Genomic DNA, 240,828 nt, shown 5'->3' with positions numbered 1-240,828 from the left:
ATGAGCATGCTTTCTCGCTGATTGATGTCATTTTGTGCAACCAACTCTTGGTCAGTCACTTGGCTGCGACATTTTCTGTTGGTGATCATCACGATAGCCATGGTAGATATGTGGGGCGTGCGAGTGATCCCAAGCAACAAAATGAGCAGGCTTTCTCGCTCTGTCAGACCCGACAGACCATCAAGCCAGACAGAGCGAGAAAGCATGCTAATTTTGTTGCTTGCGACCAAATGCCAAGTATATCCCAAGAATGTCGTGATTATCATCGATAGAAAATGTTATGATCAAGTGAGTGACCAAGAGTTGGGTGCTAGCGAAAATGTCACCTATCATGTATTGGCCATACCAACTGTTTGAGGCGCACCTTTGATCATCCCAGTTGTGTACGTGAGTTGATTATAGGTGCGTTTCAGTCATGAGTGTTGGTGACTGAAACACTGCCAAAGAGTTCGAGATGTCATGACGCTCTTTCATTGAGTATCAGCAATGAACATCAAGTGATTCTCATGACATTTTGCAGCATTGATTTGTATCTTTCCATCTATCTGCTTCTCTATGTTTACGAACCCTGCAAACACGCAATTCATTCACTACTAGCTCCATCTCGTGGCCGGAGCAATGAACTTGAAATTTGAGCTTCGCTAACCTCCGCTAGATGTCGCATGTTTTAAAAAGAACGTTGAAAAAGCATTCAAAAATTTAAATATCACTTTCCGGAAAATACATAGAACGTTTTAAAAATAAGATGATAACACACTAAATAAGTTTATTCATTATTGTTCTTTAACAAAATTCGAAAATGATTCCTTCATCCACAGTCAATTCTTCCATGTTTGATCGAAGTAGGCACATTTTGTGTCACAACCGTCATGGCGTCACTACTGAAAATTACACGCTCTTTGCGTTTTGTACGAAAATTTCACTGTAAACCTGAGGTAAGAGGTCGTGTGTTCACCACACAACACTCCCATTGCACTCACAAAAATCTCATTATTTAGGACACCTACCCTTTGGATGCACCGAGACGGAACATGCCCAAAGTGAGCAAACCGGCAGAGTACGAACTGCTGCCCGGAATGTCGCCGAAAGTCTTCCGCGAGACGGAGTACGATAATGTAAGAAACAGTGACATCGACAGAAAGAAGTAATAACAAAAAAAAAACTAATTCATTCTTTTTCTTCCCAGCAACTTGGTCCCATACCGATGACGGGCGATGCAGCGAAGAACTTTAGCTACAAAAATCCGGAATACTTCTCGTACCACAACTACTCGTTTTACGACATCGGGCGGGCGATTGGGTGTGCCTACCGTGTGCAACCGAGCGCACTGCCCCACCGCGCCAAGCGGTTCCGGTTGCCATGGCAGAAGCAGCAGGCGGAGGAGGACTTGCTGTACGATGCCGCGATTCCGGTGACGCTCAGCTGTCTGTACTGCGAGATGGAGGAAAAGTCAGCTCCAAAGCAGGAGGAATTAAACAAAGCGGCGTCCTAGAGAAAAGAGGGGTAAGAGAGGAGTGTCATGACTCATGAAGCAGTTTGTGGTTTATTAATCAATCATATTCATATGTACTCAACACAGGCTGCTTGCTGGTGGACGTTAATGAGTTCAATCTAACAAGATTTTGCCAAGAACAGAAGAAGGTCAGAAACAAACTTGGTTGTGGTTGTTCTATTGTATTTGCTATTACAACGTGAAGCATGCGTGACACCGTTTTATGCCATGGGAACAGCTGACCACCAACGAAATGTCACCTTCAATGAAACCATCGCTTTGTCGGCGACCCTTTCCGGAACAAGATCAGTCGGAACAACGACTTAAACGCATGATGTTTGCTGTGTCTTGAAAAATTTGCATAACGCACTCGTATTCCCACCCGGGAAAGTCCCACATTTTGGCTACAAGATAAATATTGCCATACCGTGTTGGTGGTGGTGGTGGCCATTGCGGGTGCTAAACAGCACTGAAGTGACGGAGGAAAAAGTGAAACCACTGTGGGGAGGGGAGCAATTAACTACTCTATTTGCCAGGTAGGTAGGTGAGAATAATTGGAATCTAACAAAACGCTCGATTCATGGTGCTTTAGCAAGGGGTGCAGTGTACTGTCGGTACAATGGGGCACAGGTGACTCAGGTGTCATATGTTTTATGGAGGTCGAGGGACAAATGGTGATAAAAGTTACGCGTTGGACTACGACCGCTCCAAGCACAGGTGTAGGTGAAAACCGCAAACATTATTTTAATGACAATTTCCATTATTTTAATAGAAATTGTACGTTGCGTGTTTGAGAGTACTTTTCTACGAATTTGTGTATGTAAATTGCATTATTTTAAGCTTATTCTGAATAATTCTCCTGTAATTAGACGTAACTTACCAAAAAGTACTTGCTCTTTGAAAATGAACGTTTACCGCTTCGACACCTTCAAATGCATTTTCTCACCGTTTTTCCCTATCGTTTGCAGAGCATATGTGGAACATGCGCCGGCCTCGCTGCGCCCTATCTATGTTGCCTATGCGCACGAAAGAAAACCCACAATAAACTCTCGCATAACCACTGATAAGAGCCGGGCTTTATTGTTGTGTATGTGTGTGCTGGCCGACCACCACAAAAAGGAAAGGAAAAGCCCGAAAGTCGACCATAAAATTCATCCAAAGTGGCAGGGCACATCAAACGGCGTCGTGCAAACATAATAAAAGCGGCTCGGGGTGTTTTTTCGAGACAACGGTATTGGTTGTGCATTCCGACGCATCATTCATTCATGTAGCGCAGGCATTAGGCGGGGGAGGGGGGAGGCCCCTGTGTGTGCTGCACCCGTTACGGCTGAATGCGAATCCAACCAACGCCCTCTTTGGTCGGCGGGACCGGGCATGTTTAGAGGAACTATTTTAATGGAGGTGCACAAACATACAAAAAACCCTTTTAAAAGCGAAGGTAAAGGGAGGAAGGGTGAGTGGTGCATGTACGCGTCTTAGAAGAGCATTGTCTTTGGACGTTGTGCGCGCAAAAATGCACACACACACAAACATGGGTACTGTTTGGGGTTGTTAGTATGTGTCTCCCGGGGCTTGAGGAATGACTGAAACACTCTGACTAAGCTAAGTAAGCGGTTGCCCTATCAAAAACTTTAAAACGCATACACAGACACACACATACGTGCAACGATGAATGCAATTTGTGTGCGTGTGTGGTGGCGGTGGGGTACAGTTGGGTGGGAAAAAGCATCACCCGCTCGGTTCGGAAAAGCCATTCGACGGTAGCCATTCGAACGGAGCGGTAGTAAGTCGGTGGCCTGTGCTGGGGATCTCGTCTCCGTGAAGTCGTGTGCGTCGTGTGAATGCAATCAGATAAAGAAAAGTTGTTGAAGGTTTTGGTTTCGTCAGTTAATCAGTTATTTATCAGTTTTATCAATAAAAAAGTAAGGCCCTCAAACGGGCCCAATCAAATCAACTCTTGCGAAACGAGCTGGTTGGAAAGATTTGAACGGTGCGTGAGACGGCGAACAACACAGCATGGTGTTTGAGTGCGAGCAGCAGCAGCACCAGCAAGACATCGTTTTTAATCAATTGGCACACACACAGTAGGCGGGCAAGCAGTTTGATTAATCGCGTTGCTAAGGGTGAAAGCTAGTAGTAGTACACTAGTTCCCGATTGTGTTGTGTTGTGGAGAGCGAAAAATGTTGTTAAGTGAAAAGTGTTGTACCTGGGCGTGTGATGAATTGGGATGAGCCAGCGTGCGCAGAGAGACTGGCCAAAACGAACGACGCAAATTGTGTGTGTGGTGCTACGTGAATAATTAACAACAGGCAAATAGATTTCTAGCAATTTGGTGTATAAGTTGTAAGCATAAAAGAAGAAGCATGGTGAAGCCAGCGGCAAGAATAGTGATAAAGTTTCTAGAATTAGTAAGTTCTGTGATGTGTTTGTGTGTTTCTATTGTAATTTCCTCAATCTTTTCTCTCTCTCTTAACCATTTTTCCACCCTTTGCTCTCCAGCTCGGTTGTGTGGCGTGCGTTATTACGAAGATTATCACCGACCATGAGTCACGGCGTGTGTTTGTGCGAAACCAGAAGTTATCGCGGTAAGAATACTTCTGCCTGGAAGGGGTTGCTCACTGCACTTCCGCAGGGATGGAAGGTGTACGGTGTTGGTGACAACGTTTGTCGTGCAGTTAGAAGCAATTTGCATAACAATTAAAGTATTGGAGCACAAAATGAAGCGTGTTGTTGTTTGAGAAGGCAAATGGGGATAGGGTGGAAGACAAGCTAACCGAGAGCTACAGTAGCTAATAACTACAGTATTGGCAATAATTTAGAACCAGTGAAGGGTCGTTAATGATGCTATACTCAAGGACTGGTGGAGTTTGGCTGTGACTTTAGACTTTAGTAACATAATCCCGGAACAAAAATAAAGTGTGAAGGAATACTAGTGTTTGTAGAGAAACATTAACAGTGAAACACATTGAACAACATTAATTGGAAGTTGAACAAATCGAGTAGTGAAGCATTTTAAATTTAATTATATACATAAAAAATATATAAACACGTAATAAGCTCTTAATAAAATAAAACAATAACTCAAATAAATGCTTTAAAAAGTACTCAAAACGCTAGTTATTGAAATCAATTATCCTGCAATCATGTTTGCCTTTCTTTCTGTAGAATCGAAAAAATAATTTAAAGAAGAACTAATAAACATGATAATGAAGATTAGATATTATGATACAATAAACCAGTTAATACAGATTTAGATCTTCATTACATTTGATTTGGCTTTGCAAAGAGTATTCTTACTAATATCAAACCTAATAAAGATACTAAAACACCTGGCACCCGAATTTTCGCACGACTTCCATCGATTTAATTCAATAAAAAAAGCGTTTCACTCTCTTCTTTTCCCGGCACGCTCGGCCATTTTCCAGCGAATGGAGCCTGATACACAACATCACCTGGAGCAGCGGTGGAAATGCATTTACCAACATCGTCTACGGCGGATACACGATAGTCATCGCACTAATGTTAATTACAAGGTCAGAGAGCGCTACGGGAGAGCCCAAAACCGAACGAGGCGAGCGAGTCAATAGCGGGGGTCCTCTTGGAAGTGTTTAAAAAGGCCTTACCTGGCCGTGGTTGTTTCTCTGCCGTTTCGGTTGCCATGGTTTGTTGTTTTTAGTCGTGGCACAGTGCTGTTTGTCCATATTGTCCCCAGACTTATGGCGGAAGACAATTGGCGTGTTTTCGTGTGGGTTCCTGAACTCATGTGTGCATGGTCCCATGTGGGAAATCCTACGCGAGGCTGGCCGATCTGGCCAGAGATTCTCACAGCAGTACACAGCGTTGGTTTGGGGCGCGGAAAACATATATCCCGCCCCGCGGGGTCACTTTTTTCCACTCCTTCCACATCCAACAACGGAACGGCTTTGTTTTTCTTCCGATAGTTCTAAGCGCCTCCGCTGTGACCTTCATCTTTTGCGCATGCGTGGCGTTCGAGTAGGGATTGGGTCGAGGGGGGGTTATTTTTTCGCATGTTCGTCATCATATGCCCATTATTCAGAGCCTGCTTGGTTGACTTTTCATTACCATGGTGCGGTGCTGTGTGCGCCCTCCCCACCCGTGTTGTGGTGACAAACTTTTAACTCCTCAGCCTCCCGACCCTAAACCCCAGCGGCTAGGTCAGAGTCGAACCATTGACAAGTGCACCGTGTCTTGCGCAATGAGGGCGTAGGGTGGGGGACGGCACTAGAGGCACTGGGGTAATTTTAGCATAATTCACATGTTCCTGCCCGCTGTTCCGAACAATGGCACTGCTCTGTGTATGGTATGGTGCGACGAATGTGATATCATTCAGCTTCAACTTCACGTACGCTCCGTTAAAAAAGCGACACAAACGCACTCAGTGTCTCGAAGCTGATCTTGCAGACAAATGGTCTAATCTGCTTCTACAGTTGTATGTGGCCATATGCTTGAACGGATCATTTCATATCATTTCAGATGCGTCGATGCCAAATCACGTCCGACCTTGTTTGAGAAGATCGTCCTATCGCTCGGGACGCTATTGTTTTTTGCTGCCGGTAAGTGTTGTTTTTAACCGGGCTAAAACGAGAAACAATGGATTTTTGTTTTAAAAACGTGTACTGCCTTTTCCTCTCTCTCTAATACTCACACAGGTGGGCTGGTGTTTGCCTCGATCGATCAAGTCCATCCGGATCTGCACGACAATGCGATCATACTCGGCTGTCTGTCCTTCTTCGTGGCGATCCTGTTCGTTATCGATCTGGCCGATCCACTCGCCCGGATGACGGCGCACATGACGCAGACGGAGGTGTCGTCGACCGCGCACGATACACCCGACGCCCGGGCAGCAACGCTGAAGAAAGATGTCTCCACCGACACGACGGAGCCGACGGTGTTTGTTGTGTCCAAGCCGGAGCAGCTCAACGGTCACCATCAGCATCCACCATCGCAGCAGCATAATCATCACCATCACGATCATCAAGCGCCGCATGAGTATCGGGAGGATTCACCACTCAACCGAAGCGCCGAATCCATCGTCGAGCGGAAGGTGTACCCGTCGGCTCAGGTGCCCGTGTTTGCCCACGTCCGTGCGCCCGAAGAAAGCCGTCGAATTGCGGGGAAAGAAATACAGTACCTTCCTCGGAACGATTTTCGCGATCGGCGGAACTATCGCGATGCAGGACCGGCGAGCTACGCGACGAACCGTCCGCCAACGAACCATTCGAATGGGCATCCCGTGCGTCATCACTCGACTGGTGCGTACCATGACAATGATTCGTTCGTGGAGGACATTCAACCGTCCCGCCGGAGCACCTACGTCCCGGCCGACAAGTTTGACCAGGAAGCGATGCAGATGAGCAGTGCACCAATGTCAGCTAACAACCACTATCGCACGAGACCGCCACCGCCTGCGAAACCGCTCAACATCATCCGAACACACTTTGGATCGAATCACAGCTCGCCAACCGGATCGCAGCACAGTGCCGAATGTAGATGTTCGCAGCGCAGCACCAGCACGAGGAAGTTGGACGACTCGGGGCGCGATGAGTTCGATTCGTCGTCTCCCATTCGGCCCGGGTTTGTCGCAAATGCGGCCAAAAAGTGGGACGATCGGGCACGCAGCAAAAGTCAACCGATCGTCGGGCTAAACACGATGGTGTGACGAGGCGAACGGAAGCGCTCCCTATTTAAATAGATAAGTTCTCTTTAGCCGTAGAAAACTCTTCCAAACAGAGCCACTTCCCTCTCTCTATATTCTACATTCTACTTTCGAAGGATAGAGAAATAAAGGCCAACAAGCGGAGAGAGTGTTTAGTTTGATTTCCGAATCGTTTTTACGCTTTTTATTCCACTGAACATACGTTCGGCGCTACTTTCAACTGGGTGCTGCTAGACGATTTTCTCGTGCGTTTGGAGGAGTATGGTGATAATGGGTGCCTATCGATGCGTTCTGCTCTCTCTCTCTACGGGAAGCATATGCACGATGCTTTGCTAACGATGGTGTGCGAGGCTGCCTCTCTATGTAACGTGTGATAAAATTTTCTTCAAACCCAACAGAGATATTTAACGACAGGGAAGTATAGAAACAACACGAGTAATTTCTCTTCGAACGGAGTAGTAAGATCGCCGATATTCGTTCTTGCAGCCGTGGGCGTGTTCCTTTTCCTAATAACGATGGCGTAAAAAGAGAGACTAGGTCCTGGAGTTGGTTGGCACACTACTACATAACCAGGAATTGATGGGGGGCGAGTTGTGTTAGACACGGATGTGTATGCATACGGTTGTGAGAACCGCTCCTCACAGTTCTTAACATCCTAGCACGGTCCACAGGGTATGCAGCCATCACTGCAAGGGTCGCCTGTGTGGAGAGATAAGAGAAAATCGTTAATTCAACATTTTAGGTGGTAAACATTAAAAAAAGGTATTGTTCGATTGATCTCACCAATTTAGATAAACAAGTGGAGTTTATTTCACCCTTCAATCGCATCGCCCTCTAACAGGGACAACAAAACCGCTCCACATTGTAGCAGTGAGCTTTGCACGGTGCCCGGTAACGACAGGGCGCCGGTGGACGCCAGATCGTGTACCGGGGCGGACAGTACCAATTGGTTTTGGCCATCTTCGGCCGGGGCGTAGGCTGCCGTACAGCCGACCGGATGCGCTTCAGCGGATCTAAGGTGTTGTGATGTGAAGATCAATCAATCGAACAAAACCAGCTGTACGGGGGGTTTGTTGCTGCTGGATGGTAGTTACTTACAGTAAGGTACGCTGCAGGAAGGATCACACACCGGAGGATAGCTAGGATCACACACTGGACCGCATGCAGGTGCGCAGCACGGGTCACAAGGTCCGCAGGGTCCGCAAGGTCCACACGGGTCACACGGACCACATGGTCCACAAGGTCCACACGGGTCACACGGACCACAAGGTCCACAAGGACCACAAGGTCCGCAAGGTCCACATGGTCCACAAGGTGCGCAACAGGTCGGATCGATTGGGCAAGGATTGCACCCGCCACCACCGCAGGGCAGGCAGCAGTTCTTCGATGGACGCACCGGATTGCTTTTCTTGCCCATCGTCACGAACCGGTAGCGTCGGGCCCACTGCGATGGACAGCAGGAAGCTTCGGGTTTCGTCAGACAGCATGGTTTTGCCTGGAAGGAATGTAGAACGATGTTCAAATTATAGGTTTTGGATGTGAAACTCTCCACTTAACCGCATTACCTGACACTCCGAACGTGGGCAGTCATGCTGGAGACCGTTGCGCTTAAGACACTCGCAGTTGGAGATGAGAATTCCGCCTCGGAGTTCGCGACTCTTGCATGGTTTAGGTGCCTGTGTGTGAGAAAAAACGAAGGAAAGATTAAAATACGACTGAAATGTTGTGCAGGGGACATGAGAGACACGATGAGTAGGCAAGACACAAGGGTGGAATGGCGTTCACGTTCGTATATTCAAACAATTCCTTCCGATGGAATTGGAAGTCAAAATCTAACACGATAGTTACGCGGTCATACCACCATTCGTACACCTTTGTATACTTACCCATCAACGGAAGTGATGCGCGCTGTTCCTGTTCTTTCCCTTGCTCCTAGCACCGTTTCGGAGCGCAGATCGGGCCCACACTCGGCGGACAGCACCCATTGTTGTAGAACGTGGTTCCCGCCGGCACGCAGCAGTAGTCGCGGGCCGGTGGCACCTGCACCACCTGCGGCTTCGGCTGACACACCAGCGTGGTGCAGATCTCCTTCGGCTCCACGATGACGCGCGGCGTGCAGACCACCTTCGGATCGGGCACGATGCGCTTGTAGTAGATGATCTTGGGCTCCGGCACGGTGCGCCGCTTGTAGATGACGCACGGCTCGCAGATAGTGCGCGGCTGGTAGATCAGCTTCGGCTCGACGATGGCACGCGTCTGCGGCACCACGTGCCTGTCGATCACGGTGCGCGACGTGTTGATCACCTTCTTCTGCGCCACTAGCCGGGGCGGCTGCTGCACCGTAATGAACCGCGGTCCGCAGCGTTGCGGGGGACAGATGGTGGGACACTGGGGCATGCAGTTAAGGTCGTGGGCCGTGCGGCAGGTCGGCTCGCAAGGATCGCACGGTCCACAGGGACCGCAGGGTGCACAGGGACCACAAGGACCGCACGGTCCACAAGGTCCGCACGGGCCACAGGGATCACAAGGTCCGCAGGGACCGCATGGGCCGCACGGTCCGCAAGGATCACACGGTCCACACGGTCCGCAAGGTCCACAAGGTCCACAAGGTCCGCATGGTCCAACGGGACCCTAAAAATGCCGAGGGGGCAATCAGGATGGGAAGAAGGACGGTGCGATAAGATACAAAACAAAAGAACGGTGCAAAGTGTAATGTAACAAAATCAAATGCAAGACAGTTGCGTGTGTGTGTGTTTGTGTACAAGATGAGTATGAGTGGAAAGGAAACAAAATAGCATACCCCATCCACTTCCCCACTCCTCCTCTCTGCTGGGGACACTCTTTTTAAAAGATTCTTCGACCGCACCGGTCGTACATTTCCTCGTACCGAATATCCGGAATATTCGGTTCCTTCCGGCGCAGATTCCAGGAGTAGTGTACCGTGTCGGTACCGTCGCACACGATCAATGGACGCTTCCACCAACACAGATAGGAGGGGGAACGGGGGGTCGACTGTTTGATATTTGGAGGGAAAAGGAGGTGTCCCAGTGAAAAAAAAAGCAAGAAAAACGAACCTATGACACGCAAACTCTCGCTCTGCCAGGGGTGGTAATCTAAAAATGGGGGTCAGAGGATACTACGATGTTTCTTCACTGTGGCGTGTTACAACTACGCCGTGAAGAGTGTCCTATTTACTGATGTCCTTTATATACCTATTTGCGCAATGTTCCTATTTGATGTACCTAAATTGAGTGTGTAGGGGATTTAGTTCTAAACACAACTAAAAGACAACCTAAACACACATTGGAGTGGAGAAAATCAAACTATTCTCGTCCTGTCCACTAGGGCATCTCTGATTGATCTGTACGGCGAATGGCACTGTTTTCACATTGCTGTGGAAACATGCTTCTCAGAACGATCAGACTCTACGATTTGGATCACAGTTATGAGCTTCAACAAATCTTGGATTTGAACAATATAATCTTGTACACTAAACATATCCGGCTGTAAAATGGAATGTACTTTAAATGGATTTTTGATATTGGGGGGTTTGATCTATACATTACAGGTGCTCTTGTGTGAGTTGTATTGTACACACGGGCGCGGATCCCACACACTCCCAGACATGATACACTAAACACACAACGATTTCAATCAAAGATATCTCTGCTCCTACTTTGCTATGCTGCTTCTTTTAGACTTACAACGAACTGAAACATCCTTCAAACAAACAGATAGGGTTATTAGCACAACACTCCAATATCTTTGCATTTGCTCGAAAACATTCTTGAACTTATACGTCATTCGTGAACATCGAAGTCACACGAAGCTCCTATCCATGGCCTACTACACTGTGCGCTACTATGGGAAAGTTTTGCTCGATCGAGGCCAAGTCCCCAACAACCCCTTCTAGCCTGTGTGTGTCCTAACGTTATAGGAGCCTACTACTCCCCGCGCTATCGAAGGTTTACGAACTTTTACTCCTCTTTCTTCCCTCTCTCCCTGACACACTCCCTAATTCTGTAACTCTCCACCCCTTCCCTACCATCGGAATGTGATTGGCCTTCCGGTTGGTTGCCATTGTTTTTGCTCATCATCGAAATAACGAGGATTCACGCAAAAAAAGGAAAAGAACAGGACAGGGGCGGGAGTTTATCGCCCATTGGAAGGCTTGGCGGCATTGATCCAAATTCAAATACTATTTCAAACACGCTGTTGTGTGTTGCCTTGTAGCGCGACAGAGCGCGCGCCATGTTGGGGGCTCGCAAAATAGTATCGATTTGTAGCACACACACACGTGTAGCAAACACACATTGCTAACGACTCTATCCTAGTACACGTTGTGCGAGCAGAGTTTTAATGTCCGAAAGCCAATCAAGTTAGAGGGAGAACTACGGATCCGGTAGACAGATGCGTCTACGACCGGGTCTCCCCTTTGAGGGCCTTGTAGTGAGTAAGGACATGGGACAGGAAGAGAGCGAGTAGTAACAAACGTAATGCAACTAAGCGGGCAAAAGTCACACCTTTGTTGAGGCTGAGCGTTGGTACGAAAATCAACTAGAGCCTACTAACATCCTACACCCAACGACACGATGAAAAGCAAAAGAAAGATGGCGGTGCCAAGGATGGAAGCGAAAGGGACACGCGAATTAACCAAAACCAATAAAAAAGAACCCTTAATAGTGATGGCGCAGGCAAAGGTAACAGAAATGGTAACGGTGCTTGGTGCAACAGGACAGGGTACAGCGGTCACATTTGTGGCAGGAAGAGCAGTGATGTCTTACGCAAGGATAGCAGGAGTAGCAGGGATCGCAGGGACCACAGCACGGATCGCACATTTTCGGTTTTTTTTTGTATGGATTGATTCTTCGAGAAATCACTGCACGCGGGGCAAGAATGAAAGAATGGGGAGGAAATGAAGAATCAGAACTTGGGCTCAACTACACTTTAAGCGAAGGATATCAATGGCAGCAAAGACCACAAATTCCTATGATAGAACTAGGTCAAGGCTGCACAATCCGTAACGGAGGGAGCACTGGGCACTAATAAATCCACTCGTATAATACGTACAACAGTTGTGGCGCAGCAGCTGGATTGCTTCAAAGTTGGAGCTTCAAGAGCGTTCTGGTGTTCTTGCTTTCACAAGTCCGGCGCAGGTGGTAATGCTTCAGTGGTTCTTCTAGTTGTAAAATTTCTTCCAAAAGATAGCTTCTAGCTTTAAAACACTTTGAAATTTCGACACTGATTTTTTTTTCTAATAAAATTTTCTTCCCTTTAGGAGACCTTTCCGTTCGAAGGCAAAACGAATAATGAACCTCTGGACGAGCTCGCGCTCATAAGGTACTTTTCTGCTGCAGGCTGTTATTTTCCGTTGCTATAGAAATTCGCAACGTGCACTGCGAATGTTGGCGTGGAACCTACGTACCCACGGCTGCTACGATTGTGCGTTTCAATTTCCTTGCACGATGGATGGGGTTTTTTATGCACAGTGGTAAGGATGGACGTGTTTATATAAAATATGATTTAATTGAATTAAAATATTGTTTGTGAATAAAATGAAGCAACCGAAAGTTGGTGTTTTAATTAAAAAAGATCGAACGTCCCGTAGGTAAAAACTAAAACATGAATCATCAAATTCATTTGGTGCAAAAAAACTTCTTCAGTTTCTGGCAGTTTTTTTTTTCAAATTTAGTAGAATAGTTTTTTGATGACTCGCAACTTATCGCAACGGCCGTCGTGGGTTTACATTTTTAATTATGTATGATGACCGTTTCACTTTCAACTAAAGTTATCATCAGTGGAAAATAAACTAGGACTTCTGTTACCTATGTACAGTTCGAAAATTGAACATCGAACTTTTGTGTACAGGTGTATCGTAGAAATCCCCTTCCATTTTCTTAGCTGAACAAACGGTTGCCTCAGCTCATCGAAAAGGAGAAATGATTACGTAGAATAAATGGCTTTCTACACTTACCAAAAATCAAGCATACCTAATAATAAAAAAAACACTGATTATTACTCACTAACTTACCTCAGTATACTATTTTCAGCTTACAAAAGGCAAGAGCTACCAACGGATATCGTTCAAATGGTTCTTCTACCGATTTTGTGCGTCATCTGGCAAAGAAAAGCCGAATCCACCACAGTGCGATGTTTTGTAGAGCGCCCTCTAGTGTGCAGTAGTGCAATTTACATTTGCGATGAAGTTGGGGGAAGCATTTTGAGCATAACTGCATTTTGGTGCATCTCCACAGCGCAACATCGTCTAAGTTTGGCAGAAGTTATCGTTGTGGAGATTTAGGCAGTGGCACTTTTCCCAGTTTGCCAACATCAGGCACCTAAAAATGAATGTTTTTAATAATAGGGTAAATTGTACCTATAGTGGTGGTAGTACCAATAGTGGTGGTTTTAGACTAAAATGTGATCCATACGGCAAATTAAAAGTAATTAAATTATTTATGTTAGTGTGAAATATTCTTCAGGTTTTAAAAAAGGATTTAAAAGATAAATGGGCCCATTCCATTACTTAGTGACCAAAAAATCCATTATTTTGTGCAATATGTCCACATTTTTCCAAAATCTTTAGGATTTCATAACAAAACTCATATTTCTGTTAACGTTCTCAATGACCACATAACCACGCAATTACTAATTTTTCAACATAACTGTTATGAAATGTTATTGTTTTACTAAAGTTAATTGCCTTTTGACCATATTTATCCATTTTTAAGTGTTTTTTTACCATAGTGCCATTATAGGTACACAAAACAGACATGTTCGTATAGTGGTAATAGTTATAAAATCAATAAAACCAAGTCATTTTAGATTTTTTCGAGGATATTTTTGACATGTCGTAATGTTTTCACTAAAATAAGCAACAAAAATGAGTTTTCTGTAGGCAATTTGCCAAAAAAAGGGCCAAAATTCGCTTATTTGGCTGAATGAAAAATTGACTTCAAATCAAGCACACTCTTCCGGATGTGGGTTGACGACAGATGTGATGCAGTTTAGTCATTATTTTATGGCAGTAATCCTTAATATGAATATGCAAACAGCCTCGAAACTAAGTTTCATTGATAGTATACACTGTTTTTTAGGTATCTTTGTTTACCAGCACTATAGGAACACAATACGACGACTATAGGAACCATACCACCATTATAGGCAATTAATTTTTGTAAATTTGATGTGTTTCATGGTAAAAATGGTTGTGATTGCAAAGATAAAACATATTCCAATTGCTATGTTTTAAAATATTCAAAAAATGTCCTTCCTGACACTTTAAATCCATTAAAACACATCTGTACCACTACAAATTGCACCACTATTGGTACATTTACCCTATCTACATTAATTATTATTTGTATGTTTTAAGAACTCACCTACAAATCTGGATCTATTTCGAGCAGAAATCAGCTTCAGCCTAAATCTGTGAGTTGAAATAAAACAAATGATTAATTATTGCATAATGGCTCATGGATTATAGAAACATTTGCAGTATTAACAGACGAAGAAGCACAACATCAATAGCACGGCACATAGTGTAGTACCATTACCTAACGAGCATTAAAATATCTGCCTAATTCCTACTTAAAATTTATCCATCCTAACCAACACACATAACGCACAGGAATTGCAGTCATTCGCTAGTCTTTGTAAAACAAATAAACCATCAAAACACAATGGCATGATAAGCTCGTCGGCAATGTTAATACATTTGCTGTGTAACTAGCTTTGACAGAGTACCACAAATAACATAAATGATAATCGTACCATAGTTTTACAAACAATAGTCCACACCGGCGATCGCCGGCGGTTGTAATCTCCGGTGTAAAGTGCCGCAGATACTGCCCATTTTGCCGGTGCTTCTGGATAGCCACCGCAGTAGACATGAAATATATTAAAAGCCTTGTCACCTAACACATTTGTAGAGCCATTTTTCCATCCCGAGCATTAACTGCTTGCATATATTCCTCTCCCCTTATCGTTTGTTGTGAAAGAGAACAGATTGAATAAATAATGCATTTGGAAACGGCTTAACCACGGGAATTGGGAGGTCTGCTTTAGTACCGTACGGGCAACATCTCACCTCACCGCACCGAATCGTCTGTAGAGCGATTACTTCATCATTACTGAGTCACTCGCTGCATCCCTGCGGCCGTGTGCTCTGCTCTAATTCCCGCTACCAACTGTTTTCTTCGCCCTACCTTATCACACTAATTTACAAACCTAACTTTTCCACATTTGCATGTTTTGAATGCAAGCAGCAGAAGCAGCAGCGCGCGGGATCGTTACAATTGCTTCCCACTTTTTCCATTTTAAACCCGACCTGAGTTATGCTGTCCAACCTCTCCCCTCCTGCCCCATGGAAGGGGGAAAGGTTTGTGGGTCGATGAGCTACTACTATGCATTGTTTGCACTTTGCACTCTCCTCTCCTTCTTCACGTGCCCAAAGAACCCTCCAGCCCTTGGCAGCGGTGGCAAAGTAAGACACGAGCGGGACACAACAAAGTTGCGTAAAGTGGAAACAAATTCATCCTCAATTGTCACTGTGCTGTAGTTTGTAGGAGCCACAGAGCAGAGCAGGAAAAATCCTGAATCATACGCCGGACACCGTTTTGCTTACATCACGGGGGATGGAAACAACAAACAACCCTTTTACAAAAAAAGGGATACCGCCCGGGTCGTGTGTCCCATTAAAAGGTAACAAATGCGAACGAGCTGGGTGGGATTGGATGCTAATTTTTGTCTCCTTTGTCTTGTCCCCATTATGACATCACCGGGCTACCGGTGTTGAGTTTACGTGCCGACATCATCCCCGGTCACCTAAAGCTCTCCCATCTCCGGTCGGATCTTTTTTGTGTGTCTTGTTGCTTTTGGGTGAAATAAATGGATGCAATTTAAAGTTGTGAAAGTATTGATTTTTGGAGAGCTTTTAATTTGATTAAAATAGTACCAACCTTATGATAAATGAAATGAGTTACAATGAATCATAAATTATAAAATGGTGCAATTTAAACGAAGCAAAGGTTTTCCAGATAGAAAGTTAAGAATATTGCAGTAAAGTCGCAAATTTTCAAAGTTAATTTAATAAAAATCACCATTTGGCTTTGGCCAGCAAACCATCTGGTTGGTTTTCCTCACCCACTGTGTGATATCCCCGGTCCGCTTCCCCCCACAATGCAAGCATTACGTTCATATCGGTGTTACGTTAAATACACTTTTATGCATATACACAACAAGCTCCATCTCATTAGCAAATATTTCACCTTTATGCATCCCGGCACGGGGTAAGAAACCCTCCCAACGGGACACCTCCGGAAAAGCCGCGGCTCATGGGGGGAGTTTGTAGCGACACAGCGAACACAGAGAGCCGCTGAGCCACGGCGAAACACAAAGAAAATATGGTAACTAACAACCTTTTTCCACTTTCCACTTGGCGCATCTTAATAGCTCTCGAAACGTTGCCACCGCGTATGAAACGTATGCCCCCTCAGCCCCTCCATCCTACGGCACACATCCCACCGCCCGCATTCATCCCAGAAGAACTATGTCAATTAATTAGCAAACCACGGGGAATAATTCACGATTGAAAAGGGACTCATTCCGTGTGGCGGGGGCAAGGGTTACATACTTCCACCCCTCCGCAGTGCACAGGTGATGGTGAGATAGTGTGACGGAGGACCGTCGACTTTAGTCTTCGCAGGCGTCGCGTCAAAGAGGCTGCACGTTGGCTGAATGGGACAGGTTGGCTAAGGGCAGGGGGAGGCGAAAGCACCCACTGGTACTTATATATCTCTTCATTTGTTTTGCACCGTTATTATGATCGCCTTCCTGTTTCGTGGCCGTTTTGTTTTTCCGTCGCTCTTTTCTTTTCCTTCTCCCGAGCCACCACCGCCATGTGTGGATACAAACGTTGCCTTTGTTTTATCGGTGCTGCGCGCTCTTCGCGTACCGTTTTCGTGGTGGTGGTGAGGTTGCTGCCTGCTGCTGCTTCTCCGCTTTGTGTCTTTCAACGGCCATCACACCCTCGACCCAGGTTGCAGCATGTTATTCGAGCATACGCTATGTTTTTGTCTGGACGGAGAGTTGCTGCTTCAGCGTTATGCTAACATCTTCCGTACCGCGACGTGTTCCCCCTATTGCCAGCGTACGTTATCACCAGGCGTTGTTTCGCTGTTGTTCGCTTTCGTGGTACCGAAGGCAGCGAATCTCGGCGAGGAAGTACTGCAACAAAAAAAAAAACACAAAAATCGGATAAAAATATGGATGATTAGATATTTGATTGAAATGGAATTTGTTTTGTGTGTTTTGTGGCTTGTTTCGCAGCCGCTAATCGGTGTGTTTTGTTACACGGTTAGGGCCCGATGCGCTACTGCTGCAAGGTACATTTGTTTGTTTTTACACGTTTTTATGTAATATGCTTTATCGATGTAAATCGACGCAAGATAATTGAAGTGATTAAGTTTTTTTTCGATTAAGTGTGTGTAAGTACATGAACGGCTTTTCTGATAAAACTCTGCTGTACAATGCTAAGCGATAAAAGATTCTTAATAGCTTATGTACGCACGATATAGCATCATCTTAAACTATCTTCTTTATATAAACATTAATCCTGTGTTACATCAAGGAAAGGATTACAACCACAGCAGCAGCTGATCAGTCGTCTTTTGGGTTAAATCAGATTTCTTCGTTAATTGAAAGAGGCAGCTTAATGAGCGATTACTAAAAAAATACTGAACAACCCCATGTACACAACCAATACTATTCCTCTGGCATTTAATGTGTTCGGTGTTTGGTGTGTTTTGTGTGTTTTGCCACTACCTTTTTTCGCCGTTAATCTCCACCTGTACCGGCGTCCGGCTCGTTTTGCTTGTTTTTTCGCTTACACGTTACAAACTTCCTGCACCCATCATTATGCACTATCTCTATCCGTCCGTCTGCGTGTTTGTGCTTTGTGAGCGTATGTTTTTCTTTTCTTTGATTGAACGATTGAACTACTTCCTCCTGTTGTGGGGTGGTCTAGCGCTTTCGCACCTTTTACATTTAACATTTTCGTGCGCGCCACCGCGGGCAATGTTTTCCTCCGACTCTGATGGTGACCTGGAACCTTTTTGAACAACGCGAGTTGTGCTTAGCTTAACCTCTCCCCCATGGCCTCCTCCTTTTGGTATCAGCAGCAGTCTGTTTGGACGGACGGAGAGTGCATCAAATAGCATTACTCAATCACTTTTGTTTAATTGCGGTACTCTCGCATGGCCGCGCTGTACTCTAAAATCGTCCAAACTGTACGGCCCTCCCTCCACCGACTCGACGCAGTTTAGCCTGAGCTGTCCCGGTGCTGTGCCGAAATCAGACAGCGGCCGTATGGCGGCGTTTTGATCGAGTCCATCAACAAGGAAATGATGCAACATTGAGGTGTCCGCGGAACCACGCGGTGACCCAGTGGCCCAGGCGATGCTGCCTACCACCAATGGACTGCTGCTACTAGGGGGAAATGGCGGGAAGAAATGGTATCACAAGTGCGCGTAACGTGCAACTTAAAAGCTTTAACTGCAACCGTGCGCCCATGTTCCACGCGTAACGCGTTCGCGTGCAGCTCCGCAATCCCAAAATTGCCACCTACCTGGTTGGCAGAGCGTCGTGTGTGTGTGCGATTCTGCGGAAATTGGTGTACGGTGGGGGAGGGTGGTGCTGATGATGATTGTGGAACATATTAGATTATGAGTCGTTGAAATGATCGGCCTGCTCGTGTGGAGTACCTACCGCGGTGGAATGCTAGTGGTCCACGCAAGTGTGATACGCGCAAAATTCATCCCTCCGCCGTCGAGAGCACGCTCAATTACACTTTGAGCTGTGTTTTGTATACGGAAATCACTTGTACCATGCATTGTTTTTGCAATTTAACCAGAAAATACAATAAATTGAGACAATTTGCACAATTTCTTGGTGTTTACTTTTTGTTGACAACGTCGATACGTTGACAGTTGGTAGAACCAAGGTTTTTTTCACCGGGCAAATCTATTTGACAACTTGTTTGCAACTCAGTTTTTGTGCAAACATGCCCGAAGAATGTTCTGCAAGTGGCTCAAAAGACATTTTATTGTGGAATTTGAGGGTAAAATAATGGTGACCAATCTGTTGCTTCGTCTTGTACGTGAATAAATAAATCAGAGCACCACAAGTAAGTAGTTTTGTTTACGTAAAGTGATGTAACCATGTTTCAGCATTGGAGCCGGAAATACCCGAACATTACTCGACCCTATAGGGTGAAGTGGATTGTCCTGTATCGCTAGGAGCGTCGTATTTCGGCTCCAAGTCTGCAGGGAACTGTCGAGAATTAATTCTTGATTTGTGCTGAACCCACTGCTTTGTATAAATAGAACTCTTGCTACTTCGAAGAGAGCTATTCCTCAGTCCAGCAACAGCTGGAACTCGCCTAGAATATGCAGAAATTGTTCGGTATTACGTCAACGGCAGATGGTGATGTCAGATTGTATCTGGAAATTAACGATAATGTTATCAAGAATGAACAAATGGCGCTGGGAAGGAATCGCAGAACCCAACCGACTAGCAACTGAAATTATACAAAGAGAGATGAAGCATAAGAACAGTTAGATAAGCTTTCTAGCCACTTTGCACAACACTGCTTAACGCGATGCATCGCTGGTTAATCGATCCTAATCCATAATGAACGCGTATCAAACATTTCCGCCATGCCAAAATGCCGACGGATTGGACGAGTCGATCTACTTAGTGCTATAACAGAGCACACAGCCGGCCTCCGAAACTCTGAGGGATGTTGGGGATGATTAGGCTTGCGCAAAGCAGCAATCTCTTCGGGGTGGGAACGAAAAATTGCCAACTACACGTTACTTCATCTGCTTCATTTACCAGAGTGCGGCTGTCGAGCTGTCCAAAAACCGCGACGTACGGCAGCTCTGTTGCGCATGAGTATCTCGATGTGCAACCCGGTGGTACAATCGGGTTGATTGTTTGGAAGTGTGATTTGCACCCCTATCTGAGCGGTTCGATCGAGCCTCGGGACCTCGTTATCGAACGTGTTCGGCCCACGATCAGCTTATCAGCGCGGCAGCGTGATTTTTCCGATTGCAGCGAACAGCAGTGATAATGGCAAACGTATTGCGAGGGTGGTTGATTATTCAACGGATGTATTTAGTTATTGAGCAATGCTTGGTGAGTGAGTTTGGGCTTTGGGCCGATGGATTAGGCATGATTAAGGGCCTCGTTAGAATTCGGATGCTATTCAATAATAATTTCGCATAGAGCTGTGGTGTGATTTAATCAATTCGTTACTCATAGTTGGGCAATCTGATGTTGCAAACTCTCGATCTTTTCGAATGTTCACATGAAATTAATGAAGATTTAGAAAGTAATCGGAAACAAAATTTCTGGAGCAAGTTAAATAATGTGATTCTTAAAGATGACTTCACGATTAGACGTTTAAAATTCACTCGCAGCATGTGCGGAACCGAAACATGACAAAAGAGGAGATAAAAAGCAAACACCATCATCATAATATATTCTGCAAATTACTGTTTAATAGCAGCTAATCATAGCAACGTGAATTGGTGATAGATTGGCTAATTGGATTTGCTCTACTACACGCCTTGTCATCATTTCTATCGCTCACCGGCTCACAGACCGTCGCCCGCGGGTCCCACTTTCTTTGTGTCCTTTAAATGCAAACAAATAAATCTCCCAAAAAAAAAAAAAAATAAACCACGCAGCTCTGGGGGTTGCCCTTTCTGCGATGTAAAATGCTCCACATTCGCAGACCGCAGAAATCGTTTAAATTATATGGTCATGCAAATGATCACCGGCAGTGGCCTACATTTGGCTGAGCAAATCGGTCAAAGACAGCGCGGCTCTTGGCGGTGAACAAACAAATAGAAGAAGAAGAAAAAAAGAACATCTCAGAGGAAACTTGTACATTATCACCACCGGAACACGCCTAATGACAAAGCATGGCCGCAGCTACAAGGCAAACATTAATCACCATTTTGTGAGAGCTCTCCACCCCAAAAACATACCATCACATCATTACAATAACTGATGGGCTTTTGAGGGTGGAAAATGTGAATAACTATGGTTTGGTGTTTTGCTCTTGCCTGCTACCCCTTCCTTGGAAAACCCAACAAAGCATCACTAATGTCACGCCAGTTTGTGAGGTGTCGGAAGTCACAGGCATCAGGCGTGGTCTGTTTTTGTACAAGATTTTCGACCGTTTCGCCTCTAAAATTAACAAGACTCCCTCTGGAGAGGCGATATCATGTAATGTGTGGCAGTAATGAAAGAAGATGATAATGATTGCCTGGTGTGTGTCTCAAGTTTCCCTGTTTGATAGTGGAAGTAATAGTAGTGGAAGTAGTGGTACTCTTTCTCTCTCTCTATGTGTGTGACATGATGAGCAAAGGTAAGCAATTAGTGAAAAATTGATAGTGATTAGATAACGAAACTGCAACCATTAGGGATGTAGGCAGGAGGCTTTCACGCCGAACGGGGCCGTCGCCAGTCGGAACTTTGCTGACGTCAGTGGGTACGTACGGGGGAAGGTTCGCAAAATAAAAACCAAGTTAACTTGTAGAGCATAGCAAAGGGAATAAATTAAAAAGTCACCGCACGGAAAAAATATCCCAAGATATGAGATGCAATCACCGCGCCAACCTAATACGACCCAGGTGAGCAACGGAACTGTAGCGGCGCGAAGAAGCGCCAAGGTGTGCTCCACGGCAAATGACATAGTTTTTCGCGGTTGTCGCTTGTGTAAGGTAGCGAGAAAAAAAAATCACACAAAATCATACAGTCAGTTTTCTGCTGTGGCCCCGACTCTGTGTCGGAGGTGGCCGACCCGGTTCGCCGCAAACCGGTTCCGTTGACTGGTCTGGGGCCCGAGGAATGGCGGAAGCTGATGGCCAATGACACACTGCCGACGGCTCAACATAATCTGATAAGCTCGAGGAAGGAGAGGGATCAATGGGGGTGCGAGAGGGTAAAGAAGGGTGAAATAAACTTAACGCCACTTGCCACGGAAAATCGGAAAAATCGGGAACTCAGGGAACGTTAGTCGAGCTTGGTGGGTGTACCGTAGGCGAACGATGTAGCGGTAAATGAGAAAGTGCCGGGGTCCGCGAACACACTACACTCCGGGCACGAAAGGGTCCACAATATGGGGTCTGGATGCTGGCGCTGTTTGGATCGGGAGTCGGGAAGTGTGCGCACAAGAGGTGCATTCCAGCGTGAAGGAGTGTTGGCCTGTATGGCCCGGTGATGTGCTCGGGTGCCGCCGCCACATGCTGGTCAAACCGGTTGATCGGCACGTACCAGCGGCCACCGGAGATGCTCTTGTATATGGCAGAAAAACACGTAAACAAACGTGACCAGCTGAGTATGTGTGGCGATCGAGAGTGAGAGGCTGAGTTGATGGATGGAGAAGAATTCGGCACTTTACCAGATCAAGGTCCTCGTGGAATTGCGTGAGATCTTCGTGTATGAGGCTGTATGAGAATTGATAACTTCCGGTTTTGTTGGAGCTGGTGCGTTTAACTAATAGATAACAACAACACTGCCCAGTCTAGTCTGTTATAATGCTTTAAAAAGATTGAGATGTCTCAATTACGAGCAGGCGAATGACAGACGAAGAACTGCTGGAGACCCTTACTGGAGAATTGAGGTAACTCCTCAAGTAATCCGAGGGCGTTTTTTGATGATCTAGGAACGAGTTTTTTGTAGATCTTTTCCTGGTCAATTTATAACAATGATCCCAGAGAAACTCCAGTCTACAGGTGTTAGGAAGGTTAAGAAGATCTTGTAAGAGAGTGTAATATATTAAGACCAAACAAGAATGACTTTGGGAGCTACTTCTTGAAGTACTGAAGTTTGAAAAGCGTTCTTTCGGTTGGTTCAGCGTCTAGAGTCATACCAGATGTGAGCAGACCGGTAGAAAGTTCTCAAAACAATCACAACAGGCCCAGTCAGCACAGACCTCACCATAAGGTAAACAACAAATTGACAAGCCCTGACATACCCGATTCCGAGACGGTTGGTGCTCTCGCGCAGTTATGCACTATCTATGTGCTCTCCAATAAAGGTTGGTGTCTCTCTCGCTCTCTACCAACCCCCGTAAGCAGTTGCGGATAGTTTTGCGTACCGTTGGCTTACGCAGCTGTTTCTTCCCCCGAAAACGCTCTCAACCCTGCAGTATTCTCTCACCATAAGCATTACGGCGCAGCTGTGGCTCACTCGCCCAAGAGGGAGGCATGATGATTCTCCGCCTCAAACGACTCGAGTCGGCGCAAGAGCATACATTTTTCCATCGCGGTTTTTATTTCAACGAAGGCAACGTGACCGAACGGACGCGCGAGCGCATCGAGTGCGCGTGTTTTTTTTACGCTACGCAGCTCATTCGCATGAGCCCCACGTCATAAAGTTACCGCGTGTGTGTTTTTTGGCTTTTACCATCATTTCTTCGCCTTTCTATTGTTTATAGTTTGCGTGTGTGCGCCTCTGTGCCCGGTGTTCGGTGTTTGTGCGCGTGTATATTGGCCGCCGCGAAGAAGTCACCCCCGAGAAGAGTGATTGAGCGATCATTGTGCGCTGTCTGCGCACATGAATTGCACTACAGCGTAGTGCTGCTGCACCAGGGGCTTGAAGGAGGAAAAGCAAAGAAACACACAACACCTCCTGCCTCCTTCTGTGTGTGTGTGTGTGTGTGTGTGAGGGGTTGGAAGTACCTTTCGGGTGTACTTCCGAACTGTTTTCCCTCCGTGATCGTGCGTGATCTTCGTTTGCCGCAGATTGCCGTATCTTTCAGCGTTTTTTGGGCCGCACGCGAACCGCAACAATACGATCTCGAGCCCCCCGTCTGTGTGTTTGTCAAACTGCGTGCGAACCCTAAGTTCATCAGTCGAATGCTGTGGCTTTGGTACAAGACGACGCCAGAAGCGTATTAATTTGCCCGATTTCTATCACCAAAGATCGTTGCACTTGAGAGTGTCGTTCCCATGCCACAGGTCGTTACCGTGCTGTGACGTGCCAACGTGCTGATGGGTGGTGCTTAATGGTGGAAAAATAGCAATCTCTAGCAGTCGCAAAATACGTCCAATTTTCACGACAGTGCAATTGTTGTCACCCCCAAAACCACCTTCCCGGGCCGTTGTGGGCCGCCGCTACATCCGTGTGTGTGGCGTTTCGCAGGGGAAGAAGAAAGTTTCCAGCAGCTGATAAGAAAGCGCTACCACAAACAGTGCCCAATCGAGCACCTCTCGCGGTGGTAAATTTTCGGTGTGCAGCGAGTGTGTGCGTACGTTTGGTTGCCGATAAGTGGCGTTTCATGTCGTATAGACCGCGGCCCTCCGCGGGTTGTTTGCGGCGCACGGTGCGGCTCGCAGAGTGCGAAAACGTTTGTGTGTGAAGCACGGGGGGTGGTTGTCGATTTTCCCTTCCGAGACGAAACGCCGGCACCGCGTCGGGGTTAAGACGAAAGTGGCAAAAAAGGAAAACCCAAAGCGAAAATTAAAGCGTAACACGCCGAGGTCTAGGTCTTGCCCTTTTTGCGCCCTCGAAGTCGAAGCGAGCACGACGTGACCTTTCATTCTACCGTTCGTCCCCACGTTGAAGGACGAACCTGGTTCAGAAGAATTAGAAGAAGAAGTGTGTGTGGTGTTTAGTCACACCAGGTGAAGTGGTGCAGTGGTGCGCGCGATAAACAAACAGTGTTTGTGCTGCTGCTGCTTCCCCCTAGAGGTGTTGTTGTGTGTGTGTGTGTGTGTACCGCCACGTGTACCAATATCATCCTGCAGCTTCCGGTGGCATCGCTATCCGATGGTGGATAGCGCAAGGTACAACCGTACGCACGGGGGCCAACGATTCTCGTTTGCGCACTAATCGTGGGTGAGAGAGAGTGAAGCAAATTGGAAGAATGTGTTGTTTGGTTGTGTTGTTAAGGGCAAACGATACTTTAGACATTGTGTGGTGAGTCGAGTGAACAATATTTTATTTCTTTTGTTATGCTGCATCAGCGTTTGATGGGTAAGTAGAATCGTTTTTGGTGTTATATCAAGTATAAGAAAATTGTCTTTAATGTCCTCCATTTAAATTAAAAAAGTTAATCTAGTTGCGTCATGAACACATGACCTGTGTTGTGGTAGATCGAGGAGTCAGTCACTACTCCATGGATTTGCTCCAGAACATACGATACAGAACATACCTGTTTCAGAAGATACCATCAATCAAGCAAAAATTAAATTTGAATATTTCTACGTACATTTTACATCACTTCATAAAAAAGAAGCTTCAAAACCTTTCAACCTTCGCGGTGGGTATATGTTTCTCGGTCAGGAGCAAACTCAATTGATTTTTGGGCTCAAAGGTCGGGTTTTTTTTTCGCTCTTCCGTCGCAATGAAGCTAAGTAAAACTTCCCAACGACCTTCGAGGTATAACCGTTTGGGCACAAAATTGAAAAATGTAAATTTATCGTCCCCATTATCCCGCTCCGTACGGCGTCTAACCCGTTACCCGGGTGTGTTAAACATCGTCCAGCGTTCTTTTTTTCTCCTCCCTGTACCAAAGTGCTTTGGTACCTATTCCTGGCTGCAACCGGTCCAAACGAGGGAACCGGGGACGGCGCAAAATAAGATGCGAAACCCTTGCGGCGTCCCACGTGGATAATACCGTTCAGATCAGATTAAGTTGAACGATGCAAAGTTTATTCTATTCGTTACTTGCACAATGGATTTCCGTCCCTTTGCTGGCAGGCATGAGAGTGCGCTTCTTCGGGCTTGTGTGGGTCCTTTAAACTGCTCCCCGCTCTCCCTTTTGAAAGCGGATGTGCTATTAACAAAAAAAAAAAAAAAAAAAAAGCAGAAGCCAGAGCACCAACCGAGCCATCAAGCAAATGACGGCTTATAGGTTGGAGTGTGGGGTTTGTGGTGCAAACTCCCCCGTCGCCATTACTGGTCCCACTTGGCATGAAAGAAGTCGGTGACAATCGAGTTACGTGGCGCTCCTGCATTTACGGTGTACGGTGATACTCTCTCTCTCTCTGTGGGTAATATTTAATATCCGGATGAAGTAGTACAATGTGTATGCGTACGATAAGCGCTCGATCCCACCGCGTGCCTTTTGAGGATGGGTAGAATCTTTTTCCGATCGATTTATGCTACCACACAGCAACACAAAAAACGCACGAGATATTCCTTTACGAAGAGATAGAATCCGGGCTTTTCTATAGCCGACTAAAGAAGTGAATATGAGCACAAAGCGGCGTCAATGCAGTCGGGCACAATGGCACAATATGATGCCTTCCAGCGGGATGAGAGACTTTCCCGCGAGTCCATAGTTTGTGCTCGGTACACTTTTCCTGCCAACCGGAATATTGGTTGCATTTCGTCTCAAAAAGCTCTTTAATCTAATACCACCACCACCATTCTCATTCTCTTGCCAGGTGTCTGTGCACGAACATAATTCTCAACTGCAGAAACTTCCACGCGGGGGAAAGCATGTTACGAAGAACGTTTTAAAGACCGGTAGCAAATTGAATTTATCAGAGCGTACACAGCTGTGAGTGCCGGCTGATGATGATCTCATGATTCGTTGTGCAATTGTATCAAATCAATCAAGCAAACTCATCGCCGATCACTTACAGTTACGGCGCACGGAACGGTTTCCCTAACCAGAGCCGCGACTGGAGTTTGGAGTTTTTGGAGGAACATTTGTAACACTTCAGTTCCCGGAGCCACAACAAAAAATGCATCGAATCATTGCAACATCCAAAGAATGCAGCTCAAAGTACCGGTCGAGCTATCGCGTGTAGAAACCCCGCGCTTCCAGCACGTACCGGTTACGGAATTGTGTGCCGTTCTGCAGCAGTGCAGTGGATGCATGACCAATACATTTTTTAACGATTGTTTTTTTCTTCTTTTTCTGCTCCAATCACATTCCGAGAGGAATCTATTGTTGTAGCAAGCAAATCCCAAGCTGAGTAATCGTATCTTGAGCTGTGGCGTGGCTTGCGATGAAGATATCTAGTGTTTGAATAGGGTCGAATGACTGAGGGGCGTGTGGGTAGCGAAGAAATAGCAAAAAGGAAAAATAGAGACATCTTCCGATCCAGCTCTCTGTGTTCTGTAGGGAACTGTTGGTCGTCTGGACAACTCTCTTGCATGCGACATGATGAGCGTTCCGATGAGTGTTCGCCTGATTGTCGACGATATTCTCAATCATGACGGCGAAAGTAAACGAATGGATTGGAAGTCCGAGAACCCAAGTGGGCCCGAGATGCATCGTGGCATAAATTTAAGCAAGCCCGCATTCGAATCCCCGGCTGCATTTTAATGCACGGGCACGAAAGAGATCAAACCAATAAAGGCGAAGAAGGGAAACAGAATCTCAGCAATTCCGACTGTTTAGAGGCTGATGGAGGGTTCTCCGGGGGATCAAATTTAATATTTTGATAGTTTTATTTTCGCCCTCTTGTCGCTGGGGTCCAATATTGGAGTGCTGTGTAGTCAAATAAGCGGGGAATTAGTTACTTCCGTTTCTTTTTTGGTCGTTTGATTTGAATTTCTCTCTTGTGATACGCTTCGCCGACCATGCGGGTGCAAGGGTTGACGAAAACTAAGCAATGGGAGTGAGCACTTGTGATAAGAGAACGTAAAGATATGATTTTAACACAAAATTGTAAAAGCGAAAAGCATATCTGTTGAAGGAAACATATAAAAAATAGAGACTTTTCATAGAAAGTCTAAAGTAAACAAACACGGTCCCTGACGCTGTGCATCTGTATTGTATGCAGCTCGTGAGGTTTGTTATGCCATTACACATAGTCATGATGTTGTGTCAGCTTGGGCTGTGGAGGAAAGCAATATATCACAACCCGATTGTTGATGTACGGCTGCCCAAACATTTGGAGCGGCATAAAATCCAGAAGCTAAATGCAGCAAATGCCGCTGAATCCACCGTTATGGTCAGCCCGAAGTTAGTTCGATGGAACTCCCGATTTCGGAGGCTTGGGATTTGGGGGAAGCTACACGGGTCTGGTCAAAGCAAAGCCGATCGATTATATAAACAATGACGACTGAATCCTCTCTCCCTGATCGCTTATGCAGTCACGAGGCAGTCGGGTGGGGTTTCTGTGGTTGCATTATTTTATGTTTCCAATGTTCCACAAACCTAGCGCTGAGAGAAGGTTGGCGTTGGAGCATGTCGAGGATTTCCTAGAAATAATGTTCGATGGAAGAGTCCAGATAAAAAAAAACCCCAATTGCATGTTGCATATCGGACTGTTTACCCGAACGTTCTATTTGTGTAGAACCTATCGGAAAAGGATTATGAAGAACACATGTATCGGCATGTTCTTTTGGTAAATTCCAATCCGATAATGGTTATGCTGAGTAAACAGAAATAAAAATTAATATCGAAAATGAAATGCACATTCCCGTTATGTCCCGGACTTTCGAGCGAGCAATATTGCAAAGCATCGACAGCACTCAACTGATGAACAGGAGTGCTTAGAGCATAGGGATTCATCGTCGATCGATATTGCGCGTGGTAGGGACACCTACGCTTGTCACGGACACTGCCGGAAACGAGTAACGGAAACGCAGCCTGTGAACCCTGAAAATTGCCCTCGGCCTAATCGACTGGAACGCTTCAATGGTTGAAGTGTCCTGTGTGTCTATGTGGTGGATACGATTTTCCACCCATTTTTGCGATTTCTCATTTCCAGCTCAATCAGGATGACAGCCTTTTTCGTGTTTCCTATGTCGTGTTTTTTTTGTTGTTGTCTATACGCAAATGAACATTCAGCGGAAATGTATGTACACACGTACGCATATGTTACTGTTCGCCACCGCCCAATGGCGCATCTGCAATCCGGAAAGTCTGAACCAACCTACACGCGGACATTGTTGCGTACTTGCGTTGGTTTACCTTCTTTTTTATACCGATCCACCAGTAATTTGAAGTTTCGGCAAATGTGTTCCGCGCTATCTTTTCCCCAAGCGGTAGCCGTGCGATGGAGAGTTCGCTCTGTCCGCGGTTGATTACACACCGGACGCATGTTTGCGTCCGGTGTACTAAAACCGTGGTGGAGAAGGACGGGACAAAAACTAACGAGTTGTAAATAAAATATCCCTAACTCAACATCTCATCGGAAGCCTGAGTGGGAAGCCTGAGCTTCCACATAGGCCTTCTATTGTGCGGAAACTGAAATTTATGAAAGCGGATCCGAAACATGTGTTACTGCATCGAATGTGTATGCAGTGGTCATGTTTTGTAAAGGAAATTGCAGAAAAAAGCTCCAATACGCGCGAGGACGCTATTGTTCCGAAATGGAGTGATATGGAATTTACTCATGCGGGGGTAGTAATTTTTCATTTCGAACATGTGGGTTTTACCGACGTGAAAAGGATGTTTTCTGTTTTAATAGACCTTCGACTACATTTTGATACGAAGTGCAATCAATATTGGTAGTCTATGTTTTGTACATTACGCTTCCGGAAGCTTGTTCCTGGACCAAAGCTCTCATCTTCGTCTGTGCGTTTCTTACACTGCAGCAGAAAGATCCAACAACCAAAGCCATCAAGTGCAAAGTCGATAAAAGAATTCGCAAAGGGTTTTGTCACATTGTGTTCCCTTCCAGATGCGAATATTTATGAAGTGTTAGCATCAAAAGCCAAAAAAAAAAGTCTTACTTTCCACATGATGACAGCATCGGTCTGAATTTTAGTTCCTCGAAGCGTCTTATATCTGCAACGAACGACAGCTTGAATATTTCACCATCCCATTACGGCGAAACCATTCAGCACATCAGCACATTAGACTGGGTAGATCTAGTGTCTAGTGTGACTTCTTGAGTCAATAAAAAGAATCAAAGTTTTTGCTTTCACTCGATTGAGCTCCTTTAGCGAACGGGAGCACAGTGTGTTTGCATGTAGACACTAGTCCAAGGATTCAGTTTAAAGTTTCATTTCTTTGCGCACACATTGTCTGATAAAAAAGGGGTTGGAATATTACATTCAAAAGCTGCTGCATCATCAACATTCTTCTCCGAAAAGATATTCGGCTGCCTTTAACGGTTCGCGCCAGTAGAGATGGTTGTGTCCTTTTGGATTTTGGGAATATGGTAGCACAATCAAGTTATGTGCATATGTATGACGTTGGGATGGGTATGAATTGAAGATGTTTGTCTGCCCATTTACCAACGGGCTGGTGGTACCAGTTGCATTCGATGAAGTTTTCTGTCGGCAAACGGTGTGCAAATGATGGGAGTCGATAAGGCTTTCGGAATTCGGAGAGTGGATTACATGGTCGAATTTCGCTCCAGTGAAACGGCAAACACAAACTATGCGATGTAGCTCGTTTGCATGGCGACACACCATACGTTGCAATCGATCAAATCGGGCGTGTTGAAGTGGATCCGGTCGTCTCGCGAGAGCAATATTTGACATGCAAATAGCTTAACACTGTTACACATGAGGCTGAGGAGGTCGCGATCTAGACGCAGTGCTTCCGGTAGTGTGAACACTTTGAGCATCGTCAAACATTTGCATACATAAGGGGAATGAAATATGTAGCCCTCGTATGACACCGTTCTTTGCAATGTGCTACATAGTGTGTGATACATGATGGATTATTTATCCTCCTGCACGGGTCCTTGAGCGTTGGAGACGTTGACTTAGGTTGCTTAGGAATAGATCTAAGTGTTTACTTCCACGCGAGTCTCATCTGTTGGTTTATTTATTCTGCAATTAAAATAGTAAAGCAATTAATAATTAAAGCAACTTCACAAAAATAACTATGTTAAGCTCTCGTGCAAACCCATGCCTGAAACGGGTCATTACGACACGTTAGTCTGTTTTTACCACTGCGGGGTGTTTTTTTTTGTTTGCCACCGATTATATCAGCTTTGGCACACGAGAAATTCAGCTGGCACTTTTGGCGCAAGTATGTCGACCGATTGCGAAAAAAAAACACTCTTAAAACCCTTGCGGACATGTGCGATGTTTTCCGAATTTCCTGGAGTCGTGTCGGTTGGGTAACTAGACCGTCCGCGGACCCGACGCTGCCCATGCGCCACGAATCTCTGCCGGAGTGGATGCTCGTACCGGTTGCGTGAAAGTTGTTTGTGACTTTGTTCCCTAGCGTTCGCCCTCTTCAAATCAGGTGCACCTAAATCGTGGTTAGTGTGTTCCGTTTTTTTTGTTGGCTTCGGTTGCATGATGCGTGCTGTGCGACCTGGAGCAAAGTAAACTAGGTCTCTCCCGCTCTGTGTGCCACTGTGCAGAGCAACGGTCAGCTCTGGTGGAGTTATTGGATTAGAGAGAAAAAATGGAAGAAATTCATTGTACAGAAAAATCTTTAAGCGGGTAAAACCCAATGCTCGACGAAAAATGTTTGAAATGTATGTGATGCTCTGGCTAATGGGAAGCCATTTTCACACATTTATGAGTATCGTCTGTGGGTTGTTGGTAAGAAAGCGTTCCAAAAGCCAAAAACCTATCGCACGCCAGTTCTCTCCACCATTAGTGTCGTTTAGATGAATGATAACAAATCGTAGCCAAGTATGGCGATACGTTTTTCAATCACCAGCCAAAGTTCAAAGCGTTCATTTTGGTAGGGAATGTGGATTTCATATATTCATGAAAAACGCTCGGTGAGAGTGTTGGAGTTGGTGTGAATTGGAAAGGTTTTTTTTTCGGAGGGAATAAATATTCATGCAGAGGTGCGTCACTGCATGAAAGTAACAATCGAAACTGATAATCTTTTTTTTAGTTTGCTGCATGTGGTGGCAGATAAAAGCAAACTCTTGGTTCCGTTTTTGGTTGTAGACATAAATTCATTCCTTAACTTCTTCAATGTAATCGAAGGCATTGTATATTGTGTTCCTAAATCTGTCTCTAGTAAGATCTAGTACTTTATTTTGTAAGACAGCTTTATTTCAAAAGAATGAAGATCTGATTACATAGAATACAGCATGTCTATCTATGAGACCGTTGGTTCCTCCTTCAGGTCATTCAGAGACATCTGTTCTTCGCGCGTTTCTGATTGACCTTCAGCACAGTAATTCTGGAGATAATTAATTATCGTTCAAAGTACCACAGAGCTAATTGAAATCATTGATTGGTCCCGTTGGGATAATCCAATTAACCATTTTGAAAAATACATCAGTAGCAACTAAGCTACAACGGGATGAACCGCTAACGAAATCAGTCGACCTTGACGGCAAACCTTGAGCCTATCATCGGTAGACTTAACGGACATTTTACCGCCAGCAGGAACTGAACAGGAACGCTAGGGAGAAGGAAAAAAAAAGTATTATAACAGCTTTTGCTCCTCAACCATAGGATGTTGTGCAATTTCGTTATCGGATTCCCAACATCCGTTGCCCAGAGTTTGCCGTTTGATGTGGTAGAAAGTAGCCGAAGATGATCGTACGCGCCTCATTTGCTGCCCACGGTTTTACCCCCGTGATGATGTCGCGCACGGCTTTGGGAGATGTTTTTCTTGTTTTAAATTTATTCACTTCCCCTCGGCTGGCGGAAGATCGCAGTGGCTCACGGTGGTCTGATCGCGGAGCTGCCGGAGCTAAGTGTCACTTTCACGAAGCCACAACCCGAGCGAACCTCATCAGGAGAAGAAAGCTCATCAGTGAATTTAAATAAGACAATCAGATTCGACAAACGATCCCAATCTATTGGCTGTGGCGTGTGTGGTGCTGTCACGATCATCTCCGCCATTTGATTGTGGATTAATGACGTTTGTTGGCGCACATTTGCGCCGTGCCAAACCAAAATTCAATCTGTTTGGGGCGCCGCTCTAATTCGATCGCCGGCGGGGGTCAATATGAGAACCCCAGCAAATGCGCGGTTTGCGATCTTGGCGGATCGGTTGGGCTCCTGGGACGTAGAGGAGTGCTACTTCAACACCAAAACCCGCGAGGAAATGATTTCATTTCGAATCACACTCGCGACGATTAGTTATGGAAGGATGCACGGGCGAAATGTGGCTCGATGTTTGAGGAAGTACGGCACCGGAAAGGTGCACATGCGGTGCATACGTACATCGTCACAATTGAATGCGTTGCGACACATGCTCGTAGATCAAGAGTTAGAAAGAGAGGGAGAGGGCACACATCAGCCCGCCGGTACCGCTGCTGGGAGGTGATGGGCAGTGGGTAGGATGATTGATTTTGCATACCATTTCACTTGGAAAACGTTTCCCCCTCGGCCAACCCATGCAATAGCGGCGCCTGGAGAGAATCAAGTGCCCACGGGCTTGACAACTCAACCGGCGCGGCGATCGATTGGATGACTTTCGGTTTAAATTGCAATTTTGCAACAAACGCTTCAGCTTCAGCACTGGGGGAAGCGGATAAAGTTTCCATTCTCGCCCGGTTATGTTCGTTCCTCGCGCTTCTTCCCCTGCCGACGTGTTCATCTATCGAGTGTGAAGAATTTCCGCCCATCGTGTCTCGTCGCCCATCCAATCGGAAATTGGGAAATAGGGTTTTCTGCAGTGCAGTAAATTTCGTCGCATTTTCGAAGCTTAACTGAAGCGTACGCAGCAGCGAAGGCAAGGGGTAGTGGATGTGTCGGATGCACTTGTGCCAGGGCTTCCGAAATTTATGTGTTTATTGAAATACGCGCTTACGGATGAGCTGTAAAAAGGGGGGAGGAGGGAAATGGTGATTTCATGGCACGTTATATTTATTGTACCGCGTTTGATGTGTCCAAAAATTTTCGGTGGGGGTTTGTGGTAGCTACCACAGCTATGATCAATATGCGATGAAGTTACCGCAAAAGACTAAGATTAATAATGATTAAATTTATTGGTCAAATGATGGTTTAAGGTTTTATCTTTGCCTCGGGCAAACGGAAATTGTTGGTTTAAAATTAAGCGCAGATGAAATAGCAAGATAAAATAGCAACGCTTTTGCGCGTTGGCTAGATTACATAAGCTCGGTGCTCGGTATGCTGCACAGTAGCGTTTAGCGCTATCACAAAACAAAGCTAGATTTATTAGCCATCCAAAACTGGGCTACATGTATGTGGAGCTCCCTCTGTTGCCCTAATAAATCACAACCATCCCCGTTCGTTTCTCACGCGCAAAACTTAGTGAAGTAAGTCAGTGAACAAGCTATCATTCATTTCGTGTATTCGGTCAATTTTTGCTCGAAATAATTTGCAATGATGAACCACGGAATGCACCACTCCCACCGCCTTCGCCACGTCGGCAGGTGCAACGGATTGAGCCCCACCGCGCGTGAGTCCTCGCGCATCCATCCCCTCCGGCGCACCCACGCGAGATGTGGGTTGCAAATTTACAAATTTGCATAATTCATTTATGTAAATCGTTGGCGCGTGGACGGACGGGTCGGGCCGTCCCTCGGTTCGGGCGAAAGCGCAGTCAAATCGGGGCTCGGGTTGTGGTTTTTTTTCACCTCCCCGATTGTCGATTTCACTGTGGCCTTCTCGCCAGTGCCCCACCGGAAAGGGGAATTAAAGAGGGGTGGAGTGGGAAATAGGAAGGATTACTTTTGTTTTCCTACCGTCGTGGCTCGTGAGACCGCGGCCAAAGTTGGCCTAGTAGTAGAAGAGTATCGGATGCCGGTTGTGCCGGTGGAAAGCTTAATTGAGATTTGCAAAAGGAAGAATAATAATCAATACAGCCCGGTGGGGTATTATTTTGACCGGTGCAGAGAAGATCTGCAGCTGCGTGGATGGATGGGATTTTTGTGATTTTCCGTTTCACAAGGAGGACGTACTATGGTGGCACCGAGAAGCTGATCAATATTTGGTTGCATGAGAAAATGGCAGTGAAATTTGCCACAGTGAAAGCCTGGGTTTTCATTTCACTGGGAGAATATACCCACTGATTTACAATACGATTCACATTAAGTATCTTGTCATCTTGTGAAGGCCTTTGAAAAATAATTAATTGATGTCATGATAGGCAGATTGTCATTTTTGGGAATATTGGAGTTTATATGTAGTTGACGTTTTTGGGACCTCTTCTATCAGCAACTGAATAAGAGAACACGAATGTAATACACCCAGTGAATGCAATTCTGCTGCAAACTTGTCGAAGGTACCATGTCATGTCCACAACAACAAACACCTCCAAAAAAACACAAAACTGTCAATTCGACTGTCATGCATCCCCCAGTGCCTATCAATCGATCAATCAAGTGTGATGCGTGCCACGTCGGAAAGGAATTTGTTCTTGCCACCCCGGGGGTACTGCAAGCTATCAATGTCACCGTGGCCGTGAGGTTCCGTCCGAAACGTACCCCATCAATTCAGTCAATTCTTCCGGACATCCGAGTAGCGCGTAAACCGGCCGTTGGTATCATTTTCGGACGTCTGCCGGACAATGATTGATGCTATGGTGGAAAGAGCGATTGAGCCGCCTCTGATCTTTAGTTCCTCAGCAATTTCAGGCTCTCTAACCATTGCTTAGGTGCTCCAACTGGGTGGGTGGAGACTCGTCAACATTTAAGACGGTAAATAATGATTGGAAGATGAAGGGTCACGTTGTGCGATCATCTCCGTTGCTTAGAGCCGCGTTTGAAGCCAGGGTCTAGCAATTATTATTGTTGGACATTGGAGCAGGATGGGAACGAATCAAATTGGGAATTGCTGTTGCGTTTTGTGCAGCAATGGGAGAGAAGCGAAGGTTGATGTCACGGAAATTGTCCAAATGTAGCTATTAACAGCTTTTTTTTTAAGTTCCAGTTTGGAAGAGTCATTCAAGATCTCATCCGTCAAAGTATTGACGTGTTTCTAATTTAGAAATAAATGTCTACCACAATGAAACATAATATCCCGAACCGGGATGTGCTCTAGTTTCTCATGGAACTGAGATCGTTCAGGTTTTCCCTCATCAAAATTAACTCGCAAACCCAAACACCGATTGCCCAAAAACTGGCTGTAAATGAGAGACGTAGTTACTTGCTCCACGGGACGAGGAATTGATGGATAGAAAACAAAAACAAACCAGAATTCACATTAGCGCCTGGGCGTGGCACTTCCGGAACGGTGACGAAATCGGGCTAAAATTAAGCCCCAAAAGTGAAGGAAAGCCTGCGAACCGCCAATCGGAAAGCCAAGGCCAATCGGACAGCCCGAAAACGACCAAAACCCACCACCGTCATCATCGGCCGTGACATTGATGGAGGGAAAAAGTGAGTCAAATTCGGCGTACAAAAGTGTAAGATATTTTATTCATTGTGCCCGGGTACTCAATGGCAGCGTTTCCCAGCGCAGCAGACAGCGGGCAGCTTACCCTTTTCGGTTGTCTCTACAGAAAACGGAGAAAATGGGTTTTCTGTGTAAGGGTCGTTACGAATGAAGCGGGGGTCCACTTTTTGGACAGTGTCGGTGCGTTGTTGTTGTTGACTGCGAACACGAGTTTGTCACGGTTTTCCGATAATTTCCCTCTCAAATCTCACAGTCGTTAAGGGGCTATGGCGATGCATTTCATCTCTTCCGAGCTTACCGTGACCGTCATTCGGGCTGGGTCGCTGACCGAGTGCTACCGATGCAACTCGCTGAGAAAGCGTTGACATTGATTCCAGTGCCGCGATGTTTGTTTCATTTTGTGTCAAATTGGCTCATTACGAGCTCACATTACCGGGGCTACTGTGCAGCCGCTGTTCCGATGGCTGAGTCACAGTCTTCTGTGCCACTACTGCTAGTAGCTGTCAGTTAGCTTATGTTGCGTTTGTTCGTTTGTTTTGTTTTCTAGCACGTCCGTGTGCTGTCGCCGAGCCCTGGTAGCATGGGTCGCTGGAGTGCAGCAGCGAGAACTGACATCGGAGTGACCTTGTACGGGGGAGCAGTCTACGGCCGGGCAGCTGACAGCAGTGGGAGGAGGAGTCGTTGAAGAAGAGTCAAACAGCGGTGACAGCGTAAACAGTGTTTTTGACGTCTAGTACGTCAACGGCGTGTAACGGAGTAACAATTTTAAAGGTAAGTGTATTTTTGGAGATAAGTAGTTTGCGTCTGACATAAATGCAAGAAACAATTCTTACTGTAGTAATGGCAGGGCAACAACCTGCAACCTGAACTCGGCATGCGAAAGCCAATGTTGATCGATCAAAAGATTTCTCCGCTGCTTTACAACGCACATAAATTGCTTTTTCCAGGGAGTGTAAACATTATTTTTATACCGAATTAAACACGTTCGGCTCGTAGCTAATGATGCACATTGGACCTTCCGCGCCTCGTGTAGAAGCAACGGCCATGATCATTAATCGAATCAAAAAGGGCATGAAGACGAAGAATAGGAGCCTGTTCCGCTGTAGATCATCATGCGGGAACGCGAGAAAATAAAATAAATCAACAGTAGGCACGCCGCTGGTAGCCGAAAAGCTTTCTGCGGGCGCCGCCACCGTTGTTGTATCATTAGATATCTTCAGCTAGATATGTGGGAAAGCACAGAGTGTTCTAGCGGCATGTCAGAAGAAATCATGCAAATGATTGCGATTCTACCTGCTTCGCGAGGTACTTATTCTGAAACTGTACTTTCCACACAGAGAGCACGATGTATGCAGATATGGCGGGTCTGCTGTATGGTAGCCTGGCATGGATCACCGGTTGAGTCATGCCATAAGCGGAAGAACATCCAAGTCGGTTCCAGCCATGCCCCTGGTGCTGTGGCAATTAGGCAGATGAGCTGCTAACTTCCCAGACCACGCTGGTTGTGCTGTACTAACGAACACGGGCATAACGGAACTGCACGGTAACGTGGTTCTAGCAGCTCTAGACGGGCCCGTTCGGCTGCGCTAACTTGATTAAAATCTTGTGCGCTTTTACACGCAAGATTTACCCCTGTGCTGCTATTTCGCTTCCGTTGGATCTAACGTTGTGTCTAGCTCGCTTGCCTGCTTATCGCCTGCCAGTATTTCTAGCGGTAATGTCTTACTTCTATTCCCGGTAAGTTCAGTGACATTGGGTAAGTGCGAAAAGCCTCCCCACGAAAAGACACCTGAACTCTCCCTGCTTGATTCTCCCGAATCTTGATAGAAACCGCGACAGATTGCGTTAGTGAGTACGACTAGTGAGCTTACAATTAGGATGCTTTAATTAAGCGATGCTTGTTATCAAGCACTTCAGAAGTCAGCTAATGGGGAGTAGCAAGAGGCTTGTTTGTGACTTTTGGACCCTTCTCCGTCATCTCAGCCGCCGCGCGTGAGGCGCCATATCCACCGGTACTTGTGCGGAAAGCTCTCCTGACCGTTAGTGAGCTGGCGGGCTGACGGCACACACGTGCCTACCAAGCGTAACAGTTAAGAAAAAAACAACAACAAAAGGCACTCACACACACACACACGATTCCTCGCTGAGTTGGCTTTCTAGGTTACGGCAGCTCCCTTCCTGCGGATACTCCTCTTCCGAGTACCATCTCATCTTTCTCTCTGTGGCAGCAGGGCTCGTGTTGATCGCGTTGATAGATGCTGCTGCTCAGTCAAAATCGCCCGGCATATCGGCCCTGCGTTGACGATGAAAGATGGATTGTGTGTGATGGGTGCGTGCATCGTTGAATGATGAAGGAGAGAACCCTTTTTGCTGGAACAATTATCACCAGCCCCACGGCACTATGCCGGCGAGACTGCGTGAGGCGTAAGGGGTTGAGCTGTTGTTGTTGTGGATGGTTTAATGCTGTTGGTCGTTGCATTGCGTTTTTAATAGCCATTTGTAGCTTCTCTACGTCCTCTCTCACTCTCTGTATGTTTCTTTCCTTCTTACCCAAAACGGTGGTATGCAACGGTGAGCACGGAAGGCGTACGAAATCGATGCGTACGAAATTGGCCCAATTATTCGCGTCCGATCATCTGCGCGTACTCATCTTATTAACACCGATACTGCGCCGGTTGTGCGGGTTTGCAAAGCGCTTCAAGATCTTCAAGATCTTGCGAGGCTGACCCTCTTCTACGATTCACCAGCTCCCGAGTTGTGTGAGAGCAAACAAAAACCTATCGGATTGAGCTGGTTAAAGAGCGTAGAAATTCATCCACGGTGCAGTGTTGTGCATCTTTCATCGCCCGAAAAAAAACGAGGCAGTGGCTCATTGACTGACCACGAAGGGCTTGACCGTGGAGAGAAAGTTCCCTTACACGCCCGGGGGTGCCCCGGGTGGCTTGCTTTCGGAAGTGGAGATTTCCCCACTCCGATGTTTCGCTTCTTTGCGGCTTTCTCGGCCTCGGACGTTTCGATACACCCTTGGCCTGGCCGCACGGTGTTAAGTGGTCTGTCAACTGTAAAGTTTAGCGTCTACGTGACCCTTTGGTGGAATAATTAATCCGTAGCCTATTAGCTAGATGTTGTTATTGTTGGCCGGGCGCGAGAAGGCTTTCACTCCAGCCGACCCGATGGGCTGTTCCGCTCGTGCTGCACCGCAACGTGCAGTACGTGTCCGGTGAGAGTTGAGGGTGGAAGGGCTTTTTTAATCGAGTTGTGGGTTTTCTTCTTCTTTTGTTCTGATCTTATTCAATCTTGTAGACATTATAACCATTGTAAGGGTGTAAGCTGGCTATCGGCTTTTGAGCGTACGTGTCGCAAGAGACATGAAAATGTTTCGTTAATTTACATTCACCTGTACTCTAGGTTGTCCAGCCCCGTTTAATTACGCAATGTTGCTGCGTGGATGGATGACAATCGGGTTGTTTTACAAAGCGCCGTTGTTATCACGTAATTAGTGTAAAGCCAAAATAAATTTATGTTGTTGCAAAGTAAAATAAATGTTCGGTAATTCATACCCGCTCGTGTGTACGTGCCGTGCGCCTTGCGACGTGCTGCCACGGGTTTGTGCAATGGTAAATTAAAGTTTTCTTCGACCTGAATCTGTTCTGTTCTTGCTGATAATGCTTCATACTTGGGCGCAGATCCGAGACGGAGGCTAAGAAATAGAGACGAATTTTCTTCCAGACAATACATTTTACGCTCTCCCTCAGTAGTAAAAGCTGCATTTCAGTTCCCTCACTTTCGTTTTTAGTGAAATTAAATCCGAAAATGATAAACTATCGCAGGCGCGCGACGTAGATTAATGATTTAAATTTTCCTATCACAGCGGCCTAAGTTTTCGGGCCCCCGTCGCGGTGGAAGTAGTTTAAGTTTCACCCAGCTACAATGCGCTCCACCGGTGTGTCCCGAGGCGATGTATTTTCGGGGTTGGGGGAAGGTCGGAAAAGTCGTGTCTGCCTGGCGTGGAATCATTTTCATAACGAAAACGGCGATTGCGTAAAGATCAATAGCGACTCATCATCAAAATTAAACAAATAATTTCGGCAAACCATTCACGCGATCGCGAAGATGAAATGCTACCGATCAGGGCGGGAGAGCGCCTTTGCTGCGTGGTAGGCGCTACCAAGTTTGGCGCCGACACGCCAAGGATGATGAATGGGTAGGGGAAAAACGCCCAGACAGCATTAATAAATGTAACACACGGGGCCGGTATCTTACCGCCTTTTTGCATCGGATATTTCACGCCAATTGCGCTCAGCTTCTCTCGGCACCTTGGTGATTGCGAATGCGTCTGACGGCAGGTGCGGAAAAGCGAGCTAGGTGTGTTTGTGAGTGTGTCGAAAAGGAAATTAGTGGGTATTTTAGCATCATTTAGAGAAACTTGATCATTTTTCTTCACGTAATCAATCGTTGAACGTGTAAAGAGAGACACAAGAGAGCCTTATTGAAAGGACTGATTCCCTTATTGTGGCATAAATAATTACATTAAACGGAAAAACCAATATTTGGCAGATCTTCATGAGTCCAATAAGGGTGGATTTGAGATCTTCTTGCTCATAGAGTTAAATAAAAACATGGTTATTTGTTCTAATTGTCCTAATTGTGAATAAAAGTGTAAGGCGCTGGAGCAAAGTCCTCCAATTAAAGTAAAATTGAATCAATCAAAGTCACTGGCCGCTATTCGAAGCAGTGGCCGGAAAATGCAACGCCCGGTTTAATTACTAAATCAATCATAATCCATGTATATCGAGCTGGTTTAGCTGCAGGCATTGAATGCCTTCAAAACATAGGCATTTAAGAACAATCCGAACTATTTACACATCCAACATCCAAGCCGACCAAGGGGCCATTTTTCGTTTGCTCGTGCCTGCCTTTTTCCATGTCCAATAACGCCTCCGATCGTGCCGCTGAAAGGCGAGCGAGTTGTACTTCAACAACACCGTACACACACACACACACTCAATCGATCAATCAATTAGCGGTGGGTAAAAATGTTACCGCCCTGCATCGTTGCACCAAAGGAATATCGATGCACTACCACCGCGTGTTTGATAAAGCCTCTTCCACCGGAGTGCGCCGAGCGGGAGCAATTAATTAACGAAAAATATAATTTCTCTTTTTTGGTTCGCGTACCGCGGACCTTTGTTTCCGTATATATTGCATTTTAATTAAGCTTTTCCGTGCGTCCCTCACCACTGCCTGAGCTCGTTAGTTTACAAGCAAAAAAAAGTCCGATCAGGTAGGATAAAAAATCATATCGCCAATTGACGTCAGTGTCGTCGTCAGTTCAACCTTTTGGCATACAATCGCACAAAGTCCACGCAATTCAAACGTTCACTGGCGTGTGGGTGAGGGGCGGGGGAAGGGGTGGAAGGATTCGACCGGGTCGGGAAAGTGTTTGCAGTGAGCGAATGCTTACATCAACGAGGTCAGTGATAGGGAAATTGAAAGTGGCAAAGTGTAGAGTGCGCATTGTGCAGATAGCGGAGGAGGGAAAACACCGCTCCGTGCTTCACCTACAGTGGGGCGGAAAATTTGCGAACCATTTTTTTGGTTGCTGTTGCAATCGTGCTTGAAGCAACATTGATAAACCATTTTGTGCATCTCGTGAAACAATGCAAGGCATCTTTTTTTAGTCCGCGTGCAAATTGAGTTAGAGCCGCCGGCAGGAACAATTTTGATTGAAAGTAAGCGAACAGAAAGCCTCTGACTGATGAGCGAAAATTAATTGATTGAATTTGATTACCCAGGGTATCATGGCTTTCGGTGTAATGATGCTTAAAATAGCCGGACAATGTTGGTAGAATGCTGGAGCGTAGAGTGTGCGTGGCAGGAAATAATTGTAAAAGGAAATTGATGGCGCTTATTGTTGAACAAGCTGAAATGTGAAACGCTTTGCGTATGTTTGTAATTGAGGAGACATTATTATCCCAGAGCGGCTGGTTTTAGGGCAAGCAAGCGGCATGAAAATACAACTGGATTCTAGGAACTAATTTGGAACCAAAACTCATTAAAAATGGCACCGAGCAGTTTCGTCGTCACAGCACGCGGATGATGAGCCGCAGCCATGACGAATTTTCCGATTGACATCCAAATCCTTTCTCTTTATCATTTCACGAAGCAAAAGGGGGAAACGAGCATAATGAGGCAAAGTAATGCTGCTGTGAAAGGGAAGCACCGAAAAAATAAAATAAAATGGAGAGTAAAACAAAATAAAATATGATACTCATTTCCCCCAGCGTCTGCTATCATCAGGCCAAAGCTTTCTCCCTTCGTTAATTTTGTCAAAATTTCAATCATATCAGCTTCGTTCCGGTAATCGTCTGGCTGCGCATGTATGAAACTGTCTGACTGTCTCTTTTTTTTCGGGGGATTCCCCATGCCCCATCCTAAAACCTGATTTATGGTATTTGCAATGGGAAAAGGAAGCGAACTTTGCACACACACACACAAACAGAAAAAAACCCATCGCTAAGCTAAGGAGCACAACAAAGATTTGGTTTGCATTTCAGCTTTTCTTCTCGCCGTTGGTGAGCATTTCTTTTTCTTTCTCTCTTTTTTTTTTTGGAGGCGCAGTGCAGAAACAACTGAAAGCGAAATAAAACGGTTTCGGGACAGAGACATAATTATAATACCATTAGGTGGGCTAATTTTCACAAATTACTCCATCAATCTCGCAGCGCTGTGACTGGGCGCGGATTTTGCTCGTGCCCGTGCTTTTTTGAGAGCCGGGCTGAAGATGAGCGTAAAATAATAAATAAACTAGCCGCGGCTGGCCGTGCAAGCTATTTGTTAGCGTTTGTTTGGATGTCTGTTGAATCTACGTTCTTTTGGGAGATTGGTTCGTCATAGGGATAAAACGATTCTTCCTGCACCCGAGGGGGGGAAAGAATATTAGGAAGAACAGGTTTTTGTTGCATTTGGCAGACAATTAATGATGAACCATTCATTTGGAGGGAAATGATTTCCACGTGATTGTTCGCTGTAAGCTAAGAATAGTGAACAATAAGCGAGGTAGAAAAATTAAGCCATATACTCCTAGGATTATGCCTGTGCGACCTCAATACACCTTTTGCGGCGCAACACAATGATCCAAAATCTGCAACACACTAATCAATCATGGAAATGAATAGAATACATCCTGCTGATTGATTGTAAACAACGGTAATCTGGGTATGTATGCACAAGAGCGATTAGAAACCCCCACACTCTTTCCTGGGCCACCAACAACACCACCTTGGGGCAAATCGATTGGTGGGCATCGGCATCCGGAGATATAGCGAACGTTCGTGCGCGCGTTTTTTTTCGATTAATCGATTGCGTGCGATAAAAGGCCTTCGATTGGCCCAATTGGCCAAATCCGATAAGGGTCGTCCGGGTCGACGGCTGCAATGATGAAGCCCTCCAATAAACAATTGCCTGTGTACGTGTGTGTGTGTAGCGCTTTGTGGTGGACTTAAAAGGTGCCGCAGCAAACAATGATGGACAGTGATTCTGCCCAAATGAAAAGACAGCCACATTGCGGACACCCAGCGCTTGGAGGGTCAGATGTGAAGCCACATCGTTCGCTATGTACGATGAGGTTCCGACAAGGTTGGCACAGAATCGGCTGTCGAAGGGCTGACGGTGTCGATGGTTAGGGAGGATGATTGTTTTTTTTATGGAGGAAAAAAACGGAGCTTCGCGCCATATCTTCCAGAGACACCGTTACACCGTTCGGATTGCACTGACGCGTACTGACCGCGGTTGCAGCACCGTGTACCGTCAGTCAGTGCCCACGCCGGAGCAAAAGAGAGACGCACAAATGAACAGTTTCGGCGCTGAAGTTTGAGCTTTATTTTATTCCTTCTTTACGTGCTGCGCTACCGTTTTGCCCGGCCCGGTACGGTAACTGAGAAATTGAAGCATTGAACAAATAAATAAAAAAAAAACACCACGATCTTTAACAAGTTCACTGTGGTTGGTTCTTTTGACGGAGGGTGGTTGTTTGGTAGATGTGTGTGTGTGTGTGAGGGTAAATAATAATAATAATCTCATCAGCACCTCTGATTCAGGGCGATCAACGCTAATCAGTGCGTGGTTTTGGGCTTTTCGAGGGTAGGGTTTTTATTGCATTTTTATTTCTACTGCAATGCATCCGCGTTCGTTTGTAAGTAAAAATAAAGAGTGTGTGTGAGAGAGAGATAGAGAGATCGAGAGGGAGAAAGAGATAGAGAAAGAGATAGAGAAAGAGATAGAGAAAGAGTGAGAAATAGTTTGAGGAAAAGTGTGATAGAGTGGTTTCTTATGCTTTCACTAAACTCAAATGTAATTTAAATCTATTTGTTATGTTAAATGCGTCATTTTAAATGGCAATTTAACGTCACTATTCGCTACTGGCCTCGTAGCTCAGCCGCGAGCTCACCGTGCAGGTACACACGCTCTCTCAGTTCAAGTCTCATAGAGATTCCGGCGCTGGTCGATGTGTGATGTGTAGTTCGAGTTGTGGATTTTTATTCTTAATTTGTTCAAATTATCTCAATCAGATCCTGGATAAAAAATATAATAGAAAACAAATTTCTTAAATAATAGAGAATATATTGAGAATATTTCAACTCCGATGTTTAACAATACTATACTTTGCTCTCAACTTCCGCTTTTGCTCGCTTATCTGTAGATTGTAGAAACGTGCAGAACGGTGCCGCGGCGGTGTATTGTTTAATTTGTGTCATCATTGTGTAGAGCAATAAAATTTCCAATATCATCGCATACACACACACACATACTCAACCATCTACTTGACTGACCATATCACACATGGCTCGAATGACAAGAAAATGAACCTTCTCCTCTCTGGTGTGTTGTGGTGTTCGCACTCACACATGAAGGTGATAGCAAATCGTTCGATCGCATCGAGCTCTCTAGCGCGGGTGGTGGTGGTGGTCGGGAGAAGCAGGAAATCCGATAGCAATTTTGGACGTTTCGCGTCCCGTTGTGTGTCCGTGTTCAGTCAGAAAAGCAACGGTAGAAGGGTATGGCACACACAGAAAGAGAGGAGATAGATGATGCCGCGTATGGTCCAGTGACGACGACGTCGGAGTGTAAGATACGTTTTGTAGCTGGTTGTAGCGGCGGCCGCTTGAAGTCACCAACGAGGTCACTCCGATGAGTCAGTTCAAGTGCGTTGAAGTGCATGCACACGATACGAGAGTTCCGCCGTGCCCCGAGAGAAGAAGGTGTAGAGTGTTTGAAGATTCGAAGGGCCGCGCGCGATTAGAAGCAGTGTTAGGAGTGTGGGAGAGACACGGGGTGGCGTGGCACAGCACCGCACCGGGAAACCGGGGGAATCTCGCTCCACGCAGTCGCGCGCTACTGCCAGTGCATGAACGCGGATAGTTGATGTGATTTTTATGAAAATAAGCGTGCGCATTTTTTGGACGTAGCATGAAATTGGGCAGATGAGGACTTTTTGGGCCTTCAGTGTGTGTGTGCTGTGTGAACCCCTGACACTTTGGGTGTGTGTGTTGTGAAAGTAATGTGTGTAAGCCTTTCTAAAACAGAAAAAAGCGAACGGTTGTCTATCTGCGGCCACCTGAAGATGACAAGTAATTCGATTCCCTTTCGAACGTCAAAATGCGTCCGTTTTGAGCCCTTTTTGAGCCTGCCATTTTGCAGCCCTTAAAATGACGGCTTGAAGCAATCAATCTGCTTATCACGCCAACGGCAAAGCGAGTGAGAAACAATCCGTGGCGCGAGATAAACCGTTTGCCATTCACGCCAGCAGTTACAATACTAAATAGGCCCTATTGGCAAAGAAGAGGAGGCAGTCGGCGCGAGAGTGTCAGTGTGCAAACGCAAAGATAGTACGTGATCGACCCCCGCTCGGTGGGGGGTGTATTTTATATTAGCAGCATTTCAGCACCATCCATTGTACAGTACAGCCTGCCCCCCCCATCATAAAACAGTTAATTGTTTATTTTTCGCGACGTGCAACATGGTAGGAAAATCCGGCACACAGAGTGCGAGTGCGCTAAAGCGTGTGTTCGATTTTCTAATGCCTCACGTGTACCGAAGGCGTTAATATGCAAACAACAAGCAAACAACCATCATCACCACCTACCCTCCCATAGAGGGAGGCTTTTCGGCATGACCGGTGGCGTACCAGCGTATGAGGCTTTGATTTTGCGTTCGCGTACGTGATGGAACGTTTAAAAATGAGTTTGATTAATTGGTGATTAGTGCTTAAATTAAATTAACATCATCGCCCTGCTCGCCGACCGATGCTTAGTTGAGGGGGGCCGATGCTTAGTTGAGAAGGGTGGTGTACGAGATTGAGTGTTTATAATTTGACACCACCACTGCCCAACACCCTCGAACCGGGGCAGACAGAGAATGTACTAGGCCTGCAATGAACTTTGTGGCTTACTTCAACCAGGTGGTGGAAAACAACTAAAAAGAAAAAAAAATGTTGTAACGATAAAATTGTGTTACACATTATGTAGTGTACAAGCGGCTCTATCTTCTGTTTCAACGTTGGCATGTGTTTGTTTGTAAAATTACTCAATCTTGTAACAGTGTAGAGCTAAAAGCGGGGCAAAAAACTACTCGTGCCACGCCAACTCGAGTTATGCTTTTATTTAGTTTACCTGCAAAATGTTAAAAAAAAAATAAACAAAAACATACAGCCACTCAAAGTCCATCAACACGTGCGTGACCGTTTGTGAATGAGTTCAAGCATGATTCGTTCACCCTGCGCAGCTGCTTCGTTAGAACGCTTTTTCGACAACGGCGGCGGCGGCGGTTGGGGTCATAGCTCCGGTCACAGCAGCAAACTGTCCGGCATAAGCTTTCCGTTCTAATAATCATGGCACAACGCCGGTGTGACAACAAGGCACAGCAAAAAAAAAAAGAAGCGAGATCGCAACCGCGAGGTGGTTATTTTAAATGCAGCGCTTAATGTACGCAGCAAACACGCAACGCGCGCGTACTCCCATTGACAGGATGATTAGCATATTTTCACTTTTGATTGCAGCGTAGAACGGTGACCGGTGGAATGGTGCAATCAGATCCCGGTGGTGAAGGTGAAATTAAAGTACCTCCACGGGTATTGCCAAATGTGTCGCGTTCTAAAGTGGACGCGATGGCAGGTGTTGCAACGCCGGCAATATCAGCTCACCGAGGTTGACTATCACACGAATGGTTTGAAGCTAGAGATTGGCGTTTTACAGCTTATCTGATTGAGAAAGTGTTGCCTGAATAAAAGGGAAAGGGTTGAACGTAGGCTTAAGGGATTAAAGTATTTCTGAAGGATTAGGTTAGGTAACATTCCGCTGCTGATCTAATCAATCAAATTAACCGCTTTCAGCGGAAGCCTATTGACGTTTGGTACGACGGGCTGTCATAGAAATTTGATCTCCAATGCAGAGATGTAACGCATACTGCAGCCCTTTGACTGATTAGAAGGTTCCCGGGGTTTCCTAATTAATGGCCCTTTCCAGTGAATGTTGCATCCCCAAAATGTCAAACGCGTAACAAAGTGGAAAGAAAAACCACAACGCCCGTGTTTTGAGTTTAGTGAAAGCATCAAGCAAGTGAAATGAAAGTGTAAAAAACCGGGACACCAGGGACCGGTCACTGGCACCTAGCAGGGAGACTCGGTGAACGCCTAGTTTGTAGTGAAATCCCGGTTCAGATTTAACAAGAAACTCTGCTCTGGAGGTGGTTGTGTTAGGTGATTTGTTTTCGGTTTGATTTTTTCCCCATTCCCATTCTTCCCGTTGCCGTCCTGCGTGTTGCTTCTGATGCTGTTGCATATGGTGCGTTTTTGTGGTTGGAGATAACACGCATATCGAAAGTGCTACCGGGTCCGTGCGCTACGCTGGTGGAGTGTGCGTTTCCATGAGCGGCAATGGGACGAACGTACGCGGAAGGCGAGATCGTTCCAGCAACCTGTACAAGACGACGGGCGGAGGCGACCCGCTGCGAATAATTCAAAACAAGCTGGAACTGTCACCTCGCAACTGGTAAGTGGTCTAGAAGGGATTCCACACACCGAATCGAACCGTTAGATATCTATGCTCGGTAATGTGATCCTGCGAGGTTGTTGTATGCTTTTATCGGTCATAAAACTTGGGACGCTCGGGAGTTCCATTACGCTCCGGCACACCATCTCCCCGACACGGCATGTCAACGTGTCAGGTTTTATCTTGTCGAAAAATAAGTTGAATAACGAGATGTTCCCGCGGTTGGATTATCTAGGTTGCTTTCTGACGTGTTAATCCGAGTGTGGCTGCAAACGTAACGAGCTTGATTGAGCACGGATGGATGTTTGTTTTGTTCCAACGCCGAAAAAGTCATGCATGATGATATAAAATTTCATTTCGATTCACTTCTCGGAACCAATTTCCATTGAAGCAGGAAAGTGGATACACAGTTGATTCAGGACAAAGCATGGCCAAACACCTCCGAGAACGTGTGGATTCTTGCGCTTCCTTTCGCGCGAATAAACACCCAGACACACACTTTCTATAAATCATCGCCAATGTCATCGCCCGTTTGTATTTGCATATCTAACGAATGTGCTACCACGGGTAGCTTTGCGCGGGTACTCCCGATCGAAAACGCTCCGTGTGCGAAATGCGATTTTAAACTGTTCGTCTCGGTTTCTCGTTCCCGTCCCGGCCAGAAAGAAAGATGAAGACTTTTTATCGCGTGATTGCGAGTCATTCTTTCTCCATTCCCCATGCACACACGCTTCCCCTCGGCAGCGACGTGGCGACAATTGGACTTTGTCGTCACCTTGCGCGACGGCGCCGGCGGAGTTGTTTCGAGATTCACGCAAGCGGAGCTTCCGGAAGTGAAGCAAACCCGACCCAACAACCGCTCGAGTGGTGAATGGATTGAATAGAATAATCGGATCTGGAAGTTAGTTCTTCGAGCTAAACCGTGTGGAAGTGTTGGCGGTGACCTTTCGGGTGGTGGCCCGGCAAGGTGTGATTAATGTTTCTCGGCGCTTTCGCGGGGTTGATTAGACGGGCTCGGTAGTGGCTGGATGTATTTATTTTATACGTACGGGAACACGGAATGGGGAAGTGCCGGAAGTACCTTTCTTGTAGGTAGATGAAATCATCCAATTTGTGTTCTTCCGTCATCGAGAGGGGGGAGTCGTAGTGGCGAAATGTCGCTCCATTACTTTCCATTACAATGGACAGTTTGTCTGCGGAAAGCTTGATTTGATGTTAATTTGTAAGCCAACTGCATGTTGAAGATTGTTACAAAATATTTTGCCGTGGTATCATGAACTCCTCACTGCTTCGCGAACATGTGAAAGAGTTGCTCCTACAAGATGTCATGTTTTAAAGCTATTCCCATTGCACATGGAGCAGGTTATCAAGTACGGGTTTGAGCATGTCCAATTGATGTCTATTAATCTCGCTCTCTTCAAACATCGCCTTCAGTTAATTGTAACTCCTCGTCCGGTGGCCCGGAAGGGCAGCTGATTGGGCAGCGTTTGATTCCCCACTCTGTAAACGCTCCAGTTGTGCAGCCAATTATCGGAATGTGTTAATGATACGTGACGGTCACAATAATTATGGTAATGTTTATCTTTTCCCATTGCACTCAGCCGCACTCGGATCTGCTGCCGTCGATGAAAGACACCGGCCCCCGGCTGGATGAAGGCTGGATAGATACACATCATATTTATTCAGCCGAGTAGCCCAGCAGCATCTCGGAGATGTAGTCAGCAGCATCACAACACAGTACCCACAGTGTCGTTGGACCGTTGCAACATGAGCTGCTGCGGGTATGAGGGCTTGAGACAAACGGGCAGTCTGTCTTTCAATCCGAGCGAGTCAAGAGAACTTCGTCACCATGAAGTAATGGCATTGTGTTCTTATGCTGACTCGAGCTAATTTACACCTCGTTTAGCTTTGGAAGCTTGGTGCGTGTGTCTATCTTGAGGGGAACGTCTCAGTCTATCCAATGGAGGGCTAGAGCTAGGGCGTTAAGTAGCTGCAATCAAGCTCTCCGGGAGGGCTTCTTCGCACCCTGTGCTACACGATAACCATCTCGTTCCGGTGCTATCTTCATCATTAGCTCTATTAAATGCTTTGGGTGTGTACTGGTGTGTTCTTTTGTGCCGTAAAATGGGCGACCGTACCAGAGGGAGACTGTTGGAAGAACCGGTCGGTTTTGCAGATTGTAGGCAAATTTGTACCAAACCTCGTCGTTGCATCATCGCGCGTGTGAATGCGTGTTTTGCGTAACAAGCGACACGCATGACTTTAGCCATGACGTCGGGGTTTGTTATGTTCCAGGGGCGAGTGATTTATGAGCCATTCGTAGTTTCAGTTATCATAATTGGACACTTGTGTTCTTACCGTGCGTTGGAGAAGGTTAAGTGGTTGCAGGGCGGCGATAAAGATACTTTGTGTGGCAAGATGCTTGAAGATTTTCTTCCAGTGTCTTAGAAGTCATTTGAAAGTCATCGTCATTTGCATAACGATTTACCTACACTCAAGAATGGATCGAGCAAACGCTTTTAACAATAATTTCACACGTTCCTGTTTGCAAATAATACAGTGTGTGTTTTGGCAAATTGCACAGGGCGCCATGACCCTCATTTCCTTCGGAAAATTGCACACGAAAACGGTACCCAAATCGAGCAGCAAAACAGTGTTTAAATTTCAACCCATCCCCAATTCTGGTGTGTATTTCTGCTGAAGGCTATAATTTTGCACATTTGCACCACTGTATGGTTGTTATCCCAGAAGCCTCAATTGCTGAACCATTTCTTGAGATGTTCTAATGCACCTCCAACTCCACGCGTCTCTTACTTCCTCGACGCAGCTCGGTACATCTGGCGGGAGCAATTTTTCCTCCCATTGATTGCAATGTTTGGTATAATGGCAGTGATTACCGAAATCAACGAAATGGTGCTGCCCCGGGGGTGTTGCGCATCGGCTGCCGGTGCTTATGAAACGGAGTGCTCGAAAACAAACGAAAATCGGTATGGATTTCAACAGTCTTCGGGGGAGAGTTGTGGCCAAATGTTGAGTCAATAGGAAGAGTTGTGGCTGTGCTTTGCCCGACTATCGAGCGCTCATTAGATTGAGATCAGTTCATGCGATGAAGTTTGCTGGAATGCGCACTCTTTCATTGCTTGGAACGGTTCTCGGTATCTAGAAGCAGGGTGCGTTTCACTCGAGAAGCGGTAACTCATGTCTTTAATGGTGTGTGGCGTGCTTATCAGCCAACCACCAGCAAAATGCTCGAAACTATCTGATGCAGACTGTCGGTTACACAAGACACACAACTGGGAAGAATGTAACAAGAAGTCCCGAAGCAGGCGGAGGTAAAGGTGAAATGTTATTATGGAAATTGATATGATTTCGGATCTCCGTGGCTGCAGCTGACATCGTAACAGCTGGATTTCGTAACCGTAACCAATCAGGTGGAAATGTGCTTTTGGCAATCGAGAACAAAGCAAAGCATTCTGGAGAAGAACGATGAAAATATTTCGAATTGATTGTTTACCTTTCAGATTTAATTACCCTGTAAAAAGCAACGAGAAGCTCTGTCCAATTTCTCCTTAATGCAGAGAACTAGACAGCTGCGATGGGGAGGTTTTTAATGAGCCTGTTTAAGTACGGGCGCGATGATTTACTGCCGTAAAAAAGCCAGTTGGCAAATAAAGTAGCTCGGCTTATTGGGAAAGGAAGAAGGTACTAAATTTGATCAATTGGAAGCAACGCCACCGGCACAGCTTCTAATTAAGCACCAGAAGCTAGCTAGGTGTAATCGGTTTCCTATACAGTTTCGGATTTCGCACCAGTAGGGGAGCGCGAACCAAACGAACTCTCAGGCATTGTACAGTACCCGGTGTGTTCATGGATGCTCCTTTCATTCGATTAATTAATCGTTTGTTTTACGCGCAAACGCACCCTGTTCCCCTAAGGCAGCCGACAAAATAGCAGCAGCAGCTGCCCGCGAGGCGTTCATAGTAGTTTCTTTCCGCTTTGCTCGCGAGCTCGGGCCAGTGTTTTTGGGCAGAGATTTAGGCTTATTAGCGTAACGGAGCGCCCGAGGCCCGGGTTGTGAACCGGTGAATCTTTCTCTATCGACAGCATGAGCTGGGGCTGGGGTTTCTGTTGCGCAATATGGGGGATGAGGTCTCGTATAGAGATGTATCTTGGGTGGAGCATTGATAATCACACCTCGTAATACGCGTAACGCACGCGAAAAGATGCAGAGCAGTAGTAGTAGTAGTAGGGTGGACTGGAATATTACGTTATACGGTGGTGTTGGAGCAAGGTGTGTGTTTCGGTTCCTCCGGACATCAGCATCGCACTACGCAACCAGTGACGAGGAAGTTGTCCCGTTTTTTCTACTATAAACGAGACATAAACGGCTTCGCGGGGCTTCGTTGAATTTTTGGGGAAGTCTCACCGCTCATAAACCACCACCCAGCGAGGCATCATCTACTAATGATGTGGCACGGGAGTCGTCACAGGTTGTATGGATACGCGCGAAGATTTGAGAGGAATAGGCGGTTTTGGAACTTTTTGGAACTCTGGTGTCAGGTGGATTATCTAACCTTTTTCGTCTAGCGTGTGCTTGTGAGGTGTTCCGAGCGTCGCGATTTTTTTTTGCTTTTACGACGCTGTTACGTTGAAAATTTGTCGAAGCTGGCCGGAGCTGTTAGGATGTGGCGTGGGAAATACTTTACAACTTTTGTTTTACGGTAGTTTATCGGCTTTCGGTTTCATTTTCGGGCGCTAATTTTAAGCACGCGTTTTAGAACGTACGAACCACCTGTTGGACTGGCAACCAGGGAGAGAGTGAGCATGTTTGGAACAAAACAGCTGACATCAGACGCATACCAAAAAACGGTACCATTTGGACTGATTCCCACTGAATTTGCACTCGGCACGTAATACGTTTAAACATTCCCGAGCAGGTATAATGTATTCATGGAAGTGTGATGCTGGGAGTCAAAGTTGAACGATGCGGTCGTTGAGCTAGCACGTTGACGCAATTGGATTTACGGTCGGTCGGTCGGTTTGGGTTGTGCGATTAATGATGAGCGGCCATTGATGACAGGCTGGAATGGTGCTGGAGTCACTTTTGGGGGTGCAAACACAACGATAATTTTGCCAGTGGCTATTGTGTAGTTGGCAATTTGTTCCGCGCGCTGGTTCTATTGTGGGAAAAATGGGTTGATGTTTTGTAAAGCCTGTTACAGCAAAACGTGGTTCATCGAAAGAATAGTTTCCCCCGTTTGGTGAGTGCGCCATCGTTCGAAAAGTGTACCAATCTCCAGCATAATCGATTACAAATTGTACTGTGCCTTTTTTGTGTGCTCTTGTTAGTGCATTTCCAAGCGCGAAATATAGATCAATTATCGACCCAACTACTGACATGGTGGAGATTGTTAGCTGACATCAGCAGCATCGATGTTTGTTTGCTGCTGGAATTCAGAGGCATAAAAAAGGTACATGATGCATAAAAAATCTATCGATTGATTTAATTGGCCCGATGAAATATGCGTGTAAAAGCCTTCCCTCGACTGGCATTGGAAACCCCTCTTTTATCGGACTGCTGGAATTGATGTCTGCTGGCCAAGTAAGACCTTGCCTGTTGGACGTTCGGCCTGGTTCGATTGGAACGTACTAAATGCCACGTGACAGGGATGTAGGATATTTAAATTTGTTCCTGTTTCCTACTGCTTCCTGGCATTAGTGACTGTATGTGTGTGGGTTGGGTAAAGCCAGCACCTGGAAGCATAGTAAATTGTCATCCGGAAATTCGTGTACTCGTGTCCGCCTGTGGGGTAATAAATTTTACGTACTAATTACGACAATGGTGTCGATAGCATCACGGAGGTATGCACGCTGCCGACTTGCTGATAGGACGCGGATGGTGGCCACGTGAGCACGGTTGGTGGTCAATTCTGTACGCCTGGTCACACCGACACCACTCCACTATGGTGATGATAAGTGTGTGTGTGTGTGTGTGTGTGTGTTTGTGAGGCTAAATGTTAGAGCAATTGATAGCGTGCTGTAGGCATAGCGGAGCAGGTGGCGTGTGGATAAAGGTACATCAAAATTGAATTTCCTTGATTGTAATGTTGGATTAGATGCGGAAATCAATAACCATGAGTGTCTATGTGTGGGATGGTACACCGGCACCGAGATCTGCGCATCAGATAGTGCTGTTTTTAATTACTCGATTTGGATGGCAGAAACACAAAGGTGATAGGGCTAATCTGCCATTAACGTGAACGGTGTGTTTCGGGTGTTATTCGATGACACATCCGGGATAGCGTGGAATAGAGTGCGGACATTAAATAGGCATTGGTTATCAATTGTTCAGAGGCCTTTTCTAATAACACTATTAGCAGATACGAAGGTATCTCATAGTTGCCGTTGGAATATCTTGACGACCTAAACTATTTGCAATAATTCTACTGGAATAAACGGATTCAAAATAGACAACCAAGCAATTGCACGACATCAGACATCATCGAGTTCAATGTTCTTTTTGCCCTCACGCGTCTATTGATCGTAACGCCTAATCAACTCCATATTCACAATACCACCGATGTCACTGACTAGCAAATGGCAATCAAAGCAATTACAACTGCCAGTAAAAAAAACCCTGGTACAGTACTATTTTACATCTTGCACCATAAAAAAAGGTAATTTCTCCAAGTCATTATCGTCTCACCGGAGACGGCGATGCATTCACCGTCATACCGAGTGCATTGTTGAAATGTTGTATTTAAAGGAATGCAACGCGGTGCAATCTGTGCGACACGGTGTATGTATACGTCAGGTGCGTTGTCTTTATTAAGCTGTTCACGGTATCGATCGATCCATCGCCAGCGTTTCGAGTGGTGATAAGTTGGCTTGATATCATTTTGCGATACGTGTGAGCTTGGAGTGCATTTAAATGCTCTGCTGAAGCGAATAAGTGGCGGCAAGCTTTCCGCCGCTCGACAATGGCAAACTGGCACATGTAAAAAGGGCAGCTATTAGCAAAGCATTTCAGTTATAGATAAAGATATACAAATGCTTACAAGCCTGATGAACTTAAGAGCATTAGGGCATTTGTTGTAATAAAAAGAACAACAGAAAATTGAAGTTAATTTTCCCATTTATGCCAGGCCTCTGTAAAGGCATTACCTTGGAGTTGTGGAGTTTCTATTTTTATTCAATTCCAGCTCATTGTCTGACCTCGGTAATTTCTTCACCGAAGCTACCATAATAAACCCTGGAACACCCTGCTCGTGACACCGTTGGACTAGAAACCTATTTTTCCTTTCTTCCCGTTTTTTTTGTTCCACCACATCACTGTCTATCTCTGGAGCAGCGAAAGTGAACGTCGGGAACACATGCTGGTAGAAGTACCCGCTCCCGTGTATCTTTTCGCATAATTGCTGAGCGAGTTGAAAAGCTATCCAGCATATACAATGGGATTCCACTTTTGCCTCTTCCCAACCCAACCCTCCCCCTTCTCCAGCGTGGTCGGTTTTCGGTTTCGTGCGTCAAGAGTGCGGGCAAAAATTAACATGCAAACTCGGCCGCATTGGCTGCTCTCGCACCAACGCGCACGCATCGTCCAGCTAGGGGCATTCAAGTGGAACGTTCTACCCTGACACTTCTGGACACCCAACCACCTCCCTATAGGGGTGTTACTGGGGCTTCAATGAGGGCCGGTAGTTTCGCTTTTCTTTGGCATGAAACTATTTCAGTGCAGAGTTAGTTTGCGACGCAGCTGCTCGCTCGTTATGCTGATCGGATGGAACGGTTCTGTGAGCTAGAATATGAGTACAGGTTTCTGCTGCAAGTAGAGCGTGATGGAATAGCTTTAGTCCAGCGATAGCAACTGGAGAGCTTCCGACCGCTTCAAGCCAGCAGTAATTGTTGATTGTTGCGTCGTTGAGTCTCGATTGGAAGCGAAATCTTTACGATGAATTTGCAAGGGGCACCATTGGCAAAGAATATTCAACATGCTTTCGACATGCAAATTCTTCCCGCGTTTGTGCCCCAATCAGACTTGCGCATCTTTGCAGCACTTGCACCCAGGTGTTGATGTTTGCAATCTGCATCCAAATGGTGCTCAATATCGCTGATTGTCTTGCACGACGCGGCTTGCGAACGCTCCCAAGCGCGTCCTGCTCTGTTGCATGGTCTGCCCGAACGCTGCTATCCAATTCACTAAATATGTTCATTTAGCTCGAGAGATGGTACTGCTCGAGACCGTTGCCGTCTGTAGCTTCTCCACTGCGTAGTAAAGTGGAGTAGTCTGAGTTTGTGTGTGTGTGTGTGTGGGAGAGAGAAATCCAGTCAAATAAATTGTTTCTATTATCTCGTTATGTAGATTTTATGCGCCGTCACTTACGCGCGTTTGGCGCGCCACGCGTATTGACGCAGCGTTTGCGAGCCGTTTAGCCGTGGAATGGGTCTTTGATAATGATGGTTGTTTGTGCGGGAGGTTTTTTGCCCCTTTCTCACGCCCACCACCACCAATACGAGATATGTTGAAAAGCCACACGTTATTACTGGCAAAACGGCGTGAGTGGTGCTCTGTGTATGGCATAAAAAACCCGCTTATGCTCTGCTGAGAGATGCCTATTATGCTCACTCATTTTGAGCTCATTTTCCCTTTGATAGTGAACCTTTTTTTGTCTGGGTGAAACGATGATGCGAACAACAAGCAGGTTGTGTGCAACAAGTGCCGATAGAAAGTGGCGGAACCCTTCGTCGATGTGTGTAGAATTATTTGCATAATGCAGAGTACCAATATCACGGTAAAGACCTCATTTTACAAAACCTCATTTTCCGATAAATGTCCCCCTGACAGGGTGGATAACAAATTCTTATCGAAGTTCACGGTGGGCTCCACGCCATGTTCTGCATCCTGATGTTACGTGTAATGGGAATTTGTAAGTTTGCTTGATTTTGGGGGTTAATGCGACTTATGGTGAAATGGTTTGCTTACTGAGATTACTACCGAAAAAGCAGTCACCTTGGTTGCTCCTCGAGCATAAGAAAAACTTTTAACCGGATACCACAGCTTGCAACAGCTTAACTTGTGGCGGTTCAGATTAATTAGAGACTGCAAAGTTTGAGAAGTTCGAAGCGTGCCCAACCCATCCGTGAAATGATGCAATTTTTGGGTTTTTTTTTTGCGAATCTCGAGGTTTTTCGCGTTGCAGGAAACGACGTCTGTGTGCTTTTATGAGCGTATGAGGCAAAAACTAGTAACTCTAATGAACTCTGCTTGAGAGAGATGACTGCAGTAGAGTTAGTTAAATTGAGTTTTTAATATTTCACGTTTGGCTTTGCTGGTATAACCATGAAGGTTGAATTTGGCTGCAGTTTGAGCAATAATTGAAGTTGCTTGGGTAAATGAGCAAACATTCATTACATACTCATTGTGTTCGCTTCACAGCATTAGTGGAAAGCACTTCCTCCTGAGTTAATGGAGCTAAACTCTGGCGATAAATAAAGCAAAATGGCTTTTCGGGTGCACTCCGAACTATTTTCGGGTGCACTCCGGGCAAGCCGATACGCACTTGCCCCAAGGGTAACATGTGATACGCTGACGTGGCCATACGGTGACGGAGAATCGCGGTTGATCCTATTAGATTACACCCTGTCTGGTGCACATGATACGAGACACCCAACGTGTACGGTCTCGTGCAGTCACAGCCTGGACACCCGCACAGGGCGACTGTGTGGGTGTGTGGAGCATATGTCCCTCGCGGCTTAAGCCGTTTATCCTTTGGCCCTTCGGCCGGTAGCAGCGTTTCTTGCTGACAAACTCGACAGTGTGTGACCAGTGTGGCTGGTACTGGTACGGACAAACGCACCAGAGCTAGCGCGTAGCGTGGACGTTGAGCGGTTTTTGTGCTAATGTGACCATTCGCTTGTTGGCTTTCTTCGCAGGAATATGGCATACAATGGACTGTCGCAGCATGTGGACTTCAGCAGGCTGCCGAACCCGAGCGAGCGGTTCGAGCTGCTGGACCTGATCGGCGAGGGCACGTACGGCGAGGTCTACAGCGCGAAGGACAAACACACCGGGCGCAAGTATGCGGTCAAGGTAAGTTGGAAAGCTGGAAATTAAAGGGCAGGGAAGGTAATAGTGTGTTTGAGATTATTCTGGATGTGAAGTGTTTTTGTGGAAGTGGAAGTACCAAAAAATGTGTGTCATCCGGGACAAGTGGTCACGCTGGTTAATTGCAAAGTGCAATAAAAATGTTTAATGGAGGACTTTAACTGCTCTTCACGGTGCCTCTTCATTACGACCTCGATGCTTTGCTCAACACTGCAGCTAATGAAGTTTCGGACGTAACGCGTCGATTACGCGATTCGCTGTGGATTGTTTTTGAGCATTGTTGCATTATAACAAAAACAACTAAATTAATTGTGCTGACTGCAAGCCACCGTGCGGACCCGTCAGCCCCTTTGGCAAGTGTTTGGCCGTCCGTCGTCGATCGGGTCGAGTCCGTAGCGGGATCGCCTTAACGTAATTATACATCGCCAACCGAGTGGTCCATGTTTTTCCATCCATTTACAATTGCAACTTCCGCTGATCGAATGGTCCGTGTGTGTGCGTGTGTGGAAGGCGTTAGGGCCCTTTTTTACCACCGTTTCTAACATTACCTCGGAAGAGGTGGTCGTACTGTGAACATTGGCATTACATGATGCTGGGTCTTTTGCATACACACCGTTTCCGATGTGTAAAGCGGTGTGTGAACCAGCGATAGGAAAAAGCGGAGGGGAAAACCAGCAGCCGTCTATCATCCACCATCGAGCTATACCCCCCTCTGCAGACGTGTTTTCGGAAGAGTTCCGGCCCGCAAAACCCTTCGCAAAACAATAAGTTAGATCTCTGCAGGGCGCGCACCCTTCCCGCTCCGTTTGGCGGGAGTGTTGTTAAACATCTTAGACAGCTTAAATCATATGAGGCGCATTGGTATGTTTGAACGGCACAACGCCGTTGTATGTTTTGTGTGCGTTTTTCCCGCACGTTGGTTGGATTAGGTTTGCTTTTCTTCTGCGCTACAAGTTGCCAACAAATGGTGTGTGTGTGTGTGGTCTTTCTGCGGTACACATCGGAAGTGTTGATGGAGGAGTTGGATTAGACGCGAAATCGAGATTTTATGTCGATACGCAATGCGGTTCATCGTATTGTGTGCGTGCGCTTGATGGCAACTATTTCATTGCGTTGGTAAAGACGTATTTTTGTGGTCGTATTTTAGAGAACAGGGAACGAGAAAGGCGCTGGTGGTGAACTGAAGTGGCCTCGGGAAGCCCTAACAGTTCGTCCATGGCAGGGAGTTTGAGAAGGAAAAATTGATTTTTTCGCATGTGACGAGCCCAACATGTGACGAATGCACGTGTGGTAAGCCGTATGAACAAGCGTTACGATGCACGTTGTTTGGTAGAATTGACTTTTGACTGCTGAATGGTAATGATTTGAAAATTAAAATTACAGTAAGTAGGAGCTCGTTGAATAAGCAGGTAGTATGATTTTGTTGAACGTGGCATACATGAAACGAACGACTTTTTACAACGCTGACATTGTGACGCTTATAAGGCTTAATTGATCGATGCATTGAGAAGCTGTTGATAGTCCTGTGCCAAGTCTCGTGGTTATTAAACCCTCAGGTAACGCGATCGAATCTCATCTGCACCATCGTTATTATCTTGTAATGGTTCTTTTCATAGTGTGTATAGCTTTACCTACATATTGAACGAACATTTTGAAAAATTTCATCTACATGTAATGAATTAGTTATTTGTAAGGTTTATGTGAATCTGTTAAGGTAAACGGACCTATAGTGGTGGTAGTACCAATAGTGGTGGTAATACACTAAAATGCGTTTCATACAATAATTTAAGAGTAATAAAGTTATTTATGTTAATGTGAACTGTTCTCTGGTCTTTTACAAAGCGTTTAAAAGTTAAATGGAGGAATTCAGTTTCTTAGTTACTGAAAAAAACATTATTTTGTTAAATGAGTCAAGATTTTTCCAAAAACTTTAGGATTTCATAACGAAACTCAAAATTTTGTTAACGTTCTAGATGACCACATAACAACGCAATTAATATTTTTTTTTTTGCATAACTGTAATCAAATGTTACTGATTTACTAAAACGCATAGCCTTTTAACCATATTGTTGCATTTTTCAGTGCTTTTTTATCATAGGCATGTTCCTATAGTGGTCATAGTTATAAAATCAGTAAAAACACGACATTTTAGATTTTTCCGGGATATTTTGAACATTTCGTATTATTTTCACAAAAATAAGCAACAGAAATGAATTTTCTGTCAGTAATTTACCAAAAAAGTCTATAATTGGCATATCTAGCTGAGTGAAAAATCTACCTCGAAACAAGCACACTCTTCCGGTTGTGGGTTGACAACAGGTGTTTGACGACAGTACTTTAGTCAGTACTTTTTTTTCGAATCAAATTACGCAAGAAATCAATATTAAGGTAGTAATTCTTACCTTTCATCCGAAAATAGCTTCAAAACTAAGTTCCAATAATAGTATACACTTTTTTTTAGGTATCTTTGTTTAGCACTACTATAGGAACACAATACGACGACTGTAGGAATTATACCACCCTTATAGGTTAAATATTTATATAAATTTATAGTATTAAAAAAATATTTACGTTTTCGCAAATTTATTGTGTTTCATGATAAAAATGGTTGTAATTGCGACGATAAAACACATTCCAATTGCTATGTGGTAAAATATTCATATATTTAGCTTCCTTACACTTTAAATCCATTAAAACACATCTGTACCTCTACAAATTGCACCACTATTAGTACGTTTACCCTAGTTGTTTGTTTTATTTAAAAAAAAAATCCGTTAAATGAGAGCTTCACACACGATCTTGATGACCATGGATGCTTAACGAGGACACAAAATACATTTTGATGATGAAGTACTAATGATAGCCATGTAGCGTGTACTGTTTATTCAATAAGTAACGGCGGAAGCGTGAAACTAACCGCTCATAACAGACGGACAATCAAGATACTGGCACACGATACGGGAACGAAAAACACAAGATTTGATATTTATTCCATTGTTGACCTAATAGTGTCAAGCAAATCGTGTGGCTTGGTCGTTGGTTGGATTTAAATCTCTAATGAAGACTAATTCCTTGGTAGCTCCAGCACAACAGCAACTAGGTCGTATCGTCAACAGCTACAACATCTCCAAAACGGATCGAACGTATGAAAGTATTCCTCCCAAATAAGAGAAAAAAAACACGCTTTAGCCGTAAATACAGTAAATATGTTTCGATTTGCGAAAAACTTTCCTTACTTTCCACACACATCTCGGACCACACATTCTCACATGTGTCTGTATTAGAAGATTCAGATATGGCAACCGCAACCTTACTACAGATGGTGCAGACCTTGGCAAGGCCAGCTTCAAATTTCCGAAAGGTACAATTAGATCCAATCTTCTCATCATCGCACTCATCGGTATTACTATGATTATACTCTCTTTCTCTCCTTCTCCCACTCTCTTTGAGGCGGTGCGCCGTCTGATCAATACTTTCTGCTTCTCTTCCCACCGAAGGGGTAAACTTTTATTGCCGATGAAGTATTTGTCCGGGCCGAGCCCATCGGTTAGTTTAATTTTCATCTCTCTCTGGGCGTGCGTAAAACCAGTTTCACTAAATTACCCCTTGGTGTGAAGTGATGGGTGGAGGAAGGGATCGATCTCAGCCATGAACTCTTAGCTCTTCATTTTAATAATCTTTAATCCGTTTTATTCTTTTTTCCATGTGTTATTTTTTCAGATATTGGAGAGCATTGCCGATAATATCGAGGAGATCGAGGAGGAGTATCTGGTGCTGCGCGATCTCTCCAAGCATCCCAACATTCCCGACTTTGCCGGGCTGTTCCTGAAGCGCGGCACCACCGTCGAGGATGACCAGCTGTGGTTCGTGCTGGAGGTAAGTAATGGAGTTTGAGGGAATTTCTTATGTCCGGTTAGGCACCCCTTGCTGTTCAGTTAGTTTTATTGGGATCAGTAGCGTGTGTTGTCACTGCGTTGTGGTACACGGGGAGGGAGAAACCGTGACCGAGAAATTCGTTGGCTTCCCCCCCCCCCCCCCCTCATCATGGCTCGTGTGGAGGGCCAAAATGAGAGAAAATTATGATGTTTGCGTTGGATGCTAATGCCCCGAACGGTGGTGGTCGTTTGCCGCAGTAAAAGTACACCTTTTTGGGCGAATGAAAGTCGTCGCGAAGAGATGAGAAGAAGAAAATAAGACCGAACGAGCGAGAGGGAGTAGAGGGGGAATTGGAAACGGGCGAACTAAATGTGCAGCTGCGGTCGTCGGCCCGAGCCCCGGTGGACCTGGTGACCGTGAACTTCCTGCCTGCCTGCCTGCCTTGGCGGTGATCGTGCGTAGATCGGAAGTGCCGGATATTATTCATCAGGGCGGGCTAAAGATTTCATTACCGGATTTCAACCGATGTCGGACAACACAACGGACGAGCAGGTGTAGTAGTAGGGTGGTGCTAGGGAAAGCGTATGTATTTTGGACCCACCGCTTCTCCTCCGCATTCCTTCCGCCCAAAATGTAAACACTCTTTACACGTCTATCAGATGCGGGAAGATGCGTAGAGTGAAAAAGCGAAGCTCAAAACACAGAAGTAAGTGAGCGAGACGGAGAGTAAAAAGACGACGTGTTAGTGAGTGTACGTTTGCCGATAGTGCGTCAAGATAAGACCACCTCCCCTTGCGAGGTGGTACGAGGTGGACGGGAAATTATGCATCTCTCGGAATAGGTGATCATGTTTTGTGTGCAGTGTTCCGCTTTTCGGCTGTTCGGCCGGCGATTGGTGAGCGGTGGCAGGTGGTAGGTGGAAAAATAAAACCAAAACGCAGCGGAAGTTCGATCTTGCGATCTTGTGCGTTGGGCTCGGACCTGCGCGACTGCCTGCAAGGTTCAGCAGTCAGGTTCAGCCGGTCAGTCGATGAAAAGCGATTCCGCGTGGTGGATGGTGTCCTAAAGCCAGCGCGCGCGTGTGTGTGTGTGTGTAGGCCGTGTCCGTTGGTGACTTGTCGCAGCAACGTGTACCACGGTGTGCTTTACGCAGTGAGACATTTCAACCGCACCGATTGGAAGTGAGGCTTTCCGCGGGGTGTCTTTTATTACTTTATGACTCACCAGCGGGTCAACCGTGGTTGGACGGACTGGTGTGGTGTTGTTGCCTCCTAGTGGATCATGATAGTGATAGTGATAATAATACGGAAGGTACGGGAGGACCCTGTGGGACGCACTACGACGGCTTGTGAACGGTACGGCACGACACCGAAGGCGGACGGGATGGAAGAATCATTGGTGGGTGCAATTCTCTGAAGTGATGGTTTACTGAAGATGAATTTGGGAAGATTTTTCCAATGTTTGTCTAGTCTGTGCTTAATAGTGTGGGATCGCTTGCAGTGTGAGGCACCACGGTGCTATAAATTAGGGCATAGTGATGTTTTGCTACCATAAACCAAGCGCTTGCTCCATTAATAGATCATAATGTTGTTTCGGCTGTAAAGTGGTGGTAGCATGACTTTCTCTACCAAGGAACCAAAAAAGTGAAGACATGAGCGTTAGGATTTATGACCCCCTTTTGAGGCGGTTGGTTTTAGCGAAGACAAATCGCTACCGTGCTGTTCCCTTCAAGTGAAACAAGGTCAAGTTCCTTCCATCCCAGCAGGAAGTGTTTGTGTGCGTGTGTGTGTATGTGTGTGTGCTACCGGTCGGGTTTATAGCACCTTCGAGTCCTTTAGCAGCCACACCAGTCGGGCGCGGACCGATGCTTGTAAATCGTTTCACTTTCCCTGGTTTTCCGGCAAAATGGTATGGCTATTGTCGCACTTGTACCAACCTTGAAACAATTTCTCATACTCCCCGGGAGACGACCCGCCCGCCCAAGCACTCCCAAACCCCAACCACTGAGGGCAACCGAAAAAGATCGAAAGCTCGTTCGCGCACGAGTACTTTCGGTTTTTTTTTCTCTCCTGTGTGTTTCTTTCTTCGCTCACCCCACCCTGCATTGAGCATTTGGCCGTCGCCGAATGCTGCTGGGGCCGGTTTTGCTCCTCCTGGTGTGGGGAGTTTGGCAAGTTATCGCGCGCACTTGATCTGCCGACAGTTTCACCGACCAGGGCTGCGCTGCTGTTTTGGGGCGCGAAGCAAAGAAAGTTCAAATTAAAGCAACACACACTCCCAACCACACACACACGGTTTTGGTTTGCTTCGCCCTTCTCGAAAAGCTCTTCATCGTTCGTCGGTCGGTGCGAAAAGTGAAGATGCTTATTTGTTTTTTTTTGTGTGCGCTTGAGATATGCTTTATTTGGCAAACTTTGCGTGGTGTTTAATCGTGTTTTTATTCGCCGGCGCTGCAGGGCTAGAGTTTAATGGCAAGTGTGTGTGTGTGTTTAGAGTTCATCGATTGCTAAAAACGCCTTACAGACACAGTGTGGTGAAGAAATGGTGCGCTTGAAAGAGTTGGACAACGAGGAGGAGGACGCCGGAACGGTAAGAGCGAAAACATCGAAGAGCGACGTGTGTATAAAAATGAAACGGCTAGTTTTTGCGCGCAATTTTTTTGGCAGAGTGCGAATGACCTAAGGCTGGTTTAAGACAATCAGTGGCCGTCGTGCAGCCCAAAAATGGAAACCAAAATTGAACTTTGTGGTTGAAAGTGGAAGTGACAGAGCGGTTGTTTTGTGGTTATCCAAAGGCACTCACCCAAGTTGATTTGCCTTTAATCGAGTTGTGCCTTTAATCGTCCCGGTTTTTGTTTGTGTTGCATTTGGGAGAAACGGAAGGGAAACTAGGACAAGCCATCTCCATAAAAGATCAGTTGACGGAGGCTAACAAACTTCCCAAATCCCAATAAAGATGAGGTCATCGCACTCTCCTTTCGCTTGGAAGTGCATTGTTGCGGAGTTGGCGGACATTGAAACTGTGTTCGGTTTATTGTCACGGGGAAGATTATTTTTGGCTCCTTGCCGGTCGCTTTCACCCGACTCGGTTAGCCTGCCTTCCAGCGGGCTTTAAATGCGGGTTGAAGGCTGATCGGAAAAAAGAAACCCACAAAGGGGAATTGTGGGATGTGTCAGCAGGCGCCCAACAAAACGCAAACTAATCGGCTGTGTTTTAAGCAATGTATTTTGGTGCTACTAACGGTATTTCATTGCTTTCTCGTAGCGCTCGGATATGCCAACCCCCGGGGTACGATTTCTCTATCTCGGGGGTTTCACTTCGGCGATCGGCACAACTCTAATGATAACAAATAATCAATCGTTTTAATTTCGGCGACAAAACTGTGTAAACACCATTGCAGAAATTAAGCCGTTTTTTTTGGTTCATTCCGACACAAAGAGGTCCAAAATATATGTGATGAGTTTTCCACTCAATTCCACAAACTTCCCAATATGTGTGTCTTTCTCTCTCTCTCCACACTTTACTTGCGATTTAAAACCGAGTTGGTCTAGGCGGAAATGAGAAGCGGGGGAAAGACCAATTTTACAGTTTCAATTACGGTGAATTGGAGCGCGATATGAGGCTCCAGCTCCCTGAGCTCCCAGAGCGTTTATTTGCTCGTTGACATAACTTATTGCATACCGATCGGTGCGGCGGCGCGGCGTCGATTGTTGAAGGGGTAAAGGCCCTCAACCGAAGTCATCGGAGGTTGGCCGGAGTGGATAAGACTATAAATTTCTTACCCCATTCGCACGTCATATCACAAGCTCTTCATGGGTCTGGCAGCTACTGGGCAGGACTGCCGGATGGGAGTCGTCACTAAACAAACAGTGCCTCGGCAGCGTTCGCATAACCGTCTTATACGGCTGCCCATTAGCTTCCACTGCCACTGTCCACTTTGCACCCAGCACGCCAACGGCCAATGATTGCATCAGTGAAACTTGTGGGGACGAAGGTGTGGAGAAGCCTCTGGAGGAGGTCGACGAAGGTTTACTGGGCCCCGAAAATGGTAACATCTCCCCTAAATGCCTTGCCAGACTCGACGCGTTTTATATGAAAATTCGGGGTGTAATCACGGCTATCGGTATATCCGGCGAGACACGTCGGTCCGGTGTTTATGTGATGTGAAAAAATGCACTGTAAATTTTCTCCAATTTCGCATGATTGACGGTGGAATTTTGCCATTGCGCAACTGGTGGCAGTTTTGGAGCGTTTGGAGCAACTGCAACGCCCAGTAGCGTGACGTGGTACCGCACACAAAAAAACTTTTAAGTAGCGTCGCGTAGGGAAAATGGGTGCAAAAAGCAAAACTATTTCTTCTACGAAACACACCCATACACTCATACACACACACTCCACGATACCAAACGAAGGTGGTGGTGCAAAGTTGTGAAGTTAATTTTCCGCATGGGGCCCTCCGCGGATGTAAACACTTCAGTCTGTGAGGCACTACTTACCCGGTTTTTTCTTTCTTTTTTGTTTGGCCAATGCTTTGCAGCTATGCACCGGCGGCTCCGTCACGGATCTGGTTCAAGGTCTGCGCAGCCGGGGTGCACGGCTGTCGAACAACCAGATCGCGTACATACTGCGGGAGACGGTGCAGGCGCTGGTCTTCCTGCACGAGAACCACTGCATGCATCGGGACATCAAGGGCCACAACATACTGCTGACGGAGACGGGGCACGTGAAGCTGGTCGACTTTGGCGTGAGCTCGCATCTGGCCGCGACGATGGCGCGGCGAAACACGAGCGTTGGCACACCGTATTGGATGGCGCCGGAGGTGATCGCTTGCGAGCAGCAGCTGGATCAATCGTACGACTCGCGGTGCGACGTGTGGTCGGTGGGCATTACGGCGATCGAGCTGGCGGAGGGAGATCCACCGCTGTGCGAGCTGCACCCGATGCGAGCGCTGTTTCAGATCCCACGCAATCCACCCCCGAAGCTGTCCCATCCGGAGCAGTACTCGTCGATGCTGTCCGACTTCATATCGGAGTGTCTGGTGAAGGATCTCGAGCAGCGCCCGTTTTCGAAGGAGTTGGTGACGCATCCGTTTCTGAAGAGCGTCGGTCCGTATGTGGACCAGATACGGCAGGAGCTGCGGGCGGAGATAGCGCGCCAGCGCGAGGATGGTCGAGCGCCGAGCCAAGCGATCGCCACCACCAAGTACGGGAAGTTGAAGTCGGACCGCAAATCGAAACCGCAGAAGATGTACATGGACGATCTGGCCGCGCTGGACGTGCTGACGGAGGATGCGATCGTTGAGCAGCTGCAGAAGCGCTACGAAACGAACCAGATCTACACGTACATAGGCGACATACTGATCGCGGTCAATCCGTTCAGCCAGGTCGGGCTCTACACGACACAGCATCAGCGCAAGTACACCGGGCAGGCACGGTCGGACAATCCGCCGCACATCTTTGCAATCGCCGATGCCGCTCATCAGGCGCTGGTGCACCAGCGCCAGAACCAAGCGATCGTGATATCGGGCGAGAGCGGGTCGGGCAAGACGGAGAGCGCCAACCTGCTGCTCAAGCAGCTCGTGTACCTGGGCAAAGCGGTGACGAAGAACCTGGAGGAGCGCATTCTGCAGGTCAATCCCATCATGGAAGCGTTCGGCAATGCGCGAACGGGCATTAACGCGAACAGCTCCCGGTTTGGGAAGTATCTGGAGCTTACGATGGCCCGCAGTGGCAAGGTGAATGGGGCACGCATCTTCGTCTACCTGCTGGAGCAGAGCCGGGTGGTGAAGCAGGCCGAGGGTGAAGGTAACTTCCACGTGTTTTACTACATGTACGATGGGCTGCAGGCGGAGGGTCGGCTGGAGGAGTACTATCTGCATCCTTCGTACCGGAAGACGCACCGATATCTGCAGGAGACGGCCACGCTGCCGAAAACGAACGTGGACCGGTGGAAGCAGCTGCTGGCAAGCTTCCGCGTGCTCGGCTTTAAGGACGACGAGGTCGACATGGTGAACCGGGTGCTGGCCGCCATCCTGAACCTCGGCGACATTGAGTTCGGCGAGATGGACTCGAACGACAACACGGACAGCCGGGCCCGGGTGATCGATGTGGCGCCGATGCATCGCGTCTCGAAGCTGCTGGGCGTTGATTCGGCCGACCTGCTGGAGGCGCTGTCCTCCAACTCGGTCGTGACGCGCGGTGAAACGATCACGCGCCACAACAACGTGGCGGAAGCCTGCACGGCCCGGGACGCGATGGCGAAGGGCTTGTACGGGCGATTGTTCGATTGGATGGTCAATCAGATCAATCTGCTGCTGGTGCACAACAGAAATAGTAACAGGTGAGTGGGAAGGCGCCATCGTTCGCTTCGGGGGAATTTTCGGGTAGCTTTGGAGATTTCAGAACTGACAGTTCCGTTGTGTGTTTGTATGTTTTGATTTGCAGCTCGGAACAGTTGGCGGTTGGATTGTTGGATATTTTTGGGTTCGAAAACTTCAGCAAAAACTCCTTCGAGCAGCTGTGCATCAATATCGCCAACGAGCAGATACAGTACTATTTCAACCAGCACATCTTCACGTGGGAGCAACAGGTAAGGGTGGATTTTGAATTAATGAATTTCGAGATGAATCACATTCACCAAAAAATCGATGTTCCTCTCGGCAGGAGTACATGGCGGAGGGTATACCGGTCGATTTGGTCGAGTTTGCCGACAACCGTCCCGTGCTGGATATGCTGCTGAGCCGCCCGCTGGGACTGCTGGCACTGCTGGACGAGGAATCACGCTTTCCGCGCTCAACGGATCGTTCATTGATTGGTAAGGAGTGGTTTGATTCGTTTTCTCCATCTTTTATTTACAATATTGTTTGTATATTTTGCAGAAAAATTCCACAACAACGTGAAGTCCAAGTTCTACCAGCGGCCAAAGTCGGATGCGGTCTGCTTCGCCATCCACCACTTTGCCGGCCGGGTGGTGTACCAGGCGGACGGGTTTCTGGAGAAGAATCGCAACTTCCTGCCGGCCGAAATCATACAGCTGATCCGCCAAAGCCAGTACGACATGATACGGTTCCTGTTCCAATGTCCGATCACGAAGACGGGCAACCTGTACTCGGCCATCCAGGATACGGGCTCGCGCCAGAACGTGCCGAGCTTCATCAAGGTGGACACGAAGGAGAAGTTTAACTCGCGCGGGCTGGCGTCGCAGTCGCGGGCCCAGCAAACGGTGGCGACGTACTTCCGCTACTCGCTGATGGATTTGCTGCAGAAGATGGTGACGGGGACGCCCCAGTTCATACGCTGCATCAAGCCGAACGAGCTGAAGGCGGCCAAATCGTTCGATGCGGCAAAGGTGTTGAAGCAGCTGCGGTACACCGGGGTGCTGGAGACGATCCGGATTCGGCAGCATGGGTTCAGCCATCGGTTTACCTTCGCTGACTTCCTGAGAAAGTAAGAAATCGGTAGAGCTTTGTGGCTTTGTGAGGATATTAAAACCTTTTTGTTTTGCTCCACAGGTACTGCTTTTTGGCGTACAGTTTTGAAGAACGTGTCGTATCGAACCGAGAATCCTGTCGCTTGCTTTTGGTGCGCTTAAAGATGGACGGATGGGCGCTGGGAAAGTCCAAGGTGTTCCTCAAGTACTATCACGTCGAGTACCTTTCGAAGCTGTACGAGGAACATGTAGGTTTTTAATTGCAATGTGTTTTGGGAGTCTTTTAAACATGTCTTTCTCTCATTGCAGGTCCGTAAGATTGTGCTGGTGCAGGCCTGTGTAAGACGCTGGCTGGCGAAGGCACTGTACAAGCGCGAGAAGCAGCGCGTCGCGCTGAGTGCCGTCACGCTGCAGAAGCACGTGCGCGGCTGGCTAACGCGCCGCCGCATGCGCATACTGAAGGAAAAGCAGGAGCGGGAGCGCTTGGAGCAGGAGCGGTTGGAAAAGGAGCGTTTGGCAAAGGAACGGTTGGCAAAGGAGAAAAAGAACAACGGTAAGTGTGCTGTGGGAATCCGCCCTATAGATAGTCGGCTCAGCGTTCTATACTAATCGACTTCCATTTCCCCCCTCCCCCGACAGAGCAAAACAAAGCAAAGCAGGCGTTGGCAAAGGCGAAGCTCATACACCAGCTGTCGAGCAACCAGCTGGAGGCGAAACACAACCACCACCACGAGAAACGCGCCATGGACATGAACAACAAGGAAAACGAGCGGGCCGCCATCGTCATCCAGAGCTACTACCGCGGGTACACCATCCGGAAGATGCGCATGACGCCGGAAATCGAGGCGAAGACGAAGTACATCCTCGGCATCGCGAAAAACCGCGTCGAGGCGCAGCGCATGATGCAGAAGGAGGGCTTCGCGAAGGAGGACGCAGCCCGCATCATCCAGCGCTACTACCGCACGCAGAAGAGCAAACACAACAGCAACCGCGATGCGATGGCGGCAGCGGTAGGAGCGGCATCGGCGGCGGCGGCGGCCGGCCGGAAGGGTCCGGCGCCGCAGCCGCAGCCGAAACCGCTCACCACCAAGGACCAGCAGATGGATCTGATCGCGTTCTCGCAGAACGTGCACATGCTCAACCAGGAGGTGCACAAGAACCTGCGCGTGAACAAGGCGGGCGTGCCGCTGGACGCGATCGAGAAGCTGCCGAGCGACTACCGGCGGCCGCCTGGGTTCGTGCTCGTGCCGGGACTGCTTGGTACCGTGCCGGGCGGTGACTGTGCCAAGTACAGCTCGCTCCGCAGTGTCGACTGCGACCACGAGATGACGAAGGAAGTGATACAAAGGTAAGGTGGCGTGGGAAAAGGGATTTTTGGGGCTGGAATTGCAACTGAACTGCTCTTTCTTCACGGTTTCTCTTCTGTGCTGCCTACAAACATCACAAAACTGTAAACATCGTGCAAAAAAGCAGAACGCCACCGCCCGCAGCGGACTTTGACGACATCTCCCCGTGGGACATGCCGTTCTACGAGGTGGAGCGCAACCTGCGCTCGCAAAGGTTGTTGCATATGCTTCTAATGCTTCTGCTAGCGTTTTCGTTGTGCAGTTGGTTTATGATCTGGATGTACGGCTGAGAGAGATAGAGTGCGAATGGGATATAGTGAGAGAGAGAGTTAGAATGAAAGGGAATCCTTCGCCTGTGAGTGTGAGCCCGTACTCCGTTTCGTTGCTGGTTGGTTGTGTGTGTGTGCCGTATGTCTAGATTCGCTTGCTTCTTGCGTAGAATTTGTATTTCTCGTTCTGAATAGCTCCTTGTTCCAGCATCCTTTTGTGTGTTTCCAAGAAAAAAAGAAAACCCTATTAGTGTCTCCACCCCTTGAGAGTATTGCTACGGATGTTAACCGTTTGAATTGTTCGCCTTCCAAGAAGAGTGCCTACGCGCTCTTGCGTAACGAAAGCGCCTTATTTACTTATTCTCTTTTTTCCATTTTTCCTTTTTTTTGCCAATTTTCGCGCTTTGCAGGCAGCGTAATATGCAGCAACCGCCGCAGCGCATCGACATCAACCGGAACGACATCCTGGGCGACCGCAAGATGGAGCTGAGCGACCGGAAGCTCTCGAGCAACTGGCACCAGGCGTTCCAGGGGACGGACGGCACGACGCCCCAGGACAAGTTTAAGGGTCTCGCAAGGTAAAATCCACGGCCAGAGAAGTTTTTCGGTTAGAAGTTTTCTCCCTGGCAATGGCAAGGCAATAATCTCGCGTTGCATTAGGCACACCGACTAAACTAACCTTTTGTTTTCACTCTTACAAATCCCTAATGCTGCTAACACGATGCCTAACAGGGCTCAGCTGGGATTGATCAACAAGATTGCCCAGTTTGATAGAAATAACAACTAAGTGATAAGAGCACTCCTCAGCAGTGTTTCCTTCTTTTGCACCCCTTTTACTAATCATTTTTCCAAACTAACCCCATTTTCTTGTGTATCTATAAAACGCACGGTTTTTTGCTGATTCCGTTTGGTTCCTGCCAAATAACAAAAACCGAAAAACAGTCCTCTGAAGAACAAGCGCGCTTTAGCGATTAATGACGAGCTGCACGAACCCGTCTTCGTTCCGAAGAATCGATCTTTCCTCTACAGTAAGTAGACGGAGACGGAGGAGATGGATTCCTTCAGGTAATGTTTGGCGTAATGGGGGGATGGGCTTTGGGACTGTTTCCTTTTTTATTTCGTTTCATTTAAATTCATTTGCATGCAGTAACGAATGGTTTCGGGACGATTGCTTTCCATTAACATCACATCTCTTTTACTACATCCAACTTGGCATGCCTGTTAATGCCTTACTTCGTGCCGCGTATCGGAATCCATTTATAATTGAATTGTTCCGTTGCTTCATCTCCTCGCCACAGATCGCCGCAAAATCAAAACGAACCGGCCCACATCCGTAGCATTCCAGCGTTCAGCTATCTCAATCCGAACAATCAACAGATCCTGCGCTATTCGCCGAACCAGCACCGCGACGCGTCCGGCGAGCCAACGACCGGCCACGCGCCACCCCACCCGAGCCCGGTTCGCCAGTCGCCGGTCGAGCAGCCGACACGGGAAGCATCAACACCGCCCACTCGGCTCGGCCTGCTCGGGCTCGGTGGCGGCGGCGGCGCTGGCAAGAAGGCGGCGAAGGCAGAGCTGAAGGCACGCGAGAAAGAGAACAAGGAGCGCAAAAAGCGCGAAAAGAAGGCCAAGAAGGAGAAGGAAAAGGCGGCCGCTAATGGGCTGACGGCATCGTCGACCTCGTCATCCGGCGGGTCGGCCGCCTCGTCCGGTGCGTCCTCGGGCGAGAAGCAGCGCAAGGAGCCGGCCGGAAGGAAGAAACGCTCCGAACAAAAGGAGCAACAACAGCAGCAGCAGCAGCAGCAGCAGATTGTGAGTCGGTTTGCGGGTGTGGACGACCAGTCGCTGCACGAATACCACCAACAGTACCAGCAGCAGCAGCAACAGCAACAAGTACCTCAGAAGCGACTGATAGAGCATCACGAGTATCAGAACATTTCGGAGGAGACGAAAATCGACAGCAAGAGCCCGGTGATGCGGATGTTTGGCGATACGAACTTCCTGGTGAACCATCGGCGCAAGGCGGCCGAGCAGAAGCAGCAGCTGGCCCAGCTCCAGCAGGTCCAGCAGTACCAGAAGCAGCAGCAACAGCAGCAACAGAAAGCTCGTCAACAGCAGCAACAGCAGCAGCAGCATCACCATCAAGGTAACGGAGGACCTCCGGGTTGGCGTCAGCAGGAGCTGAACTGTGGCCAGGGCGTTTGCGAACTCCTTAACGGGGTCTATCGGTTCAGCCCACACGTCACCTCGTTCGCTCAGCTCGATTCGAAGAGCGCCAGCAGCCTATCGGACGATCGGTCCACGCTGGACAAGGACTACCAGAACTTCAACGTGTCCAAGTACCTGAACATCGACGTGAAGGGTCCGCTGCACCACCAGCGCGACCGGGCCCGGGACAGCGGTGTGCACGAGCGGGACATCAGCTCGAACAGCTCGAGCCTAAGCACGGGCAGCAGCGGCATGAACTCGCTCAACTCGTTCGATTCCGTCGAGCAGGCGATCATCTTCCAGAAGGACCGCAATGCCGACTCTTACCTTGGGCCGTTCAACTTCCGCCAGCTGTTGCGGCCGACCCAGGGCCCAACCGAGTCGCTCCGCAAGCGCAAGGGCATCAATCCACCGTCGCCGCCACCACCGCAGAGGGGCAAAAGTTAGGCAGGGATTGCAGGCCGCTCCCGATTGGTCCGCCTGTATGATTGCCTAACAGTTAGCTTACGCGCAACAAATGCAACGAACCAAAGAAACGCGAGCCTTGTGCGAGGGGGAGCTCCCGGACATCCGGCTGCCTCGTTACTTTAGGGCGGTAGTTGAGCAAAAGTGGCGCTCCCCTCCCTTTGACACGAAAGTTACACAATGTGTTGCGCCTTGGAAGAATCGAACGACAAAAGGAAAGGCCGCAAAGCTCGAATCGCGGGAAAGTTTGCGGACAGAAGAATGTTGGTGTTGGTTGAGCGTGTACACTTTTACCATAGTTTAAAGAACCGGGCTCCCAGCCCATATTGGTCGGTGAAAATGCAACAGTTTTGTTGATGGTCGAGCCTTTGTGTGCCTGTCTCTCCCTCTAATCTGCCCTCTAATCTTTGTAAAAGGTAATTTATTTATCGCACGGTTAGTTACCCTCTTCGTTACGGCGCGGCTTCTCCGATTGGCCGTGTGTTTCACACGTCACCATTATTTGTGTAAGCAAATCCACCAGAAACAGGATGTAAGTTTCCAATTCGAGTGTAAGCAAAACTGTTTGTTAACAATGCACGCAAAGCGAATTGCGTTGGCAAAATTGTGCCAACAACACTGGGTAGTGATGCATCGCCGAATATATATAAAAAACGGTATGGAAAGGAGGGACCGCATTGCACTCGATTGAGTAAAGAGCTTGAGCTGAGCTTGGTTAAGTTAGCAGATAGTCGATAACAGTACAATTCAATGAGGTAGAAGGGAGATAAATTTTCGGATTATAAAAGAAAGTCTGAAGAAGCGGAAATAAATAACGAAACGGCGGGTGTGCAACGAACAGTAATTCAAAGCGGTGTGATGATTGCGATAGAAATTAATAACAATGTATTTAAGAATCCATTTCCGTGTTTTTTCGTTCGGGATGAGCATGAATTCAGTTTGATGAATTTGGGTTAGGATGGAGTGGTAAGACGGTTTGAACTGTTAGTGCGTAGTTTTCTAGACAGTAGGTTTGGTTTTGAAAATAAAGGCAACATTAACAATTGTTATTAAATGTTGTGTTCTATTTGATTTATTTTTGCTCGAAAGAATATATTAAGGGGTCATCCATAAATTACGTAATGCTTACTGTTGGAACATTTGTAAGGTTCCAAGCAATGTTAGACTAGGCGATGTTTTGATCCGGTTCAAAACATATAAAAAGGGAGAATAATCGCGCAAACGGCCCTTAACAACAAAAAGCGAACAAGTGTACAAGCGAATATAACTGAGAATAAAAAACATTAATTCTTTGGCACTGTGTTGAAGTAGCCTAAAGAATTCAATTATCTCACTTTTTTCACGGGAAGCAAACTTTTTAAAATGCTTAAAGTTTTGTAAAGTACCAAAATAGAAAGAAGATGATCCATAATCTAAATAGGAGTCATCCATATATTACGTAAAAGTAAGTGTAAGTCTTTGACCAGTCTTCAAAATTAAAGAATTATTTGATTTAGGCCTTTAATGTTGAAAAGCCATTCAATCAATGCACAATACACATAAAAATAAAAGAAAAAAAAACATTGAAGAATTGAAAAGGTATACCCATTCATTACCTAATTCACGGATGAAGGGATGTTACCTTAGGAAAAGGTAGGTAAAGACGGACATGTTAAGGAAAATGGTAAAAATCTAGGGATCTATAAGTGCAACGACCATGAAAATGTGCATACATTATCTTACATTCATGTTTTATCAGAAAATGTTTTGAAACATTTATGTTTCTATCGATTTTTGTGTTTTTTCATGAAAGAAAAACATGGTTTTCTTCTTGCAGTTTTGAAATGTTCGGATAAGACGAACACCTGATATGGGAAAGATGGACACCATTAAGGGTAAGATAGACACCTATAAAAAAAAAAATTGGAAATTGAAGAAGTTTTTTGTATTTTAACACATCCTATTGATTTCTACATCATGGTACGTACATAACCCAATTCTAGGGCAATTGCGTACACCCGACTGAAACGCGAGGCCGAAAGGATTGGATTGAGGATCAATGCGACGAAGACAAAGTACCTGCCTCTGTACGTGATAAAGCCCGACTCGGATAGAGAGTATCAGTTGACGGCGACGATCTCGAGGTGGTAGAGGAGTTCTGCTACCTTGGTACGATCGTAACTTCGTACAACAACGTAAGCAGCGAAATCCGAAGACGCATTGTTCAGGGAAGTCGTGCCTACTACGGGCTCCACAAACTCCTGCGATCCAGTAGACTCCAGCAACACACGAAATGCGCCATATATCGCACACTGATTCGTCCGGTAGTCCTCTACGGGTACGAGTCTTGGACTATGCTGACGGAGGACGCCAATGCACTCGCCATTTTCGAACGGCGGGTGCTAAGGACTATCTTTGGCGGTGTGTGCGAGCAGGGCGTGTGGAGAAGGAGGATGAACCACGAGCTAGCTGAGCTGTTTGGCGGTGCTGATATCCTGACGGTCATCAAAGCCGGAAGGATACGATGGCTGGGACACGTGATGAGGATGCCGGCTGATGCCCCACCAGGATGGTGCTCGTCAGCGACCCGTTCGGCACGAGGCGTAGAGGAGCACAGCGAGCTCGTTGGCTGGATCAGGTGGAGTCGAACCTGTTGGAGATCGGATGCAGCCGTGGTTGGAGGACTGCAGCCCAGGACCAAGTTTCCTGAAAACGGATTGACGACCTGGCCATGTCTACTAGACGTGCTCATACATGAGAAGGCCAAGAAGAAGAAGAAGAAGAAGAAGAAGAAGAAGAAGAAGAAGAAGAAGAAGAAGAAGAAGAAGAAGAAGAAGAAGAAGAAGAAGAAGAAGGGCAATTGCAACGACGGTTCATTCAGCCATGAATTTAGAAATTGTAAGCGGCGCTTGTAATATATCGTAGAATGCAGCATCTAAAGCATTATAGCCATATCGTGTACAGATAGCTGACGTTGCTCCAGCTTACAGAACAACAGTCTAGAACTTCTTTTTAGGAAATTACTCCGCAAAAAGTCTACGATCTCAGATTTTTTTGAGGGACTTGTTAATAGCTTAAGCCATTTTCCACCAAGTCAAAATTAACATTTGATATTTATAATCCCATAGAATTTCTCATCTATTCCTGAACGATGTCGTATCAATGCCTCATATTTTTATAGCTTAAAGTTGTCCAAGTCGTGAGAAGATATTGGACTTCGTGAAGCGTCTCATCAGCGTCGAGCGAGTAATAGCATAACGAATGGCTACTATTTTGACCGGTGTTACATTTCTCGCTTATTTCAATACTTTCTCTAGCTGCTGATAGCTAGTTGCGGTTTATAGCTTCGGAATACCCTTATTTAGGGTATTTGAAGGAGTCTATTCAACACTAATTGATATAAGAAGTAAAATAAATTAATAAATTCGGTGTCCATCTTTCCCTACAACAAAGTATCCGTCTTTCCCGCTTTGGTGCCAGGATGTTCAAACCACCAGAAAACAATATTTTGTATTGCTTTCATTCTCGTTCTTTCACCAATTTTTTCATTAAAGATCACGAAAACTCATTCGTGAAATAAAACTTCCAGAAATATAAACAATACAAGTTGTAGAGCTTAAGATCCGCAGTAGTCGAAACAAATCCACAAGGGATTTAAACGTGGATTTAAACAATTTTGCATATATAATGCCAAAAATGTTCTCAAATGTGTTGTATAGCTTAAAGTCAGGATGCTGCATTGTGCATTTTTTTTTCGTAAATTACCGTTTTCATGCATTTATGAAAAGTGTATATCTTACCCGCAGTGTCCGTCTTAACCTACCTTCCCTTAAGGTTTATTGTATTACGTAATTTATGGATAACGCTTGCTCGAAGAGCATTTATTCTTATTCAAGCTTCTGCATTGATCCCGATATTAGAATAATGAAACAATATTCTGCTCTTTGCAAGCAAAGAAAATTATGCACTCAATTTAATGGACACAATTATACAACAATAGTGCGTTCCACTAAGCCAGCAGCACGTTAGTGTCATTCGCAAAAAGCATTGTTATGTTAGCTGATGGATTCGTGCCACCTCACCACCTGATACATAAATACAAACCAGACTAATGGCAAGAGACACGGATGCAGTTGCACATTTCCTGCGCTTCCCGCCAAACAGCATGCGTGCAGCGGAAAGTTTCACTTTCAACACGCTTTTGTTAACGCAAATGGAAAGAAAACGAAACGGTGGCTCGGCCCCGATGCAGTGCTAGAACGATGCAAGATTGATAATGTCGGACCAGCGTGGCGAGGGCGCACCACGGCAGGATAATTTATTGTACATGAATGTAAAATTTATGACTGCTGCTATTGTGCATAATTAATGGTCCGTCCGTCATACTTTTGCATTGGCCATCCCCTCCCCCCTCCCTCCCACAAAGTCTGATCGTAGAAGCGAACGGCACCATATTGGGAATTTGAAACTTTTCCCGCGAGCGCCCATTGATGGCAGCGTGCTGGTTGGAGGGTAAGGAAATGAGCAAAGCGCTCGTACATCCGCCAGTTTGGCCAGGATAGAGCGAGTATCGAGCGGTAAAAGTTTCCATCGATATGGACGCATAGCGAGCGGTGCATCGCACGTTATTGTGCCTGTGTGTAGGTGGATGGTATCCTTATAATCCTGCAGGGGGTTTTTCCGTGTTTGACCATGCGGATGCTTTCACGCGAACGTCACGCCATGCTGCTGTACAGCAGACAGGCAGGAAGGGAGCTGGTGAAAATCCCTGCTTTGCATGCGATAACTTGTTCGCCCATCGCGCCTTGATGGGCACTTCCGCGTTACGCTCGAGTCCACTAATTAGCTTGCGTTCCATTATCCCGGATCGGTCGGACCGTTTTTTTTTGCTATTCAGTGCCAAAGCTGCGCTAGGATGATGTGCTATGCAGGATAGTTTTAAGGGAAGCTTAGCGTAGCGTGTGCACGGGTGGTCATGACTTTATTTTTCCAAGCTATTTAACAGAGTGGTTGCTGGTGTCTAAGCAATAAAACGATCGGAACCAGATTTGCGTCCACTCATGATGGTAATTTTTCAACGATGTTAGTATTGCGAGCGGTTAGGTGTTTTGATTGAAAGCATTGACTGTTAGGAAAGCACTTATTGCTATTTGTAAAGTGCTTGTTGATTGAATTCGTCATAAGCACGTTTTAAACTATTCAGGTAATGAGAATAAACAGGTTGATAATATTTATTGCTTGATATCTGTTATTGCAATGTTTTCTTTACATGTTTATCCTCCTTTTGTCAGCAAAATTCGTCTTAAAAGGCCCACTTCTGAGTTTGACTATCGCTGAATAATTCGTTTACTTACTTACTTATCCGGCGCTACAACCGCTTTGCAGTCTTGGCCTGCCTCAGGAGTGTCCGAAACCGTTCACGGTCTCGCGCCTTCGTCTGCCAGTCCGTTATCCCGGCCTTAATGGTGGACGCCTCCACGCCATCTTGCCACCTCAATTTGGGCCTACCACGCCTCCTCTGTCCTTGTGGACGGCCTAAAAAGACTTTACGGGCTGGGTCGTCCGTTTCCATGCGTACAACATGGCCAGCCCACCGGAGCCTGGCGAGCTTAATACGCTGTACGACAGTGAGGTCGCCGTACATCTCGTATAGCTCGGCATTATAGCGGCTCCTCCATTGTCCTTCCACACACATTCACTCAAGATAGGTGAGTTGTGGGACGTCTTCAAAAGTGCGTTCACCTATCTGTACGTCACACCTACGTAGGTTCTGATTATCTATTGGTAGTTCAATACCAATTACGACCGAGCATTCAATATCATCAGTACGGTAATCTACCTACCTCAACTGTAAAAACAGACTTAAACTAGAAACTTGTTTAAAGAAAGAAATGGAAAACAATTTTTGTTCCAATCATTTGTTACAAAGTACCAGGCTGCTCCATGACGTTTAGGGATTAATCAAAATTTAATCCTTTTTTCAGTGAGTTTTAATGTGTGGCACATTCAACTGGTCGGGCCCAAGCATAGTCGGGTGAATCTTATGAATAATTACTACAATAACTTTTTAAACCATATGCTTGCAATACTCGAATCGATTCAACTCCGTAAAGAAGCGATGTCCCTATTTTTATCGCTCTCCGTCTCTTCTCTTGTGCTGCTCTTTCAACTGGTTTCTCTCATTTCATGATCACCCTGTATGGTCACAGTATCTCTTGCAAGATTTTCCGAGCGAGAGAGAGAGAGCGAATTTTCCGAGCTGATCGGTCGGTACGAATTTTCGACCGCGATCGTACCGGGCCAGTCAGTCGGAGCGCGTTTGGTGTAGCGAGTGGAAGTACACTCAACCCCGATCGCTGATCGCGTGAGGGTAAAGATCACGGGCACTGCGAGCGGAGCGAAATGTCATTCGACCGTGCGCCGGTGTGCGTGTGACTGCGGGAAAAGGAAAACTCGATCGGCAAAGTCGCACGGTTTGACAGATTACCGCCACTAGCTTCAGAGTAGTGTTTGTGTGTGTGTGTGTGCGTCGAGTTATAGTAGTCAATGCATGTTCTACTTTTGCTGCTAGTCCGCGATCGTTTTCATTTGTTGTGCTGATCCGGTCCATTAGTTATGTTGCCTTATGCATTTGAAGATTCCTAGCCCATTGCTCTTACTGTGCTGAAAGACCAAAACGCACAAAGGCAGGTGGGAAATAGGTAAAGATGAGTTTCTCTGTGATGGGTGTGTGTGCGTGATCTGAACGTTCGCAGGGCTTTGCGTATTCGCGCGCGCGCGCTCGCCCGCCTGTGTGTATGCGTTTTTGACAGCTCAATAGGAAACAACGGGAGCGTTCTAACGTAGCGGGATTTATGGCAGCCGATCTGTTCTGTTCGCGACGGTTAACAATTTTCCTGCCCATCACACCCCGCTACGTACCCTTTTTCGGGTAGGTTTGTTCGATTCGTTTCGTAAGCGGCGAATTATTTCCGACAGCGCGCGGTGCGGGAAAAAATGAGATATTTCTGATGGTGATAAAATCGGCCGTACGTTTCTACAAAGCAAAATCTTTGAAGATCGCGTTGCGTGCGTGTGCGTATTAGCGGTGGTGGCAGTGGTGGTGATGGTGGTCGATACGGTACCCCACGGTGTCAGTGGTTGGTGAATGGTATACTTGCAAATCGATGCTGATGCTCGGTGACAGCGCGAGTGTTTGTTTCGCCGCAAAACGGACGGGCCGGTTTATTGCGGGAAAAGGAGGAAAATTAATTTTACCCTGCCAAAAGTAACCTTTCAGCGATCAAGCGGTGTCTGTGTGTGTGTGTGTGCGTGTTTGTGTGGTGATAATAATTATTTATAACAAAAATAAAAATCAACAGAAAAGAGCATTCGTGTTTGGGTTTGGGTGAATGAATCAAACAATGGCTGCGCTTGTAGAGGAGAATGCAATGCGTGATTGAAAATATTTGCCCACCAAAGTCTTAGTGCCGCAGTGTGTGTGTGTGTGTGTGTGTGTGTTGTTTGGGTGCAGCTCGGTGTCGGTAAAGGAAAGGAAACGCAGCGAAATGTCATTATCACGCAGCATGGTGGAGGGAAGCGGGAGCAATGTGGTCGGTGGCGCTGGAACTACGGCGACGAGCGAGTTTATGCTGGATATCAAAATCAAATCGGTCGAAAAAACGCTCGTGCCATTAATGAAGCAGGTAAGGAAAGTCATGAAAACAGAAAACAAACAAGCGCAGTAAAATTATTGTCAAATGCATTTTATGTTCAAATTGATATTCTCCAAAAAAAAAAACATTGTAGATCCAGTTTAGAGTCTACAATTACTGTTTACAAAAGCGTTTCAGTTTATAATCAATGTTAAATTCTAAAACATATTTCAAAGCATTTACGAATGAACTATTCTGTTGTTTCTTAATGTTCGATTTTATTGATTATCAACGATCATATCGCGGGATAGCTTCGCAGTCGAATGTGTAGTCGATTCGACTTCAACATAGCAGGATGCAGATCGATTCTAACTAGATTATGACCAAGTACCTTGTTTCTTTGGAACTATTTATCCAATCAGAATACAGACATCGACTTTTTCCACGATAAATCTATCATGCCTAAGCTCCAAACTCTCCTTCACACTTACTGTACTGTGTGTCTACCTGCCTTCAATTTGATTTGTTATTCGACACAAATCAAAACATGCTGCAGACGCTCTTAGTCAGTAGATTACAGCCAGTAGAGCCATTGGATTTGTGTACGTGTGGCTGCTGCTGCTGCTGTACAGTCCACCAAGAATCGGATTCAATCAACGTCTCTCGTAGGGTCCCCACCATTGGTTTGCAATTTTCTTTATGGTCGTTGTTGGTGATCCACACCCCACGGGTCCGACGCCTCCTGGGAGCGCCCAGATTTTCATCTGGGTCGTCGTCACACCGTACGGAGAGCCGGCCACACACGCGCTGACGCGAGCAGCACCATAAACACCCATCCTATGTCCCTGAGTAGGAGGCGGGAGGAGCATCACGATCGAGATGGAGAAGGGCATTCGCCCAGAGGAAAGTTTTATAAATAAATAACAATCAAGATAGCGCAGCACATGAATGTTGTTTGTTCGCACACAGCGAACGCGCTGCAGATGGTGGGTTTTTTTTTAATTTGTTTGTTGTTGGCACGAAATGGTCCACAATGCTGTGGCTGCATGAACGGCATTACTTATATTTTTACCACTTTTCCAAACGTATGAGTAATTATTATTAACAGAATAGCCCAAACAAGAACGAAGTCCGACTTTTATAGAATGAATGAATTCTGAAGACGTTCGCGCATGATGTATCGGAGCATCTGGCAATCTGGTGGCTTATGGTGCGTGTGTATGTGTGTGTGTGTGTGTGTGAAGCAGCTCAGTATGCTGGCGCCAGATCGGTCAAAATTCAGTGCGACCACCTCTTGGCGGCAAAACGCACCGTGGAAAACCGTAACCCAGTAGAACCCGCGCCATGCAGAAAGGGGGCGTAAAATCGCGCGGGACGCGAGACACCACCAAACCTCGAGATCGCATACAACTGCACCCCATAAACTCCCCCCCCCCCCCCTTGGATGGGGTGGCCAAACCGGGGCAAAAGAGCACGCGTGCTCTCTCACGTCGGGGACACACACACACACAGTTGTGTGTGTGCTTGTGTACGGACTAAAGTTAGACTCGCCAGTCGGGCGTCCCGCGGCGGCAGACAATAATTATTAAAAGCGAAAAGTTTATTTATAGTATAGTCGACAGTGAACAGACGTCGGTTTGGGTTGGGCCGGTGCGCGAGCCAGCGCCAGAGAAGTGTATCGCGTCGGGTGTCACCGACGTGTGGAGCAGAGAATTTGTGAAAAGTCGATAAAAGTCGTGTCGGTAGAGAAGGGGGGAAGGGAAGAAAAGGACAGGGGACAGGTTTGCAGGGTGGCAAGATGAAGCGGACGACGGCGGGTACGGCGAGGAAGTGTGCAAAAAATGGTGTGAAGTTTCCGTTTGTTCGTGCGATAAACAATCGTCGAACTGTCAGGTCGATGATAAAACGATCGTTTGCAGCCGATTGCAGCGAAAGCCGTGCCGGTGTGTGGCATCTGGCCAAGGAAGCGGTGGGTGTGTGGGTGTGTGTGTCGGTGCTTTCCCGGATACATCGGGCACCGGAAGCAACTTTTGCACCGGAGAATGTGGAAAATGTTGATATTGTTTGGTAGGACTTTTCTTTTCTCTTCCGTTGCTTCCTACTGGTAAACTATTTGTGCAATGCTTGAGGCGTATGGGGGCAAACTTTGACTTTTAAGAAGATGAAGGTTGGAAGTTGGCAGCTATTATCTGGCCCTTTACTGTACAATTACTTTGCAGTTTAATCAAACGTTGTATTGAGAAGGAAATAAAACCAATTACACAGTATTTAATGTCATGTTTCTGAGAAAGGGTAACCTTTTAAGCCAACGCCTGGAGAATATGACATGATGGTCCGTTGAAGGAAAGCCTAGCCTCTCTCCCTCAATACAACCAACAACTGCTCCCAGACGGGGACGCCAAAGTGCCCCAGAAGCAAAGAAGCGTATAAGAATAGAATAGTTGATTCGTCGCGCGTGTGTTTTTATGTTTTATGCGGCTGTCCCACGTCAGACACTTAAGAAATAAAAGAGGGAGGGAGAGTGAGTGTGGCAGGAAGAACACCACGATAGTACCGTGGCGTACCGTCCGTCAACGCAGCTCGCAGACGGGCGATGAATAATGGCATCGGCGAGTGTCGCCAATCCGTCAAGCTGCTGTTTGCTTGCGCGGCCGAACAATAAGGCGCGGCCGAACGCACTCGCGCTGCAGTTTTTGGCGGAGATTTATGACGCCGCTGTCCAATTAGCGAAGACAAGTGCCGAGGGACGTTGCCGAGACGGGCGGGCTGAGTTACTTGCATATGATGCATGATGGATGTAATCAATCCGTAGCCGAACAAATGCACGATCAATGAAGGGGTTGCATTGTTTTTTTCAGAGACACAGCAAACAAATGGACACTCTTGTTGCGTTCTTACGGTTTGCTCAATGCATCGGCAATGACAAGCTGTATGTTGTCTAGTGGAATTGAAAATGTCTTCCCAGATGGTGATGGAGTGACTGTATCAATATGTTGTTCCTCAAGTTTTCCCTCAAAACTCTTAGAAGACTCCGTACCCTCCCCCCAAAGTACCATTTAATCCACACCGTCTGGGAATGTTTATGTTTGTTTTCTGTATGTACTCTCCTCCCAAAAAAAAAAAAGACTGCACCGGTTCACTTCCTGGGCAACATCGATGGCATGCGTTTTTCGCTAAAACAACAACGTCAGCGTGACTTTTCAACGCGCGAAACACAGTTCGAAGTAAGGTCGGGGAGGCAGAAAGGCCGTGGTAAGCAAATTTGGCAGTCAAAATATTTGTCTTCCATCAGTACGTTGTCAATACGATTGATTGGATTTTGTTGGCAGTGCGACAGTGGCTGGCTGGGGTGGCGTCTGGGAATGCTTATTGCTTTCCATGAAAAGGGGGAAATGGGGAGAAAAATACAAACTCGTGCCGCGTGTAAACTTTGGTTCGGTGGCCCCAATACAGTAAGCCGATTAAAATGGAATGGATGAAGGAAGACTTTGCTCATTATGCTGTATGTTACTCTAAAGAAGGGATTAAATTTCCAATTATTTTATTAACTATCCTCTTGACAATTTAACAATGTCTTCTTGAAAGAAACGAAACTCAGTTTAGAAAGCTCCTAGAATCAAATGTTTTAAAAAAGATAAGCGAAACTTGTATTTTAAACCACCCTGATATATCATACACTGTTGCTGAAGGTAGCTTCTTACTCTTATCAGAAGGTTACAAACAAAGAGAGTCACAAATTCTTGTAAAAATGAGAGAGAGAGAGAAAGAGAAAGAGAGAGCTTGTTGGTGTACAAGTAAGCAAAAGAAGATAGGGCTACCGTAGGCTTCGAGGAAGACATGCGCCTCTCGCATCAAACTGTTGCACCGCACCGGATAGGCCTGTCAATTTCCACGGAAGGGTCACCATCATCACTTGTCGTGTGTGTGTGTGTGTGTGTGACACGGTTGACATCGGTTACAAACACCATTACAGGGCACTTCCGTACCAAGGTTTTTTGGTTGGAAGCTTTCGCTGGAGTACCTGCTCCGTCCTACACATAGACAGAGCTGGAATATTGGGTTCTATTTTTACTCCTTCCTAGGCCAAACAAAGCGTTGGAGCTGCGAATGTGAGCAAGGGCGAGAAGATACCGGCTGTCAAAATAGAACGCCGACGCTGTGTTTGTTATCTATTTGCGGTTGTTCGTTACGCTTCAATCTTAAAGTTTCGTCACTTTCCGTGGGAAGCTCCAGATATGGCTCCATGTACCGCCGGTACGTCATTAAACTGGAGCAAAAGAGTACAACCTCTAACTCGATTACCGTGTGAGTATGCGTGTGTGTGTGTGTCGCAGTCCAAGTGAAGCTCTTTCCAATTCCCTGACCTTCCAGCAAAGGAAGTTTAGTCGGGCGAAGAATTGGAATTGCATGACACGGACCAGTGAATGATACGATTTGCGATAATGATGAACCTTGGGCGGGGAGCGTCGGAGAATCGGTGTGAATTTGGCAGGACTAATCCGGTTCGCGGGCAGCTCCAATCCCAAACCCCAATTTATGGCGCTCGGTCATGCCACTAAGCTCATGATGAGATTGTACGATTTGGGCTTGGGAAAGTTTGTTAAAGCGTTTGGCTCCGTAAATGAGCTTACCTGCTGCAAAAGGCTAAAAAGTTTGTTGCTTAATGAAAATGGTACGGAATTTAATTCGGGAAAGGTTTCCGAAAAGTGAAGGTAAAGTTTGGGCGCCGTGACACATACGTACGTACGACGAAGAACAGTTGGGATGGCAATTAGGAATTAAGATTATTTCGTTGCGGGAGGGGAGCCGATTCAATTAAGGTTCAAAGTTAAGGTTTTTGGAGATCTAAGGCCGCTTCTTGGGAGGGTTGGAATGCGTGTATTAAAGTGTTGTGGTGCTGATCGGTAGAAATTAGTATGATTGGGTTTAATATTGCATGAAATAATGAAGGTTGAACATGGCTGGCTGTGTCGGGAGATAACATTTCGATATTATGTCTAACAAGGCTTAATAAGTACATCAGTACTTAGGAACCTACCGGAACAGTTGAATCCTTTTGTCGCAAAAGAAGACTATCGAATTGATAACTTTATTTTGGAGTACAACTTTAAGGCAAATAACGTAAGAACTGCAATGGACAGTTACACTAACCGCACACCAGGTGACGCTTATTGGCGGTAGAATCGTTCCAACGCCAAAAGTTCAGGAATATTTAATATCCCCAAAACCACATTTCCAATCATGCTCACGTGGTGGTTGTGTATTAAAATTAAAGCCTCCTATCCATACCAGTGCTCTCCTCTTGCTACTTCACATCCTAAAGTGAAGGCACTGATTTTCCACGAACGCAGATGCACGCAACATTCGTGAGAGTTTAATATTATGGTTCCACTGTGGGCCTAGGTACTCCTGTGGGGCAGTTCCATACATCCGCGATGCCGCGCGAGTCGGTACCGATTTTATGACATTTCAGCCCCAAACAAGGCTCAACATGCAAATGATCGAGCTAGAGCCTGGAAGGGAAAGTATTGGTAACACTTCGGCCGCAGCGCCTCCCATTCCTCTTTCTCTCTCAAGTGGGCAATAAAAATCGCGAATATGTTTAAGCGATATTTGGGTCGCCCAAGGGAAGCAGTAAAGCAGTTTACTAATACTGTGTGTGCCTGTGTGTGTGATACCGTTTTGGGGGCTAGTATTTGATTGATTTAGGAACTTTTGGTAAGAAAAATGGAACAACTCGTGAGGGACAAAAGTTAAATTCATGCATTGGAGTCATGCGGCAAAGGAATCGCAAAAGTTTTTCCCTAGCAATTCCAAAAACAAAACAAAAAAAATAAATGTGTAGCGTGTGTGAGTTTGTGTCGTTTAGCAGGAGCAGGGCAACGTGTTGCATTGCACGATTACACCGCCACCATCACCACCAGCTCTACTGGCTGGAGCGAAACGGGAACATTTACCTTCCGGCTACCGTTGGACGTCAAATCAAACACCCGCAGGGTGGTGCTAGCGCGCGTATCACGTATCGCATTACTGTGCGGGGGGAGGTCTGGGGGTTTTGTTTTTATTTCGCCCAGCCCTCGCCGATGCCCTCGCCCTGTGCTGGACTGCTGGCTAGCACTGTACCGTGCAGGGTAAGGTAAACTCCACCCGAGCAATGTAGACGACCACACACGAGAAGGGGTTTAGATGTTACGGCAAGTGGGGGGAGTGTTTTTGTACCTACCCGTTCGACTGATCGATTGCCGGGCTGGACTAATGGGACCCACGCTTTGCCATAGCCCTGTTCCTTGTTTCGCCCCCCTCTTTCCTACAACTCGAGGGAAGGACAGAACTCCGACCGCCTTGGACTTTCCACGGCCTTCCATGGGACATGGGCCTTCTGGGGCCACGCGAGGCAATGAAGAGTACGGGTTAATGGACTGAAAGTGTACGTGCGTGCGTGTGTGTGTTTGTCGATGGGGTTGTAGAAATGCTGGATGGAAATGAAACGATATTTGTGTTTTGCGTTTTTGTTGAAAGAAATCCACAAGCAATAAACGGGACGGCGTAATGGGGTGTAATGGAGTCAGCGTGTACAATGTGTGTAGAAACTTGTTGCAGTGGACCCCGGGGTGCGAAAAGGCAATTGGTTTGCTGTTTTTTTTGTAAGAGGGGAGGGTTTCGGTAAGAATAAGAATAATAAGAATAAGAATAAGAATGATTTCGGTAAGAAAGCAGAGATTGTCACGTCAGCTTAATGATGCGGGCTTTATCTTTGATGGAGAACATTTCAATTTATATCTTCACAATCCGTTGTAAACATATCTGTAATTAAGCATTAACTGATAATTGGTACTCAATAGATATAAAGCAAACTCTATATCTATTCTTAGTATATTTAAATGAATTGGTGTTAGACATAAAATATACAAATTATCCTTTTACCTCCTGAGAATATCAAATACAACAATAAACAACGTCATACATACACAGGAGCAGGATGGTTATGAACGTTTGTTCTTGAAACTTCTTCAAAACCCCTGTAAATTGACAATAAAAGCTTGAAATCGACGACTTGATTTATGTCTACATAGTCAATAACATAGTAAAAATCGAAAAAATACTTAAGACCACTTGACCCAGCTCGTTGTACTAAATCACAATATACTTTGTACTAAAAATCCCAATCTGAAAACTATTTCAAAGCATAACACCATACGAGTCTAGCTCTATTTGTTACGCTTTGTAGCTGTTTCAATTTCCCCAAAATCACTCACCCCCTCCCCCTAAAAGTCTGGAATGTATTCCCCTTTGTGTAAAGTGCACAAGCAGCACGAATGGCGCTCGGTCGCTATTTAGTAGTAGTACCAGCTAGATTGAATTTTTCCTTGTACGATGCAATGTTGTTTTATTTTCATTTTTATGGCTTTTCCCTTCCCTCCAAACCCACCCCAATTTCCATTTCCATGCCCCCCTGTTCTATCCGGCTCGCTGCACAGATGCAACTCAAATAGCATAACGGTGAAATTGACCGTGAGACGGCCGGCACAGTCTCGGCATCTCCGGGAAGATGCATCGTTCGCTGTCAGCAGGCGTACAAAACAAAAAACACATTCATACATATCATGCCGTTTTACCGAACCTCACCACCCAACTGCCACCCCTCTGTCGTGCGCTGGAAATAGAAAAAAGACAGGAGAAATGTGCAATGCGTCCGTTTCCAATGGTTGCCATCGGTTGCAATTGTGGTTGCACAGTGCTGTTTCGGCTGATGTTTTCCAGCTTGTGGTTTGTCTGAGTGTGTGTGTGTGTGTTGGTGTGGGAGAGCTCAATCTTTTTTATTGCTCATTGCTTGTGACGCCTGATGACGTTGGTAGCAACGGTTGCCTACGTCACCGATGCATTGGCGCATCGTGCCTAGATGCGTTGATAGTGCGGGCTATTTTTATGTTTCATTCAGTTTGCTCTAAAGCAAGCCTTTTCCCTTGCACACACACATACATGCCGAATTCTGAGAGTGTATTGGTGGCTCTGAGGCCTAACCGAAATCCGCGTTGAGGAAGGTTGTCCCAGAGGAAAAGGAGAAACAGACGAAAGCGCGAAAGGGGCTGCTTCTCGTGTCACTTTTGCAGATGAAACCAGCGAAGTACTAGCGCTACGCTCAGGAGAGCGGAAAGCTCCTGCTGAAGCTGTGCGTGTGCGAACGGTGCTCAAATTCCTGGGGAAACGATTCCACGCGACATGCGCACGGATTGTTGTGTTATCCTTGTGCACATCACAACAAATCATTGAATCGGGATAGCCTCAAACCCCTTGCCCCTACCCCACTCATGGGATGCCCACACCCACACGAGCACACGGCACTCAACGGGCGGGCGGGCTGTGTCACGCACACAACCGTGCTGGTGAGTGCTTTTTTGAGTGGCAAAAAGTTCACGATCAAGGTTCGTCCTTCCTTTGCTGTGGTGTGTGTGAGCATTAGGTGCGTTATAGTTGTTCTAGCTTTTTTCTCACACAGCTGTACCGTTGGGTGTGTGGGTGTGTGTCTTGGTTTCTCTAGCATCACACCACTACAGCTTAAGCCTGGGGAGCTAAAATTAGTACCCGACCTCGTGGGCCGATTGTTGTACAGAGAGAGAGAGAGAGCGAGGCGTCCTTATCACATCAAATCCCACGCTTGCATGTGTGTGTGAGTGAGAGGAAAGAGAGGCATAAGGGAACAAAAAGAGGGAAGAAGAAATGGGGTTTTCCGCGTGAGGATTTGTAGGCTCGGGACGTCTGACGATGATGATAAGTCGATTTGGGGGCTGTAAATGTGTCTGCGTGTGAACGAGTTTAATTTTAGAACTCCAGCACCGGGAGAAGTTTGGGTTGGGGGAGAAGAACGGGTCCTTGAATGTATAGTTCGTTGGAAAGGATGGTTTGTTGGGGCCTGAGATTTAAGGGAGAGGTTATATGAATTTTAAAGTAATGAATAATTGAAGCTAAATTATCATAAAATGTGAAAAGGTATTTAGTATTCCTCATTAATGAGTTCCTTAAACTTGGAGCGATATAATGTAGAAAATTATTGTTTAATATCCTTAAGCTTCTTTTGAACATCAAATGAGTATTACTCCAACAAAATCCTGTTCGAATAATATAAGAGACAATTTTCATGAATTTGTTTTATGCAAAATTTTGTCCATAACGAATGCCGCCACGCTACCACTGCTCCAGAATGTAGCCCCAAGCCATAGTGAAAGGCTAAGGTATAAAAACAAATGAGTTCCCCATTTTAGCTTGCACGCGGCCGTTCGCGGGAAACTGTTTGACCGTTCTCGGATGAGCAGTTTGCCAGTGTGTGGGTGTTTGGATGGGACAAGGTCCTCCCACCGTACTGTTCCAGTTTTTTTCCACACGCGTTCACCGTTGTTTCCTGGTGTGCGTGTAGCGCACGCTTTTCGGTGAGTGACTGTGGCTGTTGCTGCTGCTGCTGCTGCTGCTGGTGCTCCAACGGCTGCGGGATACATTGCTCGGTGGCTCGGGGTTCAGTTGCATATCGTCTTCCGTTCGCATCGCTTGCAAAGAAACCAACCAACCAACACTCTCCCCCCAACCCATCGTGGAAAGAACGCCCGCCGTTGGCATGATAGCCGCGCCACACATTCGCTATCAGCTAGCCTCCCGAACGGGGATCCCCAGCAGTTGGTGGTGATTCTGGAGCGGGTTTTTTTTTGTTTGGTGGGACGCACAGCGTGGACAGTGCAGTTCTTCTGATGGTGGTGAAACAGTGAAGTCACCTGCAGTTTTTGGATTAATCGGCGACTAAGCTAGCGAAACGTGAAGAAAGAAAAACTCCAACGCGCACCCCAACTTCCCAGTAAGTGATGCGGTGTTTTCTGGGCTTTTCGTGTCCTCTCTCTCTCTTTCTGTTAACAAGAAAAGTGTGTGGTGTGTGTGTGTGTGTGTGAGTGTGTGGTATCAAAGCTTGAAGCAGGAGTAAAAACCCTGTTCGTACGTCACACGTCTGTTGTGTGTTGTCAGATCACGTGAAGTTGAACACTCGAGCACATTCTCACGAAACGGACGACTAGGCTCGTGCGCTCACGGTACGGGTTCCCCAGTTGCTCTCAGCCCGTCGCCCGTTGCGCGCTTGCTGGGTGCCTAGGCTCGTGCCGTGGGCCTCAAATCAATGGTAGTGAAGAAAGGTAGCAACAGCAACAAGGAGAAGACAACCAAAAAAAAAAAACCAATCCACCAAACAAAATCAGGCCAGCAGCAAACACCGCCCCAATACACAAGTGGTTTAATACATTGTGACCGTTGCGTGCTGTTGCGCCTGGTTCGGGCGCGAGATTTGGTTTGGAGATTTGTGCTTTGGTCGTGTTTGTATGTGTGTGTGTGTGTGACTCTGTGAGAGATGGGTTTGGATTTGTGGAGGATACGATATCGCTTACAAGACGTCGATAGCGTGGCGTTTCTGTGCTTTGGAAAGGAAAATTTGTGTTTCTAATTCATTTAAGGCTCTGAAGCGCTTTTACACTTTTCCCATATGTTGCGGTTATGTTTTGATTGGAAAAGTGGTCAAGAAAACGCCGGTGTTTTCCTTTGGTGTGCCGTTTTTAGCGTTGTTTTGATTTTTAATTAGTGTAAGAAATGAGGGAAAATCTGCTTCAAATCAAGTCCCGTAAGCCTATTGGTTGAAAGTGATAAGGGAAAAGGGACTTTTAGTGATATGAAAATACTGCTGTATTTATTGCAGTACAACCACCAACAAGGATTTTCATTCCTAATGGCCATTACAGCTCGCGAACAATTCATGGAAATTCAAATCCCTTTTTACTTCCCATCCACCTTCCCGCCTGAGCATTACTTTCGCGCCGTGAATGTGTTGGACCTGGACCCGTACGTACGGCACGGAGTGTTTTGTGTGTGACACTTTTCCCGCTCCTAAACCACTGTGTGCTGTGCTGTGCGGGCCGGACGGGTGTAAGCCCATTTTTCCCGCTTCTCTTCCACACCACTGTTTTGCACGTCGATTAATCCGAGAAGAGCGAGGCACTTTGAGACTTTTCTTTTGTGGTTCTCATTCTTTGCACCAATACATAGGCCGGTGTTTTTGTTTTTTTTGGGGGGGAAAAGTCTCCATCATCCCCCATCCATCATCATCATCACCATCATCATCGTCATCAACAATAGTCGTGTATAGAGAGCTTGTGTGTTGGTGGACGTGTTCGGAAGTACAGTTCTGTTTTATTTTTCTTTTTTGTGGCTATGTTTTTCATCCTCTTCATCCCCAATCGCCATAGCTGTGCGTCCTTTAGTGTTGGGTTATTGGCGGTGGTTCAAAAAATCAGGTAAAAGCAAAAGGGGTTTACGTGTAGAAGGAAAGTGGTGGTGGAAACAAAGCTGCGATTGATAGGCTCGGAGGCATTTCAATACACGGGCAGAGCGGTTAGAGCGTGGAAGAATGCGGCTAAAACACGAATTGATGATAGGATAACAGAGCCCTCTTCCCCCCTTTTTGGAGCATATCGTGCTAGGTGGTAGAGATAGAGAAGGAGCGTTTATGAGGTCACCACTGTGTGGTTTCGTGTGTCTGTGTTGCCGGCTCTATTGCCCGCTATTCATAAATACGTAAGCGTTCTCGAAAAGCAGCGGCAGGTCGATACATAAATAATCGATGGAAGCTGATCGAGCCCCTCTACGTGTGTGTGTGTGTGTGTGTGTGTGTGTGTGTGTGTGTGTGTGTGTGTGTGTGTGTGTGTGTTGTACGGCGTGCCGGGGTGGCGATAACGAGCCGAAGATTAATGCCCTTTAAATTGGTGTGGCAAGCCCGAAGCGAAGGGGGCACACGCTAAACCATAAATCCAAGCGCCTTTTTCGCGGAGGCTTTCTCTCTCTCCCTTTCTCTCTCTCTCTCTCTCTCTTTATTTTTTTACTTCAAAAAATGGCTTGTACTTACATTTCCTTGCAAGGAAGTTGGTCGTGAGGAGTTTAGCGCGATGGATGTTAAATAAATTGCCCTAATGATGAATGTCGATCGGAAGAAGCTGTCGAGGATGTCGGGGAGCGTTCAGCCATTGGGTTCTGTAAATTGGAACTAACGGTTACATCCTCCAAATGATAGCGAAGGGGGCGTCAGAGGAAGCAATTTGACAAAGCTAGGAATGCAGGGAATGTTTCGGTGTTGTCATTGAATGTGTCGTGACGACGGGGAGGATTTGGTTTTATTTTTGTCCCAAGCTCACAGAGCCGGACAGCGGATGTGATTTGGGATTAGGCAATTCATAAAATTGGTGAAGCGTTTACGCTGATCATTGAATCTGTGAATGGAAGATGGATTCATGGTCCAACAGATTCAATGACGCGAAGAGATGATCAATTAGTTTGAATGATAAACTTTATACAACCTTTTTCCTGGTAAAATGTGAGGCTTTAATTGTAGTCAATTGAAGAATTATTCAGTTTATTTATTCCCAATGGTTTCAATGATTTGCTCCTCATGATTTCTATCGCACCAAACCAGCTTCTGTGACATTAGCACACTCGCATGAAAATGTCGCCCGAGTTTGCGAACAAAAGTTCAAGCATTCTCCACGGGGCATTGCTGCAGTCGGCAATACGAGGCGAAACACCTACAGTACGCAGTGTTTATCTCGCATTTCAAACGTGCAAACTGTGTCCCATTACCGTTCCCCAGAATGGGGCTTTTGGGGCCTAAAGTTTCGTCCCCAAGCTCTTGTCAGAGTGCCGGGAAGTGCATTGTACGTCAAGACCATGAATAGAGAAAGAAAGAAAAACGTTTGGGGAATGAAAAATGGAAAGTTTATCCATGGCAAGTAGGTGAAGTAGAGAGAAAAAGGTGACAAAGAATGGAAGGTACACTGATAAGGGAAGGGGAGAAAATAGCTCACCCGGAAGTCAGATACAGTAGTCGACACAGCGGTACGAGGAACGTCTGGAAGAATGAGGAGCGAACGAAGGAGTTGGGCACTGTTTGCTGTCGCAAAGTTGTGCCAAGCTTTTGTGGACAGAAAGTTGAACAGAAGTGGTTTTCTCCGCACCTGATTTTGTAGTGAGATTATTGCTGTAGTGTTGTAGTGTGTGCTCCTTGGGGGTGAGATTTCTTGGTTAACCGTGTTCCTGTCAGGGCGACCTGCTCGGTGTCCCAGCAGCAAAGGGGAACAGTCGTTGGGCAGTTGGAAAGAAAAGAGTGTTGTGTTTGTGTTTGAATCGTGAGTGTGAATTTCTAGGGTGCCACCCTTTTTGCTTGGTCAAATGCGTGCATGTGCGTGCCAGTAGTAAGTGTTCGGAATTTGAAGCAAAAGCTGATGGTGGAAATCTGGAGCTCCTTAGCAGCGTGAAAAACCCCGTAAGCAGGCGTGAGCAAGCCCCGTGAAATCAAACCGCGAGTGAAAAATGAACGATAAGAGCTGCTTCGAGCGTAGTGCGAGCGTTGGTGCCAGCTATGATATCGGCCGACGGATGGCCGCCTCGGGTGGTGCTACCGGACCTCGGGTAGATCGCTCGAAATCGTGCGCCGGCAGCAGCGGGGCTGGGCTGGGCGCGTCCGGGTCCGGTAAAATCGGCGCTGAAAGTCGCCGCAAAAGTGCTTCCTTTGATGTGGACCGCAACCGGGGAGCGGAAGCGATGGCCTCGGCCGCCACTTCCGGTGGGATGGGCCGGGGCGGGCCGGCCCCCGGTGGCAGCGGTGACACGGGCATCCGTCGGCGAAGCAGCAGCAACAGCTCCGTGCACAGGCGATCGCAATCAAAAGTGTGTATCTTTGGTCGTGCGAAGCCGACCATTGCCTTATCGCTAGCTAGCTGTGTGTGTGTGTGTGTATCTGCGTGTGTATATTTGTGCTGATGTTCGCGTGTGTGTGTGTGCTTGTGGCTTTTTCCTACACGCGTGTACAGCTCTAAAAGTTGGCCAGTGAAAACATCCAGCTGTACAAAAATATAAGCTTCCTTGGCCTCTAGTCCGTGCACCTGCTGCTCGTCTTTCGGTTGAGTAAAACGCTTGTGGGCTATCTTGCCAGCCTTCCTTTTGCCTAGGTGCACTAGCTCTTCGCTTTCCTGTATCGCTTTCTTATTCGCAGTCTCTTTCGCACCTTCTCGAAAAGATAAAAACAAAAACATGGCACCGAGTGAAAATCACACCATGACACTACAAAGCGGGCCAAAGCCCACCTCCCACGCCACGGCAGTCACTTGAAGAACATTCCCACAGCGCACCTGGGTGTAGCAGCTTCCCACTGTAGCTGCTATTTCAAAGCCATCGTTTCCACCTGACACACTGCGAGCTCAAGAGACGAGCTAGAGCACATGAAAATAGAAACTGTGGAATACTGGCTGGTTGCGACTGGTTGGCAAGCAGTTGAAGAAGTGGTGTTCCATGCCAACCCATTAGTCCTTTTGCTGGCCCAGTTCCCCGGTACAGTGCTGCCGGGGGTAATCTCGTTTCCAGCAGCCCCAACGTGGCTTTCGCTACCAGAAAGCTTCTAAATGAAACACTCACGCGCGCGCACACGGTCCTCGAGGGTATTTCCTGCCACTGTCAGGAAGTGTTTTGTTCGCCCCTTCATCCTTTCCCACCTTTTTGTCGCGCTGTAAGAATAACGCTGTGGCGGTGTGGGTGGAAAACTTTTCTTCTCGGAAGCTTGGGGAATCGGAATGGGAACATATATTTAGCTATGTTGCAATTTGGCATGCAGGGTTTTGGGGGTGAAAATAGCGGTTTAATTTGTTAAGCGGAACAGGGGTGACTTCAGGCAGGATGCGGCTTCAGGCGAGTACCTTGTGAGATATGAGCAAGGTACGCTGGCTTGTTGTTGTGCTGATTAGCGTGATTGTTGAGCTTATACAGACTGTTTGTTAATTAAATTCTAACAACTGAATTTAGTTTTGCTCAACTGCCGGTAACTAGTTGGAATTGATGTTTCGAGCAGTATTAGCGTATAATGGTTTTGCAAAGTCGTAAGCCAGAAATTTCTTTAACTTATTAAGGTAATTGAATGTTTTGCGGTAAGCTTTATCAGATTAATTGTTCGATTTATATGAAAAATCTAAATAAATTAGATATAAATGGATAAAGATGAAGCTTTTGCCAGTTTTGCTACTAGAAATTTTGCGGCCAAGAACTTTGCGATCAAGAACTTTTTGACCAAGAATTTTGTGATCAGATAATTTACTACAAAATTTACTAAATTTATCATTTTGCAAGCAAGAATTTTGTGACCAAGACTTTAGCATCTAAGATTTTTGCGACCAAGATTTTTGAGACCATGAAATTTGTGACCAAGATTTTTGAGAACATGAAATTTTCGACCAAGAACTTTACGACCAAGCATTTTTGCGACCAAGGACCAAGACTTTTGCGATCAAGAATTTTGCTACCTAGGACATTACGTCCAAGCATTTTGCAAGCTAGAATTTTACGACTAAGACTTTAGATTCGAAGGTTTTTGCGACCAAGACTTTTGCCACCAAGAAATTTGCGATGAAGCGTTTGACGACCAAGTACGATCAAGAACTTTACGACCAAGCATTTTGTATCCAAGAATTTTGCGACCAAGCATTTGCGACGAAGCATTTTGCGACCAAGCATTTTGCGACCAAGAACTTTGAGAGCAAGACTTTGACGACCAAGAACTTTGCGACCAAGAATTTTGTGACCAAGGATTTGTGACAAAGAACTTTACGACCAAGCATTTTTCAAGCAAGAATTTTGCGACCAAGCATTTGCGACCAAGTATTTTGCGAACAAGGACTATGAGACCAAGAACTTTTCAACTAAGCATTTTGCGACCAAGAACTTTACGACCTAGCATTTTGCGACCTAGAATATTGCGACCAAGACTTTGACGACCAAGAATTTTGCGACCACGAATTTTGTGTCCAAGACTTTTGCGACCAAGAATTTTGCCACCAAGATTTTTGCTACCAAAAAATCCCTTTAGGCTATTTTCATTGTTACATGCCCGATTCATTCTTTTACAAGGCTTGAATAGAAATCACAGAACTCAATTTAGGATTTACATCGCCCGAAAGAGTATTTACGGCGACGCTTTTACGATGCCGATTAGGTTAAGCTAACTCTTTATTTTTTATTATTAAAATTAATTAAATTATATCAAGAGTACTGGCTAGTAGATGTTAAAAGTTATCATAAATCAGGTGGAGTACTTGGTAAAATTTACGATGATTTTTACAATGGATAAATTTTTTTTACCAAACTATCTAAAAGTTAAGATTTAGAAGCAGCATTTAAGAGCAATCTCTGAAACTCATATTAATCTTTTTCGATGCATGAACCTTAAACTAGAAGATTGCAGTGAAATTTGTTTGACTAAGTGAATGCCTTATGATGACGTATAAATACGTATGTAATTAATAAGCTGAACCAAGCAACTTTTCTGACATACCGAGCAAGCAAGAGAAGCAAATAAATTCCAAACATGAGGCTTGTAATAGAAGCATCCCATCCACCAACGAAACCGTTGCCAAATGGTTGTCCTTCCCGACCGGCTACTCGAGTGCTACACATCCGAGCAGGATTAAGGATAATTGTACAGAATATGCTCACATAGTTGTAATTACCGACCGCACACACAGCTGAAGATGATAGCCACACATACAGAAACCTTCAGCCACACTGCCACCGCTCCATCATCAACACAGCTGTTACTGCCCCTTGTTTGGTTGTTATGTTGCCTTGGGAGGCTGTCGTCGTGTCTTGGCCTTGCCCGTGAGAACCGACGCAGGGCCCACGTGCCCCCGTCATCAGCATCAACGCAGGGGTAATTAAGAACATGCCAATAATGTGCAACGACGTAACGTGCTGGCGGAGCGTGTGTGTGCGTGTGTGTGTGTGTGTGTAAGCGAAGTCGTACGAATTCGGCCGCAAAACGTGGTTCGGTTCACACTTTTGCGTCGGCACATTTTCTTCGCCGTATGCTGTAGCTGTAGTGGGGGCGTTGCACGAGGGATGGAATGTTCCTTCCGTTTGTGAAGGTAGGGATGGGGAGCCATTGTCACGGCCATTTGCGAATAGTGGCGCAATGGTTTCACCTACGGCGCGAAGATTGTACCTTTTAATGGTGGTCGGTTTTGGGTCGGTCTCGCTCGCCCGCGCGCGCGGTCTCGGTGCCGTAGCGCTTTAATTGAATTTATGCCACAAACGTGTACGGTTTATTAAGCGCAACGTGATATTCATTACCCGTGAGCATAATAGAGGGACCATCGATCGATACTGCGCGCGAGGCGCGGTAGCAGAGAGCATTGTATGGCTTGAGATGCCGCGCAAAGGTGTGGTGCTTTAGCGGGAAACGCCTCTTAGCGCGAGGTGCTGAATAGCTTAATGATAGTTACGACATCTATTCCGTACGCGGTCAGTGTACGCAAGCAAGCACTTTGTTGTTTCCACTTTGTTTTATTGTTCATTTTTTGTGTTTGTTTTGGAGCTCAAGAAAATAGTCCAATTCAAATAAAATGTCTAATCATGACAGCAGTAGGAAAGTTTATAAGATCGTCTTTCTCACACTCCACCATAAATTGGAGACCTGTTGAACCGTTTGGAAATGGAAGAAAAAATGCACCCAAAGACTCAAAACAGAAATAAAAACAGTTTTAACATTAATGTGCAAAATTTTCCAGCACTTAAGTGGAATTTTCGGTTATGGCTTTTACGTTTGCGCTTAGCAGTTTGCTATCTGGAGAAGCGATAGGCCCGAACACGTTTCGGTTCAAGGAATTTAATTCATCATTCACGGTTGGGATAATTTGATGATTGATGATAAAATGCGAACCTCAACAAGCCCTTTTCCATGATGAGGAAGGCGTGCCTTCACCTTTTGTGTGGATTGAAAGGCGGTGGATTGAGAGAGGCTTAAAGCTTTTCACTGTGAAATGTGCCTTCGCTTTGAGTGTGGTAGAGATTTAAATACATTCATCCCCAAGATACACACAACTGCATTGAAATGGAAAAAAGAGAGAATACAAAGAGAAGGCTTCACACAAGCTTCAAAGAGGGCGAAAAAAAAAAATACAACGGAAATGAAACAAGCCCACTCGATGCCACTGCAGGCATCGAACAATTAACGAGCATAATGTTGCGGTCTCGTGTCTCGCCCGGCTTGTACCTCTTAATGTCAAACAAACTCTTGCTCTTGTAGCTGCCCCGGCAACGGGTGGGAAAACAAGAATGGAAAGGGCACAGAAGAGAAAAAACTGCCACTGCCATACGAACTCGGAGTGAATCGCTCCGAGCCCTCTGGCCCTAAACTGGCAGAACAATGTGCGTGTGAGGGTTTGGTTCGTGACGGGAAGTGCTTCTGCCCGTGGTGCATCAATACGGTGGACTTGGCAAGTGGGGCTCGGTGACCTGTGTGACGCTCCCCGAAACCTTGTGCGCCTTCAGGCCTCCAGGAGTTTGCTCAGCCGCTATTCCTGGCTCCCGGACCGAGTCAATATTGACTGAAGTGATATAAGGCGACTGCAGTCAACCGGTCGGTATGTGGGAGCGATTTATATACGTGTGTGCGTTTTTATTCCTGCCAAGCGCAGCCCTACGGGAGGGTGACCATCGCACAGCAACACCGCATCGGAGCTGAACAATACAAGAAAGCGGAATCCTCTGGATAGGGAATTGCTGCTTCCAAGAAAAGACCCCGAAGCTCACAGAAGCCCCCGGTGTTCTTTTGTTCACATTTTGCTCCCGCGCAGAACAATACACGCAGTGGCAGTGTCTTAGCAGTGTTACTGCTGCTGCTGCTGCTGGTGCTGCTGCTCCTGTCGTCACGACCATCATCGAGACCGCCATCATTATTATTTGCTGCCAGTGATTCTGATTCCCACTTCGGACGATGGAGGACATTCATGGCAGCAAGCAGGGCGTACGGGCCACAGGGAAATCCCACAACATCACGGTCCTGCGGAAGCTTCCACCACTCCCCGCCAGTCGTCTATTTATGATTAAGAAATAATATCAAATGAATAAGATATAATCTACGAGCAATCGAGGACGGAGCATTTTTCCCCCGTGCGAGCGCGTCTTATGAATAGTTGATACATTTTTGCTGAAATCGTGTCGGCCCAAGTGTGATGAGTAAGGGAAGGGAGTTTTGCCTTTAACAACTCCAAACAATAGTGGGCTTGGTGGTTTGCGTTGGACACAATTTGGTGCTCCCCCTGGCCCAACTGGACTGGACCTGGGAGTATTTCGTTTTTTCGTGTAGGACTATTGTACCGTTGATTCGGATAATGATGGTGAGTAAATCAAACCGCCGTTTGGTGAGATTGAGGGGCAACGAGCAGGAGGCAGATAAAGTTTGGGTGAAAATACCATCGTTCAGGCATCGTTACTGTCGAATCGTTTGCGTGTTGATTTCACCCTGACACGGTGGGAATAGACGGTTGCAGCAGCGGGAAGGAGGATGATAAAGTGTGAGGTAAATGCCAGTGCTTGAACTGGCAATCGAAACAGTTTGCGGGTGTGTTTGTTTGTGTGTGTTCGCTAGATACACGCGCGTGTGTTTTGGCACGTGCTGGCCGGTGAGTAAACATGACGTGCCTTTACGATAAACAGAATGGGTGCATTTCGAAACATTAGCGGAGAAAAGTTTTCAATCGAGGAGAATATGTTATTAGAGCAGATTATAGTGAATTAATAAAACAGCAGTTTTGGATGTATCACATAAACTAATATGAAAAGGATATTTTTAGACCTTTTATAATGGCATTTCCTTTTCCGTCGAAGATAATAAAATAAAATCCTGACCTTGTTGCATAATACAGATGATGTCAGCTTACGCTTGTCTCATTTCTCGCACCGTCACCGACAGCATCACGGCCCTGTCCTTGAACTGTGCTAGGGAAGAGATAAACACGGCAACGGGCGTTTTACCGGGATGTCTTTTACCCGGTGTCGACAGACAAAATGGCATCCGGTGGCTAACGATGAAACCGCAACAGATGGAATGGATATCTCGATTTATCGTACCGAGCGTCGGTCGTGCAGCACCGAAAGCAACATAAAAGCACGCCGGGTGAAGGTTTTGCTGATGTTTTTTTTTATACTTCTTTTCGCTTCATTTCTGGGCTTTCCCGGTGCCGAGCTACGCGGGGAAAACTTTCTTTTGGAAGGTCGGTGTTTGTTACCTCGCGGGAGGAACTGGGCGAGACGGCTTGCGCATTCCACGGAACGTTCCGGAATGTGTGGCGCGCACGTGGGTACGTTTGGCGCAAAGCAGCCGGTTGTCGGTGGTAACGCTTATACACCGGACCGAGGACCGGGGTCGGTTATCTTTGCAATAATCATCACCGTCTCGAAGCTCCTTTGAATACTAATCATTGGACCGTGGGCCCGTCGGTGTGACGCGTTTTGTTGCTTGCCGCTCGTTCGGTAATCCTAATCCCTCCGTGCGAATATCCACCCATTCCTTGTGCTCTCTTCTTCCGCTTCTTTACGCTTGAGGTTCAATTTTACGTGCGACACCTGGCGTCCCCATGTTTGTGTCGTGAAAGACCAGGCAGCTCCATCAGCGTTCAGCAGCCACCGGGCGTCTCCATCGAGCGTTTGCCGGGCTGGAAAAGGAGCAACTGGCTTTTAACTTACACAATATTCACAAATAGAATCCAATTAGTGCTGGATTACGGGATCGGAATGATTGTGTTAAAGCCGTTCCGAAGCCAAGGCTGCAATGGATTTGCTGCGGGAGGATTTTCCGTGTTTTTGTGGTTTTAAGAAATCCGGATACGAATCTTAAGGGCCAGCTTAAGGGGATCCCGTGCATGTAAAGCGTGTTGCTTGACACTTACGTCCCCATAAGGTCAGTGTGATAGTGAAAATAGAAGCTTAAGGAAGTTCAGGAGGCGTTCAGGAACAGTTCAATGCCACACGCTTCGCTTAGATTCCGAGAATTCGTTTGATAAATTACGGAGACAGGATACGGTTACAGGAAATAAGCTGATTAGCATGGATGAAAAGAATAAAGAACATGTTAAAGTAGCGGGTTAGAATGCTTTCCGGAACGCAATAAATTAACGAAATAGCGAAGCATTTGCATAACTGTGACGCTGGATCGTTATGCCGGTGTGCACTATTGATTAGGCACGGTTTGCCGGCCGCAGCGTAGCGCAAAGCTGTCAGAATGGTAATTAAATAAGGTCTAGGAAATAGTGGAAAAGCAATGCGGCATTGTTAGAAAATTACCTTAATTTGCGTCTTTTTCAACCTCCAGGTGAAGATGGTGCAAAGAGCAATGAATCATAATTGGATTTCTATAATTAACAGCAGTAAAGTGTGCTCGGAATAAACCGTAGTGTAGTGAGTAACAGAAATACAATAAGATTACAGAACAAACAGAATGACAAAGAAGAGTGTTTCGTTTATCGTTTTGCATAACGGCAATGGAACGAGCTGCATTGCCGCATGAAATATCAATTTCACAATTTGCTTTTGTAACCCAACCTCATACACGTGACGGGAGAAGTGCTCGCTCACCATCATCAAGGGAAGATAATTTGAATATTTGTGAAGCAACCAAGGCAACGAAAGTGAGCAGAGAAAAAGCATCATCTTCCAGCTCATAATCGATTAGTCACGCTTTTCATTGACGGTCATTTCATTTATCGTAAATTTCCTCTTACCCCAACATGGAACAATCCTGGGCAAAGCGGAGAACCACTCCGCATGGTATCTTTTACGACAATCGATAGCAATTGTTTGTTTTTCTCTTCGTTCCATTTTTCTGTCTAACTTTTTGCTGCTGGTTGAATTTTAAATGATCCAAGTAATGTGTCTTGGTTGGTTAGCTGCTGGGACTTGACTGCTTCACTGCAAGCCCACCGCACATAGCCGCACTCGCATTTGGGCTGGTAGTAAAGTAAACAGTCGCTCATAGTTACAGCAAACATGATTAGATTCAAATTTGATAGCAAATTGGAGCAAGAAATGACTGGGTTTTTTATTCGATGTCGTAAGATTTGTTACGCATGATGGTGGAAAATGTATGCAAGAGAAATGTATTTACAAGAAAGTGATTGAAGCCACGCAGTCAGTGGGCAGGCAGGATACAGTTTAAAATTACTTTGCGATGACTTGGAATATTTGGACGCAAGGTTCATTTGAGACGGTTTACTTTTTTGATAAAAACGGTGGAAAAAACGGTGGTCTATTTTTACCTTAATGAAAATCTAAGTCATTTTTTGTGAAGCGTTTGGCTGCTTGAGCTGTAAACACATCCATAAGCTTATACAAATGAACAAATCTAAATTAAATACAAACACATTTTGTTGTGACAAATTATTTCCACTGTTAGCAACTCGCTCGAATCTGACTAGATCATTATTCAAGCTCTTCTTAAAAGCATAAAAAGCGTCATGGTACAATCGGGAAAAGAAAACATCTCTGCTTCGTTCCTGTGGTGATGATAAGAAAATCGATGTTTTCCAAACCCATCCCGCCGAAGCAAACATAGAGATGTGAATATCGAAGACAAGACTGGTAGAAAATAAAACAAAGACAGCACACATACACGAACACAATGCACGAAACAGTGCAAGAAATAAAGAACAGAATAACCAGGAACGCTGTCCCGGCATTTGCCTGCAAGACGGATGCTTATGACACGTAGTAGAGCACTTTCGCTGCTATGTACCGGTACAAAGGGAAGGCTCATTGGATGTCTCTGTGAGTGTCGTGCAGTTGCCAGTGTATTTCTGGAAGCAGCAGAATCAGCCAGATACCAGACAAAGAAGTGGTGTTTTTTTGTCTTAGGAAGCAAAAAAGGGAGGGATTACGATTTGGCCGTTCTCGAAAACAAATACGACGAAGTGGAGGTGTACAGTTGGCGGCAAAGAAACGTTGAAATTGGCATTGTTATTTGGGTGAGTGGCGGGAGGCGAGCGCCTAATTTCGGGTTGGAGCAGGAGAGCTTAAATGAAAGAAAAAAAAACAGAAAAAAGCGCAGTGAAAATGAACTGGGCGTACGAGGGTGTAATGTGTGTTATATTAATTGAATTTCGGAAACTTTACACCATCGAAAGCACCGTGGATTAGCAGCATTAAGATAGAAAGGGAACAGAAACACACGCTACAGAAGTGAACAATAGGATGGAAAAAAGTTTCAATATTAGTTTAAATGGCGGCTCATTTTCTTATCGGCATCGAAAAGCGATGGCTTTGTAATTGTTTGTGAAAATATTATTAAACGTTTCAAAGTGCCATGCTAAATGTAGAACCTGGAATAATTTATTCACTTCAAAGGCACTGAAATACTCGTCACTTTAGCAATGTGACGGACAGATCGGAACTTAATCACGTTCTTTCGATCGGTTTTAAAACAAGAAATAATATTGCAGGCGCGAGAATCAAATGCTGAAACTCGGAAGCACGGCCAGACGAACTCAATTAGTGTTTAATCTTGTTGGAGTGGATGGAATTTGGGAGTGGAATTTGAAGGTAAATTTGAAGTGGCGGAGGTAGGCATTGGTTACAGCTGGGCCGACCAGAATGTGCAGCACCTTTGAAATACTTTTGCGTGTCGGATAAACTGGCAGAACGGAATGTCTGATGGAAAGTTCCAAAATAAATGATAATTCTATTCCTTTTGAAGATAATGAGATTGGGTGCCATTTTTTATTTGTAGGCGTTCAATTAAGAACTCATTCTATTAGCGTACTATTTAGAAATGTGTTCAATTACAATTGAATTAAGCTGAGCTGGACGGACCCAAAAATACAGCCAAAGAAACTGAGTTTAGGGTGTTAGAAATTTCGTCCCGTGGAGCTAGAAATGGAATGGTCCAAATCGAATAAAAGTCAAATCATCGTTATCCATCGAATTGGGTTGCATAAATGAATTCAAGGACATAAACCATGTATGTTGTATGGCTATGGAAGCCTGTTCGTTTCCCCTTCCTTGCATTTAGAGGTGAACTTAAACTATTTCGAGCGCTTTCACTGAATTATCGTGCTAGCATTGGGGCAACACGACCCTACGGCGTTCGAAGGTGACTTGCCGGTTCTGTTGTTTAGGTTGTATGTGCCAGTGTAGATCTTTTGATTTCATGTTCATTGTCGAGCGCTCCTCTTCATGACAGCGAAAACGGGTTTGCATGCCATTGAGCTGGACTTTGGATAACGCGATGACTTTGAACTTGCTGTTTAAGGGCAAGGTTTTTTTTGGTGAGGTGAGCGTTTTGTGCTAGCAAACGGTACGGTTGCGTTTTGGAAATTGGAATTGGAAGTTGAACGAAAATCTAGCGGTCAATTTGTAGGATATATGATTGACAGGCAATTTGAAGGTATTTTTAAGCCAGAAAATAATGAAACATCCAATCAATTGTATCAATACATGAATGAAGGTTTCTTTATTAGCATGATTGTTCATTCAACAAAGAAAAGTACAATCTTAAGCATTACTCATTCAACTGTTTTCTCTCCTGCGCATTCCATCAGTGTTTAAATTTACATTGGGCTATTCTTCGCCCGATTCCCCGGGAAATTGAGGAAGTAAACAAAGGACAATCTTTGACGAAAGCATGTACCATTGATCCGTTTAGCAAATTTGGGGAAATACTTCTACCACGTGACCATTTGCCCCATGCGCCAGCCCGTTTATCAAACAGATAGACGAACCTGAACGAAACTGAAAGCAACAGGCTTATCAGGCATGCAAGTAAAACAGAAGATAAAAGAGCTGACTTTCATATCGCGAATATGGTATGCTCGAAAGACGCAAGTGACACGTACCTTTGCGGAGCTTAACCCATTGCAGCACACGTACCGTACGCGGGTCGGTTGTTTGCGCTGAACGGTTGGCAGCTGGCCGGAAGCTGAGCGGAGCATGAGCGAAGCGTACGAGCAACCAGATGGGAGGAAAGTTTGCTTTTCTTTTGCTAAACATTAGTTCAATACAGCTTGCTGGAAGAAGCAACAGTTTTCGGTAGCGTGTGCCATCTGTTAAAACGTGTTAAACGATGCATGTTTGGGTGAATAAATGAGTCGCCTGGTTGAAGACGCTTCGATTTTTGCGGTAATATTTGATATAAATAGTTTAGTTCGATGTTATGTTCGAGCCGTTTTACTGCAAAGGATGCTCTATCTTTCTTGTCCATTTTTATTTGATGATCTGGGCACAGTTTTATTACTTTTATGACATTTGTAAGCAATGTCATCCGTTCCTCGCTGATTGATCCCTAATGTGAAGCAGCCCGGTCCCGAAGAGCATGTATGCTGATTGTGTGCTACCGAAACGGACGTGCCAACTCAGCACCGGCTAATCCAATCATGTCGGGTACGGCGGCTTATGAACTACAAACGACAACAACAAAAAAGCACAGCACAAACGAAACGAACGAGCAGCATTAGCATTGACAAGCGCTCGTTTCGCTGTTCGGCATGGTCACAGAAGAAGAGACAAAATCTATATACAAAATTGACTCCATCAAAGTCCACTCCATTCGAATGTTTATTACGTCTGTCATCGACTCTTTCTTTTTGCCGGTTTTTTGCTGCTGCTGCTGCTGCTGTTGCTTGGGAGCAGTGGTCGTATCGAAATCTTACGCCAGCGCTGAGTGGAAATTGACTGCTTTCTGATCAAAAGAAAAGCAAACGTGTCGTAAAAAAGCGAATTACACACACACACACTCACACGCACATAAACTCACATGAACCCTGATCACGTTTCGATAGTGATGCTGAATGCATAATTCTGCGTGGGGTCTCTTGGTGCCGTGCGTCATCGTGTCACCGTGGAATAAATAAATAAAAAACCTTGTAATCTTTTTGCTGAGAAGGTGAAGATTAGGCCGTAACATGGAACGGCAGAGCATCCACACCATACGCGGACTGGACTCACGTTGGCTCACGCATGGTGGTGTGACATTGTACACCGAAATTTGGGTCCCGTTGCCGGCTGTGTTACGTGTTGTTTGGGGTGGAGGCGATGAAAAGGACGCTGTTATGATTAATAATTAAGCTTGCGGGTAAATTTTTGGAGCGCACGTTGAGGGACAAACCAAGGCATTTATGTTTGCTGACTGGGGAAATGTGGAAATGGAATGTGATGGTAGTTATCATTTATTTTATGTCCTATTGGGAAAATGAAGGAAGGTTTGTGGCATTTGAGGGAGTTTAGAATTTTATATTTATTTCACTCCTTTTTACATGCAGTCCATATACTTGGACGACAAGAAATTGCACAGCAAGATGCAGTCGTTTGTCTTTCCATATGTAAAACATGCTCAAATTAGGTGAACAGAACCTAACCAAGCGCATGAATTTTCCTGTTCCGCATGCAAGAGTTCTGGCACATTGTTTATGAGTTTAGACATCATCTGCAGTGCGCACAGAAATCACCGTAAACCCGAGCTACAATCGATCGAATCTTTCTTTCATCTGGAAACTATGCTCAGGGAAGTCAACTGTCACCGTAGCTGCGGTGCTGCAAGGCCCGAAACTGTGTTACTGTGGCTCAAAATAAGGGCAGCAGTAAAAAGTAGCTATGACGAGTGAAAGGAGTGCAGCAGGGCGGAAATGAAACTGTGGCATTGCTGGACAGTTGTTTGTACTATCGCAAAACGTACACCATCGCCATGATGGATCATGTAGGAGATAGTTTATGTTTGAGAATGTCGGTTTCGGTTTTTGCAAGAGCGCTAGAGATTGTACTATGCTGTGTTGTCAGTCTACAATGCAGCATTTACGCCAGCCAGGGTAGTTGTGAAATATTCAAAACCATATCTTCTTGAAACTCTTCCAAGAGCGTTCCATGCAGGAACGAGAGCACCATGTGTAGGCTCAGACCGTTTGGTTTATTTGCTGCTTCATCACCTACACAGCGGTGCGGGTGTGGAGATTTGGGAGCCAAAAATCAACAATTAAATTGTGTTTACGGGGAGCCAAGCCTTGTCTATGTAACCGCCTCCGACCACTGCAGTAAATCCGTTGGCACCAGCTGGCTACATTTGGCCGGCGTGCACACTGCCGCGTGCAAGGCAAAAACGGGGAAAACCCTGCCAAAAGACATTTTACTGCAAACACGCTGTTAGTGTGCACATAAAAGATGTAGCATATGTTTTTTGTTGTTGTTGTTGGAAAGGAGATTATAAAACAAGCAAGTCGTTTTTAGCTTACTTGCGTAAGCGAAGGGGAGCTGGGTTGGGTTTTATGATGCTTGTTGGTTGGTTGCTAGAACTAGTTACAAGCGAGCATGGTCAATGAGATGGAACAACTACTTTCGTTCTGCGTCTTTCATGTAAAGGATCTCACGTACAGCAGCGTTGGTATTTTCAATAGAATCCTTCTTTTCGAGACGCTTTCATTAAGTTTCCCTTCAAGAATGCAGACGGCAATAAAAATGGGGAATTTCGGTGCAAAAGAACGACTTACGCCTTGTTCGCAGGTTAAGGAGATACTGGGAAGAAAGGATACAAAGAAATTCAAATTAAACCTGACGACTGTTGGGGATGATGAAAAAGGATCTAAATAGCAGAAGATTTGTCTGCATGGCTGAGTAAAAAGGCATCGGTGTCTTATCATCCATTTGCTGTTCTGCCCAGAAGACCCCAGTCGTCGTGTTTGGAGATACAGATTTTTATGACACATCTTCACAGGGTTCAAGTGAATCTTGTGGCACAAGTGCCAGAAATTTGTTTCTATAGCTCCCAATAAAACGCCCTTCTGTGTGTGAGTGTGTGTGTGTGTGGCCACTCTTGGGTGACAGTGGACAAATAAAACGCCCCACTTAGGCTGTTCTGTTATTTATTCTTGTCCAAGAGCATTCTGGCGATTGCAACATCGTGAGAAATTCTTTGCTTATAGTTTTTCCGCTTTACCCTCCACTGGCAACGGGGAGCTCAACGGTGATAGTTTATCTTATTCTGCCCCTTTTGCGGATGAAGGTATCTAATTCTTATGTCATCTAATTTTGCCTTCATTTTCCGCTCTCTCTAGCTCAGTCTCAGTCTGTGCAGCAGTGGAAATTCTCGTTTGTCCAGCCGGCCGTTGAGAAGTTACGGACGAATGACTAAAACAAAAAAAGGAGAGGAAAAAACGCAAATAAAACCCAACACCCCCGCAATACACACACACACTCTCCCTAAGGGGGATTTTAGCGGGGAAGCCTTTGCCGAAAGGCGAAACGAATATAAAATCCAGCCGGACCCATATCAAACGCGCTTGAGACAAGCTGGAGGTCCAGCAAGCGAAGCGCACTGGGAAATGGCAAAAACTCAGCAGCTTCTCCCCGGATTGCTGGCTTCCAACACGTGGTGTAACACGTGATCGCAATGCCGCCCGGGGGCACCGAGGGCCTTGAATTATTAAAGCTTCCCAGTGCTGGCGCGCCGGGTGCTTTGTGGCCTCCGCAGGCCATCGCAGACAACCGGCGGGGCAGCCAGGGAACTGATGCTGTCATGCTCAGTTATGCTTTGCCCCACCGTGCCACACTGTGGCGCTGGCAGTGACTTGTCCGTGCCAGCCCGGTTTGTTCACCGTCCTGTTGTGATGCTGCCTTTGTAAGCTGCTTTGCATTCCGTTCCCGTTTCGTAACGCACTGTCAGCGGTGCGAAAACGAAATCATTCGACTGAAGGCAGCGCAGGTCCGGCAGTGCTGAAAGGGGAGAAATAATTCCGTCTCCTGTGCAAAGCGTGAGAACTTCACAATCGGGATTCGAGGAAGAATTCGACCCATGCATGGAAGGGGAGTAAACATAAAAAGGGCTTGCTAATATGTATCTGTGAGCGCAACAGGAAAAGGGAGTGCTTTAGAATCCCCCGACGGTCGGTGGGCACATTGCGTTGTTCCCAGGGAGGCATGGGAGGGGTGGATACTGAGCCCAGACACTGGCGCCACAGCCACACAGCTCCCAGTGTCCTTGCTGTCTCCTTGTGCTTGGCGGATTGGTGTGCTAGTGTAACATTTGTTTGTTTCCTTACTACTGCTGGGAGGAGGAATTTGGGTTTTTTTATTCTATTCTCCGAAAGAAAGGCGGTACTGACTCTCTGCCAACAAGGCCACATACTCAGTGGTGCAAAAAATAATACACTGTTACTCGGAGAAAAAAAGGGGAAGGCACACGACACAATGGAAATGCGGTGCCCTCAGGAGCCGCTGGTGGAGTGGAATAACAACTTTTTGTCTCCTCCTGGGAGGCCATTTTTTGTGCTGCTATTGCTGCTCCGGTGTTGTGAAGCTTTTTTATCTGTGCGCAGGAACGGTGCAAAAGAAGGAAGCGACACTGGGTGGTACACTGTTTATTCACTTACAGAATTTACGCACGCAGGAAAAGTTCTAACGACATCGTTTCGGCGAAATCGGAGGACGAGCCAGCGTTCGTTTTTTGTCCAGCGATGCCAAGGGAAGGGAGTGGATCGGGATGAATCGCAGCACGGTCAGCATCTAAGGACTGCGCGTTTAGTCCACGGCCACTGAAACTGCTGACGTGATCAGCGTGTGTGTGTGTGTGTGTTGATATTACAAGGACGAGGAAGACCTTGACGTTTGTTAACATGTGGATGGAAGGATTAGTATTTTGGCGACGTGTTCTACGGAATTGGACTGATCTTGTATGTGATTTTTTTTGTGCCCTTTTTTACTAAGAAATTGTGTCATTGAAACAAATTGAATGCAAAAGTCTGAAGTGTGAACTTGTGATGTATTTTTTGTTGTAGAAATCAATTACTGATATCAAAAATGTCAAAGAACCTACACACTTTTGTACAATTTGTGATATTTGTGATGATTCTTGGAGCTACGATTGTTCAACAAAACCTTGAACTTTCTTCTTGGAAGGCCAATTTCAGTGTCCAAGTTGTTAGAGCCTAGGATCTTTGAGAATACTAATGTACTACAAACATGTTTGTAGACGTCTTACCAACTGAAGCTGTCCAAAACACGGATCAAAAGACATCACTGTCATCAACGTGGATCTCACTTGCACAGTCGCAAAACAGAAACAGCGCTGGAACTTTCCCGCACAGTTCCAGGAACGGTAAGAGCTCCGGGGACGCTCTTCAAAGTGCGCCTCCTGTCAGGAAGACGCGCCAAGAGGCACCGCAAAGCGGTTGTAGTACTTGTTGTAGATGGAATGTAACTGATTCCAAGCAAAACCCGGCGCACCGGCATTCTAGAAAGCTCTTCATCTTCAACACCCTTTTCCGGGAATGTGGCCCCCAAATGGAGCATAAACAAAGATTGGCAAGGGGAAATTAGCCAACCGGCCCGCTCGTACCCCATTTTCCCCCGGAATCAAATCGTCGTTATGTCCATAATGGTGTAGTTAATTATAACGAGATCATGTTCGATCACATCATTGAACACACCCATCAAGTGATCGTTAAAATTTACGGCCTGTCCCGTTGGCTTGTCCCGTTGCCCGCGTGGCAGTCTTCGCAATTAGTCCCCCGGGTAATTTGCGCTTCTGGTTTGCGGAGTGAATCTACGTGCTGCTGCCCTCACGAAGCAAAAGGGGGAAGGAAGTAAAACTTCATTAAACAAGGCTTCAACTCCATTGACAGCACTTTGATTGTGTGTACTGTAGAAAGCAACAGCAGCAGCCAATGGAGCAGGACGAGGTAAGACATGCTGCCTGCCTGGGGCGATTTCTGTTAATCCTTCTCGCTTGAGTATGATCTCGTGTGACAGCTCGGGCACTGGCGACGGCACAGTTGGAGCTGGAGGGCAAACTTTTATCTACAACACCACAGGATTCAGCTCGTTGCAAAGCATCCGAGTGGTTAATCAAACCAGAGATAATAAAACGGCTGGGCGTCTGCACGCGAAGTAAGTCGGGCGAAAGAGGCGGAAAGTGAAGTCGTTATCCGGGAAACACTGGGGACAACAAACCGGCAAGCGAAAGAAAAGGGCAGCTTCGTGCTCGAATGGTTGCTGAAATCAAACGTCCCCTAGTGGTGGTGGGTGTTCTCTACGAACAACCCTATAAACTGCACACCACAGTCAACGAGCGAAGGAAATTGATCGAAAAATAACACTTTGCATCAAGCACAAGCAAATGACCGTGGTCCCGGTGGTAGGATGAAGGACCGACTGGAGCGGCTATCTAATTTATCACCCGTCTACCATCTTGGGACGCAGTTAAGCGAACGCAGTCGGTGCAGCCGGCTAGCGCCTCCCCGGGGCAGTTCGAAAGACAACACCCCCCCCCCCCCCCCCCGAACCAAGTGGCAGTGAAAGAAAATTGTTTTAAGGAAAAGTTCTGTCCCTATTATCTCTTCGGGGAATCTTTTCCACTCTAGCTCGGGATGTCCTTTTGCCAGGTACGGCAGGATTTTGAGCGTTTGTTTTCGTTTCTCTGTTCTTCTTTTCTTCCCACCAGTTTCTTTCTTTCCAACTAACAGCATGCGCCTAGGGGTGTCTAGCCCACCTGCAGCTGGTGGCTGGCTGGTGAAGCTTTTCTCTCACCGAAAGCGTAGCGAATGGAAACTGTTATTATTTTCTTTACCAGCGCGAAGAAAATCTCCACCAACCATTAACGGTAATCGCTTTTGGGTGGGAGTTTGCGAAAATGTATTTTTAATGAATTCGAAAAGCTTTAGTAAGAGCGAAGAACGAAGCACGAGAGGGGGAAGAAGAAGAAGAAAATGCTTTCATATTGAATGCTTCCCTCGGTGACGATCTCTGCGGCCCACAGGCTGGCGGCAAATGATGAGAAACGATGAGCAAGACGATGCGGCCAACGTGCTCGGTGCGGCAAAAGCCTGCGACAGAGATTGAAGTTTGCTCGAGAGTTATGTGTGTGTGTGTGTTGGAGCGATACTGTTGCTTTTTTTATCCGAAGCTACCTTCGTTTCAATTCCCAGCAGAACTTTTCGATGGCACTCTGGCTCGGTAAGGTAATCTTTCGATTCCGTGCCCGTATTGATGGAGTCACTCGAGCTGAATAGCGAGCGAGTCTTTTGGGGGCGAGATTAGGATGTAACGATGCGTGACGATGCCGGGGACGAGAGATGAGCTCCCCCATCCTTCCGATCCGACCAAAATGGCAGAATTGTGATGAACTTTTCCATTAACTAGCCAGGAAGTGGTACGTACGAGTACGGGCTCGGTAGGAGGATGGATGGGAACATGGTAACGAATTCGAATCAGCACCGAATCAATTTATCATCTGCTGGAGCTGAGAAGTTGGGAAGAGAGGCTTTGGAGGGGGAAATAATTTCAGAGGGAAGCCGGGAATTAGCATTGTGCAAAGCAATGGCGGAAGAGGGAAACGTAATAGCAGCAGAATTGTATCGTTTGATCATATTTTATGGCAGCTTCATGAATGCGGTATTTACTATAGACATTTCGAGGTCTATTACTATGTTCTGTTTGCATAAAAAGTAGGATATTGGGATTTGTTTAACAGAGAGTTGAACTATTTTGAAAGTCTTATTTTAAGTGCAACTTCAGCTCATGCTGCACACTTAATGCAATTCTCGCTTCTCGCTCGTCGCTAGCAACAACGAATTGCAAAATAAAAATACAAAAGGGTGCAATAAATCCTAATGGAAACAAAGCATATTGCCAGGACCGTGCGCCATTTTCTTAATGCTACCTTCCGGTACGGTACCGTCCAGCTCACCCTTGATAGCCTTGAGATTAAGGAGATGCATAAAAGCATCCAGCCGGCTGATGCAAGCGCCAAATGGATGTTGGCGCTGTACGCCCTTCACTACTTCCCAGGTTTGTCCTTCCACGCACAGCCTTTTGCTTACTTACTTATGGCACAGTCGGGCATTGTTGTGTTGCGCAGAGCACCCTGCCGGAAGCAACTGTAAGTGCAGTGGCAGTACAGTTAATGTTGCACCCATTAGTGTACGCCCGGCAGTCTGCTTTCCAATCGTGGTGCTCGTGCGAAAGGTGTTTCTGTGTGTGGTGTGTAAACAGAAGAAAGAGAGAGAGGGAAAAATAATTTCTAAAGATGCTTTGTGCTGCAAATGGAGGTTGTGCTTTCTGCGCTATGAATGAGGAGCGGGCTCAGCAATAGCTAATTGGGGGCATGGTGGATTGTGTTTGAGAAAGGTTTATTTATTTGAAAAGTTGCTCTTTGCAATACAGGAAAGAAATTTAGAGCTGTTTTATTTTCTGTCGTTTTGATTAACAACAGAAAAAAAAATTGCAGCGAGAAAAGAAGAACATTGAATGGATCTATTAGCTATCAACTTCGTTTCTTAATTTAGTCTTTTGTGTATTGATCATAAACACTGCTTCTTGAAATGTAACAAACTTCAACCGTGCTTCAAAGTGCTTTAGCTCAAAGTGTAAATGAGAAAATGCTATTCTATTATCTTAAGTCTGTATGTGTATTCTTTCCATAATCTAGATTTTGTTGTGCAAATGATAACAAAATAACATAAAAACAACAACAGCAAAATAGTGAAAGTTTGAAAACCAGCAGACGACAGCACACGAACAGTAAGCATTGCTTTTGCGTTCCACTGACTGGCAACAGGAAACGGAGACGTTCGGTTCTGTCCAATGTCTCCGGCATCCTAGCTTCCGCACTACCGACGCTTCGATAGCATACCATGGCCGCTACTTACGGTTGTCCGGGGCAGGTAATATAACAAACTTTAACACAAGAAAACAAAACTGCATGTAAGGCGTTTGAGGAGATTCATTTATTGCATGATTATTACTAGTGTACATACTGCATGATTGTTTTGATGAAGTTTCTTTTAACTGATTTATGTTCATTTGTAGCATTTTACTCGTAATGAATCTCGTTCACTAAAATATTAATCCACAGGGAAAGGCCATTAAAACTAGATCAGGTGTGATTCTGTCTGTCCGTTTGGTTGCTCGCTTAGCTGTCTTTCAATAGCGTCCTGCGAAAGCTCTCAAACCAAGGCGGTCATCGTAAGGCACATGTAACATGGCTCCACTTGATGTATGTATGTGTGTGTGTGGGCAGGCGGGCAGTGATGTGTATCTGTGGCAAATTTATCGACTTTTATCAGTTTCCACCTGAGCAAGGGCCTAAGGGCCGTTTTGCTACCTTCTAGGCGTCCTCCAACACACTCCCCGGGAAGGATGAAACCACTCCACACATACTCACTCACACACACATGGTCGGCGATGGCATTCGGGTTTGCGTACAGCTTTTTGCGAGATTTATGGAAGCCATTTGCCGGATACTCCACTAACGCGCCGCGCTGTTGACTAGCACCGTCCGCCCACCGCACATTGCGAAACGCACTCTCTAGGCGTGTGGAGGTGTGTGGCTCTGTGGGTGTTGATGTTTTGCGGTTTTTGGGGACAGGCTGATAAATGCCGCTTCCGTGTGGAGCACCCCGGAGCACCTGGTCACAGCACAGCAGCTATACCGGAGAACGATCCCGTTTAATATGGGGGCGTTTTGCAACACCTTTCGCATGGGCTGGCGGGGACAACTTTGGCTTGGCCGTTTTGGTCACTATTACTATCAACCACGCGCACCAGCACGGTGGCACCTTCGGGCCCCTGGGTTCATCGGATTTTCCTGCACCTAATTGGAATTTTTCCGGCACCATTTGTTACCGTGCGAGCGATACAAGGAAATGGTTTTGTTTTTGTGACGACTTTCGGTTGCTGTCCAAGTGTGTCGGTGGAAAGAATATTTTGTTTTTGTTTGCGTTTGTGATTGCTTTTTTGCAAGGGAATAATAATTCGCGCAGCAAAAATAATGAATCGCCAACGCTTGATGGTGTGCGATATATCTTTCAGCTTTGGATGGCAAAGAAATAAAATGGTACGTGATAGGAGTTTACCAGATTAATGGTATGGTAAATGGCATACTTTTACGACGCTCATAGAACGGTGGGTTGCAAGAATCTTCCAAGTATTTATGTAGATTATTTCTCAGTGTTTGGATAGAATTTGTAAGCGACAATAGATTTGAAATAAGGGAATTTTAAATGAGTTAGTTTTTTTTTAATTTCTGAATAACCGAAATGTGTTCATTTGTAGCATTTTATTCGTACTGAATCTCGTTCACTAATAGATGAATCCACAGGGAAATGCCAATTAAACTAGATCAGACATGAATTGATATAAGAGATGCCAAATTCAATTATTAGAATCCTTTCCGTTCTAAGTTCGTAGGTTGAAATTTCAGCCTGTCAGCTGTTTGCATCGTATAGCAGTTTTCGAGCAGCTAGCTAAGTGGGTGTTAGAAACTGCCGCTCTAACTAAAATCGAAAACAAAGTATATTCTTTAGGCTGGCACTTAAGGTGCGCCAAAAAATTAGTTTTTTCCTTTATTTTCTTCGTATCTTCGTTCGTATGTATTTTCGACCGCAATGACCCGTTTCCGCGGTTTTTCTCCCTTTTTATCTGCTTGCGTACACACAAAACATCGCTTCTGCTGACAGGTGGGCATCGATAATATAAAGGTGGGCTTAACCCCAGGTGTATGTATTTATAATGCTTATTTTTATCGCTTCTGTTTCTAAATGAAGTTTTTAAGAGTGTTTTGTGTATTCGTCAAGCCACCACTTTTTGTTTGACCAAAAGTCAAAAAGTGATATTCAAATTTGGTTATAAAAACATAGTATGAGATCACCTGTACTACATACACTTTGATTCTAGATTCCATCACCGGATCTAATTAATACACCTTGGGATAAATGGAAGCACTAGTGATGGGAAAAATGACAATTTCGTCGGAATCGATTCCGGCTAGCTCCGAAGTTTTCTGGAATCGATTCCGGATGGTATGTCCGGAATCAGTTTCCGGAATCGGCTCCGTAATTGGTTCCGGAATCGGCTCAGGAATCGGAATTGGCTCCGGGATTGGTTCCGGAATTGGGTCCGGAAACGGAATTGGCTCCAGAATTGGAATCGGCTCCTGAATCGGAATCGGATCCGGAATCGGATTTGGCTCCGGAATCAGAATTAGCTGCGGAATCGGAATCAGTTCGGGAATTGGCTCCAGAATCAAAATCGGCTCCGACATCGGAATTGACTCCGGAATCGGAATTGGCTTCGAAACGGAGTCGGTTTCGGCATCTTCTTAGGAATAGGCGTTTGGGTCCAATGATGCTATGTGTTGATAGCGGCAAAGAATCAAAATTTACTTGTAAATGATCTATTCACATGGAGATTCCCGAACTTATTTCGCTTCCCACAGTTCTTATTTCAATTCAAACCATTCCATTTCTGGAGCCAAGCCTGATTCCGTTACCGGATCAAATTGCGATTCCCAGGTCGATTCCGATTCCGGAGACGATTCTGATTATGGAGCCGATTCCGATCCTGGAATCGATTTCTGAGTCGACTCCGGAATCGGCTCCGGATTCAACTCCGGAATCGGCTCCGGATTCAACTCCGAAATCGGCTCCGGAACCAACTCCGGAATCGGCTCCGGAATCGACTCCGGAATCGGAATCGATTCCAGCATCGGAATCGGCTCCGGAATTGATTCCGAACGCGGAATTGGAATCGGGTAGGTTCGATTCCAAGCTCCCACTACTAGTAAGCACCACCTTGTTTTGCCATTTTTTCGAGCAGGTACTCGAATCTAATTCTAGCTTTGAGGCTAGAATAATCTAGACTGAAAATTGCAGGCTAGTTTTATGTGTGGAGTGTTATGGAGTGTTTACATGATTCCAGCCTCCAACTGCCAAACTCCATACAAAAAACTGACTAGAATCGTGAAGGACCCCATTAGCTGATTTCCATGTATAGTTATTAGTCTTTAAACCAAGAACAGATGATCATGAGCCTTAAATTTGAACAGATTACTGATTAGAAAGAGCTCAAGATTATTATTAAAAATTAAGCAAATGATAAAATGTATGTAAATCCACGATTAAAATAGTGTTTAATAGGTTATGATTCTATAATTTATAATTCCAACCGTTCCAAAAAGAAAAAGACCGTTCCAAAAAGATCCAGAAAGTAAAATGCGTTAAGGAAAAGCTCTAGAATTCCCATTAACAGGACCCCGCTGTCATAATGCTGCGTGGGTGTACAGTGCTGGAATTGGCGGCTTATTGTTTTTTTCTCTCTCTATGTTTCGGATGCTCATTTTTCCCAGCGCCCGGCGAAATTTCTTCTGCACCGGCACCGGCAGCAAGATTAATGGCGCTTAATCTTGATAAAATTAACGGTCAGCTTATTTCAGCATTAGCTTTTCGCCTCATTATTTTGAGTTTAAGACGGTGTCTGGCAGAAGAAGAAGAAGAAAAAGAAGAAGAACCACGGACACGGTACAAGATGGCGCGCTCGCACACACACACACAAAAGGGAGAATAAATCTGTTTTTTATCAGTCCCTTGCGATCGCGCGTTTGTTGCGGTGAAAGATGAATGAAATTAAATGCACCATTTTTGTGTGGTTTTGACGAAGCGAAAACGTCGTCGTGCGCGGACAAGATAATGAAGGAATGAAGTGGAAGGTGAAATAAATTGCCATATTAAAATTTTACTCCCCGTTCCCCGTTCTTGCGTTTCATCTTTAATTCAATTGTCTGTTTTCTGTGTATCTCGAGTAAAGAAGAAAGCGTTCGACCCGTTTCGCGTTTGTTTTGTCTTGTCGCACTTATCGGCTTTATTGTTCCAACAATCTTCCAAATCACATCCCTCCCGGGAGTGGATCGAACGGGGTGTCAGTGGCAGGCATCAGGTTGAAATCTTCCTTGCTCGCCCCGTACGCTACCGTATCGCCCCGTTGATAAGCCCACGACATGTGCAGCGAGTTGTGTGCGACAGCTACATTGCCCGCCCGGTCCAGCGCCACCAGTCCGGCCGTACCGCCGAGCGCGGCGCTCATCGCGTCCAGCAGCTCGTCGGCGACCGGTTGCAGCGCGCGGTCGGTCAGCTGAGCCGTCCGCAGCACATCGTACGCGAGGCATACTTTCATGATGATATCGCCATCGCCTGTGAGTGACACACCGCCCAACCCGTTATCGGCGTACGTCCCGGACCCAATGATAGGCGTGTCTCCGACGCGTCCGACCCGCTTGCCTGTGACACCGCCGGTCGAGGTAGCCGCTGCAATGTTGCCATTTGCATCGATCGCTACCGCACCGACCGTACCACCTTCGCCCGAGCGGTAGCTTTGGTCGGATGCTTTCCACTCCTCGAGGGCATCCATTGAGTACTGGGTGACCAGCTGTCCCGGGGGCTCCAGAAAGCGAAAGCCACGGTCCAGCGCGAAGGAAACCAATCCGTCTCCGATGAGGAAGTTATGGCCGGAGCGTTCCATTACGTCACGGGCCAGCGAGATCGGGTGAAGCAGATCGCGCAGGCCGCTCAGGCTGCCGGTGGCCTTCGTTGCACCGTCCATTATGCTGGCGTCCAGTTCGACGTCTCCCTCGATGTTGAGGGCCGCTCCGTAGCCGGCGTTGAAGAACCGATCCGCCTCCATGATGCGCACGGCTTGCTCGACCGCTTCCACCACCGTGCCATTGCGGGCCAGCACTTGGTAGCCGACCTTGGCCGCCAGTGTGACACCGCGCAGTTTGCCCGGTATACGATCTTCCGAAACGGTCCCTGCTCCACCGTGCACGATTAGAACGGGTTCCACCACACCCATGCAGTACTGCAGGAAGAGAGATGCAGTTTAATATGATTCCCAATACACAATCACTTGCGATAAATCACCTTAAAGTTTGACAACAATACAGACAAAACTAACCATTCCCAAGGGAACAACATGTTGAGAGCACACTGTGACGCACAAGCACACGTCTTTTCGGTAAGCAAGCCCGTTGCACAATAAAGCGGAGATAATTATTACAAGTGGTTCGCCGCCGGATTGTGGAGTGAATGTTGTTTACAGCGCGGCAGATAACCAATACTACTGGGCGAGTGGGGTTTTGCGTCTTGCAGCAGCCAGCCAGTGTTGATGTTGTCAGTGCTGCTAAGCTGCCTTGTGTTCATGTGTTTATTGAACTGCTCTTTCTAGAGCAGAGTTGAGTGTGTTCATGCGAGCGGGCGATTGCAGTGCTCAGCCACCAGCGGGGACTTGTTCCTACCATTAATAAGCTGTTTTTAATTTTATATTAAATTAATAAATTTATTTCTTCAGCTGTCTTATTGTAACCAAAAGTTTGCTGCAACGGCTTTCTGGCAAATATTTTAATGCATATTTAATCGATTATTTTGTTACTCAAGCCTTTTTATCGGAAGACTTTATTTATATTTCTTCTGTCGGTTCGGACGCATTTGCCGAGTTTGTTGATGGACTTTGTGGTTGTATTTTATATTAAAAAGTTGCAAAAAAAAGCATTATTCCTTGATTCTTCATTTGAATACAATTTCTTCTGTTACCGTGTGTAGGTAGCGCTAAGCGCCATGAAGATGAAAGAAGCATTAGAAATGAAAGTCCTCTGATCCTTCCCAAAAGTACCTCAACAAATCAACATTTATTTGTTGGGTAAAAAGTGTGCAGTTTAAAAAAGAAGCCCACGTTTCACAAATAATTCCTTACTTTCTTTGACTTGCGCAAAACAAAAAATACATTCAAGGTGAGTACAGAATAGGTAGAGCTGTGTTGAATGTAAAAGCCAAACCGTAAAAAGTGTACACGGGTTAATGTTTTTACCAGTTTGGAGCTTTGAAATGAAAAGAAGGCAAATGCGTACTTTAAGGGCATTTCTTAAGCACACGATGAGTTCGTGTAATAAAATGTACTTTTTTGTGTGAAATGAAGAAACTTTTACGTGCACATATAATTACAGTACAAAAAAGAAGGGGAATGGTTTATCTTATCAAGACGCTATCGAACAAGAGCACACACCCACACCGTTTGAAAAGGTACGATGTAACCTGTTCAAATACTATGCCCGCCTTTTGAGCGGAGCGAACTTTGATGATTAATATTCAACGCGCCCGGTTGAGCGGGTGTCGGATCCCTCCGAAGAAATTGTAGACGTCAAAGTTTAAATCAACCGCAACACACGACAAGAGAAAAGTTCAATTCGCTTCAAAGTTTCGACGCCCGCTCGCTCATCAAAAGGCCAGAACCGTCTTAAACGTCTCCCGGCGTTCCTAGTCGACGGGCTCTGTCCCTCTGTGGAGCGGCTGATTGGTTGAAGCTTTGTCGAAACATAGATGAAACATTCACCCTGACACACACACATACTCTGTGCTGTAAGGGGAAGGAAAGTTAAGCACGGTTCTAGGCACGGACGGAACGCAACAAGATTCGTTTGGAGCGCTCGTTCGGGAAGCGGGACGCGTGGTGGATCACACAGGAAAAATGGTATGCAAAATTTGCTACGGATAAAGCGCACCCCGCCCACGGGCACGGGCTTCCGATGGCTTCGCGAAGGCACTTTACCGCGCCAGTTCAAATTTGTCGAACGTTAGTAATGGTTTTAGAAGCGTAGGGCGGTGGGATTTCTAAAGCCCCGGGATGAAAATCGCGTGGGAAGGTGATTTATGGAATGTGGAGTTGGACGTGTTTCTTTCTTTTTTTGCTGCTGCTACCCTGTTCTGTTGGATCGTGTGAAACCTTATTTAGCAATAATCCTGAATTACTCTCTCTAATGCTGGACCGGGCGGTCTCAGCCGGAAAGCTCCGTTGGCGGATGAGCATCCTGTCAAAAAGTGCTGACACGGGTGAATCGCGTACCAGCAAAACCGACGACTGGCTGACTGGCGTGAATGTTACACAATTTTTCACCCGCCGTCCGAACGGGAGCACTTTTTGGTTGTTGCTGCTGCTGCGTCCGAGCAGCGGTAACTTTCGATCGAGCGATTTTTGCTGGTTGCCTCCCCGATTTGCAGGGCAAAAGTTTCTTCCTCCGAACAACCCGATGGTTGGCCTTTTATGGCTGTTTAGCTCATAAAAATTGCTGTCAATTTTCCAGCAGCAGCAGCAGCAGCCAGTTTAGTGCTGCTTTGTTCGGAAATTGATTTACTGTCGATCGGGACCGTTCGGAACAATGTCGGTTTCGTCGGTCTTGTTCTTCTTGTACTGGTTTTCAGCGGGGGAAAAAAATCGGAACTGCAATACTCCCCGGGGGATTGGCCGCGAAATGGCAACAACAACAACAACAAGAACAACTGGCCAACAAGCGAATGGCTATCATTAACAACATAGTAAAACTTCGCCATTAAAAGCCTTCGTCCCAGCCAGCGTATTTTGCGAGCGGAATGGATCACTTTATTAAATGGCAATTGGGCGGGTAGCGCTATTTACAGCCATTAAGCGTTTCTGTTCGGATCGAATCTCACACAGACCGATTTATCCGAACAGTGGCAGTGGATTCGATTCTTTGTATTAATGTGGAAAGTTTTCTGTAAAGACTTTGCCCGAACAAATCATGCTTGGTTTTTCAAATCAAAGGCACCGTTTGGCTTTGTTCGTTCAAATCGTATCGTTAGTATTCCTATCTCGCGCTCTATTTACCGACCATACGCCATTTTCGTATTGTACCGAATGCGGCGAGTTACGATCGACTCGTATTGACTGCTGTATCCCGTAGCACGTGCTAAGGTAACGGGGTAGAATACTAATAATTTCCAGTTTACGAGCGACGGGGACGCCCGACCAACCCGGTTGGACCAACCGCCATAAATAATGCACCACTCGTAAAGCAAACGGGGAAAGGGTGTGTGGCTCTCGTTTCCACTCGGCGACGCCGTGTCGATTGAGCGCCGCGGGAAAACATGTGTCTTGCATTGAGCGGGGTGGAAAAAAAGGACATCGAGCTTGGGTTCCCATGATTATATTTCCACTCTGGCTGGCTTTCTGGCAGGATGGCTGATTCGATCCCATACGGTGGAATATGTTGGTTTACAATTGAATGTAAATAAAAATCATAGCGCCTTTCAAATAATTTATTTATTGTATGGTGAGGATAACGGAAGGTTCTAAAATTTTAAATTGATGTCTCAAGGAAAGGCTGAGGAATGAGTAAAAGGAGCTTTGCGATACATAATGCACAACGCTCTTATGGATTAAATTTAGTTACTAGTTAAGTGGAAAAGGTACTGATCGCAAGTAAATGTTATATTGAATTCGTTTACACTTAGGTAATAAAAACACTTTATCAATTGATTGATTTGTCTTGCAATGTCTTGTCTTGTCTTTTTTAAGCAATTTTCGCACAACAATTACCAAAATAGCTCGAACTATTGTAGTGAAAAGTAGACCATAAATTGTATTACAATTGATATTATCTTCGGGATAATGAATGTTGGGCGACATTGGCAAACAGTTGTCTCAATTTGCACTTAATTAGATTTGCACTCGAGCTGCTTGTGCAGCTTGGCTCGTGTCTCAGAATAAGGTCAATTTTCTTAAGCTTGTGCAAGCGAGTGGCAAGGCTAATTTCAGCTCATTGCTATGGCACAGCAAAGCTATAGCTCCGAATATATGGCATAATCAAGGGCAGATCTAGCAGTAGGAAAGGAATCATTCGATGGCCTGATTTGAACATTATTAGCCTTGAGACGAATGTTGTATTTGTTTTTGAGCTGGAATCAAATATTATGAGAATCTGCAAATTCATTCGATTAGATCACATACACTTGTTGAAATAAGTAATATTGTAGTTAATTATAGTTTTCCGAATAATTTAATGGACGTTTTTATCATTAAAATGTAACACAATAAACACTTATCTTTATTTTCCTTTAAATAGCTTATTGTTTAGTACCGTTTATGCTTGGAGACCAAAGCGTGCCTTCTTAGCGTAAACTGTTGCTTACGTTCACCGCTTGTAGATGTTGCTGGTTCGTGCAGCTTCATGTGAAATGTTTCAAACGTTTTCAACACGCCGCTCGTACAGAACTGCATTACATTGTGACGCTTTTCTTTCCGTCCATATCATCCACCTCACAGATCTCAACCCTAGTGCAGCATCGTTCGGAGCAGCAGCATCACACATCGGAGCAGAAAATGCGCGCCATTGGACGGGTCGGCCAGGCGGTGAACCTGGCGGTGGAGCGGTTCGTAACGGTCGGCGAGACAATCGCAGATGACAATCCCGAGATTAAGCAGGACATGTACGATGCCTGCAAGGAGGCACGAGCAGCCGGTAAGTTTCGTCCCGCTTCGGTCACTTTGCTACCGCTTCCAATAGGAATGCTCGATCCAATTTCCAAAGCAAACTCAGACACCGTCTTATTGGCATCACGTGTGTGTGTGTAAAATATCGTTGATGGAGAGCGGAGAACGGTACATGCCAATTTAAGCAATATTGGTCGTTTTAATGTCATTGTTACAGTTTAGTTGCAGGCCCGAATTATCCGTTCCCATCGATCTGCAAGACGTGGCATATGGGCCTGTGGGTGTAGTGGGTGAGTGTAGTGAGTATGATGTTCATGTTGCCACCCACCATGGCCGTAGTGGTGGTTTGATTACAGGTGGTTTTGACCACCGCCAGCTTCGCATACATTGTAAGCTCGTGTGCGGCGAGCGTAGTCCGGATTGTGTTGATTAGGTGATTTTGAGGTTATGGTGGTTGTTTTAGAAGCTTCCTCAGACCATACCTTCCCTCACATGAGAGTTTTGTTCACTGTTAAGCGGAGGTTAAATTATGAACCACTGTACAACAGCTGGATTGCGGGTGTAAATGCGACAATCAGTGACATCGAACGGTGACTGGTTGCATTTTGCTGGGTGCAGTTTGGAGCACAAACCGCGTGCAAAGGTACAATTATGCGCTTCGCCTCGTTTTGAAACCCCGAAAAAGTGATGTTATAATCCATAGCAATTTGTCGGTTGGACGTTTGTATTTAAACGAACTAGTAGAGGGTACAAAGTCATGCAAGTTTTCGATTTTCACAATCACGTTAAATACACTTGCTTGCAGTGAAAATAATTGGGCAAGGGAAACGTCTTGACAGAGCTCCATTGATTCTTTTAAGCAGCTCTATTTTAAGCTGCAAATAATGAGAGCCAATACCCGCCCTGGGGGGAAAGGCTCTAGTGCCTTATTTGACAAACAACGGAACGAGTTTGTTCTCCATGTGCAGCCCTAGCTTCAGCGCGGTCACCGTTGAGAGCTCCTCCTTCCCGGTGCACTCCCTGTGTTGTCAGCACATCATATTATCACAAAAGTTTCCTTCTCCTATCGCAGACACGTACATCGGTTGGTAGGTAAGAGGTCTCAAAACCGTCGCTGCCCCCCCCCCCCTGCTCCGGATCTTGTCCCGGCACGAACAAAATCAATACGACATTTATCTCAAGTCATACGGTGACGGTGACCGCGCGGCCACATTGAGACGTGATTGATAGTGTCGGTGTGGTAGCTGGGCTTATCCCCGCTCCATTCCCACCTCACACCCATCCACGTTGGTATTATTTATGAGTTTACCCTTGACGGGCGAGCTTGCATTGGTCTGAACCTTAGCAACAGTCGATGTCACTGAAAAGTTGGGCTGCAACACGAGGCAAGAGGAAGAAAGGATTCCATAGAGCTCGCAAAGTGTGATATTGTTGATGGTTTTTATATCAGACAGCAGGTCAAGCGGATGCCACCGTACGGCATCAATCTATGTCAGGTCAAGCCGGGCGGGCGAGCTTGGGCTGGCTGTACCAGCGATAAGTTTCTTGCTTTGACAACTTTTCCACTTTCCGCAGCTTTTGAAGTGGACTGTTTTGAAGTAATGATAGAGTGTGAAGTAAAGTTGTGAGTGTGTCCTTCTTGAATGTTTATAGTAGTTTTTTTTCTTCGTTGGCAGCGTTTTCAGCAAAGATGGAAAGTAAATGATGCAACTGGCTACTCGGCAGCTGTTACATGGATAAGCAAATAAATCATATTTATTTTTGTATGATAAAATATAAAAAGAATGATGAGATAATTGTTTTTGGAATGTTTATACCCTTTGAACTATTAGTTCTTTTTTATAATAATTAAATTTTGATTCCATCAAGTACCTGGCGGCTCCATTATGTAATTTAGGCACAAAACAATTAGGAAATAATTGTTTTACGTTTACAAAAATCAGTGGAAATATAAAATATAAAATAAAATAGAAGAAAAGGTTTTTAACTTGATGTATTGTTTTATAAAAGTAATTAAATAATTATGATAGTCGACAGTCTTTTTTGTGTTAATAAAACCTGAGGAGTTTGACCATGCTCCACGATTGATTGGCAAATAAATGGTTGCTAGCATTAGCAGGACTTTGCGGACAAGACACACACCCGCACAATCGACACAAAAGCACAACGGCTAACGATATGATTGGTGGTTAAAGTTGAAAATGCAGCTGGAACATGGTTTGAATTTAAAATAGCACCGCTCATTCGCCCGGAGTGGCGGAATGGCGGACATCCTGCAGGCGTGAACAGAGCCTAGAATGTGAACAAAAGCCGCAACCGATCGAAAAACTATACCTCCCCGTTGTGCAGTTTGTGCACCAGGCAAGAAACGAGGGCGACAAAAAACACGGTGACACACACACACACACATCGTTCGAATCATCTATTATCCTTGCGTAGCTGAAACGTTTTGCGGTGATGGAATGGCTGCTGAGAGAAACTTTTAATTGACGGAAGAAAAAGCCCACCCAAACGAACATCCTGCACCGTACCCCCTTTTGCTGGTGGTGTGAACGTGAGCCTAGAAATGAAAACGGGCTATCTAGGCCGCGCCTGCTGGACCGAAGACCAAAAAAAGCAAAAAAAGCAAAACGAAAGTGTCGTGAAAGCCCGGAGGAGCATTAAAAGCATTTCAAAGCGTAACGGAAACGGTGTCGGGCTTCGCTGCTTGCCACCGTTCTCGCACCACCCCGAGCGGCGGGGAGTACTTCCCGGTCCTGGTAAAAACCGCGCGAACCGAGAATAGACAAACGGAGACCTTTAATTTTAATTGCCATCCTATCCAATTTTATCGCACAACAATCGGGCGTCGGTGTAGCCGGTGGTCCGTCCTGGTACGAGAATGGCTCAAGCGCAAAACAATGAAGCGTGGTTTGTTTCCATCAGGTTCCCCTCGGGAGGGTGAGAGGAAAACAGTGCGAAAGGAAAGGCTGTTCGTTATTTGATGACGACCGACCGTCCGAGTTTGACCTAGTTCGCTCACGAGCATCATGAATGTATGGTCGTACGTTCTTTAATTTCCATTCGATCAGCCGAACTACCGGCCCACTACCGAAATATCGAATTGTGCTTAATTTCCACATGTTTTCATTTGCAGTTCGAGTGTGGAGCGCGATAAAACGGCATTGTACGTTGCGCGGTGTTTAGTTTCGTCGTTTGCAAAGTGTGCATGGGGTTGAAAATACGCAAAATAGGAATTCGTGGAAAACGCTCCATGCAGGCACGGATTGATGCCGCTCGCAGGCGCGATTGCTCACTGGCGTGTGCGCGCGCGGACGAAACGGGCGATTTGTGTGCTTTTGCGTTTAATTAATAAACTGCAATGGAAGCGATACGTGGAAGCAATGTATCCAGAGCACTTAATAAGGGTGTCATCAGCTGCAGGAAATACGCTGTCATTCTGTATGGCAATACGAGTGATGGAGAAGCTTGCTGAAAAGATGTTAACGAAATGATGCCGAACGAGCTGGATGAGTTCAAATGAATCCGAGCTGTCGAAAGGAAATTGGGAATACTGTTGTTTAGTTAAACTTGTTTACTTTCATACGCTTTGTCAGCACCATTTCAAATTCAACTTGAGCGTCTTTTCTGTTTTCACAAATAACCGCTCGCCAAGCCCTCCCTTTGCTACTGGAGTTGAATAATGAATGGATTTTGATGAGAAATATCGTTCGCGCACTACACACATGGGTAGATGGGAATGTAAGACCGGTTTCATATTTATCAAATCCCTCCTACGGGGGGAAGTTTTGAACGAATCGAACGAAGAAACGAAACGGACATTGGTCCATTGGTGTATCAGCTGGACGATTATGGGCTCTGACGTGGACAGATGTACCACCACCATGGCTGTTGGGGCCATTCTGCTGCACTGCTCCTTCGGTTGTTGTGGGAAGCTCAATTACTTGGCTGTGACTGTGTGTGTGTCTAAGTGTGTGATTGTAGCGAAACAAGCAAAGCAAAAATAAGGCACACCAGCTGACGCTAAATCCCATACTAATTGAAGCCTTAAATCACTTCACCGGTCGAAGCCAGACGAGCTACCGGTCACCGGCTGCTGCTGCTGTTAGAGCGAGTGTGTTTTCTTTCGTCGCTTGTGTAAAATTGTGCTCCTTCCGTTTCTGGGGTGGGGTAATTTTCCCACTACTACCACCACCACCACCACCACCACCACCACCATGTAACATCAACACACACGGATACGCAATATCGCGCATTCCTTGCGCCGACAACGTGCATCGTCTAGCACAGGAAAAAAACGGGGGAAAAAACAAGGCGAGCCGCCCGGAGCTTTCCAATTCACCAGCACCAACGACCGCCGCCTACGGTGGCGGTGAATTTTATAGGTTTCGCATTATCATGTTATCGTGTTTATGGGTGGGATCGTAAAATTCGCTTGTTTAACGCCACGCTGAAGCAAAAATTCGTTTGCTGTGCCTCTCTGCTTGAATAGGAAGCAACAACAAAAAAAAAAAAAATCGCGCTACAGTGTTGCAAGTAAAGCGCAACATTTTACTACATTTCTCAGTTTTATCTGAAGGCGCGCGCTACGCAAAAGCCGACCAGAAGAAAGGTATCGGCAAACAGGCAAACAGGCAATAGGTGGAAAACGCGATATCAGGCGCAAAACCCCTTTTTGCACCTTTGTAGTGTGGAGTTAAATCTGTGGGAGTGAAAGAAGGCTAAAACGGCGAGTCTTTTGGGTACAAGTCATTTGCCGTGGGAAGAAAGGTTAGGGTTTGTATGGAACAGGGTAAAGTTTTTATGAGTGCTGAAGCAACACGAAGCTTCGCTTTTCATCAGCGACAGGTGGAAGATTAGGAGCAGCAAATGAAATTGAGATTGAATTTTTGATTGAATAAATTGATGTTCAATATACTTGCTTCGGTCGGTTGTTTTGTGCTATACTTCACGTCTGTTTTACCTCAGTAGCTTTAATTTAGTCGCTTTAACAACTATGTAATGTATACGACGCAGTATTATTGTATCATTCCATCTGAAAAGGATACTATTCTCTCCTTCCCAAGAGATAGTATAAATAACCGTTTGTTCGAACGCTGCAGCTCAAACGGAAAACCTCTAAACTCACATACAAACACACACACACACACACACACACACACACACACACACACACACACACATAAAGAGGGAAAACATTTCCCTTTTCGCAAGTGCTGCATCTCTCGCTGACGTACTGCAATAACACCGCAGTACGCCCGCCCCAAACGCAGCCAAGAATCGTGACAGTGAAAGTTAAACGAAAATCACCCGTAGTGTTTGTTCCGGTAGCGGTTAGAGCAAACGGAAACCGCAGCAGCGATGCGTTTGCAGAATGCACACCACTAGAGCTCAGGGCGCTAGGTGTTGAAGGTGCAAGTGGGTGTGAGGTGGTACGTGTCCACACAGTTTGCAGGATGCACGATAAAATATGCAAACTTTTCAAATAGTCCAATCAAAAACTTTCTACACTGCACTGTTTACTTTTTGTGCTAGCACGATTCCCCTCTTCACAAGGAAGCCGGCCTTTGGCAATGATGTTTGAAATTAGATTTTACGCTGCAATATTGCCAAGTGGCATGAAGTTTGGGTATTGGTGCGTGGTGCCGGTCAAGTGCTGGTGCCGTGAAAGTGGGTCCTTTAATTAAATCTGCAAGACCGTTTTGCTAAAGTGAGGGAAATTTTGGGAAACACCTTTTTTGTGGTTGTGCCCGAAAGAGTGTTTTTTTTTTGCATCCCGATTTCCTTTCTAACTCAGTGAGGTACTTGATCTTCCGAAGAAATTACTTGCACCACAGCCAATCGTTTTACTAGTTTTGTTGTGTTTACCCCCTCTAAAGCCAACGCTCCAGCTGGTCAGTTCGGCAAGACGGTGGGCAAATTTTACGCTCCGTAAAACAACGAGCTGAGCTGTGAAAATCGGCACGCACGGCGGCGTGAAAAGTACACTCACTAAATGTGTACCCAGAGAAGCGCCCAACACGCAAAACCCTCGGCAAAACATGGTCAAGCAATGGTCTGTAAGGGTTTGTTTTATGCTTACTTTACCACTGGCCGTGTCGTGCGATGGGACGCATGGCAAGGGAGAAGGTGTAAAGTTTACGACACGGCTTCGTTACAGCTCCAGCCATCAACAGTGTGTCATTTCGGTCTGAGCTGCTTTCTCCAGCAGCAAGAAGTAGCTGCACTGCACTGTAAAGGCATTTGCAGGGAATTGGCTAGATGAACGGACTCTTCCAATGGAGTTTACGACAGTTGTCCCATGGGGGACATGCACAGGGAATGACAATTGAATTATGGATAACTGAATCGGATGGGTCATTGTAGTTGACGAGGCTATGATTATGGTTATTTTCCGGTGTGGTATGTGAGAGGTCACTCACTGCCAGCAGAAAGGGCATATTTTGGAGGGGGAACCAGGCTAGACTTTGCTCGCGTGTTTGCGATCAGAAGTCGCTAGAACAAATCAAGGTACGCTCGTACGCTTTTACACGATTTTCCTTCTACAAGTACACCATGAAAAGTAATGACGGTGCATAAAGACAGGGAAACTGGTCGTAAAATGCATGGAGAACATTTTAATTTTGTAAAAATGTTTGTCCAAAAAGGAAGAACGCAGCAAAGGGACATGGAGGAGGAGGGACAATGGCATAGGCTGTTGGTTAATAAAAGCGTGTCTGCTCTTCGGGAAGGCTCTTCATATGCAATGGAGTAGATTTATTATCTCAGATTTATGTACTCGCTACTCGGAACGGAACAACCTGTTTGAAAGCAGCGAGAGCAAATAAACCAAAAGCACAAAGCTCCACAAAGACAAAGGCAAAGTGGAAAATGGGAAAAGAATTATTGGTTCCAGACGAGATCATCATCGAGCACCACTTCCATCACGAACTTCAATAACAAATGCAATCATTATAAATTTGCAAAAGCGAAATGAAATCGTACGGATAGGCAATAAACGAAAAGTGCTTTAAAATTTATGAAGCTTCCCGTTCGGGGAATGAATTGCTCGGATCTGGCATGGTGGTAGTAGATTGAGCTGAACAACGCTTGTATTATGCATCACATGCCAACATTCAGGGGTAAACGAATGGCGCGATGCGGCAGGGCAAGATACTCCTCATAGTAGGGTGTGAGTTCAAGCCGGCAAAGGACCGAAAATGTTTGAATTTATTTACAAAAATGTTTCTTCTGTTGTTTAAAACTGTGAAATTTCTGTATCCTTCTCTTTGCAGGCTCATCGATAGAGCGCTTATGTGATATAGCGGCAACAGATCCGACGGTCGGATACTCGCCGCGGCCAAACCCGATCGACGACAGGGGACCGATGATACGCGCCGCCCGGACGCTGCTCAGTTCGGTGACGCGTGTCCTGCTGCTGGCGGACATTGTGGTCGTGAAGCAGTTATTATTAGCCAAAGACAGGGTAACTATTGTGAGGCAGCTACGCAACCAGAAGCCACCAATGTCTTAATGCCGGTTTTGCTTCTCCTTCCCCAAACAGGTAGCTAGAACTTTAGGTAGATTAGAATCAGTGGCCAATTTTACAGAATTCGTGAAAGCGTTCTCAGTGTTCGGTGCAGAGATGGTCGAGCTGGCGCATGTTACAGGTGAGTGAAATGTGGTGCACTTTTCTATAAACTCAACTAAAAAAAACCAAATCCCCTTCAAACGACTGCCAGCCATGTCCGAGTGTCCGTCGGTTCACTGCAATGTTCCCCCTATTTTGGAATGGGCTCTCGTGCTAGGCACAAATATTTCTTCACCCAGTTTGAGCCGTAAGCAAGAGCTTCCTGTTTGCGCTTCGTGCTGCTCCTGCCTTTGGTGCTCCGGTCGCGATTGCTGCAAAAAAAAGGCGGAAAAGAAATTGACCAATGAGCTATTTATAAGAAAATTGTTTTAATTTAACGGCCCACTAGACACGTCACACAGCCCACGCGGTCGGGGAAGGAAGGCTGCTCCAAATGCAACCGGAAACCGTTCGCTTCCGGGTGCTTTTCAAAGCCATGTGCAGCGCGGTCATGGGTCGAAAAAGCGGAAGAATGTAAATCGTTGTTTGATTCGGTGGCTCGGCTTTCTCTTCCGTGCTTTTCCTTTTATTTGTTTCCGCCGCCGCCGCTGGATGCTCAGTGAAGGGTGAACGATTTAGCTCGACACGCTTTTTTTCCTCGGTACTCTATTTCACATTTTCTTTCTGCTTGGGCCGTTCCGTCTCCCTTAGAATAATGAGGCTTTTTCATAGTGCATGAAGGGAGAAATGGCACCCATAACTCTTTGGCTCGTTAATCAAGTGGAATAGAAATAGTTTTGTGATGGCATTGATTTTCGATTTTTTTCATGGACAGTCCTTACCCGGTTTGGGTTGTCTCACAATCGCGTGTGTGAGTGTCTGGCTAAGTTTAAGCAAAATACCCTACATGCTTGTTCCAATCGTAGCCATATTTCATACTTAAACTCAAGTTTAACAATGTTTTACGATCGGGATGGGATTTACCGGGCTCATGTCCCGCAAAGTACGAGCAGCTTTATGAACATCTGTTTCTCCTTACATGTGTGTGTGTGATTTTGAGCTTGTGAATGTGTCTTACACAGTTTCTTACGTCACCTGATATATCTATCCTTTGAGACCTTTGACAGAAATGACTTCATTTGTTTGCTTTAACTCTATGTTCTGTGTCTTGTACGTCGTGTCTAAGGGACACGCCCCGGAGACGGTTTCAGCACGTTCGTTAGCGAAGGGTTAGGGAGGCCGATTCCGATCCATCTGCCCACACCGAGACGAATTATAATAAAGAAATGGTCCCGGGCATTACGGATGACTAACTGCGCAGCATAAAAAAGCAGTATGGAGCCCATCAAAATCCCTTCTGGTTGTTAGCAGCAGCAGCAGCTGGATGGTTCAATTTAGTCTGACTACGGAAATGGAGAAAGCACATGTGAATGGTGCCCCATGTGATAGGGCAAGACACACCCACATAAAACTTCTCTTCACGCTGATAAATGGTTCGGCATTGTTTGTGTGTTTCTTTCTCAATGGTTTCGCTATTCTTAAATGTGGCTTTTGAGCTGAGCGATAAGAATATGTGTGTTTAAATGATTGGATACAGACTTATGATATGGTAGTGGGGGTTTTATGATATCTAATTGGAACCAGATGAGACAATCACTTTCCAAAGGATATCGGGGTATTCGTTGATAAGCTTGTTAGCAATAAATCAAGCTTGACCATTAGCAAAAGCAATTTCATTTTTCGATTCGATTCCACGCAGATATCTCATAAAAGTAAACATAAATTCATATCGCCATGATGATAACCTTAGCGTGGTAAAGTGTTTTGAAAACGTTATAAATTTCGATCGAAATTCCATAATTTAATGTAAAACTTTTCTATGGCCCGTCCTTTAATGTAAACGACCTCAACAGGAAAGCGAAGGAACATTTTACTGAGGATAAAAAAGACAGTATTTTACACCCCGGCGTTTTATAAGGCATTTTCATTTCCAATAAATCCAAGTAAAGAAAGAGAGAGAGAGAGCGAGAGAGCGAGAGAGTAAGAAAGAGAGAGAGAGTGAGCTAGGTAAAGTTTAATCGGCTTATCCCTTCCCGGTGCTCTAATCTCATCGCTTGCTTCTCATAACTGTCACTCAACCGTTTTCCACCCTTTTGAAGATTGGAACGCAAAAATCTTCCCTCCCACTCTCACACACACAGCGCACGGGATAGAAGAGGTTCCAGATTAAAATAACCCCCCCCCCCCCCCGCGATGTAAAGGAGCCGAACAGGTTCAAAGGATCAGGAGAGGAGGTGTAATGTGGGGCGGTAGCCATCGCGACCCGCTCGAAGGCTGCGACAGCGCGATGGGGGAAACGTGTGAGAATTTATGATTCCTGGTGTAATAACTTGACATGGTATGCGGTCAACGACACTATGTCGTTCACAACAGAGGAAAGGGAGCGTGTGTGTGTGTGTGCAAGGAGACTTGGGGGAGGTTATGAAGGATGTGGTATTTGCCGTTTGCACAGCATTCGCCACCGTTGCTGCACAGGGACCGGGGTCACCGGGCAAGTGGTTAGCTTGCCCTCCTAACCGGTTCATAATTGCGGGTCATAAATTGAAAGTGGGAAAGATTTAATGGGATTAATTAAATTAATCGCCTGTGTTGTGTCCCTAGTGTGTGTGTGTTTATAGGGTGAACGCAAACACTCCTTCGAGATATTCATTTGTGAGCTTTCCACGTGAGTCTGAGTTCTATAAGCTTCTCAACTGACAGGAACTTACGGAACAATAAGATTTATTTGTTTTTTCTGTTATTGAGGATCATGACAAGCTTTAGGAATTGGTCGAAAAGAACTGCTTGCTAGGAGTTGATTTCCCACATACACATTCAACGCTGTGACATGTGCGCTTATATGCTCCTTTGCCTTTCTCCCATTTCAACGGGCAGGCAATCGACAGAACGACTTGAAGGACGAGCGAAGACGGGCCCAGATGTCCTCGGCACGACAAGTTCTCGAGCGTTCGACAATGATGCTGCTAACATCATCGAAGGTAAGTCAGCCGGAGCAGCAAAACCTGACGCCCGAGCGAATGTGACGCGTCCTGATTCCGTACTTCTTCTTCTGCTTCTTCCGCGCTCCGTTTTCCTCCCCAACGCAGACGTGTCTACGGCATTCCGAATGTGCCCACTCGAAGGAAAACCGTGATACGGTGTTCTGCCAGATGCGACGAGCAATGGACCTGATACACTACGTGGTGAAGGACGGCATCCTAGAGTCCGCATCGGACCGGAACGCATTAAGGCAGGTTAGTGTGTATATGGGTGGGTGTGTCTATGTGTTTAGGGTGGATTCTTGGGAGTGATATGGGAGCTTGATAGGAAATTGTCCACGCTCGGTCGAGTGCCGTTTCCGGACAGCCGTTTATTTACCGATCGGAGATTACCGAAGTGATTGAGTGATTTCCAAACGTGAAGTACAGTTTAAAAGGGTGTTTAGTTAGTAGCATAAGCCAGTGGACATTGTGAAGTGAAATGTGTCTCATTTATTGTCACATTACGGTTTGCAAGAAAGGGTCTCGTGATCAAAAAGATCAATTTAAATGGTAGAATTCCTCTCTTAAAAGGAGTATATTTCCGTATGGCTAGCTAGGCTATATGAATTTAAAGAATATCTTTATAGAATTAGCAAGAAAGATACAATTTTAATCCGTACTCAAAACTGGAACAATCAATTGCATTTCATTCTTACTATTACTTCACCCCCATTGCAAGGTACCGGAGTGGGATTCGGAGCGTGCGACGGCATTTACCTGCCTGCGGCACTTTTCCCGCCTGATCGAGATATCTCGTCCGAGCTATGATCGTAATGCCGGCCCTGGAGGCGGTGGTGTACCACCGGGTGGTATCTCGGGCAGTGTTCAAGGACCGCCACCGAGCGTCAAGGACCGCACACCGACGATGGGACCTCCACTCTTGTCCAAGGAGTGCATCTCACCGACCCAGGTGCGCGACAAGGAAACGGGCATCGCCGAGCATCGGCGCGACCGTGACCTGATGCGGCGAAACAGCGAGCGGGACCGGGAGCGGGAACGGGAGCGTGAGCGGGACCGGGACCGTGACAGAAATTCCATTGGCCATTCCAGAGAGTATAGTACTAGGGAGCGCGAGTTTCCCAAATATGACAATAAGGCGGATGTAAGTAGCAGGTGCCTGTGGGTTGGTGGTGAGTCGGTGAGTGAATGTTGATGTCTGCAATGTCTCGTATCGTTCTACAGCTAGGAATTTCGATATTCTCGACGGACACCCGGGAGCAGCTGCTCGCCGCCCTGGACAAGGTGTGCGAGAAGACGCAAGACTTTACCGATTCGGCCTACACCAGCCACGAGCATCGCGAGAACATACTGCTGCTGTGCGACCGGGCCAAGCTGGAGCTGAACCAGCTGATGCGCATCGCGGTCAGCATGGAGCAGTACCCGAACTCGTCCTTCGACATCGACGGTGCGATCGAGAGCGTGCTGGCGGCGGCCCACGACCTGACGACGCAGCTGACGCTGACCGCCCAGGACCAGTCGGCCGAGCTGTCGCACATCATCAAATCCGGCATCGACATTGCCAACTCGCTCAGGAACATTGCCTTAAACCAGGAACTCGACCGGCTGCAGGAGTGCGCCGACCGGTTCCATGAGCATATCGATCACATGCTGGAGGTAACGAGGAATAGTACACTCAGCTATTGATTTTGGATTGTGTCTTTTAACATGTCTTGTCTTGCTGTTCCGTTCCACAGGTGTGCAAACTGCTGCGCCAGATAGCTTTAACCGAAACACTTCAAGTACAAGCCAAGTTTACCGAAATTAATGTTAGAATCTACGGACCACAGGTGATAACGGCCGCCCGGGCACTAACCTCGCATCCGCAGAGCAAGATCGCGAAGGAAAATCTCGAAGTGTTCGTCGACATGTGGCAGTGGCTGTCAACGGACGTCACCACGATCACGAAGGAGGTGATCGATCTGGCGCAGTCGTCCACGAAGATGGACAAAACCACCGAATACCTAAGTCTTCCGCGGCCAGGTGTAAGTGTTGGGGAAGGTTTTTGAGGGAAATAGGAAGCGCTTGGAGTTTATTGTTGGATTGTTTTGATGTATTGCAGAAGCACGGCACCACGTCGAAGCCGCTGAAACCTACTCGGCTCGATTCGGAGGAGCAGGAGAAAATTGCCAAAACCGGACTGGAGATGAAGATGGTAACGAACGAGATGGATGCCGAGACTGACAAGTGGAACGGTGCGTCCGAGGAGAACAATGACATCGTTAAAAGGTAGGTGGAGAAGATTAGAAGATGATAGTGGTTTTACAAGAAGTCGTGTAAGGTAGCGCCACTGGTGGATTTTCTGGAAAGCTATTGACAGCTGTTTGTAGACATTGGACGTAGTGAAGCACCTCTGGTGGAATGTTTCAGAAGCTTTTGATAGATGTCTGTTTACATTGGATATGGTGAAGCTTTCGAAAAGTTCAAAATAATATCCTGAATTGATTTCAAGTCCTAATTTACACTCAAGAATAGCAGAAATTGGTTGGAGATCTAATAAGTTATCTTTTGAACCGATATTGTGGAGCTTCACACTGTGTTAAGGCATCATCCAGTAATTTATTTTACTTCAAATTGTCAATCTTCCTTTCCTATAACATTCAGTCACGAATCTCCATACAATGTTGAACTCAATTCTCGTTCAAAACTTCAATTTAACTTACCAACAATCACTCTTCCTTCTCAAACCCAGAGCAAAGAACATGTCCGCGATGGCATTTTCGATGTACCAGTTCACCAAAGGCGAAGGTACGCTCCGCACGACGCAGGACCTGTTCACGCAGGCCGAATACTTTGCCGAGGAGGCGAACCGGCTGTACAAGGTGGTGCGGCAGTTCTCGTACCAGGTGCCAGCCGGCCCGCCGAAGAAGGAGCTGCTCGAGCATCTCGACAAGGTGCCGACGTACGTGCAGACGCTGCAGTTCACGGTGAAGGACCCGACCGTCGGCAAGGCGGCCACCTTCGTCAAAGTCGACCACGTCATCCAGGAGACGAAGAATCTGATGAATGTGATATCAAAGGTTGTTTCCACCTGCTTCGTGTGCGCGGACCGGGTAAGTGCCAAACCAAGCGCGGGGAAGGGTGATTGTGTGTGCCTTGTTTTTCACTTCGTCTTTGTCTTTGGAGCTGTGCTCTGGCAAAGATAAAAATAAATGGGGAGGGAGGGGAAAAGTAACTTTGCATTGCGAGATAAAAGGGTAAAGTAACACAAAAAAGAGGAAAAGGACGATCCTTTGTGTGGGGCGCTGAAAAACTCAAAGGATGCTTTCCAGCTTGCTGATAAACCAGAACTAGGACGGAAAACTGGAAAACACGCGAACAAAAAAAAGAAGAAGAAAAAAACGAACGCGCCCGCGGTCGCTGTAATCCGCGCGCACCGTTCGAACGAAGCCGTGTGGTTTGCATTTGCATAATTTAATTACTATTCATTATTTAATCATGCACCGTTTCCGTTCCGTTCCGTTCGATGTGTAACTAGTTTTTGGTTGGTATGATTTTTGTTTTTCGTTGCCTCTGTTCGGCTATTGGGGCGTCGTTCTATCGTTTGTAATCGATGATTTTCGTGTGGTTATTTATTTTCCATTTTTATCCTCTTGGTATGGTCCTTTCTCTATTTTGTTCTCGCTCCCATGCTGAGGTGCTGCGTACCTGATTGTGCTGTAATTGCATTGTGACCCTTTAAACGAGGGAACGGTTAATTAATTAACAACCCAACTCGCAGAGGATCGAACCGGGACGACAAAATGCTGCTGCATATTTTAATAAATGCACACGCAGCAGGGCGGTATGAAAAGAGGGATGGCGTTTAATTCAATCACTGCTGATGTGCGCAGCGGTCCTGGGTGCGGTGGCCAACCCACGGGGCATAAAGTAGAGAAATTTACGATTAACTGATTCGAACACCGGTCAGCCGGGGCTGGCGGGACGACGAAGTATAGTGTAACTGTGTGTTCCTTTTATCGCTGGGCACTAATTAGCTGTATTGAACCGCGGCCGCGCTCGCGCGCTCTTTGCTGTTTGTAATCACTGTCGTTGGCATTTGTTTCTGTTTCTCATTTCATTTCTCACCACCAAAACGCACAACCAACCTCTGTGTGTGTGATTGTGTACGTGTCGCTTTACAGATCTTCGAGCAGACGGGCGTCCCGTTCGACAACCGGCTCATAAACGTGCCGGCCGTCGCGAGCGTCTCGATCGAACCGTCCTCCACTAGCACGAAGTCCGCCAAAGACAAGGTAACGCACCTTCCGGCACAAACGTCGGTACCGTTCATCCGCTACCCGCGGAACCGGGGACGGCTACTGCTGTCCAAGTATCGCTAGCTCCGAGACAGAGAGAGATAATGAGATAGCGCCTCATTACTAAGAACTTCCCGAAAACGGAACAACTCAGATCCCATACTCGTCCAGCAAATTAGGGATAAAGCTCTCTCTCTAGGAAGTGTGTTAGGTCCTGCCCTCATCCTGCCACCAGGGCTCATGTCTCGCTCTTGACCATCAACTCCAACCAGCTCCCAGTTCGCGTCCCAGTGTGTGCAAATGTTGTTGTCTTGTGCGTGTGTGTGTGTGTGTGTGTTATTTTTCCTATATGTCCTTGCGTCTCATGTGTCATGTTCACGTTCGAGAGTTATTTTACTGAAGATCTTCAGCAAACACACACATACGGTGTTACTTCACATGATGCGTCTTGATCATTGGACAAGTTCCCCTCTGAGTAGCAGCTTCTTGAGCAAGCGAGCTAGCGACATTTATCGTCAAACATCGCTGTACGTTTCTCATCTCGTATCCATTACTATTGGGTGTGAAAATAAAATCCCAAGACACTCACACACAACTGCTTTGAGATGTCGTTTGTCAACGTAAAGTTGTTGACCGTTACGCGTTCGTGAGCGTGATCTAGGACACTGCACCAGACGTACACGAAACACCACAGCCACAAGCGTGTTCTAGCGAGCCAGATTTTCCTCCCTTTAGGCTACCTCTTCTTTACTTTGCCTGTGCTTCCTCCTCTCCTACAACTCCTGGTTGATCGTGCTATAAATGGGAATGAAGTTTATGCACCGCGGTATGGTCTGCTAATGTGTTGCACCACCCTCCTCCTTTAAGGCGAGTGATACAGAAAGGAAACTATTTATCTTGCCACAGCCACTGTTTAATTGCTCGCTAGTGACAGTGTACTAATTTTCCTCCTCCATGTTCTTCCCAGTTTTGCTCAGTAGAAGTTTGCTTTGAGATTGTGCTTCGGGGATTGCATCTCGTAGCGGGTGGAACTGATGTACTGGCTTGTATGTGTGTTTGAGGTTGGAAAGTAGAATGTAGAAGGTCGTAAGAATAATCGTTCCTGCAATCAGTTTCGCGTTGGAAGCACCGCAACTTCAGAGTGTTGATACACCGTCTTACACAGCAAAGAGAAGCATTGTGCACCACGTTGTGGCTATTATTGGGCTGGACTTTCTGGATGCTCTACCGCCAAACACACAACACGCTTGTGATTTTCGTTTGCAGCTGCCTGCAAGTAGTTAAACAAGTATTTAATTTTAATCGTATGCATTTCTTCTTTCTCCCTCCTCTTTCTTTTCCCCATTTCCCCGTTTGTCTTGAATTTCACCTGATACACACCCTTGGTTTGGGTGCTTGAAACCTGAAATTGCACTATGCGGCCGCCAACCCCAAACGTCTCCAACTGTGTGCGCTCCTTGCTTCCCCACTGCACTCGACCAAACCTCCCTCGGCACCGTCTCCCTGGATGTTGTGTGAATGCTCCGAGTATCGCTTTTATTGCTGTACAAACACACTCAAACAAACAAACACACTACACTTCCACCCACCCAAACACGCAACAAAAACCCAAACGAAACTGTGTGGAATGTGAAAATGTTGACTGACGGTTGTTGTTGACGATGCGGTAAAAAATGCCCCAAACTTTTGCGTAAAAATGTGTCACGAACGTGTGCGGCACTCTGCCATGGCATTTATTGCGCGTCACCTTTCCTGGGGGGGATGGAAATTGCTGCGCTACAAATCGGAATATCGGTTGGAATGGATGGAATGGGCCAAAAATTGGAAAATGAAATCAAACATCAAAAGTACGCCCTGCGATTACCACAGCAGGTGCCGTTCAAGATGAAGGAATAGGACGAAGCAGCTCGCGGAGGACGAACGCACACAACGTTACCAACATTCCCATGCAAGAAAATGAAGCGCCGTCGGAGCCGTACACCAAACTAAATCCGTCCCCGTAGCTGTGTGTGTGCGTGTGCAAGAGCAAAGGTTACAAAACAGGACCGAAACGTATTGAGCACCACGTGCGCCTAAATGACTGCAATCGCAGTGCAAATTTCGCCTAAACCAGTCCACTATTATGCCTGCACGGAATTTCGCCAAAATCACTCATCAGCAAGTGCCCTTCGTGACGTACAGAGATGTTCACACACACACGCACGGATTGCGGATCTACAGGTGGAAAATGCAGGCAAACTGCAGCAAAGGAAAATGCTACCGTGAAAGTTAACGTAAGCCGATTTGAAGGTTGTTTGTTGTCGTTTTTTCTTCCCGCCGTTTGCTGTTTGTTGCATTGAATGTGCACTTGCATCGATTCCGAATCGACGCGGTGTGTTCTTTAACTCTGTGTGTGTGCTTGTCGGCTGGCTATGAATAATAAACTACAGGCAGCAAAAGTGCAAAACGGATTCGCGGCCCTCGTTCCGGGTACCTGTTTGAATGTTTGGCGGAACACAACACGTGAACTCTAATCGCATGACAAACGAATGGCACGTTCGGCAAAAATGAGTACGGGGCGACACCATAACTGACAGGAGCGTCGCGGCCCAACTGCAGTCAATTGAGTGACGCAACTAATAAGATTGTTCTAACCCACTTAAGGTGTGCTGCAGTCATTTACCATTACCCGGTAGTCGCGTTCGAGGCGGAACAGGATGGGATTGTAAAGTTTTTAACCCTGGCAGGTTGCAGACTGATGAACTCACGATGGCCTAATTGAAGGTGGTAGGGTGAATAGAGTTATAGCTATAATAGGATGAATAGGAGTTACTGTACCAAACTCATGTTAACTTAATAACTGGTAGTGTAGATGATTGAGCACATATGTTAGGATATACCAAAGAAAGCAAAGCATAAGCACATATCTAAGGTTAAACCAACATATCAGTTTGTAGATTAGGACGAAACACCAGAAATGAATCCTCTGAAATGAAATGAAATGAATTCCTAATATAAAGACGATATCAGATTTAAAGTATCAGATTTAAAATGCGGAAGGAAGTGGAGTGAACATTATTTTAAGGTTGTAAGAATTTGATTTTTATGTGAGCAAATACTTAATAATTGATTGCGTATTGGAGTTCGTTTTTCATCTGTCCAGTCAAACATTCTTGTACTTTAACCTTGTATGTATGATAGTTACAAGTAAACAACCCTGAAAGGACATAAGTGTAACCATGAAATGAAATCAGATAATTTCAAACAATCATATTGTATAGGGCATGTTTCTTTGAAATTGGATGCACGAAAAAACCCCCCAAAAATCACTTTTTTCTGATCTTATAATCTTCAGAGTCAGGGCTTCTTAGTTGATTGCATATTGCACATTAAAATAATAAGCTAATTATTGAACGAATAGTTATAGCTACTATATGAAAAAGGCTACAAAAAGATCTGTTATAAGGATAGTTAGCAAAGGTGTCTGAGTAAAAGCACAAGAACAGAAACGTACAAACAATAAGGACCAAATGTTAGATTCCTAAGGCACTCAGGACCAATGCCATGATACGCAGGTAATACCCTTTTAAGCGCATAGTAGTATACGTAATTTAGCGAAAAGTAAACAGTAACACAAACAAGATAGTTGAATCGTTCTAGTACTCGATATATTCACCTTATACTAGTGACAATGATCACGACTAAACCGCGGACTACGGTTACATCTAACACATTCGTGTGAACCCCCTGGACGGCGGAGACACCCATCGGAATCGACCATTCACCATTCCGGCGCAGACCAAACAAAAAATCAGGCATGCCGCAAATGAGTGCCGTCATTGTTGTTGTTACGCTGGTTTATGTTAAGCTGTGATGTGCTGTTTGTTTTTTGTTTACTTTCTTCTGTTGCTTTCACCAAATCCACCCGCGAGCATCTCGTGTCGGCACCACCACCACCACCACCTCGATCACCCTCCATACACGGAAGCCTCACGCCATCTCGTGGCCATTTCGCGCATCATTCGTGCTAGCTATTCATTCGTCTCATCGGCCATACAAGTGGGTGTGAGTCCGAGAACGGCGATCGTTTCCACGTCCCTGCATCTCGTTGATAGTTTCGCAAGTCACTGCTAGGACTATGACCGCCTGTGTGTGTTTACAAAGTTTCATCATCAGCCTGTTTCACCGCACCGGGAAGGACATTCGAGTAGGGTACCCAGTTTCCACCCGAACAGTGTTCCGGTTTTCGATACTAACCTCGCCACCCGTTCTTCCTCTTCGACACACTCACACTCACACGCGAAACCGGTACATGCGGCTTCATCTGTTCTGTTTCGGTTTGTTCGAACTGGTCGCCATCCTCGGTCCTTGGCCAAACCCCCTACCGCTTCGACAGCAACTCGGAGCGATGAAGAGCCAGCTGCCCTGTGAGTATAAGCGGGTAAGAACAGCGCTAATCACGTTCTCAGCCAAACCACCGTACAAAATTTGAATCTAGACTCATATCTATTCGCATGCCTTCAGCCTAAACGTCAGTACGGAGAAGTGTATGTCTAAGTGTCAAGTGCGCCGTCGTTCGATTGTTTGATGTGTGTGTTTAGCGATTGACACTCGAACGGTGGAAGGTGTTGATCTGGAGGTTCGAAAACAAAACCAATAGAAATGGGAAGGGGGAGGGAACATAGACTTTAAGTTAAGCAGTGATTAGTATACACCAAAAAAAAAAACCCAAAAAGATATAGTGGAACTTTAAGCCAAGCAAGCATGCAAGCTAAAACCGAGCACCAAATCATGCGAATTCAGTCACATCGGAAGTTGGATTAGTGAAGTTGAAGGCATTGCAAGGAAAATTACGGTAGTCGTTTAATCAAATTAACCCTACCTTATTGCAAAGAATCAAACGCCCAAACGTTCATCTTCTAACGCTCTGTGTATGTATCAATGCTTCCCGAAACACATCTCGCTTGTCCACTTGCGCAACTTGTGCAGCTTGAGGCATCCGGTGAACATCGTAACGGTTTGATTGCAGATGTATGCTAGCAGCATTGTCATGATACTTTCAATATAATTTATTGCGGAAACATGTCTCGGGAATCTTAACAAAAAACAATACACACACTTTAAGCTTCGCTTAAGCGATGGTTCATTGAATTGACACCACTTGTCTCGTGTACCGTGGCAAATACTTGCTCTGAGGGTGCCCAGTGCCCGTCACTCTTCGATGGTTCGATGGAATAAAAGTCGCTCGCTACAGTACTAATAAATGACGAAAGCCATTCTAAAATCCCCTCGAGATTTCCGTGAATCCAATTCCGGCAAAACCTTGCCAAAGCATCCCTGTCCTTAAGTTGCTTCTTCTCGTTCCTGGAACGTTCTACCTACATGATACCTCCGTGTCCGTGAGAGGAAATTTGTCCACCCATTGATCGCACCCGGGTTTAAAATCTCGATCACGTTTCGGATCTTAGAGTCGACTCTTTCCCTCCGTTTTGTGTTCCGTCCGTATCTCACGTTGCATCTTTTCCAATTTTTTTTTCCTTTCACCCTTCTTGCGCGTACAAACACATGAATACGAACACCAAAAACACCAAAAAAACCCACAGACATCTGAAACCAGCGTTCGCCGCCGGTCGTACGACTTCGATGGGATACGTAAATCGATGTGGTAGCTGCAACCTACGCTTCGGGACGTGGGAAGCACCGGCAAAGGTGTAAGGAACAAATAGACTCCGTTTGAAGGAGAAAATTCGTACAGAAGTTGCAGACACGAGTGTTGCTCACTGCATTGAGGATGTTCAGTCTTCCTAATTCTTTGTGTGTTGGTTGGTTTTTTTTTGTCTACCGATTCGAACATTTGAAGCAGGTTCTCTTTTGCGCGAGCGTATTCAAGCGACAAAGTGAATCCATAGTCTGCAACGCTGTCTGCTGTCCGCATTTTATCCCTCCTAACGAATCCTAGGATCATTTTAAGGGTTTATTTTGGGAGTCTTTGATTTTTTGATTATTTCTTTTCAAGAGGATTTTATCGTTTTGCTCTAATTTATTGCATTTTATTTTGTGCTCTTTTAACACACTTTTCTGAACTGTTTCCAGCTGTTGTGTTAAATCAACGACCGGTTTTTTCAGCACAGTTTTCGAAATGACATAAATCCATCTATTTAGCGTCGTTTAACATGAGCTTAAGAGCTTTTTTAATGTTTTTATTTGATTCCATTGCTTTTAATTTATTCTTTCCACTGTTTTGTTTTTTTTGTTCGTTTTGAGTTTTGCTCAGTATTAACTTTGTTTTTGTGAGAATCATGCTTCTATTTTGCTTTGATTGTTAGTTTGTATGACACTTTGGTTTACGGACAGGAGTTTCATATTTTTTGTTTAGTTTATAAGTTAATAAGTCGTTTACTCTTAGCTTTCAAACCAGTATGCTATAAAATGATTGTACTGCATACTTTATCATTCGTTATTGTTTCATTCTGTAGTTTCGTTTGTGTAATTGTTGTGTTTGTTTGCTTTCGGTTTATTTTTGTTGTATTGTTAATTTTTCATTAGTTGACTGCTTTAGGGTTTGACTAATGGAATGCAAAATGTATATGCAAATGAACAGTTCCAGTACGCTGTTGCTAATATATCTTTCCTCTTGTTTCCATCTTTCTTCTTCACAAACAAACCACATTTACACCATCACCAACATAAAAACAAAACATGTGCTAAACACACATATACACCAAAACAGTATAAACTAGATTTCAGCGGACTGGCGGGCCGGGCCGCGGCCGGTGGCTCCCGGGACGATGACGGTGCGTCCGGGCTGCAGGGCGACAGCAAGGGCTCCACGACCAGCACCGAGGCGAGCATGTGACAGTACGGGATGGCCCGCCGGGGCGTTAAAGGTGACGCCCGGCGGACCCGAGTCTCCTTCCTGCTCTTTTAGAATAAGCATTAAACATTGCATATGTCCATATTTATCGAATTTATATATGTTTGATGGTTCTCGTAGCCGAGCGAGAAGCAGCGACGAACACATACTAGAGACGGGCAGTCCAGTGCAGCCAAAGCGAAGCCAATCCACCAGCCATTACTGTTTGTTAATATATGTGTATATGAAATCATAAATATTGAAATATGAATGTTTAGTGACCGGAAATCCAAACCAAACCAACTTAAAAAAAACAAAAACAAAACAAGAGAAATTCCTAGTATTCCTACCTCGATTGCTCACTTTCCGCAATCGATGAGAGAAATTGTAAAATTCTCCTATAGGAAGAAACTAAGGTAGAGGGAGATACAGAGAGAGAGAAAGAGAAATGCTTTTTTCCATCTACTACTACTACTACTACTACTACTACTACTACTTCAACTACTACTACTCTCATTCAATAATAGCTTCATTGGACAGTTTTTCCAAAAGAAATGCAACCCCTTTTCCCTCGCGTTTCCCTTTTATCCTAGTCGTAGAAATGTCCCCGCGTTGCTCTTAGCAGGTTTGTCTCCTACCCATCCGCTCCGTCAATCACCCAACCATCTTAGGCGCACTTCTCTCGTTGGTAGGTTAGTTTGCAACACTGTACACAATTGTGGCTTTTAGGGAGGCTTTCACCGGCAGACACAGGCAGGCTTTGGGCAGGGCTTTAAGGAACAGGAAAAACTCGGTATCGAATGTCGGTTCTGTATCGGACCGAGTCGATCGAGTTTTTCACGATACTATTACCGGCACTCTCGCTGTGACTATTCCTGGACGTTCGAATCGCGTTGCTGTTTTTCCACCGAATTATCTTGTAGCTGTACTTTTCTCGCGTTACAACGTTTCTCGCTAGCTCGTGCGTTTTGCTAGCCAGGACAGAGCAGATCTGCAGCGTACGAACCAAAGGGAGACCAGCACCTAGACTTGCTAGCTAGATGACTCGCTCCCGCTTTTCCGATCAACTGCAAAGGCCCTCCAATAAGTTCGTACTCGCACTCGCACTGTTTCTTCCACTGCTGGGCTTTCGAGAAGGAAGAAAAACAACACACTCACACAACGAACTAACTAGGGTTATTCATAGGCAGGAGGAAAGAAGAAGAAGAAAGATGATCGACAGACAAGATTGTGTTCACTAGAACTTTCGTGCGTGTGTGTTTGTCTTTTAGCTTTAAGAATGGTCCACTAGGCTTTCGTGTAAACGGCAAAGATGTATGTTAAACGTAATAAGTTTTGAATGTTGAAAATATCTCGTTTAAATACTAAGTTAAAGCAACGCATATATGCAAACTGGATACTCGATACCGGCACCTACAATAAGCGAATAAGTTTATAATCGTATCTATTATACTACAGGCTTAAGTTGTTGGGTTTCTTGTGGCAAGCAAATATCGAATTTCGTAACATTTAAGTACCGGCATGAAACCGATGATTGATGTATAATGGCCATAGCTAAGTCGTGCAGTTAAGTTAAGTAATAAAGTAGTCGGTGGTGTTTCGATTTTTATGTTTTCTTTTTTTTGGTTTTTTTACTATTACTATAACTACTACAACTACTACTAGCCATTAGAGAGCAGCGATTGCATGCGCACTGGTAACGAGTCTGTTTAGAACTATGCTTTCATCAACGCTTCAAACTCTACCATCTATCCAATGGCACTGCTTGCAAACTTCCGGCCAAAAGCGAACCAAAAGCAAATACAAAACCGAAAAACGAGAGAAGGCTTCTAAATAGTATTGGGGGCGGAAAAAGCTCCATGCATTTCATGCAGCATCCGGGACAGTTAAGAAGAGCAAAACCAGAAACCGGATTACCGTTCCTGCAAAATAGAAAATAATCGCCGACATCAGAGTAGGCAACACCGAATCCGTGCTCGTGTGCATCCTTGAGGCTGGAATCAAATTAATCTCAAAACCCTTTGGCTAGACATTCTTTGTATACAGTTAATACTACCGACTCGTTGAAGCTGCTGTCAAGTAGACTTTTCATACGTGTTTGTATGATCCATTGATCCGGGATGGCCTTTTCAGGTCCTCCAAAAACGAAAAAACACCAATCCATTCTAAAGAATGCACACGTGCGACGGATGCTTTGATGAAGTGTTTGAGAGCCGTACGGGTTTTGGGAGGGGCGATGTTTGACACTCTCGAAACTCTCGAGCCAACTGTATGTGTGTGTATGTGTTAACCGTACGAACCCTGTATCTCGTGCGTGTAATCCATGTGTCTCTCTTTCTCTTTCTCTCTCTCTCCGGTCTGAAGTGTCCTACCCTCTGTTCTGGGTAGGTTTTACACGACCTCCCAACCGAACGTTGCTTTCAAACGCATCAAAGGGTGAGGTGAAGCTTATTCTGATGTCACTTCCCAAACTCAAAAAAAAAATAATAACGAAAAAACAACGTACGACATCGCAAACCGGCAAGCGCCTGAAACGCGGCAGAGGAATGGCAGCTCGTACGTAGTGACAAAGTGTAACACACACCGCGTACACTCGGAAAAGCTTCCACTTCTTTCCGGTTTCAGCGAGCTCGCGCGTTTTGTGTGTGCGTTAACGTTGAAGTGGCCAAGTAAACACTCGTGTGCCACCCGGCCACCACCACGACCACTACGTGGACATATGATAGACGATTGAAGCAGCTGTGTAAGCGTGAAGATTGCGTTTTTTTTGGGGGGCAGTGCCACATAAAACACCGAGAAAATGGAAGCGAAAAATGATGAGCAGTCACGAGTGGTCTGCAAGAATAGAAGGAGCCAGGGACAACGCACAGTCCGGCCGAACGACCGATCGAAAATCAAGCGTTTCCAGCGTGATGATACGGTTTAATTGTTGAGGTGAAAAAATGTTGATTTAACCCGTCATGCGCGTTTCGTTCGTAGCTAGGATAGTATTTGAAGTAGCGAACACAGGTGATTATTATCCTCCTGGGCGAGGGAAACGATGTAGAATTTAAGGTGCATTGTTTTGTTTATTTTGTGTTTTTAAATGATTTAAATGGGACAGCGGGGAATTGATCTGATGTGATCTCTCGCAGCTGTTTTGTTGCAAAAGAAGAATTTACGAACGAGGAATGTGTACAGGAAGGTATGAAATGGATAGAGCATGGTCACCATGCAGTCGGTTTGCAAACGAATAGACGAATTACGGTTAAGAAAGGTTCCATTGTTTTCGATGCATCATACAAAAAGTAAGCTAGATAGGCATTTTGAAAACGTGCAGTAAGGGAAAAATCGACTACGTTTTGGCACTAGTTCGGTAGGAGTTGAGTTTTTGGTTGTCGGTATTTGGTTGTTTTACGTTCCACTGCATTTGTAATCGATGACGACGAAGCGAACGTAAAGGTATCGAACATGATAACATTGCTTAGTGCTGTTGGCACTTGCTGTGGAACCCCGCAGGGTACCCCCAACCATCAGCAAAACGTAGTAAAGAGCGGTAGTGTGTAGTAGTTACCCGTGAAACTACAACAACAATAATTAAACTGATGTCATATTGATGTGGTGGTAGGGTGAAAGGATGTGAAAACTAATCCTCTCCTACCGCCATTTCTGAGTGTGCGTGTGTGATTGTATTAATATTCATTCAACTAATTCGACCGTTATACGATCCGAACTTATTCAAGAAATTTAAAGAAGATAAAAACCAAAACCCTTCAAGTGTTGTGAACAGCAGATAAATAGATACATATACATACTGAACTCAAAGAAATGCAATACTTTAGTGATTAAAAGAGCTGGAAAGAGCGGTTACTTATATGGTAAAAGCAAGAGAAAGGATAAACTCATTTATACAATTCATTAGAGTCGTACACTTTTCTAGATTTGGATGAATTCAGGAATCATAATCGATGTTGTGTCTGTAAGTGTGTGTGTGTGTGTTTGTGAAAACTAGTATAGAGAGAGTATGGAAAGTGTAAAACATGAAACTATTTAAATAGTGAAGGTTAAAGAACAGGTAAAACAGAAAACAGGAAACAAATCGTTTAAAACCATCGATATAAAATGAAAATTGTGATTATTTTCAAAGTACATAGGTTGGCTCTTCTGTTAACAGCGGAATCAAACCATACCTTACCTATACTTTTCCGCCTGTGCTAGACAACACAGAGTTCGAGATCACTTACGATCACACCATGGAACAGTTCAGGGTAGAATAGGATCCAAACAATAAAGCGCATTGTCGATCAAGCTTTAAGAATCGTGGCAAATATTTGAGGCAAAATCATATTTCATTCCTATCGTCATACACACAAACACTTGGAAACACTCGCGTATAATCATGCTTACTCTCCACAGCTATAGTTTATGACTGTTACGGATGATAAAGATGAAACTGTATATCTATCTATATTTCCTTAGCAACCTTATGCAGGGGGCAGTGCAAAGAATCGAAAACCAATTGAACACATTGAAATCAATCCAAAAACTACCATGCAACATGCTACAAAACGAGAAACAATAATTACTATTACTAGAGATGCATTTAGTACGAACGATGTGCGCCCATTTGTTACGCTGCGTTCGTTTGTTCCCTGTTCCCAGACAAAAAAAAAGCCGAAACAGCTATCACATCCCGTGGAAGTAAATGTGCAAAGCAACAAACAGGCGTAGAATGAAAAATGTATTGAGCTTTTTTTGTGACTGTAGTAGAGCTAGGCGAGTCGATTGTATCGGAATGTATCGGAATGTATCGGTTACAGGAAGGACCGAATTATAGCAATTACCCACCAACTAATGCGTAAGATAACCGTCGTACTAAGAGTCGAAATAAGTGGAGCTAGTGTGTGAGAAACTTTTATAAAGTTTCGCGTAACTGTTGTTTTGGCGGATTGTACACATTGCGGATGGTTTGTCGAGTTGAGTTTGCCATACATATTTAAATCGTCATATCGTCATACAAAACATAGAAAGCAATTTGTCTCCGTTCGTGAATTGAAATTTTTAAAAGCAATATAGCGATGAATGCTTTCAGTTAAGAAAGGTTTTTTGTTTTTGTTGGGAACACAGAGTAAAGTGAAGTAAAATATCGTATTGCTTCTTTTAGCGGTGGCCCACCGTATCCACAGCCCCCAAAAAATAAAAAAAAACAGTGACCAATTATTAAGCTCAACGAACAATATTTGAAAGATTTGTAACGAAGTGAAGCGATGCCACACGAAAACAATCATTAAAGAGAGGAAACGAAACATAGCTGCGATGTGAAAGTAAATAATGGAATATTAATACGAAGAAGAAGATAAGAAACAGATGCAATAAGCAAAAGATGTCCCTTGAAATGACAGTATTTATTGTAGAATAGAAATAACTAAATGCAAAGCAGCTAGTAGCAGTTGCATTAGCGGAAAACAGAGAAAATCAAACCCAAAAACAGATACAAACAGTTACTCAATCTTCTTCACACTTTTTCAGTACACACCACACATTGGCATGTTCTTAAACAGTTGTATCTAGATATAGATAGTTGCTAGCATGGGAGAAAGGAAACCAAAAATCCAATTCACTAGAACGTTTGATTGGTTCGATTAGAAGAAGGCAATTGTGCGATCGTTTGACTGTAAGTATGCCAAGTCCACTTGACATGGATCAGTGCAGTTTTTGGAAGGAAGCAGACGGAAGGAAGTGTTTAACACACACCGTTATGCGTAATTGTGCTGGTTGGAAAGCCATTAACTACTCTGGTTGTTTCATCTTAAGATACTAGTGATAGAACCCCCCTTTTTGCTAGACGTCGTGCTCTTCACTACTCATTAGTGTGAATCATAAGTTTCTCGGTTCCTTCTTAACTCTTACTCTAAACTCTTATCATGAGCCAGTCAGTAGAATCGAAATCGGAATTCATATTTAGGCGTATTTTTGTATCCCAGATCTGCCACGATTTTTTAAAGTTCTGTAATAGAGATAGAATGAAGAAAGGCATACTAGCAAACAAACTATTCCTCGAAATTTACAAACTCTAAATAGGATTGATAAATGGAAAAAGAATAAAAAGAGGATGAAGTGGAAAAATGAAGCATACATTAACTATAAAATGGAAAACATATTTCCGCAGAAAAAAAACACATAAGCTAATGCAAAACATATTTAACCGTGCATTGTGAAACCCCCCCGTTGTGAATCATACAATAGTGCTCGTAGTGGCAGACGACAAGCTAGCAGGCAGTACAAGTAAATGGAACGTGGTAAATGTAGCATACGAACAGAAGTGTGAAATAGAAACGCGTATGTAAGTGGATGTGTATGTTGAATGGCAACTCGATGCATCAGAACAGGAATCCGTTAAACGAAGTAGAGAGAGAGGGAGATAGAGAGCGAGAGAGAGAATTGTAAAAATAGATAGACATATCATTTAAAACTTTAAAACGAAAGCTCGAAACAAGCAAAGGATAAAATCGTCACCGTACGAAACGTATGAGCGTAGCAAGAGCGAAAATAAGGAACAATGAACTAAGTAAGAGGGCGAAACAAAAAAAAAACACGATAAACCACACGATAAAACACTAATAAACAAAACATATTCCTATGATACATTTCTAATCAAAAACAAAACTTTGTGCAACTCAACATTTGGCAAGCAAAGGCATTTGGCACGTGTGCAGCGGGAGACCGGGAGTGAAATGCGATTGTAGGACACTTTTCCTCTCTGTGCAAGATCTGCATCGGTAAGAAGAAGCGAAAAAGGAACCGAATAGATAATAAATGTTGTATAAAGTCGTAAAAACTCGTAGGGCCAAGCAGCAGACAGACCAGTAGCGATGTAAAAGCAGTGAAAGAAAAGCCGAAAATGTAACTTGAACTATTATCAAATAAAAATTCTTTATTATAATTATTAATTTCATGTGTTTATTGTTTTGCTTATTTTTTCGAAGGGCCTTTTAAGAGAAAATCATTCTAAACCATTCATGATCGTGAAAGTGATCGTGCATTCATACTGTTTTTAGGACTGATAATGGTATTGGAATAAATTTTAACTGATCCTGATCCCATACAGATTCGGCAACTTATTCTGAACTCACATTGTTCGGACAATTTATACAGAACCCTGTACAGGCTTGGAAACTTGTTCTGTAGCATATCTGCTATACAGAACATATTGTAATACACACTATCAGCCATAGACACATAGTAACACACTTTGGAAAGCCAAGTCACACCATTGTAACACATTCATTATAACACATTCAGTAAATCAGATCATACCATACACACCCGGAAGAGCTCAGGCCACACCGTTCATATAAAAACAATTGTGACACACTTAACAGAACCAACCGAAACGTACAACATAAGCAGGAACAGTTTATGCTTTATAACCCAAAGCAGGAACAGTAGAAGCATTAAACCCAAAACAGGAACTTAGTGACCAGAACCATCGTTCTTATCAACAAAAGACAAACGTAACTAGCTTAGTGAAAACAATAACTTTCCAACATACAACCCGGAACCAAATGTGAGAAACCCTTAACTTCATTTGAGTATAAATAAAACCAACTCCGATCATGGCAAGTCAGATTCGTTCGGACTGTCAGGATAGGACTATGCCCATCCAACATCTATCGATATATTCTCATTTAAAGAGTTTAGTTATGTCCCCCTACCCAAGGTAAGGCCTCTAAACTCCAACGTTTCCAGTAAGGAAACCCTCCTAAAGGTTTCTATGATCGCCTGGACGATCAGGTGTCGAACGTCCGCTTCGAAACAGTATCCACCTCAGTTCTACTTAATTCGGCAAACGATGACGAAGGCCACCCTGACCAACGCGAGTTCAAAGTTACTACATGGCAACCGTCCCAAAATCGAACATACCGTGACTATCTCAGAACATACCACATGGCGACCGTAACAATCATCAAACATATTACATGACGACCGTGACAGTCATCAAACATATTACAGTTCTTTTTCTTCTTCTTCTTCTTCTTCTTATTCTTTGGCACAACAACCGTTGTCGGTCAAGGCCTGCCTGTACCCACTAGTGAAGTGAGCTTGGCTTTCAGTGACTTATTGTTACCTTAGCAAGATAGTCAGTCCTACGTATGGGGGCACGGTCTATTCGGGGCTTGAACCCACGACGGGCATGTTGTTAAGTCGTACGAGTTGACGACTGTACCACCAGACCGGCATACAGACTTGGAAACTATGACTTGGAAATAGCTGGTTCTTTTATTAATCTCAAACTCAAATCGACCCAGAAACTTGTACCGAAATTATACCGGTCTTAGAACTAACACAGATTCCACATTAATCCTGGTGCTTATCTCATACCTAAATAGGTCCTTGGAAATGCTACTCAATCAACAATGGCTGTGAAACTGATCTCAAACCCATAGTGGCACCGAAATTTCTTGACCTATAAAGGTCCTATAACTCATCCTGAACTCATAAAGGTCCTGGAGTTGATCTTGAACCTATACCGGGTATAGAAATCATCCCAATCCTACACCCAGCCAGGATCCTATACCGAACCCATACAGGCCCTGTAACTCATATATATTTTGTTGTAAACCAGTCTTGCACCAGGAACCGATACAGAACCATTTCCGATTCAGTACCCGACTCTGCGATCATACTGTTCAATAAACCGTTTCCAAAAGGTTTTTGTTGTTGTAAAATTTATTTTAAAATTCCCCCTTTCGAGTAGCTGGAATAGCAAATGCAATTATAAAGAGGCACCCTGTGTTAGCACTTTTGTTTAAAAGATTGCGCACAAGTGTACTCATGCAAGGAATGTTGTATGCAACTATATCTCCGTTATTGAACGCAAGCTATGTTGGTCATCAATTTGGGACGTTTTTTATATTGAATTCTTTCAGTAAATTTCGAAAGTGTCTCAAAGTATCAAAATCGTAGCTGTGTATTTATTTTGATAAGCGAAAAAGTCCAAGAAAGTGGTCTCTTAGTGACCAAATTCACGCTGGTTGCAGTAGCTTGAAAAGAACATTGCACACAAAGCAACAGCTTGCAGTGCAACTTGTGAGTGAACCTGTTTAAAAATGCTCCTTCGCTATGCACCACAAAACAGTTTTTAAACAATCGTTAGTGTTTCCTTTTGTTACAATAAACTGACTGTTGTACGTTTCGGAAAGCTGAGTGAAACCAATCCCTTTCTGCACTGCACTGCACCGATAATCTCCTATCACGCTGAACCGATCTCGAAATCCGACGACCAGCCGACGGCAGCCCATGGTGGTACAGGTTTCCCGGTTCGATTATCGCGCTTGCACCATCACCACCCACCCACCAGCAGGCGACCAGTACTGGGTGCAGTGCAGTGGGCGTCTGTGGCTGCACCGCGTACACTAATTGTTCGGTCGCGGTCGAAAGAACGCGGTCGGTTTCGCCGGTGGCCATAAGCGCCAGCCTTTCAGCCTGCCCTCAGCATCAGGTTCAACCGATTGTTTCGGATGATATTCAATTGTTTCGAAGGCTGGAAAAGGGCGCACATGTCGAGAACGGCAGCCAGGGGTAAGCATTTGGGCTGCATTACGGTGCGGATTTCGTTTACCGGTGGCTGCTGTGTTCATTGCACTCGTTTACTCGTTTTTTGTATTATCTATCGCGGATGGAGCTGGCGGTTTTTTGATCGGTCGACAGGATAGTGAGCAGCTGCAGTTTGTGGAATTTACTTTCATGCCAAATGCTTGCGGTTTGTGTAGCTATAGGTTCTTTGAGGAAAGGTGAAAAATAGATTTGTTTTTGGTTTATGGTTTTATACAAATTGGAATGCAGAACTTGTATTTATTTGTAAGAATAAATATAAATTAGTCTCTTTCCACTTACATTTCTGGAACATTTCATTTGATCCACACGTAGCGAACAGGGATGGTAAAAGGCTCCATTCTACAGCGTTTAACGCTCGCACGATGAATGGGGCATTCATTTCAAGCATAACAAGCCGCTCGGACGATTAAGTGCACGCTCCGTTAAAGTCGAAGATGATGACATCGCCGCGGCCCGACCGAGTGATGCCGCTCGAGTGGAAACGAAAATGAAACGAGCACTGGCAGCACCAGTGAACCTTTTTCCAGCTCTTGCCTCACGATCCTCGGGTTACTTATGGTTTCCTTTCTCTTGTCTAGGTTGGTTGATTGAATGGACTTGGGAGGAACAAAACGGGCAAAAGCGATGGCACCGGAGGCGATTCTTTTTGCAAACGAAGAACAATCGAGAAACAGATTGGGAGGTTCGAGCTCGATCGGGAATGATATTGAGTTATTCTATAGAGCAGACAGTTTCTAAATCATGTGTTTGAAATTCCTTTGCATTAATGTTCCTCAAAACTTCAAACGCGCTCCACCGAATGCGCTTCGGGCCCTGTGTGCACGTGTTAATAATAAATAAAGCTTCACACAAAAACAAAAAATACCCGTACCACTTGCCGCTGATAAATCATAATTGCATAATTTCGGCCCGTTTAAGCCCCGCCCGTGTACACACCTGTACGATTATCTTTCGATTTCTTTCGCGTCCGGAATTTCCTCAACCCCCTGGCTCATACCTCACATTGCATTTCGATGCCGATCGGGTGGTGCTAAACGTTGTCGAATGGTTCGACATTCCCGTGTATCAAGACACTACCGCTGCGCCGTGTCTCCGTGTGTTGATGGCGGTATAATTAATTGGAAAAACGGCCTGCGAACACAATCCGCCTTTGCCTTTGCGGTGTCGTTGCTTAGTGCGCCCGGAAAGCTCACTCGGCGGTGGGAAAAGAAATGTATGTTTTTCTAATTGCTTGGCCGCACGCTTGCTGGGGCCGATGGAAGTGTAGGGGGATTTCGGGTTCGATCTTACGAGCTGCTAATCCCATCGCACACGACCGTGCCGGGTGTTTGTCGGGGGCCCACGTATTTTGGGGGTCCAACAGAGCTACTGTCCCGGTTCCGTAAGCTTAAAGTACAAGAGCTTAAAGAGATTGTGGAGGGATTTTACTACAATCTAATTTTTCTTTTACACACCTGACAAAAGCTAGACCCGCTTGGGCGAGTAATGTAAGCAGACAGCTCAAGGATAACAGTATCGCTCAGATTGTGGTGAAATAGCTTTACATAGTTTGAAATGTCCCCTAATCTTATTGTAAAGATTATCTTCCAACAACAATTTCTTACGATAAACTTAACCAGTAGCTTTTTCAAAATCGGGTTCGTTTCTTCTCCATCGCTCAACTCATTTGACTGTTTGAAACTTTGCCGTTCCTTGTTCGTACCGCACAGCGCTCTCGTGTGTAGCACATGCGTACTGAGCCAGTGTGCTCGGTGCAGTGAAAGTGAGAAGCAAATCCTTCTGCCAGCAGCGAGTGTGAGCGAAAAGTAAAGGTTCGTGGTAAACACGCCAACCACATAAGTGCTTGCATTTTGCATCCAATTCAAACCCTGTCCCGGCGTCACCCGGGAAAGCTCCGGCGTCCCGTGCGTACCCGTACGCTGCATGTGCGTTCAATGTTTAGTTAACACGATTTGCCGATATATTTACAAATTTATCGGCAATTAACAGGTGGCACAGGCGGTGGGTGGGCGTACAGTTTGTGAGCTTCGCGCCGAACGGGGTGCTGCATTAGGGTAAGCTGGGCTGAGGTGTGGCTTCACTTTCGCGGGATGCAAAGAAAAATGGGAGTGTGTCATTTCCGTGTTTACCGTGCCGTGGCACACAAGGTTAGCGGTGGAAAGTGAACGCTATCTGGGCGTGCTTTTTGGTTGGAGTTTCCTGCATCGGTGGGGAGGGATATTTAACCAGGTAGGTGGCACTGATAACAGTGCGTCATACAGTGCTGGCGGTGAAGCTAGTCAGGCTTTCAAAAGCTTTCTCTACACATAACATGACCTAATTTGTGAAGGTTTGTTGTTTTTACTTGAGATGTGTAGAGAATAATTTTGTGTTTTTATTTAATTTGAAATACGACTTAACAACATGCCCGTCATGGGTTCAATCCCCAAATAGACCGTGCCGCCATACGTAGGATTGACTTGACTATCCTGCTATGGGGGGAAATCAATTAGTCACTGAAAGCCAAGCCCACAAGTGGTACCGGCAGACCTTGACCGACAACGGTTGTTGAGCCAAAAAAGAAGAATTTAATTTGAAATATTTCAACTTGTCTAGCTAAATCGAATGATCTTAGTGAAAAAAGAGAACCTGTTGATTTATGTTTGTTGGCCCAAGACGCCCAAGTAATGAAGGTTACATACGAATATGTTAACATGCTTGTTACTTTTCCTTTCCAAATTAAAAATGAAATCAACCCAAAGGCCCCGCAACTGTTCAACCTATTTCGTGCGTGCCGTATTGCCTTTCAACAGTGTCCTAGAGGTTGTCGCTTACCCACATAATTCTTCTTGCATTTATGAGTAATCACACCTCTCTATCTACTACATCCATTACGCTCCAAAAAGTGTGTAAACTGAAATTGGATACCTTTACTTTGGCTGCGCGATGAAAACGCTGCCCTTTGCTGCCCGGCGCACCAAAGCCAAACGATTTGATCCCATTTTGATAAGCTCCTGGCAGCAATTGGGGCAGTTGGGCAAGCTTAAAATTGAACTTAGAATAGACGTGCCAGCGCAGACGTGCACCCAGAATCGTGATGCATCAATCTTGCGCCTGCAGAAAAAAAGGAGGAAGACCCATCAATCGTATCAAAAATAGACCAAGAAAAAGAAGAACACCAACTTCAACCTCTGCCGAAGCGTCTTTAAATTGATTTGGTTCGATCGGAAAGAGGGAGAAGGGTGAAATGTCGACCCGCTCGTCGGCCGAAAGAACCAGCGCGAACAAAAGGGCCTTCTCCCCCCCCCCCCCACCGTACCCCATCGGTGCGAAAGTGAATTGTGAAGTGAAGCGTTCGAAGCCGGGGCTTGGAAAAGCCGGCTTATGCAACGCAGATCGAAGATCAAAAACCCTAGTGCAACGAAGAATTAGGTCGGCAACGAAAGAAAAAAAGGCAAAAATGGCGAGACGCAAGAGGGAACAGTTGTACAGGGCCGCGTTCGTGAGCGGATTAGGCAGATTGACCGATTAGAAGGCAGGAAGGGTTGAGAGTTTTTTTCCCCGGGCTGCCAGAGGCAGTTTTCTGAATGCATAACGAGGAAATAGAGCAATTTATTTAGCACACGGACCTTTTCGGTCTCAAAGTGCATTGGAATGTTGCTCCTGCTTCAAGTAGATTGTGATACTGATATTATGGCAAGTAACATAATGCACCATCATCAATTACACCACCCACTATGCTCCCACCGAGAACAGATAGAACCCCTCTTAGGGTTGGCGCACCGTTTTCACTTTCACCTTCCACCGGATTCTGGGCCGCTTTTTCGCACGCACACGGGTTGTAAATGTAAAATTCATTTTCCGGTACGACGACCGGACGCTATCTGTCCGGTTTCCGCGCACTCACACAGATTTACCGTTACCGGTTATGCAACCATGGCCGAGATTTGCTCATTCCGATCAAATCGTGACCCTTCGTTCGTTCAACACATGCTGAGCGCACACACTGCCCGAGAGGAAGCACACGAATTATGCACCATTTCCCGGGAAATGCGGTTCGGCTGTCGTCGGTCACGCCGGTCAGCATAACAATGTGCGCGTGTGCGCCCGTTCTGGCGCTCGGGATTTTGTTTGGCTTTTATTTGGTTTGGAGTGTTTTGTGTACGATTTTGTTGTGGCTTTATGGCATTAAAATTTGCATTTTTTCAGCGTTACATAAATGGCTAAAAGGAGGTTGATTTTTTTAAAGTTCGGTAACAGGTTGAGGTTTTGAAGTAGACAAAATAAGGGTAAAAAAAAGGTAGCTTTGAGAACGTGGTTTTTATCGGCTTATTTGGGTTTTTAAGGCAACTGAAACAAGCGTGTAAGCAGAAATTGAAATTTTTTGGGAGGCCCACATTGGATTGTTATTGTTATGATTGGTTTGTAAAGGAAGGAAGGGGGGGGGGGGGCTGAAAGAGTCTCTTTCGTTGGAATTCACCGGAAAAAGACGGTGTATAACCCTTTTATTGCTACAAATGTAAGACAATTTAGGAAGTTATATTTAAGTAACACTATTGATATTGATAAATCAGTGTTAAATATCAATACCAATGCTTTTATGTAATAATTTTAATGAAAACATTCGGTTGAATAATGATAAAATGTAACAACATAAACTATAACAAAGAGACGCCAGGGACACAATAAATACAAACTCGCTAAATGAAATTAAACAAAACTCCTGCACAATCGTTTCCACTGCACGCGACCAACACCTTGCGCCTTGTTAATTAATTTACCCCCTTTTTTGCCTGCCTGCACACACTGGCCAGCCGCGTAAGGTGTGTTTCTGTGTAGGAGATTAAATTCAATAATAATTAAGCGTCGTAAAATCCCACCCCGAGCCGTGGCGGGAATTATGCTCGACACGGGTGTACCAAAAAAAAAAAAAAGAAATATTCGTCCGTCGGTCTGTTTCACTCACTCACACGCTCAGTTACAGATACATATACCACAATGCGATTAATATCATCATTATGAAGATTATTACCATTTGGCTTCTGTGACTGGGGCAAGTCGCAGGCGCTCGCTCGCTGCGTTCTGTCGCTGCGTTGAGGTTTTCCAGCCCCCCAAACGCCCCAGTGTGACGGAATAGCGCGCGGGCAGTGGCTGGAGCATGGGCTGGGGCGCTGAACCGCAACCGATTATATAATCGGCTAATGCCTAAAGTCGCTTACATCGTCGTCTCCGACCGGCACCGAAAAGGCGTACGCCTCGTGGCTCGTGGCACACGAACACCAGGCCCTTTGGGGGCCACAATGCCGAGCGGAGAGGGGGGGGGGGGGGGGGGGTATTAAAGACTGAAGAGAATCGAAAGAAGCAGAGAAAGAAGGAAAGAAAAAAAACTAGAGCCCGCAAAAAGAAAACGCTTCAGAGGCCACGACCCACCACCACCGCCCACCGTCCACGTCGCCGAATCGGTTTGGCGTGGAAAGAAAATTACGACCCGGCAAACATATAATCCAAACGGCGGGGGAGGGGGTACGCGGAGCACATTAATTGTTGGCGAATCTACACCGCCGACCGACCGCCGACCGAAATAGAAGAGCAAGAAAGCAGTAGGAGGAGAAACGAAACGAAAGGGAAAATGCATTCGATCAGCTGTTGCCTTAGCTGCCGGGGTTTGCTTTTTAATTGGAGTAACTAAAGGAGCCCCCCAGGGAGGTGTACCGTGCGCTTCAAAGCATGTCAAAACTAATTAGCATTTTGACCCACTTTTGGGGCAGCTACCGAGGCGGGTGGACGAGGGAAAACGGCGGGGGCGATCGAGGTGGCGAGCCCGCGAAGAAGCGGCGGTCGCGATGTGTCCTGTGAAGTATTGGAGTCTGGAGATGCTGGGAAACCTGCGGGCAGATAATGGTGAGATTCTTCTTTATCAGCAACAGCAGGCACCTGCTGTTAGGGTGGTGCGCGATGGAGGTTTAAGCTATTATTTAAACGAAACGATAAACAGAAAGAGTTAATGTGGTTGAATAATTCAAAATATGTTTAATGTAATGCATTGTTTTGTTATTATTAATATCATAACGCCGTGCAATTGGTTTGTATCTCCACGAATGCAACTGTGACAGTTTTCAGACCAAACAAGGTTGATTTGTCTTCACATTTTCGCATATAAGAGACCATGGGCAATATGGACATCGTAAAGAAAAAAATGAATGAAAAAATTTAATCGCATTACTGAAATGAAAAAGAATCAATATATCTGTGTACAACTAAATATTTCCACAAAACAGTTAAAAAATTCAATTCATCTACTTTAAAGGACGTGTGCCAATTTACATCTCCAACACTTCAATCATAGCACCCGTCAATTTAAGCCTCCTCTACCAGCGTTTCATGTAAGCTAGGATTATGGGCGAAAGTTTACCAAATCTCCCATTCTCCCCCTTAAGCAGCGAGCCGTTCGCCCACGAGATCTATTCTCTCGGCACAGAATCGATCGAAATGCTTCAATCATTCGAAAGGGATCGCTTCGTTCGTTGCAGCGCGGAAAGGGTGGAGCCCCGACCCGACCAGTGGGACAGGAAATGAACTGATTGGTCTGCTGATTGCTGTCAGCTTAAGCCGTGCAAGAAGCTGTGTTACATAATGCAAAGCTAAATAGAGTTTGAGTTAGTGGTGTGTTGAAAAAAGAAGTGCTGGACCATTATTTGAATACATTTTTGGACATATTTGTATAATTATTTTTATTTGAATTGAAATCAAAATAAATCATAAATGCTTCCTCCCACTAATACTATTTACCAATCGTTCCAATAGCCTCAATTCTCGCTTTTGCATCTCATCAGCAACAGCCCGAGCGCGAGTGCTCCACAATCAAATGTCAGCATTAATTATAACTTAATAATTGATTATTAAGCCAATCCGAGCGCCAAATGTTACGAGTTGGTGGGGCCTTCTAGTAGACAGTCAAATGTACTCTAGAGGTTTTTTTTTGTGAATGTGTTCCAATGGCACTGCCGATAAATATCAACCACTCTGGTCTTTGGTTGGTTCGGTATTTCAAATTTTCATAAAATTAAATCGATCTGATGGCGCGAGAGCAAAAGAAAATCACTCGATCAATCGGCAAGCAGTAGAAGAAGAAATTGAAAGATTTCGATATCGAGAAACAAAACCTCCGATCCCGTCTCACCCCTTTGCAGTTCTCCTTTCTTGGTGTGCCATCCCAGATCAGCATGAAAAACTAAGCACACCCCGTACCGAACCCGAGCCGATCAAAACAACAGAAACCGAACCGAACAGGCTGTAGAAAACAAAACCAGCAGCCGTTGGGTCGGGGCCGGGTCTATCAGGCGGAGCTATTTTTGGCGTCCATTCCTGGGCCACGCAAGGCCATACGGCCACCGGATCAGTGTGTCAGTGGGCCTGCAGATCCACTTCACCCCCCTCTCTCCACCCTGGGCAGGCACGGTCTCGGTTCGGTGGAGTCTTTTGCGGCCGGACCCGGTTCACTGCACTATAAATACCGACGGCGTAACTTTCGATTTCGACACGAGAGAGCTTTTTCCATTCCTTCGCTTTCGTTGGCGTTTTCCACCGAGCCACCCGGAGCCGCAACGCACCCCACAACGGCGGTTGCAATGTTGCAGCAGCAGCGTGGCCACCGCAAGGAAGACATGTGTGTGTGTGTTTGCATACGGCGGCAAGCGAGCACGGGCGCTCGCGTTTCGGTTCGGTGCGATTTTTCCACCAATCAATCCATCCATTTTCTTTCTCGCTTTGCCGGTTGGCCGGGGTCGTAATTATCGTCTTTGGGTCGCCCCGTTGTGTTTAATTGGTGCCCCAGCTCTCTTTCGGTTGCTTGGAGGGAAGCCTGCCGAGTGAAGAAAAAATGGCGAGTCGTGTAGAACGCGCGGCCCAACGCAAAAGGCAGTGTACGGTAAGGTGTATATCGCTTGCAGTACAGTTAGTGTTTGGAAAGGTTGCCAAATGGGAAAGGTTTGTGGACTGATTCCCTCTTTTCGTGGGAGGGCTTCCTGAAGATGAATTTGTTTAGAATGGATTGAGGAATAGGAAAATACACTGTTTCACTGTTAAATAAGAAAACCTACGAATAAGGTAATGAAAAAACAATAAATATAATTAAACATCACATTTAAATGGACCAAAATCAATTTAAAAGTTTCTTTTTTATCTTTAATTTGTTAATGAATCAAAATATGAAAATAAAATGCGTGTAATAATAAAAGTAAATAATATATAACAATAATAATAATAATAATAATAATAATAAAAATAATAATAATAATAATAATACTAATAATAATAATACTAATAATAATAAAAATAATAAAAAATATATAATAATAATAATAAAAATAATGCTAATAATAATAATAATAATAATAATAATAATTAAAACAATATTAATAATAATATTAAAATTAATAAAAATAATAAAAATAATAAAAATAATAATAATAATCATAATAACAAAAATAATAATAATAATAATAATAACAAAAATAATAATAATAATAATAATAATAATAATAATAATAATAATAATAATAATAATAATAATACTTATAATAATAAAAATAATAATAATAATAATACAATAAAATAAAATTTTAATAATGTTAAAAAAGTGATACAAATAATAAGAATAAACACAAAATATTTTTTTAAGATCATAACAATTATAATAAAACAGTGCAAAAAATAACGATAATGATGATAAAAATAACAAAAAGAATAATAATTGTAATAATAACACTAATACTAACAACAAATTTTTAAGGAAAGCAATAAAATATCAAAATGAAACACAATAAGTTACCAGTAAAAGTGAGATATGGAAACAATAAATAAATGTCCTAAGAAAAACAAAACTGTTCAGATTGTCTATGAAACGAAAAACTTTGATTAATAGACTATAACAAAACAAATAAAATTTATTCAGGTTTAATAGTTATAATTGATAACAAAAGGAAGATATTAGAAGTTTAAGAGGAATTTTAAAATGAAAAAATGATAAATACTTCTCATCTTAAAGGCCAAATATATGAACGAGAACTAACAGAGAACACAAATATTCCATAAATCCCACAAAAGAAAATTACTATCTGTTTTCAACTATCAGAGAAATAAAACATTTCAAACTATTTAAATGGAGTAACAGATGGACTATGATGTCCTAAAAGTACAAATAAATCTATTGATAAGATATGAACAACAATTAGAAGAGGTCCAAGTCTTGAGATCGAAATAAGGGCTTGGAAATAAAGTCCTCTCCGCCAATCGTAGATTGTTCTTTATGCACTACACAACAGAACTGCTAGAAACCAATCCAGTCCCACCAATTCTTTCCCACGGGAGCAATTTCCCGCTTTGGCACGAGATGCACTCCTCTCCACCCCCTGCACGACGAAAACCTTTCATCTCGTTTCACGTCTTGTACCTTTACAGCAAACGCCTCCCCGTCCCCATACCCCACAAGCGGCCGCGGTGTAATCATCCGACCGTTACAGATGGGCTAAAACGAGCGCAAATATTGCATAATGTTTGTTTATGTTTCTTTCTCGCTTTTCACGCGGCTCAGCTGACTCGGGTTGACGGACGTGCTGCAGCTAAAACGTCCGCGTCGCGCTTGACGAGCGGCAAGACGAGCGTAGTGGGGTGAAAATAGAGAAGGTGGTGGTGGTGATGGTGGTCGGGAGTTGGTGGAAGTGTGTGGTCTAATTTTACTTGGAGCGGTTCTGCCGGCCTTACCAGAGACCAGAGGGAAGAGATTTTCGATATGATTGACATGGTTGTTTGGAATAGTTTTGGAGAAGAATGACATAAGAATAGTTTGTTAAATAAAAAAAATCGTATTTTTTAACTGACTGAATTATTATTGTTTAAGACGAGTAAAAGTAAAACAAAATCTCCAGAAAAGAAGCAAAAAAGGCTTTCAACCCACTTGTATGCACCAAGGAAAAGAAACGAGCGAATTGTCAGTCTTGATCGCATTTGGTGCAGCATAAGTGGAGAACATTAGACGGTGGTTTTTTGTTGTTGTTGTTGTTTGCCTCCCCATTTCCCACCCCTACAACTTACATCTCGCGCTAACAAAATGCTCTAGCACAGAAAACCGCGTAATAGGAGTTTCTTTCTCCCTCTCTCTGTGTCTAGAAACGTGAAACGGGAGTATTTGATGGTGATGGTGGTGGTCACCCCTCGCCCAGACGACTGTTCGTAGAAAGTGAGAGTGAGGAGGTGTGGGCTGTAGGCCGTAGCTTAGAAAAGAGAGGGACGGAGCGGCCGCGCGTGTGGAGAAGCAGTAGAAGAAGAAAAAAATCTCACCTCACGCGACACCCACCACCCAACCGCTGCACCCGATCGTACCCAGGCGCAGTAACGGCATGCCCGCAAAAGTAGGTCAAACTAGGTTTTTTTCCTCCCCCCCCCCTCTTTGCCTCTAATGCCTCTGCCTTCCCCCAATCACCACCGTTGGACGCTGTTTTTGTTTGATTTTCTTATGCGCTCGCTTCCTTCTCGTCTTCGTTTTATGCGGCGCTTGGTTCGAGTGCGCGCTCGCTGGTTTTTCTTCGCGCTCTCGCGCACCAGCAACCGTCAACTCTTCGCTGCTTAGCACCCACGGACCGTATGAGTATGTAGTGCGTGTGTGTGTGTGTGTGTGTGCCTATGGACTGCATTTTGTGCATTAGAAAATAGGCTGCCCGAGATGGGGATGGCGTTCATGTGTGTGAGTGAGGGTTTTTTCTTTCTTCGAATCTGGTGGATGTATGTATATCTTGGATTTTGTTTTTTTCTGTTCGCTCTCGCAAAGGGGAAAATGAATGGGAGAAGCAAAATAAAAATCTGTTAAATAGGTTCTGGGCTGGCAAGTGCAACTGCTGGAGAACGAAAGTGAGTAGCGATTGTTTATTGCACTTAATGCGGTTAATAATTTACGACCATATTACTTTTCAAAAAAGGGGAAAAACAATTTCAATATCAGATTGATCGGTAGTTAAAGTCTTTCACGTGACTCAGTTGCTCATTTGTGTTCAATTTTTGTCAAAAAAAATGTCAAAGGCTTCTCATACATATACCAATTCGAAGATGTTGACCTACTTAAAATCATCTAGCACACTGTTGGATAAATCCCATCAGGTCACTCCTCAAAACAGGGAAATGACTTCTTCGAGTAAAATCAGTAAGATTCTTCTGATCCGAAGACCACATCTACGCCTTAAACAGTTTGGCGCCATAAAACCTAGTTCGCTTCAACGAGCATCATAAAAGCGGTAAACATTTTTTAAACCTCAATCCAGATAAGCACCGTCATGAAGAACAATTTTGATAAACCGTTCAATCCCTTCGACAAGTACCACAGCACACAGATACAAAGCCTGTACAACACGTGTGACAATGTAATAACCTCTGCCATCTTGACGTCTTCCTGAAAAGTGTTGTAAACGGGTTCTAGCCTATCCAAACAATCGCTTCAACAATGCCTTTAATCCAAAAGCCCCTACTCGGTTGGGACGGCTAGCAAAAACTACGGTTTTGGAGTGCAGGTTGGTGTTTTTAGCAGGTAAAGATGAGCCATGTTGAGCACGCTTCAATCGATTCTACAGCTAAACGAGCGGATTGTCTTCCGGCTGCACTTCGCACATGTTTACATAACAATTAAAAGCAGAGCAGTAATTGCGCCCTTACTTAGTAGCAACTGGATTCAACTGGAGCCACTTGTCGAATGGTGGTGGAAGGTGTGAAGCGTTTCCTCCCATCCTCACCGTCGCAAGCCTGGTAGCGCGAACGGATTGATCCACTCGCGCACACGTGCTGGATCAAGAAAGCTCCTAATCAAAGCTCCTATCCTCCCTCCTTTCGACCGTGTCTCAAGAGGCTCCCGGTCTGGTGCCGTCGTCGTCGTCCGCACAATGTTTACATTGATACGACGGCCGGTGCATTGCTCGTGGTTTGGTGGATTAAAATTAGTCGCACACTCCCACTCCCGGGGCAAGAACATCAATCGACGTGCTGCTGCACCGCTATTACGATGCTAATCAGCACCGAAGGAGAGAGAGAGAGAGGGAGACGAAAGGTGGAGAAGCAACCAGCAAAAGTGTCACCCACCGTGTGTAATGGGGCTCGCGATGGGGAGGACTGCATAATGAGGGCTGCGTGATCGAGTGCAAGAAGATCGGGTGCACGGGCGTACCGGGTGAAGTTGCGTAATGTAGCATAACCGTGGTTTGGCTGCGTGGATGCGTGTGTATGTGCAGCTTCTACTGTTGTCGTTCGGGATGGGAGACCGTTTCGAGACGGTGCGTTAGGCTGGCAGCGCAGAGGAGATGGGTGTGAAATGTAGCACCGAACTGAAGCAGGGCAGACACAATGGCAGGTGCTTGATTGGATTAGTATTCATTACAGCTGGAGCAGTGTACAGTGGCGCTTTTCGCTTCTGTGCCAGGGAGTGCGAGATGATTTATAGGTCGATAAAGCACGGAAAGCTGGAGGGCTTAATGATGAAAGGCTGGGATTGAGTTCTAGGGTTTCTGAAAAGTTTGGTGTGTTAATAGGGTAGTCTTAACTGCAGGCTTCAGTTTTTCAGCTTTTTGTTGAATAAGCTCTTTATTTCTAGACGCCAAAGTGAATTATTCCAGGAAGAGAATTTGATTGTAAGTGTACAAATATGTAAAGCTAAAGATTATTACTAAGGAATTTTACATGTTTACATATTTTTACTGAATTTTGAATATTTTTGACAGATTTAATCCATTTTTGAATATTTATTCTTCTATTTTCTGATGTTTCTGGCATGCTTTTTATGCAATAATTTCTTTTGGAATTATTGTTTGTAGCAGTTAACTGAGAATACTCCGTAACATTAAAAAAATAATATGTAAAAAGCCAAGTTTCTAACAATCTGTTAACAAGCCTCTGTATTTTTTTAAATTAAATTCCCAATGAAATAAAGTATATAAATCGTTGTACTAATGCAAATAAGAAATAAAGTAAACCGGCCAAACTAACACAAAAGAGTAAAACACTCAACGAATTTAGGATACATTTTTGATAAACAAGGTAAACTTCTTCTTTTCTATTTAAATTTCGATTTTAAGTCAATGATCTGTGTCCCACAATTGTAACTAAAATACATTTTTATTAATAATAACCCTACCAGCAATAATCCAATAATCGTCCCAAAAGGTATGCGCACAACCACCTTAATTTGTCGAAATCGGTAAACCTTACTTTTCCACTTACTTTCGTTACATTGGAAACCAAATCGACAACCATCAATCAATCCATCCAAAGCCCCGGCATAGCGTAGCACCGGCATCGACGATTTGTCACTCGCGGGGCCCCTACAACCAATCAACAAAATACACACAACGATTTTTATTGGAAAATTACAGCCGGACTGGAGAAAGAACTAAGGCGAAGGTTGTAACGTGCACAGGGCACAAAAACCTCACAAAGTTGGAAAGCCCTGCCTTGTAACGACGGCTCAAAACAGCAGTGCGTTCACAGGGTGTTGAGGATGAAGAGCTCCGCCGCTCCGGTTGTTATATCATTTTTGGTCAAAATTGGTGGCCACTACTGCCCGCGACGGAATGGTCTGGCCCATCGAGGCCGAGTGCGAGAAGCCCAAGAACCGCAGGCCTCCGTGTGTTCCCCATTTACCTTAACCCTTACAACCCTCAATACCCAACTAAGGGAGAGGGGTGAGGCCGGGATGGAGTGGTAGTCGCGTAACTTATTCGCGGCCACTCGCCAAGACACCACCGGCAGACTGGTGGGGAGCAGGCCCAAGAAAGCAAGAAGGTAACAATCATTTTCACTGGCTATGCTCTAAATACGCCGTGAATTAGTTTCGCGCAAGTTACGCATCAGTGTGCCGGGCTGAGTGGAAACGGGTGGAAAGGAGAAACACGGTCAAACAGCAAATGAAAAACGGCCCAACCGTGTGGGCCTGTTGGTGCGTGTGCGCGAATGGTCAAGCGTGTTCAGTAGTGAGATTTGTTGAATAAAAAAAGGCTCTCACTTTCATTCGCCCATTCGACAAACTTCTCACCTCGCGCGTGAGAAGCTGCGCAGTGAGAAAGAAATGGCGTGTCGATGGCAGCAGAAAAAGCGCGAAAATGGAGTAAAAATGCGATTACAACGTGTGGTGGCAGCGGCAGCAGTAGCAGGCAGCAGCCACGGCACACTAAACCATCTCATCATATTATGTGCGTAGAAATGGCATCGTCTGTGTGCGATTATTTAATGGACTGTGTGTGAGTGTGTATGCGCGTGCACGAATGAAGAGAAAGAGGGAGAAAAACCGCCGCTCGCTGTTATTTAATACGTGAGATAAAAACAAAAACTGGAGTAAAATGAAGCCTCGAGTAAGAAAAACTGTCCGCTCGTCTGCTCTCGAGCACGAGAAAAGCGGCCATAAAGCCGTCGTGGCCATGCGGTCTTTCGGAAAATGGAATGGAAAATTGCGGCCACTGTGCCACCGTCCCAGTCCGTTGCTGGTGGCATTTTTATGTGACCAATGCGAGGGAAAAGGAAGGAATGTTTTTATGACTTTATGCGGAGCCCTCGGTGTGAATGAGTGGCGGCGCTTGGCTCGGGCAGGGAAAATTAGCGCCCGAAACGAAAGCGAAAATTCAAGCGACACGAAGAAATGGCACGATCACCGGTGGTTGTGAGGGATGGTTGGAGGGTAGGGTGAGGGTAAATGTTGGACATTAATCGAGAGGGTGTCGTTCCACCGGGGGCCCGTGGGTGCATTAATGAAGTCCATTCATTAGCTGTTATGTGATATTTGCTATTGAAAAAAGGCTGATTTAACCAGCTCGCGCATATATGTGTGTGTGTGTGTGTGCGTGTCCGGCGAAACCGTGTCGTCCCCGTCTGGCGGTCGATTTTACACGGGAAAATGGGATGTGTTACGCAATTGGAAAAGAGAGGGAAAGTTTAATTTTTGGAAAATTGGGTTATGAAATTCTGCTCAGAGTAGAGGGGTTTTTGTACAGTCCAGAGCGGAGTCGATCCAATATCTTGTGATGCATAATCCCGAATGTTACACATGTCACTAATACCTTCACTGATTATAAGAGTGTTAAGAGATGGTTTGGTTTTACAAACAAGGTAGATAATGCATTAGAATTATTTAAACTTAAACTTTAAACTTATTAACAAAAACAAGAGAAATGCAGCAAAACCTTAAAATATTTTCAGTCGATAAATGGCAACTGCTTCTCAAAAGAGAAGCTTCCTCCGTGTCGATCTCTGTTTCTCTCTATACCTTTTTATCTCTATTTGTTTTCTTTGTTATCAACTCATGCATCTTAATAAAGATGCACTAAAGTGGCAATAAATCTTCTCCTGGTCGATGGGATCGGTTGATCGGTCGATCGGTTCCACCTTTAGGCCACCATAATGATCAGAAATATCAACCCTTTCCAGGCGACCTCTTTTTTGCCTAGCACTGCTCAAAGCTCAACTCCCGCCAGCGGTGTTATCCGTTTGCCGAGTTAGGCTAAAATCGGTGGAAATAAATTGGTACCACTTCAGTATGCAAATTGCGTTGTCACAGTCCTCCCGAGCTTAGGTTATCTTGGACCGCTCCAAGACCTTCGAAATGCAAGCTTCCCGGGCAAATCGGCCGTTATCTTCGTTCCGCACCCTCAACTTCGAATGGGTCGCTCCAAACCAAAGAAGAAGCTAACCGACGCCACAAAACAAAGCACAAGAGTCTGCATCGTTGCTTGCGGGCCACACAACGAACCGAAGAAGACGCTGCTCGTTGATTTATCGATTATTCATCGGTTATATAACTTTCACTGCTTTAGCCCCCCCGATCTGAGATACTCCACCGATCACGATCATCACCATGATCGTCATCATCATCATCATTATCTCTTTCGTCTTGTACCATCCTCTCGGCACGATGAAGAAGCTCCACACGATTTCTTTGGCTTGGTCGGCCGCGCTGCCTTTACCGGTCTCAAGCTGGGTCGTTTGGAGAGGTGGTTGAAGAAGGGTGAGTTTTCTCGGTTACTGTGCCAAATGAAAATGAAAATCACGATCAGGAAGGGGGGGATTGCTGTTGACGCCTTACGGTAGGCAATGTGCAGTGGTGGGAGGGAAGCAGCGAGACTGTAGCTATCTATGCGACCGTAATTTTCGTAGAAGGAGAAACACGACTAAAACGAGTCGCCAAACGGTAGGGCAGGCTTAGGTTGAGGGGGGAAAGGCTAGATAAGATGTTGCCGCACAATGCAGCGCGGATGGGATGCTTCGGCTGATGTGTAAAAGATGGGCCAGTGCGTTATTTAAGCCAGTGGATGTGAGTTTAGAGTAGTTTTCAGGGTCTAAATGACATAAATAAAGGAAAACATTGTATTTATTTATAAAATAAACGTTATTTTTAGATAGTACTTGGAATATTTTCATCTCAACATTATTTCAGCCAACCTCTCTGACTAAGATGGATTGGAAGGAGTTCTTTCAATTGTACTATTTGCCTCTCCATTCTTTCTACTCATTTTCTACTCCTTGCTTAGAGTCAGCACAGCGTTACGGCGCTTTGCGGGCGCTTGTAAATGTCTTTCAATGTGCGCCTGCATCTCCCTGGACCGCAGCAAAACCCCCCGCATCAACTCCCCAAACTCCAGACGATGACTCGACACGGTACGGGCCAAAGGCCCGCCAGGCGTCACAGCGCGCCGACCAAAGGGGCGGGAGAGCGAGCCGCCAGCTTCGCATCATTTCGTTCGGTTATCTAACATCCAACCGATTAACCCAATTTTTCTCTCTCTATCTCTCTTTCGCCCTCTCTCTCTCTCTCTTTTCATTGCCCTCCCCGTGCACGGCTAGGCAAAATGTCTAGGAAAAGCGATTCCCGCACTCGCTCTCTCTCTCGCGCACTCCTTTCCCTTTTACCATTTGCCTCGAAAACGTTGGATACGTGCTAGACTGAAACATCAGCGCTGTACCTGGGACTCGACCGCCAGCGGCGAGGGTTCGTCGTTTATTCTCGTGCACAAGTCACAGTTGAATTTTTAATCCTGCCGCTGGGAAGCGTTTGCCAATGGGACAATTGATTTTGGATTGAGAGTTTGGGCGTTTGGCGGGATAGAACCAGGCACGACAATTTTGTTCATATATCAATTGGTGTATTAATGCGGTAGATGCGCCAAAGCGGTTGGGGAACGAATCACGATTTTCGTGTCGTCGTTTGGTACGTCCCGGAAATAAAAATTTGTTGTAAATTAATTGTATTTTAAGTATTTAAGGCTTGATTGTATTAAAAAAAGAGATCTACCAATTTAGTAAAATAATGTTTCGCTTCGTTGAATCATTTTCGGACAATAATGAATACCTTGCTGGAACGCTGTAAGCATTCGAAACAAGCCCATACGTGCGTTTAATGCTTGCTGCGGTGAAGCTTTTGTTTTATGGCTCCTCTCGCCCTAAATCAACTTCCTCCAAAAAAACAACTGTCGAGCAAGGTAATGAGCATGAGAGTACACCAGGTTCAAAATCCAACGCCAATTCTCGCCATGCATTAAAATCATGCATTTAAAACCGACCCAGCGTACATGTCGGGCCGCAAAGATGACCCCACTCTTCATCCCGAAGCTCGTTTTCAAATGGAACGTACCTTTGGTTTTATTTTACACCGCGTGCGCGTTCCGTTTGCTTCTTTCTGTCTGCTTTATGATTCACCTTTTGACATCACCGTTCCCGGTTCAGGATGGCGGTCCCTTGTGCGTATGCGAATGATCCGCGTGTACCGTACCAAACGTCACCTTTCCTTAGTGTGACCACAGCCAGATTGACAAGCCGGTGATGAACCGGTGCTCTCGCCGGGGGGACCGGTTTCGGGCCATCCCATCGAGCCAGCTCGAGCTCGTAAATAATATTTTAATCTTCATCCACGATCGTAAAGGTGCGGAGTCGTTTGTTTGCAGCGGTGACAGTGACAGATAAACAAAAAATGCGCCAGAGTTCTGTTTGTGGCCGTTACAGTTTTATGCTTCGCGAGTGTATGCCGGGCGGATGAGAAAGAGAGAAAGTTCATGGGAAAAGGTCGCCATGGGTAACGGGTAAGAATTTTTCGCGCCAATACCGCCGCATGCGTGAGATTATGTGCTGGATCAAGGCATTCCTTGATGGGACAGGATAAGCTTAATTTATTGTGTGAAGGAAACTGGGTTCAATATCACTGAAGGGATGTTCTTTTGATAGATTGCACTGCTAAAGATTAATGGAAAAACAGAGGAGGTTTGTTAAATATTCAATAGAAAACACAACCATATAATAAAACATGGAAATGAAATTGGAGGAAAGTGAAACAAACAATTTAAAAATAAAAAACAGCAGATAGAGGAGCTCTCAACAAACAACTGTTCTTAATTTATCACAGCGCTTAGGCCGTGATTTACGTTCACTTTTGCTCCGCGCAAGCATTAGTGTCACAGCGAAAGCATTACTTATCGTGCTGCACTTAACATACCCGCACACACACACACCCATCAATGGCCTGTCACTGCCCAGAGCTCCCGTGTTACTTTCAAAAGCGAGAGAGAATGAGACAAGGAGAGAGAGAGACTCGCGAAAAACAAACCACAGAAGAAGAAAAAATCGCAACCCACACGAAGTGGGAAAGCGTGCAGCTCAGCACGAACCCTTTTCAACCCACCACCAAACTCACCATACCTAACGGTGATTATGCTACATGAAATCATTCTCAAATTTAAACTCCGATTATCGTAATTGGAGCTTGCGAACAGGTTGTCGTTGTTGTTGTTTTTTATTGTTTGCTGTCTACCCTCGCCTGTTTTATTGTTACTTACGCGACCCGTTCATCATGCATGGCTTTAAACATTTTTATGATGCACACCGTACCGACCGACGAGGGCAAGTTGCAAGTTGCATCATCAGCAAGTGCAGCAGGTAGCCATCAGTCGCTTTGTCGCATGTCAATTTACAGCGTGCTTTTTGCAGTGTGCTTTTTCTTTTGCTCTCTCCCCTTCACTCTCCCATCCAGGCACACTTGGCCACCTTCCCCCAAACGGCCACCTGCAGGCAGGAGGTGTCTGCCTGGGAGGGAGTGCGCACCCCGTCAGGTGCTGCTTCCCATGTGCTTCCAGGAAATTCCCGGGACCGCTCAAATTCGGCCAAAGAACCGTTGGGTTGGGCGAGAATGTTTACTTCCTTCTGGGTGGTTGGCTCCTGGTGCTAATGACCCCGATGGTTCTGGTGGTACCTGCCGGCACGGGGAGAAATGGTTCTACGACAAGCAACACAGCCCTTTCACTCCAGAGCAGCCCATTCCTGGAAAAATAGTTCCCGATGTGGGCAAACTATTGAACCTCCTGGGAATTTGTTCGAAAGTGCTTTCGTCGAGTCTAGGGAGGGGGTGCGAGGCGGCCGGTTTCTGTGGACGATGCAAATTCGATGAGCAAGTAAAAAAAAAAAAACAAAGTTCCAACCCCGTTCCAAAAAACGGGAACATGAGTACAGCGAACTGGAAAAATTTTTGTTTACACTTTGGCGTCGGCGACATTTTGAATGAATCGAATCCGTGCGGCGCCAGGCTAGGGTTGGGAATGAAGAATGTAAAACAATACACACACACACTCAGACACACAAAAAAGTGCATTCCTTGCACGGCGAACGGCGATTATCGAACAGTGTTGTGCTTTGTGGATCAGACTTTTTGTCTCACCATCACGCCTCAAATCGTCGCCGGCAAGCTTGGCTTTTTTTTTGCCATGCAAAATTGTCAGCAGCGAGGGAGACTTTGCACTGGTTGGCACTTTTGGCATGGGTGGTACGGCAGGGCCATTGTTTCATGGCAAGAATCGTGTGCGCCATGTTCCGCAGGGTTGCAGTGTCGATAGACGAGCGGCGGTTGTTTTGTTTGCGGACAGACACACACAGACTCGATGGGAATGAAGCACTGGGAGGCATGAAGACGAACGACAGACGAACGACGAAGCAAAAAATCAAAGGTAGAAGACGAAGAAGAAGAAGAAGAAAAACACTCACCATCTTCAAAAACCAACCCCGATGTAGCCCAGTTTCTGATTTCGTTCCAATTCTATCGGGCATTATTTTAAAAAAAAACGGCTGGGGAGCAAACGCTGGGGGTATTGTGATGCATGTAGTTTGCCAGAGATACCTGCCGCCTCGAGGTGGGTTAGTGGAGAGAGGAGAAAAACCTGTGCACCAGCGTGTGGGAGTCAGTGGATGGACAATGGAAATCTTGTGCCTTTTGGGTTGCGCAACCCGCCACAAGTCGGGAGCTTTTATGCTCCCCCCGGTGTGGGGCTTTTGGGTCGCTGTGTGCTCCGTAGATAATCAGAGCATTTGCAGATGCAAGATGAGCACTAACGTTTTGATCCCCCCCGAAGTTGCGCTCGATTGCGTCAAACGATCTGCCGGTCCCTGCGTTGGGATGGCGCTCGGGCACTGTTTTTGCGTAAGCTTGTTGCCTCACTGATCGTGGGTGGGCGGGCTTCTGTCTGGTGGGTATTCATCTAGAGAGATAAACTTTTGATTAGAAGTTATTAGAATGTATATGTTCTTCTGAGATACTTACGAGGAGAAGCATTAAGCTTTATAAACTAATGACATCAGTGAATGTGAAGAGAAATTCAATTTATTTTAGATTATCGACAAAGCATGTAGACGATCGTTTCATCATGCAATAGAAGACTCAATTTAAAATTTCAAATAACTTCTAGTTTCCTGTTTAGAACGATCCGAAGCACGCAATACGCAATTTGAATACCGATCCATTCATCCGGTCCAGTCCTTCACGTGACCTGCTGGAAACGAAACAGCCTAGATCGTGTACGGGCTCGCAGGCTGGCAGGCTCGATCTGTGGCCACCGTGTGCCTGTAGCAAGACACAAACAAAAAAGAACTGTCGAACATATGATAGACAGGTTTTGTTATTCTCTCCCTCTATCTCTGCCTCTCTTTCGAAAATACTCTTTGGAATCGCTTCGGGCTGGCGGAGGATCAAAACGGCTGGAGCGCGAGAAACGGCGGAGGCAAACCGATGTAAGCGTGAAGGCGTAGATGAGCTTGTGAGCTTGTGCTGGAGAGCCATGGAAAGGGAAATGCGCGACAACAACACGGCAGTCATGCAGCCAGATGCCCGTATTGAGGTCACCGAAGGAGGAAGGAATGCGATGCGAAGGAAATCGCAGCCACACACAGGGGAGAAGGGATGGTGGTGTGGTTTCTTCTTACGTCGGTTCGGTCTCGGTACCTCCCGGCACGAGAAGTTTCCCAGTGGTCCTAGGCTCGCTAGCAACTAGTGAGTAGTAGTGGTGGTGGTCTGACCACTACTACCCGCCAAGAATAGGGCGAAAGGTGAATGAATGGAATGATCGTCCGCTGTTTGAGTGGGGGAAGTTGGGAGCGGACTGCACTGCTGCAATCAAGCGGCAGAAGAGGAAGTGATTGCATTCGATCAGATGTAGTGTACCAGGTCAGGTAAACGGATGCGTGTGATAAATGACGGCGAACGCGTCGGTTCGGCCTGTTTTGCAAACCAAACGGAACGGTTGGGAAGGAGATAAGCTGCAGTAAATAAAGTGTTTATCTTGGAAGCAGAAAATGAAGCTATAGAAGCAAGGGCAGTGGAGAAACCAGTGGAAGCACAGGTAGCAACTTTTGTGGATGGATTGTTTCTTTCCTATTTTACATGCATAATTTAAGACTATTTATTTCTGTTGTCTTGTGTTTGATTGGAACACCATTTCTTAAAATATGTAAATGGTAATTAGATATAATTATTAAATTCATCTTACCGCTTACTTGCTACGAATTCAAAGTGAAGGTTAATGAGTTATCCTATTCAATTTCTGAGTTTTTGGAGTTTTCCAATTTTTTGAACACGTCTTACAATTCATTGATCGCTTACCACATATTTCTGGATTGTTTCCCGAATTGTTTGGCATTATCTTAGCACTTTGATTTAATTAATTGATTTAATTTAATTTGATTTAAGTTTGAAAATACATAACATGTAATGCGATCGATTCAAAATCTTTCAAAAATGTTCAAAAACGTTTGAAAAAGAATAAAAAAAAACTCTGAGAAATCAAGAAGACGTACGTGAAAATGTTAAATAGCTAGAGTTATATGAAACAAAAGAGAGACTTATTTTAAAAAAAACCTCTGTAAAACATGAAACGGCAACAAAAATGTAAAAAAAATGTAGATTTATGGTAAGCTAATATATTCAAAACATTTTAATCCGGAATGACTTAAAATCAATGAGAAAACATGTTACAGATACAGTAAGAAAAAGAAAGAAAATAAAGCCCTTAGCTGCTTAAAATCATCTCCTCAAGTCGGCAATTGCATCAGACTTCGTGATCAGCAGAGATTTATCTAATCTCTAGAATCTTAGGTTATCTGAGTAACCCAAATTCGTAAACCTCACACAGAAAAAAAAACGATAAGATTCAATTTAGAAAGATAAGCGCTAATAATGAAGCTCTCTCTTTCGCTCATCCTCTAAAACCCGGTCAGAGATCGATCTTGATTAGTGTTGCTGGTCATCAAAAAGGCTACTTACAACTAACGAGCACATAGAAACACACACACACACACACACACATCTAGAGCGAATAAAAAGAATAGTAAGCGTATGAAGAAGAACAGGTTTTAAATGAAAATAAAAGTGTTATAATGCGTACGTGATGCTGTCGCTTGATGCCGTCGTTAATGTTTGGCACACGGGATGTAAAGCACAAGAAGCGGCAACAACAGCGTGTCACACGCAAGCGGGAGGGGGGGGGGGGGGAATGCACACACACTCACACAAAAAACACTATCCCTCTTTTCTTCTCTGCCTCTGTCCCTCCTTGGCTATGCATTTCCTTCATTACAGCTCGTGGAGCTACAAGGAAAAGGGAGAAGCGAGAAACCCCAAAGAGACCACTAGCAAACAGACCCCCTTTCAGGGAGAGGGGGAGAAACTACAGTCACACACACACACACACACATACACACATACACAAACGAACGTAGCTACAATCACACCAACGGGGAGTGAACGAGCAAACGAGATAGGTCGGTTTCGGTTCGGACGTGAAAAAAAGTGGGTCAATTCATTTCCATTACATCGCGACACTACCACCAGCAAGCCGCGGAGCCGTACGATCGACTAAGCTTGCCGCGGTGTGAGAGTGTGTGCGAGCTGATGTTTGTTTGCCGACCGCCGTTGTAATGGTGAGCTTGGTGAGCGAGGCGGAGAGAAGCCGGGCCGACCGTAGCTGGTCGTGTGAGGTGAAGGTTTTGGGGGTAACGATTTTTACATCGCACCACTAACCAAATGCCGCGATGGTAAGACGCGATGGTGAAGAAGCAGGGATGGCTGCGAGACGTAAACTTGTTTTGCTTCAATTTTCTTCCTTCTTTTCTAAGCAGCATCCCTAGGACGCTAACTGTGGGGGTGAAGATGGTGGTAGCAGTGACGCTGGAACTGCTGGGGAGGAAGGGAAGGGGGAGGCTACGCTCCGACGTCGTGCAGCAGCATTACCATTCCGCCAACGTGATTTGCGGAAAGGAAAAAGTGAAAACCGTTCTGCGGAGGAGATTGACGTAGTCGTGATTTCTGCATTAGTCCGGTGCGGGTATTCGAACGGCATCATTGATTCTCCAATCTGGGTAAGTGTAGTTCCCGCTCTCTGGTCGCTCTGGTCTCCTCCTCCCCCTGAGGCAATGCAAGGTTACGGCAAGAACTTCCTGGTGCAGCAGTCGCGATGACGGATAGGACATTTTGAGCATAGCAAATGGAAAATGTTGAATTACATTATTACAATTAACGTCGGGTTAAAAGCGGAATTGTACTAGAAGTATTTAGCTAGTTTTATAAATGAGATTGACCATATTTTCAGTTACAAGCATATCTAAGCAAAGTGCTCTAGAAAGTCAAAATGGTGTTATGTAATTGATTATTGGAAGAATGGAAATCACAGGCTTCAACATCTATTTCCCGAGCTTTTCTTTACTACTACAGGTAATAAATTGACTAAGTGCTATATGACAACGCAACAATCTTTTAAAAAATCTTACAAAATAAACACCTCAAGGCAGTTAGATACATAGACGTTGAAAAGAGCTGTGCGCTGTATGTCGCGGATTATATACTAACTGTTAAACTTTTTGTTATTAAAGTGATGTTTTCAATTTAATTCCATTAAATTGACTTATTTGTTACGGTATGCAGCATTTGGTACGACAAGTCGTTACAAAAGTTTCACTGTGCTTGATACTTTTAAACGTTCCTGTAATTTAAAAGAAATAAATACTCATTAATCCTTGGAGCATTAGGAATAGGACGGAATCTTATAGTCTCTTATTTTTAGTTTCCAGTTTTCCATTCTTTACATTTTAGGTGTATTTGTGCCTAATTCGAAGAGAATATTCTATGTTTTCATGGGATTCAATGTTACAATTCGAATAAAAATCAATAAACAAGTGTAACTTCCAGTGAAAACGAACAGCAAGAATGAAGGAATAATTTACAGCAAAAACGATCTCCTACTGAAATGTTCAGCTTAAATATTATATTGACAAGAATCAATATCCAAACCTTTCACTACTTGTGTTATTTCACTTCTTTTTCCACATTCATTTGCTCTTCATAAAAAACAGTACTCCAATGCAGCACATGTCAATTAAAGACCTCCCCTTAAATCTACAGTTTCATTCATAACTGTGATGTGCCACGCACCCTCGCATCGCCTCGCGTACACGTCAAATACCCACGGAAGATCGTTTCACTTTCTATGATTCATCCGAAATGCAGTTCGGTGGGTCTGCCTGCACTCCCCTTGCGTGTGACGACGGGTGACGAGGTGACAATTAGATGCTAGAGATGTTGGAGCGAACACCACCCACATGCACTGCCACAACGACAGCTCGTCTATGATAGCTCCTCGTCGTGATGTGCCCGTCATTTACGGAACAGGGCGGCGGAGGCCCGTAGTCGTTTCGACGCCCTACGCTGGCTAGCAGGCAATTATGATGCATTGAGCTGGGTGAGCACTACATGGTGCTGGTTTCGTGGCCAACGCGTCTGCTGTTGCTGCTTCGGTGCTGATGGTGGGCCGATCGAGCCGAACCCCATCGGTTTCCATCGGTTGCCCATATATGAGCCTCATCAGAGACAGTGCAGGCGAACATTGGCGGATGTTGCGATTCGATCCCTCGGTTCTACGGGCATCCTCCTTCTCGTTCGGCAGTGGGGTCTATCTGGCTGCACCAAAACCCCCAGCCTCGCCGTTTCTAAACTGCATCTCTGCATCACGCCGTGTAGGTGTGCGGAGCGCATCTAATGGTGTACGCCGCGCCGTGAGACATTCTGGGCTCCGCAAACATCCCGCTCGACGGGAGACGATGTTAGAATGCAATCTTCGGGCGATGCGCCACTCCTCAGGCTCTAGCGACATCCATCGCCCACCGATCGGGCAAAAGGATTTTGGGTCGAAGCTGCGCGAGTCGTGGAAGCAGAGCAGCAGAATGACAGATGGGCTACATGGAGCGATAGTGAGGGTTAAGGCGTTTAAGTGACGCTCGTTTATAATTGCAAACAAACAAAAAAGCAGCGAAAACTGTCGTGAGGAACTATGCGTGGTCCATTTATAATTAGTGAGTCCCCTCGCTCCCGAGCCAAAGTTCCAAGGTTGTGTCGGGACTGCTGGGGGATGATTTACTACGGTTTTGTTCCTACTCTTTATGATTGCCCAAGCCGTCTGCAAACTGTGACTCATGGTTTTGTGAGGATTTAATTGAAATCGTCCGCGAGCATTCAATTCCCAAATGAGCTGCGAGTGATCTCACGTTTCTCTCAAGTTGTCTCCAAGGTTATAAGTACACTCCAGCTCGGACCGTTTGTCCCGTGCTGTAATGTGTCGTCCGAACATTATATAATCCTTTCTTTTTCTCACGAACACCCTCCGTTATCGTACCAGCCGATAGTTCTTTTTCGTTAAGCACCCGATTCCCGCGGCCGTCTGCTCCATCCGTGCACCTTATCAAACTAAAAGCCCTTCCTTCATTCCTATTCATGCCCTTCACGCCACCCAACGAATGAAAGAAAAAAGCGAGTAAATCATTATCAGCGTAACTAACATTGGCCTACTTAAGACGGACGGTTAAGCTGGGCGAGAGGCTTACACGGTCCCGAGGGACTCGCTCGCCTGCTTGGGACAAAACAGGGAGCGTTCGTACTCAAGTGGATCAATTGGCCTACTTTGTAATGGGTCGAGCTGACTGTCCCTACAAGAAGTGCCGCGTGTTTGCATTGTCTGCACATGCACAACGCGTCTCAACGCGCAAGTGATGCACATTGAGGAGCCTCGAAGAATGCTTCCAATGTTTGGTTGTTTTTTTTTGTTGCTATTCTTCCCATCCAGCAAGGAGGGGCCTGGATCTCATCGCACTTGTGGAGCATATCGTTGATAAGGTGTTACCGGTTACCTGAGCGCATCCAGCACGGCCCTATCATCACAGTGGCATCATAGGCAGCGCAGCGCTATAGCCAACCATGAGGGAGGAAGGGTTTGATAGGAGCGCAAACAGTACGCGTGCGTTTGATAGTTAACCCTCTGCGCAAACGTGCTGGTGCTGGTGGCTTTGCGCTGTTTGCTCGGTGCTGCTGCTGCTGCTGCTGGTGGTGTGTAGAAGTTCAAACAGCAGCCCCGGCGAGCGGGACCATTTCCACCTGAGCAACCGATCGATCGTCGTACGGTGTTGGTTAAGCAGGAAGGGCTTAGGTTTTGTTTGGATGTCATGCGATTGTCATGCGAATGGTTGGAAGATGGTTTGGAGATGAAGATGTTGAAGCTTTGATTCATGAAGTAGCTAACACGTAACAGTTTGTGGATGGATATGAAGCGCCGAGATAGTTCAAGTACTGGAAAGTGATAGAATCAATAACCACTAACGATTGAGGACTTTATCACTGATCAAACGATTTAATGCCAACATTCCAGCAAAAAGATATTTAATCATTGAGTAGTGACAGTAGCAAATTTATGGCTAAAGTAGTAAGTAGTTACTGCCTTAGAAACAGCTCTAGGAAAATCATAGGCAAAAGTGCTCCAAACATGAAGATCTCTTTGCATCTCATCTTCTGGTGAAATTCTATCTCCATGAACTTGAATTATCGATGAAGCGATATACTTTGTTGCCCTGGCCGGTAATCGGACCGTATCCGCAGTATACTGAGCAGTGCCCCGAGGGTGGCATGTGTTGTTTGGATATGCAAATCAAACCCACCCAGCGCCTGAACAGGGAGGTTCTGTCAATTCAAATATAGACTTTAGAAGAAGAATGCTGCAGCGGTGTGTGCGAATCATTTGCATCGAATGCAGCCTCATCGATTATCAGCTCCAGATGCCGGGCGGGGAGTTTGATAAAGATAGGGAAAACAAAGCGATGTTATTTGTTGTGGCAGGTGGAGGCGTACAGCCTCATCTCGGTTACTCCTAGAAGGTTACAGGAATAGGACTTCAAATGGATAGAAGCTCCGAACAAATCAATACAATTGAACGGGAAATGAAGAAAGACTAGTTTAGCCTGCTTCTGATCATGATGCGGAATAAAAGATCATTTTGAACTGTATTGGATCTAATCTGGTCGATAAATGTAAAGTTCAACAATGCAAGGAGAAACACAGTTGACTATGCAATAGACTGCTTCGTATTTGATACCTAGTAGTTAACATATTACTCAATAATGCAGTTCTGTCTCTGCATCATCTACACATATTTAGATTCGCTTAAACATAAACAATGTCATAACTCCGGAAGTAATTCATCTGCAAATTCTTCCTTGCATCATCACCGCAACACCGCAAAACTGCAACCATTTCCATAAAAGGCGTTCGGGTGCTACGGAACATACAAGCGCATTGCTCACTGCCGTTGTGCATCTCCATCATTCTCGGCCTGGGAGGATGCTTCTGCTGCTGCAGACCACCTACGACCATATTTCGCTGCGCTCCGACAAGCCCCGGTAAGCTTCACCTTCCCCGTGGATTAAGGCGACTACAATAAAAAACCCAAACACACAAAAAGAGCCGCTACCTCCCATGTAACAGATGACAAACGGCATGCAGCCAGCGTCCGATGTCGGCGTGACGTCGGGTGGCCTAGTTTAGTGCGTGTGTGTATGTGTGTGTGTGTGTGTGCGAGTGGCAGCAGCCAACCCCAGAACATCCGAGATATGGCTTTTAAAGTGATTCCGTTGACTCGTTCCCGTGCCCACCCCGAGTTGGGGATTGGGGCGCTTGAATCGATTTAAATTTTAATCCCTTCTGCCAGTGGAGCGTTTGTGCGTGCTGCCGCTGAACACTTTCGTTAATTTTGTATGCAACCACAACTGTCCCCCCCACAAAGAGGAAAGCATCTTCGGGAATGGGATACAACTCACAGAAGCGAACAAGAAAATACACAGATTACTTGACAAATTTTGCCAAATACGGTACCGTTGCTTCCGTCCTCCGACGACTTGCTGGAGTAGTCTTCGCCGATGGCTCGATGCGATCCATTAGTAGACGAGCGGTTCCACCTTACGTCTTCCTGCAGCGAACGAAAAGCCTGTGCATAATACACAAACAACATCCCATCGTAAGGTGTTAAACACTACCCCGTTTTGATCCTGGCCGGGAGAGTTTGGTCGTGAGAGTGAGTGGCAGTTCCTCACACTGATACCTCACAGCAAAGCAAACAAAACTGCCTCCGCCCCGATACGATGAGCCATATTATGTAATGCAGTTTCGAAAGTTTCTCTCTCTCTCTCTCTCTCTCTCTCTCTCTCTCTCCCTTTTCCTTCCACTAAAGGCGTTGTCGCTTGACTCATTTCGGGACGTCTTCGGATGCACCTCGAACGTCGTTTTCTCGAACGTCCAAAGCCGGCGATCGCGATCTTCTTCGGTTGGAGTTGCGGGCTGCGTACAACCCGACCGGGAGGAACCCTCAGAAGCCTCAGACAGTCAACCCCCTGGGGCCGGGCAGCCGGGCGATAAACTTGTGCATTTTAAAATATAACCCACAATACATTTTCCCGTCCGCCCGCCTTGTCTCATGACTTAAAAATCAACGCACGTCCTCCGTTCGGCCGACTCCAGTCGAAATCAGGCCCGAGTGCGTACCAGACTTCACCGGGCCATATCTGCGCTACGCACCGCCGATCGCCGAACGTGTGTTTCTGCGTGCATGCGTACTATGCCCGTCTCGTATGTGATTGAATAAAACATGGTCGCAAAGGCCCCTGAGGTGAGGTGTCCGGTATCGAGCGGTGTATTTAGCTGGGTACACACTAGCTCTTCGCTCAGCTTTTGTACAAATGTACGCAGTGGGGATGCGGGATGGATCGCTTGGTCCATGTCTCCAACACGTTAGAGCCCCCAAAAGCCCTTTCATCCCGGGTTACGCCCGGGTGTGAGGATCATCATCGTCGTCATCAGGTACGCACCACTTTGCATAAAGGGACAAACGTGACAAACGCAAATGGTGTGTGTGTGTGTGATGCACAGCGCAGCGGTCCCAATGAGGGTCCGGGCGACCTTGGAATGCACGGGCCTTTTTTGCCGACAGCGTGCCTTATTACTTCAAACCCAGGGCACGGGGATGGTCACATGTCGCGCGGGTGAAAAGAGAAATAGAAAACACGCTTTCGCCTTACTACACGCGGCTGGTGTATTTTTAGCAACAAGATAAAGAGATGGTCTAGATGCATCAGCACAAAAGCCTTTGATTGATTGATTTAGGTCGTCCGATATGCTTACGGCAGTACGGTTTTCCAGCAGAAAGCTGCAGATGCCACACTCTGTTGCATAATGTAATCATCGTTTTACGAAGTTTTTCCTGTAACTAGGTGCGTTGTAAAACACAAAAAAAACAGAATGATCGTATGCATCAAGACGATCTTTATTGCAGTGCTGCCCCATATACCGAGTCCGATACTGTCCTACACTGCAAGTTGAAAAGCGAGGGCTAGCGCTGACCTACATTCTCCTTTCCGTTATGCCCTGTTTTTGGAGGAGTTCCCTTTCTAGCTGAAACACTCCATCCATAGAACAGTGCGCGTACGGCACCACCAGAAAACCAGAACCTTTCGCATTTTAAGAGGTTAACCAGGGGTTCGCTCATGTCTCGCCTATCTCGCCACTGCCAGCTCGCTCCACTCATGCGCCTTCCCTGCGTGTGTCTTATCGCGCCCAAATATCAAGTAGTTTCCCCCTCCCCGTTTGCCTCCTTCGCTATCAAACACGGACTCCAAACACTTAACGGCACTGGTCAAGTGCATAATTCATTTCGGAAGAGATGTAGTATTCCCTTCTCTGTCTCTCGGCCTGCACAGTGCCGAAGGCTTGGTGCGTTCTGTTGCTCCGTGTAAAATTTATGCTACACCAACGAACAAAAAAATAGTAACACTGACATTTACAAACACGAAGACAAATCGACGAACGCAAACATAAATTCCACGCACCCTTTCCCCTCCTTTTTGCCACACCCTACCGCGCGTAGTGACTGGGGGAAGATCTCGCACGATGAAAAACAAAAAGTGAAACACGAAGACGAGGAAAGAATTCGACCCTATGATCGAGGAACGTGTTCTAGTTTTCTGTGTGAATGTAATTTTTTTTTCGGTCCAAACTCACTTCCACCCACCCCCTCCCCACGGGGCTAGAAGTTGCTAGAAGCGGAACATCTTCACCAAAAAAATCGGGCGGGTGCTGTCTTTGGATGTATGGGTGAAGGGCTCGATCACTTTCGCTTTTCGTTCGTAGCGTGTGTCTTGAGCAGTGGGGCAGGGGGGGGTAAATTTTGGGGCCAGTCGATGGTGCATCACTAGCCCTTCCCGCCTCCAACCTTCCCACTAAGTTAGAGTTTTTGTTTCTTTCATTTTTCATACACTGCTAGTCGCAGTGTTTGCGTAGGCCACCTCTTTGTTTCTTTGATTTGCGGGATCGCTCCGTCCCGTTCACGCTTAGTCGCCTAAATTGAACCGTGTGTTTTTCGGGAGGGAGTAGAGGTCGGAGCTTCCCATCGCCCAAAAGGGCTTGGAGTTCGGACACCATCGCTCTCGTCTTATCTCGTGCGTGTGTGATGAGGGGAGGGGGGGCTTATGCGTGTGTATGCGTACCGTTCCGATCGTTCTTGTTTGCTGCCCATCCCTGGCCACCACCCGCCCCAAAACACTATAGGGCTTGGTTTTTGAAGTAGGTTTCGTTTTAAATAGTTTTGACCTATTTCTTGCCCCATGTGTGAGTGAGTGTGTGTGTGTGTGTGTTTTTCTTCGTCTTCCTGGTGCGTGATGCTCGTGATGTTTCGGTGCGTTATGCTTTCCCAGTTGCTGCTGCACTAGTTCCGCGCCTTTTTTTCTTTCCTGCTACGCACTGTCTTTTTTACTTCTTTTTCTTTGGATGCTTTTGCCTATTTGCTGTGTGTGTATACGAAGATGCGTTCAAGATATGCGTTTTGAGGTTTATTTTGAACGCGGAAAAGGGAAAAAATGCAACCTCGCTGTGTGCGATGTTCGGCAAAGTCGATTGTTTAGAGCAGCGAGCGGAAGTGCTGCTGCCTGGTGCCCAGGTGAGGTCAGCAAAACGAGGAAAGGCAAACTGGAGCAGTAGAACAGTTGGGCACAAAGAATGTAGTGTTTTTAGTATTCGCTTTTCATTTTCAATTGAATCGGTACCATGACACGGTATAGCTACAACAGCATGGTCTGTCAAATTAAATGTAAATAAATGTATACAATAATAATTAAAATGATAAGTGACGAGTCTAAGGTGAGTGATGAACTGCTTATCTGTAGTAGCAGAATGAAAAAAAAAAACATCTGACGAGAATAACACGCTTAGATAGTGTGCCCATAAGCTTGCCGTCCTGATTGCCTGAGGCTTGAATTGAATTTGAACAAATAACTTTGATGCTTCCGTTCCGCCTATGGCTGCCGTTTAAGGTTTATTTTTCTTTTGATTTAAATGAAATAAAAATATACAGCTATAAAAAAACATTGTACCAACCGGTAAGAAGCACATAAATCATTAGAAAATCACCTCGCAGAAGTTCGTTGGCACCTTTCGGTGCGCCAATGTTTTAGCGGTTCAAGGTTAATGTGCTATCAGTGCCTCTACATCCGCTTGGTAGAAGCATGGTGAAGAGCAAAAGGTGAGCTGAGGCGTTTCGAGTCAGCCTTTCGATTAGCAGATGCCGCAAACTGCATCATCGGTACAGTGCAGTGCATAATAATTTCCTTCTCTTTCTCTTTCTTTCTTCCACAGCAGCTAATTGGGACCCTCTGACCATCAAAAGCATCTGACATTGACAGGAACATAAAAAAAAACTCTAATCACAAAGTGCAAACGCCAAGTGATAGTGGCATTGTTTACATTACGCAGCGGCAAATAATACATAACGAGGCGGTGTGATCCTCTTGGCGCTGCACAGCATCCTTATCATCTGTGCTGTGCGATAAATGGCCGCGGTGTGTGGTTTTTTTTTGCGCTGATTTAATAGGCCAGAGTGCATGATGCATGGTGGATTTGCAATTCCCAGCGAAGGTGTGAAAAACGTGCGTTTGGGAGGTGGAAAGAGTAACAAAAATTCGCATCACCTGGGTCATGGTTTTGTTGTACGTTGATTTTGGTACGGCTGGAACCAAAAAAAGGAGCAAAACGATGGTAAAAGCTGCACGTTTGATTGAACGTTTGTTTAATTAGCTCTATCTAGGGGATGGCGTGTGTTCTAGGTGTTCTGGGTGGAATGCGAAGTGGTCAGTGGAGCACAACGTGTCGATTGAGTGTGTTTATCAGGTGTGAATGAGTGTTGGCAACAATGTTTTGTATTTTATTAAATTAATCGCATGTTTGATGTAGAGATGAAAATAGAGCAACATTTGAGAGTTTCATATCAATGATAGCAGTTCAAGCGAATACAGTGAGGCGGATTGATACTACAAGAACATTGAAATGCTCTTACGAGATGAAATTTCCTTGTGATTGTACTTGGCAGTAATGGTTGAATTCTAATGTTGTTGGTGCAGATATCATTTCAATCGTTTAACGTTTCAAACTTCTTTGATTCCTCAAGGAAATTCTTCAGCAAAAGAAGGTGAACAAAACTTGGATGAACTAAACAATCAAGAATAAGCAGCTTATGTTATCATGTGAGCATCAGTTCATGCTAAACGACTAGCTCCTTACTAAGTTACATATGGTGCTAAAGCGAATCCTCTTTGATAGTGTTGAAGCATATGATTTGAATCTCCATTTCTTCTCTCATTTATTTGGTATAAAGATCAACTACGTAATAGCATAATCGTTATTTTAATAAGTTCAAATTCGTCAAAACTCACATTCTCAGGAGCTTTAGGCTTTACATTATAATTCTAGAGCCTGGGAATAAACTTCTCGTCAAACCTTTCAACGTAACAGCATCTCCATCCTAACTTCAAATCTCATGTGGTTAAACTAATATAAAAATATAGCATAAGGATAAACTAATCAATCAGATATTAGAACGCTTATAAGGGCTCAGACAGGCGTTAATCATATACGGTTGTTTTGCTGAATGAGAAGCAGAATCTGTGAATTTGACGACTTGTCCACAAAACAAGAAAGTGTTTCTTTTTTAATGTAATTAACATTACAGCTCTACCATCATCTTTGACTGGTGATTCACTCAAGAAGATTTTAAGAATAATTTGAAACATATATACCCGAAAGATTCCTAAAGAGTGGATAACTTTGACAAATGACACATCTCCGCTGGTGTGACGGATCTGTCACGGATTTTACGTCCAATTCTTCACACTAAATATGTTTACCCACCGCAACAGTACTGAACAAATCCTTGCACCGTTTTATTCATCCTCAAGCACACCACCACTGCGGGAATCGGACTTTTCCGTTCCGCTTTTCCGATAATAAATGAGCGGAATAGATTTGTTTCCACCGGAAACTCCAAACCCAGAACGAATAGACAACAGTGTTGTGGCTTGGACGGCGCCAAACGGATGGAAATGCGAAGGAAATGCATGTGTGCTGATGTGCTAACTGGGCTGGAATCAAGACCGCAACGATGCACGATCGTGGGAGGAACACAGGAGGTGCCTAAAACGTGTTGGAAGCTGTGGCGTGCCGTACGCACGCCGTGTCCACTCCACTAGCGCACCATACGGTGCAGCCGGGTTTAGCCGTAGCATCGATACTGTGAACCCGATCTAATAATAGCATTTAGGTCCCGAATCCGGTCGTCGAAAATGAAATAAAAACATACACACAAGCTGGGACACCTCCGGGGGGAGCAAGGGGTATACAAAATGCATCCGGCTGCATCCGGTAGTAGGTCAGTAGTGCTACCGTGAAGATGATGCGATGATTAGAAGCGTGAAAGTAGTCCATTTTTCTTCGCTCTGTTCCGTACCTTCTTCGCGAGGCGACAACTACGTTCTCGAGTAGGTGTTGCGCGTTTTATCGTGCATTATGGAGCGCTGTTGGAGGAGGTACAGGGGATGGGGCACAGGTAGCCAAAAGTGGGAAGCGGAATCTGGCGCATAAAAGGCGTACTTCCACGCGTGTGTACGCTCGCGTGGCGGTCGGTTAGGTTCCTGAAGGGCTGCGGAAGGTCATTTTAAAAATAATTCCGACAGCAAATGCTCTCCCGCCTTGATGCAGCTGTAGGGCGGTAGATCGCGGTACGCATCGCGACCGTTGCAGCTGTGTGTGATTTTGATTGACCGGTACTTTTAACACATAAAAAAGAGAGAAAGAGAGAGATAGAGAGAGAGAGAGAGACAGAGCGAATGAAAGAGTGAAACTATCAATACGGCGGAAGTTATGCTGTCGGTCGCGTAAAGGTGAAGTGTTGGGGGCATTATTTCACCTTTGTTTGTTTTGTTTTCGTTTATTTTTTCTTGTACAAATCCATACCGTCCAACGCTTTGTGTGGCCGATGGCCATTGTCAAGCCGTTTCCAAAAACCGCCATCAACGCCCGCCCGCAATGGTCAGCGGCGGAACGAGAGTGAAAGTTTTTTTTTCGCACCGTAACGCCCGGACAAAACGGTAATGTTCAAACATAAACGCAGTGTTTGAAGTTTATATTGCTGTGCGAGTGGGTTGTGTGTGTGTGTGTGTGTGAGCGAGAGTGTTTTAGGGGTTTCCTGCATACTGTTGCTGCATGTGATGACAATCGATCGCATGCCGCTGCCCTTTCTTGCGATCGTGAGAACGACGCGTCCCGTTCGCGGAGTAGGTTTTGTTTTACGATCTTACGCTGTGGTCTCGTGCGCGCGCTCGATTTACGGCGTACGGTTTTTATGTTGTTTGCGTCGAGTTGTTGTTGTAATGGTAATTTTGTACGGAATGGTCAAGGATTGCACTTTTAACAGGCGAGTTTTTAAACTCTGGATGCAATGAAAACATTTTATTCATCAAAATAAACACATCTGAGGTTGTTAAAATAACGTTACAGTTTTATCGTTTTCTTTAAGTATTTATTCCACAGCGATAGCGAAGTTTCAACTACACGTGAATTATGGCAAGTAATCATCTCGCGTGCTGGATAATGCAACAGACAATTTGACAATAGTTTATTAGTGCTTATTCAAGTTTTTTTTATGGAAAGAACGGTTCAAAAAGGTCAAAATAACTTCAATTGAAATATGACAAAAAATGTCCATAATATTTTAAAAACCATCACGGTTCAAAGAAGGAAGTGAATATTTGAAAATTGACATTATATTATTATTTCTATTCATTTATTGAATTACGTCAACTAGTCTAGTCAGGCCTACATAACTATTCTTGATTTTTGAATACAGTGGCTAACAATGGACCTAACTGAAATTAACATCATGCAAAACATGGAGATAACAAATTAACAACAATTAACAAACAGGTTGTTATAAAAAAAGTGAAAACGGTAAATAAATATATCAATAAATAACTTAATGCTTCTGATCATCAATAAGCGCCTCAAAGAATCATTTTAAAATAATTTACACTAACGACAGTATTGTATAAAGAGCATTAATATGCATTAACCATTAGAAGAAAGGGTCTTTGGAGCCAAATTCCATCGTCCGTGCTAAATAGAGCTCGTGGCCTTAAACACCTGCTAGGGGCCTGAAAATAAACGGGCCTGAATTTATCATTATGGTATTCTTATTACTAACCCTAGAGTAACCCTGATTTACGCGAATTCTAGTAAAGCGAATTTTTGACAGTTCAGATGGTAAATCAGTACAATTTTCTCTTTCAATTGTCAAATGACAAATAATCTGCTTTTTTTTCAAAAGTTTTATATCACCAAAAAACCAGAAATTACCTAATTTTCTATACGCATTGCATTAAATAGGTAATAAATTACATATTCGCATAACTCGGGGAAAGACTGAAAGAATTCTTATAAATGAGGCCAAATTACTTCTTCGTGAGATTGATATGTAATGCAAAATTTAACTGCCTGTCATTTCTTTTTTGCTCATTTCGATTATTTTTGATAAAATCAAGTCTTATGTTTCGTGCTGTTTAACAGGTCTTTTTTAAATTCAAAATAAAAGTATAATTCGTAGTAATATAAAATGAAACGATTCTTATTTTAACACTCTACAAAAATGACAACTAAACTCTTGCTATATTACATGGTGAGTCAATAAAAAAGTTTTTTTAATGTGATCTACTATTCAAAACCAAACTATTTACTTATGCCAATTTCTACTCAAATCCCTGTTAAATGCGCTAATATTACCAGCAATACTAATGATCATCGCGTAACACAGACAAACTGCGGTTCGCCATCCCGCCAATATCGTAACCAGCTGTCTTCCGCTGCTTTCTCACGTCACCGGCTTGTCATGGCTCTCCCACCATCACACCCCACAGTTAAGTAGCTCAAGTTCAGCCCACTTTCACCCAAGAGCCATCAAGCGGAAGCGGAGACACAGAGTAAACGAAGAAAGAGGAAGCGTGCGGTTGCAAATTTCTTCCACCAGAGGTTACTGCCGATTCGCCGAGAGACACGCGTGAATTTTTATAGTGGATTTCGCAATCACCGGGCGGATAGTTAGCACCAATGCACCAAAACAGACACCACATCAGCTATGAACGGACGACGCGGCCTCCACCATTCAGCGATCTTGTTCTGCGTTTGATGATGATGGGGTGAAAAGATTGCTTGCACTGCATCCACGGTGGAGGTCGTGGTGGCTCCCCAATTCCGTACGGTTAATTTACAATCCACTGTCAAGCGCGGACGCGAACACTATCACCGGCCTAGGACCGGGCCGGATTCTCAGAGGTAAGTGAGTGCCAACTATCACAGGAAGGGGACGGTGGATTCTACTTCTAAACGGCGACCGAATTAATGTCCCTCTGCTGCCTGGTGCATCCGAAGAAGAAGAAAAAATACACCAGCAAACTACATCGCCGTGCCAGAATGGCGGTGTGACAGGTCGGATGACGTGTTTTCACTGTGCAAAACACTCAACAAGAGGAGAAAAACAAAACCTCCCCAAAATAAAGATAATTTTCACACGACGGCTCCGCACATGGGGAACAATGATTTTCAGACAGAACTTGGCAGCGCACCAACACGCCGAACGGACGATTGTTTCTTTTGAAGGCGTCCGTTCATTCTAGGTGTCGCTAAACAGGCGCAGGCAAAGGTATTGTGTTTCCTCAACCTCAGCCAGCCAGCTAGCTAGCCAGCCAGTTGGCGCGATCGGCTCTGTGGCGCACTTGCGTCCGATGGGGTCCGGCTGAGGTGTCGGCTCATTTGTTCAAGCCGGTTAGACATTCAAATGGGATCGCGAATGGGTTTTGGGTTGAAGGTAATGTGGTTGTTTTTATTACGGAGGTTTGTTTTCTCATCCTCAAAGTCGGTTAAGAGCACGATATCAAAATCAAGGAAATGCATGCATCGTAGGTTGTATAAGGGAAACCCTAAACGGTTCTTCAAAATCCAATTATTCTTTCGCTGGTTGTTGCAGTGTTCCTGTTGACAATGGACAGTGAACTTGATGCTGAAATTGATAAAAAAAACTCAATAAAAGATAAAAATACACAATTAAGTTTAATGATTTTTAAATGAGTTTATTACATTTATTCAGCCCGTGTGTTTATGTAGAGTTGTTTGTCTCGATTAATATTCAGCTAACTACAAAAAAGGTTGTTTGCCATCACAAGCTGAGAAGAAAGGTGGTGTTTGTGTTTTATGTGTGTGTCTGTGTCTGTTACAGGTATGGGATTACACAGATTTCAATGCTCAATGCTATCAATTTAACAGAGACCACTTGCTGCTGCCGAACGATTGCTGTCACCCATTTTTAACCCTACCATTACGCTAAACTGGGCGTACTAGAACGCATCCACCGCACATTTCGAAATTGTGATGGAATATCTGTCCAATTGATACTCAACAAGGAATCGCAAAAAGGAGAGAGAAAAACACAAATTAAATTAACAATCATGCTACAAAACGATCATCATCATCTTGATAGTGAAGAAAATCTAGCGTCTGTGGGTGCATCGCTCGCTCTCGTTCTCTTTATACATAATTGGGGTGCAGGAGATGACTAAGACTAACTCTGTCTGGTAACTTATCGTTTCGACTCGTAGGACGCACAGTTCACCTACTTAAACACAACCAGTTCACCTCATCAGTTTCATAATTTATCTTCGGTTTCATTGTTTCTAGTTTTCACTCCTTGATTCACCGCTTTTATTCTGTTCCCGTTTTGATACAAGCGCACCAAGAACTCTGAAGCACACAGTGACCAGTGGGTGCGATTGTGGGGCCTCTTAGGCCATGCCGATTCGCTTCCGCTTTCACTTTCACACCTGCACGCGTTTTCATTTTTCAAGACATTTAAATATTCACTCCACTTATCGATTGGGTTCAGTACGATCGCTTCAGTATCGGTTATTTTAGCTCTTGCCGGTGGTCTCATTTTCGTCGCTCCCCTTCGTTCGCTCGCTGGGTCGCGCGCAATCGGGATAATTCGATCACCCAATATTCTAATCACGCGTTCGGTTAACACAGAACAATGTCAGACACTTTCCTACACGACTTCCTAGCTCGACGTTATTACGGGGTTTTAAGTTCTTAGGTTTTCGATACGCTCATTGGTAACAATAGTTCGATAAGTTGAGGTTGTGTGCTCGTTTGCCTTTCCTTTTTTTTGGGATATGTGTATGTGTGTGGTTCATTATTTACATAACTGGTTCATTGTGTCTAGCATTTGTGAGGAAAATTATGGAAGGTGGTGTGGTTGCGAAAGTTTACAAAATGATGTCTTTTGGTTTAGTTCTGGAAAGTACTAGATGAGGAGTAATTAAAATAAGTTAGGGAAAAGAGGAAAAACAATGAATTAATAAGAACAAGAAAAGGTAGAAAGAAACAGTAAGCGAATTAGAAAGTAAAAGAAGATTCGTGATAAACGATTAGAGAGAGTATTTTAGTGCAACAATCTTTTAGTTAGTTATGAAAATAAAAAGATGAGAGGAAAAAATGTAGATTTCAGGTTAAGGTAAATTTCTGAAGAAAAAGTAGAAAAAGATCAACCAAACACATTAGAGTGTTGAATATTAGAGTAGTTGAATGAAAGAAGTCCGAACAATAAGATAATAGAATGGAACAACAAATAAAAGTTTGAAAAGAACAAAAGAATAGGGTAAAAGATTATTGGAAGAAAAAAGAAAAATATGAATACAGGTAAGTGGAAAGAGAAAAACACAAGAAAATGAAGAGAAATATGAAATAAGAAAAACACTAGAAGAATAACAGGAACATCAGTCTTAAGGGTGGAAACATTAACCTGTAGCTTATAACGTGTTACAAGTACACCACAAACAGTAATTTGAGATGAAGATAAAGCAAGAAAGAGAAAGAAAAGGAAGTAGAACAGTGTTTTAGTTTAATTTTATAAAAAAGTAGTTTGTATTTTAACCGTTTTCTTAACAGACGTATCTGCCCTGACTCTGGATGAACGCAAACGAACGAATAGAGCACACTACACTACATACAGCTTAACCATCAAACTAAAGATGAACAAATTTACAAAAAAAGAAAACGAAAGAAAACATTTCCATCAAGTCTTATCTACAACCAGCCGTACCAAAAAGGGTGTTTGTGTGTATGTTTCTTGTGAATCTTTGTGCAAAAAGTAGTACTTAAGTAGGTATTGTGTCGAACGATTTGTTTCATCGGTCGCTGTACGTCACTAGAGAGAGAGAGAGATAGATATATATAACTGTATGTATGCTACATTCGTCCCTGTTCCCCTGTCCACCCAATTGCTTCACGCAATGCACTCAGCGAGTGCATCCTCTTCTATACACAACAAAAAAAACGGCAATAATTATAATAACATTAATAACGTCGCAGTAGCAAATAAACACGAATATCTTAAACGCTATGTACAGGTATTTAAGTTCCTTTCGAATTGCTTCACTTTTCACTGCTCTAGCTGTCACAAGAGTGTATGTGTGTTTGTGTGTGTTTGTGCTATTGTTTTTCGGTTAGTAGCTGCCTGCGGTTGAATCGAATTCGATGTTGTCCTCCCTCCGAAATTTCGCTTCCCCATTTTCGCCTTCCTTACATTTGCGCCGTCTTTGTGTGTCTTCGTTCGACTCCATTCTTCGTCCCGGTTTGGTGCGAAAGAATATCCTGCGAGTCTAACTTGTCTTTGGTTCGTGTGTGTTTGTGTGTATCATGTGTACAAAACGCAACGTAGAATGGACAATGGGTAGCTAATAAAGGGGACATCTCCGACCGTACCATACTGGACTGCTGCTGCTGTGGGCTGTTTGGGAGGAAAAGTGAGATGCAACCCAGCATGCAACGGAGCAGTCCCCGGCTCTGGACCGACCAAAAAAAAAGCAGTGAACAACGATTCCCCGCAACGCTTCACCCAAAAGCGCACCAAATCACATGTGGTCGCCCATGTTGGACAGGTTCAGCGCGCTGCGACATATCTGGTTGATCTCCGGGTTGCTGTGGTTCATCAGGTGCATGTACAGCTGCTTGTACAGCGCGATCTCGTTGTTCTTCTCCTCGATCTTGCGTATCAGCACGTCCTTCTCCTTTAGCAGCGTCTTCACCTTTTCCTCGACCTCGCGCGACCGCACCTTCGCCTTTTCGCGCGACTTCCGCACCGCGATGTTGTTCCGCTCGCGCCGCCTCCGGTACTCGTCCGTGCCCTTGTCCACCACCTTTTGCTGCGTTTTGCGCCCGACGTGCGGCAGCATCTTGCTGTGCTTGGTCAGGTTGGCGAGATGGGCGGCGCCGGACAGATGCGGTAGCGCCTGATGGTGCAGCACGGTCGCGGGCGTTAGGCTGGAGAAGCTGTTACCGTTGCCGTTGGTGACGTAGCTGGGGGTGGTGCCGCCGCCCCCGGACGCACCGAGCGCCCCGGGAACACCGTTGGGTGTTGCCGCGCCACCGCCGCCGGCCCCCGGCAGCCCCGGGTACCCGTTGATGGTGCCCATAAACTGGGCGCCCCCGGAGGCACCGTTCGCGAGCAGCTGCCGGCGGTACTCGTTCGGGTCGACGGGCTCCTCCTTGATGTTGGCCGAGTCGGCGGACGAGCCGACGGAGCTGTTCTCGTCGCTCGAGGTGCTGCCGTACGCGGCGCCCGTATGCACCGGCTGGGGCATGTAGGCGAGCGAGCGCTGGTAGCTGTTGCCACCGTTCGAGTGCTGCGAGAGCCGGGCCTGCTGGAGCTGGAGCGCCTTGGCGGCGGCCGTCTGGACGAGCGGGTTCGCCATCGTACCGTTGGTGCTGCCGACCGTCACCATCTCGGTGAAGATGCCGAGCGCTTCCGGGTCGCGGAACTGGTCGTCGATCAGGTGCTGCAGATCGAGCGAGATCTCCTGGGACGTGAGCTCGTCCAGCTCGGACTGGGAGTACTGGATTTGCTGCAGCATCTGCTTGGACAGGAGGTTACCGTTGGAGAGCAGACCGCCGGACGCACCGTTGGTGGCGGCGTGCTGACCGAGCTGCACTTGCTGCTGGGGCTGAACCTGCTGCTGCTGCTGTTGGACCTGCTGCTGCTGGACCTGCTGCTGCTGGACCTGCTGGTGCTGCTGTTGCTGCTGCTGCTGCTGCTGCTTCATCGCCAGCGTGTTCTGATTAATCGCGGTCGGTGAGTTGTTGTTGTTGTTGGTCGGCGAGGCCCCGTTGGCCGTGCCGTTCGCACCGTTCACGCTATTGTTCGCGGCCATCGTTAGCTTCTTGATATCACTGCGCACTTGGATTTGATTCGTATCGTACATTTGCGGCGATTCCATATTTTTGGCCCACTATTCACTCGCTCGTGCCAAGGGGTGGATACATAAAGAGGTGAGGCGAGGAGTACACAAATTCACTCACATACACGACACTTCTAGGCACGACACAAAATCATAGAATTATTGCACGATTTTTCTTCCGCTTTACTGCTTTCCATTCACACAAACGCCACTAAATTGCACACTGGATTATGTTTCAATCTCTTTGCCACCAGCAATTGCACCTTAACCTTTCTCCAAAACACTACAGACACGTGTCAGTCCTTCTTATGCTCTTTTTGTATAATATTTCACCTTTCCGATAGAACAACTGTATCAAGTTTGTTCAAACACTCACTGCACACGAAGAGAAAACAATCGATTGCAACACTTTGGTACACTTGGGCACTTGTCACCAATCAAAACGGTTTCATTTGTTGTAGATCCAGAAGTAGAAATAATCCATGATTTATTCAACTGTTCGCTGCGTTCGGCATCACCGCTGGCTGTTTTGCTGTGACAGGTAACAGCAGGGAAGCATTAACGGCCGTTTCGGGAAAAGTGCGGAAAATTCTGCACCAGTGAAAAAAAACGCGCGACAAAATCCGCACATACACACCACGAGCGCGGGCTACCTCGGGGGCTAGCGCTTGTTTTGCCCCGGTCGGCCAGCTTTTTTTTTGCGAAAGATGTTGGTGGACGGTACACTTTCTTAAGACTGAAGTCTTAAGACTATGATGCAACTTGTTATATATTAACACACTGCTTCTTTCGCTTGCGCGCGCGCGTGTGTGTGTATGTTTGCGCGAGTGCGCTTGCCTGCTCACACACTCACTCACTCTCACTAGCGCTCTCACTTTCGCTGAGCGCGCTCTCTCTCTTTCTTCTCTCTTTCTCGCGCTCTTGATGACTTTCCCGCTTAGTAGTCAGTGCGGACGGTCGGGCGCAGTAGTGGTGGTAGTAGGTAACACTAACAGTAGGGGCTAGTGGTGGTGGTGGTGACCCCACTCCGTTTTGGGGTGGACAGGGATGCACCAGTGTGTCCCGGTTTCGATCTCACCCCCTTCTTGGGGTGATTTACTACACGCTATCTCGGCACCGCACGATCGCACCCGATCTCTGGCACGATCTGCTGCTGCTGCTGCTGCGTGGGCTCTCCCGGAATCACGAAAGCGACGGGGCGGAGTGGGGGGGAAGATCTGCACAGTGAGGTTTGCCGTGATGCCGTGTCCCAAAACTGTGCCCAGCCGTGGGGAGCGAAACGTGTGTGCGCGCGCGCGTGTACGATCGGTTGCGCTGTTTGAACGAGAGTGAGCCAACCGCTGCGGTGTAGCAACACGACTATCAAGCGCCAACCGCTCGGGTCCGCTCGGTTGAGACGCGACGCGAAATTCGCTCACACACGCACCCCAAAAAGCTCTCGCTCTCTCTCTTTCTCTATGTCTCGTTAGTATCGGGCTTACCCTTTTCTGGGAACGGAGTGGTGCGCTAATCTTGAACCGTGAGCTGCCCGATGCGTGGTGGGAAAGTGAGAAATGGTCCAGCGTCCTCAGCATAGTTGGAGCAAGCGGTGGGCAAAATTGTTTTCGAAAAGATATGACATCTTTTTAATGGAAAAATTTAAACTATAAACTGATTGAGAGAGTAATATAGAGGTTATTTGAGCTACAGATATTAAAGACGACTGATATGAAATATTCTGCTAATTTAATACAAAACATTAAGCAGAGCTCCCAGTTAACGATAACACAAAACATAGTATTTATATTATTGTTAAATTGAGGTTCTTCATTGATCATACATACATAAAGTATTAAAAAAAATACAATTTACTAACCAAAGGGCTCTTATTTTGACATTTCTTATGACAAATTTCAAACAACTTCCCATAGTGTAATGGCGACGCCTGGTCACTCTCACTCTTGCCGGCCGTTCAGATAACGGTAGCCAACACCAGTATCCATTTTCTCACACACATACACAAACACAGGTGGTTCCCGTGTTTCACCCTCTCCTCTTTTCTCTTCACCCTTACCTTGTGCTTAGAAATTACCATTCGGTTCCAAAAGTCAACCTGTACTACCACGACGTCATCGATTCGGTTTGGTGTGTTCGTCATTTGATGCAGTTTCTCTCTTCGTGTGTCTCCCTGTACTTCTCTCTCTCTCTCTTATGAGCACATTACCACGCCGTGGAAACCCTTTCATAGTGGTATGATATAATCAAGCATTGTGGGGGATTGGGAGGTGGTTTGTAGGGAGGTCATAAAGGGGTTTCCCGTTTAGATTCTCGTTGAATGTGTTGTGCTGTTTGTGTGGCCCGTTTGGGCCTACGTTTTGGCGCCAGTTTTCTTACACTGCGCTACGCAGGGAGATTTCACTGTCGTTCTTGTAGCGTTTCTTGTAGGCTTTGTACAAACTTTTGGTTTTCATATTACATATCTTATCCATTCTGTTGATTTCGTGCCCTTAATTTGCATTTGATTTAACCTACATAAATCTTTGGAGCAGCAGTTGGACGCAAATCGCCTGGAGCATGTTTACACTTTCTGCCACATTCCCACCCATTCAGTGCAAATAAAGAATGGACAGTGGTCAGCAAAAGATAAGACGCACATTCCATCCCTGCAGAGAAGTATGTACGGTTTCGTTTAGTCATCGTACGGGAGGTGGCAGTTTGGAGCAAAACCGAATTCTGTTTGCCGTAGCATATCTTGCTGCACCTTAGTTTGCACGATGATTGCTTATCGCGGGTCGCACGGCGATCGACCATTTGCGATCAGGTTTGCATGTGAGCATTGTTCGGCTTCCCCCTCTCCAGTCTCAGGGTCCAGTTGAGTCCAGGGCACAAGAATGCTTTCGTTTGTTCGATTCCTTTTTGCGACCCGTAAAGCGCTTTGGCCCCACGAAGCTTGTGTCAATATTAGTGCGCAGGTCGTCCCAGAAACAGGTCGCACCGATCAGTTTCTCGACGAGATTCTATGCCCCTATTACTGGCCCACTGTACCGTGTGTACCGTCAATTTCTTATCAGCCTGCACCAATAATCGGTTTTATTTGGTTTTGCTGATCAAAAACCGGGAGATGTAAACATGGCAGCGGAACGCTCTAGGTAGTTGTGAGTGTGATAGATTGAGAAAAACCTGCAGAAACAGGGCACGGAGCAGGTGGGCCTACAGGTAACAATGCACAACAACACACACACACACACACGCGTTCCAATCATTCATTGATTAGCGTGGCTGGTACGCGCTTTTTTTGTCGGTCACGTCACCGATACGCGAACCGTCATAAAAACAAGTGACTCACGGTCAAAAACAATACGTAATGATTTGCTATCGCGAGGTTTATCGCATGACTCGTACCGGTAAGCATCTCCCCCCTTGTCAGGTACCGATGCGAATCAGCTCTTATCACCGGAACTAAGTACGTCATTGACGTGTGCAAAAGGCAAGGTGGTAATGGTGGGAGCAGTTTGCACCAAACGAGGACTGATTAAACACTTCGACACCAGCAGGTAGATGGTCAGGATTTGTCTATCATTTAAGACGCGTTTTTTGTTTGTTATCGAGGCCGAGTCTTCACCGTTGTTCCGGTAATAATGTGGCGCATCCGGTCCGGCCTACGGAAGAAGGAGTTTGTAAGCTTGCAGGGATGGCGTTGACGTCACGTGAGAAAAGATTCATGTGAAATTCGTGGTATCTTTGGCACGATTCATTCATTCAAATTGTTTTGAGTTGGATTTTTTTCCTTATTGTTTCTTGTCGTGTGTGTGGGAAGTGTCATATGATAAGGAAGCACGTGCGTTCTTGGCAGATAATGAGTAAAGGTCTTTGCTTTTGTGGGTAGTGTTGAACAGAGAGCTATGTCATGAACGTCTCTCAGTAGATTGAGAGCTCAAAGTTTCGAAGAATTGAAGATCAGTATAAGAAAATCCAAACTTTTGAGAAAAAATTGCAGCCTAATAAGAGACCACCGTGTATTGTTGAAATCAAAACAATATTCAAATATCAGGGCTTACAGATCACATAAGCCCCAATATATGTATTGAAGCCGTTGGATTCAAAAAAAGATCTTTGATTAAGTATTGAGACTTCGAAGTCATTCTCTGAGATATAACACGTTTTAATTAGGCTTTGTTCAGAGTTTCTTTATAGTATGGATACTATCTGGATGATAACCAAAGATTGATAATGAAGTAATTTAACGTGATTCTATTTCAAAGAGCAAATTATAGACATCAGATGAAGTCTGCTCTGCTGCAATGGAAAATCTGCTTCTAGGGATTTTGATGTCCAGAGGATCTTGAAAGATCCTATTGTTGATCAATAATAAAAGGCAAGAGTTAATAGTTAAACCACAAGACAGTGTTGAAGTAGTCACTGCATAGGTTGTCGATTGGAGTCCGATAGTAAAGACAAGCCATCGCAGATGTATTGATCTCTCATCCTATATATGATAACATTTTTGTAACGTTCTCATTTAAATGATCTACATGGTCTTACATGCATACTTACAACAATCGTGTAAAAAAGCTCCCGTGATTTACAAACCGGCCCATGCCTGTTATGTTTTTTTTTTCTTTGTATACATATTGGGACGACCCGCCCCGAAACCCGTTATGATCAGTACTGTGCGAACGAGGCGCGATGCATTAGCACGATCGCGGACACAAAAAACTGGTTTGCTACCTCACCCCACAAAAGCCCACCATCACCAGCAGCAGCAGGCCAAAGAAAACGAAAGTCGTGAAGAAAGCCGTGGAGCGAAAGACGGCCCCAATGGCTCAGCAATGAAAATCACGGGGGCTCCGGGGAATGTGTGTGAGTGTGTATGATGAAATGGGGCCATTTCTTTTTCAAGGTTGGACCCACGGCATGATGCGATGCTGGGCAACCCGCACCCCTGGGCACACCTGAGCGAACTCCCAAAGCCAACGCCGTTTCGCTGTTTTCACTGTCGTTTCTTTCGCTGCACAGCTCCGATTTTCTCGCCCCTGTGAGTGTGTGATAATATCTGCAAGACGGGCAAAACTCATCTCACGGTGCTCGATGCGGCATCATTCAATCAGCCACAGCTAAGACGAGAGAACCGATGGGGAACACAGGGGTACAAAGCCATCCCCGCCTTCGATCGTGGAGCATATTTTCACGCCGGATCTGGGTCAATCTTTATATAATTGTTATAACCTGTTGATTCGCGCCAGCCAGCCAGGCCAGCAGATGGGGCAGATGAGCAGCAACAGAGCGCGTGTAGAGTCTGGTGGCGCTTTGGCGGTGTGCGCGAATCGGGTTGGAAGTTTAGAGCGCGTTACGTGATTCATGTCCTGTTTATTTTTGATTTCTCTTTCAGCATTCGCTTCCATGGCAATCGAGAGACAGAGGCAGATACTGCCCCAACGAGGAGAGCGAGAAAGAGCGCTGTAAGAGTAAATAAACTATCATGGTCAGTGTGTCACAGTGTACGGATGTGCGCAGTGGAATGGCGGAAAACCGGGATATTGATATTCGCCTTTTTCGCTTCCTCGTAACGTATTCGGAGACATTCGATCCTTTTTCGGGGATGTTGTTCGACGGTGGTGTTGGGTTTTAATGTCAGAGATAGGCTTTGGCGGCTGGGCGGGACCGTTTTTGTTTGGATGGGAATACCCATAATAGAGGAAAAAACCTGATCGTGTCTTCCAAGTTTTGTAAATGAAACGAACTATATTATTGATTGTTGTGCCTTTATGATTCAATTTTGGGGGTTTGTTTTGTCCCCATTTCCAACTGTGCCATGGGTTTGTAATCGCTCTATTCTTAAAGAAAAAACTAGTTCATTGGAATAGTTGTCTATTAACTAGAAATACTTTAAAATAGGATCTAAATATCAAACTATTCAACCAGGGGAATAACAGTCAATTACTCTCAAGTGCTGCTACTTAACCAGGAGAGGGGGCTACCGACCCGCATTGGTTTCCAATCCAATCGGTAACGGCAACAACTCATCATCATCGTCAGTCTACCGGAGGGTGCAGGACGCAGTTCAATTTAATAATGATTACCCACGAGAGTGGACCACGAGCACCTTGACTATCGGGTAAGTAGCAACGCGTGTCAGCAAAGAAATGGCATTTCTACCTTCCCGAACGTCTCGTCAGTGGGTTTGGAGTACATTAAACAAATTATTTCTGACACCGGATTTAGAGGGTGAGAGTGTCAATTGGTTGGAGCTAGATGGTGGTTTGGAAGGACTCAACCATTATTCAACACTTCTTAATAGTGTTGTAGGGTGATTGGGGTTGTAAGTTTTTTTTTCACGTGCAGGTGGTTCAGATACTAGGAATTGTTAATGAAATAGAATTCAAGACCCTTTATTGGGCGTTTCCGTTCGATACGCTTACCATTAGCGGGTCACACACAAATGACCTTTTAATGAGCTACATTCGGAAATTTGGATGGAGGGGCATTGAAGGAGGTTGTCATTTTCTAAGACAGACTGATTTTGTTTGACTGTTGTCTGTGCCTCGAATTGCTCAATCGAATGGAGTTATTAGGGATAAATCGTTCCGGTAGAGATACATAAAACCACAATTTCAATGTTTTATACTCACAGATATTACCTAAGACGTCAAGATATAGAGATCTTACTCCAATAAATCTCTTCAAATCGAACTAAACCCTCATCTTAGAATACTTTCCAACCAGTACGATCGTTTGCTATCAAATTCCTTTACCCTCTCCACTTGTGCCTTTCACTCTTGATTGGCACTCTCGCGGTACCACGATCATCATCCTCCGTAGCGATCTGACTTTCGTCGATCACGTTTTCGGAATTGTTGTGGCCGCAGAGATGTCATATCGATTGAAAGACGCGAACCCAAACATCACGCCATTGGAACGTATTTTTAACGTGCATTTGGCTGGGGAACAAGCAGGAACGAAGGGAGAACGTCGTCAAGGGCTAAACAGGGCCCACACAGAGCGGTGTGAAACACTTGAATTGATTGTATCGCCAAAGGGATACGATCGCGTGATACGACGATGCGACGACCGGTTGCGTCACAGTCACAACATCAAGCGCGTCGATCACGCGGCACAGTTCAAGGAAGGGCAAGCGATGCGGGTTTTGACGACAGTTGTAGAAAAGAAAAGAATTCTCTTTTAGTGTAAATTTCGAAATATTTTAATGTTCATAACATAATTTGCATGACTGGTCCTGTCAACTTCAAAAGCAAGGGCTGTAAGACTACCAAGCAAATCAAGCAAACTGCACCCAGCGCCGATCGCCGATATCGGTGTGCGTCGATAAGCCCCCAATCGGCCGACCTGTGCCGGCGACCCATTCGCAGGAAATGATTTTACTTATCAAATAAACCGCTAAGCACCGACACACCGGACTCAATCGGACCGTTGGCGCCTTTCACACACTGGAAGAAAGAGTCCAGACACACGCAAGGTAGGGTTGATAACGATGTTTTCCCGCCGATCATCAACTGTGCAAAGCCAAAGCACTTTAAGCTACACTTTACACGTGCACACCTCTGCTTTTCGTGCGTTCAGCAACGGACGGTAAGGGCAGCTGATGTAATTCGGCAGCAAAACAAACATTCGAGACCTCGTGATGGGGAGATTTAGAAAGCATGGGAAAACTACTCATTAAATTCGCCGTCGTACGCCGTGTGGGTCAAAGCGATCGGGGTACAATCGCGAGGAATTAAATCCCCTTCAATCGGTATCGATTTGATGGGAGTATCTTGCTCCTTCTGCTTTTATCGCAAAGTGTGTGCATTTGTTTTCCGCACCGGGTCCAGTGGTACGGTGTGCGGGTTAAAAGTAAAAGTTTATAGAGAGTAAATACAGCAAAAAGAGGAAATTTTACTGTCAAAGGTTGTGGAAAGGAATAAACAGTGCCAATCGAACACGCCTTTTCGGAGTTGTACTAAAGGATGTGACCGAGGTCGTAAAAAAAAGCTATTCGCATTGTGCATTGCCCAAACGGGTTTCGAAGAAAAGTGTGTGAAATGTGTCTTGTTGAGTGTAAACATTGTAAAAGGGAAGTTTGATTTACTCCAGCGGTCGTAATTCCATCGTTTGAATTTGTTTGGAAATTTCTTCCCAGCTGCATAACACCGACTCGTTACGAAATGGGTAAAAGGGCATTAAATTGAAAGGTTTAAAACGTTTTCCAATGTGCATTAAAGATTCCAATGGAATGACTCAATTTTACAAAATCTACATTTTTTTACAAATCTCTACTCCTTTACATCACACTGCCAAATTTGTATCTTCACCAACTATCCTCTATTGTCTTGCTGTGGTGTCACATTTAATATAATTCTTACCTGAAGCGGAAGTTCAACACAATGTGACATGTCTATTGAATGGTCCAACGCGTACGGATACCACACACTGAAACGCAGACAACCACCATGCGTGCTGTATGTGTTGTTTCCCGTGGCAACGGAACCGATCACTACGCACAAAACATAAGCGCGAAACAAGTGGTTGCCTCCCGGCTAGACACGGACTAGACGCGGCTCACACCGAATGCGGGCTACGGTAAATTCAATTTCACTTTTGCTTACGAATATGTGTGTGGGTGGGAGAGAGAGAAAGAGATCGGATGATTTTATTAATTCGTGTTTTTGTGTTTTGTCTTTTTTTATGTTTTAATTTTAAATTCACACGTGCTGTCATTGTTTGATGGTTATGGCTGTCCTACTTCAGTTTCCTTTTTATCTTTTTCAATTGTTCATAGTATTTGTGTTATTTTTAAACATTTACCATTTTTTTAAATCTCTTATATTCTATTTATTTCAATATTTAATGTCCTTATCGGAATTACGTTCGATTGTGCGTGACACATTTTTTTTATGTATTGATCGCATTCGATTTTGCTTCCTTCGTTATTCCATTTATCCATTCTCTAATTCTTCTTCTGCTGCTCCCTTCCTCAACACCCATCAACACCCCAGGCCGCGTGTGTTGAAAAGTGAGAGTGATAGCATCAACCATTGGACGCGCGTGCTGGCGCGGGTGCCTCGATTTCGTCGACCGCCTAATAATGGGGTTCGCCGGCTTGGCGTTGGCGTCGGCATGATCTGTCAATCTGTAGAAAATTCCGCTCCAATTTCGAGCTGATCTTGCGATTGAGCAAATGAGGTGACCGCTGCTCGCGCTGCTCGTTACTGCAGCGCGTTCGAGGTTCTTCCGGCTTCAGGTGTGGGTAATGTGCTTGTGCTTATGCTGGCTAGTGGGAAGAGATAAAAAAAACTGTCTGATTTTGTGTTAAGCTAGGTAGGCCTGTCTGTTACACGATGATATTGCTTTGCAATATAAGCTCGTTTTTCTGTTGTTTCGTCTGGTACTAAGAATAATCATTACGGAGCAATAATAATATTGTCATTGCCCATTTTCCCATGCTCTTGACAAGGCTATAAAACCCGAAATGGAATGTTTTTTTTTTATTACAGGAGGGAATCCATCATCAGAACACTCTCTCAGCGTTTTCACCCCCCAGCGGGTACTTAGGGCTTACCTGTCCACAAACACATACGCCACCGGACTATCATCGAGGTCGAAAGCCATAACGCTGCGCACCGCGAAAGCAATCGCACTCGAACGGCTTTTTACGATGTGTACACATTAAATCATCATCACATTTCCCGCGACAACTGCCCATCCGGCGGGGTCGCTCCGCATGCGTTCTGATGCGAAAGAAAACAGGCTATAAATTTCACATCGTTCCCGGTTCCCGTCCGGGCGTATGCGTTTGGGGGGACCGAAAGCAGAATGTTTTGCTTTGCATTGGTGCGCGATGGTGCAGTGCAGAATGCATTTAAGCGCGCGCGCGGTTAAAGGCGCGGTGCGTGACACATCCTCAGCATGTTCCGTCTCAGTGTGGGTGAGGAAAATTTGCCACCAAGCCGTCAGCCCGGTGGCAATGAATGTCATTTATCGTTCCATGGATGAGAAAAGGTTGAAAAAAAAGGAATAATCGCGGAAGAACGATGAGGACGCCACAAATTGCACTTTCTGATACGTGTAGCGACGTGATCGATCAACAATTTGTTTAATCTTCACTGTCCGCAATAGTCTGCAATTCAGCTTTACATTGTTGGCCTCCTTTAGAATAATAAAAGAGGAAAGATGCAAAACATGTACTTGCGGGAAATTGTTTACCCCCGAGACAAATATGGTAACTCTATTGTTGTCGTTTTGTTGCACCAACTCATGAAATTTTTATTCTATTACTATTCAAGTCAACAAGATAAGACTGAGATAATTAAACAATCGATTATCTATTGTGACTAACTTTCATTTTACATTTTCATTGTGCTGAAATTGCTTCGAAGTAAGGGCATAAAATAATTTATTAAATTTCGTTTCAAAAATTCGTCTTTTACTACGTATTTTATGCTCTCGAGATGTTAAATCCATTTTTTACAATTAATAATGAAAAAATCTCTTAAATTCATGTCATGCACTGTAATCTACACAGCGCCACCTATATGTCAGCACATGATTTGAAGCAGCGCCATCGTCTCGTGAGCCACGACGCCGCGAAGTATGCAATTTGATTTAAATTTCTAACGGTAAAGTCCACTGCATAGCTCGATGAAGTCTTTGTATTACTTTAGATAAAAAGAAGTAAATTTGGCTTATAGAAATATTCAATCTTGCGACTACATTCATCTCTTTATTTCTCTCTTTCATCTCTTCATTTATGCATTTGAAACACGAATGTTTAAACATGGATGTATTAAGATAAAATTAGAAAAGTCACACATTGTAACATCCATTTACAAATAGTTTAAATGTTATAAGTAATGTTTGTAAGTAAAAGCAATTTAGATCGAAAAAAAGTATTATTTTAAATACGTATTATTACAAAGGAAGTAGCATTGATCCGTTGTTCCCGTTGGCGCCCGTTCAAATTTATTGAAACTTCGTTATCTTTTAAAATAAATTCAATTTTAATCACTCAATCGATCGATAGTTTGCGTTCTGCTTGCTGCATATCAATCGTACACGCACACAGACCTTCCTGCGTGGCAGGGGGGGGGGGGGGGGTAGGAGAAATCCAAATAATCGAAAAAGAAATTATGAACACACGTCCCGTCGTTCCCGTCCATCCCAGACTGCAGTTCATTTGCATATTTGATTACGCGCCGTTACAGGTTGAAACTGGAATGAACTAAAACAAACGTTCGTCAAAAGCGTCTGTCTGGCTTGCCTGTCGGCGGAATCTTGCAACATTATTTAAATTATTTCACGCGATAATTAAACTCCCTTTACATACAGTTAAATATTTTCGTTTTTGATGCCTCTCTTTTGATCAAGAAGATGCCGCACCACACGTGAAACTTTTCGTGTTTTTTTTTATCCTTCACTAAAATAATATTTTCCCTTTCGAATGGTATGTCTCGTGAATGTGACTGATAAAAAATAATGCTCCATACAAGTTTGTATCATTGCTCGTTGATCGAAAAGCACCGGCACCGGGAGGGACATCGAGTCGGTAACAGCAAACAGCGTCGTTGCCTTCCGCAGCACAGTCATTATTTTGCTGAGGCCCGAGATTTATTTCAACCCTCGAATCGGGCGACGATGATGACGAAGGAAGTACATGTAGTTGTAGAGGAGCTCACAGCCACCAGACCCGCCCTTAAAAGTAGTTTTGGTAACCGTGGTGGTGGTGATGGTGGAATGTGTAGTTTTTAGCGTGGTGCGTCGCTCGGTGAAAATCCAAACCCGAAGCAATTTGCATTAATGCGCATACATTTCGCCAAGCACGCTTGAAGGGGTTCCATCCTCTCCATCCCGGTTTTCCCATGGGACGTTGGGCAGGAAAGAGCGAAGCGAAGGCGGGAAAGGGGTTTGTCTCCAACTACAGTTCCAACTCCAATTCACTCTGGCCCCTGCTCGTGCCCAACAGCACCGCATCATCAGTGAGAAACGAGCGTGAAATTATTCCAATTTTATGGTTGAATAAATAACTTTTCATGAACATGTTTTTCACCGGAAAAAGCTTGCTCACTTCAAGTGTGCGTGTGTGTGTGTTTGCTTTGAAGCGGCAGCAGACCAAAGGCAGCAGTCGGAGCATCAGCAGCAGCAGCTTGTTTTGCTATTGGTTAACCGAGACGCCATCCCATTTTTTCCTCCCTTCGTTCGTTTTCACCCCACTCACAAACAAGCACGCCGAGGAAGATCCCTTTTTCCCATGATGAATCCGTTTTGTCCCCGGTTTGGGACGGGTGGGTGACTGCCAACACTACCCCACACTTTCCGAAAACTGGGAGAAAGGGTCTGCTTCTTGGGAGCCTCGCAGCTTCGATAAGCTGCTCATTCAAATGTTGTGGTGTAGAAGAAAGCGTTCCAGCACTGTGTGGCTGTTTGTTCGTTTCTGGCGGTTTCATGTGCAGCTGCACGGGGGATGTCCTTCCAGCAGTGCAATCGACCGCAGTTTGAGACAGCGAAAAGGAGCGATTGGGAAGGGGTGAGTTGTCGTACGAGTGTTGTCCCCACAAGGGAACATGACCACATTCCGATGGCCGCTGGGGGTTCGGATGGTGGCGAGGTTTCACGCTAGGCTGCTCACGGATGCCACCAAGTTTTCCGCCCCGTTTACCATTTGTGACGCAATCCGTGCCAAATCCAGTGCCACCCCGCACTGGCGTGAATGTCTCGGCCAAGTGTGCAGGCTGCAGTAATGAATGCGCTGCTGCTCGTGGATGGAATCAGGGTGAATGCGTGGGTGCTGCTGGAACGGACGGCAAGCTGATTTCTTATGCACTGGTTGGTGCTCAATGTGCCCCGTTTGTCGAAGGAGTTGTTAGGAGTTATTTGATTGAACGAGACGATTTTTTGTTGTTGCACGGAGTGACAAGACGACGCGCTGTTGGGGAAGAATTTAAATAGAGTTTGGGAAATGTATCGTTTTGTGTACGAAAAGAGTAGAATTATGTTGACAAAACGCTCTAAAAGTGCTAAAAATGAACAAGTTGTTTAAAAGCGGTTCATTTCACTTGGATTGCATAATTTCAGGCGCTTTTCTTTAGCAAATTTTGCAAGGTGCCCAGATAGTTTTCTCACTCGGAAGAAGAGAGTTATTCTCTTAAGCATGTAAGAAAAAGTTCTTAAGATCAATGTCTGTCGAGATGGACAACCATCATCAGGTTTTCTTTGACATTCTGGTTACGTCTTTCAGAATCTTAATATTCAAATATTCAGCAGTACTACACTGTTTTCAGTTAGTAAAGGTACTGGTGCCCTCTGTATGAATGTTACAGGGTTCATAGAGTTCCCAGTAATGTTTGGGTCCTAGAATCGAAATTACAAAAAAAAAAGTTTTTTTCTAGACTGCAGGATCAATGGAAAGTCTGGAAAATCCTCAAGCTTGAACGCCGTCAAGCAATATTCTGCAAAGGATTTCAAAAGTCTTTCAAAAGGAATAAGCCCAAATAAAACAAATTTAAAGAAGTGTTATGTGGATATAAGTGTTAGCTTTTTAAATATCAGATGTGCCAGAGCTATGAGGAGTACAACCTTGTGCATACTCATTTCTCCCAACATTCTTGGAAGACTCGTTCGACAGAGATTTGAATTGATTGATGACCTCAGTCTTCAAACAGTTTCTAATATTAATACACAAACTACTTTATATCAACACATGAACTGCACACATATTCATCTCACAACATCCACAAAACAGATACGAAATGATTAAGAAATCATGGATAATTTTCTTTAATTAATTAAACATTTAATATCTCTGTTTTTGAAATGCTGCTGCCATCAAAGACAGCCCGATCGAATTTACTCCCCCACAAAATTGGCCCAAAGTAAACACACTCATCAAACAACATACTAACGAAAAACCTATAGAACTGCACTGCTTCACGTCCCAAATCCATCAAAGATTTGCTTTCGCTTCCTTCAGCTGGCAGAACTCGCTTTTGGAAAGTAAAATAAACTCAACATGTTACTTTCGTTCTCGATTGCGATTGCAGAACACTTCCACCTAGAAGTAAGCAAAAAGGCCACCAGCAATAAAAAAAAACCCTGAACCGCACACCTTCATCTTCCGGCACGTGGAATTGGTTTTCATGATAAGCAAATAAAAATTTCGCTTCAATTTTTAGCATAAAAGTGAATTATTTATTTGTTCATCCACCGGCACTGGGGAGCCTAGTAGGGGGGACCGGAGACGTAGAATGAGATCCTCCGGCACAGACAGCCAGACCGAGGGGTCTCTACCATCGTGGTGTTTATGTTTTGGCTTCTCCATTTCGCTCCAGTTTCGCGGAACGGCAGATACTGCTCAAACACACACTCGACAGATTTGAGGCGACGAAGCGATTGCAGCGTTCCATTTCCACCCTCGATGCTTGACTCTCGGTTTCTCGATAGGCTATTGACGCGTGTGTTTGTTAGTGTGTGTGTGTGTGTGTGTGTGTGTGTGTGCCTGTACTCCGAAAAATGTGAAGCGTGAAAACCGCAAAAAAGAGTCAATTCCGGCAACGCCCTACGGAAGGACGGAATGGTAAATTCTTCCACTCGGTGGGACCTTGGGTTGGTTGCTTTGGAGTGTCGCCTTCTTGGAGCCGTCGCTCGCACAGTGCCTTCGACTTGGTGGGTGTGTGCAGCATCAAGTCCATTTGGAATTATATGGTTATTTCGGTAAATATTTACCATGATGAGTTGAAAATGTGTGCCCAAAGACGAAGGAGCTGAGATTTTCGCAGCTCCACTTCACGGTACGCTTTCAAGCTGGTGCCCGGATCGTCGTTAGCGTTAGCTGCCGATTTGCCCGGCGTCGATGGTTACAGTTGCATTGGTTAGCATCATGAATGCAGCATCATGTTTTGCGCTGATGGAAGAATATTTCAAAATATTTTTCTACAATATTCAACACATGGAATCTGCTGAAAAAAAATCTTTTGTAAAGCTAAAAGGCTATTTTAAATTTAAATCGTCCAATTAATAGCCGCTCACCAGCATGCAGCGTGCGTGCCTGTTAATGCTGCATTAATAATACATTGTACAAATAATGCTCACTACAGGTACACTCACACATGGCTGATGGACGAACTGATTGACGAAATTAAATATTCAGACATCGTAATCACGCTCATTACATGCGGCAAAAACTGTTTGGTGTGCTCTTTTCATTTGCAATTGAAATTGAATTAATAGTGCCAATTAGCAGGAGATTCGTTAATTGCATAAATGAGGTTGAATGATATGAAATAAATTGTTGAAACCAATACAAAAAGGAGCTTATTTCACTAAAGCAATCATAGCGGGCATGCTCTAGATGAAGCTGGCAAGCAAACAAACAAGGCTCCAAAGGTTCTTTGGACGTATCTTTCCTCCCGAAGCACAATCCAATCCGCAATCACTGTCACATTTTCGGTAGTCGAGCGTAGTGAAATAAACAAATATTTCAATCCTTGCGCCTTATCCCGTTCTATCTCACAATTGCTATACCCACTCTCTCTCTTTCTTTTAAAAGCTCACCCGCGTTGTACTTTGCTTTGGTTGTGTTTTGTTCCAGCATCCGTTCGAGACGCGCACATCTTTACGATGATACTTTAATATTTCGGCGAAGCTTTCCCGGCTCTCTGTCTCTCTGTCTCTCTCTCTCTCACGGTAGCTTGTACGCTCATGCCAAACACTCGTATCGACTATTGGCTTCCAGCTGAACGATGATTGTTTGCGAATCGTTTGTCACCGACGATTAGGAATAACGCGGGCCCAAGTGCGCTATCAAATGGGAAATAACCGGTGCAGGCGGTGGATGTTATCGTGGGGAATCCTTCCGTGTCCTTGGGAGGGAAAATGTGCCGCAATGACTTCTTGAAGGCCTGGTGCGAGCGAGATTGTTTGTCTTTCTTTTTGGTTCGTTTACAGTTGAATGGATGCTGAGACGTAATGGAAGGAAATAGCTTTGGCGGGAAAGATCTAGACAATGCGTCTACGCTAGAAATGGATATTGGATTATTGTAAAAGATTGTGGGCAATTTTCACAATTTGCTTCATGTGATGCCATTTAATCGAGAAATAAACCCGAATTCTTTCTTATTCTCTATTTGGAATACTTATCATGAAGCGCCCTCTTTCGTAATCAGTCAGTACTAGTACCCCTGAAGTTATACTTCATGCGTTAAAAAGCAGGCAATTCTCTTTGTTTTGGTGATTCTTTTGATTCTTCCTACAAGCTTCCTCCTTCCAAATGTCCTTAATTTACACTCATTTAATACTTTCACCCAGTTTGAGCAACAAGAAAACACACATATATCGCCACTCCACCAGCTCCATGCTTAATAATGTCCAGTTGTTTGTTAATTAAAATGTTCCGTGCTGTTTGTCGACCGTTTAACCATTAAATCGGCCACCATTAAGCGGTGGAAGGTTGCATAATTGGTAAGAATGCGTTCGATCCAGCGTGCAGCGTCCAACGGCGTGGCACGGTGCAGTAATTGCTTTCTGTGTTTTTGCGAATGCAAATTAAGCACGCGCGTTGTCGCGTATGTTGTTTGCATTGATTTCCAGAGTGATCAATCCAAGGGGAAAATAATTTCTCCCCCGCTTTCGTGCGTTGTGTGTTGGCCAGTGTCATCATTCTTTTTTTTAAATGCAATTGCACAATTGTTGTATCGTCGGACACGAAACGTGTTGGGCAGGTACGAAAACAAGAAAACAAACAATTGTAATGGCAATATTTCATGTTTGACAATTTAAATATGAAACAGCGATTGGGCGAAAATCCAGCCCCTTTTCAACCCATTGTAAACCATTGTAACCAGAGTGTGGTGGATGTGGAATGGTGTAAAACAAAAATGCACGCAATGACACACAAATGCAAGAGCTTGGGGAAAAGCCGCTTCCCGCAGCTTTCGAATGGGTATTAAATACGAAATGGATGGTTGTCGATTGAGCCGGCATTCATTTCGTGCGATGCTGCAAATGGTGCCACACAAGCACCGCCGCATATACTATACTCGACTGTCGTACATTGAGCGGAACTACTTTTAATTATTTTTATAAATATCTTATGGCATGCGGGTATGGAAAATGTGGACGGCAACAAAAAAAGTAGACACTCGCAAAGAAAAGTTGATCATGAAAATTAATTGCTCGTTGTGAGCGTATGATTGTGTGGTAAAGCACACAAAACGATGTGATTGGAAATGAGTGTTTATAAATATGAAATCATAATTGGTTTGTAAGATCAGTCATTGCACAAAATAATTTATAAAAAAATGGATGTTGTTATTATAATAAAAGTAGAAAACGATATTATAAAGGAATACTAGATTATTGTAAAAATAATTAAATTAAACTATGGCAAGAGTACATTAAAATTAAGATCACAATTATTTAAGCTATATGCAAAGATAAATACACTCAAAAAAATTATGGAAAATGAAAAAAGTAAAATAAACGAATTTTACTACTAACAATGAATGAATTACAATTTATGAATTACTAACAAAATAACATAAAAGACAAAAAATACCCTCTCTATCTATCTATCTCTCACTCTCTCTCTAGTTGGCCTGCTCACGATAGAGCTCGTCGATGTGACATGGCCCGGTCAACAATCATTCTCCAAGATGCTCGGTCCCTGGCTGCAGCCTGCTAACCATGCAGGCACTCGATCTCCGATAAGTTTTGCTTCACCTGGTCCAGCCATCAAGTTCACTGTGCTCTCTTGCGCCTTTTGCCGAGCTGAGGATCGCTGTCGAACACTTTCTTGGTGGGGCATGAGTCCGGCATCATCATGGCACGCCCCAGCCATCGTATCCTGCCAGCCTTTGCCACCGTCAGGATGCTCGGTTAGCCGTACAGCTCAGCAAGCTCGTGGTTCATCCTACTCCTTCACGCTCCATGCTCGAACACATCGCCAAAGATGGTCCGGAGGATGCGTCGCTCAAACACGGATAGAGCGTTTGCATCCTCCGCTGGGATGGTCCAGGACTCGTATCCGTAGAGGACCACCGGGCGAATCGATGTGCGATATATCTCACATTTCGCGCGGGCTCGAAGTCTTCTGGATTCAGCAGGCGTTGCACAATTCCCGTGCACAATGCGTCTTCTTGTTTCGCTGCTGAAGTCGTTGTCCGAAGTAATGACCGTCCCGTGATAATAAAACTCCTTTACCACATCGAGACTGTCGTCGTCAACTAATACACTGCTTCCCAGATGGTCTGAGTCTCCGGCAAGCAGGTACTTCGTCTTCGTTGCATTGATTTTCAATCGAATTCTTGCTGCTTCGCTTTTGAGTCGGGTGTACGCCTCACACACCTTTGCTCTTGTCCTGCTGACGATGTCGATGTTATCCGCAAAGCCAAGAAATGGGAGAGACCGGTAGAGGATCGTGCCACGGATGTCATTGTCTAGCCCCGCGCCTCGAATGACACCTTGCAGGGCGATGTTGAAGAGCAGACAGGAGAGTCCGTCACCTTGCTTAAGGCTCCTGTGAGATTCGAACGATTCCGACGTCAAGTTCGATACTCTCACCTTGCACTGCACACCGTTCATGGTGGCCTCTAACAGCCGGATCAACTTCCCTGGGAAGTGGGACCGCTGCATGATGCTCCATAGCTCCTTCCGGTCTATGGTGTCGTAGGCCGCCTTGAAATCGATGAACAGGTGGTGCGTTGCGACCTGGCGCTCTCGGCAGTTCTGGAGGATATGCCGCAGGGTGAATGCCACCAAAAAACCCAATGTGGTAGCTGCCGACAAAATTTGTAGCAATGGGCTCAAGTCTGCAGAACAGGATCTGGGACAGGATCTTGTAAGCGACATACCTAGCTTCCACTCCTCCGATAGTTCCTCCTGCTCCCAGATGTTTACGATCAGCCGATGCATTTCGACGGTAAGCCTCTCCGACCCCATTTTGAAGAGCTCGGCCTCCAGTCAATCGCTCATTGACTCACGCAGACGCAGACTCAAGGCTCTTAAGATGCTTGATGGCGCTGGCAATCTCATCCAGAGATGGTGGAGGCACCTTTGGTCGTCTACGCCGATGCTGTCGCTGTTGTTACTGCTGTGCTGCTGCTGTGGTGATTGCCTTGATCTGCCTAGAAAAAAGACAATCGGTGTATTGAAAAATCAAACAACATAAGATACAATCTATAGAATAACACAACTTAAACATACTGAACCAAAGTGAATCAAACATCATCAACAAATTGTAAGAAAAACGGCTGCAGTTACTCAGCAAACGATAATAAAGCAAAACATTCATCCAATGCTTCACTTTAAATTAAAAGTTTTGATGACATTTCGAGCGTTCGCTCCCGCATTCACAATGGATTTATTTGTAAATCTTTCTCCAAATTTATGTTTTTTAATATGTTTTAGCACATGCTTTGTTGGCACAACATTTTATTTACGACTCTTTTTTCATCAAATTAACTTTCTTTCCGCTCTTTCCAACCCACAGGTACTCCCCTTCCCCATTAAAGAGTGCCACTTGAGTAGTGAGTGGGGGTCCTCTTTGTAATGCATTTGTTCAATCCGCCTGCCATCGCCAGCGGGATGAAATTAAATGGGTGTGTAGCTCCAGTCAGCTCAGACATCCCCGAACTGCGTAGCCAATGTGCTGTTTGCTTCGGGCCTCCGACCCACAAGCCCGCACGCGAGATAGAGAGTGAAAAATGGCTACAATAGTGAAATTAAATTTCAATTTAATTAAGTTCGACCGAGCCTCTGTACGCGGTGGGTCCACTTCACGATAGTTGCTGGCGGACGGCCCAATGGGGGCTATGTGTAGTTCGTTTTTGATTTGCACCCAGACGAGAAAAAAGCGCTGTTTCGTCTTTGGTTTGGTACGGGGCTGTTGTGTTGTGTTTGTATTTTTTTGCTGTCTTTTATTTATTTTTTTGCTTCGTCAAAACAAACCAGCGAATTTTCTTTTCATTTTGTTTACTCTATTTCGTTAAAACTTTTCGTTCGCCCTTTCACTACACCATTCTTTTCTGTCCGCTACTTCTGCTGCTCATTGCCTTTGCTTGTTTACTTTTCCGTCAAGCTTTCTCCGACTATTAGTGCAGAATTATAAAGTCCTCTCCTTGAAGCTGGGGCGTTTGAGAAAGGGGGTGACCAGTTATCTTGCGCTGCTTTCGACTACATCCGATATTATTTACCACTTTTTGTATCCGTCCTTCGGGCGCGTTTTTGCTTTGTTGCTCCATGCTCACACACAGGCACACAAACTCACCAAAGAAAAATGAATTATCCTATCCATTTTTCCATTTACTTTCTTTCCGCTGCTGTAGAAAAGCGCTGCACAGCAGCTGCTGCGGGACAGTGGAGGAGTAAATTCTATTATAAAAGTATTCTCGAGAGATGCCAGGGCCGTGGTGCAAAAAAAAGAGAAGCCCAACGATGTGTCTATGTGTCCATAAGCACTGCTATAAGAAGTGTGACCAAGGTGCTTCACAGCAGCAAGAGCACACAGCAGCAGGAAAATCCATCAAATCCCTCAAGAGTTGAAGCCCGGCTTCCGATAAAAAGCCCCAAACGGTGGATGAAAATGATGATGATGATGCTGCTGCTGCGAGCAACGTGACAGTGGCATACATCTATAAAGTGCCACCAAACACCCTTCAGCGCGTGTTAACCCTTTGCCGCGTGTTGTATCTACCATGGCAGCAACGCAAACAACACATTGTCATCGTTCTCGCTTCCTTGCCACCGCCACTGCCGGGGGTTGAGGATGACGCTGCTGACACGATCGCGCGCCCACAAGCCCAAGCCCATCCATAACGCAAACGAGCGACAGTGGCGAAACGAGCATTATGAAACACAAAACATAATTAGCTGAAATTAAATTAAGCAGTACGGTACAGGCGGTGGCACCGAAACAATGCGCCAAGAAGCTACAAAGGCACAGCACGGCGAACTGGAGCGGAACTGGAAAGTCATTTTTCAGCGCCTGCACCACACCGTCAGCATCGATGCACTTTTCAATAAATCTCACCGATCCCGGGCCCCCGCCCTGCCGTCCACTGCGGGCAGCTATTGAACGCGGTGCAGCGGATGTGCATGGGCAAGAGGCAGGAAACGGTGGAACTGGGTTGGATGTTCCCGGTTTGTGGAGGAAAATGGGAATAGCTTCAATATCTGTAGTTGGTTGAGAAAGTATTGAATGGTTCCTGGTAGTGATGACGGGTGTAGGGAGTAACGATAACAATGAGGATTTGCCATTTTCATACCCTTTATTGCTAGAAGATTGTCGACATAATTCATCTTGCTTCGTGGAATGATAAATACAGCAAGTAATTAGCATTGTCTTATTTTTTTTTACAAAATTTCTGTGAATAGAATGATACAGTCCAGCAAATTTGTCTAATTATGTCTCGTCGTCATTAATTTGACAGCGCATTGGAGTCGCTGTAGCGCAATCTCTTTGATGATAACTTTTTTTTCTCTATAAGATAAATATGTTGCTAATGCCAATTTTTCAAAGTTGTGTATGCAATTAGGCTTTAAACATACTTCAAGGATTCACAGTTCACAGAAGAAATGTGTTTTCCAGCGGTCCTAGGATGTCATAACTCAACTCTTGGATACTCCATAGCAACATAGCATGTTCAGTTTTTGATACACGTCTTTTTAATCTGCAGGTCCTCTCAAGGTGCACAGTAGAATTAAGAATTATTGTTGCACGGAATATATCCTTTAATTTGCTTTATTGATAATTTTTTTTATTAAAAATGTAGGAAACGCAATGAATGTTGCAATTGTTGATGTGTTGCACCATCAATAGTATTGAGTTGTATTGTTCTAAACAATTTTTGAGCAACATTGGAGCTCTTGAAAGTTCATTGATTGAGTTATGGTCGTTAGACCATAAGACATAAGAGGTCTAGATGACGTGCATTTTCAAACTCGATATATATTAAGTAAAACAGTTTAATATTAATATTTGTAGAAATCTTCCAATGGCTGAGAGAGCATTTAAAAGATAATCTATGTGCCTTATGACTTGTACTTTGAGGAATGCACATTGGGGAATTACAAAAGCTTAATGTGCTCTCCCCAATTCCCTTACACAGAATAGACTTGTGATGTGAAGCAATATTGTAATTATAAACATATTAGTACCGATTTCAGTCTTAAAAAATTCAAAATTAAATCAAACCATCGGAATTTGCTTTTGAAGAACTCCCATTTTCCAAAGCAGACGAAACTCTCAATGACTTATGTACCGATGCTCGATTCAATCTCATCTTACCATTATTAAACATGGTCCTGATATATTTCTTCGCCACTTCTCGAAGCTTTTGTTTTGTACTTCCATAATTCAAAACTTCTTTCCCGCCTTTCACCCCCGCTACAACACAGAAACACAAAACCTCCATCCACGGTGAACTGATTGCACAGGTTCATGAATATTGTATTTATCAAGCTGCAATCATTCAAAAAGTGTACTTTGTGCATGGACCACTCTACCGGGCGGGTGATCGCCCTTTCGTTTGGCCACATCTGGTCGGAGCTCGAAGTGCCGTTTTGTTGCCGGTCGACGAACAAAGCAACGGGCGCAACTAGGCAACCAGCAGCAGCAGCGTCATCCTTTCGATTCGGCATTTCGACAAAACTGGAAGACACCCGTCGCCTAGGTTCTGCCGGCAAATGTTACCTTCTTGCAAACTGGTTCTTAGTACATCATAATCGTTCCCCGTGTGCCCGCCCTGTCGAGAAAAACGGAAAAGCAATGGAACCTACTCCATCCCTTCCCAGGACATGGGCACAATCGGACGAGTGGGACGAGAGACACGAAATAAATGTTAGTTAACTTGCAGACAAACGGTCCCAAGCATGTATTTCAATCCGATTCTCTTTCTCTCTCCCAAACACGGGGAAAAAACACTACAGGGGCAAACCAAAAGAAAAGGCGGAGTATGAGGGCAGCAAACACTCGCTTCTGCTTTGCTTTATTTATTTTACATCTGTTAGCCATTTTTCCGCCCAGAAGCAGGGAGACTTTCTTGTCTGGGAGAAGCAAAATCATCTAGTCGCCGGCCGTCCCACCCGTTACTTAGTTGCTTCCAATCTCATCGCCATCATCATCAGCTGCAGAGAATGCAGGGAATGCAAGGAAGAGTTCGCTCTTTTGTTTTGTGCATTGTATTGCGGCAGCTGCATTTACAAAAGGGAAGAAATTGCATTCGAAAAGCTGAGAATGCGCTCGGAAGGAAGCAAAGGAAGGGAGCCCTTTTTTTTTGTTCTTCTTCTTGTTCTTGTTGCTGTCTTTGCAGCTGTGTGTTTCCTCTACAATCACACACCGATTCAGGCAACTGTGTTGGAGTTTGTTTTGTAGTTCGATTTCGAGCTCTGTTTGTTTTAACAAGCATCAGCTATTCATGGCATTTGGATTGGGAAAGTGTTAGCCTCTTCTCGTGTCCGTTCCTTTTCTACTCTATTTTCATCCATTCGATGTGGTCGAAGTCGTTTCTGCATTGCTTAAGCAAATCAGAATTCAAATCAGGCTTGCATCGTTATCACTTTTCGGTAGCTTTTCTTGCGCGTTGAACTGCCCCCGATCGAGCTGCACGAATAAAGAACTTTTTAAACAATCCAATCAACCAAAGAGAGCTTCGATCGAGTACAGAATAGAGTCCAACAATTTAAAGCATTTCCATTTGCAACATAAATTGACGCATTTGCTGAACCATTGAAGCGTTAGACGAGCCATGCAAATAAACTCACCGAACCTCCGGTACGCAAACAGCGTTCTCGCAAAAGCTTATCGAACACTGAAGATTATTTACGAACAAGATGTTGCCGCTCCCGGACAACCAGAACCTGATCCCTGATCCAGAACAAATTGGGTCATCGAGTTGAGCTGACATTTTTCAAGTGGACACCTAGTTCAAACTCACTCACCAAAGCGCTCGTGCCACTGGACACGCCAAAGACAATAGCTCCAGCAAATCCGGTTCTGCACTGGACAGCGCTTGACAGCTCCCGGACGCCGCTCGAAACCGAATCATCTTCCAAGCCCAAGTCTCACATTCCCCATGCCAAGTTGTTCAAGGACGAAACGCTCTTGGAACTTAGTTATGTATTATCGAAACCCCCCCCCCCCCCCCAGATCGATTGCTTGTGTGTGTGTATGTCAGAACTTTCATCAACAGGACAAACCGATCCGAACCCATTCGACTGGACGGATGGATGGACGCACCGTTTGGACGCAATCTGCTTCTGCATGCCAGTGGCAATCGACGTAAATGAAACGAAGTTATCGGCAGGTGGGAAGGGTTAGTTTGATGGTTCACCTTAAATTGTGGCCGGTTGGTTTTCGTGTTGGTTCGTTCTGCATGATTGAAATTGTCCCAAAAGCCGGACAGTCGTCGTCGTTGTCGTAGGGAAGATGTCACTTCAAATAAAGCTGAATTCCTGCATTGAACCGAAACTGTGGATTGTTAATTTGAATATTGGAATTTATTTAAATGTCAAGTCGCCGAAAAAAAAGGAAGAAATATTGATTCCTTTCTCCATGGGAAGGGAGATGTATGGAAAAAGGGGTGAGGGGTAAAACTAATTTGTAAAATTTGCCTATCAGCTGGAAATTGAAACGGCTTCCGAGTAGAGTGTCCCGTAATTGATTGATTTACGGTCAAGCGGTCGAAATAGTTCGTAACAGTCGGCATCCAGCGGAAGAGTCAGAAAATCGATTAAGGTTTCCATCAACCCGTATCGTCTTCCAAATTTCAATCCTTTTTTCAGCAACAAGAAGGTCGTACCCAATCGGTATGTAAATACCGATGATGCTTGTCGTTGAACCTTCTCAAACTCCTTACAGTGTGGGTGTGTGTGTAAGTGCCTCTCTTTCCAACGAGCTCTTAAAGACCGAATAACCCATCGATACAAGACGATTCATTCGTACGCAGAATGACACACGATTAGTGGGACGCTTGTTTTAAATTAGTTTTGCGAGGCGCGCAGTCGTTCGCTGGTGGTGACCACGGCCAAAACGGGCGGTACTTCAAACGATAGTCGCGCTGAAAGCAACACGAGCAACAGCACCGTACCATCAAACAATCAATTAAATCGCTCTCGTTTCCACCAGCACTTAATCGGGTAGGATTGGGGTGCTCGGCGAACACGACTGTTTGTGGGTCGGTTTGATTGAAATTTAATATTAACACAACTCCTCGGAGCCCGGGTTACATGCGTGTGGCGTCGATTAAACATACAGCGTAGCGGCGGGGTGGCGTTTGAAATTGATTTCTGGATTGTCCCACATTTTCCCTCCGACGTGCTTTCGGGCAATGTGGTGATGACAGGGCGCGTGGGGAAGCAGACCACAGAACATGACAATTAATTTCGAATTAGAACGGGTATCAGGCGTGCGCTCATTTCCATGCATGGGAATTGTGTTGCGAGCCTTGAAGGTGGAAAAAGCGATGATAAAGATTTTACTTTGAAGGAAGCGAAGTGACAAACCGCAAGACAAGTTCAAACTTTGCTCGCTAAGAGTTTCGAAAATCAAACGAATTTCGGTGTACACATCTTATGCTCCTTTTTCCTAATCTTACTTCGAGAGGTTCTCATTCCCCAAATCTCGTCTGTCGTACAACCAGATCACCTCATTAAGACCCACCCTCACACGTTTCTCAGCTTGTCTCGTTGACATCCTGCCCTGGGTGATCGCTAATCCCTGCTTCTAATGCCCCATTGCTTGTCGGTATGAGTGTCCTTTCACATGCTCCACTGAAAAACTTTACCGATGCCAGGGAGCAAAGATTATACCTCAACCGAGATCCTTTTCGGCACAACTTCTCCAGCAATGCAGTGCCAGTTGCAGGGCAAGAAGCAGCTTTAAGTTTACGAAGAACGGATGGTAAGAGTTAATTTTTATGCGCCTCTCCCCTAGTTCCCAGTGCTTTGGCTTCTAGCAGGGGTTTGATTCTCATCAGTAGCACACCCCCTCACGGAGCCACACGCCGTGCGCCGTGCCCAAGCTGGTAAAGTATTTCGCAAATCCTTTCGCTCACAACGGACCACACCGGGAGCGAAAGTTTGCCCTTCTTGAGCAGAGCGCTGTTTTGTGCAGCGTGTGCTCGATTTCTTTTCTGCTCGATGCTTCGAGTCCTCGTCCTCAAACCCTCCCCCTATCTCATGTCCCAAATCCCTCCACAAACGGGCGGAAATTGAGAGGTGTGAAAACTATCAAACATTATCCCCGCTTTTCGTGGCAAAAGTGAGCTGTTTGGATAAATGCACGAACTTTGGCACTGAGACAATAAGTACACTACCGCTACCACTACCCGCCCCGGAGGATCAAAGCGTTCGCTTTGTGTGGGAATTGGCATACAGAGAGGTTGCAGTATGTGTGTGTGTATTTATGTTTTTTTGTTTGCAAGAAAGGATTACAAACTTTTATTATAACATTTATTTTTATTACTATCATGAAGCTTCCGTTGCAGTGCTCGGGCCCGGGGGCTGTCCCCGAAAGCCATACTGTAAGCTTTCGGGAGCTAATTTTTTGTTTCGTGCAGAGTATTAGTGGCTTAGCATTTGTTCATGCTGCCCTGCTTTGAAGCCTCCCGGTGCTGCTTTGTTTGGCATCGGTTTTTGTGTGTTGAGATTTTTCGTCAGAGTGTCGTTCTTTGTATTTATTTTTGTGAGACTTTTTTCGTTTAAGGTTTTTTTTAAATTCTTTATGAAATATAGGTCGTTTAGGCACGATGCAAACAAAACTCCACCGGCAGTAAACTATTTTCGAGCGCAATTTAAAAGAACGAAATATTTCACTGAAATATTTCAATTTCAATATTTCATCGGAATATTAAAAATCCGATCCAAGCCTTCGAGATGGTTGGCGCTTTTTCTTCATTTCCTTGCGGAAGCAATCCTTTTCGACCACCACTGACCCCTAGCTACACCACCCAAACACACACAGAAGCTGAACACATTCTTTCAAACGATAGGAGAATTTGGAAAAAGGAAAGGAAAAAAAGCATCCAACCAAAAGCCGCCTTTTGGCCGTATGTTTGTTAACTAGCTCCTGAGTGTTGGCTCACGTTCAAAACGATTCTGCAAACGGGGTTTTTCCAACACAAACGGCGGGCATGGTACCATGAAACGATAACGACTGAATGTGACGACACGATGGGTAAAGTTTAATACCGCTGGCCATAAGAAGGTTACAAAACCCCTGATGGTATCTGATAAATAGAGGAAATTTTATATCTTTACGACTGTGCGAAATGAAAAAGAACAAAAAAAAAATAGTGCTCACACACAAACACGACAAACACGAATAGATTTAAACGAAGGCTTTGGTCTGGGATCATTGTTGCAGACACACATTTCCATAGCAAAGCGTCTTAACAGCGTGTGGCCCGCCGGTTGCAGGATGTTTCAGTTATCAGCGCATACCAATCGCACACTGCCAGGGCATCGCATCGCATCGGATGTATGATAAAAATCTAATTTAAAAAGCCACCACTGGCCACCGAAGATGTTTGTGTTTGATTTCATTTCCCTTCCTTCCTTGCAGAGGCGTCGCAGAAGGCATGAAATGTAGGTCATTGATAGCACCGATACCGATCGAGGGCTAAATCACGCACCCTCACCGAGGAATGGACCGCCGTGACTTCAAAATCGCTTTACATTTTTCAATTAAAGTTGCAGCATTCCATTTCGGAACCGGTTCCAGCAAATGCAAACAAGAATGCCACATTTAAAGTTTCTCCAATCCAAACTCTTCCCATCCACTTGCTGTGTGGCGCTGGCCAATAATTGCGGAACGCGTCTTTCAATTATCGGTGGGAAATATTTCGATAAGCATTTTTCCACTTTTTCCACTCGCTTAAATCATTTCCTAATTATCCTAAGCGGTGCTGGCAGATGCCGGTTAGAAAGCCCTCGCCCATCCAGCGGGCTCACTTGCGCAACTCGCACTTCCGCAAGCACGAAAGTTTAACAATTACGTCTGCTAACTTCTCCAACAACATCATCATCATCGTTCGTTTCATTTCGCGTGAAAAAGTTAACCGATTATAAGCTTTTGTGGTGGTCGCTATTTTTTTGTAGTGTTTTGGTCCGAATGAACGGGCGATGGAGCGATAGCGAACACGGAGAATTATCCTGGGAAGGAATATACATCTCGTGCGCAGTGCAAAGTGTGCAAGGGGAAGAAGGTTTCGCTTGAATTATAAGCCAATCCGCGAGGACACGGGAAAACTCACTGACTGATACATCAAAACAGGGGAGGGGGGGTCCGACTCGTCCGCGCGACCGTAGCAATAATTGTTATTATAGATGTTGTCTAATTACTTGCTCGCCTAATTGCCCGTGAAATTAGCTTTCAGCTCTCGGGATGCCTTCGTGCTACCGAAGGACCGTCCAGGAAAAATGGAATGCGTTGGAAAAGAGAGGGCACGAATGGGCTCCTTCCAACCTCTCTTCACGGCAAAATGACCCACCCCAGAACAAAGGCTCGAAAAGCAAAGAAAAATGAAGGGAAAAATGATAAAAAAAATATCAAATGCAAACGAAAGCAAGTGTTTTTTTTCTTGTTAGCGCGTTCGCTCCATTTTTGCAGGTGATTTGATTTCGCCCTGCTTAGCCAGGGCACCGGTTCGCGCCTCTGCTCAAATTGAATTATTTACTTTCGAATCATTTGCGATTGAATTGCCGTCCATCAATGCAGAAACGCGAAGGAGAGCCATCTACTTTCAATCGAACTCGGGAAAGAGGATGAAAACAAACCCGATTCGCTCCTTCACTTTTAAAAAGAGAAAAAAAAAACAAAATCTTTCCATCGATAACTATTTGTGCTTTCAAGTTTCTGGAGTTTGGTGTTATTTTTAATTTGATTTTTCATTCTCCATTGCTCATATTGCTTTTTTGTATTGATGGTAAGCGGCACCGGGAGGTTGAGAAGGGAGCAAAACTTTGACCCAAACTCGCGAAGCGGCCACGACAGAAACCTCGCCAAGAGAAATCAAAGTTTAATTCCTTCATTTGGTTGATTGTTCTTTTATAGTTTTGTGCCTCTTCCTGACTGAGTGTATGTGTGTGTGTGTCAAAAGATCTTTTGCGAAGGTCTTAGAAGGCAACGGTCTAGAAAAAGAAAAGATCGAGAAGCCCGAATAAAATAGTTAGGAGCGGCCAAAGTGTTTCCGGTTCTGTTTATTTTGTGATTGGTTTTATGATTTTGGTCGTGCCAAACTGTGGTGGCTTAATTTGATTCGATTTCTTCCGAGTGAAGTGAGGCGATCAAAATGGCAGTTTTAGGCAAATGAAAGCATAAAAGAATCTGATTCAATGAAGAAAAGAATTTTGATACTTTCATCATATATTTAACCTTCAAATATATTCGCCAAATATTTTCCAATCATCATCTCGAGTAAGCAATAAACCATCTCCACGACGAAAGTAAAAGTTATTTATATTTGTTCCAGCATTCACTGCTCGATCAACACATTCGAGTTTCGGTCTGAACCGATCACTCCCTTTTTCTCTCTTTCCAACGTCCAATCACCAATCAAATTCAGCTTCCGGGCCGTGAATCAACGCGATTGGAAATTCCACCGGCGTGCCCCGAAATCCTTCCGGGTTAGGACCACAAACCGGATGGTGTGTGTCTTCTTCTTTTTGCTCTTCTTTTGCCAATGCTTGCTCTCCCACGGCTATCCCAATGTTGACCAGTTTCATTAGATTTCCGTTCACACAAAATCCCACCACAATTACTTCCACCCGATCGGACGCGCAGCACAAACATATTTTCGAACTCCCCCACGGCTACATTCTGTCTTCTGCTCGTCTTCAACGCTTTATCTACCCTCTCTCCCTTCTAAGGGAGACTTTCTCTTCCCTGACGCTCTAAACCCCTTGAATAATTTGCATTGACAACAAGAAACGATGGAGAGTCGAAGCAGAGTGAAAGGAGAAAAAAAAGAAAAGTCATAATTCGTCCTTTTTTTCTCCTTTTTCCTGTCGTTTTTCATCACTCAGCGACTTCCTTTTTCTTACGAACGAGCTGCGCGCTAAATTTTCCACCTCCCAGGCAAAAAGGACCCAATAATTCGGCGGGAAGTGAATTGCAATTCCTTCCTTATCCACTGGTGGCTGCATCAGGGCAGAAAACGGAAATGTTAATAATAATAAATATGAAAAGACATTCCGTATTCCATTGACAATGTGGAAAGAGGGTGTTTTCGGTCTTCGCTGCCGTATCGTACTTCTCCTTTCAGTTCGGATGCTGCTTTCGGCGGGCAACAATACGTCGCTAATGATTTCCACATTGTTGTGGCTTTGCCGAACGGTCGGTCGGGTTGGTGAATAGAGGACAATCGAAAATTCGAACGAGGGCGAACCGATCGAAACAGGGGCAAACAACAACTGCAATAGAAGGAACTTAATAACCGAAGAAGGTCAGTGGGTTGATTTGTTGGTAAGTTTATTTACCCAAAGCCAGTAACAATATGTTGAGAAAGTAAGAATTTATACACTTGATTCATTTCATTCCAGGCGAAAAGGCAACATCAGGAATTCATTTCGTTTCACTGGAAGCCATCATTCATTTGATTCATTCCCATGATTCATCGCTCACACGCGAAAGATGAACCGCATTCACGCGTAGTGAGTTTCCTTCATCTCTCATCCCAATCTCATTCCCAGTGAAGGAAAAACTTTCGTTGCCGGTTTCCGTGGCAACCGACATACCGTCCCTCGAGAGTGTTCGCTCCCTGCTTCCTGCACGCAACCCTCCCCCGGACCAGATAGCCGGGCGAAACGCTCATGGCCTTGTGAAGCATGTTTTTGTTTTGACTTTTGCATCCGCATGTGAGCGGGTGCGCGCACGCGTACTAACCCATTTCCACGCCGAAACTTTCGTAGCGCTATTTGCTCTCGTTCTCTTCTTGCTTTGGATTAATCGCTCACTGCTGACACAGACATACACATACACTTCTTCCCAATCACCCTTTAAGTGTGCGGGCATCAAACATTTCCAAAATCCACCGTGCAAGAGAAGAAGAAGACGAAAATAAAACAGCGCTCCACTCCTTCATCAGCTTACTTCACATGGTCGCACGTGAAGAGCGGGCTCGTGATTGCGATTCTCATCTTAAGCACCCTTCCGAAACATATCCGCTTCGATTTGACCAGAAAGGAAGTGACGGACAGAGGCCTCGTACCCCTGCATGCTCCAACGCTCGAATGGAAAGCTCGTAGCTTTTCCGGAGCATTAGTACGATTTTGGACACGCGACGCATAAATCACTCATCATCGTGGCGGCTTTCCGGCGGACTTTAAGATTTATTGGCAGTGGAATGTGAAACGACCAGCTGAAATGAGATAAGCACCGGAATGCTGGGAAACGATGTTCAAAATTAGAGCGCCGAAGCCAAGAAACAACTACAAAGTATTACATTGTCATGTTTTGTGGGTTTTAATTTATGGAGCTACGTTTTTTTTTTGTTTGTGTGTGTGACACATTCAGATCGGATTAACATTCAATTAAAAGTTCGACGAACAATCGTGCTCTTTGAAGCGCTGTAATCTTATCCCATTGCCCGTAATCAAAACAATTGAAAACTCCTTCTCCCGGAGGGGAAGAATAACACACAAAATCAACCACTCGCTTCACCAGTCTCGCTTCACTTCCGGCAATACGTCAATTGGCCCATTCTTTCGTCGCCTCTTTGCCTTTCGTTCGGAAATAAAAATAAAAAAAGGTCATTAGGATCCATTGACCTCGTTTTCAGGCAAAACGACACATCATTCTTCACGCCCCTCATTCCCGGCCGCGCATCAACCTCGCCAGCACATTCCTAAACCCCAAATAACAATGAGCATTCTCAGACTCACCGTGCTTCGGGGAGGGTTTTTTTTCTTTCTTTTGCAGATGAAAGCGGTACAACAACAAACAAAAGAACGGAACCAAATCGTCCCCTGGCCACATGCGAAACCAAATGAACCCTCTTGTGCGAATCGTTCCCCTATTTTGCTGTGTGCGGAACTCAACACGGCGCGGTGAAGCTGCGTTCAGAGCACTCAGCTCAGAGAAAGAAAAAGGATGCTTTGTTGTTCGGTTCGCTGAGAGCGGAGATCGAAGGATATGCACAGCCAAACTCTTGAAGGAGAGAGCCAGAGCGCTCGCTCTCGCCGAACTGCGTGCAGCGAGCACGGTCGCGTTCCGCAAGGATATATCAGTTTCGGAGTGTCCTTCGCAGGGGATGGACCTTACGCGCGCGCGTTCTTTCCTCTCTATCTCTATCTCGCACTGTCATCATCATTATTATCATCATTCCCACATTCATTGAGTTTTTTTCCCTATGGTTTGGCTGAACAGACACATACACATACACAGAGACGGGGATTTGCGGATACTTCGACCGTACGGTGGAATTTTCCGTCTAGCGTGTTCCGGAAAACGTAGGTTAAAATAATGATATTGTGGGGTGGATTTTTGGTCGTGCAGGAGGAGCCTTGCCATTGGCGATGGACATTGCCATCTTCGACTTTGCTGCGACTTTGCTGTGAATGGTGGTGTTTGGGCTGTTGGAAAAGTCTGCTAGTGACCGGAAAAGAAGTGAATGTTGTGGTCAGTGTGTTGGCCCCGTTTTTTCGGTGGTGACGCGTTGTGTAATACAGTCTTTGAAGTGTTGGTACGAGTGGTATGTTACGATAATAACGCGCAGAGTGTCCAAAAGTACACACGAGGTAGTGTCATAGACCTGAATTGTGAGCGTGTGTTCTGATTATGATGATTTACAATGGTTCAAACCGTGTTCTAGTATCAAAAAACCCGATTGATTCTGCACCAAAATGTGAGAAATAAGGCTCATCATCTGCGTTTTCAAACACATCACCAACGCTGAGCTCGCCGACAACTCCCTCAGCTCGTGATTCGCACGATTTAAGCACCGCAATTCATCCTTAAGTGTGCAGTTTTTCTTCCAATTTAACCAATCCGTAAGTAGTCAGCAGTCAGCCGAACAGCGATACTCATAAGACGTCTCGTTTTCCTCAACTCATCCTCATCCCATTAGATCCTGTATGAATGTGTGTGTGTGTGTTTGTTGGGGGACCTTTCGTTCCACCCGCTTATCTGCCTCGCAAGTGTATGCGTGTTGCTAAAGTTTTGTGTGTGTCGTCGTGTGTTGTCGCTGCCCTTTCTTTACCCACCAACCAAAAAAAAAAAAACAGTCCCCACATTCTTCTCGAAAAGAAAGTTTCGCCTTTTCCTTCTTTTCCTGATTCGTCTTAGCACTTATACAGCGTTCACAGAAACAGGAAGCACGTTCCCTTCCCTTCCTCTGGTCCAGCTGGGTCTTCCACTCCAACAAAAAAAATAAAAAGAAGAAGGAAGCGTGCACACCAAACGTGGAGCGAGAAGTTTTTCTTCTCATTACGCGCATACCGATGAAAATGCCGTAGCGTGTGCGCCTTCCACTGAAGAACTTTTGCCTTTCGCGCAAAGGCGGAAGTTTCTTCACCGGCCTGTATATCTCGCCCATTCCCTTCCCGTCGTTCCACGTCCCTGCATTCCCTCTTCTGGAGCTGGACACAAAAGAATCCCACCGTAAACACAGTGCATGGGTTGCAAAACGGGGGGAAAATGGGGGTGCGTGCCTGTTCGTCGCTGCCATCGTCTGCGTCGTCTGCGTCGTCGTCGTCGTCGTCGGGTTGAAATCAATGCTGACAGAAACGATGCCAGCAGGCTCCGACAGCGGAACAGGGTGGACTGGAGAGAAAAACACGTGCACGTGCTTGTGGAAAAAAGGCGTCCATTCGGGAGGATGGGAGCAAATCAGCAGCTTTCGGCCCCAAAATGTTTGCTCCAACCGCTTGAAGAAGATTGTGTTTGGAGTGGTGGTGTAGGATCTGGAAACTAGTGCTGCTATCCCCGGTAACAAGAATCTTGTGGGAGAAGAGAAGCATAAACTACAGAAAGAAATGAAGCAAACAAATTAAATTAAAAGGTTAGGCGCAGGCATGTGCCGCAGGTTTTGTTTGTGTGTGTGTGTTTGCGAGAGAAAATGAGAAAACGGCCAGAGGAAACCGAAAAGTCGGTCAGTCGGATGTTTGATGCAGACCGTCTGTGCCAGCTGCAGTCAAGCGAAGCGAGCCTAATCGCTCGTCGAGCGGTGAGATGAGCCTTTAAATTAATTGTGAAAAAACCAGAATGATACTGATAAATATAAAACACAGATAAACGAAGCGATTTTGGGGCAAGCCCTCCTCGCACTCCTACACCATATTTGCTCTACTCAAATCAATCTGCGAGCAAACAAACATTTTTGAAATCACAAACAATTTTGAGTTTTTGCAAACTCAAACTGTTACCTCCATTCGAACTAATCGTAACTTCTTTTTTTGTTGCCTTTTGCTGTGTATTTGCTGTGCTGTGCTCGTCAGCCCCAATTTCGAACCCATTTAATAAGCTTACGCCACCCTCTCCACCGGTAATCGGCTTCATCGGATCGGGGAGGTATTGCCAGCACCATTCGCAAAAACAAACTCGGCAAAAACAATTTCACTAACTCTCCCTAATTAATGCGGAAAGCTTTCCCCAGAATTAATGTTAAATTTTACCCCTCCTCCTTCTCTTCATCCTACTCCCACGTTGTTAGGTTCGGTGGGGGGGTTCAACTTCCCGGAATTGTTTCAAAGTTGTGTCTGTGTTGTGTACTGTTTCACCGGCAGCACTGGAAAGTTTGGGGCATCAAAAAATCAAAAACCAAATGAAGTTGAAATATCTGCCATTCCTCTCTCTCTCTCTCTCTTTCTCTCATCATTGGTGTTATTTCACTTGGTTTTTTGGTTCTATTTTTAGTTTTTTTCAAGCTTTGGTTCACTTCTACATCCCTTGCTAGCAGCCGGCTTTGAAGCATAGTTTCTATCGATTCCTCCCGCGTCCAAAAAGGTAGCGCTTAGCGCGATGAGGTTAGACTAAACCAGCAAAACACCACCAGTATTCCACCAGTTCGTGTGTGATCATACGTGTAGTGTAGCCGGAAAAAGTTGTTCATAAACAATCATTCGCTTGTTTTACATAGCACAATCACACCCAGCCCGGGCTGGCGCGGCTGCGCCACGGGAAGTGAAGCGGGATTATGTTTTGTCCCTTCTTGTTTTTTTTTTGCTGTTTGTTTCCTCCTCCACCACGCACTGTGTGGGGACCTTTATCACACCGTTCTATCCATTGAAAACATTCGCAGATCTGTCCCTGTTTGGTGGCAGGGATGTATGAGCCACACAGACATAAGTGGGCAAAAAGGAAGGAATTTCAATACAACGCTGGACCAGTTTTCATCGCTCTACGCTGCTATATGTTCAGCCGTGTGGATTTGCAACGCCCTTCCGACCGTGGTGTGGAAAAATGCAAACTTTTTCCTCTAATTCACCGACCCGATTTGGTGGAGTTTGGCTTGGGGTGGTGGGCATCCACACAGCTATCTATATTTGCTTTGCCGCGTTTCGATGGATGCGATCCTTTCGCTACCTCTGCTTTTGCACCCACTTCGAAGGCAGGAGCCGAAGCTGACGCAGCTGTGCGCGAGTTGTTGTGTGTTTTTTTAGTCGGTTGGAGTTTTGTTTGCCAGCCAGTGGAGTTAAAAGTTAGTCAAACGAGCGATTCGACACAACAGCAAAAAAAAAAAACATTCTCTCACCAAGAAGCACCTGCATATGATGAAACATGGCACAACGCTACAGCTCTGTACTGGTGAGGGAAGAGAGAAAAGGGAATAGAAGCCGACATTACCGACACGCTGGGTTGTTTTCCTTTTTTCCACTTCTCCAAAACGAAGGGTGCCAAAGTATCGTCCTTTGGTGCAATGGTTTGATGTTATTGCTGCGGTATTTGGGTGTAGCTGCAGGTAGACAAGCAGTAGAGCACCGTCTCACCAGTACTTTTCTCCTTAGTCACTATCCGGCATCGGGTTGCGGTGGGGACCCTTTGCAGCGGAGTTCAGGCTCGGTACACGGGGGGAAAGAAGAAAAAAACCACAGCAATTTTGGGATGATATTTGAAATATTTAAGCCTTCAATCTGTGTCCCGGGGGAGGATGGCAAGAGGCACTGTATGATGTTAAGGTGTGGGTTAGAATTAATTTAGACTTGTCTAGAAATTAGGAGCGTATCAGAGAGTACAGGTTTTTATGAGTTTTTTTTTTATATTATTTAATGGAGGGGTTAATTATGTTTTTAATGCAATTTAGCACATATTTTGTAGCTTAAAAATCGAAGCTTAAAAACGAGCTTCTTGCTAATATTCACTTTTTCTTATCAGTAAAAGTTCCGCTTCGAACAATCAACGCTTTTCAGAACTTATACAACTCCAAGTCTGCTCCAAATGATCAACAAAACGTTTGGTTTGACATGAAGCGTTACTTGTCAAATAGTTCAAATGATATTCCCTTCCTTTCGCTGCGCGTGACTTTACGGTTTTATTGTTGCAGCTTTCAAACATGCTTCTGTTTCGTTAATTACACAAAATAATAACTTCATCTCGACTTCAACTTCATGAAAGACTTGCGCAACCCTTCTAGTTGTGACCTACAATCCAAGCACCGTTTCGCTGTCACTCTTTGGACACATTTGTTGTCACAGCAGCTCCAGCAGACTAAGGCGAGCCACATTATGGCGAAGCGGATGATGGCTTGATTATCTTGCTGCTCGCTAATGATGCTAGGCGCTAAGCTTTCCCATGTCACATTTCACTCCGGCGAATGATGAAGAGAATTCAATTCACTGCGCTTCATTAGAGCGATTCTAGTAGAGTGTATAATCTCGCTTCCAGTGCTCATTGCACGTTGTAATAACGAGCGAGCTGATTAGGAACGCCTTGCGGCCGATTATATATATCAAGCCAAGCGATGGAAGAAGCTTAGGGTTCGTTTCAATGTTCTCATTTAGTACCTCATATAATTAATATACAACGTTGTCTCTTGCTACCAACAGCGGAGCTCGTGCTTGTTATTACAAAAAAGCCCTTTCGATTAGGAACCACAACAACGCATCCAATAAAATCGTGAATAAAACCATCATTCCTGGCCCAGTTTTACACACCCGAAATTCCAATCAAACTCACCTGCGCACCCTCGCACAGCGTGCTGGTATAATGCATGTCGGTTGGCACGTTGGTGCTCGTTTGTACACAGGGGTTCATGCATTCATGTCCTGTCAAAAATCTGATTAACCGTTCTCCCGAGAATGGAGGTTGCATCCCGCCGTCGACGAGCGACGACCGCTTTTGGCCAAAAGCAATAATGTCGTCGTCGTCGTCGTTGCATCATGTACCGGGCATTTGGTTTAAAATACATATCCAGCGCGACAGCGCATGGAATTTGACACATTTGCCGAAAAACTGAACGATTTCGGGCAGGACCGGGAGCACATTCATTGCAGCTGGCCGGTTTACTGCTACCCCGAACCCCAAAACCAAGGACGCATTGTGTGGCGTAGGGGTACGCGTTTGGCAGACCAGGCGTGCTTGCCCTGCAATGCCGTTTATGCAGGCTGTGTGTGAGTGAGTGTGCAACGGAGTGTTGGAATGTAGGTAGACTGGCCACAAACAATGGCAGCGTATGGACTTAATTGCTGGTACGGATATTACACCACACCGTGCACGCCGTGTATCGGGCGTGAGGATCAGGTTGCATTGGAGCGAGGGATTTGCAATTGCGACGGAACATACGAGACAGGAGCGATCAGCTATCTAAGCCAATGTCGCAATGGTGTGGTATTATTTCAGAATGTTTATACGTATTATATAAGCGCTTGTACGGTAGAGGCACATCTGTCTCTGTTCGGAGATAGCATTTCGTACGAGTTTTATGCAATTATGCATATTCAGCAAATGTATAGTTTTTGCGGACATTGAATAAGAAAGAAGAGTTAAAACAGAATATGGCTGGTAGTTTACCGGGTTTTCCAAGACACTTTCGAATGTTAACATTGTTATACATCGCACATCAATCTGACATTTTATTTCCATCACAATAATTTTTAATTTCTCCAACATGATTTTCAACACGATTCAAGTTGGATTGAGTTTAACAGTTTTTGAAGTTTTTGCGGTGAATAACAATGTTTACTTTCGAAACTGACTAGTAAAACCCTTATATTTAACAACTTTACATAAGATTGATGTCGGTCTCGTAGTACAGTCGTCAACTCGTACGATTTAACAACATGCCCGTCATGGGTTCAATCCCCAAATAGACCGCGCCGCCATACGTAGGACTGACTATCCTGCTATGGGGGGGAATCAATTAGTCACTGAAAGCCAAGCCCACAAGTGGGTACAGGCAGGCCTTGACCGACATCGGTTGTTGAGCCAAAGAAGAAGAAGAAGACATAAGATTGATGTAAGGGTCACTCAATGAATAAATTTATCATTTTTTTATGCAATTATCAGTATTTTTTTGATATTTGGATATGTCAGCCTCAAAAGCCTGACTGAGTGACAGATCATGTCCTCGATGTTCTCAAAGACATTGAAGTATCCTCGTTGCAATAGAGTACTCTAATTCTGTAGCCCTCTTTCCTGACGTACATACTTTACACTATCAAGAAGTGTTGATCCCAATCATCCAGCAAATATTTGAATACAAGGCTCTTAATGCACTGAGAGCAGATCCAGTAATACTCATCAATTTTTTCATATTTTCCTATTATCTTCAATGCATGATAATTCTACATGAACTGTTTTTAGTGTCTGAAGTGTAACAAAGCAACGATAGATGCCTGCCAAGTTCTTTTCAAAACATGGGATTATGATGTTACGTTTGCCTGAAAAAGATTTCTTATAGGATCTAATTATCATCAGAAGACATCAGCAAATTAATTGATGAAGATACCAATAGTTTTCAATATTAACATGGAAATACAAATCCTGTTAAAGTTGAAACTTCAATTCCAAACTTTCCGTTAAAGTATTGAATGTCGTCCTCTTGGTGATTTTCTGAATTATTCAGAAGGAAAGAAGGTGAATTAATCATAATTTGTTCGAAAAACAGTCTGTTTAGCATTAGGAATATGTAAAATTCTTAATTTAGATTAATTAGCCTTTAAACCTTCAAACACTCCCCAATGCGTATCAACATCTTACGAGTTTCACACTTGCACAAATCTCAGTAATACCCTACCGATGCACACACCCATGAAGCTGCGTGCGTTTGTCCCCCGACCCGAGCCGACCATAAAAACCGAAACTTTTCACTTTCTTCGAATCCCCATTTACGGCACGCCTCGCTTAGCATATTTGCTCCCGCTCGCGGAAAACGGGTCCAAAAAGGCTTACAAACTTCACCCCGCACGAAAGTTTCACACCAAAAGCGGCCGTTTCGTGTCTCATTTTATAACCACCGGAACGAGGTACACAACTCGACACTTCCTTATTTTTTCTCCCTACTTTGTTTGTTACCGCTGTAGCTTTCCCGCCCGCTTCACGAAAGCTTCCAAAAGACCCCGCTTTTGTCGAAATTATTCGGCTCCCATCCCCCTGTTTGCCATTTTGCACAGTAAAAATGTCGTGACTATTGCCGTCCGTGAGCTGTTTACTGTGGGAAACTGGGGCGAAGGTTGCTCCCGTCGGCACACGAGCTCCCTATTGGGAAATTTGCGTCCAAGTTATTTTTTGGCCATGGAAAACAAGCGGACTAGGCCTGCCCGTTTATTTTTACCCATCGAAACCCTGCCAGACCCATAAAACACGAAGCATGGGGTGTGAAAATGAGCTGTTGGTTACTGTCTGGTCTACTATCAGTTCGATATGGTAATTAAATGTTCGCGTGCGGTTTTACTCGTTTTGTCGTTATCCTCCACCAACTCCAGCACACAGACTGCGTGCGCCAAAAATACACACAAACACACATACACACACCGCACACACACCGAAGCCTTCTAAGAGGATTTTGATGCCGGCCCGTCACGCCATTCGGTGGAAACGCACACGCGGTGTGCCGGTGTGCGTTTAAGTAGCTTCGAAGTAATACCACAACACTACCCTCCCCGGTCGCAGTGGCACGTGTGTGCACCCCTTCTATTTCCCCCCAAAAGCGCTCGTTCCGTTCGAATACACATTTGTTTTTTGGGGAAAACCCCTTTAATATCTTTTTTTTGCGCGCCTTCACGGTAACATCGTATCTCGCCACGTGCGCCCAAAATTTGCGAGATTCATTCGCGACCACCGGGCCAGCTCCTCCCTCCCATGCTTTGATGCTGCTGGTGCGGGAGAGATTATGCATGCTCGGTTGGGCTCGGTTGGGCGCACCCGTAACCGCGATGTAAATACGCGCTTCGCTGCGTACGCGCCCAAAGGGGACCTGCCGGCAGTCCCTGCACGATTATTACGCACGCAGTACGCGTGAGACTAAGCCCGCTGTTAGATTGCTGTTATTGCAAGCACGAGACGCGTTGAGGTAAGCCCCAGAGTTGGAAACACTTCCTCTGCAGGATCCCGCTCATAAACGAATCAAAGGCTCACGATTACGATACAGCGGAATGTGAAAGCGGTGCGAACGTTTTATCGAACAGTTTTTCCCGTCGAGATGAGAGTAATAAAACAAATGGAGAAGCAGCTCAAATGCACCAGCTTCTGCACTATCGGTGATTTGTGATGCGATTTTAGAAATAAATCCAAATGCTTTTACTACTTCCCTTCATGCATCTATTCCCAGTTTTAGGCACTTTGTGAGGTCTTTGTGTGAGTGTGTTCGTCTACCATCACACACTCCCCATAATAGTTGCTCCGGTTTCGTTTTCGAGCCAGCAATTGTTTGGCCTGAAATATTTACCTTCTTTAAGGCAGAGAGGGCCGCCAGCAACTTGCCATCGTGTGCGACAGTTGGAACCGAACCGGTTGACATTTATGATCAAATGTTGTCTGAGTGTCTGAACTTCGTGGCAGTGCCAGCAAGTCGCTCTTTGTGGCAGTGCCAGCATAACAGCATTCAATGCGGATGCCTTTTAGCTTCTCTGTCCTTTTTTTCTCTGTGTGTGTATGTGTGTGAGTGTGTATGTGTGTGAATGTTTCTACGCCACGCCTGGTGAACGATCAATAATCGTCTGTGCCAAGATGACTGTTGGATTTAACCCAATTTTCATCGATCGATAGGCGAACATAGGGAGGGAGCTCGTTCTCTTCTTTTTTCCCCCCCTTGTATCCTTGTTCTGTGTCTGTGTTCGCACACAAACAAGGCGCATTCTCCGGGCGAAATGTGGCCCAGTCACGATGCTAACGCTGAATCGCACCCCAAAATGATGCCAACTATTGTCCGCTGGAAATAGACCGTCCAATGAGCGAGTGAAACGAGGGAAGCACAATGAGCGAACGTCTGTATTGGCTTGTTGCAAATAAATTGGTGAAACAAATGTGTTAAAGGCGCTCAGAACGCTTCTTTAAGGTGATCAGGTGCCTTCAAACAAGTATCGTTTCTATCGTAGGAATTGATACTTCACTGAAAAATAAATTAGTTCTAATATGATTAAATTTATGTTTACCTCTTTTAAGCTTTGTTTTTCCTCGCACACTGTAAATTGTTTTTAGCACAATAAAGCAAAAACAATCATCCCATCCTAACATGCCCTAATGAAACAATAATACCTTTCCGCGCTACTTTCTCATCATTAATGCCCATCACTGGCTAACGATCGTAAAAACGCTTCAAGCTAAAAAGAGTTCTCCGTAGCGACCTTCATTCTGCTGACAGCGAAAAAACAACAAATGCAGAATGGTTTTTCTTTTCACTTGTGAGAAGAAAGCTCAACATCAGAGGACAGGCAACAAGGGAGAACAAGGACGAGCTTATCGCCAGCACCATAATTAATGGAGATAAAATAGCTTCCAGGGATAATTTTTGTGTGGACATTTTTAACCTCAGAAAACAGCAAAGACCGTAAATTAGGAAGCAGTTGACCTAAGTAAATTGGGCCTTAACAGTTCGAACTTTTACGTACAACAATAGAAACTTGATTCCCCTTTGGCATGGAGTATAGTGACAAAATTTTCACCGAAAACGTAATTCCAGATAATAACAAGATTACAACACTTTAAGTGGGCAAATGATGTAAAAAAGCGGCAAAGAAAGGAATAAGCCATAAACCGAGCCTTATCAAAGTTTCCATGCCGAATCACAATTTGTTCAGCATTACCTGTTCTACCTCAAAACCCTTTGCCACCACACGCTCCAGCTATAATGAGCAGTTCCAGTGCCACATTTTCCCCCTTCATTTCTTCCACCACATTCTATTCGATGAAAAATGAGCCACCGGTAGTTTGGGTGTGACTTTTCTTCCGCTCATACAGCCATCGTCTCCATCGCCTCCACCGCCCACAAAAAAGCGGGAAAACTATTACTCCGAGAGCGATAGTTTACTGCCAACTGCCGCCCGTTTCCGGCGGGCACGTTCCTGATCCGTCCGTTGTTACCGACCGGATGTACCGAGAGGAAGCAAATGAACTGGGAATGACTAATTGATGAATTCGTGCCATCGCTTTCCCGTGCTGGCATTTCGCTCGCAATTTAACGACGGAACGAATGGAAGGCAAATGGGTGTGTGTGTGTGTGTGTGCGCGCGCGAGGTATGTAAGGAAGGTGTTAGAGCGTGGAAAAT

The 240,828-nt window shown here is 45.3% G+C and overlaps 7 protein-coding genes across 17 annotated transcripts; 4 read left to right on the top strand and 3 right to left on the bottom strand.

Annotated features, from left to right (window-relative positions):
• The first annotated feature begins 822 nt into the window (after positions 1-822).
• On the top strand, positions 823-1,653 carry LOC120957761 (uncharacterized). 2 transcript variants are annotated; one of them, XM_040380113.2, is made up of 4 exons: positions 823-935; positions 999-1,115; positions 1,187-1,503; positions 1,580-1,653. In XM_040380113.2, exons 1-3 carry the CDS (start codon positions 870-872, stop codon positions 1,490-1,492), a joined length of 489 nt encoding a protein of 162 aa, XP_040236047.1. In that variant the 5' UTR covers positions 823-869; the 3' UTR covers positions 1,493-1,503; positions 1,580-1,653. The 2 variants fall into 2 exon arrangements, with proteins under 2 accessions (XP_040236047.1, XP_040236048.1); XM_040380114.2 differs by having other exon boundaries at positions 862-942.
• Positions 1,654-2,715: 1,062 nt separating this feature from the next.
• Positions 2,716-7,339, top strand: LOC120957760 (bromodomain-containing protein 4B). The gene is made up of 5 exons (XM_049610367.1): positions 2,716-3,901; positions 3,993-4,078; positions 4,919-5,026; positions 5,988-6,067; positions 6,164-7,339. The coding sequence occupies exons 1-5, from the start codon at positions 3,857-3,859 to the stop codon at positions 7,171-7,173; spliced, it is 1,329 nt and encodes a 442-aa protein (XP_049466324.1). The 5' UTR covers positions 2,716-3,856; the 3' UTR covers positions 7,174-7,339.
• On the bottom strand, positions 7,322-12,498 carry LOC120956251 (keratin-associated protein 10-4-like). Its single transcript, XM_049608988.1, has 9 exons — positions 12,241-12,498; positions 11,955-12,049; positions 9,110-9,801; positions 9,029-9,042; positions 8,972-8,976; positions 8,736-8,846; positions 8,269-8,665; positions 7,954-8,183; positions 7,322-7,869 (listed from the first exon to the last, which is right to left on the bottom strand). Exons 2-8 carry the CDS (start codon positions 12,006-12,008, stop codon positions 8,005-8,007), a joined length of 1,452 nt encoding a protein of 483 aa, XP_049464945.1. The 5' UTR covers positions 12,009-12,049; positions 12,241-12,498; the 3' UTR covers positions 7,322-7,869; positions 7,954-8,004.
• Positions 12,499-23,502: 11,004 nt separating this feature from the next.
• Positions 23,503-75,191, top strand: LOC120955232 (myosin-IIIb-like). 5 transcript variants are annotated; one of them, XM_040375917.2, is made up of 14 exons: positions 23,503-25,221; positions 36,941-37,164; positions 58,374-58,530; positions 62,266-62,421; positions 66,959-68,760; positions 68,865-69,009; positions 69,084-69,234; positions 69,299-69,866; positions 69,932-70,097; positions 70,159-70,402; positions 70,489-71,197; positions 71,323-71,409; positions 71,875-72,042; positions 72,763-75,191. In XM_040375917.2, exons 3-14 carry the CDS (start codon positions 58,378-58,380, stop codon positions 74,117-74,119), a joined length of 5,706 nt encoding a protein of 1,901 aa, XP_040231851.2. In that variant the 5' UTR covers positions 23,503-25,221; positions 36,941-37,164; positions 58,374-58,377; the 3' UTR covers positions 74,120-75,191. The 5 variants fall into 5 exon arrangements, with proteins under 5 accessions (XP_040231851.2, XP_040231852.2, XP_040231849.2 ...); XM_040375915.2 differs by lacking the exons at positions 23,503-25,221; positions 36,941-37,164 and adding exons at positions 45,334-45,449; positions 47,916-48,440; XM_040375912.2 differs by lacking the exons at positions 23,503-25,221; positions 36,941-37,164 and adding exons at positions 45,334-45,518; positions 47,916-48,440.
• Positions 75,192-80,410: 5,219 nt separating this feature from the next.
• LOC120955635 (alpha-catulin) lies at positions 80,411-153,290 on the top strand. Of its 6 annotated transcripts, none has more exons than XM_049610359.1 (14): positions 90,974-91,591; positions 115,043-115,277; positions 124,498-124,693; positions 131,940-132,130; positions 132,209-132,314; positions 135,149-135,252; positions 135,361-135,507; positions 135,974-136,396; positions 136,477-136,908; positions 136,989-137,276; positions 137,354-137,520; positions 137,984-138,344; positions 139,416-141,802; positions 146,239-146,337. In XM_049610359.1, exons 2-13 carry the CDS (start codon positions 115,248-115,250, stop codon positions 139,611-139,613), a joined length of 2,643 nt encoding a protein of 880 aa, XP_049466316.1. In that variant the 5' UTR covers positions 90,974-91,591; positions 115,043-115,247; the 3' UTR covers positions 139,614-141,802; positions 146,239-146,337. The 6 variants fall into 6 exon arrangements, with proteins under 6 accessions (XP_049466315.1, XP_049466316.1, XP_049466317.1 ...); XM_049610360.1 differs by lacking the exon at positions 90,974-91,591 and adding an exon at positions 91,675-91,919; XM_049610358.1 differs by lacking the exons at positions 90,974-91,591; positions 115,043-115,277 and adding an exon at positions 80,411-81,801.
• On the bottom strand, positions 119,215-120,466 carry LOC120955636 (probable isoaspartyl peptidase/L-asparaginase GA20639). Its single transcript, XM_040376682.2, has 2 exons — positions 120,306-120,466; positions 119,215-120,243 (listed from the first exon to the last, which is right to left on the bottom strand). The coding sequence occupies exons 1-2, from the start codon at positions 120,357-120,359 to the stop codon at positions 119,275-119,277; spliced, it is 1,023 nt and encodes a 340-aa protein (XP_040232616.2). The 5' UTR covers positions 120,360-120,466; the 3' UTR covers positions 119,215-119,274.
• Positions 153,291-194,044: 40,754 nt separating the features above from the next.
• LOC120957284 (CCAAT/enhancer-binding protein) lies at positions 194,045-199,641 on the bottom strand. Its single transcript, XM_040379400.2, has one exon. It carries the CDS (start codon positions 198,265-198,267, stop codon positions 196,906-196,908), a length of 1,362 nt encoding a protein of 453 aa, XP_040235334.2. The 5' UTR covers positions 198,268-199,641; the 3' UTR covers positions 194,045-196,905.
• Between the last annotated feature and the right edge of the window lie 41,187 nt (positions 199,642-240,828).

This window comes from Anopheles coluzzii, chromosome 3, assembly GCF_943734685.1.
Source record: "Anopheles coluzzii chromosome 3, AcolN3, whole genome shotgun sequence".
Taxonomy (NCBI): Eukaryota; Metazoa; Arthropoda; class Insecta; order Diptera; family Culicidae; genus Anopheles; species Anopheles coluzzii.
This window is presented reverse-complemented; position numbering and strand designations above follow the sequence as displayed.

Coding starts and splice junctions, on each gene's coding strand:
- LOC120956251 (XM_049608988.1), bottom strand. CDS start 12,008: ATGTGCGATCCGTGCTGTGGTCCCTGCGATCCCTGCTACTCCTGCTAT. Junction 9,802..11,954: donor GCTACTCCTGCTATCCTTGC/GTAAGACATCAC, acceptor CGGCATTTTTAG/GGTCCCGTTGGACCATGCGG. Junction 8,184..8,268: donor TTCCTGCAGCGTACCTTACT/GTAAGTAACTAC, acceptor ACAACACCTTAG/ATCCGCTGAAGCGCATCCGG.
- LOC120955636 (XM_040376682.2), bottom strand. CDS start 120,359: ATGTTGTTCCCTTGGGAATGGTTAGTTTTGTCTGTATTGTTGTCAAAC. Junction 120,244..120,305: donor TATTGTTGTCAAACTTTAAG/GTGATTTATCGC, acceptor CTCTTCCTGCAG/TACTGCATGGGTGTGGTGGA.
- LOC120957760 (XM_049610367.1), top strand. CDS start 3,857: ATGGTGAAGCCAGCGGCAAGAATAGTGATAAAGTTTCTAGAATTA. Junction 3,902..3,992: donor TGATAAAGTTTCTAGAATTA/GTAAGTTCTGTG, acceptor TTTGCTCTCCAG/CTCGGTTGTGTGGCGTGCGT. Junction 5,027..5,987: donor GCACTAATGTTAATTACAAG/GTCAGAGAGCGC, acceptor ATATCATTTCAG/ATGCGTCGATGCCAAATCAC.
- LOC120957284 (XM_040379400.2), bottom strand. CDS start 198,267: ATGGAATCGCCGCAAATGTACGATACGAATCAAATCCAAGTGCGCAGT.
- LOC120955635 (XM_049610356.1), top strand. CDS start 95,134: ATGAACGATAAGAGCTGCTTCGAGCGTAGTGCGAGCGTTGGTGCCAGC. Junction 124,694..131,939: donor CAAGGAGGCACGAGCAGCCG/GTAAGTTTCGTC, acceptor TTCTCTTTGCAG/GCTCATCGATAGAGCGCTTA. Junction 132,131..132,208: donor TATTATTAGCCAAAGACAGG/GTAACTATTGTG, acceptor TTCCCCAAACAG/GTAGCTAGAACTTTAGGTAG.
- LOC120957761 (XM_040380113.2), top strand. CDS start 870: ATGGCGTCACTACTGAAAATTACACGCTCTTTGCGTTTTGTACGAAAA. Junction 936..998: donor AATTTCACTGTAAACCTGAG/GTAAGAGGTCGT, acceptor CTCATTATTTAG/GACACCTACCCTTTGGATGC. Junction 1,116..1,186: donor GCGAGACGGAGTACGATAAT/GTAAGAAACAGT, acceptor TTTTCTTCCCAG/CAACTTGGTCCCATACCGAT.
- LOC120955232 (XM_040375915.2), top strand. CDS start 48,316: ATGAGCGGCAATGGGACGAACGTACGCGGAAGGCGAGATCGTTCCAGC. Junction 71,410..71,874: donor CGCAACCTGCGCTCGCAAAG/GTTGTTGCATAT, acceptor CGCGCTTTGCAG/GCAGCGTAATATGCAGCAAC. Junction 72,043..72,762: donor AAGTTTAAGGGTCTCGCAAG/GTAAAATCCACG, acceptor TCCTCGCCACAG/ATCGCCGCAAAATCAAAACG.